General features: G+C 41.9%; 2 protein-coding genes across 4 annotated transcripts; one reads left to right on the top strand and one right to left on the bottom strand.

Annotated features, from left to right (window-relative positions):
- The first annotated feature begins 84,110 nt into the window (after window positions 1–84,110).
- parp8 (poly (ADP-ribose) polymerase family, member 8) lies at window positions 84,111–253,942 on the top strand. 3 transcript variants are annotated; one of them, XM_042335361.1, is made up of 27 exons: window positions 84,111–84,268; window positions 85,010–85,064; window positions 95,005–95,073; window positions 143,742–143,779; window positions 159,482–159,571; window positions 162,174–162,244; window positions 165,939–166,016; window positions 167,945–168,039; window positions 192,075–192,135; window positions 194,481–194,571; window positions 197,817–197,883; window positions 200,341–200,469; window positions 204,155–204,272; window positions 209,548–209,601; window positions 210,261–210,356; window positions 236,899–236,991; window positions 237,983–238,108; window positions 240,619–240,684; window positions 243,083–243,150; window positions 244,590–244,638; window positions 245,773–245,885; window positions 246,342–246,414; window positions 247,737–247,806; window positions 249,718–249,791; window positions 249,993–250,062; window positions 250,609–250,693; window positions 251,806–253,942. In XM_042335361.1, the coding sequence occupies exons 1-27, from the start codon at window positions 84,178–84,180 to the stop codon at window positions 251,906–251,908; spliced, it is 2,193 nt and encodes a 730-aa protein (XP_042191295.1). In that variant the 5' UTR covers window positions 84,111–84,177; the 3' UTR covers window positions 251,909–253,942. The 3 variants fall into 3 exon arrangements, with proteins under 3 accessions (XP_042191295.1, XP_042191283.1, XP_007890398.1); XM_042335349.1 differs by having other exon boundaries at window positions 204,155–204,710; XM_007892207.2 differs by lacking the exon at window positions 95,005–95,073 and having other exon boundaries at window positions 204,155–204,710.
- A 9,696-nt stretch (window positions 253,943–263,638) lies between these two features.
- On the bottom strand, window positions 263,639–274,169 carry si:dkey-3h3.3 (RING_Ubox and Deltex_C domain-containing protein). The gene is made up of 4 exons (XM_007892206.2): window positions 274,048–274,169; window positions 269,032–270,075; window positions 265,811–266,028; window positions 263,639–264,242 (listed from the first exon to the last, which is right to left on the bottom strand). Exons 1-4 carry the CDS (start codon window positions 274,051–274,053, stop codon window positions 264,173–264,175), a joined length of 1,338 nt encoding a protein of 445 aa, XP_007890397.1. The 5' UTR covers window positions 274,054–274,169; the 3' UTR covers window positions 263,639–264,172.
- Window positions 274,170–274,229: the final 60 nt, after the last annotated feature.

Below are 274,229 nucleotides of genomic sequence, written 5' to 3'. Positions count from 1 at the left end.
TAGTTTCATTTTATCCAGACACGAATGATATACCTGGAGAATAAAGACTGGATTGGGTTTATAGTCATCACTTTGATTAATAAAGATCACAACAAAACAATATGATTGACTACTGTTCATTTAATGTGCTGTTTCATTGCTCCGAGGGATTTTGTGTTATTCAGATGTCTGCTGGGGCTGGCAGACCTGTGAGTAACAAAATTCACACCAGAAGATTAAAGATTATGATGCGTTTGCTGCATTGTTCATCGGCAAGTAATCCGCAGTTGATTGAAAGTATTTCTATGTGCAGTCCGTATTATACAGCGGTCCGTATTATGCTGTCTGGCAGTGATGCTTACAGACAGATATAGTTGTGTCATTGATCGCAAGAGCAAAGTGGTTTATCAATCTCAGTAAAACTCATCAGATGAAATACACTCGCTCCATTTTGTTACTTATTCCTGAGTGGATAGAAGTTATGATCCTTTAAATCCCTCCGTGGCCTCACCATCTACCTATTGTTTCCTCCTGCAACCCACTACCCAACCTTTCCCTCTGATCTCTCTGCTCTGCAAACACCGGCCTGTTTCATGTCCTCCGCCCGATCCACTTTGACATCGGTGGAGGAGCTTGCTCACTTGCACAATTGGAATGTCGAGTTTGCCTAGAAACACAGTCACTTCACTTTGCAAAAAATCCTTTGCGTGCTTTGGGATGTCCTCTCAACATGAAAGGCACTGTATCAAAGGATAAGGGGGTAAGGGGTGCCCTGATAGAGGTCTTTAAAATGATGAAAGGTTTTGATAGGGTAGACAAAGGGAAGATGTTTCCACTTGTGGGGGAGACCAAAACCAGGGGGCATCAATATGAAATAGTCACAAATAGATCAAAGAGGGAAGTGAGCAGAAATTTCTTCACACAGAGAGTAGTGGGAATGTGGAACATGCTACCACAAGGAGTTGTTGAGGTAAATAGCATAGATGTATTAAGAGAAGCTGGATAGGTACATGAGGGAAAAAGGAATAGAAGGTTATGCTTGAAGGCTTAGTTGAGGAAGGGCAGGAGGAGGCTCATGTGGAGCATAAACACCGGCAAAAACCAGTTGGGTCGAATGGCCTGTTTCTGTGCTGCATATTCTAATGTATTCTAATGTAAATGCAAAGATTATTATTCTACCCAAATTCTCTGGACCTCAATCCCACCCCCTCCGCCCTCCCTCTCTATGAAGTCTGCCTTAAGGCCTTTCGTTTTGACTCTGCTTTTGATTACATGTCTCCTTCTCTACCCCCACAGCTCCCAAGGTGGTGGACAGTTAGGGGTCAAGACTCGAGCATGGGGGAGGTGTGGGGCAAGGGTGAGGGAAGGCAGAGAGGTGGGAGGGTGACCGAAGGCACGATCAGAGAGGAGGATCTTGAGACTGGCCTTGAAGGAGGCAATGGGGGAAGTGAAGTAAAGGGACTGTGGGATGGAGTTCCAGAGTGTGGGGGCAGAGAGGTTGAAAGCCCAGCCACTGATGGTAGGGCGGGTCGGGTGGGAGACATGGAGCAGGCGGGAGCCCGCTGAACAGGGGAATGAGCAGGTTGGTAGGGAGTCATCAGGTCAGAGAGATAGGAGGGGGCAAGGCCATGGATGGCCTTGAAAGTGAGGACGAGGATCTTGAATTTGATCCTCTGAGGGATGGGGAGCCAGTGGAGTCGAGGGTGGGAGTGATGTGGTCACGGAGCCAGATGCGCGAGAGTACACGAGCTGCAGAGTTTTCGATGATCTACAGCTTGCGAAGGGAAATGTTGGGAAGGCCTTAATGTGACAAATGCGTGGGTGAGGGTTTCGGCAGCCTGAGGGGTGAGGCAGTGGCGGAGTCTGGCAATGTTGCGGAGGTGGTGGTAGGCAGTGCTGATCATGGCACGATGGGGGGGAGAAAGGACAGTTCAGGGTCAAACAAGACACCCAGGTTCCTGACTGGCTTAGTGAGGTGGAGTGTGCAGTCGTGGATGCTGATGCTGCCAGTGCTCGTGGTGTGGAGGCGATGGCGCGAGCCAATCAGGAGGGCCTCGGTCTTGCTGACGTGTACAATAACCACAGTTCACAGAAAAAATCCTGTGAAGCCCTTTGAGAAAAGTTGACAACATGATAAAATTCTAAATCAGGTGCAAAGATTATTATAAATAGAGTAAGTCAAGTCCCAGGTGAAATTTCTCCGCTTTACCTATCCAGGCAGAACATTACAACATAAATGTGATAGACAGCAAATACCATCAATTTTATCCCAGTGTTTCTCTGCAATCTATGCGGAGTTCCGTGTTTTGTTCCAATTTGTAGTTGTACTTGAAGTGTGCACAGTTCATGTCTCCTACATGTTTAATAGAGAAGAACTTAAAATACACTGAAGATAATAGTTTGGTTAATTTTGCCCTAATATCACCTGTTCTAGATATACTTTATTATTCAGAAATACGTGCTAGGTATGAATTTGTTATATCTCATTGAATGTTTAGTCATCTAGAACAATAAACTACCTCATACTAGGTTCAGATACTGAGTTTAAAACCTTTTGACTGAAAGCATATAAAAGAAAAAAGTATGAGTATGATACAACAACAACAAAATTACATTTATCGAGCGCGTTTCACATCGGGAGGACGTCACAAAGCGCTGAACAGTCAGTGTTTTGGACAAAATATACAGTCAATGTGTTATTGGTTTTGAAGGGATATGATATTAAATGCAAGTATCGTATAATCTGAAGAAATTTTTTCATTCCACTAATGGTGAGTCAGACAAGCTGCTTATCTATTAAAAGTGCCTTAGAACATTTCAGGCTTTGCCCGAAATGTGAGACACTGAAACCACAGACACCTCCCCAAATAGGGGAATGTACAGGGGAATTCTCCAGATACAGTTTATCATTTCATTTCATGGATGTTTGTGGGTAAGCGTAACTGACTGCAACTTTTGCCTATAAAAGTCGTTACACTTTACAGTAAATCCTACAAAGTGCTTTGAGACATCCTCCTAACGTGAATAGTGCTATATCAAATGCTAGCATTATTATTATAAATGGATTGAAGCGCCTTCTTCATCCAAACCTATCTTGTGATATTAAGTTCCATTGTGATTCTACAATATAGGAATTACAGGCCCAAAGAATATGAGACTTGCATTATCTTGCAGTACATAATATCTGATTACAGGGGAAAAGAAAATTGGTCAGCCATGTGTCTGACACATGCAGAAACCCATCAATTGCTTAAGAGTATCCAAACCAAGCTAAGAATTCTGGAACGCATTGTTTCAGGTCAACTCCCTCCACTCCCTCCTCGAGCTCTTGCAGTCTGGTTTTCGCCCTGCCCACAGCACAGAGACAGCACTTGTCAAAGTCGCAAATGACGTCCTCTCTATCTGTGATCAGGGCTCCCTCTGCCTCCTTGTCCTCCTGGATCTCTCTGCCGCGTTCGACACAGTCGACCATGCCATCGTCCTCCGCCGCCTCTCCTCCCTCATCCACCTTAGTGGGACTGCACTCACATGGCATGAGTCCTACTTAACCAACTGCCTCCACTTCAACTCGGCAAATGGTCTCTTCTGCCGGCCTCACCCAGTCGCCTGCGGGGTACCCCAGGGCTCCATCCTTGGTCCTCTTCTTTCCTCATCTACATCTTGGTGATGTCATCTGCAGACACGGGGTAAACTTCCACATGTATGTGGATAACTTAGATATCTATTTTGACTCCTCCAGCTGGACTCCATATCCGCCGATTCTATCAGCTTGTCTGGCAGACATCAAGGCCTGGATGAGTGTAAACTTCCTGCAGATGAATATGGACAAGACAGAAGCCATATTCCTTGGCTCCCATCAAAGTCTGTACACCTACGGATCTGACCTCCTAAACCTCCCTGGCCTCTTCCTCAGACTCACCGAACCAATGCGTAATCTAGGCTTATGGTTCGACCCCAGCTATCCTTCCTCCCCCACATCCAGTCCCTGACCAGGACTCCCTTCTTCCACCTCCACCACATTACCTGCCTCTGACCATACCTTATCCCAAATGCAGCCGATACCCTCGTGCATGCATGTGTCACCTCCCGCCTGGATTACTCAAACGCACTGCTCGCCGGTTTCCCCTCCTCCCTACCTCTCCGACCTCCTCACTCCCCAATCTACCACACAGCACCTCTGCTCGACTGGCACGGGCCCTCCTGCTTGTCCATTGCACCCTCTGCTCCATCATTGGAGGTCACGCATTCAGCCATTATGCCCCAAAACTCTGGAACACTCTCCCTCAATTCCTCTGCCTTGCCCCCTCTCTCCCCTTTTTCAAGTCCTGCCTGAAAACCTTCCTTTTCGACAGTGCTTATGGTCACCTCCCCACCTCCCATTCTTGGCTCGGAGTCAGGATCCGCCACTGTTAAGCACTCTGAAATCTTACCCTGCATGGAGGGCACTATATAAGTGCAAGTTGTTGTTGTTGGATAGGACTTGTGTTCAGACAGTTTTCTACATGGTTCTGATCTCCTGGGTATACACCAGATGGCTTTCCAACTGGCCATTTGTGAAGTGAAGGACTGAACAGTGGTAAATCTTTATGGTAAAAAGGAGAAACGGTTGCAGGGAGGGAGGGTTGGGTTCAGGCTACCTTGCCTTGCTGCTGATCACCCTTGAGGTTGTCTATTTCATGTTTTTGTGTTTATTTTGCCCAAATCCCTCATATATTGACCTGGGTTAAGCTATTGAGGCTGACATCTCACAAACTGGCCTGTAAAGATCTTCTCAACATGTTGAAACAGATGTCCAGCAAATAGCTGATGAGGAAATGTTGAGGCTTTTGATGACAACTGCTGCAAGATGTTAACTGGAGTCCATTAATGTGGGCACACATTCGTATATGCAGGGAATGGTAAACACCTTAATTGGTGTGCCAAGAGGTAAGCAATGGCTGTAAGCAATGACATGGTTGCGGATGACACCCAACTCTATCTTTCTGCCTCGACCCTCAACTCCAGGTCCACTGCTGTCCTGACAGACTGCCTGTTGAACATCAAGTCCTGGATGAGGGCAAATTTCCTATAGTTGAATGTGAACAAGACTGAGGCCCTCCTGATTGCCTCGCACCAGCGCCTCAGCACCTCAGGCTCTGGCAGCATCAACCTCCATGGTTGCACACTACAACTCACCAAGCAAGTCAGCAACCTAGGTGTCTTGTTCGACCCTCAACAATCTTTTCTCCCCCACATTCAAGCCATGACCAGCTCTGCCTTCCCCACCTCCGTAACATCGCCCGACTCTGCCACTACCTCACCCGTCAGGCTGCTGAAACTCTTCATGCCTTCATCGCCTCCAGGCTCGACTGTGCAAACGCCCTGCTTATCGGCCTTCCCAACTCCTTCCTCCACAGGCTGCAGATAATCCAGAACTCTGCAGCCCGTGACCTCTCCTGCACCAAACTCTGTGACCCCATCTCCCCCACTCTCGCCCGTCTCCATTGGCTCCCTATCCTTCAGAGGATCCAGTTCAAGATCCTGGTCCTCACCTACAAAGCCCACCATAGCCTCGCCCCACCCTAGCTCCGCGATCTCCTAACCCCCTACCAACCCGCCCGTTCCCTCCGCTCAGCCGGCTCCGGCCTGCTCCACATCTCCCGACCCATCTGCCCCACCATTGGCGGGAGAGCCTTCAGCCACTCTGCCCACAACCTCTGGAATTCCATCCCCCAGTCACTGCGCCTCGCCCCCTCCTTAGCCTCCTACAAGTCCCGCCTCAAAACCCTCCTCTTCGATCATTCCATCAGCCATCCCCCTTCCCCTCCCCTCCCTTCTCCCCCCTGATCCCAGCTCGGGTTTGAAATGCTGTACACTGTCCAGTTTCTTGGGACGTCCTCCCGACGTGAAGGGCGCTATACAAATGTAATCTTGTTGTTGTTGAACAGGAAGACGGGACCTCAGTTTGATGTCTCACCAAACGATCGCTCCTCTGAAAAAACAGTACTCGCTGGCACTGAATTGGAGTGTCAGCAAAGGCTAAGGGTTTAATATCCCAATGTAGGCTTGAAACCAAAACAAATAGCTTACTGTCATCATAGGAGCAGTAAGTCTAAAGTAAGTTACTAGGAAATAGCATTGATGTTAAAAGCTGTTACAAGTTGCACTGTTTCACCAATGGGTGTTTCCCATTATGTGAACACAAAAACAGCCTCAGACATTCCATAAATAAGCTTCACAGACTCTTGTCCTACAGAGGATTGCTGACAATACAATTATAAAATGTTTGATCTTTTGTGTGGTTTGTTAAGTAATCTGTAATTACTGTCTTGTAATTACTATTGAGTATCCTTTATTCTCAGAATTATAAGCACTCATTTGGCTCAGTTGGTAGCATTCATGCCTATGGGTTAAAGAGTTACAGGTTAATAATAATATAATAATAATAGTCCTTGCATTTGATAAAGAGCTTTTCATGTCTTCTAGATGTCTCAAAGCGCTTCACAGAATATACTGCAAAGTGAATTGACTGTATATTTTGTGGACAAAATGCAGTGTCCTACAAACAGACGTGGATTGACTGACCAAATTTTTTTTAAGGCATATTATCCCCAGAAAAGCGATTCGCCAATCGACAAACAACCGGGTTCCTACTTACTACTATGTAAATAGAGGCGTGTGGAGTAACGAAACTTGCCCAACATTTCGCCCTGCTGGGAATCGAATCCAGGTCTCTCGCTTGTGAGGCGAATGCTATAACCACTGAGCTACAGAACTCCACAAATGGATAATAAAGGCACCTTAGTTCAAGAATGTCACTGTCAGATTTAAGAGGGAGGGGGAAATGAAGAATCTTTTTCACACAGAGAGTTATTAGAACGTGGGAGATATTAAGAACTGGAATGCACTGCCTGAAAGGGTGGTGGAAGCAGCTTCAATAAGAACTTTCAAAAGGGAATTGTATATATACATGAAAAGAAAAAAAATATTGTTGTTACAGATCCCAGGTTCAAACCTCAGTCTATGCTAATTTAGCTGAACTCAGCAAGGTTACCTCATATTACCATCAGTATCCTTGCATTTTGTTATAGGAGAAAGCTATAGTTATCAACAACAACAAGATTACACTTGTAAAGCGCCTTTCACATCAAGAGGACATCCCAAGGCGCTGGACAGTGCACAGCATTTCAGATCCGAGCTGGGATCAGGGGGAGAGAAGGGAGGGGAGAGGAAGGAAGGTGGCCGATAGCATGGTCAAAGAGGAGGATCTTGAGGCAGACTTGAAGGAGGCTAAGGAGGGAGCGAGACGGAGTGACTGGGGGATGGAATTCCAGAGGTTGGGGACAGAATGGCTGAAGGCTCTTCCACCAATGGGGGAGTGGGTGGGTCGGGGGACTTGGAGCAGGCCAGAGCCGGCTGAACGGAGGGAGGGTCGGGGAATGTGGAGCAGGATGCGGAGGGAACGGATGGGTTGGTAGGGGGTTAAGAGATCGCAGAGGTAGGGTGGGGCGAGGCCATGAGGGTTTTGTAGGTAAGGACCAGGATCTTGAACTGGATCCTCTGAAAGATTGGGAGCCAATGGAGATGGACGAGAGTGGGGGAGATGGGGTCACAGAGTTTGGTGCGGGAGAGGACACGGGCTGCAGAGTTCTGGATTATCTACAGCCTGTGGAGGGAGGAGTTGGGAAGGCCGACAAGCAGGGCATTTGCATAGTCGAGCCTGGAGGTGATGAAGGCATGAACAAGAGTTTCAGTGGCCTGGGGGCTTGAGAGGAGTGGCGGAGTTGGCGATGTTATGGATTTCAAGTGGACTTTCAGCATCCCATGGCACTATTTGAAAAGAGAATGGAGTTTCCCCCAGTGTACTGGTCAACAGTACCCCAGATTAAAAAAAAATTCAGTCACTTCATGGCTGTTGGTGGAACATCACTGTGCAAAAATTGCTTGCCGCACATGCCAAGAAAATATATAATCATTACGCAATCAATCCTGTGAAGTACTTCGAGATATTTTGACAGTGTGACACATCTCTATACCAAATGTAATGATTGTTCTATTGTTATGTTTATATCTCCAGTGTTTACAGAGATCCTAAAAAATATTAATCAGAGGCTCACCTAGTTCTTCTTACACAATGAATCAGAGGGCAAATCTAACCTTTTGTGTTTAGTGACAGTTGCACACTCATCCCTTGGTTTTAAATATACATTAAAATCACAATTTTCCAGCAGCCTGAGGGGTGAAGTAATGGCGGAGTCGGGCGATCATAGAATCATAGAATCATACAGCACAAAAAGAGGCCATTTGGCCCATCGACTTTGTGCCAGCTCTTTGAAAAGAGCAATGTAAAGTCAATCCCACTCCCCAACCCTTTCCCCATAACCCTGTAAACCCGTCCTCCTCAAACACCCGTCCACCGCGTTTTTAAAAGTAGTTATCGAAACGGCCTCGACACCCTTTCAGGCAATACGTTCCAGATTCAAACAATTCTCTGCATGAAAAAATTTCTTCTCACCTCCCCTCTGCTTCTTTTAGAGACTATTTTAAATCTGTGACCTCGAGTCACCGACACACCCACCAGTGGAAACAGTTTTTCCCTTTCTAACCTATCAAACTGCCTCATAATTTTGAAGACCTCTATTAGGTCTCTTCGTAACTTTCTCTGCTCCAATGAGAATAATCCTAACCTCTGTAGCCTTTCCTCATAATCAAGGTCTCTCATTCCTGGTACCATCATTGTAAATCTCCTCTGCAACCTTTTCAATGCCTTAACATCCTTCCAATAGTGTGGTGCCCAGAACTGGACGTAATATTCTAACTGAATATTAGGCAATATTAGGCAACCAGTGTTTTCTATAGGTTAATCATAACCTCCTGACTCTTGTACTCTACGCCCCTATTTATAAAGTCTGGTATCCCATACGCCCTTTTCACAGCTTTATCTACCTGTCCTGCCGCCTTCAAGGATTCATTTACCTGAACCCCCAGGTCTCTCAGTTATTTTACCCCCTCATTGAAAAATTCTATTAGATTTGTTAGAAAAGATTTGCCTTTAACAAATCTGTGCTTGCTGTCCCTAATTAACCCATATTCTTCTAATTGAAGATTTATTCTGTCCCGGATTATAGTATAGAGGAGGACTGCAACAAATTACAGTAAGTCATTAATAAACGTGCTGAATGGACATTTAAATGGCAAATGCATTTCAAATGTAGAAAAATGTGAGGTGGTACATTTTGGTAGAAGGAATAAAGAAGTCGTATGCATCCTGGAAAATAAAAACCTAAATGGGGTAGAGGAGCAAAGGAATCTAGGGATAGACATACACAATTCACTAAAAGTAGCAACCCAGGTTAATAAGGCCATAAAAAAGGCAAACCAGGCATTGGGATTCATTTCTAGAGGGATAGAAATGAAAAGCACGGAAGTTATGGTAAACTTTTGTAGAATCTTGGTTAGACCACACTTAATAATAATAATAATCTTTGCATTTGATATAGCGCTCTTCACGTCTTCTAGACGTCTCAAAGCGCTTCACACAATAGACCGTAAAGTGAATTGACCTTATATTTGTGGGCGAAAGAATACTGTGTGCAGTTCTGGTCCCCACATTGTAGGAGGGATGTAGAGGCACTGGAGAGGGTGCAAAGGAAATTCACAAGGTTATATTTACAATTTATATCAATGATCTAGACGAGAACATAGAACTTTAAATATCTAAATGCGTGGATGATACTAAGCTAGGTGGGAGAGTAAATTCTGAGGATGACACAAAAAGATTGCAAAGGGATATAGATAGGCTAGGTGAGTGGGCAAGAAGGTGGCAAATGGCATATAATGTGGGGAAGTGTGAAGCTATTCCCCTAGCTAGTAAAAACAGAAAAGCAGATTGTCTTCTAGAGGGGGAGAGACTAGATAGTGTTAGTGTTCAGAGGGATTTCTCGCATTTCTCCACATTGACATTCATCTGCAATGTTACAGAGGTGAGGGAAGGCAGAGCGGGTCTTGGCTTGAATGTGGGGTAGAAAAGACAGTTGAGGGTCGAACAAGACACCAAGGTTCCTGACTGGCTTGGTGAGTAGTAGTGTGCAACCATGGAGGTTGATGCTGTCAGAGCATGAGGTGCTGAGGCGCTGGCGCGAGCCAATCAGGAGGGCCTCAGTCTTGTTCACATTCAACTATAGGAAATTTGACCTCATCCAGGACTTGATGTCCGACAGGCAGTCTGTCAGGACAGCAGTGGTCCTGGAGTTGAGAGTGAAGGCAGAAAGATAGAGTGGGCGTCATCTGCATACACATGGAAGTTGACCCCATGACTGCGGATGATGTCACCAAGGGGGAGCATGTAGATATTAAAGATGAGAGGACCAAGGACAGAGCCCTGGGGGATGCCATATGTGACAATTCAGGGGCTGGAGGAGAAACTGTTAGAGGCAATGAAGTGGAGATGGTGAGAGAGATAGGAATTGAACTAGGCAAGGGCAGATCCGTGAAGATTGAGTAAAACGGAAAGGCGGTGTATGAAGATGGAGTGGTCGACAGTGTCGAAGGCGGCAGAGAGGACAAGAAGGCAGAGGGAGCTCTCATCACAGATGTTCAGAATGTCATTAATGACTTTGACCAGGGCTGTTTCCGTGCTGTGGGCATTGCGGAAGCCGGATTGGAGGGGTTCAAAGAGGGAATGGCGAGAGAAAAAGGAACGGAGCTGGGATGCGATGACTCATTCCAGGACCTTGGAGAGGAATTTGAGTTTAGAGATGGGGCGGTAGCTGGAGAGGAGGGATGGATCCAGGGAAGGTTTTTTCAAGATGGGGTTGATGACAGCTGTGTTTAGGGGGGTGGGAACTGAACCAGTGGACAAGGAAAGGTTGATGACATGGGACAGGAGAGGGGCCACAAGTTGGAGCTGGGTGACGAGGAGAGACATGGGGATGGGATCGAGGGAGCAGGTGGTGGGTTTGAGGTTGCGGACAGTCGTGGTGAGGGAGGAGGGAGAGATAAGGTCGAAGGAGTATAGAGGGGGATGGGTGGGGGGTGGGTCATGAGGGAGAGGTGAGGTGGGGGTGGCTGTGGACAGGGCTGAGGTAGCTGAACATATCCCCTCGATTTAAATTCGAGGAAGTCCAGTATCTCCTTGAATTTCCTTGGCTGAGTCATTCTTTTGCGAGTTAATAATTTATCAGTGAGGTATGAAAGGCTCAGGATCCTGGAGCTTGAATTTTAACAGACTTTGACAAGACTTGTAACCTCACACAGAGTGGCAGTTACACAGCCTGCAAAATGTTCATACTACAAGATCAATACATTTGAGACACTAGGTTTTTCCACCCTGTGTGAAAATAGAAATACATGTAATTGTTCTCCATTTACCATGCTATTGGTTACTTTATTGTTGGTATGTCTGTCATGGGCTCACCTTCCACATGCCACTGTATTTTTCTGTGAGTCTGTCCACCACACAGTCTGGTGGAAATTGTTATCATTAACACTATTATATTATTATTATTAATATTATTATTATTAATAATAATAATAATAGGAGTCCTGTAGCTCAGTGGTTAGAGCACTCGCTTTGCAAGCGAGACACCTGGGTTCAATTCCAGGCAGGGTGAAACCTTGAGCATGTTTCCTTACTCCACAAGTCTAATAATAATCCCTCCAAAACAAAACAATAATAAATTGGTCATTTTCAATCCATGACTGTTTGTGGGACACAGCTGTGCACAATTGGTTGCCACGTTTCGCTCACAAATATACGGTCAATTCATTTTACAGTCTATTCTGTGAAGCACTTTGAGATGTCGAGAAGATGTGAAAAGCGCTATATCAAATGCAAGGATTATTATGATTATAACGCTGTCACAAACTCAGTGCCCGGAACATGGATGATTTATTTTCAACTGTCTTGTTCAGCTGCACGGATGATATTAATGCTACAGGATTGAGTAACAACAACAACAATCTGCATTTATATAGCACCCCTCACACGGGATAGCGTCCCGGAGCGATTAAAATACCTGAGTGTGAATGAGTTCTTTCCACCTAATTGAGAGAGTACCTTGTCACAGAGAAGTTGCAGTTCTGGTCTAATTCCGAGGCTGTTGTAATTATGGAGATTGAATCAGTTGGTGGTTTTCCACTGAATTTCAATGAAGAGTTCACAGCTATTCACAGAAAAGAATAATAATAATGATAATAATCATTGGATTTGATATAGCGCTTTTCATGTTGTTGAGATGACTCAAAGTGCTTCACAGAATATATTGTAAAGTGGATTAAATTGACTATATTTTGTGGGAGAACTCTCCCTTCTCAGACCCCACTCCCAATACTAACCAGAAATATAAAAGACAGACTAAAGACAGGACATTGACAATAATTAGTGTTGATTGCTGGACCATAGTGCCTGGGACCAGGAGCACATTCAGCAGATTTTGGGTCGGAGATGACTGTGGTGGTTTCTCGGGCCTTCTTTTGATGAGGCAGAGAGCTGACCATGAGAATGCTCATTCAGAGTTGTTATTTGTTGTTTACTGAGCCACAGAAACCCTTACCACGATTTCCCCTTTGAAGACGTGTAATACTGCTCATTGACACGCTCACGCTAACTGGTATCGATTTTTCAAAAAATGACTTTTTCTACGGACAATGGCATCAATTAATGCTATGTTCAAAAATGAAGCCAGTCCGATATCTTAATATTTGGACTGGTCGGTGATTGTGTTCTTTCCCCTCCCCTACTCCATCATAATGCAGCCGCCAGCATTGTCCATTGAACTTGTGGCCTGCTGGTTAGCAGGATACCAACTTAATGCAACAATGTATGAGAAGCAGGCACTGTATGGGCAGTGGCGGGCTGCCCATTCTGGCTGCCAGAAAGGGTTCGGGATTTTCAGGTAAAATGGGGATGCTGAGTAGGGGGGGGCAAATTGTAGGGGGAGGTGATAAAATCTCTGCGCATTTAAAACCTTAGTGGGGGTGAAACAGCATTTATTTAGTCTGGGCAATGATTGTCTATTGTAGTTGTCACTCATCAGGGAGGGTGAGCTTTCGGGTGGTAAGTATTGGGAGCCAATCATTGGGACACTCAGGAAATTGACCATGTAGCCAGTTCGCCCTTGTGCATGGGTGACTGTGGCTGAATCGGGGACAATCAGGGGTTTGTTTGGAGAGTGGGGTTGAGTATCCAGTGAGAGTGTGGTTGGGTGAGGGTTTGGACCGCACTCACAGACCTGTAGGTGAAATTAATATATTGGCTTGCTACAGTGTTCAAAGATATCTAATTAATACATCACAGGTCATAATTGTTTCCACAATAATGAATATCAGGCTTTAATATTCAGTGATTTCTAACAGGATTCTATAATAATGTATGTAATAAAAATCTATTTTCAGATGCTGTTCCCAAAAGTCATGCCTCACTCACTTCCAGCCACCGAAGAATCCCTATTGCAGTTCCTTCTCAGGGAATCCTATTAGACTTTGCTGCACTTAGTTTAAAACTTCTCAGAGCTGTAAATTCTTGTGTCACCATGATTTTTTTTAGGGCCAGAACATCGATTTTTAAATAACTAATTTAATCCAATGTTGTATTTGTCTTTATCCAAGCCATATCACCTATGTATCTCCTATACGTGAAAGGCACTATTTAAATGTAATTTGTTGTTGTTGGCGGTCAATGATGAGGTTTGAAGAAAATCCAGATGCCAATATTTACAATGTCTGCTAGATGACATTCATATATTCAGTTGAAGCAAATAATGTCAATATACTTAAGAAAAAACTTGATGCATGCGTGACAGAGAAGGAACAGATGTGTATAGGTGAGAGCAATAGGGGTGGAGTCTCATCTGCACTATAAAATGCCAGCACAGACTGGTTGGGATGACTGGTCCATTTCCATGCTGCGGCAGCATTTCTCTACATTAAATTTCTACAATTCACAAACCGCTGGATGTCTTCACACCTATCTCAGCACTGTCTCTCATCCTGTCTCCCTCCATATTCAAAGAATGTACAGCATGGAAACAGATCACTCAGCCCAATCAGTCCATGCCTGTGTTTGTACTGCAAACAATCATTCCTATTCATCGGGACTTTGAATACTCCAGTGCAATGCTGGGGTGGGGAGGGGGTGGGTGCTGCATTGTCAGAAGTGCTGTCCTTTGGATAAGACATTAATCTGAGGTCCTGTCTACCTGTTCAGGATGCTAAAGATCCATGACACCACTCGAAAAGAGAAGGAAGTTTCTTCCAGGGTGCTGACCAAGAATCCACTCAGATAAAATTCATCATTAACTTTATGGCTGTTTTGAGGGAAATCGCTGAATGCAAATTCACTGACACATTTGCCTTTAAAGCGCATAGTCACTGCACTTTACATGTGTGAAGCTCTTGGAGACATTTTGACATTGTGATAAGGTCCCAAATCAAATGCAAGGATTATTAAAAGCCCTTTGGAGTCAAAGTACACTACATTATATGGCTTCTTACAGTCAACTTGGCATGTTGCCTTTTGAAAAAAACATGAAGTTCTCAAGGTTTTAAAAAGACCTTTTTGTTCAAGCATTTTGTTAAAAAAACTTGTTTGATTGCTCTTTTGATTTAAGGGAAGAAATCAATCTTAGTGAACATAGCTTTCTTCTTTCTTTCTTCACTTCCTTTGTATCCTGCAGACCTCAGTGCTTCATTTCAAGATCCTGGTCCTTACCTTCAAGGCCTGATCTCCTAACCACCTACCATCCTGCGTGCTCAGTGGGTGGGTCTTCTGACACTCTGCTCCCACCTCTGAAACTCCATCCCGCAGTCCCTCTGCCTTGCCCCCTCCCTTTCCTCCTTCAAGACCCATCTCAAGACCCTCCTTTTCGACCGTGCTTTCGATCACCCTGGTTCCCTCACTGACCTCCACCCTTCCCAAGCCCGCCCCCCAGCCCGAGTCCGAAACACTGACTGTTCAGCACCTTGGACGTCCTCCTGATGTGAACGGCGCTACACAAATTTAATTTTGTTGCTGTTGTTGTTCATCGTCTGCTGAATAGCAAACAGTGCTGCTTGAACAGTATTCTCAACACTGTCACTAGTAACATTTTAGTTAGATACTAGTTTTGACTTTTCAGAAAAAGAAGTTACACCAGAAGTGCAAGATCTATATGACCTCCTTTGAGGTTTTCGACTCATAAATGTTATGAGCTCAACAGTTTTGGCACTTCTGGTAATTTAAGACCCAGTAATTTTGAAACAGTACTTGCTGTCTTAACTGAGACAAAAGCAGTCAAAGGAAGTAAAGAGCAAAATGGATTATTATCAGTAACAAATCTGAACTTTCAGGTATGAGAGTGCTTTGCATTGAACAAGAGGACATGGGTTTATAGTTGCAAATGGTAATTTCAGGACAAATACCAGGAAGTTTTTCTTTGCCCAGATGGTAATTAATGACTGGATCAGGGTTCCATAACACTGGATTCATTTACAAAAAGTAGGTTGATGCTGAGATGGGAGAACGATGAGGTGGGTATTCTGGAAGGATGAGGTTAGACAGGCTGAACTACCTTCCTCATCCAAACTGATGTTGTGATCTTGTGCAATAACAATAAGATCAGCCAACCAAATTCTGACAAATTTCATTTCTGTGATTGAGCCACTAGATGGAGCTGCTTGTGGGTTATGGAACACTGGCTGAGTGTTGGCAGCTGATTGCTGCCCACATCTCACTCAACACCAATCTAATGTTCCCCATTGCCACAACTGTAATGAGTGGTCATAAAGATTTAATGGGCTAAATTAGTTCACTCTGTATGTTGAAGCAGTGTTAGTAAGATGTAAAGGAACATTTAAACATTTTCAAAAACATTTCAATAAAACAATGTTTTGGTAATTGCCAGGATTTTTTTCTGTAATGGTAATACGATTGTAAGGGATTTCCATTGTTTCAAATAGTGGATTTATTTTAACATTATTATATCCACTATCTTAGTAATTGAAGAAGAATATTGAAATTTAGTGGATTCTGTCCTACTGTGTTCTATGACATAGTCAGGCGAGTCTTTGAATTCACTGTCCCAGTGTAGGCCTTGAAACCACAACTTTCGTGCCTGGAGGCGAGAGTGCTAACAGCTGAACTAGGCTGACATTGCTAAAGATGGTTCGTTTCTAGTGATTTGTTTACAGTGAAAACGCTGGTGTCTTGATCACTGGCATGAACTGCACACCTTGACCCGCAAGACAGCTTCACAATCCATGTCATGTTTCAGTGCAAAATTCCATCATTGCATCATAGTGTTCAACAGCCACAGCAAAGATTTTTCATATATGTATCATCTGTGAATTGAACTAATATTCCTCAAGGTGGGGAGTATAAGTTAATTTCTTTACTTCACTTCTATAGGGAACTGACATTTAAGGTTGATCAATAAAGCTGCTTAGATAATGGAACCATAGTTGATGAAGAGTCCTGGCCACCAATTCCCCAAAATAAAATTGGTCACTCACCCAATGACTGTTTGTGGAACACTGATGTGCGCAACTGGCTACCACGTTTCACCCTCAAAATACACAGTCAATCCACTTTACAGAATATCCTGTGAAGCGAAGCCCTTTGAGACATTTCAATGACGTGAAAGTCACCTTATCAAATGTAAGGATTATTATATTATTATAAGATAATAAATTGGCAAATGCTCTTCAAATGAAAGCAATGGACCATTACATTTGAATACAGAAATAATTGATTCAAATTCAAAACCAAAGAGAGTAATGATTTACAGACTAAAAGTTATACATGATACTTTGAATATTTTGAACAAAATAAGCTGTAACTCTAAAACTGTTTGACCAAAAAAAACTGTAAATAGGTTTCATAGATTGTTGATTTTCAGTGCCTTTAATTTTAATCAAAATATGAATAACTGCATGAAATATTCTATCCATCAAAGCTTCTTTTGCATGATTTTCTTCCTCATGATTTTCCACACTATGGTGCGTGACGCACTCGTCGCACATTTTTCATACTTCATAAATCTGCTGAAATACCTTTAATCACCGTTATCAGTCGAAACATTCTCGTATTGTTGCATGACTGATCAAACACATCCATGGTTTTACAACCACCACTCTGGATACAAACAGAGTACGTAATGCTGAATACGAGCACATATCTTTTTTTCTTTTTAATTATACAGGCACAGAAGGAGGCCATTCGGCCCATCATGTCTGTGCCAGCTCTTCGAAAACAGCTACCCAAATCAATCCCACTCCCCCACTCTCTCCCCATAGCCCTGCAAACTTGTCCCCCCAAATAATTATCTACTTCTCTATTAATTGATATCGAATCGACTTCCACCACCCCTTCAGGCAACGCATTCCAGAACCGAACAACTCGCTGTGTGAAAAAATTTCTCTTCACCTACCCTGTTTCTTTTACTAACTATTCTAAATTGGTGTCCTCAGGTTACCGACTCACCCACCAGTGGAAATAATTTCTCCTTGTTCACCCTATCGAATCCCCTCATAATTTTGAAAACTGCTCTTAAGTCTCCCCTTAACCTCTGCTCCAAGGAGAATAATCCCAGCTTGCCTAATCTCTCCTGATAACTGAAGTTCCTCATTCCTGGTACCATCCTGGTAAATCTCCTTTGCATCCTTTCCAATGCCATGACATCCTTCCTAAAGTGTGGTACCCAGAACTGAACACAGTATTTTAGCTGACGCCTAACTAGTGTTTTATAAAGGTTCATCATAACTTCCTGACTTTTGTATTCTATGCCCCTATTTATAAAACCTAGTATCCCATATGCTTTTTTTAACAGCTTTATCCACCTGTCCTGCCACCTTCAAATACTTACTTATATGAACCTCCAGGTCCTCTCTGTTCCTTCACCCCTTTAAGATTCTACCATCGGCTTATATTGCCTCTCCTCATTCTTCCTCCCAAAATGCATCATTTTGCATTTCTCCACACTGAACTTCATCTGCCACTTGTCTGCCCATTTTACCAGTCTGTCTATGTCCTCTTTCAGTCTGCTACTATTCCTTGTCATTGTTTACTAGTTTTCCTAGCTTGGTATTATCTGCTAACTTGGAAATTGTACTCCCCATACCCAAGTCCAGGTCATTTATATAGATCAAAAACAGCAGTGGTTCCAATACTGACCACTTTATCAAACTACATCAACTGCACTACCTTCATCCACCCTCTCTAGAAGTTTCCCCAATACTGATGTTCGACTGACTGGCCTGTTGTTCCCGGGTTATCCGTCTGTCCCTTTTTGTACAGGGGAGTAACATTTGCAATCCTCCAGTCCTCTGGCACCACCCCGGTGTCCAAGGAGGATTGAAAGATTGTGGCCAGAGCCACCGTTATTTCCATCCTTCCCTCAGTAAACTGGGATGCATCCCATCTGGACCGGGTGACTTATCTACCTTGAGCACTGATAACCTTTTTAGTACCTCCTCTCGGTTTATTCTTATCGTATTCAATTTCTCTACCCTCTCCTCCGATATTGGGCATTGGCTGCATCCTCTTCTTTTGTGAAGGCAGATGCAATGTATTCATCCATGCCCTCTGCTCCATAAGGAGATTTATTCTTTAGTCCCTAATTGGACCCACCCTACCTTTGACTAACCTTTTCTTCTTTATGTGCTTATAAAATATCTCAGGGTTCCCTTTTATGTTGCCTGCTAATCTTTTCTCATAAAATCTCTTTGCCCCTCTTATTTCCTTTTTCAGTTCTTCTCTGTATTTTCTATATTCTATTTGATTATCTTCTGTATTTTGGACATGATATTTATCATCAGCCTCCTTTCTCTGTTTTATTTTAATCTCAATTTCCTTATTCGTCCAGGGGTGCTTGGATGCCCTATCTTTCCCCTTTGTGGGAATGTATTTGTTCTGTCCCTGAACTATTTCCTCCTTGAAGGCTTCCCATTGCTTCTTAGCTGTTTTACCTGCCAATCTTTCTTTCCAGTGCACCTTGGCTAGATCCCTTTTTAATTAATTGATTACATTTCTCTTCCAGTTGAGTATCTTCATCTTGATTGTTCCATGTAACCTTTCCATAAGTACTCTAAACCTAATGATGTTGTGATCATTGTTGTCCAGCTGCTCTCCTACTGAAACCTGCTCCACTTGGCCCACTTTATTCCCCAGAACTAGATCCAGCACTGCTTCCTTTCTCATTGGGCTGGAAACATACTGATCCAGAAAGTTATCCTGCACACATTTCAGGAATCCTTCCCCTCCTTGCCTTTTATGCTGTTATTTTGCCAGTCTATGTTAGGATGATTGAAGTCCCCCATTATCACAACTCTATTGGTTTTGAATCTTTCTGAAATTTGTTTGCATATTTGCTCATCTATCTCCTTCCCACTATTTGGTGGTCTATAGCCTACACCTAACAAAGTAACAGCTCCTTTTCCGCTCCTTAACTCTAACCAAATTCTTGGATCCTCTAGCACATCATTCCTTTCCCGGGCCATAACTGTGTCTTTAATCAATATTGCCACGCCCTCCTTTTTTTTCTTCCCTATCCCTCCTGAATACATTGTAGCCAGGAATACTCAGCTCCCATTCCTACCCTTGTTTGAGCCAGGTCTCCGTCATTGCCATTACATCATAACCCCATGTGGCAACTTGAACCTGCAGCTCACCAATCCTATTTGTCACACTCTGTGCATTTACACACTCCAAGACCGACTGAATCTGCTCTGCATTTCTCTTTACTACATTGCTACTCTCCCAGCCTTCTATATAACTTGTTTTCCTCTCCAATGCTACATCCTGATTCCCTTCCCCCCTCAAAATTCCCACAGCACCAGTTAATCTCCCTGTGAGGATATTGGTCACAGCTCTGTTCAGGTGTAACCCATCCTCCTTATACAGGTCCCACCTGCCCCAAAGCTGGTCCTAATGATCCAGGAACCTGAAGCCCTCCTTTCTGCACCATTTCTCCAACTATTGTGGAGTCCTGTAGCTCAGTGGTTAGAGCACCCGCTTTGCAAGTGAGAGACCTGAGTTCAATTCCAGGCAGAGGGCGAAACCTTAGACAAGTTTCCTTACTCCACACAGAGCCTAATAATAATCGCTCCAAAACCAAAAACAATAATAAATTGGTCATTTTCAATCCACGACTGTTTGTGGGACATTGCTATGCGCAATTGGCTGCTGCGTTCGCCCACAAATATACAGTCAATTCACTTTACAGTGTGTTCTGCGAAGCGCTTTGGGACGTCCTCCCGACGTGAAAGGCACTATATCAAATGCAAGGATTACTATTATTATTATTATGCATTCATGTGTTTGATCCTGCTATGTTGATACTCACTTGCACAAGGCACAGGGAGTAATCCAATGATCACCACCATTGAGGTCCTACTCTTTAGCTTTTTCCCTAGCTTCTGATACTCTCCCTGTAGGATCTCAGCCTTTTTTTCTCTGCGTCATGGATCACTACATGGACCACGACTTCTAGATGTTTCCTTTCCCCCTGTGGAATGTTTGTGCCCGTTCCATGATGTCTTCAACCCTGGCATGAAGAAGGCAATATACCATGCGAGAGTCATTTTTTTTTGAGTTCCAGAAATGTCTGTCTACTCCTTTCACCATTGTGTCGCCAATAACAATTACATTGACACTCTTCCCTCTCTCCCCCTGTGCATCCATTTGCTTTTGACTCCCCTCCCCAGAGGTGTCATCACCCTGCCCGGAATTCGGTATAGAGAACCGATTTGTGAGTGCCACACTCTCAGTGAATTTCTGCGCTGCCTGTCCCCTCTTCCTACCATGTCAGGTGGTCACCCACTCACTCTCCTTCTGAACCCTCTGTGGCTGTGGGATGATCACGTCATTAAACATTTGATCCATGAACTCTTCAGCCTCCCATATGCTATGTAGTGACACCAGCCTCACCTCAAGCTCAGAAACCCTGAGCTCAAGCTTGAACAGCCGGAGGCACTTCCTACACACGTGTCTGTCCAGGGCACCCAAAGCATCCTGGAGTTCCCACACAGCACACATTGTACCTGCAAGTGGTCTTAGCTGCTCTGCCACATTCCCAGACATATTGTATATTATTTTAATATAACTATTATATATTTTATAATTATGTACTTCTTTCCCCCTCTGCACCAAATTCCCACTCTCACCAAATTCCTTAACAAAATTCTCACTGTGTTCCATCTCATTCAGTTTCCTCCTCACGCTGCTGGGCTCTCTGCTTAGATTAGTATCTGAGGGACAAATTAACAGGAGGACATAAGGGACATCTATCAGAACCTTTCATTTTAGTAGGCCTGTGATATTATTGTCCTACCAACAATCCCTCAGATACAATTGGTCATTCACTTCATGGGTGTTTGTGGGTCAATGCTGTGCGCAAATTGGTTGCAAAAACACAGTCTCTACACTTTATAGAAAAATCTTGTGAACCGCTTTAAGATGTTTCAACTATGTGATATATCAAATGAAGGGATTATTCTATTATTATAATAATAATAATCCTTGCATTTGATATAGTGACCTATCACGTCTTCAAGACGTCTCAAAGCACCTCACAGAATATACTGTATATTTTGTGGGCGAACCGCGGCAGTCAATTGCGCACAACAGTGTCCCACAAACAGGAATTATGTGATCAAGTTATTATTATTTTATTATTTAGTCTTTTTTGAAGGGACTATTAACCCAGAAAAGAGATACGCCAATCGACTAACAACCGTGTTCCTACTTACTGCTGGGTAAACATAGGTGTGTAGAGTAAGGAACCTTGCCTAATGTTTCGCCCTGATAATATTTGATGGAGATTCAGATGATTTTCTTAGCATCTACAGTCATTTCAAAAGCAGAAGTCAATATATGCTGCTTGCTAACAGATTTTTTATCTGGATGATTAAAAATGTATACAGAAATGCTTCAATAACTATCTAGTCAGCAGCTAAGCATGCAAACTGAGAAAGCCCCGGGATTCTACCCTGTACTGAATTAGTTGATCTCATTGGAACAGTAGTCACCGCTTTACAATTAGCCTTATCAGCCCAGGCTAGGGAGGGGAAAGTCTGCCAGTTTCTGCTCCTGATTACCATTCAGAGACGCTTGCTGGAGAGTGTTTGCAATGCGGACATCAGGCAGCCTCAGCTGTGATCAACCCCTCCTTCCCCCACAGTCAAACAGCCTGCCAGGAATTGCTGTTAAGTTTTACACATGAATATTGCAGTCAAAGTTACCTTAAGGAGAAGGTGGGGGGGATGAAAAAAATTGTCGGCAGAGAAAATTGTCGAAAAAATCAAAATGTCAAATTTGATTTTAAAATCATTAAACGAAACGAACAACGGAAAAGATTGTTTTAGTATAGGATGCGAACCTCTATTTGATCATTGTGAACCACAGAAGGGACATGCACAGAAGTTCAGAAAAATTCAATTTCATAAATCAAAACAGAGGGTGGAGCAATTGGACCATGCACTAATGGCACACAGTATGAGGCAGATTGCTGGCAAAAAGCTGAGCTGGGCAGGTCAAATACAGGCTTGCACCGGCACTGAGCTCTGAATCACAGCCAGCTTACATTAGCTCGGTTGGGTTTCATTTGCTGAAAATGTCAATTCTCTACAATTTTCCAATGTTTCACAGTCAGGGATTCATCATGGGCGTCCTCGATAGAAGCTGCAGGTCACAAGTGGGTGTGGAGTGGGGGTGGGGGGGTGTGGAAGGGGACTCTGTTTAGTAACCAGAAGTACGTCATGCTGACCCACTGAAACTCTGTAGATTTTGTCAGAGCGAAGATGTAGTGGCTTCCAGTTATTGGAAGGAGTCTGTATTTGCCTCTCACAGTATTTATTAAGGAATCAGTGCAATTTAAACCCCAGTGATAACAATTGCAGACCCCTCTTGCGGAGATGCCAAGTCACTGGTCTAATTTAAAGAATGGTTTCATGCTGTAATGGGAGGACAGTAGGTTGAGTATTCTGGAAGGATGAGATCAAACAGGTTGAAGGGCATTCTTCATCCAACCCAATCCTGTGAGCTTACTTCTACATCTGTTAACTTATTTTAAGTAAAAGTTAAAGGGTCTAATTACAGGTGTTTCAAAACAGTATTCCATAATAAGGAACTCCCATCAGAATTCCAGTCAGTTTATGAGAACTCTGCTCTGGAGGTAGATTGTGTCACAATGACTTTTGCCATAAATTTCAGTTTTCCCCCCACAAGTTTCACCTGTTGCACAACTCAGATTCCTTATGAATAACAGTAGTAATAATTCTGCATTTGACATAGTACCTGATCACATCATTAAGGTGTCTCCACAGGGCTGTACAGTGCAGTGTAGTGACTGTGTATTTGTAGGCGCACATGACAATCAAATTTGCACATAGTCATGTCCCAAAAATGACAATTTCATTTGGGGGTTGTTGGCCAGGACTCTAAGAAAAACATATTGTCCACTCTTTCGGCTCTGTTCCATGTCTCCTGCCCCACCTGCTCCACTATCAGTGGTTGGGCCTTCAACCCTTTTACCCCCATACTCTGGAAGTCCATCCGCCTCATCCCTTCCCTTGCCTCCTTCAAAGCCCGTCTCAATACCGGTCTATGCCAGAGTTTATGCTGCACATGAGTCTCTTCCTGCCCTTCCTCAAAGCCTATCAGCATAACTTTCTATTCCTTTCTCTCTCACGTACTTATCTAGCTTCCCCTTAAATGGATGTATGCTATTCGCCTCAACTACTCCTTGTGGTAGCAAGTTCCACATTTCCACCACTCTCTGGGTAAAGAAGTTACTGCCCTTTTAAAGAGAGGATGGTCCCTTTAAACAGATATAGTTGACATTGCCAGTAAGGGAACTCTGCTTTTGTTTAAAAACAGACTTTATTTATAATAAGGCAAATAAAATGTTTGCTATTAATACAACAACAACAACAACAAGATTCCATTTATTGAGCGCCTTTCACGTCGGGAGGACGTCCCAAGGTGCTGTACAGTTGGGCCAGGACCCGAGCAGGGGGGAAATGGTCAGGGTGAGGAGAGGGAAGGGAGGGAGCGAGGAGGGGGTAGAGAGTCGAGAGGGGAGCTGAAGGCACGATCAAAGAGAAAGGTCTTGAGACCGGCCTTGAAGGAGGAAAGGGAGGAAGCGGCGAAGGCACTGGGGGATAGAGTTCCAGAGCCTAGGGGCTGAGAGGCTGAAGGCCCGGCCACCGATGGTAGGGCGGTTGGGGCGGGGGATGTGGAGCAGACCGGAGCCAGAGGAATGGAGGATACGGGCAGGTAGGTAGGGGGATAGTAGGTCGGAGAGGTTGGGGGGAGCAAGGCCGTGAATGGCCTTGTAGGTGAGGGTGAGGATCTTGAATTCGATAACTGGAAGGAGCACGTCAGTGAAAAGTAAAAGTTGCTTCACAGATCCCTGTGGTAGAAAAGGGAAGAAAAATCATAAAATGGTGCAGAGCTGAAATTGATACAGATGAGAATGGAAATTCACAGCTGGTTGATCAGCATCTGAAAGAAAAAAGTACTTTGGGTTGAACCTCACAACCAACTACATTAATGCCGAACCTAAGTTATGTCATTTTAAATAGCTAGAACCATTTTCTTAAATTGAAGAATTTTGCAAAATGTCTTAAATTTTGCTTCAGTTTGTGTGTCAGCCTGGCTCAGTTGGAAGCAAAGCACTCTCCCCTCTGAATCAGAAGGTTGTGGGTTCAAGCCCCATGTTGGGATTGGGAATCACATAGTTTAAGCTCACACTTCAATGCAGTGCTGGGGAGATGGGGTTGCACTGTTGGAAGTGCTGTTCTTCGGATGAAACATTAAACCAAGGTCATGTATTGATCACTCACTCAATAATAATCTTTGCATTTAATATAACACCTTAGCAAGTTATCAAGATGTCTCAAAGCGCTTCACAGGATTTACTGTAAAGTGGTTTGACTGTGTATTTGTGGATAAAACGTAGCTAGGGCTGTTTGTGGGACATTGCTATGTGCAAACTGGCAGCCTTGTTTCACCCACAAAATATAACCAATTAATTCTATAGTAAATCCTGTGAAGCACTTTGTGCCGCCTCTACAACATAATAAGGCGCTACATCAAATGCAAGGATTATTATTATTTAATTTGGATGAAGTTCAGTTTCCACAGTTTGTGAAAAGAACTGGTGTTTGATGAATGATATGAAAAAAGATAAATGAACAAATGAATTATCCTAATAAATAACTGAATGAGCAAATAAATTAATAGTTGGATATTTAGAAAGCTCTTCATTATCTAAAGATGGATATAATGCAACATTCACAAGCAAGTTAAAATTGTTTCCTCTCACATGGTGATAGGGTGGCAGCTACGTGGAACAGTCTAAACAATGAAGTCATTAATTCTGAGTTAATTGATGCTTTTTTTATAATAAATAATAATAATAATCCTTGCATTTGATACAGCGCCTTGTCTAGAAACGCTATATCAAATGCTATATCACGTGAAAAGCGCTATTTCAAGTGCAAGGATTATTATTATTATTATTATGTTGTTGAGATGTCTCAAATCGCTTCACAGGATATACTGTAAAGTGATATGGCTGTGTGCATTTTGTGGGCAAATGCAGCAGCTATTTGTGCACGAGAATGACTTACTAATAACCATAGAGTAGTTCATTTTTATTTGGGGGATTGTTGGCCAGGACAGCAGGATAAGCTCACTTTTCTTATCAAATAATGCTGTGAGATCTTTAACATCCATCAGATAGTACCTTGGTTTATTGTCTCATCTGATGGACAGCATTTCCGACATTGCAGCACATCCCAGCACTGCATTGGAGAGCAAACATAACACAATATAATAATAATAATCCTTGCATTTGATATAGCGCTTTTCACGTCGGGAGGACGTCCTAAAGCGCTTCACAGAACACACTGTAAAGTGAATCGACTGAATATTTTGGGCGAACGCGGCAGCCAATTGCGCACAGCAATGTCCCACAAACAGTCGTAGATTGAAAATAACCAATTTATTATTGTTTTGGTTTTGGAGGGATTATTATTAGGCTCTGTGTGGAGTAAGGAAACTTGCCCAAAGTTTCGCCCTCTGCCTGGAATTGAACTCAGGTCTCTCACTTGCAAAGCGAGTGCTCTAACCACTGAGCTACAGGACTCCAAGTCCCAAGAAGGGGCATGAACATACAACCTTCTGATTCAGAGGGAGAGTGCTACCAACTGCCTAGTTAACATATGGGGTGTCACCCTTTAATGGGGTGAATAAATATATCTGCTGAGAAACGGGACCAAGGACTATAGGGATGTCAGTACCCCTGTTTAATTAACATGGGGTGTAGTAACCTAGGAGGGGGAACTTGCAGAGGTCTGAAATTGCACACACTTTTAGCCTATAAAACCATTTTGTGTTAAGGTTGGAGACATGAAAGGTGCTAGATGAATGTAAATTGCATTGGATGTATTTTTAACCAAATATTTTTTCTCGTTCTAATGATCTGGCATCAAGTAATTTTTTTTTCTCTCTTCCATAAAGGTTACTCTGAAAAATAGTGTTTTATTTGGGTTTTGCTCAGACACCGGATGAAACGCTTGGTTGAATAGATGGTCAAGCCGGAAGTTGTGCGTTCAGGAAATGCATCACTAGCAAAGCTGAATGAGGAAAGTGGCAGACGTTGTAACCACAATCAAGTAGAAACGTTTAAATGGAGCCAATTGTGTGGGTGTAGATTATGCTTTTCAAAGCAACACAGCATTTAAGAAATTGAATCCTGTAATTACTCTGCAAAGATTTGCCGTTTTCAAATGATTCGGCTCTTGTAATCCACATTTTAATATATTAATGAAAAATACAGCATCATTTTCCACCTTATTGGGATTGAAAAAGTATTGCATTTGAAAGAGTTAGCATTGCTGGTGCTGGAAAAAGCTCTTTCTAATTATCCTTGTTTTTGATATAGTGCCTTACAACATCAAAATGTCTGAATATTCTTCACAGTAATTACTGTTAAGGGTAGAAACTGTGTGTTTGTAGGTGAACACAGCAGCCAATGTTCATACAGCAATGTTCCACAAACAGTCAAGAGGTGACTAATCAATTTAATTTGTTTCCAGGAAAACAAACAAGGAGAAACTTCCTACTCTTTGCAAATAGTATCATGCATTCTTTAATGCCCACCTGAACAGGCAGACGAGATTTTGGTTTAACATCTCATCTGAAGAACGGCACCTCTGAAATGTAGCACTCCCCCAACACTGCACTGGGGTATCAGACCAGTGGCCAACAAAATACATTTTTTTCGATTGAATATTTTTTAATTTAAGAATTATTCAATCGAGAAAATGTATTTTGTTGGCCACTGGTCACTGATATTCAATTAAGATAAAACTGAAAACACACTACCAATCGACCGCGGACTTACCTAGACTTGTGTAAATGTTTGGGGGGCAGGGGGTTATTTCTTGATGGCCCCATGAGTCACTTTTGGACCACAGGCCAAAAGTTGGCCTCCACTGGTCTAGCCCTTGGGCTCAACCCCTGACTGCCTAGTTCAGTCAGCTAGCATTCTCAGCTCTGAGTCAGAAGGTTGTGGGTTCAAGCCCCATGTCAGGACTTTGAAATCAAAAGGAATTCTCAACATTGTTGGAGATACTGCCCTTCAGATGAGGTGTTAAAAACAGAAGTCCCATCTGCATGTTCAGATGGATGCCCTTTGCACTTCATTTGAAAAGTGAAGAGCATTTCCCCCATCTGTCCTGGCAAACATTGCCCCAGATAAAAAAATTGTCCATTCACTTCATGGCTATTCATGAGACATTGTTGCGCACAAGTTGGCCAATGTGTTTGAATACAAAATACACAGTGACCACCAGTGGGCGTCAGCTGGATGAATGTTCATTATGAAACTCATAAACATGTTTAAGAGTCGGTGGAGACCAAAGTGATTTGCATGATCTATATTCAAACTGCAACAGTTCAAATCATTTTCCTGGTGAGATCTGTAGAGGAAAAGAAGACAGGTCTGAAAGTCTGAAAGTTCCACATGTCAACCGTATGTATGGTTTCTATTTGTCTGGATGGGAGGCATGCTCTCTCCCCAGAGGAACGTGCCTGACCTTAGCTAAACATTAAAGCAAAAAGTAAAATCAAGTGAAACATTTCAGGAAAAGAAACTGCAAAGAGGATAGAATTGGTCTTTCTGACTTCCTTCCGTAGGCAGTTACGTGCATGATCTCCAGGTGTGGTGCTCGGTTTATTTTGGGCTGACAGCTACTTGTGGTAATCAGAGGACACAGATTCAAGATAATTGTCAAAAGAACCAGAAGGTAGATGAGGGGAACTTTCTTTTATATATATATGATATACACAGTGAGTTGTTGTGATCTAGAATGCACTGCCCTGAAAGTGTGGTGGAAACAAACTCAATAATAACTTTCAAAAGGGAATTATATATTTATTTGAAAAGAAAAACAATTTGCAAGGCTATGGGAAAGAGTGGGGAGTGGGACTAATTGGATAGCTCTTTCAAAAAGCCGGCACAGGCACGATGGGATGAATGGTCTCCATCTGTGGTGTAAGAACTCTATCTGTCTGTCTCCCCTCCCTCCCATCCTCGGTCTGTCTGTCTCCCCTGTCCTTCCCCTGCAGGCTGCTCATTGCTAACTACATTGAGCCCCCTCCCCCGTCTGTGCCACCTGTAGCCCCCACCAGCCTTCTGCAGGCTGACAATGTCCCACTAATCTGCCGCCTCTCGTCTCAGCGTGTGCATCTTAACATAACATAACATAACATAACATAACATAACATAACATAAGATAAGATAAGATAAGATAAGATAAGATAAAATAAGATAACATAACATAAGATAACATAACATAACATAACATGTAGGAGCAGGAGTAGGCCATTCTGCCTTTCGAGCCTGGCCTGCCATTCAATCATGGCTGATCTTCTAATCTAACTCCAGCTAATAACCTGACCCTGCCTTATCCCCATATCCCTTAATCCCTTTTGCAATAAGAAATCTATCAATCTTGGCTGCCGTGCCCTGACCCGAGCTGGCCCTCCCTCAAATTCCCTCACCTCCCTGCAACTCTCCCCTTTGTCCTGCTCTCTCTCCGCCCTCTCTGCCTCCTATCTCTGCTTGACATGCCCACTGCCTCCCTCTGCTCCAGCCTGGGAATCTTCCACTGGGCTCATCGTGTTACTCAGCATTAGCTGTCCAGCAGCAGCTACACCGATTGCCCCACTCCCCACTACCACCACAAGCCACCCCGGACCCTGACCCGGGGGCTAACCTTTCCTCCCTCAACTGCATCCCGACTCTCCCTGCCAACCAATCCACTCCTACCCCTCCCATCCCACACATCCCCTGCCAACTGTCCACTCTGCATTGGCCTTCAAAACATCCGCTCCATCTCCAACAAGACCCTGGCCATCAATGAACTCATCCTCAATGAGAACATTGACATCATGGCCCTCATGGAAACCTGGATCAGCCCAGGTTACACCTTCTCCCTCACTGAGGCCACCCGGCTACACCTACCACCATGCCCCATGCCCCAACCGCCGTGGTGGCGGGGTTTCCCTCATATCAGGGCATCACTTGCCCTATCCCCCTACTCCACTGGCTCATTCCCCTCTTTCGAACACCTTACCCTCTGCCATCCTTCCCACCTCTCTCTAAAAATCCTCCTAGTTTACCGCCCCCCAGAATCCTCTCCCACCTTCATCTCTGACATCTCCAACCTCCTAGCCTCCCTCTGCCTCTACGATGACCGCCTCATCATCCTTGGCAACTGCAACCTCCACTTCACCCCCTCCTGTTCCACCTCCTCAGACTTCTCCTCTCCTCTCTCAACCTCTCCCTCCACATCTACTCTGATACCCACACCCACAGTCACCCGCTTGACCCGGCTCTACGCGCTTGTCCCCCTCACCTCCTGAACTGTTTCCTATTCCTGATCCTCACCCTGGTTCATCAGTCCCCTCTGCTCGCTTAAGATCCAGGTGTGGGCTGCCAAACACACTTGGCTCAAATCCGGCCTAACGGTCCACCGCCACATTAGGCTGGACCTCATCAAAACTTACCGCTCTCGCCTCAGCCAAATCGTTCTTCTATTCTAGATTAATCCTGGAGGCGAAAGCCAACCCCAGGCTCCTGTTCTCCACCACCAGCCAGCCCCTACGTCCTCCCCACCACACCTCGCAGATTCTTTCCTCTGACTCTCACTGCAAGAAAATGCTGGACTTCCTCAAGTCCAAAATTGAGGGAATCCGCTCAGCTGCCATTGCCACCTCAAGTTACATCCCCTCCTACTCGCACCCCGCACTCTGACAATTACCCATCCCTCCTTCCACACCTTTGAACCTGTCAACTCCTCCTCTGTCTTCACCACCATATCCTCCATGAAGCTCACCACCAGCTCCCTGGACCCCATCCCCACCCCTCTCCTTAAATCCCAGCTCCACCTCCTTGCCCCACTGCTCACCGACATCATCAATCTCTCCCTGTCATCTGGCACTGTTCCTTCCCCCTCAAAACAGCCACTATTACCCCCATCTTGAAAAAACCTTCCCTTGACCCATCACAGCTATCTAGCTACTGGCCCATCTCAAAACTCCCTTTCCTATCCAAGGTCCTTGAGAGAGCCACTGCCTCCCAACTTCGCTCTTTCCTCTCCTCCCACTCCCTGCATGAACCTCTCCAATCGGGTTTCCACAGCAAATGACATCTTGACCATGTGGGACCAGGGCTTCCTCTGCCTCCTCGTCCTCCTTGACATCTCCACTGCCTTTGACAGCATGGATCACTCAATCCTCCTCCACCGCCTCTCCTCCCACCTCAACCTTCAAGGTTCTGTCCTTGACAGCTTCTCCTCCAGCCCCCGCACCATCTCCTGCGGTGTTCCTCAGGGCTCTGTTTTTGGTCCCCTCTTCTTCACCCTATACATGCTCCCCCTTGGTGACATCAACCACAGACATGGGGTAAATTTCCACATGTATGCGGATGACACCCAACTCTATCTCTCTGCCTCCACCCTCAACTCCAGGACTACTGGCGTCCTGACCGACTGCCTATCCGACATCAAGTCCTGGATGAGGGATGACTTTCTCCAACTCAACATTAGCAAGACCGAGGCCCTCCTGATTGGCTTGCGCCAGCATCTCCACACTTCGGGCGCTGGCAGCAGTCTCCATGGCTGCACACTCAAACTCACTAAGCCAGTCAGGAACCTGGGTGTCTTGTTTGACCCTGAACTGTCCTTTCTCCCCTACATCTGCGCCATGACCAGAACTGCCTCATCACTCAGGCTGCCGAAACCCTTACCCACGCATTCGTCACATCAAGGCTCGATTATGGAAATTCCCTCCTCATCGGCCTTCCAAACTCTTCCCTTCACAAGCTGCGGATCATCCAAAACTTGGCAGCTCATGTATTCTTGCACACCAGGATCTGCGACCCCATCACTCCCACCCTCGCCCAACTCCACTTGCTCCCCATCCCCCAGAGGATCAAGTTCAAGACCCTCATCCTCACTTTCAAGGCCATTCATGGCCTTGCCCCTCCTACCTCTCTGATCTGCTGACTCCCTACTAACCTGCCCGCTCCCTCTGTTCAGCGGGCTCCGGTCTGCTCCTTTCAGCCTCTCTGCCCCCACACTTTGGAACTCCATCCTACTGTCCCTTCACCTTGCTTCCTCCCTTTCATCCTTCAAGGCCAGTCTCAAGACCCTTCTCTTCAATCGTGCCTTTGGTCACCCTCCCACCTCTCTACCTTCCCTCACCCCTACACCACCCCTCCTCCATGCTTGGACCCTGACACCTGACTGTTCAGCGCTTTGGACATCCTCCCAAACTGAAAGGCGCTCTATAAATTTAATTTTGTTGTTGCTGTTGTTGTTGTTGTTGTATGAATCTATGATTCTAGCAAAGGAAATGAGCAGCAATGAAAGCACACAAAAGGTAAGCTTTGCAAGCTAGAAAGAAATCTGTTCAGTTTGAGAAAAAATTATAAATAGCAAACAATGTGATAAGATAATGCTATTACTGCAAAGTAAGCCAGAACAATATGAGCAGCGAAAATAACATTCCTCATCTTGACAAAACAAATATTTCACCTAGAAATATTTTGCCCTTTTTTCAAGCAAATATATGGAACAGGCTAGATGCTAGGAGCATCCATCTTTCATACAGCTGACAGTATTTCACTATCACCAATGATATCATTCTTGGTAGGCTCTTGAGAAACTCATTCCTATATTGCCTGTTTAATATTCACAGCAAAATATTAATCTTCAAATAAGACATCACATAACAATAACATACTAATAGAGGAATGGGTTTTGAAAAAGACTACTAACAGATTGTATCATAATAATAATCCTTTTATTTGATATAACTCTTTATCATGTCTTCAAGACATCTCAAAGCGCTTCACAGAATACACTGTAAAGTGAATTAAAGTGTGGAGTCCTGTAGCTCAGTGGTTAGAGCACTCACCTTGCAAGCGAGACACCTGGGTTCAATTCCAGGCAGGGTGAAAGCTTGGGCAAGTTTTCTTACTCCACACGCCTAATTATAATCCCTCCAAAAAAAATTGGTCATTTTCAATTCCCAATCGTTTGTGGGACACTGCTGTGCGTAATTGGCTGCTGTGTTTCGCCCATAGATATACAGTCAATTCACTTTACAGCATATTCTGTGAAGCACTTTGAGATGTCTAGAAGACGTGAAAAGCGCTATATCAAAAAAAAATGCAAAATGCAAATGCAATTAACTGCATTTTGTAGGCAAAATGCGGCAGCCAATTGCGCATAGCAGTGTCCCAAAAACAGTCGAGGATTGAGTGACCAAATTATTATTATCATTATTTGAAGGAATTATTAGATGTATCATGCTTAGATGGCAGACAGAAGTCACAGCAGTCTAAAAACACTTATGCTGGTTCATGTAAGTAGCAAAATTATATCAATGCTCCAATCATTAAGAACATTTAAACAGTGGCTGATTTTGATACAAGAGAAAATGGTGCAAAATGTATAGGATGATATAAATGTATAATAACAATAAACCTTGTATTTGGTAAGCGCCTTATCAGGTATTCAAAGTGTGTTAAAACGCTTCACAGATTATATTGTAAAATGATTTGATTGTAGATTTTGTGGGAAAAATGAGGCAGCCAATTGTGCACAGCAGTGTCCCACAAAACGTTGTGGATTGAGTGTTTTTTTTATGTTTGAAAAGGCTGGAACAACGTAAATTTCTAAATAGCGTAGAAGATGGCCATTCAGCCCATCATGTTTGTGCTGGCTCTTTTAAAGAGCAATCCTTTCAGTTCCATTTACCTGACCTTTCCCCATATTCCTATAGTTTACTCCTTTTGACATATTTGTCTAGTTCCATTTGGAAAGCTAATATGGATTCTGGACATTGCTCCTTGGGAAGCATTTAATATCCTAACCATTCTATGTGTGAAAACATTTCTCGAAACTCCCCATTTGCTAGCTATCTTAAATTGATGTCTTCTTGTCACTGACTCACCAACCAGTGGTAATGATTTCACCCTATTCACTATCAAAACCCCTCATAATTTTAACAACCTCTATCAGGTTACCCATCAACCTTCTTTGTTACTAATGTAAGGAAGTTATTGAAGATTCAACTATCTTGTAGAAATATATATCATTTTGAATAACAATGTACATTTCAAAAGGAATGATATAGCTTGATGAAATGCATGGTATCTTATACTATCAACCTTTTTTGCACTTGAGCACTCTCAGAAGATCATAGGAAAGCTTTTGATCAGGAATCCATTTTAGTCCATTTCATATTTCCAGAACCCCACTCAACTATCTTCCCATTACAGCATCGAGCTTTTCGATTTTTTTCATTAAGTCTAATGTCCTGACCTCCACCAAATTTCTGGTAACCCATTCCATCTGTTGATTACCCTTTGTCCTTTTCCTTGAATTGTACCCTTTTGCACTAAGCACTTCACCTTTATACGAGGGAGAGGGGAATAGAAAGGTTAGGAGAGAGTAAGGAATTGGTGAAGACCCTTATGGTGTTTAAATACTGGTGTTAACTGATTGGCCCCGTTTCTGTGCTGTACATTCTTTGTAAATCTTTGCAAAGATTCTCCAATGTGAAAAGTGCATATTGTTGCCTTAAGAGACATTGGGACCTCAAATATCCCAGGGTTTCTTTGGAACATAGGAAGATCCAGGAATGAAAAGATGCCACTGCTTGAGATTTGGCTGTCACAAACTAAAAGAAAATGATTAAATCACAATAAAGAATCCTACATAACTATAACTCTCATCCTCTCAAATGTTATAAGATCTTGGTTACCTTCTCTGATTCCACATTGCTGCCAATCTTGGCGTTTCCTTCCAATGTAACTACCTTCTCATGAGTAAGTTAATGCATTTATGTTCCTAGGAGCAACAAGGTTCCAAGAATGAATCCCTGCAGTAACCTGCTCAATACTTTTGCAGTTTGATCTAAGTTGCTTTACAACTATCCTTAGCTCAGTCCCTTTAGTCACACAGGGTCCTGTAGCTTAGTGGTTAGAGCACTCGCCTCGCAAGAGAGAGGACCTGGGTTCAATTCCCAGCAGGGCGAAACGTTGGGCAAGTTTTCTTACACCACATGCCTCTGGTTACCTAGCAGTAAGTAGGAACCCGGTTGTTGGTTGATTGGCAGATCGCTTAAATTAAATTACTTAAATTACTTAAATTTTTTTTAAAAAATTGGTCACTCAATCCGTGATTGTATGTGGGACACTGCTTTATGCAATTCGTTACCACATTTTGCTCACAAAATATAGTCAATTCACTATACAGTATATTCTGTGAAGTGCTTTGAGATGCCTCGAAGACGTTATCAGGCACAATATCAAATGCAAGGATTATTATTATTATATTAGTCTATGTTGAAGTCTTAGACTTGACACCCGTGGCCATTATACTGAACAGGAGTCTCCAACGAGATATTTTATTACAGGCCTTGTAGGATTCTATTCGCATTGCATCACATGGCTGCAAACTGTCAATTTGGGAAGTAAACTCCTCAAAAAAGGTTTTGGGTGCAAGGTATAACCCTCTTTAAGCTGTCCTGACTGATGTTTATTAACTTATTTTATTCCAGTTTTATGGCATTATATTTACTGATTGTAGAGATATGGATCTGTGGTTATACACTGTGGTTTCCAATGTCCTACAAATCTTCAAATTCATAAATGAAATTGTGCTCATTGTGTCTGTCAAATGTTCCCAGTATTCATCAATTCCTTCAAAACAGCCACATTTCTCCATAGTTCCTCTCTGACTCTCAAAGTACTCTGGGTTATAATTCCTTTATCCTGGGTGATTTATTGTTGTTCAACCTATTGAGCCCATCTAGAACCCCTACCTCGATAATAATATATTGAGTGTCCTTGTAGGGAACATAAAGATAGCGTAGTTATACTTCAGAGTCCTTCCAATAAATATTCTGGATTGAATATGAGACACCAACCTCGTCTTCTGCATTGTCACTGTATCCGCCACTGAAGCTTCTCATCAATTTATGCCAAATACAATCACCTCCGAAGACAAGGATTGTTGCTGTGAGTCACTGCAATAGGATGAAGANTTTTTTATACTGTCAAGTGCACTTGCTCTTTGCCAATGTTGGTAACAGATTGCAGTGCAAACCACCCTGTGTTCCATTGTCTGGATGAATTGTGAAAATTGGAACACCATAGGAATTACCTATTAAGTTTATATTGGTCTCAAGTGTACATTTTCTTTGGTCAGCCTAGTAACAGATTACAGTGCAATCTGTTTTATGTTTCATTCCTTAAATGAATTAGGAAACATTGTGAGATTATAGTCAATTTTCAAGAATGCTGCTACAGTATACACTTTCATCTGCATTATGTCATGCAAATGTTTTATTTGGTCACTCCACACTCTGAATGTTTTGCACGTATAGGAATGAAACTAATTTACAAGCTGCCCTATTATTTTTGAAAAATATTTCATTTTCCTATGCTATTGTTCAGAATGATGTGGCATGATGTAAATTATGTCCACACACATTATGAACAGCTCCTGATCTCAAACTGCGTGTTTTGCAAGTTTCACACTGGTGGATCGTATCAGTGCGAGTAATACCCTTGAAATATCACAGAGGATTTATAGATGCCGCAATCCNTTTTTTTAGATTAGTCTCATCTGCATTGTTTTCAGAGATTAACATTTAATAAGCAAATGCTTTATGACCCGTGTGAGAAGTTAAAAGAAGATTTGGATTGTCACAATGGCTGAATTATAATGTCAGGACTACGATTTTTGCATTTCTTGCCAATTTCCTTGGTCATATCCATGATTCATTTACCCTTGTCAATTCTACATTTTTCAAAAGGTTTGTGGATGGAGAAACGACTGCAAATTCCATCTAAACTGAGCACAAAAGGTATGTACAGAGGCACATGACATGTGTGTATTTTAGCACCTTAAACAAAGAGTTAGTAGGGGGACATTGTACCTAGGGCTAGGTTTACTCTATTTTACATTTCACAGTCCAGAATTTATAATAATACTAATCTTCGCATTTAATAAAGCATCTGATCATGTCATTACAGAAAGTCTGAAACCACTTCATAGGATTTTACTGTAAAGTGTAATAACTGTATATTTTCTAGACGTACAAAGCAGCCAGTTTACACACTTAATATCTCACGAACAGCCACAAAATTAGTGACCAATTTTATTTGGGGATTTTGTTGGCCAGGACACCAGGAGAACCTTCCTTCTCTTTTTGAATAATGCCATTGAATCTTTAACAAGGTTGTTGAGACTTTGCTTTAACATCTTATCTGAAGGACAGCACCTCTCACAATGCAGTACACTCCAAGCTCTGCACTGGAGTCTTAGCCTACACCTAGATTATAAACTTGAATTCCCAAAGTGGTGCTTGAACCTAGAATCTTCTGACTCAGATATGAGAGAGTTGCCAACTGAGCCAGGCTGCAAATTATTAAGTTCATTCTTAACACTGAGGCTGGTTTACCTTACTTCTCNAAAAAACTTACAGAAAACTAATTCCAATGATTAAGGCTGCATTTAAGAAATTTGCCAAAGCTTGGACACTCTAACATGTTGAGAATAGAGTAAATCTAGACCCTGGTGGAATTTTTCCCCATGGATTTTTAGATCCAACAGGATAGAATACGTGCAGTATATTGCAACACTCATTGTTAAAGCAGGTCTCCACTCTATTTTTCTCTGTCCAATGAGTTAAAAGAAACAAGTGGATTTACAGCACTATTACATCAAAACAGCTTCACATGATCTTTACATCCATCTGAAGAATAGGCACATGTATTTAGTTTCTAAAAACTTGAATCTACGAAATGTCCTTTATGTTCTCTACATCCTCCTCTTCCAGCTCTCTTATATTATTTTCACTTCATACAATTCATATCCTCTAATATGTCCCCCCTCATCCATTTTAAATAGAATGATGCAACATGGAAACTGGTCGTTTGGCACAACTAGTCCATGCCAGTATGTATACTCCACACAAACTCCAATCTTCCTAATCTCCTCTCCCGTACACCTCTATTTCCTTTTCGCTCATGCCTGCAGAAAGTTCTCTTAAATACATTGGTGTTTTATACTTGAACCACTGCTTTCAGCAGTGAGTTCCACATTCACACCATCTTTTTGCATGAAGAGGTTCCTCCTAAACTCCCCACTAGATCTACTATTACCTTACCAACAAATGGAAACATCCTATCAACATCCACCACATACTTTCTTAATTCCCTTTCACTCATTATTATTCCTTCTCCTTTTTTAACCTCTCAAAATGTTCTGACATTATTTTTGCTTTCTTGGCTGGAAGGCCCACATTGGGCCTTAGAACTATAAGTTCTGGGTTGACACTCCAATGGAATGGAATGGAATGGAATGCATTGCCTGAGGTCCTTTGGATGAGACATTAAACCAAGATGCCACTTGTCTATTCAGGTGGACATTAAAGATCTCAAGCAACTATTGGAAGAGTGCACATGCGATAAATATGTTATCTCCCAGATAAAATCGATCATTCCTTCATGGTTGTTAGTGGGACATTATTGTGTGCAAATTGGCTGCTTCTCCGTCTACAAATTTCACGTCACTACACTGAACACTAAAATCTGTGAAGTGCTTTGAGACAACAACAACTTGCATTTATATAGCGCCCTTCACACGGGGTAGGGTCCCAGGCACGCTTATCTTCTTAATATGAAAGGTGCTGTGCCAAAATGTAAGGATTATTTGGCATCTGAACAAATCCATTTGTTGTGGTATTTGGACAAAACTCTGGTTGATTGATTATTCTAATTGAGTTAAGAGAAATCATTGGGAGCTGTTTAAGCACCTGGTGGTTCATTACCTCCCATTTTAACTGAGGCTCATAATTCAGCTCAGATCACTTCTGGTTTTCGCTTGGTTCGATGCTCGGGTCTGGTGAATGGCCACTAATAATGGAAATTTTACCCATTACAAGCAATGACGAGCCTCACTTAAACTGGGAGGTAATGATCCACCAGCAGGAGCTTAAACCGCTCCCTGTGTTTTTTTCTGAAGTCTCCTTGAAACGACAGCTAACATTTCCAAAGTTACTTAAAACATTTTTTTGTGATGTGATGTTTTTTCTGCATTTTGAAACGTTTGGTTCTTAAAATATTTCATCAACTTATGTTTCAGTCTAGCTCAGTGGGTAGCACTCTTGCCTCAGAATCAGAAGGTTGTGGCTGACACTCCAGTCCAGTGGTGGCCAACATGTGGCCATCAAGAAGGCAAATTGGCTGCCATGTTCGCCCTCAAATGCAGTCAATGAACTTCACTGTAAATCCTGTGAATGACATGATAAGGCAATATATCAAATGTAAGGATTATATTTATTTTACAATTTGAAAATGTTATTATTGAATCCATAACTAAATGGACAATATCTAAGACCAGAAGTTGTTTCTTGAACAAGAGTAAGACCATTTTAACTCATGTAAGTTAAAGATTAGAGAAGAGGTGAAAAATTGCAACATATTTATCGTATGAGCAAATCTGGTCAGAAACAGTAGAATTTTAGTCGATAATTGGAAGTGAACATCATCCTCCTCCTTGTAGCCCTGATTTTGACGCAATGGGTTAGTCTGAAGCCTTTTTTTCAATATAACTTGTCTGGCATCTTTTGAATTGTGCTTACTGATAGTGAGCGGAAAATAGGAACATCCTCGAGCTTTGGCATAATGGTTGAGCCTGAAGATTTTCAGGCTCTCAAATAACAGAAAACCGTGTATTTTTGCGGCTAAAAATAAGGTTCTGGGTTAGCTCAATCAGGATGCTGTGTTGCTGCCGCATGCCTTGGATGCTTTGTGGGGCTGAGGGGCCTCTGGACAGCAGTAAAAAGACTTTTGCAGCACTAAGCACTTTGAGATGAGAGATGATGTGGTCAGCAGCCTTGAAAGGCAAAAACCAATAGCATAAAACGTCAAATATTATTAAGATGAAAATGAGTTTGCATTTGGATCCATTGGCAGAGGAAATTAAATGATAAAACCCTGCTGTATGACCTTTGCGAATGATTACTCAAATTTCTCAGAGCTAGAACTATACAGGAGAATATTAATCAGAAGATACGATACAATTTACACCTATTTAGCTCCTTTCATATCAGAAGGATATCTCAAAGCACTTGACAATTTCGTTAGATCTACAGAGTTGGGGGTGGGAGGAGAGGAGGGTGGGGAAAAATGCAGTCAAAGAGGTACATTTTGAGATGGGCCAAGGAGCGAGTTGGAGGGACTCTGAGATGGAAGGCCAGAGTGGCTGAAAGCTCGCCCGCCAATGGTGGGGCGGATATGGTGGGGCACATGAAGCAGACCAGTGGTCTGTGAGCAAAGGGAATAGTCTAATCAGTGTGGCTGAAGGAAGCTGCAAAGGAAGGGTAGGGCAAGACTGAGGAGTGATTTGAACTTCAGAATAAGGATTTTGAAATCGCTCCACTGGGGGATGAGGAGTCAGTTGAGCCAGATCTGCCATTATCAAAACTTTATCATTGTAATTTGGCCCGCAAATATTTAGAAGGTGAAAATGAAATACAATTTCCTTGCACTTAATAAGTTGAAGACAGGAATGGAACACATTTTTACACTATCTTTCTGAGTTTAATCAATGAACCTATGAAAACTCAACATTCTGAACATTCCTCTTTTTTGTTCCTATCAAGTGCCAAACAAACAATATAGTTATCCTCTTTCCCGTATCCTTATGTCGTTATCCAAACTCATTCCACCATCTCCAATGTATTCTTTTCATGACTTTAATAACTATTGAAGCCCTTACATGCATCCATCTTTCCTTTCTTCTACAATGTGTAATTTTAATATCTTGAGCTTGGCATCACCAAACTGTAATTCCTTCACTTACAATTCAATTTACATTTATAATAAGTTCTTTTGTGTCAGGAGAACATCCCAAAATTTGTCGATCGACTTCATATTCATTTATAAATCCCTTCACATTCTAGTACTTCCCTATGCCTGTGATTTTCTCTTACCCCACTCCTCTGCTGTTCCCCTTTGCTTAACTAACTCTCATTTGTTGCACACACCCCTGACCTGTCTCTGCACCATCATCGATGGCCAACCTTCAACAACCATGGCCCTAACCTCCAGAACTCCTTTCCTTTACCCTTCCATCTAACTCTCTGTCCATGCTGCCTTAATCCTACCTCTTTAACCACACCAGCATCACCTCCACCTTCACCACTCCCTTCTCTATTGCTCTGCATCCAACCATGTAACTGTAAAGTACTCTGAGATGTTATCTTACACAAAGAGAGCTATACACAAGTTATTATTGTTCTCCTTGTTTTCTTTCCTACCTTTTGAATTTCTGTGGTGTTCCTCACCTTGGCTGTCCATCAAAGCTCTTCAATTAAAAATAAAGAACCACAAGATTTTACCCATCACAAGCAATGACAAGCCTCACTTAAAGTAAGCAAAACCAGGACATGCTATTTTCCCTTTAACCACTGTGTATAGGAAAACCATGATTCTCCAAGCAACTGTATAGCGACCGATGAACAACAGGCCTCAAAAAGAAATAATTGAAATGGATCCCGTGCTAAATCCAGATGGTGATCAACCTATTGTGCATTTCGGGCATTGTCGGTTTTTGTTAAGTACAGTGACTCTATGTCACTCACACTTAAGGAATAGACTGGCAAAAATATGTTTAATTAAGTGGCAAAAGGAAGAGGAGGCCATATCGCTGCAAGTCTTTTTTAATTGCAGATATTGATTAAGACTATTAGGTTCTTTGTGGAAAATGAATTAAGTATACATATACACCTGGTTTACCCATAATTATCCGAAGATTCAGTTTTAAAGTAAATTTAACATGTCTTCATAATTCTGCAGTATATTAAATGTTAAGAGAAAATATTCTTAGAGCCGAGAACTAGATGGAATTTTGAGTCTGTAAATATAACACTATGTGGTTCCTTAAACATCGACTCCCAAATAGCACGGAGCAGAGATAAGGGGAACCATTATAACTGGAAAGACTCACACATTGACATAGAAGGTGTACATAAACAGTAAAAAAAAACAAGCTGTTCAGTTTGCACAATAGGATTTGCTCCAAAAATGTTAAATAGCAAAAGATCCCAAATTAAATTGTTTGAACACACACATACAAGACATGCACACACAACATAAAAGCATGCCATAAACCTCCAACTACCATTCCCATCCTGTTGTGCTGGCTTTTCGAAAAAGAATCTATTCAGTTTCAATTAATTACCTTTCCCCATATCTCTGATTTGATCGACAGGTCACCAACACAGACAAACAAATCTGGGCTACTCTTTATCTTGTCTGACTTCCTCCACCTTCTTTATTTTTCACACTTCTTTTCTGGCTGGACAGGAACTATCCAGAAGTACCCGCAATGATAGTAATGTGGGACTGAAAAATCTATACTTACCAAACTTAGAAATTAGTAGTTTGATAAAGAGTAAAGAAATATATAACTTAGGCAGATTGTATTGTATTATACTATACAGAGTACTGTTCAGATCGGATCTGCAAACCTTCCTCTTTGACCATGCCTAAGGTCACCTCCCTTCTCTCTCTGGCTCGGCATCAAGCTCCACCAATGTTAAATGCTCCTAGATACTACCTGTGTGAAGAGCGCTATATAAATCTAAGTTATTATTGTTGTAATAGAGAATACCCGAGCAAACAAATGCAGAACTTGTATGATTCTGGTAAAGGAAATGAGAATGATTGTGAGACTCACTATCTTTCTGATTATCATGGTTATATCTGATTTAAATCATGACCTACTTATGTATCCAGATCAAAGCCGCTATATTACAATACTTTGCTTACCTGTTTATATGTGACCTCAAAACTGTTTTTGTCCTCAAGGCTCCTGTACCTAAACCTATAACAAATAAATAGTCCGGTCACTCCTCCTCTGAATTTTTTCTTTCTATCCCTCTTCAGAAGGTGTTTGACTTACTTTTTCTTCTACTGGATTACGGTTCTATATAATAATATAATAATAATAATAATAATCCTTGCATTTGATATAGCGCTTTTCACGTCGGGAGGACGTCCCAAAGCGCTTCACAGAACACACTGTAAAGTGAATTGACTGTATATTTGTGGCCGAACGCGGCAGCCAATTGCGCACAGCAATGTCCAACAAACAGTCGTGGATTGAAAATGACCAATTTATTATTGTTTTTGGTTTTGGAGGGATTATTATTAGGCGTGTGGAGTAAGGAAACTTGCCCAAGGTTTCGCCCTGCCTGGAATTGAACTCAGGTCTCTAGCTTGCAAAGCGAGTGCTCAACCACTGAGCTACAGGACTCCTAATAATGATCCTTACATTTAATAAAGCTCTTTATAACATCAATCAGACATCTTAAAGCACTTAACACAAATTCACTGTGACGTGTAGTGAGCGTGTATTTGTAGGCAAACCCAGCAGCTAATTTGCACACATCAATTTCCCACAAATAGCCAATGGAGACCAATTTTATTAGGATTTTTGGCCAGGAGAAACTCCCTTCTATTTTTGAATAGTGCCAGTGGATCTTTAACACGCACCCACATAGATAAATCGGACCTTTGTTTAATGCTGCATCTGAATGACAGCATCAGCAACCATGCAGTGCTCCGTGAGCACTAGACTGTGAGATCATGACCTGGGGCCTGAACTCAAACCTTCTGACTTGGAGGTGAAAGCTACCAACTGAGCTAAACTGATACCTGGGCTGCTCCGTAAATGCTGATTACTCTCGCTGCCTCTCCCAGATGTTCATGGTGTGACAGCGAGCCTGGTGACAGTGAGTGCTGGGAGACAAGTCATTCGACCACAGTGGGAATCACACAGATCAAATCCGGCCATTGTCCAATGTCCACACACACCCATGTTTCAGCAGAGGTTACTAAACAATTGAGCCCAGAAAGGCCAGTTACAACAATTAACAGAAGATGAAAAACAGCAGCTGTAACTAATAAAAATATCACAAGACCACCCTTCCTGACACTGAAGTTTTATGAGGGCATCTTGCTCTCCATAGAATGTTTCCCTAGTTTGTCATTCCCATCTGGTCTCCTGAGTATTAGTTGTAGTTTGGCCCAAGCCTTGGCTCTTACCAACTTGCGGCTAAAACTCTTTTGGAATTAGGGTACATCCTAGGTAGGTAAGCAGGGTATATCTCTCCAGGGAGAGAGAGCATGACCCATTCCAGACACAGGATAATCTCCATGTTTTGGTGGTATACATATGTAATATTCTCAGTGTGGTTTGGATTCTGCAGGTCAGATACCCAGCTGCAAAGTCTCCTGAGCCATGTTTCATGTGCAGCCAAAACAATCATCTCAGCTACAGATGTTGTGTGGTTCAGGAGACCGCAAGGTGATAGCAGAATGCATGTGGAATCACACAACTCATGCTCCAATTGCGTAGGGGCAGGAAAGGAATTATACAATTACTCTAAATCACTAAATCTACAGCTCAATGTGGCTGTGATTAGGACTGAATGGGGGGGTTCTCTTTGACCGTGCCTTCAGCTTCCCTCTCGACTCTCCCCCCTCATCCCTCCCCTCACCGCTCCCTCCCTTCCCTCCCCTCACTCTGACCATGTCCCCCCTGCTCGGGTCCTGACCCAACTGTACAGCGCTTTGGGACGTCCTCCTGACGTGAAAGGTGCTCTATAAATGGAATCTTGTTGTTGTTGTTGTTCTGTGAACTGCCCTGAAGGTTTCAGTGATGCAGACTACACAATTTCCATTAAATAAAGAGACAAATACATTCTGAGAGTCCACCACTTTAATTTAATCTGCGTGCATGGCTTGTGTAAAGATACCAATTAATGGGTCTATTTTCCTCCTGATTTAATGGAGGGCTGTGCAGTCTATATTGAGTTAGTGCAAATCTGTTCAGTGTCTTGTTCAAATGCCAAAATGTAACCTTGGTAATTTTTATGGAGATTTCATAAGTTAAATGTACAATGGTGTTAATGTCATTTTGTGAGGCAGAATGGGCCAGATCGAATTCTGAAGTATTTAATATGGTGACCATGGAGTTCAAAATAATAACAATAGTAATAATTGTTGGATTTAATATAGCACCTTTCACATTGGAGGACATCTCAAAGCACTTCACATGATTTACTGTAAAGCATAGTGACTATTTTGTAATAATATTGATAATCCTTCCATTTAATATCATGCCTTACCACGTCATTGCGACATCTCAAAACACTTCACAGTATATATTGTAAAATGAATTGACTGTGTATTTTGTGGGCAAAATGGGGCAACCAACACAAACAGTCATGGATTCAGTGCCTAATTTTTTTAATATGGATTATAATTTCATAGAATCATAGAATCATACAGCACAGAAGGAGGCTATTCGGCCCATTGTGTCTGTGCCGGCTCTTTGAAAAGAGCTATCCAAATCAATCCCACTCCCCCGTTCTCTCCCCATAGCCGTGCAAACTTGTCCTCCCCAAATAATTATCTACTTCTCTCTTAAAAGTTGTTATTGAATCGTCTTCCATCACCTTCTCAGGCAATGCTTTGCATCAAGGAGAATAATCCTAGCTGAGGCCTATCCAGTGTATTATAAAGGTTCATCATAACATAAAAGTTCATCATAATTTTGTAGACAAATACCTACAATGGAAAGCCTACCTGATTCCCCCTTCCTCTCCCCACTCCTTCCTTCCTTTTCAACCCAGGGCATTCAGGAGGCCATTTGCTCTGACTTGTATTAGATAACTCAGCAGATTTGAACCTGCAACCTACGAGTCTGTGTGGCCTAGTGGAGTATGGCCTAGTCCTCGAAGTATGGCCTTTATCCACTACTTAAGGAACCTTCAATATTATTATAAACACAGTAGAAATATAACAAATGTCATAACTAATCACAGAAGAACAATCAATATCTCCAGCTTCAGTTTGCTGCAATTACATTGCAATTGTTCCATAATATTTAATTTCTTTTCCGGGAAAAATCCATTTACTTGGGATACTTTGTGATTTAGTGAATGACTCAAAATATTGATAGATTCATCTGAAATTCTTCTCCTTGTACCTTGTAAATAATGGATAATGCTTTCAAGAGCTGGTTGACTACATATTACTTTGCAGCATTGTATCACTCCTTTTACAGATATGCTGCAGAATAAGTTTTGCCAATAAAATACCTGACACAATAAATATCTTTGGTGGCGAGTGTAAGCAACACATTTATTTCTTAGTCAGTTGTTGGAAATAACAACATTAGAATTAATCCAAAGTAATATGCAGCTAAAATATTGCTTTAGGAGGAATTCTCATAAAAGGAAATGTAAGCTTTGATTTTACTCTTTTACTGAAGTGCAGTTTACTGAAGTTCAGTACTGCCCAAAATTATTAATTGTTTCATTTATTCCCACTTTCATCAAGTGCAAGTTTGATTATTTCAATGCCCTACTTGCTGGACTCCTCAGCTATTCCCTTCACAAACTGCAGACTATCCAGAACTCTGCAGCCCTTGTCCTCTCCTGCAGAAAGTTCATTGTGCCTAATACCCTTAGCCTCACTTGGTTCCTTATACTTCAGGCAATTGGATTCAAGATCCTCATCCTTATCCTCCTGCAATCCTAATGACCCTAATGTTCCCTTCGCTCAACGAATACTGGCCTGATTCACATCCCAGCTCTTCCTGCCATCTATTTATCATTAGAAGTTGAGCTTTCAACTATTCTGCCCCCGCTCATTGAAACTCCAACCGGAGTCCATTCGACTTATGCCCCCTCCTCTCCCTACCTTCAAAACCTTCCTCAAGAATTACTTAATTGACCCCATTTTCAGTCACCTTCCCCCACACGCCCGGGTGACCAGCCATGGAAGGTGCCTTGAGATATCCTCCTGACGTGAAAGATGCTCTAGCGATGTAAATGTATTCTTCTAAGAAAGACGCATTTCTGCACTATTTGAAAATAGAAGCAAGTTTTGATTGTTTGTGCAAATTGGCTACTGTGTTCCCCCAGAAATACCCAGTCACCCAGAAAAGCTCTGTGAAGAACCTTTGAAACATTTCAACATCATAAGGCATTATTATCAAATACAAGAATTATTACTATGATAATCAAGTCATTCCTCCCTGGTGGTCTCGGTGGTCCAGTTTGTAGGCCATGCAGCTCCATGGTACTCCAAGACTCTCTAGATTCAATTGTAATGGATCAAATTCAATCTGTTAAGAAACATCGCAATTTTCACCCTAATATAATGAGTAACAATGAAAGTATATCATAATTATCAAAGTGCACAGGGCACAAATCTGAAAAATTTACCAGACTAGCTAACATCACATAGCTGTTATTTGGAGCACTCATTGCAGCATATGCTCCATTATGTCCCACCTGACAGTACAAAAAAATGATCAGCCTGCTTAAAATGACAGCCTGCTGATTAAATAGACAGTGCATCTTCAATCTCGATTAAAGATAGTTAAAGTTGATTGAGGAGACACTCAAACAAGTGACAAGTTGCCAACTTGAAGTTCTCAGTTACTCTGCGGTGATTAATTAAAAACTGCAAAGAAAGTGAAAACTGAGGTCGTGAATCAAACGGCAGCTGAAACTGATCAAACATCAAATCAAATGGACTTCTTCTGTACTGCACTAGGGAATTCTGGATAGTGGGACAGGTGGCTCTATCCTTCAGATTGAAGTGAATTACTTCTCAATTATATTGCATAGTAAAAGTACTTGAAGTATTTCAGTACCATTACTTTACTGAGGAAGTTTTGTCCCCATGTCTCTTGGTTTGCACTGGACTTGTTTAAGTCTGTGGTAATAACCCATGTATAAATAGAATGCCATTTTGGGGAAAGGAATTGCACTTTTTTTTCTTCTTTCTGTTTTGATGCTACCTCCTTCAACCCATTCTCTGCTTAAGATGTCAGCCTGGCTCAGTTGATAGCATTCTCACCTCTGAGTCGCAAGTTCATTTGTTCAAGCCCCGTGTCTTGAGTTTGAGCTCCTAGTGTAAGCTGACATTCTATTGCAATGCTGGGATACACTGTCAAAGATACCATTAATCCAAGGTCCCATTTGCTTGTTCACGGAGGCATTAATGTTTTCCATGACACTATTCAAAAAGAGAAGGGAGTTTCTCCCAGTATTCTGGGCATTATATCAAATGCAAGGATTATTAATTTCACGGACACAATTTTTGAGTCACAGAGATTTAAAGATAAAATTAGTCATTCTGGCTGTTTATGGGACATTGCTGTGTCAATTTGGCTGGCATGTTCGCTGCAGTAAGATCCTATGAAACGCTTTGAGATGTTTCGATAACACAATAAGACACTGTATCCTAAAACTCTGGAACTCTCTCCATAATCCCTCTGATTGCCCCCTTCTTCCACATTTTCAGATCACTCATTAAGAATTTGCTCTTCGACCTGTCAACTCTCGCCCCCACGTCCCCCCCCCCCCCCCCCCCCCAGCTCAATATTGGGCTCCGCCAGTGTTAAACGCTCCAAGATGCCACCGCTCTAGAAGGGCGCTTTATTTGATACAAGTTGTTGTATCAAATACAAGTATTCAGGTAGCAATTTGTGCTGGGCTATGGTTGCACAGAAATCAGCTGCCTTTTACAAAACTAAGAGCTCTACCAAACACCTGCCCCAGTGACAACTAAAAGCAAGTGAAAGTGAAATTTCAAGTAGTTCACTTCTGAGTAAGTAAAAGTTTTAAAACATGAGCATTGCAAATTTATATTCACGGGTGAAAATTCTGTTCAGTATTATACACAGTGCCTTTGGCTATGTGCCGCTACGATGGGAAATTCTATTAGTGCCCAGCATCGCCAAAGGCACTGTGTGTAGTGTTGAATAGACATTTTGCCCATTGTTGTTTTAATTTTCTAAATATATTAAGATTCCGGGTTTATCTCATGAGACATTTTCCCCACGAAAGAGGCTATTGGTAAACAAAAGGAGTGTATCACTAAGAAAGTAATTACTATACCGTTTTTTCTATCCAATGCTTTTCATTTTCAAATGAGTTTCAAGTTGTGCTTGCAGGGAATTACCAATAGATTAAGCATAGAAAAATGTTTTTCCTGATCTCTTGGCCAACAAATAATCTGCCAGATTAATTGATCATGTCTGATTCTGGGAACTTGCTGTATGCAAAATGGCTGCCATATTTGCTTACAAAAACAGTCACTCCACATAACAGTAACTACTGTGAAGTGCTTTGATCCTCAAAATCCTCCTCCTCTACCGGCCCCCTAAAACCTCTCCCACCTTCATCTCCAATATTTCGACACTTCTTACATCACTCTGCCTCTGCTCTGATCGCCTCATCATCCTGGGCGACTTCAACCTGCACTTCACCCCCTCCTGCTCCATCTCCTCAGACTTCTCTTCCCTGCTCTCCTCGCTCAACCTCTCCCTCCACATCAACTCCCCCACTCACAGTCATGGCCACCCACTCGACTTGGTGATCACCCGGGGCCTCAGTGTCTTGGATGTCACTATCACCGACAAGGCCGTCTCCGATCACCACTTCATCTCCTTCACCACCTCCACTCCCTTCCCCACCTCCACCAGACCCACCACCATCTTCTACCGCCCCTGGAAGAAGTTACCCCCACAATCCCTAACCGCTGCCTTGGAGTCCTCTGAACTCCTCTCCCTCTGGCCTTCAACCCTCACTGACCCCTCTTCTCCTCTCACCCTCCTCCACAACACCCTCTCCTCCACACTCGACACTCTTGCCCCCATCACCTCCCGTACTGTCTCCTACTCTCGCTCCTCCCCCTGGTTCACCACCCACCTCCGCTCACTGAAGAGCCAGGTGCGGGCCGCTGAACGCACCTGCGCCTAATGGTCCACCAACAAATCTGGCTGGACCTCCTCAAAATCTACCGCTCCACTCTATCCTCGGCCAAGTCGTCCTTCCACTCCAGGATAATCCTGGAGGCGAAGAACAACCCCAGGCTACTGTTTTCTACGACATCCCGACTCCTCCGTCCCCCCGCCACCCCGCGCAGGTCATCTCCTCCAACCTTCACTGCGAGGAGATGCTGGATTTCCTTGAATCCAAAATCAAGGGAATTCGCTCCGCGGTCACTTCCCCTCCAACATCCACCCACCCCCCACCCCCTCCCTCCCACACTCCGACTCCTACCCATCCTCCCCTACACACTTTCGTACCCGTTTCCCCACCCTCTGTCACCAAACTCATCCTATCCCTGAAACCCACCACCTGCTCCCTTGACCCCATCCCCACTCCACTCCTTATCTCCAAGCTCCATCTCCTTGCCCCACTTATCACAGACATCGTCAACCTGTCCCTCTCCTCTGGCTCTGTTCCCATTCCCTTAAAAACTGCCACCATCACTCCCACCTTGAAAAAACCCTCCCTTGATGTGTCGCAGCTATCAAGCTACCGGCCCATCTCCAACCTCCCCTTCCTGTCCAAGGTCCTTGAACGAGTTGTCGCCTCCCAGCTGCGCTCTTTCCTCTCCACCCATTCATTATTCGAACCCCTTCAGTCGGGTTTCCGTGCTGCCCATAGCACAGAAACTGCCCTGGTCAAGGTCACCAATGACATCCTGACCATCTGTGACCTATCGGCAGCATTCGATACGGTCGACCACGCTATCCTCCTCCACCGCTTGTCCTCCCACCTCAACCTTCAAAGCCCTGTCCTTGAGTGGTTTAGGTCGTACCTCTCCCACCGTCTTCACTTTGTTTCCACGAACGGCTTTTCCTCCAGCCCCCGCACTGTCTCGTGCGGTGTCCCTCAGGGCTCTGTCCTCGGTCCCCTCCTCTTCACCCTCTATATGCTCCCCCTTGGTGACATCATCCGCAGACATGGGGTTAACTTCCACATGTATGCGGATGACACCCAACTCTACCTTTCCTCCTCTACCCTCAACTCCACGACCACCGATGTCCTGACAGCTGCCTGTCCGACATCGAGTCCTGGACGAGAGACAACTTTCTTCAGCTCAACGTGCGCAAAACTGAGGCCCTCCTAATTGGCTCGCGTCAGCGCCTCCGCACCTCAGGCGCTGACACCATCAGCATCCAAGACTGCAGTCTCCACCTCTCAAAGCCAATCAGGAACCTTGGTGTTCTGTTTGACCCTGAGCTGCCACAACTGGCACCGCTTTCCATCACCTCCGGAATATCGCCAGACTACGGCACTACCTCACCCCTCACGCTGCTGAAACTCTGGTCCACGCCTTTATCACCTCAAGGCTGGACTATGGGAACTCTCTCCTCGCCGGCCTTCCCGGCACCTCCCTCCACAAGCTGCAGGTCATTCAGAACTCTGCAGCTCGTGTACTGTCCCGCACCAGGCTTCGCGACCACATCACTCCCACCCTCGCTCGTCTCCACTGGCTCCCCATCCCCCAGAGGATCGAATTCCAGATCCTCATCCTCACCTACAAGGCCATTCACGGCCTCGCTCCCTCCTACCTCTCTGACCTACTATCCCCCTACCTACCTGCCCGTACCCTCCATTCCTCTGGCTCCGGTCTGCTCCACATCCCCCGCCCCAACCGCCCTACCATCGGTGGCCGGGCCTTCAGCCTCTCAGCCCCTAGGCTCTGGAACTCCATCCCCCAGTGCCTTGGCCTTGCCTCCTCCCTTTCCTCCTTCAAGGCCAGTCTCAAGACCCTTCTCTTTGATCGTGCCTTCAGCTCCCGTCTCAACTCTCTACCCCTCCTCACTCCCTCCCTTCCCTCCCCTCACCCTGACCATTTCCCCCTCCTCGATCCCTCCCTTCCCTCCCCTCACCCTGACCATTTCCCCGCTGCTCGGGTCCTGACCCAACTGTACAGAGCCTTGGGACGTCCTCCCGACGTGAAAGGCGCTCTGTAAATGGAATCTTGTTGTTGTTGTTGTTGATACATTTGAATGTTATAGGCACAATAAAAATGCAAGTTCTTTCTTTGTATCTGTGAAGAACAGAAAATACATCAATTCCTGTGAAGCTGGTAATCTCTGGTGTCTAATGGAGCAAAGCAATTGTGTCTGATATATTGGTACATATACGTTATACTCAGATAACCGGGTTCACCTACACAAAAATCCTATGAAACAAAATGCATTTTTTGATAACACAATAAAGCACTGTATCCGAAACTCTGGAACTTGCACCCTCAATCCCTCTTGTTATATTTTCTTCATAACAATTAGAAAACATATTTTTAACAGTAGTTACTGCTTAGCTATTCTTCCAACACAATGTGACTGCTCTAGTAGTCCTTCCTATGAGCCTCAGGAAGAAATTAGCAGTGGTTTCCAGGAGTACTTCCTCCTTCTTACATCTCTACTCAGCCAAACGTGAGCTCTCACAAGATTTCATATTCCCCTAGCCTTCACAGACTGGTTCATCTTTGGCTCCTTTTGTTTAGACTAGCTCCTGTTGCACAGAGCAGGTGGAACAATTTGAACTGAACTCAACTAGTTGAAAGAAGAACCAAAGTCTTCTTTCTGGAAATAGAACCCAGCTGCTCTGTTATCTCCCTCATGCAGCAGACTGGTCCTTACACCGCCTATAGGTTCTCCTTACCCAACAATGACCAACAAGTTTTGTTTTGAAGTTAGTGTTCCTTTAATGCACTGACGGTAACAGCCAGAGTTGTCAAGATCAGGAAGATGTTAAGAGTGACATTTTTGATTCACGAGAGTGACACACAGAGCAAACCCATGTAAATGATATGAACGTGCATTTATATTTAGGTGTGGCACGCAGTAAAATAGATCAAGCTCTTGGAACAAGAGGAATGGTTGTCACTTACAGTCAGTGACATTTGAGAGATCTATTGGAAAACACTCTTGATGTGACATTATTAAAGACTACAGCTATTATTGAGATTATCTATTGTGCTTTTCGCTAGAGTTTCAGCAAAACAACAACAAGATTCCATTTATAAAGCGCCTTTCACGTCAGGAGGACGTCCCAAGGCGCTGCACAGTTGGGTCAGGACCCGAGCAGGGGGAAATGGTCAGAGTGAGGGGAGGGAAGGGAGGGAGCGAGGAGGGAGGAAATGGTCAGGGTGAGGGGAGGGAAGGGAGGGAGCAAGGAAACATGGCGAAGCTCACACTTCAGAGCACTTCACTCAGCAGAAGTTAAACGCTGCTCTGCTTGAGACTCACATCACATTCTCAGGTCTCTGCCTTGCTGTGTGAAACTGCTAATCGGCAGAAAGCATCATGTGGTGTTACACATGTTTCGTACATGCCCACAAAGGAAACATTTTCTTTTTGGTCACGGTCATACTGTGGAATGTTAACTGGGCCAAAATATCTAGAGAAGTGTGAAAAGCCTGCAGCTAAGCAACAGTTCCTCATGATTTACTGAAGCTCTTGGCAATTAAACAACCATCAGTAAATTTACCAACCTTTGGAACCCACAGGACTGGAAAAAAACATTCTGGCTGGTTCCGAATTAAAACAAATCTGGCACTACATTATTTTGCCTTTCATCACCTTCAATAAATTTATTTGCCAAATAAAATCATAGAATCATGGCAACTATATCACAGAAGGAGGTCATTTGTTTGTCCATCGTGTCCATGAAAGACTCTCTGAAAGACCCAATTATTTATTCAGTCCCACTTCCTTGCCCTTATACTAGACACATTAATATATGTTTTTTTTCCAAATATTTGACTATTTCTTGTTAAAAAAAACTATTGTGGATTCTGCATCAACCATCGTTCTTTGAAAGACTAACAGTGCTTTGGATGAGGAGTTAAAATAAGGTCCCATCTCCTTTTTCAAATGGACATTAAATATTTTGTGAACTACTTGAAAAAAGAAGGAATTTCTCTTGGTTTCCTGGCCAAGAATACCCCAAATAAAATTGGTCCTTTGTTTAATGGGCTGTTTATTACTGTGTACAAATGGGTTGTCGTGTTCCCCCACAATTACAGTCACTAAACTTCACATCACTGTGAAGCACTGTGAGATGTCTTAATAATGTGATAAAGTGCTATATTAAATGCAAGGATTATATTTAGTTTACAATTTGGAAATCACAGTAAAAACAACATCTAAGATTAGAAGTAGTCATGAAAGGTACAATACAAAGCCAAGGATTTTTAAAAAATAATTCTTGTTCATCTCAAATTTATGCCTTCTAGTTATCAACTCATTAACCAGTGAAAATACAATAATATCTCCTTTTTTTACATTATAACCAAAACATCGATATACCAAAAACAGTAACCTTTGCTCAGAGCACTTCACAGCAGACTGTTTCAGAAAGAACTGTAACAACAAAATAGTGGAGGAGAATTTGTCTCTTTCATATTCTGCTTCACATGACCAAAACAACAAACAAAGAAATTGGAAATGTTAACGTCAAGACAACAATCCATAACAGAAGTGAAAGTTAAAGCAGAACCTGTACCAAAGCAGTCATGTGATCTGTTTGAACCAACACCACCATGTGATCTTCTGACTACTTATGAACATAACTACAGTGTTGGAGATGCAAAAGAGGATTCTGCAGTTGGAAGAACAGAATGAAAAATTGAAAAAGAAGCTGAAATTCCTCCAATATAAACCTTGCTGCCAGGAGCAACAGCTAGAGAGAATGAAAAAGCTGCTACAGGAGCTGAATGTCTAAGAGATGTTATCACATCAAAGTGTGCATTGTTACACAATACCTTGTATGAAATAATTGATGCTTAAATTTGAAAAATGCTTGTTTCCCTCCACTAAATCAGCTACATTTGATGCAGTTAGTAATACAGGGATGTTTTTACTATAATCTTCACTACATTTAGANTTTTTTTAAGATTCAGAAATCTTGGAAAGATTGAGAAATTAGGTCTGTATTACCTGTGGTTAAGGGTCAATTGAGTAAGGAAAACACTTGCCGGTTACATTTTTGCCGGTTCAAATGAGAGACAACATGAAACAAATTACAAAAAGTTAGGTTAAGCAAACAGCTATGATGTGGAATGACAAATAAACAAATAAATAAATAAATAAATAATAATGTGGTCACTCAATCCACGACAGTTTGTGGGACACTGCTGTGCGCAGTTGGCTGCTGTGGTTCGCCCACAAAATATACAGTCAATTCACTTGGCAGTATATTCTGTGAAACGCTTTGAGACGTCTCGAAGACGTGATAAGGTGCTACATCATATGCAAAGATTATTATTATTGTTATCAAAACCCCCAAAGCGCTTTGGAATCTTATAAACTCACCAACCTTAAAGGCCAAAGCTTCCAATGGGAAAATCCCTAATTCTTCCACAGAAACAGGAAGTGTAATTACACATAGGAAGCCTATGTTCTGTAGGGAATAATATATAATAATAATAGGACATAACCAGCCACATAAAACTGGTTTAAGAGCATGAGACCGACTGGCTTCTCTGGAAACCAGAGTCCCATCTACAGAAATCACAGCGTTCTTTCAGGTCTTTCACATGCAGGAGCTTGGTGATAAAACAGAGGAATCGGCAGGCTTTCAAACCTGAACTCTTGTCTCTACTTCTCAGCTGGTTAAACTGGATAACCCACATCAGAGGTTGGTCACACATGTACTAATGAAAATCCCCCATGAAAGGCCCTGGGTAATTTCTCAAGATCTTGCAATGACATGGCCATTCTGAGACAGAATAATAATACTAATTATAATAATAATCCTTGCATTTGATATAATGCCTTATGATGTCATTAAGATGTCTCAAGTGCTTCACAGAATTCACAGTAAAGAGGATTGACTGAGTATTCTGTGGGCAAAACATAGCAGTCAATTGTGCAGAGCAGTGTCCCACAAAAAGTCGTGGATCATAGAATTATGCAGCACAGAAAGAGGTCATTTGGCCCATCGTGTCTGCACCAGCTCCAAAAAGAGCAATCCAACTCAATCCCACTGGCCCGCTTTCTCTCCATAGCCCTTTAATCTTGTCCTCCCGAAATACCCATTTACTTCTCTCTTAAAAGTTGTTATTGAATCGACTTCCACTACCCTTTCAGGTAATGCATTCCAGATCCGAACAACTCGCTGTGTGAAAATTTTTTCCCTAACCTCCCCTCTGTTTCTTTTAACAACTAACTTAAATCAGTGTCCTCGGGTTACTGACCCACATACCAGTGGAAACAGTTTTTCGCAGTTCAATCTGTCAAATCATCTCATGATCTTGAAAACCTCTATTAAATCCCCTCTTAATCTTCTCTGCTCCAGGGAGAATAATCCTAGTTTTCACTAACCTCTCCTCATAATTAAGGTCCTTCATTCCTGGTACCATCCTGGTAAATCTCCTTTGCACCCTCTCCAATGCTTTAACATCTTTCCTAAAGTGCAGTGCCCAGAACTGAACGCAGTCTCCAACTGAGGCCCAACCAGCATTTTATAAATATTCAACATATTCAACATAACCTCCTGACTTTTGAATTCTATGCCCTTATTTATAAAACCTAGTATCCCGTATGCTTTTTTAACACCTTTATCTATCTGTCCTGCCACCTTTAGATATTTGCTTATGTGGATCCCTAGGTCTCTCTGTTCATTTGCCCCCTTTAAGATTGTACCATCAGCTTATACTGCCTCTCCTCATTCTTCCTGCCAAAATGCAAAACTTTGCATTTCTCCACATTAAACTTCATCTGCCACGTTTCTGCCCATTTTACCAATCTGTCTAAGTCTGGTGCTACCTCCTCACCATTAATTACTTTTCCTAGCTAAGTATTGTCTGCAAATTTGGAAATTGTGCTCCCTATATCCAGGTCCAGATCGTTAATATAGATCACAAAGAGCAATGGTCCCAATACCAACTCCTGAGGGACACCACTACACACCTCCCTCCAGTCAGAAAAGCAACCGTTCACTACCACTCTCTGCTTTTTGTCTCCTAGCCAGTTCTGGATCCATGTTGCCACAGACCCTTTAATATCATGGGCTTGTATTTTGTTTATGTCTCTTATGTAGCACTTTGTCAAATGCCTTTTGAAAATCTAGAGAAACTACGTCTACTGCACTACTTTCATCCACCCTCTCAGTCAGATATACATCAAAAAATTCTATTAGGTTTGTTAGACACGATCTGCCTTTAACAAATCTGTGTTGACTGTCCTTTATTAAACCATATTTTTGTAAGTGAGAATTTATATTGTCCCAGATTATAGTCTCCAAAAGTTTTCCTACTACTGATGTTAAGATGATTGGCCTGTAGTTCTCAGGTTTATCCTTCTGCCCCTTTGTGTACAGGGTAGTAACATTTGCCACCTTCCAGTTCTCTGGCACCACTCCAGTGTCCAAAGAGGATTGAAAGATTGTGGCCAGAGCCTCCGCTATTTCCACCCTTGCTTCCCTCAGTAACCTAGGATGCATCCCATCCAGACCAGGTGACTTATCTATGTTGAGCACCGACAACCTTTTTAATACCTCCTCTCCATTGATTTTTATCATATCCAATTTCTGTTCACACGCCTGCAATATTGTGGCATTAGTTGCATTGTCTTTTGTAAAGACAGTTTCAAAATACTAATTTAGTACATCAGCCATGCCCTCTGCCTCAACAAGAAGATTTCCACTAGGGTCCCTAATTGGACCCACCCTACCTTTGACTAATCTTTTACTCTTGATGTGCTTATAAAATACCTTAAAATCCCTTTTATGTTTCCTGCTAATCTTTTCTCGTAAAATCTCTTCGCCTCCTCTTATTTCCCTTTTCACTTCTCCTCTTTACTTCCTGTATTCTATTTGATTATCCTGTGTGTTTTGGACCTGACATTTGTCATAAGCCTCCTTTTTCTGTTTTATTTTAATCCTAATTTCCTTAGTCATCCAGGGAGGTTTGACAACTGTCCTACCTTTCCCCTTTGTGGGAATGTATTTGCTCTGTCCCCGAACTATCTCCTCCTTGAAAGCTTCTCATTGTTCGTTTGCTGTCTTACCTGCCAATCTTTCTTTCCAATCTATCGTGGCCAGGTCCCTTTTTCGCTCACTGAAATTAGCCCGCTTCCAGTTGAGTGTCTTTACCTTTGATTGATTGTTGCCCTTTTCCATAACTATTCTAAACCTAATGATATTGTGATCACTGTTATACAGGTGCGCTCCTATTGAAACCTGCTACACTTGCCCCACTTCATTACCCAGAACTAAATCCAGCACTGCTTCTGGAAACATGTTGATCCAGAAAGTTCTCCTGCACACATTTCAGGAATTCCTCCCCTTCCTTGCCCTTTACACTGTGTGTTTCCCAGTTTATGTTAGGATAATTGAAGTCCCCCATTATCACCACTCTATCGGTTTTGCATCTCTCCAAAATCTGCTTGCAGATTTGCTCATCTAGAGGTCTATAGTAAATACCTAGCAGAGTAACAGCACCTTTTCTGCTCCTTATCGCTAACCAAATAGATTCAGTTTTTGGACCCTCTAAAACATCGTCCTTTTCCAGGACCATGACCATGTCCCAAATGAGTTTTGCCACCCCTCCTCCTTTTTCCCTTTCCCTATCCCTCCTGAATAGGTTGTAGCCAGGAATATTCAGCTCCCATTCCTGTCCTTGCTTGAGCTAAGTCTCCGTAATTGCCACTACATCATAACCCCATGTGGCAGCTTGAGCCTGCGGCTCAACAAGCTTATTGGTCATGCTCCGTGCATTTATACACATGCACTCCAAGACCAGCTTAATTCACTTTACATTTCTCCCCCATCTCTTTCCACTTTTTGCTGGACTATTCCTTGTTTCATTTCTATTTGTCTCTCCTCATCCACTATGAAACTTGTTTCCCCTCCCTGATGCTACATTCTGATCCCCATCCCTCCTCGAAATTAGTTCAAACGCTTCCCCACAGCATTTGTTATCCTTGTTGTAATGACATTGGTCCCAGCCCTGGTCAGGTGTAACCCATCCCTCGTGTACAGGTACCATCTTTCCCAGAAGTGGTCCCAGTGGTTTAGAAACCTGAAGCCCTCCTTCCTGCACCATTTCTCCAGCCAGGCATTCATGTGTTTGATCCTCCAGGTTTGGTATTCACTGCATATAAGGCATTGGGAGTAATCCTGAGATCACCACCATTAAGGTCCTGCTCTTTAGCTTCTTCCCAAGCTTCTGATATTCTCCCTGTAGGATCTCAGCCCTTTTATCACCTACATCATGGATCCCGACATGGACCACAACTTCCAGATTTTCTCCTTCCCCCTGTAGTATATTTTGCACCTGTTCCATGACGTCATGCACCCTGGCCCCATGGAGGCAGCATACCATGCATGAGTCCTGTCTTTTATGGCAGAAACGTCTGTCTATCCCTTTAATTGTTGTATCCCCAATAACAACAGCATTTGTGTTTTTCCCCTTGTCCCCCTGAACATCTATTACCTTTTGATTCTTCTAGCCAGAGGCGTCCTCACCGGAATCCACGACCGAGAACCGATTTGTGAGTGCCACACTCTTAGGGGATTTCTATACCACTTGTTCTTTTTTTGCTCCACTCAGATGATCACCCACTCATTCTTCTTCTGAGCCCTCTGTGTAGCTGGGGTAACCACTTCCTGAATTCTCTGTGGCTGTGGGGTGACCACCTCCTGAAAAATTCGATCCATAAATTCTTCAGCCTCCCATAACCTATGTAGTGACTGTAGCCTCTCCTCAAGCTCATTGACCCTGAGTTCAAGCAGCTGGAAGCACTTCCTACACACGAGTTTGTCCAGAACACATGAACCATCCTGGAATTCCCACATGGCACACAGTATGCATGGAATGGGTCTCAGCTGCCCTGCCAGGTTTTCAGACATGTTTTGTAATATATCTCAACAGTTTCGGGGTAAATAGGTAAAAACAAGTAATTTCACACCTTTTATTCCCTTGCTCACATTCCTCATATACTAAATGCCTACTCAACATCTACCACCACAACAACAACAACAGCAGCAAGATTGCATTTATAGAGCACCTTTCACGTCAGGAGGATGTCCCAAGGCGCTGGATAGTTGGGTTGGGACCCGAGCAGGGGGAAAATGGTCAGGGTGAGGGAAGAGAGAGAGTGAGGAGGGGAGGGAAGGGAGGGAGGGAGCAAGGAGGGGAGGGAAGGGAGGGAGCGAGGAAGGGGTAGAGAGTCGAGAGGGGAGCTGAAGAGCCACAGGAATGTGACCTTTTGTCCAGGGTCTTGGGGGCTTTGTTTCTCCTTGACAAGTTCCCAGCTGCACCGAATTCTCCCTCTGCATCGAATTCCCACTCTCACCTAATTCACAAACAGAATTCTCAATCTGTTCCTCCTCACTCTGTTCCTTCCTCACGCTCCTAGTCTCTCTGCTCGAGTTTTGAGAAGTCATGGCTGGAGGTGCATGCATGAGGGTTTCAGTGGCATTTGGTGTGAGTTGGGGCAGAGGAAGTCAATATGGCAGAGGGGAAGGATAGCAGTCTTGGACAGTGACCGAATATGAACTCTTGTCTCTACTTCTCAGCTGGTTAAACTGGATCATCATAAACCACATCAGAGGTTGGTCACACACGCACAGATGAAAATCCCTCATGAAAGTCCCTGGGTAATTTCTCAAGATCTTGCAACGGTATGGCCATTCTGAGACAGAATAATAATTATAATAATAATCCTTGCATTTGATATAATGCCTTATCATGTCATTAAGATGTCTCAAAGTGCTTCACAGAATAAATTGTAAAGTGGATTGACTGTGTATTCTGTGCGCAAAACACAGCAGTCAATTGTGCAGAGCAGTGTCCCACAAACAGTCGTGGATGTTTGAGAAGTCATGGCGGGAGTTGCATGTATGAGGGTTTCAGTGGCATTTGGTGTGAGGTAGGTGCAGAGGAAGTCAATATGGCGGATGGGAAAGATAGTATTCTTGGACAGTGACCGAATATGAGGTAGGAAGGGCAGCTGAGAATCGAACTGGATGCCACAAAAAATATGTAATTACAGGATCACAAGTGTGTTACCAAATACATGTGTGATGGATTGAACAGTTTCATTCTGGGGAGATACTCGTGTTTCAACATGGACTAAAAATTTGCTTCATGGTATACTTCATGGTGGAGTCCTGTAGATCAGTGGTTAGAGCACGCGCGAGACACCTGGGTTCAATTCCAGGCAGGGCGAAACCTTGGGCAAATTTCCTTACTCCACACGCCTAATAATAATCCCTCCAAAACCAAATTGGTCATTTTCAATCTACGACTGTTTGTGGGACATTGCTGTGCGCAATTGGCTGCTGCGTTCACCCACAAATATACAGTCAATTCACTTTACAGTGTGTTCTGTGAAGCACTTTGGGACGTTCTCCCGACGTGAAAAGCGCTATATCAAATGCAAGGATTATTATTATTATCGAACTAGGGCATGAAAATCTAACTGTGTTTCCTCTAGCTGTTCCATTTATTGGGAAACAGATGTGGAACATATGATGATTTATCATTTAAGGAACCCTACCTTTTATTTTGCTAACTCAATCCGATTGAGTGGTCTGGCAGAGGCCTGAATTATCATCTACAGGGGCTGAAAGATGCCAGAAATCCAGAAGGCAAGAACAGATGTCATCTATATTCATATTGGCAAGTCTGAGCTCACAAGAAATCTGCTTCTACTGGCAGATTTGCAGAGGATTGCAAATCATTTATATTGAGGGGTCTGGATGCAGTAGATATTGCTGTGTTCATAATTCAGGTTAATTTTACAGCATCCCATATGGTGAAAATACAAATGTGCCCACCTGGCTCAGTTGGTAGCACTCTCTCCTATGAGTCAGAAAATTGTGGGTTCAAACCCTTTGAACTTATAGTCTAGACTTGATACCACAATACAAAGTTGGGGGAGTGCTCCATTGTTGGAGGTGGTTGGTTGATGTGATGTTAAATTTTTGCCTGCTCAGGTGGATGTTAAAAATCCCATAGTGCTATTCAAAAAGAGAAGTGAGTTTCTCCTGTTGTCCTGGTCAACAATCCAGATATAATTTTTTTTGGTCAGCCAATGTCTGATACGGAAACCCATTACCAGGCTTAAGAGTACCCAAGCTGAGAGTTCCATGCATCCAAATAAAATTCGTCAATCACTTCATGGCTATTGGTGGGACAATATCATGCGCCAATCGCATGTCAAATTCACCTACAAAATGCACAGTCACTACACTACACAGTAAATCCCGGAAAGCGCTTTGAGATGTTTTGACAATATGATATGACGCTATATCAAATGCAAGAGATATTGTTAATTTTAGTGACACAAATTTAAAATGGCTGATATTTCAAACATTTGTCAGTTAACACATCACAGATTGCAACTTTCACCCCACAGGCACACTTCTGCCTTCTATAGTGCTGATGGAATACACATCCTGATGAGAGTGCGGGGGAGGAGGGCTCTCTCACAACTACCAGCAACCAACCTATTACAGAGACTTTACCTCTATTTGGTGATTCCTGTCAATTGCAGCAAGTTAGCATTAACTAGGCATGCTTTCTTACTCATGCTTGGGGCTGCTTTCAGATTATGAATAGTATTGCTAGCTACACTAAAGAATAAGGAAGAGCCATTTACCACCGATTCATATAGATAATCATTTCCCATTTTTCCCCATTTATGCCTCAGTCTGTCTCAATTGCTAATGAACTTGTCTTTGTGTCAGAAGTTGGTGATTCAAGGACCATATCAAGATTTGAGTCAGAAAATGGTGGTTAAGGCCCATGTCGGGACTTTGAACTCATATAGTCCAGGCTTACTCCCCAATACATTGCTGGAGGTGTCATTATTAGGATGAGATGTTAAAATGAGGTCATATAACCTTCATGCGCACATTAAAAATTGTTGGTCAGGGCACTGGGAGTTTTTCCCACTGCTCTGGCCAGCAATGGCCAAATTAGTCATTCACTGGTTGTGAGACTCTGCCGTGTGGAAATTGGCTGCTATATTCACCTATAAAATACACAGACATTGGGTACACTATTGTAGTGACCTGCTCTGTCCTTCTAAGTCCTGCTGACTAGTGTCTTGGAGTCTTGCGAAGTATGTTGAGATACCCTTCATACTTGAAAGGTGTTGTATCATATGTAGGGATAATTTTTATAAGAATCTAAACACTCCAATAAATTAACGAGGAAACTTTGCATTGTTGGATGTGTTGTTAATTAAGGTGTTACACTATAGTCCTGTCTGGTGGTTCAGACCCATGGTGCCTCAGTCACACAGCACTGGGCTATAGAAAAGCAGAGAGAAGCTTTGGGATCCTGGACATGTTTCTGCCTCATCCAAAGTAAACAGATTAACTTTGTTGATATACACCTCATTGCTATTTGTGTAATGTTATTGTCACAGATTAACTGTGGCATTTGCCTGCATAATAAGAACCACCACACTTCAAAGTAACTCATGGTGCAAAGTGCTTTCAGACATTTTGAGCTAGATCAGATCTAGATCAGATCCAAAGACTATTTATTTTTTGCCACCAGGGAGATTGAAGCTCTTCATCCCGGCATGCGCTGCACTTGTATCTATGATATTTTTAAATTAATTCTCTTTATTATGTGCTGTGTATAAGCAGTGCTCTGTGTGGCAACAAGTGGTAAATTAAAACCTATCTCTTCTTGGCCCAGATAATGATGAACGATCCTTTAACTCCAAACTAGCAAAAGCAAAACCTACTTCAGAAATGAAAAGAACAAATACTCAGGAAGATCTCCTCGTGGAGTCCTGTAGCTCAGTGGTTAGAGCACTCGCTTTGCAAGTGAGAGACCTGAGATCAATTCCAGGCAGGGTGAAACCTTGGGCAAGTTTCCTTACTCCACACAGAGCCTAATAATAATCCTCCAAAACCAAAAACAATAATAAATTGGTCATTTTTAATCTACGACTGTTTGTGGGACATTGCTGTGCGCAATTGGCTGCCGTGTTCGCCCACAAATATACAGTCAATTCACTTTATAGTGTGTCCTGTGAAGCGCTTTGGGACGTCCTCCCGACGTGCAAAGCGCTATAATAATAATAATCCTTGCATTTGATATAGCGCTTTTCACGTCGGGAGGACGTCCCAAAGCGCTTCACAGAACACACTGTAAAGTGAATTGACTGCATATTTGTGGGCAAACGCGGCAGCCAATTGCGCACAGCAATGTCCCACAAACAGTCGTAGATTGAAAATGACCAATTTATTATTGTTTTTGGTTTTGGAGGGATTATTATTAGGCGTGTGGAGTAAGGAAACTTGCCCAAGGTTTCGCCCTGCCTGGAATTGAACTCAGGTCTCTCGCTTGCAAAGCGAGTGCTCTAACCATTGAGCTACAGGACTCCATATCAAATGCAAGGATTATTATTAATTAAAAAATCAATCCTGGTTTTATTCCTACATCAACAACAACAACAACTTGGATTTATATAACACCCTTCATGTGGGGTAGCGTCTCAGAGCACTGAAGTACTCTTAATGCCTGTGAAAATAAAATATCTATTGCAAGGAAGGATGCTTTAAAGTAGCTGTAATCTTTATTGTTTGCTTTAGGGTGCTAAATATCCTAAATTTTGTAAAAACTATATGCTTAAAGGGTTACAAATCAGTCTTTAAATAAACCTGATCCCAGTTCCTCTCACCCTCTCGCAAGCTTGTTTCATTAGTCATTACATTACCTGGGAAACGGGGACAGGTTGCAAGTGGACTAAACATACAGTCATAGTCCTTTAACAGAGTTGCCTGAATGCTAATCCGCTTTCAATTATTTTCAAGATATCCATTTATTTGCATAGGTGGTCCATGATTGAATCACAGTTATTACCAGTTCTTTCTTCTGCCAAGACTGAGAAATTAAGGGCCGATCAATTTCCTTTTAATTAAAAAGATGCTGAGGTAGGAACGAGCATGAGAGATAATATTTTAGGTTGTTCCAAATTTTTGAAGCACCAGAGAAGTCTGAAGTGGGAATTGCTCAATCGGCACATATTGCTTTCAGAGTGGGGGTGGTCAATGCAAATACTACTACTAATAATAATAATCTCTGCATTTGATTTAGCACCTTATCACGTATTAGAGATGTCTCAAAGAGCCTCACAAAATATACTGTAAAGTGAATTGACCGTATATTTTATGGGCAAAATGAGCCTAAGCTTCCTCCTATCCTTCACCTAGGGAACACACACTCTGCCCATCACAGTGTGTTCTATGAAACTTTTTGAGATGTCATCCTGACGTGAAAGGAGCTTTATTAAAAGTAAAGATTTTAGCCAATAGTCATAAGTAAGGACCAAAACTGCCTGAACTGTTTAGAGAGAATTTCAGTTCCTCTGATACCGTTCTGTTGTCGACAATACCACTGAGTAATTGAGGGAAGGGGACCCTCCAGCATTTTCTCCCACATTACCCATTAATCATGTGTCTGCTTGTGAGATACTGCTCGATTTTATCAGCTGGGTCTGGTGACTTAGGACACAGCCTTGAGCATTCGCTATTGTCCCTGCTCCACTAACAATGTGCAATCCACAAGTGCTCATCGCTAACTAACAAGACTTTACTTCCACTCAGTGAGCCCTATCAATTACAGGAAGCACATCATTACAGAAGCTTTGTTATTCACGGCTGGGTTGTGTCCACATTCTAAACAGCCTTGCTTGCTGTGATGAATTGAAATAACAAGATTCAGATCATTGCTTTAAGTTTAAGTGGAGGCAATGATTGTGCACCTACAGAGCTACTGAGTTGGAACCGTTCACACCCACTCTCTAGAACTCCAGCCCAGAATCCCTCCAACTATCTCTCTCCCTCACTTTGTTCAAGGTCTATTTCAAGACGTTCCTCTTTGATCACACTTTTGGTCATCTTTCCCCTCCCCACCCTCCTTGGCTTTCATCCCCAGCTTGGGTGCAAAACCAGGATTGTTAAGGGCTTTGGGACTTCTCCCTGATGTGTAAGGTGTTATATAAACATAAAGTTGTATCATGGCTTGAATCTTGGAGTTATGGAGTGGTAGAACACAGATCCACATGAACACAAAACATTCTCAGCAGAAACAAAATATTAGGATACAATACAATTTACATTTATATAGCATCTTTCACATCAGGAGGTTTTCTCAAAGAGCTTCAGAATTCATAACAATCAACTGTAGAAATGATCCTTTTTTGTAATTACAAGTATACTTCTTAATTATAATCTCTTTTTGAACCATTTTCTGGACAATTTAATAAATATATAAGCCTTGCATTTCATATACCACCTGGAAGACACGTCAAAGCACTACATGGGATTCATCATAAAGAGTATCTTATAGGCAAACACAGCAGCCAATTTGCACACAGCATTGCCCACAAGTAGCATGGAATGAATGAACAATGTTTATCTGGGGGAATTGTTGGTCAGGATACTGGGAGAAACTCCCTTCTCTTTTCAAATGGTTTCATGGAATCTTTAGCATCAATCTGAACAGGCAGATTGGACCTCGGTTTAACATCCTAAACTATTACATTACATTGGATCATCAAGAAACACTTCAACCATGTCTTTGGTCATCATTTTTCAGCCACTTGTTTCCAAGCTCAGCACTTACTGCTATGTTTATCAAGTGCTTTTAAATGTTTTTTGCGAAAGGTGCTGTATAAGTGGAAGTAGTTGTAGTGTATCAGCTAAAATAGGGCAAAAAATTCTCTTTCTCATTCATCAACTTCCACATGTATGCGGATGACACCCAACACTTCCTCTCTGCCTCCACCCTTGACTCCAGGATCACTGCTGTGCTGACAAAATGTCTGTGAGACATCAAGTCCTGGATGAGAGCTAAGTTTCTTCAGTTGAACGTCAACAAGATCGAAGCTCTCCTAATTGGTTCCCGTCAGCGCCTCCTCACCTCAGGCGCTGACAGTATTACCATCCATGGTTGCACACTCCACCTTGCTAAGCGAGTCCAGAACCTTGGCGTCTTGTTCGATCCTCAACTATCCTTTCTAACCCACATTCGCGCCATGACCCGCTCTGCCTTCCCCCACCTCCACAACGTCGTCCGGCTCCGACACTGTCTCACACTACAGCAATGATCTCGAAGTAATGAAGGCGATATACGCCTTCATTACTTCGAGGCTCAACTATGCAAACTCACTGCTTGTCGGCCTCCCCAACTCCTCCCTCCACAGGCTGCAGATCATCCAGAACTCTGCAGCCATGTCCTCTCTGCACTAGGCTCCGTGACCCTATCAACCCCATCCTTGTCCAACTCCACTGGTTTCCCTTCACACAGAGGATACAGTTCAAGATCCTGGTCCTCACCTTCAAAGCCCTTCATGGTCATGCTTCCCCCTACCTTTCCAACCTCCTAACCCCAACCATCCTGTTTGCTCCCTCCTCTCAGCGGTTTTTGGTCTGCTTCACATCCCCCATCTTGTTTGCCCCATTATCGACTGGCGGGCCTTCCGCCACTCTGCAACTCCATCCTGCAGTCACTTCGTCTCACCCCCTCCCTCGCCACCTTCAAGACCCACCTCAAGACCCTCCTCTTCGATCATGCTTTCGATCCCCCTGCTTCCCCCCCCTACCCTCCCCACCTCCCCCATCCCGACCCTCAGCTCAGGTCCGAAACACTGTCTGTCCAGCATCTTGGGATGTCCTCCTGACGTGAAAGGCGCTATATAAATGTAATTTTTGTTGTTATTGTTATTATGTGTAACACGTGGAGGATGTAGTAGTTGTATGTGTGCTGTGTTAGTGTGTACAGTTTGGTCATTGTAAATTTGAAGACTGAAAGACCAGTATTATTTATTGTTCCATGATGCTGTCCTGGCAAATAGCACAAAGTCAAGCTGAAAGTTTTATCTTAAGAAAGGTCCATGTAATGACCAAGGGCTGAGGGCTAGCATCCTCAACCGACAAGCCACGGGAAATATGTGAAAGCCTCCAGAGGCCCCATTTTCGATCTTTATAAGATTGTAAATGTGCTCTGGAACTTTTACCGCTGTCCGCAAAATGCTCCCTTCAAAGAATCGTTTCTTTGTGTCAAACTGACTACCTCACAATTATATGCTTTGTCCAAACCGAGTTAATGGCTTAGAACATAGAACATAAGAACATAAGAATTAGGAGCAGGAGTAGGCCATTCGGCCCCTCGAGCCTTCCCCGCCATTCAATAAGATCATGGCTGATCTATTCCAACTCCACCTACCCGCCTTATCCCCATATCCCTTAATCTCTTTATCCACAAGAATTTATTTTTTTGGTTCTACTCTTACACGTAAAATAAAAATGTCACATTTCTGGTTCCATGACACAATTGCTAAAAATATCTTTCTATTATAATAGATATTTATAATGGATATTTCCTATTACAAAGACATAAAATAAAGATTGCTGTTTTTAGTGCTCAGGGTTCTGATAGACACATTAATCTATTTGTAAAAAAATAATTTATAAGCTTCCTCGATAGTCTCGTGAGTCAGAGCAGGTCAGAGAGCGCAGGTTAAAATTCCACTCTGTGCTGAATTAAGTGATCAATGCAGCAGTTGAGATGCTATTATTCAAGGTATTAAAAGTGTGGTGTAAGGAATATGTAAAAGGCCACACATGAAATCATTTGTATTGGATTTGTGAGGCAACCTATAATCCATTTATGGCTTTGCTCAGTAATTCCATCAGCCTTGCCTGTGGAATTTAAATTATATTTTATGACTGTATGTGGCATATTTTCTATGTGTCCTTTCTGTTGTACAGGACATCTCCCCACATGCATATACATTTGCCTATAACTATAGCATGTAAAGTTCATGAGGAAAATTGAGTTCAAAAAATCCAATTTTATTAGAAAAAAATCTTATTTCTGACTTTTTTGGTACAAAAAAATTAATATGAATGAAAGTCATAACTTACATAAGTCACTGGCGATAAATGAACTAATCATTGTGCCCTAGGGAAAGTTGAAATGTCATGTTGTAAGAATTATCTGAATGGAATTATAGTATTGTATGGCAGCACAAGACTTATTGTTGTAGGTTATAAAATTCTTCAGCAATATGAAAATACCACTATTATGTCCTTCGAATGAGACATTAAACTAAGATCCTGACTGTCTGGTTGGGTGGACATTAACGATCCTATGGCACTACTTGAAAAGAAAATGAAGTTTCTCCCAGTCTTTTGGCCAACGCCCAAATAAAATTGGTCACTCACTCCATGACTGTTTGTGGGAGATTGCTGTGCACAAATTGGCTGCTGCATTTGTCCACAAAATATACAGCCAATCCCCTTTACAGTATATCCTGTGAAGAGCTTTGAGACGTCTTGATGACGTGATAAGGTGCTTTACCAAATGCAAGGATTCTTCTTATTATTATAAGATATTGTATATAATTTAATATTGCTGAGACACAACTCAGTTTCATATAATGTTGATACATGACAGCTTGTATACTTATGAAGGCAATAGGACTAGAAACAACCTAGAGGTTCTCATTTTAAAAAGAACCATGGCAAGAATGAAATCTCAATGTATATGTAGATTGTAATATATTATGTGGCTGTTTTGCCCACAAAATGTACAGTTGATTCACTTCACGGTATATTCTGCGAAGTGCTTTGAAACATCTCAATGACATGATAAGGCGTTACATCAACAACAAAGAACAAATTACATTTGTACAACTCCTTTTATATCGGGAGTATGTCCCAAGGCGCTGGACAGTCAGGGATTTGGACCTGAGCAAGGGGTTGGGATCAGGAGGTGTGAAAGGAGGTAAGAGTTGGAATAGGAGGGTGACTGAAGGCACGGTCGAAGAGTAGGAGCCTGGTGTGGGAAAGGACACATGCTGCAGAGTTCTGGATGATCTACAGCTTGTGGAGAGAAGAATTAGGAAGGCCGACAAGGAGGGAGTTGGTGCAGTCGAGCCTAGAGGTAACAAATGCATGGATGACGGTCTCTGCAGGAGAGGCTGTGGTGGAGCCTGGCGATGTTGCGAAGGCAGAGCAGGTCATGGCACAGACGTGGGGTAGAAAGGACACTTGAGGGTCAAACTCATAATAATAATACTCAACCTTGCATTTGATATAGCGTCTTACCATGTCAGTGAAACATCTCAAAAAGCATCATAGGATTTACTCTAAACTATATATCTATATCTATAGTGTAGTGACTGTGTTTTTGTAGGTTCTTTACACATACAGTAATCAACGGCTGGAACCAAATTCCCAGGAAAGTGGTAGAAGCCAGGATGCTGGACTTATTTAAAAAGTAGTCTGATGCATTGATGGGAGAATGGTAGGGTGGGTATTGTGAAAGGATGAGATTAAAGGGCCGAAGGGCTTTCTTCACCCAGACCAATCTTGTGATCTTGTGAGCACGGCAGCACAACAATGCTTTGCAAACAACCGTGAAGTGAATGACTAATTTTAACTGGGAGATTGATGGCCAGCACACAAAGAGAAACTCCTTTCTCTTTTTGAATAGTGCCATGGGATCATTAACATCCACCTAAACCGGCAGCCTGGACCTTGGTTTAATTTCTCATTTGAAGAAAATCACAAGTGTTTAATTTACCATCTTCCTATGACAGCATCACTCTCCCAGCCTCAACCACACTGGTGACTCATCCGCCCCCATAGCAGAGCATGTCAGAGCCTTTCGTTCCAAAATAACAAATACTGTAGATGGGGAGAAATTTCACCTCGGTCTAGATTTACTCTATTTATGCAGTATTTTAGAGTATGCAGAATTGCCATTAAGACCTTCATTTTGAAGCTGGTATTCTATACCTCCTTTTGAGAATTATAGAGAGCCAGTTTCAAAGTTAATTTGCCAAATTCTAGAGATTCTAAAAATTGTATTGCTACAGCAATAAAGTAAATAATGATAATAATATTCCTTGCATTTGATAGGCACTTCACAGGATATTCTGTAAAGTGGATTCACTGTGTGCATTTTGTGAGTGAAACTGTTTTCAAACTATTTTAAAATCTAGACTCAGATGGAATTTTTCACCCATAGGGATTATTGACATTCACCTAAATTGGAAAACAGAACCTTGGATGATCCTTCAATGTACCAGCTTTACAAACATAAAGCATAAATCAGAAAAGGCCATTTCGGCCACCAGACTGATTTTTTCCACACAATATACCCCATCGTGGATGTAACCTAATTCATGATATGTCCTTCGAGAAAGTTCTATACTTTGTGAACCTCCATGAAAAATCAAACAAACACTTTATTACCACAACAACAACAAAATCACATTTGAATAATGCCTTTCACGTCGGGAGGACGTCCCAGTCCTTGGATAATCAGTGTTTCGAACCCGAGCTGTTGGTCAATCAAATTATCTAACTCCAAATCTCCACTGTTCATCCGTCTAACTATTCCCTCCATGGACCACAATCTACATTCCATAGCCCAGTAGGACAAAAAATTGAGCCCCATTGTCACAAATTATGAATTTGTTAAGATGTTTTAAATACTTCAATATACAACTCTTCTTACAAAGTCCAGGATTTAAATTCAAGTCATCTGATGGTGTCTATCTGTTTTGGGGTGAATTCAAAGATTTACATTTAAACTAACAATGAAGTCTAAAGAGATATTAAGATGTATCGCGAAAGGATTTTGGCATTAGGATTAAAAGATCTAATGCCAGGATCAAACAAACTAGTGGAACAGGCTCGATGGGCTGAATGACCTCCTCTGGTTTCTGTTTTTCTATGTTCTTTAAAAAGCTGTGACATTGAGGAGCTAACAATTTAACAATCACAATGTCTGGATTCTAAAATACAGAATATATAATTTAAATGTGTTTCAATGAGCTCAGGTAGTTTAAATAGATTATTATGTAGTATCTCAGCAATCAGTGTGTAGGTATTTCACATATACTCATTGTTTTAGCCTAATCAACTTCCTTAAAAGGAGCAAGTGATGCTCATCCTCTAAAGAGAAACTGGGCTATACAGCTCAGAAGGAAGATGTTGGAAAGTGTTATTTACTTTTGGAGAATCGTTCCGATATTTAGCAACGGCACAGGAATCAGTCGGTATAAAAACCTTAGATTTCAGAATGAAGTTGTTCCTTATATGAAGAAAATCACAGATTCATGGGAGTGGGAGGAAAATCACAGATGTGGAGTCCTGTTAGCGTATTGGTAAAGCACTTGCCTCACAAGCGAGAGGACCTGGGTTCGATTCCCGGCAGGGTGAAACATTAGGCAAGTTTCCTTACTCCCCATGCCTCTGCTTACTTAGCAATAAGTAGGAATCCAGTTGTTGGTTGATTGGCAGATTGCTTTCCCGGGGTAATAATCCTTTTAATTTTTTTTAAATAATAACAATTAGGTCAGTCATTCCATGACTGTTTGTGGGACACACCATATGGAGTCAATTCACTTTACAGTATATTTTGTGAAGCACTTTAAGTTGTCTCGACAGCCTGATAATTGTGATGTGACATATGAAATTCACAGTTGCATGAATGTTGGTAGGAGGCAGATACTGACATAAATGTGAATGAACTTTCGCTTGATTGAAACTTTTCATCACAACGCATGCAACTACTGTATGAGTGAGCTTCAATCAATACCATAGTGCTCAAGGAAATACAATAGGTCTTACCCAGTGTTATCGGTCTCCAGGTATCTGGAATTTGAACCTGGAACCTGGTTTGGACCAGGACCAAAACCAAAAAATTTAACAAAATTTCCGTGGGCCGAATTTGCCACAGGCCCACGTGCAGGCTCCTGGTGGCCCAACTCTCTAGCACATGCCCACACCACACTAAGCAGCCTCACTGCCCTTACTGGTGAGGCAATGTTAGTTGTTCGTCTGGCCAGCCTGGGTTTAAGTTTAAATTGGAAAGTAAAAGTTGTCCAAATGCCCACAATGAGCATGGTGAGGAGGTGCTATTTGAGGTTTTTTTTCCGACTTGGCCTTTATTTTGTCTCAGACGTAGCAACCCTAGCCTAGCTTTCATAACTGCACTTTTGATGAGTTTTTTATGTATAGAATTCTGTATGCACTCCTTATCAATAGGACTTTGACAAGACCTTAATAATTGAATTAATAATATAATAATTCTTGCATTTGATATAGCGCTTTTCACGTCTTCTGGACATCTCAAAGCACTTCACAGAATATGCTATAAAATGAATTGACTGTATATTTGTGTGCGAAACGTGGCAGCCAATTGTGCAGAGCGGTGTCTAACAAACAGTCGTGGATGGAAGTGACCAATTTCTTATTTTTTTTTCTTGAGGGATTATTATCAGGTGTGTGGAGTAAGGAAACTTGCCCAGGGTTTCGCCCTGCCGGGAATTGAACCCAGGTCTCTCACTTGTGAAATGAGTGCTCTAACTATTGAGCTACAGGACTCCTAATTGGCTGTTTTTTCTCATTTATGCATCTGATTTTTACACTAGTTTCTAAGCGATAGTAATATTGGAACTCAAGCTGAATTCTTTGTGCATTCTCCTGTCATTCTGCATCCGTTTATGTCTAAACATTTAATTCAAGGGTAGTGGACACAAGAATTTCTGTCTGTGAATCATATAATATGGAATGTGCCAGGTTAGAATAAAGTTTGGGACCTGGTTATGAAGACAGGCTCATCATCTCACTTAGAACATGAAATATGCAAAGAGTTATGATTAATATTCACATCCCTTTGATTCTTTCTGTTGATTTCTCTTGATTATTCAAACATCTGTGTTTAAACAGCAAATGCTCACAGCGTAATTGAAGGATATGAATTGGACAAGTTACTGAATCTGACAGTGTGAAGGAGATGAATTAGTACGCAAACTTAAAATGACAAGTTTGTTGAACTACCTAGAGATGATCATTGTGACAAACTCAGTGAGTGTGATAGGTAACTATTTGTTCGTTGGTGACAAAAGAGTGCAATCCAGTTTTATTCTGAATTGAGCCCATTTAGCTAGATACATCCAATTCCAGATCATTTGCATTTAGATAGGATGTTCATTTAAAGAAGATTATCTCAACACCCATGCATTGCTGTAAATTTTTTTACACATTCTGCAGATGCACAAAGTGAATGTTGCAGTCAAACTCTAAAAACAATGACACAACATTGTGCATCACTGTGGACAAAGACAAATTCTTGCACTTGAAATAGTGCCTTTCACGTCATGAGGACATCTTGAAGCACTTCAAAGGATTTACTGTAAAGTATAATGGCTATGTAACTTTGTACAACTCATGACAATAGTTCAAAGAAAGTGAGAGCCTAGCAGTTTCACTTACAACTAAATCCAGTTTTACAATTCGCATTACACTGGTTGACCTCAATATTGGCCATGGATTGCATTGGACTACCAGTTAACAGAGAAGAGGACTGGTTAGTGGGCAGTACAATGCTGGTTAGCGGGATACTGTTTTAACTCACCAAAACTATCCAAGTGAAACTGGATCCTCAATGAAGCTGTTATCCTGATATATGACAGCAGTCCAATGCAGTTATCGATATTTGATCTTTGCCAATGGGGTCCAGGTTAACTGATTCGCCAGAAAGTAAGATCCCTGATGAATCCGCTATAATTCAACTTCAAGATCCTCATCCTCACCTACAAGGCCATTCACGGCCTTGCTCCCTCCTACCTCTCCGACCTACTATCCCCCTACCTACCTGCCCGTACCCTCCGCTCCTCTGGCTCTGGTCTGCTCCACATCCCCCGCCCCAACCGCCCTACCATTGGTGGCTGGGCCTTCAGCCTCTCAGCCCCTAGGCTCTGGAACTCTATCCCCCAGTGCCTTCGCCTTGCTTCCTCCCTTTCCTCCTTCAAGGCCGGTCTCAAAACCTTTCTCTTTGACCGAGCCTTCAGCTCCCCTCTCGACTCTCTACCCCCTCCTCGCTCCCTCCCTTCCCTCCCCTCACCCTGACCATTTCCCCCCTGCTCGGGTCCTGACCCAACTGTACAGCGCCTTGGGACGTCCTTCCGACGTGAAAGGCGCTCTATAAATGGAATCTTGTTGTTGTGGTTGTTGTAATCACACATACTTTGTATTTGTGTCTGCAGGTGTGTATGCTTCTCCATCAGTTAGAACATTTACCAAAATAGGAAATGTGAAATTATACCGGGATTTTCCCACTCCGAGTCCAGATTGTACCACCTTCCTAAATTACCAAGGAAATAGATATATTAAACCCATTGCTTTCCTTTACATACTATGGAATTGATATCCTGTATGCATTAACTTGTTGGATAATCTTGCATTTGATACACCATCTATATTTAATAACAACTAACATTGCAAAGTTTGAAAGCGCTTCAAAGGCAATTTCTGTCAACAAAACAATAAAATTAGATTGTATTACATTTGTATGTTGTCAAGTGCAGTGACTGTTTTATAGAGAATTGTAGTGGCTATTTGAGCCAGCAAAGTCCCACAAACAACCATGATGCAAGTGATCAACTTTTTATTTGTTATAGCTCTTTAAGCAGAAATAAAAGAATTCTATTCAACCATCCAACTGCAATATGCATACTTGTCAGTGTGATATGATAGCCATCTGCATTTTCCAAACTGACCATAAACCACTTTTTCACTCGCATTGTATGATTAGCCTCACTTAGAGAGATATTTATTATATCTCCTAGATTGCCATGGGATTAATTCTGTTGAATTAATGGATGTAGACAAAGAAGACAGCTGACAAACTGAGATCCGCTGTATGCCTACCAGTCGCCTCATGATTTCAATCACTGTTGAAGTCTTTTATTTCTCATGTGAAGCCAAGAGAATCACAAATGGTGAGAGAAAATACACCTAAAATACTGCATTAATAATCTACTGGTAATAATAAACTCAAGCACGTTGTTACATTAAATTGGTCATTCAATTCATGGCTGTTTGTGGGTATTTCTGTGTGCAAACTGGCTGTTGCATTCACCTAAAAAATATACACTCTCTACACTTTACAGTAAATCTTGTGAAGGACTTTGAAATGTTGCAATGATGTGATAAGGGGCTATATCAAATGCAAGGATTATGATTATTATTATTAATGCTTTTCCACAGATCAAATTTGTTACTATTCCACTTCATCTCTTGATGTAAAAAACTACACGAAGCACATGTTGTTGTTTATTATGGCCTTGTTAAACACAATGTTCACTGTAGCAAAGAAAATATAGCAATAATGCCAGCTGATCTGATTTGTGATCATACTTAATTAAGGATATACCCCGAGCACTGTATTTGCTTACCTCTGTAGTACTGGAATCATATGCTAATTTATGTAAATGTATTCTAAGAGCAAGGCCAAATAAATACACTATAAATCTGGGGTGCAACCGGTGCTCAGTTAAATCAGATGGAATGAAAAAAATGTCACAAAATTTGTGTAATATGAAATGTACCAGAAATGGAAACAGACCTCCTTTCCAGATTACTACTGTGAATTGACCATATTCTGGTGCCTTTTTGTGTTGATCCCCAATTTATTGCATTTACACTAATTTGAAATGCCTCGAGTGATATTTCTTTCTGTGCAGCAGCAGAAATGGAATTTGACAATGTATTCTATCTTCTGGTCTTTGATTAGAATCTTAGAGCTAAATATTTGCTTTGTTCGCTTTGTCAGCTCACTAACATTTTGTATCAAAATAATTCTCTGCATTTATCATAGGGCAATTCTAATACATACAGGTAGTACCAGTTCGGAGCAATTCATGCCGATCTCTGCAATGTAAGTGGGTATTAAGGTTCACAACACTGATTTAAAGAAGCCATTTAAGACCATTTAGGATGCACCAAGACAGTAAAGCAAGAGGACATAGGTTTACACTTACAAAGGACAATTTCAGGATGAATATCAGGAAGTTTTCCTTAGCCAGAGGGCAATTAATGACTGGAACAGGTTACCCTAATTGCATTTCAATGATAACCAGTGTCAAGGAAGCAACTTAAAAAACTGATTAAAATGTTATTGAGTGGTTTCATGGACCACCTTTAACATTCTGAGTAGAGGCAATGAGCAAATAAGGACTTTATTAATATTAAAATTAAAAATGAATCAGAGAGGTATATATGAAGAGGGCATTTCGGCCTATTTGATCTCATCCTTCCCGAAAACTACACTCCCATCGATTGGGAAGCAGGTCAGCACAGTTCTTTCCGTGTGGTATTCAGTGAACATGTGCAGAGCTGTCCTTTATGTTCTCTCAGCTTGATAAGAGTACGAATTGTAGCCAGCAAACAGCTGGCAGTATAAATTCAGTCTGTTGGCCCTTAGCACTGTACTGCCACTACTGTATCACTGCTTGTAATACATTTAGACCCTAGAATTAATCTGATTCGTTTTCAAATTAACCAAAATTAAAACCATAGTACATCGTTTTGGGGGGCCCACTGGATGTCTGGCATGTGTGGAAACTCGTCACCACGATTACGAGTATCCAAACCAACAACAAAATGACATTTATAGAGCGCCTTTCACATCGGGAGGACGTCCCAAAGCGCTGAACAGTCAGGTGTCGGGGCCCGAGCATGGGGGAGGGGTGGTGTAGGGGTGAGGGAAGGCAGAGAGGTGGGAGGGCGACAAAGGCACAGTCGAAGAGAAGGGTCTTGAGACCGGCCTTGAAGGAGGCGAGGGAGGAAGAGAGGCGAAGGGACCGTGGGATGGAGTTCCAGAGTGTGGGTGCAGAGAGGCTGAAAGCCCGGCCATCGATGGTAGGGCGGCTCGGGCGGGAGACATGAAACAGACCGGAGCCCGCTGAACGGAGGGAGCGGGCAGGTTGGCAGGGAGTCAGTAGGTCAGAGAGGTAGGAGGGGGCAAGGCCATGGATGGCCTTGAAAGTGAGGACGAGGATCTTGAACTCGATCCTTTGGGAAATGGGGAGCCAGTGAGTCGGGCGGGGGTGGGAGTGATGGGGTCTCGGAGCCTGGTGTGCGAGAGTACACGAGCTACAGAGTTTTGGATGAGCTGCAGCCTGTGAAGGGAAGAGTTGGAGAGGCCGATGAGGATGGAGTTTCTGTAATTGAGCCTTGATGTGATGAATGCATGGATCAGGGTTTCAGCAGCCTGAGGGGTGAGGCAGTGGCAGAGTCTGGCAATGTTGCTGAGATGGTGGTAGGCAGTGCCGGTCATGGCACGGATGTGGGGGAGAAAGGACAGTTCAGAGTCAAACAAGACACCCAGGTTCCTGACTGGCTTAGTGAGGTTGAGTGTGCAGCCATGGAGGCTGATGCTGCCAGCGCCTGAGGTGCGGAGGCGCTGGCATGAGCCAATCAGGAGTGCCTCGGTCTTGCTGACGTTGAGTTGGAGAAAGTTGTCCCTCGTCCAGGACTTGATGTCGGACAGGCAGTCGGTCAGGACGCCAGTAGTCCTGGAGTTCAGGATGGAGGCAGAGAGATAGAGTTGGGTGTCATCCGGTGGAAATTTACCCCATGTGTGGATGATGTCACCGAGGGGGAGCATATAGAAGGTGAAGAGGAGGGGACCGAGAACAGAACCCTGAGGAACGCCGAACGAGACGACGTTTCACCAAATATGTCACCTACACTTTGAAATTTCTCTCTGTCTGGAATGAATATGTACTCTCACCCTGGAGGCACGCATCCTGCTTTTCTATTTCCGGAGAGTATTAGATGCAAGTTGGCAAGAGGCAAGGCTTGGTGGTCTGAAAGTAGGCTTTGGAGTACTGCTGTAACTTAACCAGCTAAAAACGCCAAGCTTCTCCTGAATGATGAATTCCAACAATTGGGTTAAATTTGTGAAAAAGTCTCTTACTTCTCTTACCTTCAATGCAATGCTCCTGAGTCACACACTGAGCTGTGCTGTGTGGACAGGTTATCTCCACTCAGTTTCCTGGATGAGCAGTGGTGACTATTCGCTGACTTTGTGTTCGTAAATCTCATGTGGCCAGACAAGGTGTAACAAATGTAAGCAGCAGCACACAGTATGGAGGGAAGAGGCTGGAGATGAAACACTACAGAAGAGACTGGAGATGTAGTATGTATCTATATCTCTGTGATGTAGATACATACTTCAGGCTGCGTTTAGGATGGTACAATTTTATTTCCAGTTTTCAAGTAGAAAGGCAGAACATAGCATCATAGTGGGCTTGTGCTTCTTGAATTAGCACAGTCGCTGCTTTGCCTGATTTGGATTATTTTTCTAGGCATTGCCCAAGGCATTCATGCTGAAAAATAGAACTGACACTAATCTGTTGTTATAAAAGGAACAGATCCAATCATATTTGAATACGGTTCATCTTGAAGGGGGTAACAGGAAGTGAAACTGTGCAAAAACATAAAAAGGTAATTTATTGCATTCCATATTCTGTGAAGCACGCCTTAAAAAAATATTTGGTCACTTAATCCACAACTGTTTGTGGGACACTGCTCTGCGCAATTGACTGCCACGTTTTCTCCTCAAATAAAGTCAATTCACTTTATAGTATATCCTATGAACACTTTGAGATGTCTAGAAGATGTGAAAAGTGCTATAACAAATGCAAGGATTATTATATTATATATCATTATATATTATAAGGCGTTATATCAAATGCATGGATTATTATTATAAACATAAATATTAAAGAATTCTATTAAACTAAGCATGATTCTCAAACCCGGATTAAACCAAAGATTTTGGTTATAATTTATTTTTAAAAATTCAGATCTGTTCCAGTGAACATTCACATGATTCTGTTTTATAATATTAATAATCCTTGCATTTCATACAGTACCTCATACCCATCTTGTCAAAACATCTAAATGTGCTTCACAGGATTTACTATAAATGCAGTGACAGAATTTGCTATGTCATCAGTGTCCCACAAACAGCTATGAAGTGAATGATCAATTTTATCTGAGGGATTGGTAGCCAAGACACTAGGAGAAACAGCCTTTTCTTTTTCAATCAATATCATGGTATCTTTACCGTACACCTGAATAGGCCGATGGTGCCTCCTTTTAACGTGTCATTGTTGGAGGTATCATTGGATTTAATGTAGCACTCCCTAAGAGTACAATCATTAGACAAGCTCAAAATCCCCGAGTGGGATGGTGGGGCTTGAACCTACAACCTTTTGACTCAGGGACAAAAGTGTGCTAGCAATTGTCCTACAGTGATAGCTGAATTTTTATTGAGATTCTGAAAGCAGAAGTCAGGTGTAACTGCGCCAATACCTCATTCTCTCTATAGGGACGTCCAGGATCAAGCATGTTTGGAAAAAGAAAGGCGAAGATAATTGGAATGATATTATAGGGAATACTACAATAATCTCCAGCTATTGTTACAAGCCCTTTCCACCTTAAAGAAACGGCCTACATAAAATTATGACGAATTGTATTACTGTGTACAGTATATTGAACCCGATCTCCTGTGTCAGATACTTAGTTCCCTGTGTCAATCCTTCCTTCCTGCCCCCTATTTGCCCTTCTTCATATCACAGCTGACAACTTTCCTCTTCGACTGTTTTCTTTCGGTCACTTCCCCTCTCTTTCTAGCTTGGTGTCAAACCACACTGCTGCTAAGAGCTCCGAGACATTACTCACTTGAAGGGTGAATACAAGGTTAATCAGAAGTCCTCACAAATAGATGATTTTAATTATTAAATATGTTCTTTTAGGATAACATTCATAGAGTGTGCAGCTATGACAGGAGATGTCTTTCATTGCATTCGTGAAAGTTTATGAGTTGATCTGTGTAAACGTCTACATGACTCAGGACTTTTGATTCACCCTGCAAGTCGTTTTTGTTGATACCCACAACAGACTCTGGCTCTATTACCTTACTTGGCAGGACATTACATGTTTTGATGACTCTGTCTGAGAAAAAAATCTTCTAAACTCTCCTTTTGCTCTTCTTATTGTGTCTCTGCCTCAGATCGCTGATTTCCCTGTGTGGAAATAGTTTCTCCTTATTCCCCCTGTCAAAACCCCTCAAAATGTTGTGCTAATGCAGGTCCCTTCTCAATCTTTCCTGTTGCAATGAAAATGGACCCAACTTCTCCAGTATCTCTTCATAACTGTAGCCTCTCATCCATGGTATCATCCCCATAAACAACAAATTACATTTGTATAGTGCCTTTCACGTCAGGATGACATTCTTCCTGAAGTGAGGTGCCCAAAACTGAACACAGTACTCCAAATGTGGCCTAACCAATGATTTGGCCAAACTTGGCATTATTCCTTACTTTTATACTCTATAGCTTATAAGCCTATATATAAAATCCAGAATACTATTAGCTTTTTTCATGGCTCTTTCCACTTGTTCTGACACGTTCAAGGATTTATGTAGCTGCCCTTGCAAAACCATTTGGTCCTCCATTCTTCTCTACGTAACAGGCATAATCCCTTCCAGTCCACGACTGTTTGTGGGACATTGTTGAGGTGACTGAGAAGGGGGGAAATATTGATATTATGAAATATTAGAATTAGTGGGAATAACCTCACACTCCATTGCATGAATAATCCATTCATAAAATGAGATGCATATCCCACTGTTCTCCAATGTGTTTGGAAAGCAATAGCCTGTCTTTTTTTAAAGCTGTGAATGAACGTAAAGAATGTACTGTACTGAACAGTATGCTTTTGTACAAATAGATATATTATATTTGTACACTATATTTTTATTAACTTGATCTGCCAGTAGGATTCAAATACAAACTGAGAGAAAACAATATATAACATACAATGTATTTTACTGTTTAATAAATAAATATTACACAAGAAGGTAATTGGATAAAAGGTTAATTTCAAAGCTACAGCGAGTTGACTTAGACTGAATAAAGATTGATTTTATTTGTTTAAATTTATTTCATGGCCTCCCTGTCCTGAAAAATAAAGCATAGTAAAAAAAAAGTACTGTTATATGGATTTACCCCAACAGTAGATGTTGCCTGCTTAAACCAAAAAAACTGCAATATTGTGTTGGAACCCAACTGAAGATCGATTTGTAAATAAAACAGTTCATTAGAATATGAATGCTTAAAAAGCAACGGAGTGCAGACAATGCTGAAGGTTGGCACGTAGGAACCCAAATTCCCAGGATAAGTGGAATGTAATTTCAACGCCTTGAGACGTCCTCCTGACGTGAAAGGCGCCATACAATTGTAATTATGTTGTTGTTGATTTCCAGAAACAGGATTTGAATGAATGGTTTCTAGTCACCTTACAAAGTGAATCTTCTATTCAGTGTTACATGTGGTCGAGCAGTCAGTGCAAAAGATAGATTTCTTGTGGATGAAGGGATTAAGGTATACGGGGATAAGGCGGGTAGGTGGAGTTAGAATAGATCAGCCATGATCTTATTGAATGGCGGGGAAGGCTCGAGGGGCCGAATGGCCTACTCCTGCTCCTAATTCTTATGTTCTTATGTTCTAACCCATGAGGGGCTAATTGTCCTCCTGCTAAAGGATTTGAAGACAAGGGTCAATATTTTCTATTCTATTACAGAATGACATCTCCAACAATTACATATATCAGGCTTATTTAATGAACAAAATTCAATACATATTTTGTGGTTATAGAATGAACATTTTGTGGTTATGGAATGAACGTTTTTCAGTTGGTTTACCCCATTAGTTGCAAAAACAAACCCTGCATCCATCCATAGTGTATTTGATCAATAATATTCCTAATAATCTTTGCTTTCGATATAGCACCTTATCATGTCTTCAAGACATCTCAAAGCGCTTCACAGAATATACTGTAAAGTGAACTGACTGCATATTTTGTGGGCGAATAAATAAAATAGTAAAGTTGCAGTTTTTAAAACTTCAAGTAAAAAGAATACCAAATACCAAATTTAATCATGTTAATTGATTAAACCTGATATATGCAGCAATTTATATGCTGTTGCATTAACTTGTTTTAACAGGTTTAACAGGTTTATGCAGCGATGTCCAGTTTATGAGATTGACGTTTAATATGTATTGAATTATTATGCCCCTTGATGCATCACACGGGATAAAAATGAGTTAAGGTTGGGCGTTATGCATTAAGCTTTTAAGGAATCACTGATTCCTCGTCTTGTTTTTGTTTACATTTCACCTGTTTTCCCTTTTGTGTTCCTTCATTAAGATAACTAACCTGGTTCAATATTTCCAGGTCAAAACAACCAGAGCAGATAGAAGGACTATTCTCCTTCTCCCTCCCTCCTGTCCACCCGACTCAATTCCCCCAACCCCCCGAATAGAAACCGATAATAATAATCCTTGCATTTGATATAGCGCCTTAACACGCCTTCGAGACGTCTCAAAGCGCTTCGCAGAATATACCGTACAAGTAGATTTGGTGGGCGAAACGATTAACCGGGTGAAATGATTAATAATGTGTGGGGGTGTGTGGGTGTGGGTGTGTTTGGGTGGGGAGAAGAAGAGAGAGGGAGAGAGAGAGAGGGAGGGAGAGAGAGAAAGATCTTCTCACTTTCCTTTACAGGTTTCTGAGTGAACCTGTGCTCTGTGCTGTGTGAGAGCTTTTCGAAATCGCGAAACCTGAGGAGCCTCGGTGAGGGGGGGGTGGAGGGGAGGGGAGGGGGGAGGGAGGGAGGGAGGGGATGGGGGAGGAGAGATGGCAGTGGTGATGGTGATGTGTGTGTGTGTTGGTGGAGTCTGTGGCTTCCCGTAGTACAGTGTGTTTGTGTGAAGAAGAGCAGTTGGATCACTTTATTGTCATCTGTCAGCAGCTGAGATCAAGGCAGAGGCGGTGGCACAGTGTTGGCTGTGAGCAGCTCTGCTCCCCCACAGCCCACATCAGCCCACATCAGCCCGGCCCGGCTCCCCCCCCCCCCACCCAGCCCAGCCCAGCCCCCCCCCACCCAGCCCAGCCCGGCCCGGCTCCCCCCAGCCCAGCCCGGCTCCCCCCCCCCCCCACCCAGCCCAGCCCAGCCCAGCCCGGCCCGGCTCCCCCCCAGCCCAGCCCGGCTCCCCCCCCCCCACCCAGCCCAGCCCAGCCCGCCCCCCCCCCCCCCCCCCCCACCCAGCCCAGCCCAGCCCGGCTCCCCCCAGCCCAGCCCGGCTCCCACCAGCCCAGCTCGGCTCCCCCCCCCAGCCCAGCCCGGCCCGACTCTCCCCCCCCCAGCCCTGCCCAGCCCAGCCCGGCTCCCACCAGCCCGGCTCCCCCCCCCAGCCCAGCCCGGCTCCCCCCCAGCCCAGCCCAGCCCAGCCCGGCTCCCCCCCCCCAGCCCAGCCCGGCTCCCCCCCCCAGCCCAGCCCAGCCCAGCCCGGCTCCCCCCCCCCACAGCCCAGCCCGGCTCCCCCCCCCAGCCCAGCCCAGCCCAGCCCGGCTCCCCCCCCCCCCAGCCCAGCCCGGCTCCCCCCCCAGCCCAGCCCGGCTCCCCACCCCAGCCCAGCCCAGCCCGGCTCCCCCCCCCACAGCCCAGCCCGGCTCCCCCCCCCCAGCCCAGCCCGGCTCCCCCCCCCCCAGCCCGCCCAGCCCGGCCCGGCTCCCCCCCCCCAGCTCGGCTCGGCTCGGCTCCCACCTGCAGCACACACAGGGGACTATGACCTTGAGCAGCCGCAGCTGAGAGCTGGTTGGCTTTTCCATTTATTTATTCGCCGATCTGTGTCTTTTTTTCCCCCACAGTAATATTGTTTTTGAGGGGGAGGGAGGGGGGGGGGGGGGGAGAGGGGGCGTGAGTGAGGAGTGAGTAGTGCGTGTACGTGTGTGTGTGTGTGTTGGTGCAAAAAAAGAGAAGAGAGAGAGAGAGAGAGGAGAGGAGAGAGAAAGAGAAAGAGAAGAAGGGGGAAAAGAAACATTTCTGTCTCTGTTGACACTTCATGGGGATGTGTTCGCGGCAGGAGCGGATACAGGCAGACATAGAACACGTCCTACAGAGGTGCAAAGCGGACAAGGACTGCCTGTTTTCCGGTGAGATGAAATATATCTCTCTATCTATCTATCTATCTCTGTGATTATTATCGTTACAAAATATAGGCATCTGTCGATTTTCCACTGTTATGCACATGGACAGAGGGGGAGAGAGGAGGGAGAGAGAGGGAGAGAAACACACGCAAAGCCATTGTTTTCTTCCCATCCCTTTTCTCTACACACAGACACAGACACCAGACACACACACACACACGGGAAATCCACCCTCAATTGTGCTCGATTCCTTCCACCCCAGTCTTTTTTATGCACACACACACACACACATATATATACACACATATATATATATATTTTTTTTACAGTGCGATCGTGTAAACACTGTGCTGTTTTAATGCCATCGGGGTTGCTGGAGCTCGATGGAAAGGTGAAATGCAATTGTCTATCCAGTATTTAGCATTGCATTTAGATTTCAGTCATTTCCCCTCTCCATCCCCATCATCGCCTCTCGCCCCTGACACATTGTACCTTTTGTTGTCGCGAAGGAAACACTTGTTGCGAAGAACGGATAACGATTCCCCCCCACCACCAGCTCCCTAACCTGCTCTCTCTGCCTCCCCCCCTCTCCCTCTCTATCCTTGGGTTTATTTCAAATGCAATTTGATGGTTTGGCTGTTAACGTGTCTATCTGCTTAATCCAGTTTGTCGGATCCTTCCAGGCGGTTTGCAATTCAAGAAATTCCTGCAATTATTACTGTTGTTTTGTTTTTGGTTTTGGTTTAGATTTCAGATACACGGATTCCACCTTTACATTCACATACACAAGAGGATCAAAGAGGTAGGGTTGTGTTTTATTTCTTCTTTCTCTTCCTGCACCCACCCAAAAAAAAAGTTTGTGGTCGTTTGTGTGTGTGTGTGTGGGGGGGGGGGGGGGGATGTTGTGTTGATGCCTACTATTTCCTGAGCAAAGAGAGAAGTGACTGATGGTCAGGTTTGTAAACACAATCCCATCATTTAGATCAAATGTGATCTGCTTTGGCTAAACACCAGACAGTCCAAGGTTTGGAAAATTCATACATCACGTTACTGAATTCGTATGTTATTTTCTTTTAGGTTTTTTTTTGGTTAGGGTTCATTGCACTTAATCGCATTATTTTCCACCTGATCAGGAATTTGCTAACATTTTTAAAAAAATGTAATTTTTGACTATAATTGTGGTCTGATGGAACAAACATTAGAAGCACACCCTTGGTGCAATTCGCTGTATTATGTAACACATATAGGAAAACACAAAAAAACACACAAAAAATGCTATTTATGTGGATTTGCAATACACATATATACAGACATACACCCAGGCACTGTGTCCCTTTCTGCAGCACACATAGATGGTACATACAGTAACATACTTTCCCACCACATTGCTGGGGGAGCAGAACATTTGGAAGCTCTGGTCACAAAGATAATAACGATAAAGCACCTAAACGAAGCGCTGGGCTGTGAGAGGTGGGTTTGTATGTGTTTACTACCACCGATTCTAACAAGCGCTAAAATAACAAATGAAACGCTGCAGATTCTTCGCGAAGTAATCCTTATTTGGAAGCAAAAAAAAAACACACAAAGTTCTGGTTCATTTGTAAGCCGAATGCAATCCCAGTTGGCCTGAGCCGCAGTTGTCCTTTGGTTATTACGTCTGGAAAGGCATTTTGCATTGATATTTGGACGTGTTGGAGCTTTGCAGGTTAACGTGGGGGCCCCTTGTTGTTGACTGAATTCGCCCTGCGTTACTGTCTGGGGCTTTTGTTTGAGACCAGGGGGAATTTGAGCTGATGTTATGTTTTGCATGGCTTGGGATCGGTTCTTTCTTTCTGCCTTGTTGCAATAGGAGATAGTGGAAGTGATCTTGCTGTGTGTGTGTGTGTGTGTGTGTGTGTGGAGGGTTGGGGGAGGCGGTGCATACACTCAAGCAGAATTATAAAGCCGGAAGGGTTTTGAAACATCCGCCTGCTTTTATGTGCCCATTGGTTTTGGGTTTCCGAGCACTGTGCTCAGCAGTTTGCTCAACGCGATGTGCTGCAAAACAAGTCTCCGGCTCAATCCACTGTGATCCACTCAGTCGCTTTTAAAAGTGAGGTTAGGATGGTTGTTGACATAAATCATGTGTCTGAACTCCCCTTCGCTGACTATCTTCATTCTGCACTTTTTAACTTGCCACTGTCTCGAAGTGTACGGAAGAGACGCGTCTCCTGCAGCGTAGTGGTTGGAGCACTCGCCACGCAAGCGAGAGGACCTGGCTTCGATTCACGGGCAGCGCATAAACCTTAGGCAAATTTCCTTACTCCACATCCCTCTGTTTACCTGGCGCTAAGTAGGAATCCGGTTGTTAGTCGATTGGTGGATCGCTTTGCGGGGGTAATAATCCTGTCAAAAAAAATAATAATAATTTGGTGTCTCAGTCGACGGCTGTTTGTGGGACACTGCTGTGCGCAATTGGCTGCCGTGTTTCGCCCATGAAATATAGAGTCAATTTACTTTACAGTATATTCTGTGAAGTGCTTTGAGACATCTCGAAGATGTGATAAGGTGCTATATCAAATGCAAGGATTATTATTATTTAGACCAGTGGTGATTTGGGTTGGCCAGCAAAATAATCATAGAAGTAACATGATAGCATAGATTTATGCCATAAATCAAGAAATATTCAATCAAAGAAACATTTGTTTTGGCCAAAGAGGTTGGCAACCACTGATCTGGACTATAACTAAATGAAGGTGCTGGAGACTGAATGAACATTGCTTCATCAATTTGGTCACTCAATCCACGACTGTTTGTGGGACACTGCTGTGTGCAATTGGCTGCCGTGTTTTGTCCACAAAATATACAGTGAATCTACTTACAGTATATTCTGTGAAGCGATTTGAGACATCTCAATGACGTGAGAAGATGCTATATCAAATGCAAGGATTATTCTTATTATCTTGTGTCTGATTACAGCTGGCTGCCAAAATGCCCGTATTATGCACACCATGGCCTGTGAACGCAAAGGACGTGCACTGTTCCTTACACAGTCCTGGTAAATGGATGTGCATTTCTTATCATCTCTATTTTGTGCATAAAGTTTATTTCAGCATAACAACAGAAACATTTTTCACTCAACCCAGGAATTTTATTTTGATTACATTCCTCTTGTTTTATGAGGCTGTGTATCATGGGCTCTGTTTGAGAGCAATAAGCTGCCACAAAACACCTTCAAGCTTTAATGGTAATGATAATAATCATCATTCTTACATATCCTTTCATGTTGGGCGGATTCTCAAAGTGCTTCACAAGATTTACTGTAAAGTGTAGTCAATCTGTATTTTGTAGGGAAACACTGTAGCCAATTTGCATAGTGCGACATCCAGCACTGCATTGAAGTTTCAGCCGACACAATAACACATTCAAATCCCTATGTGGGGCTTGAACCCACTAACCTTAATAATCCTTGCATTTGATATAGCGCTTTTCACGTCAGGATCAGAGGTGGGAGTGCTACCAACTAAGCCAGGCTGACACAGGCCAGGCCTTCCCTCAACACCAACAGGGCCAGACAGTTCAGTATGCTGAAGTGGGACACAGGATGGAATGAATCCTTGTTAATTTTCCCTACTTTTTATCAACAACTCAGTGAGCTGCCTAGTATTAGCATTGAGGAACTGGGGGCAGCGAAGGGGAGAAGGAAAGAGCCTGCAGGTCTGGCTAGTTTTAAAACCATCTCTCAGCCTATGGCACACTGCACTAATCCAGTGATGATCACTTTGCTCAAGCACATGTACGACAAGCGTTTTGCGGTAGGATTTTTAGATTCTGAATAATAAACAGAAAAAATTATACTAATCCTTGTATTTGATCTAGCGGCTTTACCATCAAAATGTCTCAATTACTCAGTTACAAGCAATTACTGTCAAATGTAGTGACTGTAGAACGGCAACTACTTGCATTTATATAGTGCCTTTCATCTGGATAGTGTCTCAGAGCGCTAACAGCAAAGTGGTTTGATGGTGAGCTGGAAAAGGAGGGCAAGTGATTGAAAACACAGTCGAAGAGGAAATCTTCAGGTGTTATATTTGAAGACATTGGTGGAGCGGAGGGTATGAGGGACGTGCAGAGGACCTGAGCCGGCTGAGCGAAGGCAGCAGGTAGTGGAATGGAGTGTGAGCAGATCAGACAGTTAGGGAGATGCCAGGCATGAAGTGATTTGAAAGTGAGAGTGAGGATTTTGAAAGCGCTTTGTTCTGCAACAGGGAGCCAGTGGAACCTGCCAAGAACTGGAGTGATGGGGGTACAGAGCCTGGTACCTGTGAGGATACACGTGGCTGAGTTTTATATCATTTGGACCTTGTTTATAGTGGTGCTGGGAAGACCGGCAAGGAGTGCATTGGGATAATCAAGGTGGGAGGTGTTGAAAGCGTGAGGGATGACAATAAACAAATTATGGGCTTAAAGCACTACCTTCTTAACTGCAGGTGCAAACTATAAACTGCTCTTGCTTAAACTGTTCAGCATTTACTTTGTTCTGTAGTTCCCTTACTAATAATACAAAATCACTACACTTTACATTAAATCCTGTGAAGAGCTTTGAGATGTCTTCACAATGTGAAAGCACCTAATAAATGTAGAATAAGTTTAAACAAATATTTTTTGACTGGAATTCCAACCAAAATGGAAAGTAGAGATTTAAGCACAAGTTTGAAACTGAATGAAATTCTTCTCAGTCTATTTTGGCAGTCATTTCTCTCCAATGCATGTTCAAACAATGGTAGGAAAAGTTGTTATTATACAGGAGACTGACATTCTGGTGAAATATCCCAATGTCACAGAGTCCCAATGGACTTTAGTATTGAATAAGCCATCCAAATTAATACTATTCAGTAAAAGTTGGATTCAGTGGTTCCAAATGTGTTTGTGTGCCTCACAGCATGAAACTGCTCCTAATTTAGTAACTGAATTGATTGTATCTCAGTAAGGGTAGTGGGTGGTCTGAGCAGGAAATGGAAATGACATGCTCAGGGGCTGACCAGAACCTTTCAAGGACTCTTGGAAAAAAATAAAATCTGGGGTCAGATGGAAAGGGGGAGAGGTGAGCTGACGAAAGCTGGAGAGCAGGAACCCTGGAGTAGCCTTGAATGGTGAGCAAAAGTGGGCTTGAATGGTGCCTGGGAGGGGCACCTGTGTCAAGTGTGTGAGAGAGCTGGGTGGGTTTTCGTGGGAACCAGGGAAGATGAGTCTGAGAGGGGGAAAGCCACAATAAAATAACTTGAACTCACCTGGCCCGTCTGATTGACTCTCTCTGTGGGTGTCAGTCAATTGTACATAGGCTCTGCACCCCCTGTCTGCGCATCGGCTAGGCTGCAGCCTCAAGTGACTGAACGTTTGCTTGAGAAATGGCCTGGAGAGAAAGTAACACAGAGAGCAACTGCAAAGCAAACTGTCTTCTCCAAATATGTTCAGTGTTGTGAGGTTGTACCCATTGCTTGAACCCAGAGGTATTCCACTAAGGCTGTGATATAGCATATTATTGACGCAGAAGATTACAGGAGGCTTTAGTTTACCTCTGGCCTGTCAGCCCAAATTTCTATGCAACAAAAAAAAATTTATGGAGGGAGAATTGTAGTTTTACATGCAAAGTTGGCGTAAGGTTTCATGGAGTGCTCAGTTAATGGGAAATTAAGTTGTCCTGACAAAAAAAGGCTTATTTGCTGATTGTTTCAGAAAACCTAAAGTGTATTGGAACCTGTCAGCAGGTGTGTTTGTATCTCAGCTCACAAACTGTCCAGGCAGCCAACAGACACCATGCTATCCATTGGCTGCCAGCCAATTTCGCACAGGCCATACGTATTCATGTTTATCACTGTCTGCATGTTTTTTTCTGCGGGGAAAAGGAAACTGCATAACACCACGAGTTTTGTTTCCTGATTTACTGTTGTAATGGCTCTGTCTTTAGATACCTTTTGACTTGGTATAGCCTTGAGTCACATGAACCTTAACCGCTTTCTAAACACTATTGATATGAAGACTTTGAGATGTCACATCTAATTACGTTTCCCCATGTATAGGAGAAACCTGTCATGCTGCACCCCTCCACCCCCGCAGTGTAGGATTGGCTTGCTTATAGTGCAGTTTTGAATTACAGTGGATCTGGGCTAACCGGAAGTGTATACCAGGCTTCGGGTGTTGACCAGACACTTTCCTACAGCAACAAATGTCCGACTTGTGAATCATCAGGTCACTGCTGGTGTTACTTATTGCATCTTGCATGCAGCTAGGAAGTGATGTTAATGGTGCTTCCTCCAATAGAGCACAAACTCAACACGAGCAGCTTCATCACTATCACTGACCCTACAACCTGAGAGTTGGACATTTTTTCACACCTCACTTATGGACATTAAGCCCAGCCATCTGTATATTGGGGTTATAATGTATTATATAATGAAATTTTCTTCACCTCATGATTTTCAATATTGTACCAGTAGTTACTGAGATTAACCAAGCCTGCAAAGTTAACCAAGCCACCAGAATTTTCCTTACAAGATATCAAGTGCCCCGCAGTACTAGACTGAAGAAGACACATGTATTATGACTAAGGCCACTTGGGATTACCCACGCAAGATAAATTGGTGCATTTCACTGCTGCAGAATGATCCCTAATGCTTTAAATTCAAAATTGTCCTTATGTCTCTCTGAAAATAATTGAAGAGAACCTACTGATTATGTGTATACTGGATATGTCGAGGGATGCACCAGAAAACTATTGTACAATTGAATATAGTGTTGCCTGTCAATGATACCACTCTCTGCACCTCCACAAGAGGTACTGTGTGGTGAGGATATGTTGGAGTTGAGGCTGGATCTCTTACCTAATTTTGAGGCCGAGATATTTGAAGTGCAGGAAATGATATGGGTGACCTTGGTGACCCTCTGTTGGAGCGACCATTACTACCCATTGAGGAGGGCAACAGGATAGTACCTGAGATCATTGACATTGCAGGTGAAGAGCAGCTACTGAGCAGCTACTTGATCCTCCAGGTCTCAATGTGGAAAGAAGGACATGGATATCGCAAAAAAATCTGACATATTAATGTGCAGTACCAAGCTTCTCACCTACTTGTTATCCTTCCCTTTAGCAGCTACCTGTACATGAATTAGTGAATATGACCCACATAAACATAATGATGGAAAGTCCACAAGATGTGCAGAGCGTAGAAATTTGGGACACAGTGGAATGGAACATATACAACATCAAGGCCTAGATGAGCCAAAATTTCCTTGAACTGAACGTGGACAAGATGGTACCCATCTTCTTCTCCTTTACTGACATGACCTCTTCAACTCCTCGGCTTCTGTCTCAAACTCACTGAACCAGTGCACAATTTTGGTATCCAGTTCGATCCTCAGCTCTTCTCTCCTCTGACCTGGACTGCTTCTCTTCACCTCCACCATATATTCACCATTGTTGTACTGCTGTGAGCATAAGGACGGCTCAATTTTAAGGCATCCGTTATTTCAAAGTGCCACCATTATGAAATTCCTAGGCTTAAAACGTCACATTAGGGCACATAATGGATGGTTACAGAGGCTTTAGCAGCTCCGTGCTAATTGATTGAAATCAAATGTTTCGGTTTGTCGAATGTTGTTCATATTGAATGAAAATCACTGACACAAAAACAGGGTCCAAATGGCTTCCAACTGTGTTGTACATTTCTGTGGTACTTTGGATGTTCAATGGTGTGAAAATAATCAACATGTTACTCTTAACACCATTTACTCAAGGTTGGAGGATTTTAACCCCTGAGGCATCCCTCACCTGGGAATGCTTCATATAAGCAATTCATACAGATAACAGATGATAATCTAAAATGAAAAGTTGGACAACCCATTACCAGATGTGCACGGAATGCACCCTAGGTAAAACCAAGTTAATTTTTTTTAGAAAAATGCAAACTTAAAACAAGAAGTAATTAAACTTTGTAAATTCTACAGTTTTTTGCACAGGAGACCACAGATTGCATTCGTGCAATTTATTGCAGAAATAAAGCAAGTACTGAGTTCTTCATTTTATTGCAAACTTTAGGGCCAAACTTCCAACACTTTCAGACGGACTGAAAAAGTTTTTGTTCCAATGCGCACCTTGCTATGTAACCTCAAGTGACATAAGGGTGTTGAACGATATAGAAAAAGGTGGGGAAAAGGGATTGCCAGATTTATCATGATTGACTGACTGAATAGCCTCCTCTTATTCCTTATGAGGATTAATTTTAAATAGATTTAGTTAATGATATATGTAGTTAATTTGTGCATTGGAGGGGTGAACTAACATGAACAGGATTTCAGTTTAAAACAGCCAAGAATTTGAAAGTGCAACGGTAATTGTTTAACATTATGTCTTTGTGTTGGCATGATAGAAAAAAGCTTTCTTCTAGGTGGAGAAATCAAGCTGTGTTTTGTATTGTAGTGACCACATGTATCGTAACCCTTGAATAAGTGCTTGTACGTTATCCAGTAGAAGCGAGTTGTGCTCTGTGCTTCAGTTAAAGCCACTCTTCCTGTCACGTGAGAAGACCACACTTTCTTAGTTTCCAACAAATACCTTTGGTGAAGCCTCTTCCTGTTTCATGTTGTAAAGCAATGTGGCAATACCTGAGAGTTATAGTCGTTACAATTGGGTGGTGTGGGGGGGATGGGGGAGAAAAGATGACTGAGTTAACAGACAATGGGATAAATAGTTATTGCATAGAATATACCCAGGTGCAGCCCATCCCCAATCCCATCCCCAGTGTCAAACTCTATGGAACTCTCAAAGAACCAGACATTTAAAACATGGTATTGTGTCCATGCCAGCTCTTTGAAGGAGCAACACATTCAGTCCCGTTTACCTACCTTTCCCCCATATCCCTGCAAGTTAATGCTTTTAAGATATCTATCTAGTTTACTCTTGTAAACTACTATATATTCAATCTCCACAACAACAACTTGCATTTATATAGCGCCCTTCATGTGGGGTAGCATCCCGGAGCACTCCACCACTGCATCCAGCAAGGCATTCCACATCCTAACTAACCTCTGAGTAAGAAATCTTCTCCTAATTTCCACCTTTTGTTTCATTGTTAATTATCATAAATGAATGTCCTTTCACAATTTTTAAAGAGCTCCATTGGGTCACACTCTTCCACCTTTTCTGCACAGTGAAAATAGGCTCAGTTCCCCTAGTTTCTGCTCATAGGTCAAACCAATCATCCCTGGCATCATGCCAATGAATCTTCTCTGCCCCTCTCTATGGCTTGTCCTTCCTAAGTGACGGACTTAGTCTTCTCCTATTCCTTATGAGGATTAATTATAAATACGTTAACAATTTGGGGTTATCAAAATGGGACACATTATTCTAACTGGATGCGGTATTCTAAATTCTAATATTTTAACTAACGATTTATACAAGTTATGCATCTTCTCTTCAGTTTCATATTCCAAATATTTACAATAGCTCGGATTCCATTAGCTTTTTTCACAGCTTTGTCCATCTGCCTTCCATCCTTTAAAGATTTATTTATGTCAGCCACTAGGTCTCACTACTCTTATACTCTTTTTATATTGCTACCATTTAGCATGTGCTTGCTATCCTGACTCTTCCACCCAGATTGGATGTCCTCACATTTATTTGCATTAAATTTCATCTGTACTTCTTTGCGCAATCTACTAGTCTGTCAATGCCCTCCTGGTACATTCCCTGTTTTCGTTTCTACCAACTGAGAAATTGTGCCACTTGAACCAGAATGCTGTCAAGCATTGGATTTCTGGTTTCCAAATCACAGATTTTAGCCACTGTTTAGCTCCTTTTTAAGTCCAATGTTGTGGGAATGATTTCACAGACTTCACCATTGTGAATGGAAGATCTGGGCACAGTCAAGGTGCTAAATATTGAATGTACCACTGAATTGACCCCAAAACGAACTCCCAACAGCCAAAGGGGAAAGAATATTGAAGGGTATGGGGAAATCTCAGGAGGTTAGCGTTAATAGCTTCAGTGGGGAGTTAGTGCCAACACACACAGCCAAACAGCCTCTCGTGCAGGGAATTTTAGATTCTAGAAAAAGGCAAATGTAAAAGTTTGGGAATGCAAAAGAAAAATAAGTTTATTAGTTTTTTTAATACAGAATGAAAATGGAACCAACGTATTGTGTACTATGGGAGTTTGGATGCTGTTTCAAGCTTCAGACCATATAAACTTTAGTCTTAGTCTTCTGGGAATTTATCAAACTGCATCCCCAGTGAGTCTGATACAGTCATGAGATGCACTCACAGATGGATAATATTCCATATGAAATGCAATTTATGTGCTTAGTGTACCTTTTCTCCTTTGTTTTCTATAAAATATGTTCTTATAATAGTCATTATGTTTGGTACAACTCCTCAAAGTGTGACAAAGCATTTCACGGGAGATTGAAATGTAGTGATTTGTAGGCAATCTGTTTGTATTTGAGGCAAATATAGCAGCCAATTTGCACACATCAAGGCCCCACAGACATTGGTAAAGCGAATGACATTTAAATTTGGAAGATTGATGGTAGTACACTGCAGGAAAATTCCTCTTTTTAAATATTATCATGGGATTATTAACATCCACGTTTTGCCCACAAAAATACAGTTTATTCACTTTACAGTATATTCTGTGAAGCGTTTTGAGACGTCTTGAAAACATGATAAAGCACTATATCAAATGCAAGGATTTTTATTATTATCCACAGGAAGACAGGACTTCAGTTTAATGTCTCATCTGATGGACGGTACCTGCGACAATGGAACGGTCCCCAGAGGTACAACAACAACAAATCACATTTGTACAGCGCCTTTCACATCAGAAGGATGTCCATGTAGTGGAGTATCAGCCTGGATAAGGAGCTCAAGCCTCTATGTGAGCCAGTAACTTAAAACCCTCTGATTCAGAAGCAAGAGTGCTAAGAACTGAGCAAAACTGACACAGGCATGTCACAACATGCAGATCAGTTTTTCTGTAGACTTTAGATCTCTGGCATCTACCTAGCTTTGCCCAGCAGCTGCAGGGACAGACATGTCTGCATTCGCTTGGATTAAAATCAAAGCTGTAGGCAGAGCTGTAATTCACCTTTAACAATCAATTATTAATGCCTATTCTCACACTATTGTTGCACCAATACCTGTAAATGATGGTGATGGCATGTTAGGAACTGGATTAAGAGACTGTTATCCAGTACAGAGGTTCATGGAAATCTCACAGCACTGAGGGTGTTTTGTAAATTCTAAAAGTTTTGCTGTGACGCAACTCGATGAAGATTTTGCCATTGAACTTAATAGGCGACTGCTTGGTAGTGAACTGAGTATAAGCAGTTGATATGAAGGAGGAACCTAATATTCTAAATCCTGGCAATACGCTTCTTGTCCTCAGTTTCATGGTTCACTGCAGCCAGAATCCATTAGTACCTGATCATACTTTCAGTGAGTAAATTTGCGAGTTTCCTCTGGCGGGTGGGTCGGTAACCAGAGGACACAGATTTATCATAATTGGCAAAAGAACCAGAAGGGAGACGAGGAGAAATTGTTTTACCCAGAAAACAGTTTTGATCTGGAATATACTGCCTGAAAGTGTGGTGAAAGCAGATTTGATAGTAGCTTTCAAAAGGGAATTGGATAGGTATTTTAAAAGGACACAATCGCAGGGCTATGAGGTAAGAGCAGGAGAGTTGGACTAGTTGGAAGCTCTTTCAAAGAGCTGGCACAGGAACGATGGATCGAATAGCCTCCTTCTGTGCCGTAAGATCCTATTATTCTATTAATTTAAATGTTCACCAGGCTCTTTGTAGCATCTGAGTATTCTGTCCCAAGGGCTCTGAGAGGAGCATCCTTTCGTTGACACCTTGGCATGTGCGGCAATGCTCTGGGACGGTTGTGCCTCATTCAAGTTCGAACGTACACTGTTTACTCAGTCAGAATGCTGTGCTTCCTGCCACTGTGATCAAACGGCAGTGTAAAATTCTTGGTGTTAGTTATGAAGCCTATCTGTCTTGGTGCAATTTTGTGACAAAACAGTCCTTTATTCCTAGTTTTGGTGTATTTATTGCAATGTGGGGGATAACAGTGTTTGGACACTAAATAAGGTTAAAATGACATTCCTAAACATATTCTGCTCATTGTTTAAGGAGCAGCACCAAAATACCCCTCTGTGACTTCTGAATAATCGTAACTCCCAAACCAGGTTGAGTAGCTCAGGGCATCGCCAGGTTGGATTGCAGCTTCATTCTCAAACTCCAAGAATGAGTATCAGCCCTTCTGAGTTGATTCAAGGCAGACTGGCCTAATTCAATATCAGTTAGTGCTGCATCTCATGAATAATAATATAATGATGATCCTTGCATTTCATACAGTGCTTTTCACATTGGGAGGACGTCTCAAAGCGCTTCACAAGATCCACTGTAAAGTGTAGCGACAGTGTATTTTGTAGACGAACAAACCCAGAATGGCTGTTTTCTGTGTTCACAAACAGTAACCACGAGGGAAATATTGAGGCCCAACTGGATGACTAAACACTTTGAGTTCCTTATTCAGTAGTTTTTTTTTAACAAATTGCTGAAAACCAGCTTGCAAATTAATTCTTAAGTCTATGACTCATCCAAATTTTGCAGTCTTCAATTTTGAGGTAATGGTCTTAAGCCTAAGATTGTGACACAGTGGTCACAGTGAGGCCTATCCCCAAGTCTGGCCTGGTCACAGTGAGGCCTATTATCATCAATGGCCCATTCTCAGTGAGGCCTGAAGTTTTATGTTCTCTGGAACTTAAGTTTTCGGTTGCGCATCCACGATTGTACAGTGCTTTGGGATGTCCTCCTGATGCTATACAAATGTAATTTGTTGTTGTTGTTGAACAGAACTTGCAGAACACAATTTATTCCCAACACACCTTCAAGTGGATCTCAGCAATTAAGAGGAAACAACCAGTAAGACAAACACAATTCTGATGTGTCTTTGAGGGCTGATGATGGGGTACTCAGTAACAATTGCAACTTGTCTGATCGCTTGTTTAGAATGGAAACTCCCATTCTAATGAACAAAAAGATTTGCAATTCTTTGTGATTAGCTATAATGTGCTGCAAGGCCCTGCTCACTGGGGATCCTCCGTTTTCGCTCAGAACGAGGAGACACATAGCCTTGGCTGGTCACTTTTGTAGTCAATAACTGTAGTGCGTGTTGCAGTATAACTGTGATATGATTGTGCTCAGATTAATATCCCCTCATGTTGTGGTTTATTAAGATCAGTAGGTTCTCTATGAGGTACATTCATGTTCACTAAGCAGTGGATTGCTTCAAGAAGATAGGCATCAGTTCCTACATTGTTATATCTGGCTGATCACACCTTTTCATAAGTAACCTGAAGTTATGACATTGTATAAGTTTGTTATCTTGATGTTGATAGCAAATAGAAATTGCATTGGTTGCCCAGTCAACATCACAAAGTGAAAATAGAGAGACTCTTTGACAAGGAATCATTAGTGGGAGCAGGGACTCTTTCCACTTAGCTCCTGTTTATCCTACAAGCCAAAGACACAATGGGTAGGGTTGCCTAGTTGGACAAGCAGCAAGTATGTGGCAAGACAGTTCTCTCAGTCGAGCTCTATGTGTGTTAGCTGGTTAAGGTGTTCCTCACCTTCAAAACCCTCACCTTCAAAACTCCATCCCGCAGTCCCTCCGCCTTGCCACCTCCCTTGCCACCTTCAAGACCCATCTGAAGATCCTCCTCTTCGACCATGCTTTTGATCTCCTTCCCCCCCTGCTCTTCCCCCACCCTGACCCCCAGCTCGGGTCCATAACTCTGTCTGTCCAGCGCCTTGGGACATGCTCCCAACATGAAAGGCGCTTTACAAATGTAATTTTGTTTTGTTGTTGTTAAGTTCCACCAATGCTCCAAACACACACTCCGGGGTCTCCAAACGATGTGTCTCTCTAACCTGGGTCTAATACTTCCTGGAGGAATACACACTAGGTAAGTAGAGTGTATTCCTTCAGGAAGTTTGTATTTCATTCCAGATACGGGAAAAATTCTGTGTGCAGGTCTCGTACATATGTGGAACTCTGGTTTCAATACTCTTAAGCTGGGGATGGGTTTCTGTGTGTATCAGCTACCTAGCTGACCAAAAAAACACAATGATTGAAAGTTTCATGGGGCTTGTTCAATATTCAAAACAGGAAATCAAAAACGTTAGGCATGTAATTTGCAGATTTCTGTGAGTGTAAATGAAGTGCTATATATACTATTGAACTATTTAGATCAACACACCTTTAGATATGATCACATACTGGAAAAGCTGATTCTAAAAATACATCTGAGATGAAATGACATGAATGTATTAATGTTAATGTATTAAAAAAATGTTTTGAATCTATTCAATGCTGCTTTTTACCTCTTCATGTATTTAAGAATAGTAGAATATTGTATTGATCAAACCTATGTTCTTCACCTTGTCTTGTGTCCATAAGACAGTATTCTCAAATTAATACAAGTGCATTTAAATTTGTTGCTGTGAAGGAGCTACATCCATCTACTCCCATCAAAAGCAACAACAACAACAACAAGATTCCATTTTTAGAGCGCCTTTCATGTCGGGAGGACTTCCCAAAGCGCTGGACAGTTGGGTCAGGACCCAAGCAGGGGGGAAATGGTGAGGGGAGGGAAGGGAGGGAGCGAGGAGTGGGTAGAGCGTCGAGAGGGGAGCTAAAGGCACGGACAAAGAGAAAGGTCTTGAGACCGGCCTTGAAGGAGGAAAGGGAGGAAGCAAGGCGAAGGCACTGGGGGATGGAGTTCCAGAGCCTAGGGGCTGAGAGGCTCAAGGCCCGGCCACCGATCTACTCCCATTAAGAGCAACACTTTTCAGTTTTCAAAGACGTTGCCTGATATTTCCCAAATATCAGAATTGTCTTTTTCTACAGGGCATCTCCTCTGAACTGTTCAAGGACGCTATATAAATTCAAAATGCAAGTTGTTGTTGTCATTGAGATCCCCTTGAAGATGTACTGGAAATTAATGGCGCCCTCGAACTGCTAGCTCAGTTCAAGAGAACGTAGGAGCTCAGAGATTGTGATACGCTCTGCTCCATTCATTTAGCGTATCAAATCTTTTGATGCTCACTTGTAGTGTGAAATCCCTTTATAAGCACACATCAAACCATTTGCTACAGTCAGGTAATAGAGCAGAAAAATCCCATTGTTTGAAAGCTTTCTTGACCCACAATTTTTGGTTAGGCTAAAAAAAAAACTTTTTTTTAAGAAAAACTGTCATTTTACCTTCACCTTTTCAAAACCATCTGAATTTGGTTGAAATTATATTAAAATAAAAAGGAATTATGCATGATTGTACTCCAGAAAATCTCATTCCGGTTACATATAATAATCCTTGCATTTGATATAGTGCCTTATCACATCATCAAACCATCTCAAATGGCTTCACAGGATGTGAAGTGACTGTGTCGCAGAACAACAGGGAACTGGAAGGTGTTTTTATGTCTCTCAGTAGTCAGATAGTCAGCTTGGACTGAGTAGCAAATGCTATTTGACTCACATAAATTGAATATTTATTTATATCTGAAAAACAAAACTCTGGAATCAAATATTTGGAAGATAAACACAAGGATTTTTCCAGACGTTTTTTCCACATACAGTACTGGATAAGTGGGATTTCAACAAATCCTTACTGATAATGTGCAGTAATGGGTCAGAGCAGTTTTGAGATGTCAAGACAGCACTGTTGGCTTCTGCACAGTTTGCTGGTACAAAATAGCTGAATATTATTAGGGCAGAAAATAGAGAAAGAAAAATAACCTGCAGTTACAATGTTAACCTGTTGCGTTATGCATTTTCTATCACACAGTGGTGCCATAGCAACAGATGATTGACTGGGATGCAGTGAAGCTGGTTCACATGAAGAGCTGCCCTGATTTCCCTGACATCCCATAACTTAATTTCAATTAGCTTGTATTACACATCCTGCATTTGTTTGCTAACTTTGACTAATTTATTTGCGCTTCAGATTAATTGTTTATTGAAATATTTTCAGGCATAATGTATTTAATTTGTTAAAACGATTTGCTTGAAGAGACTGTTTTCATTGGTACTTTGTTTCTTCAATGATACAAATGAAAGTGGGAGTGGCCCCAGTATTGGATGTCTTTTACCCAGCCCCTTGCATTCCCTTGGAAGCATATGACTCGATCTGTCAAAATAACAATATAATAATAATCCTTGTATTTGATACAGTACCTGATCACATCGTTGAGATGTCTTAAAGCGCTTCACTAGATTTAATGCAAAGTTCAGTGACTGTATATTTTGTAGGGCAAACCAGCAGCCAGTTTGCGCAGATCGATGACCTACAAACAGCCATGAAGTGAATGGCCGATTTTACCAAGGGTATTTATGGCCAAGACACTGGGAGAAATTCTCTTCACTTTTTATATGAGATTTTGAACAGGCAGACAACGCCTTGGTTTAACATCTCATCTGAAGGACAGCATCTCGATCAATGCAGTGCTCCCCCAGCACAGCATTAGAGAGTCAATCTAAACTGCAATCTTAAAGTCTCTGAGTGAGATGTGCAGTTTGAACTCACAACCTATTGTAGAACATCCTTAGGGTTCCCTCTGCATGTTCAGCTAGGAACATCTATCTGTTAGGGTTTTAACTTGCAGGTTTATCTGGAGTTGAGTGGAAAAAAATCCAGTCCCCAGTAACTGGTCTGCTCTTTCAAGTACTTCCAATAAGGCAGGCTTGCTGATCCATCATGAATAGTGCCCTGGAGTTCTACAGACCCACCTGGCTCAAGTATTGGATTGCCAAGACCACCACAGAGGGTTGATTTAACTTCAAAGTTGCTGGATGTGTCACCTTGGAGCTGTCTCAACTGCAAACAGACTCCGCTTAACCTCACCAGCTCTGCTTCCTCCCACAGAGGATAGTTCCTAGTTGGTCATTAGATATCTGATAAGCACTGTGTGTAAGAAAAGCTAGCTCACAGTCTAGCTCAGGATCCGAACCCATCATTTTATTGCATTTAATTTGCTGAACTGGAAAACATTCATTAGCTGGCAGTAGGGAGGCAGTGGCTTGCAAAGCATCAGGACAACAAAGAGGTTTGTGCAGATGATTGTTAGTCAGACTGTGGAAGCTGATCACAACATCTGCATTATTGCTGACATTATTATACTGTAGTTCATTATGTCCTTATTGAATTTTGCTATGATATGTAGACCTAGGTAATGTTCCTGTACAGGGAGTCTGCAGCATAAATAAAACAAACCCTTTTGGAGGCATTGCTGTGGTAACCAAACTACCCATTAGGAGTCACAAGCCAAAGAGGACAAAGGGACCAACCTTGTGAAGCGGTCACTTGTTGAATGGGAGAGGAAGGGTGTGCACGGGTGTGTGTGTGTGTGAAAATAAGGCATTTGCATACTTGATTTGCAAAGAATTGTAAATATTGAATTTATGCCGGTTACTGGATGTTATCATGCTGACATATTTGTATAGGGCCTTTCATGTCGGGAGGACCTCGCAAGGTGCTGGACAATCAGTGTTTCGGACCCGAGCTGGGGGTTAGGATCGGGGAGGGTGGACGGCAGGGTTAAAGGAGGGTGATCGAAGGCATGGTCGAAGAGGAGGGTCTTGAGATGGGTCTTGAAGGAGACAAGGGAGGGGGCGAGGCGGAGGGACTGCGAGATGGAGTTCCAGAGGGTGGGGGTTGAGTGGCTGAAGGCCTGACCTGCTGGAACCTTGCTCCAAGGTAATCTGAATCGCACTGTCAAGCCTTCAGCCACTTTGTCCTCCCCACCCACTGGAACTCTCTCCCTCTAACTGTATATATGCCCCTTACCATGTAAGCCATCTTAGAAACCTACCTACCTCTTTGACCATGCCTACAGTCACCTCATTCTCGCCTATCAGCTCCCTCACTCCTCATCGCTATCTGTTATCACCTAAAGCACTCTGAGAAGCACGCAATATAAATACAAATTGTTGTAGTTGAATCCATGTTGCAACTTTCAGATTTTTAACCTCAAAATCAAACACGGTGACTGTGAATGAAGCTAACCAGGTATCTGATATTACTGATATGAGTGATACAATGTTATTGAACTGTACAGCTGGAATTTCAGTAAATATCACTTGTAACATGAATGGTTGATATATTGATGATATATTGATGATATTGAGCTCTTGTGTTGGTTGTGTTGGTGATATAAATGAAATCTTGTTGTTGTGATGGCTTGGTCATCTCTTGGAGCTCACTGTTTACCTTCAACAGTCGGAGAGTAATTTTCCAAGTAAACTTTCTTTCTCTGAATTGGTTATGGGGTTTTCCATTTCCTTTGGTTTTTCACTTGACTTAGGAGGGGATCGAGTGATCAGTACCATGTAGATGCACATTGTAAGGGAGGTGGAGTGAAGTGGAGTGGGAGATTCTCCCACATGTGAACTTGGACTGCTGGACCTTTTTAACTGCTTCTCGTCTACGAATCTATGCACAGCGAAACCCTGTTCAAAAGCGCTTCATCATGACATTGGTTTGCTTATAGCGAGATTTGGATTTGTACACCCTGACATTTACTTACGAAAAAGATCCAGAACTGGCCGGCTCACTAAAAATCACATCAACTTGCTTCAAAACACCTCTTTCGCCCTTTACAAAGCTTGACTTCTGAGTATTCAGATCGCCACTGACATGACTTAATGCACATTTTTTCACACTTGAAAAGTCAGCCGGCATTTTGAAGCAAGCCATCCCTCTGTAAAGATGCACAGTGAATAAATAAGAGGTGGCTGGGGATCGCATTCCATTGCTATGCTCATTGGAATTTCGTTGATCCTCAACCACTGTGTTATAATGTGGTTCCACCGAATTTAACAACAATAATAATCCTTGCATTTGATATAGTGCCTTATCACATTGTTGAGAAATCTCAAAGCGCGTAACAGAATATGCTGTAATTGATGGCCAGGACACCAGGAGAAACTCCCCATTCTTTTTGAATAGTGCATCCACCCGAAGAGGCAGTTTTAACATCTCATCCGAAGGACACATTTCCCTTATGTAAGAGCGCCTGTTCCAGCTGCTGATCTACAAGTGAAGGGATTGCAGGATTGTTTTGACAATCCTGCTCACAGACATGGGGTGTTCTGTGCTGGAGGTGGCACCTACAGTAGTATCTTACCATTTACATTAGTTTCAACTAATTTGCGATCAGTTATCTTCAGATCCAAAGAGCAGGCAGCACATGAACAAGGGAGAAAGAAGAATAGTCAACTGTAGTGACATTTTTATTGTCTGATAACTGCAATTACATCAAAATAAACATTTGCTTAATGATTATTAGCTCTCCCGAGTTCTCTACCAGTAATGTGCGGAGTCCTGCACCTTTCTGAAAAGTGCTGCTTTCGGATTGAATTTGCAGAGATAAATCCCATGGCGATTGACAGGAAATGGGCATATTTATAGCTGTTAGATTGCTTGTCACAGCAAGACAACAATTAACATTCAGAACTTGCACTCATTATTTCATCTTGCGAGTCACACACTCTGTGATGATTCATGAAGCAGCATGATTTGAAACTCCACTCTTATCATTATAAATTACAAAACATTGCTAGTATAATGAATAAACAGTAAAAATCCATATTATTTTAGAAACATACTTCAACTATTAAGTAGCTTTTGTTCTCCCCTTTTCTCGCTTGAATGCAGTGCTGAGATACAAATACGCATCTGTAATAACTGCCACTCATTTGAGGTATCCTCCTGATGTGAAAGGCGCTCTATCAAATGCGAAGAATATTTTTTTTCTGCATTGAACTTTAACAATATTCACTCAGCTACACACCCTATTTCTTTACAAGATCTTAGCTGCCTCCACTGATTCCACTCTTCTCCCTAACTTGGGTGTTTTCTGCAAGTATTAATTATCTTGTACTGAGTCTGTGGATCCAGCTCTGTTATGCATAATAATATTAATCCTTAGATTTAGTATAGACCTTTCACCTCGGGATGCACTTCAAAGTGCATCACAGGATATACTGTAAAGTGGACAGTGTTTTGTGGGCGAATGTAGGGACTCAGAGTGTGATTTAGATCACCACGTTGTAGGCTTGCCTACCCACTGGTTGCAGAAAACATGGATGCCGTTAAACCCTGTACAAATTTACATTGATATGTCACCTTTCATGTCAGGAGTATGTCCTGACGCACTGGACAATCTTGGCACCTGAGCTGGCGATGTAAGCTGGGGGTGTCGGGGAGGGCGCAGAGATGGATAACATGACCAAAGGCACGGTCAATGAGGAAGGTTTTGAGATGAAAGAGATTTGGTGGGGGTGGAGGGGTGGGAGTTAGAGCGACTCCAGAATGGAATTCCACAGTGTAGGAGCAGATAAGTACTGACTGCATGTGTGAATATCCAGACCTTAGTGTTATTTTTTGAACAAAGGAAATCAATTGGTATTCCCAATATTACAATCTGGACCAAAAACTCCTAAACCACTAGCGCACAGGCTGACTGCAAATGCAGGTCACGAATCTCATAGTTTGCCATACTGCCTCAAGCTTGAGTGTGTTCTGTTATTCCTTCCACTTTACAGCTGCTTGATTTCAATCTTGTGGTTTTTTGTGAGTGTGTGTGAAGGCCCTGTTTTTGTAACAGGGCTGAAATTCTGAGTTTATGAAGCTCGGAGGAACGGAACACTTTGTGGGCACTCAGGATTATTGTTAATTGAATGCTTTTGATTATGCATAAACGAGCTGGATTCACAGACTCTGCAAGATAATTATACTTGTAGAAAACACCCAAGTTAGGGTGAAGGGTTAGGAATCAGAGGAGGCAGCTAAAGTTTTGAAAAGAAATGGGAGTGCAGCAAAGCGATATTGTCAAAGTTCAGTGAGGAAAAAAATAATTCAGGTAAAGGCCAAAGCTAGTCTCAGCTGACATTCAATACAGTGTTGGGGGACCACTGCAGTTTTTGGACTTGACTTCCTTTGATTGAGACATTAAATCGAAGTCTCGACTATCTATTCAGGCACTACTGTATTTAAAAACAGAACAGAGTTTCTCCTGGTGTCCTGGCCAACAATCCTCTGGAAGAAAAACTGGTCTGGAGCGCAGAACACGCAAACAACTCCTTCTGTATCACTCCAAGAGGCGGAGCCTTAAAATCCGAGCCAAGGCAGTTAGAGCTGAGGTCAGGATGTGTGTCCTTACACAAGGGTTTTGAAGATGGGGAACAGTCTGCCCCAGAAAGCGGCAGAGACAGATTCAATACAGATGTTTAAAAGAGAGTGGACAGATACCGTGGAAGTAGAGATACTAAATAAGGGATATGGTTGAAGGCTAATGTTTGTTTATATTTTAAATGTTAAAACATAAATTAGATTCGTGGAGAAGAACAATTAAGAGGATGAGTTTCAGGTAATTAAAACACTGAAATGTGAAGTAATATAGCTGTTTATAAGACTGTGAGAACAAAGCATACCAGAGGTAGGGTAATACAAATCTTTCATCCTTGCAGTTGATTTAGCCCCTTATCACGTTGTCAAAATATCTCAAAGCTCTTCACAAGATTTACACAAGTGATTGTAGACAAACACGGCTGCCAGTTATGCACAGTAGTATCCCCCAAACTGCCATAATTAATAATAATAATTCTTGTATTTGGTATACAGTCTTTCACATTTGGAGGATATCTTAAAGTGCATCACAGGATACTGCAAAGTGCGTTACTGTGTGTGTTTTTTGAATGAACAGGCAGCCAATTTGTGAATAGCAATGTCCAACAACATGAAGTCAATGACCAATTTTATTTGGGGTATTGTTGCCATTACACTGGACGAAACTCCTTTCTCTTTTTGACTTGTGAAATGGGATCTTTAACGTCCACCTGAACAGACAGACGGGGTCTCGATGTAACGATTCATCCGAAGCACAACACTTCCTAAAATGCAGCATCCCCCAGCACTGCAGTGGAACCTCAGCTTTGACTATGTGAATTCCACGTCCTGACATGGGGCTTGAACCCACAACCATCTAACTCAGAGGCAAAAATACAACCAACTGAGCCAGCCTCGTACACAACTGAACCAGCCTGACACACAAGTGTCATATAATACAATACAAAATTACATTTGTAAAGGGTCATTCACATCAGAAAGACATCCCAAGGTGCTGAAAAGTCAGGGATTAGCACCCGAGCGAGGTGGGGGTGGAGGGATATTGGGATCAGGGATGGTGGAAGGTAGGGCAGGAAGGGTTGGAGCGTGGCCGAAGGCACAAAGTGACTGAGTAGTTTGAGCTGGGGGTTTGTGGGCCAGGACACCGTGAGAACGTTACTTCAGGATTGTGCCATCAGGACTCCAATATCAGGACTATGAACACAGAGAATACTAGAGACATGGATAATCTAGATACTTTCAGGACTGTGAGCACAGAATTAGAGGATAATAATAAATAATAATCCTTACATTTTTGCAGCACTTGTAATGTTGAAATGTCTTAAAGCACTTCACAGGTAAATTACCCTTTACATTCATTGGCAGACAAGTTGTGTGTAGTAAGGTTCCATAAATAGCCAAATAAAGTGAATGGCTAATTTATCAGGGTGGATGTTGGCCAGGATAGTAGGATAAACTCTCTCCTTGAATAGTATAATGGGATTTTTAATATTAAACTATGCGGGCAGACAAGGAGGTTGGTTTAACATCTCATTTGAAGTAGCTCCAACATTGCATCTCCCCAATGCTAACTTAGATTGGACACTGAACAAATTTAAGAAAACAATGTACTATGAAGGTGGTAGATTTCACATGAAGAAGTTATTGGGGCCGAAGGACCTTCTTCAGTCTTCTCTCTACCAGTGAGAAGAATCTATTGTTTCTGATTCAGAACACTCAGTCTTTAGATTCTACTGCTCCATCACCACTTCCTGCCTGCTGATCCTACTCTTTCTTTCCTGTAAATGTCCTGAGACGTTTTCTTTAGTGGGAGAATTATAATAATCAAAGCGATTATTCACAGCTACAAATTTGTGTCTGGGTTTGTCTCTCCATTACTCCCCACCCTCTCCTCTATTTTCCAATTCACAAACTCTGAACTCCCATTTCAGTACAAAATGCAGATTTGCTTTTGCATAAGGTCATTTGATACCACTCATCTGAAAGGCAGCTTGATGCTGTGTTCTGGAGGGACGAGATCAGAAGGACTGGACTGAAGGGCCTTCTTCATCCAAACCAACCTTATGATCCTGTGACTGGTAACTGCTGACCAATGCTCACAGTAAAGAACCAAATAAGGAAAAGATGAAATAGAAAAAAAGATATAAGGTTGTATTTTTTTTAATGATAGGAAATTCTCAAACTACAGAGGAAACAGCTGCTTGTTCGCCTATTTATTGACAAGTCAGATTGTTACTACATTTAAACGAAGTGAAATGTTACAGGAAACGATGATTCAGATATCCAGAACTCTCTCACTCTCATTCTCTCAGTCTCTTGAATTTCATTTACACTATATTTCTTATTATAATACATTTACAAAGATTTATGAAGACTGTACAGCACGGAAACAGGCCAGTCAGCCGAACCAGCCCGTGCTTGTGTTTATGCTCCAAACAAGTTTCCACTTATTCCTTACTCCCTCCCATACCCTTCTATTCCCCTCTCCCTCATGTGAACATCTTAGTTTCCTCTTGAATATATCTACAGTATCTATATTTTACAATCAAGTTTACGTTGCAAAAATAAACTGTGTGGATTAACTGCTTAAGCACCAGCAGTAAGTCAATGTTACCTCTGGGATCGCGGAGTCTTGGCTTTTGGCAACCTGCACCAAACTTTCCCACTGGTTAGCAACAACAACAACAAAATTACATTTGTATAGTGCATTTCACATCCGGGGAATGTCCCAAGGCGCTGGACAGTCAGTGTTTTGGAGACGCGGGCGAGCGGGGGACGTGAAGCAGGCTGGAGCCCACTGAGTGGAGGGAGCGAGCAGAATGGTAGGGTGCTAGGAGGTCGCAGAGGTAGAGGGGAGCAAGACCATGGAGGGCTTTGAAGGTGAGGACCAGGATCTTGAACTGAATCCTTTGTGGGATGGGGCTGATAGTGTCACAGAGCCATGGGCGGGAGAGGATGTGAGCTGCAGAGTTCTGGATGATCTTCAGCCTATGGAGGGAGGAGTTGGGGAGGCCGACAAGCAATGAGTTTGCATAGTCAAGCCTCTATATTATGAATGCGCATATGAGGGTTTTGGTGGCCTGCGGTGCAGTTGTTAGCAGGATGCATTCCTCTTTGTGTGTTCCATACCAGACAAAGAAGAATTTCCACACATATGGGAACTCTCATTAGTTTGGTTTGGCATGGTGGTGGCTTTCCTGTTTGCCTTAAATACCCAGTCACTACACACCACAGCACTACACTGTGAAGCGCTTTGAGATATCATCCTGATGTGAGAGGTGCTATATCAAACACAAAGAATATTATTATAATATGTGCCAGACACTCGGGTGACCAAACAAAAAAAGCTGAATTTATTATAATAATATCCTTACATTCGAAATAACACCTTTAGCATTGGGAGGATGTCGCAAAGCATTTCGCAGAATATATTGGAAAGCACAATGACCATGTATTTTGTGGGAGAATTTAGAATTGTGTAATACTTTCCTTGCAATACGCTGATTGCTAAAAGCTGATTGAGGGGGTGATGTTTTTCTCTATATAAATCCAGTTATTTAAAATAATCCTTGAATTATGCTACATGTTTTAGTTTAAGAACTGTTTATGGATTAAGAGATTGTTTGTGTATTTTTGCGGCTTTATCGCTCAAACCCTAATTTTTCCAATTCTCTCTATTTCTCCATGGGAAACTCTTGTTCTCTGCTTGGAATATTTTCATCACGTTATAATGACAGGGGTCAGGAGCTCAATGATATGTGAACGAAACCTGCGTTAAACCATGCTGCTGTTGGGCATTGCTCAGTGTGCTGAGGCATAGAGCTAACATTAAGCACGTGGGTTTGTAATTCTCCCTTATTGTTCTCAGCAGCAGTATAATTCATTGACAGTAGTACCATGGCAATGCATGACGTTCAGACTTCCTCTGGAATGCTCATTAACCTACGAGTGCGCATATATAAATATAATCCTTACATTTGATATAGCGCTTGTCATGTCTTCTCGACATCTCAAAGCGCTTCACAGAATAGACTGTAAAGTGATTTGACCATATATTTGTGGGCGAAACGCGGCAGCCAATTGCGCACAGCAATGTCCCACAGTCGTGGATTGAAAATTACCAATTTATTTTTGTTTTGGAGGGATTATTATTAGACGTGTGGAGTAAGGAAACTTGCCCAAGGTTTCGCCCTGCCTGGAATTGAACCCAGGTGCCTTGCTTGCAAGGCGAGTGCTCTAACCACTAAGCTACAGGACGTAAACATCAATATATACACACATCAAAGAATACACTTGATCTACACTTTATAGAAAATATACCACTGACTATTGCCAGCTGCTGACTTCATGATCCTGGAGTTTTGCAGTATATATTGCTCATACTAAGTGTTGTTAAAAGCAGATTGACAATGCTATTCTGATCGCACTTCCCTTGCTCACTGTGGTGCTCACTACTCACAGGGTCAGCCTGAGGCCTGGCAGGACAGCAGTTTGACTGTGGGTTTGCACGGGTCTTATTGTGTCAATCTCAAGTTTCATGCCATGTAGTTGTTTACTATTTGTTTAAATCATTTTGATGTGACCAATTATTCTTGCTAATTTTCTCCCAGCCGGCACATGTCTCTCACTGGTCTGGCCTGCTCTCATTGGGCTCTAATGGTTGCCCTCTGATACCCAGCCCGAGTGGCCGTTGTTATTTGCAAACAGGCCGCTCGACTGTAGAGGGTGTCACAATCACTCCTGACCTCTCCTCTCACCCAGCTGCCACTCACACACAACCGGTAGAGAGATCAGGAACACTGGCTGGCTTTCCCCTCCCTAATCTTGGGAAAGGTAAAGCTAGTATAGACTCCCCATGTATTCCAATGTACGAGAATTTCCATATGTAGGTAGAATGCATGGGACTTCTCAGTTTGGTTTGAATACGCTTAAGCATGGTGATGAGTGTCCAGACACAGGGTTGACCAAAAATACCTTAGAAAGGCTGAGGCCAGTTTAGCCTCCTCATGTAGCCCCAGCCGAGACGTACTGGGATTCGAACCAGCAAGTTCCTGGTCTGTGCACTGCACCATCAGGACCATCAATGCATGTGTTCTTGACTTAGATCTCACGCATCCTAAAAAGAGTGCTGTGGTCACCTGTGAGAAATGATCAATTGCATGTTGTGTGACAACACTGTGAAAAAACAGAGAGGCTCACCCCTGTTCAGTTACCTTTGTGTGGTCATCATCACAAAATGTACTCTGCAAATAGTTCTACAGAGAATGTTGAAAGTGCGGAACACACTATCCAGAGAGCCAGTGAAAGCTGATTGTGTTAGCAAGTTCAAGAAGAGATTGGATATCTATTAGGCAGAGGATTCATTTGAGGTTTACAAGAGGTAGAGTAGGGCAGTTATAAATTATTTATTTGTTTGCTTCCTTACCTTGGGACCAGTCAGCTGCACCACAATGATCTTTGCCAGACCTACACATTCTTACGTAAGATACAGCCATAGGAAAGACCCATTCTATCATTGCATGCTCATGAAACAAACATCCACTGAAACAAATTGCGGAATAGCACCAGAATGTGTACCATTGAGAGACTGTGAAATATGATTGAATGTGAGATAAAACTTAGAGGCTTTCTGTGAGGGTAAACAAAAATACTTTTCAAATAATTCATTGGTTGACCTCTTTATTTATTGTATTTTCCAACTTTCGCCTCAAGGGAAGTCCAGAAAAACTTTTCACTGCTGTTTATCTTTCAGATTACAGAGAGGTCGAGTAAGTGTTCCTGCACTGAAATTCAGAATACTTAGTGCAGAAAAACAATAATAATCTTTACATTTATAGTGCCTTTGACATTGGGAGGATATCTCAAAAGTGCTTTGCGAGGTATACTGTAAAATGGAGTGGCTGTGTTTTGTGGGTGAAATAGCTAGTGAGATCTTTCACATCAATCTGTCACAGTGACCTCAGGAGATACTCACATTCTTGCACATGTAAGGCCCGAAATTCCACCTAGTCTTAGTCTGTAAGACTATTCAATTTGTAAAATTAAAATTCTTAAAGGGTAAGAATGCATGAGCCATATATTACCAAGTGTAAGTAACTTGTCTGGATTTGTCCAATCTAGCTGTGTTTGAATGGAAATACAGTATACACTCCTATACAGGATTACTACTGCTGGATATAGTGTATTGGATAACGCTATTCTAATTCATCTAAATTCGATCTTAATTTGTGGCAACATTTTGAGAACCGTGTAAAAACGGCTTCCAAATTAAGACTGAATTTAAATTGTTTTCACTATTCTGAGCAATCTTATGTTTTAAGTTAAAATGATTTTACAGGCTGCCACATTCACCTCCAAAATACAGTCACTACACTTTACAGTAAATCGTGTGAAGTATTTTGAGATATCCTTCTGACGTGAAAGGTGTTACCATATGAAATGCAAGAATTATTGTTATTAATAATACTTGAGTGTTAATTGTGGTGACCAGCGGAGGATGTTAGCAGCAGCGAGAAATATGACTCTTCGGAGGAACTATTAATTCATATGAAATGTGTAAATGCAAAATTTAGAAATTTATCCTTTGCAAAAGTGCTATCTCCAACTCCGGTGCCGAGCCCAGTCAATATTGTTAAGCACTTTGTGGATATTTCCCCCTAACGTGAAAGGCGCTATGTAAATGACAATTTGTACAGTATTGCATTGTATTACACTATTACATTGGTCTGTTTCATATGTGTAGGAATTATTTTTACCATCAAAGTACATATCCTCTCTAGAGTTTGCAGGGTCCCTTGTTTAAAGTATATTATATCGCGTGCATAGAACTTCACACTTAGATATACATAAGCCGTATATTATCAGGTGTAAGCACCTTGTCTGTATTTGTCCAATCTAGCTGTGTTTAAATGGAAATGCTGTACAGTCCTTTGTAGGACTGCTACTGCTAGATATACTGAATAACAGTTTTGGCAGAAAAGATCCATTTTTTAAAAAATCAGCAGAATTGACACAAATAGTTCTCAATCGATAGACAAAAGCCCCACGTGGGACCTGTGATTCTGTTTCAAAAAGTTGCATTGTTCACGCTACAATGCCTTGTTGTGTGCTGACTCAATAAAGTGGGCAAAATGAACCTGGAAAGCAAGAAAGCAACACAGTGCTGAATATCCTGACCTGGAATTGCAAACTGTTATACAACGAATGGATGGAATAAACATCTGATCATGTTATTTGTTGATAATGAGCAGTGGAGAGAGTTCTGCGTTAACACAATTAGACAAAATACTGCCTGAAGAATGCACAGTCACTACAGCCTGGTTTGGATACTCTTAAACAATGTGATGAGTTTCTACATTGTCAGACACCCAGCTGACCAAACAAAATCTCAAGACCTTGAGCTACTGAAACGAAATAATAACAGCAACAGTGCAGAGAGTCCTCCCACTCTGTGCAAACAGGTTGAGAGTAGCTTCACATCTGTCAGGAGGTTTGCCAACCTTCACCACATGGTTACATATGTTAAACACTATGGAGTCATTACTTCCAGTGGATTTTTAGAAAAGCTCACAGTGCAAGCCATTGGCACTTTGCCTGACTGCAACACCTTGATAGCCTTGTCAACTTCCAACAATGCAATCAGGGGATTCAGCTGCAAATTGTTACAAAACTGGGACCTCGCCATGAGTAGACCAGCTCAGTTTCCTCAATCTGCAAAGGGCTCCCGTAAGCAAATAAAGTGTTGCAGAAGTTATTATATCAGCTGTATAACTTCTGCATTGACTTGTCGAGCATAAATTACCTATTTGATTTTTGGGGGTCAGTTGGGTGTCTGATACCTGTGGAAAACCATTGCCATGCTTAAGGGTATCCAATACAGACTGAGAGTTTCACATATGCATGACACTTACACATTTCCCTGAAATTTCTCTGGGCATAGAATGTAATCGGAATAATGCCATGGATCTTTAACGTCTCTTTAACGTCTCATAGACATCTTCTATCTGAACACTGTACCTGCTGGGTTCTGACCATTTTCATTGATGTTCCTAACAGAGTAGACTATCAACAGCATGCTGCTTATATTCTGTAGTCAGCAAACAGATTAAGACAATGATATATGACCCATTTAATGCTGTTATGTATTTTTTATCCCAGTGCATAAACCTGCAACATACATCCACTTTGGCATATCTCTTTGCAGGGTGAAATCTGCGGCATTTCACTTTACGGTCACATTTGGTGCAAGAATGAAACACATGATAATGTTTCTTTGTGTTTCATTATCACAGCAAAATCATAATGGAAACCTCAATTACAAGCCATTCTGAGGAAATCGCCAAGTAATCTACACTCTTGACATCTGGAGAATGGTTTCTTCTGTTTTATCAGTGGGCTCATCTCGTTTGTATAAAACACTGGGAGAGAATATTTACATACAAAGCCTTATTCCAATGACTTCTTTGAAATAAATAAAGAAGGAAGGAAGTAGGGAAATAGACCAAGTAAAAAAAGCATTCAGAAGAATAAAGGAGACTTAAATGACTTGTGCTAGCACATCTTGTCATATCAATCTTTGTGAATACAACTGATAATATTACGTAAGGTAACAGATGGTTGTGGGTAAATTGAAAACATTTACTTGGTAATTGGTTTAGATTTGGGTCGCACAAACTCAAACCCCATGAGGGGCCCACAAACATCTGGAGTTCAACTTTTGACAATCTGCTACTTTGCACAATATCTACGGGTACATTTCCCCTCAGTTTAATGTGCAAAATAGGGTTGGTGCATGAAAACAACAACAAAATTGCATTTGTATAGCACCTTTCATGTCATTTCATGTCAGTGTTTCGGGCCCGAGCGGGGGGTCAGGATCGGGGCGGGTAGAGGTCAGTGGGGGAAGGAGGGTGATTAAAGGCACAGTCGAAGAGGAGGGTCTTGAGATGGATCTTGAAGGAGGCAAGTGGGGGAGAGACTGCGGGATGGAGTTCCAGAAGTGGGGGCATAGTGGCAGAAGGCTCGCCCTCCAATGGTGGGGCGGGAGAGGCAGGGTTCATGAAGCAGGCCGGAGCCTGCTGAGCGGAGGGAGTGGGCAGGTTGGGCAGGGGTTGGAAGGCTGCAGAGGTAGGGGGGCTTTGAAGGTGGGGACCAGGATCTTGAACTGTATCCTCTGTCTGATGGGAAGCCAGTGGAGTCGGGCGAGGATGGGGGTGACAGGGTCACAGAGCTTGGTGCGGAAGAGGACATGGGCTGCAGTGTTCTGGATGATCTGCAGCCTATGGAGGGAGGTGATAGAGAGGCCAACAAGCAGAACGTTTTTATAGTCAAGCCTGGATGTTATGAATGCGTGTATGAGGGTTCCGGCGGCCTGCGGTGTGAGACAGTGGTGGAGCCGGGTGATGTTGCGGAGGTGGGGGAAGGCAGAGAAGGTCATGGCACGGATGTGAGGTAGAAAGGATAGTTAAGGGTCAAACAAGATGCCAAAGTTCCGGACTGGCTTAGTAAGGTGGAGTGTGCAACCATGGATGGTGATGCCGTCAGTGCCTGAGGTGTGGAGGCGCTGACGGGAGCCAATCAGGAGAGCCTTGTTGACATTCAACTGTAGAAAGTTAGCTCTCATCCATAATAATAATAATAATCCTTGCATTTGATATAGCGCTTTTCACGTCTTCTAGACGTCTCAAAGCGCTTCACAAAATAGACTGTAAAGTGAATTGACTGTATATTTGTGGGCGAAATCCATGACTTGATGTCTGGCAGACATTCTATCAGGACAGCAGTGGTCCAGGAATCGAGGGTGGAGATAGAGAGGTAGAGTTGGCTGTCATCCGGATACATGTGGAAGTTGACCCCATATCTGTGGATGATGTCACCAAGACGGAGATATAGGTATTGAAGAGGAGGGGATCGAGGACAGAGCCCTGAGGAACCCTACACTAGATAGTGCGGGGGCTAGAGGAGAAGCCGTTTGTGGAGATGAAGTGGAGACGGTGTGAGGGTTATGATCTGAACCAATAAAGGACAGAACCATAAAGTTTGAGGTGAGAGGAGAGGTGGTGGAGAAGGATAGTGGTCAACGGTATCAAAGGCAACAGAGATGTCAAGGGGGACGAGGAGGCAGAGGGAGCCCTAGTCACAGATGGACAAAATGTCATTTGTCACTTTGATCAAAGCTGTTTTTGTGCAGTGGGCGGCATGGAAACCCGATTGGAGGAGTTCGTGAAGAGAGTGACGAAGGAGCGAAGCTGGGAAGCAACGACTCATTCCAAGATCTTGGAAAGGAAAGGGAGATTGGAGATGGGGTGGTGATTTGAAAGCAGTAATGGGTCTAGGGAGAGTCTTTTAAGGATAGGAGTGCTGATGGACGTTTTTAGATTAGTGGGAACTGTGCCAGTGGTCAGGAAAAGGTTTATGATGTCTGGGAGTAGGAGGGCAAGGAAGTGGAGATTGGAGGTAAGGAGAGGGGTAGGGGTTGGATTGAGGGAGCAGGTGGTCGGTTTCATGTGGTTTATGGTGGTGGTGAGAGAGGAGCTGGAGGCAGATTCGACGGTGTGGAGGGAGGGATGGGGCCAGGGTGTGAGGGGGAGATGGGGAGGGGCTAGTCTTCTGATCACAAACTGATTGCATGGGCCAAACCCATCAGAATTTCCCGAAAGATGTGAAATTTCACATGTGTCAGGAATTGCAGTCGTACAACATTATATATAAAAGTGCGGTCGTATAAAGCAATGAGGACATGAAAACTACGGGTGTTTGAAATTGCAATTACAGGACTTCCTTTCTCCATCCCTCTCTCCCTCTCCCTGCACACTATTTGCAGGAAGCACTATTTTTCAGTGCAGGAATATCAGAAGCTAGCTATTCTACCTTTTCAGTTAATACAAGTCCACAATGCACACATGGGATTGAAAGGATTGTTCTTTAAAGGGTCAGCACAGACGTGATAAACCAAATGCCCTTCTTCTTTGCTGTAATTTCTGTGGTTTTACAGTTCTAGACTGACAGTGGAAGTGAGGGAGTGCTGTATCAATGGCTGCTATAACAGGGTCCCCCTGTATCTACTGGTACATCTGCTGTCTGCCATATTGGTACATATTATCATATATATTATCCTCTATAGTACATATATATAATATATACCTATAATTAAGAATGGTGATGTGTTTGCTCATATGTCAGACACCCGGCTGATCAAAATAAAACATTTTGATTATTCTCCTAAGTGAGAATGTACATTTTCAATATTTGTCAACTCTAATCTTTTTAGTTGGTATGGAAAAACTTTCAGTGTTTTGCTGTGCCAAATAATTTGCAATGCTTTAAGATCGTTGAATGACAATGAATTTGTGGCTTTATTGGTTCTGTGGTTGCTTTCAGCAGCTGCTACTAGAGAATCGTTCAAAATTAATGATGCAAAACTGATTTTTACACACAAACACACAGCTATAGTTCATTGAGGACACAATTGTACCATTTAATCCTGAACAATCCTCAGAGACAGGTTTACCCAGAGAGCATGGCTGCTGTGCCCCGTGCGCTCCAAAGCGCTCTGGGACACTATCCCGTGTGAAGGGTGCTATTTCAATGTAAGTTGTTGTTGGCTGCAAACAGATATTAATCAATATCTGTAGAATTATATTACATCGAAAGAGTAACAGAGCTAGTTTTTGGCTTACCTCAAAGCATTTAGGAAATTTCATTCATGCCCAAAGATATTGTCCTGCCAACAATAGGGTTCAGATCAGTGCTCAAGTCTCAAGAGCCCAATCACGTTGTTATGTTACTACAAAAGCTCCATCATACATAAAATGTTTTATAAAACACTGGTTAGGTCTCAGCTAGAGTACTGTGTTCAGTTCAGGGCACCACACTTTAGGAAGGATGTCAAGGTCTTGAAGAGGGTGCAAAGGAGATTTATCAGGACGTACCAGGAATGAGAGACTTCAATTATGAGGAGAGGCTTAGGAAGCTGGGATTATTCTTCTTGGAACAGAGAAGGTTAAGAGGAGACTTAATAGAAGTTTTCAAAATTATGAGGGGATTCGATAGGGTGAACAAGGAGAAACTGAAACAACAGCAACAACAACAAGATTCCATTTATAGAGCGTCTTTTACGTCGGGAGGATGTCCCAAGGCGCTGTACAGTTGGGTCAGGACCCGAGCAGGGGGGAACTGGTCAGGGTGAGGGAAGGGAGGGAGCGAGGAGGGGGTAGAGAGTCGAGAGCGAAGCTGAAGGCTCGGTCAAAGAGAAAGGTCTTGAGACCGGCCTTGAAGGAGGAAAGGGAGGAGGCAAGGCGAAGGCACTGGGGGATGGAGTTCCAGAGCCTGGGGGCTGAGAGGCTGAAGGCCCGGCCACCGATGGTATGGTGGTTGGGGCGGGGGATGTGGAGCAGACCGGAGCCAGAGGAACGGAGGGTACGGGCAGGTAGGTAGGGAGATAGTAGGTCGGAGAGGTAGGAGGGAACAAGGCCGTGAATGGCCTTGTAGGTGAGGATGAGGATCTTGAAATCGATCCTCTGGGGGATGGGGAGCCAGTGGAGGCGAGCGAGGGTGGGAGTGACGTGTTCCCGAAACCTGGTGCGGGACAGTACACGAGCTGCAGAGTTCTGAATGACCTGCAGCTTGTGGAGGGAGGTGCCGGGAAGGCCGGCGAGGAGAGAGTTCCCATAGTCCAGCCTTGAGGTGATAAAGGCGTGGACCAGAGTTTCAGCAGCGTGAGGGGTGAGGTAGTGCCGTAGTCTGGCGATATTCCGGAGGTGATGGAAGGCGGTGCCAGTTGTGGCGCGGATATGAGGGAGAAAGGACAGCTCAGGGTCGAACAGAACACCGAGGTTCCTGACTGGCTTTGAGAGGTGGAGAGTGCAGCCTTGGATGCTGATGCTGTCAGCGCCTGAGGTGCGGAGGCGCTGACGCGAGCCAATCAGGAGGGCCTCAGTTTTACGCACGTTGAGCTGAAGAAAGTTATCTCTCGTCCAGGACTCGATGTCGGACAGACAGCTGTCAGGACATCGGTGGTCGTGGAGTTGAGGGTAGAGGAGGAAAGGTAGAGTTGGGTGTCATCCACATACATGTGGAAGTTAACCCCATGTCTGTGGATGATGTCACCAAGGGGGAGCATATAGAGGGTGAAGAGGAGGGGACCGAGGACAGAGCCCTGAGGGACACCGCATGAGATAGTGCGGGGGCCGGAGGAAAAACCATTCGTGGAAACAAAGTGAAGATGGTGGGAGAGGTACGACCTAAACCACTCAAGGACAGGGCCTTGAAGGTTGAGGTGGGAGGACAAGCGGTGGAGGAGGATAGCATGGTCGACCGTATCGAATGCTGCCGATAGGTCAGGTGGTGGAAACCAATTAGATAACAATCTTTAAACAAGAAGTGGATAAATATTTGGGGAGGACAAGTTTGCAGGGCTATGAAGTAGGATTAATTTGGATAGCTCTTTTCAAAGAGCCGGCACAGACACGATGAGCAAAAGGCCTCCTTCTGTAAAGAAAAACAGAAGTCGCTGAGAACACTCAGCAGGTCAGGCAGCATCTATGGAGAAAGGAAAGTAAGTCAACATTTCGGGTCCACAACCCTTCGTCAGAACCTCCTTCTATGCTGTATAATTCTATGATTCTATAATATGATTGCCCAAATCAGAACTTATCGTAACGTTTCCCACTCTAGTTACTGGATTAGGATTTAGCAAAAGGCACTTGGGGTGGGAAAGTGAGGAGATTGAGTTGAACCTAGACTAGAGTGATTTTAAAATATATATCTAAAAAGATTGATCCTTCCTTGCCTCCTACAAGACCCGTCTCAAGACCCTCCTCTTCGACCGTCCCTTTGGTCAACCTCCTTCCCCGCCATCCACCCCTCCTGATCCCATCCACGAGTTTGGGTATGAATCTCTGACTGTCCAGCGCCTTGGGACGTCCTCCTGACATGAAAGGCGCTAAGCAAATGTAATGTGTTGTTGTTGTTGTGATTGTTGTGTTCTTAATGACAAGTTTGGGACTGATTGGCTATCTCGTGACCTCAGGAGATTAGGTTTTGCCCAGAGCTGCAGAAGATTCAATGTACGCGATGTGTTTTGTTGGGCTGTGAAAGCAGCAATTCATTGTACCTTGTTCCCACCGCTGAGAATAATGGCAGGTAATGGACCTCGTCCATCTACAGTGCGTCTGCGTGAACCTATTCTCCTGAAGTCAGCAGACAATATGAGACCAGGACCGGGCTGTCATTAAATTTTTTTTTGGTCAGCCAGCTGTCTGACACATGCGGAAACCTATCACTATGCTTAAGAGTATCCAAACCAAACTGAGAGTTCCATGCATCCCACCTACACATGGAAATTCCAGAGATAGATTGTTGGAGTGGAATGTGCACTCTCTCCCTGGAGGGACCATCCTTCTTACCTAATTCCTGAAAGTATTAGCACAGGTTGGCAAGAGACAAGTCTTGGGGGTCCCCAGAGTGTGCATTGGGGTACCGCTGGAGTCTAACTCGTTAAAACTGCATAGCTTGCCATTGATATTGCTGTCCGGCAAGCTTTCCATCTGCTTGTCCAACTAGGACCATCCTACCTGTTGGGGCGTTCAACTGTGGGGTAAATAGGAGCTGAGTGGGATGACTCTGCTCCGCATAATCTGTTCATTTCGACTGCTCGGGGGGTAGGGGGTGGGTGTGAGGGAGGATGGAAGAGTCTTCAGCATTTAGAACAATTTTTAACTGTAACTTCTGTTCTTATGATAATTAGCACATACCACATTTTCCCCCCATAGGGATGAAAATTGTGTCCCACCGTTTTGCTAATTATCTCCTCACTGAAAAACCGGGAAACATTTGATGGCTGTTGGAATGTGTCACTCAACTGGGAAGAGTTTTCAGTGATGTGATAATTAACACAAATTAATCAACACATCACAGGTAGCAATTTGCATCCCACAGAATCATAAATGACCAAAGCACAGAAACAGGCCATTTTGGTCATTACACCTGCAACAGGTATAAGAACATAAGAATTAGGAGCAGGAGTAGGCCATTCGGCCCCTTGAGCCTGCTCCGCCATTCGATAAGATCATGGCTGATCTTCAGACCTAACTCTAATTACCTGCCCTATCCCCATATCCCCTAATCCCTCTGTGTTTCAAAAATCTTATCAGTCTCAGCCTTTTTTCTCAGAATGAGGTATTTGGTTCAATCCCACTCTCCTGCTTCCCATAACCTTGAATATTCTTTTATAAGCACCTATCTAATTCTGTCTCAAGTAATTGACTGAGTCTACGTCAATAATGACACATTCCAACCACCTGTGTAAAAAAAATTCCAACCATCAGTTTTATTCTCATTGTGATTATCTAAACATTGGATAAAACGCATGTTTGTGGGAGCAACAATACAATGGAAGATAGACGTTTAATTGTGTAGCTGTGTATTAATCCGTCACTAAGTCCCAACCTAATGCACAATTGCACAGCTATTACAGGAATGTTAAAATTCCTCTGACCTGTCAACAATCTGGTTTTAGCTGCCAGTGCTTTAAAAAAATGCTACAAAATCAGTGCGCTGATTGGCAAATGACTTCCTCAATGGCAACTCTGATCCATAATGCTCCGTATTATGTTAATACCGAGGTTTCCATGCCAGTGGTGTCCTGCAGTAGTGTAGTGGCTGGTGAATTCAGTGATTCCAGGGAGAGGGGAATTCACTATGGCATCATATGATTCACAATGCAGCAAACACTATTTTTGCTTGCTGTTGCTACGTTCAGTGCGACACAGTATTACGTTTCACATAATATTTGACTTAGCACCTTTAAAATCAAAAAAGACTTCACAAGTCATTATTACCAGGTGTAGTAGCTGTCTATTTGTAGGCAAATGCAACATCCAATTAAAGGCATTGCAAAATCTCACAAACAGCCTTGAAATACATGACCAATTTACCTGAAGGATTGTTGGCCAGGACACCAGGAGAAACTCCTTTTTCAATTAGTGTCATTAGATTTTTAACATCCACCTGCACTGTCTCAACTGAAGGACTCTACTTCAATAATGACACATTGCAACCACCTGTGTTAAAAAATTCTTTCCAACCATCAGTTTTATTCTCATTGTGATTATCTAAACACTGGATAAAACACATGATTGTGGGAGCAACAGTAAAATGGAAGGTAGACGTATAATTGTGTAGCTGTGTATTAATCCGTCACTGAGTCACTAAGGATACGTTCAGCCACCTCAGCCCCATCCACAGCCACCTCCACATCACCTCTCCCTCATAAGCCACCCCCCACCTATCCCCCTCTATGCTACTTCGACCCTATCTCTCCCTCCTCCCTCACAACTGTCCGCAAACTCAAACCCAATACCTGCTGCCTTGATCCCACATCCGCCTCTCTCCTTGTCTCCCAGCTCCACCTTCTGCCTCCCCTCCTGTCCTATGTCATCAACCTCTCCTTGTCCACTGGTTCAGTTCCCACCCCTTAAAAATGGCCATCATCACTCCCATCCTGAAAAAACCTTCCCTGGATCCATCCCTCCTCTCCAGCTACAGCCCCATCTCTGATCTCCCATTCCTCTACAAGGTCCTGGAAAGAATCATCGGTGATTCAGCCCACAGCACAGAAACAGCCCTGGTCAAAGTCACTAATGGCATTTTGAACATCTGTGATCAGGGCTCCCTCTGCCTCCTAGTTCTCCTCGACCTCTCTGCCGCCTTTGACACTGTCGACCATTCCATCCTCATACACCACCTCTCCGCTTTACTCAATCTTCACGGATCTGCCCTTGCCTGGTTCGATTCCTATCTCTCTCACCTTCTCCACTTCATTGCCTCTAATGGTTTCTCCTCAAGCCCACGCACTGTCACATCTGGCGTCCTCCAGGGCTCTCCCCCACTCTCTCCCGGCTCCACTGGCTCCCTATCCTTCAGAGGATCCAGTTCAAGATCCTGGTCCTCACATACGAAGCCCTCCATGGCCTCGCCCCACCCTACCTCTGAAACCTCCTAACACCCTACCAACCCGCCCGTTCCCTCCCCATCCTGCTCCACATCCCCCAACCCATCCACCCCACCATTGGCGGGAGAGCCTTCAGCCACTCTGACCCCAACCTCTGGAATTCCATCCCCCAGTCACTCTGCCTCGCCCCCTCCTTAGCTTCCTTCAAGTCCCACCTCAAGACCCTGCTCTTTGACCATGCCATCGTGGAGTCCTGTAGCTCAGTGGTCAGAGGACTCACTTTGCAAGTGAGAGACCTGAGTTCAATTCCAGGCAGTTCAGGGCGAAACCTTGGGCAAGTTTCCTTACTCCACACAGAGCCTAATAATAATCCCTCCAAACCAAAAACAATAATAAAATTGGTCATTTTCAATCTACGACTGTTTGTGGGACATTGCTATGCGCAATTGGCTGCTGCGTTCGCCCACAAATATACAGTCAATTCACTTTACAGTGTGTTCTGTGAAGCACTTTGGGACGTCCTCCCGACGTGAAAAGCGCTATATCAAATGCAAGGATTATTATTATTATTATCGGCCACCCCCTTCCCCTCCCCTCCCTTACCCCCTCAACCCCAGCTCGGGTCTGAAATGCTGTACTCTGTCCAACGCCTTGGGACGTCCGCCTGACGTGAAAGGTGCTATACAAATGTGATCTTGTTATTGTTGTTGATGGCATCTCCACCCAGTACTGCAGTGCACTGTCAGCCTAGATTAGAATCTTAAAGGCTTGTTGTAAACCTTAGTGTGTCAGCCTGACTTAGTAGTAGCACTCTCGTCTCTGAGTCAGAAAGGTATTGGTTCAAGCCAATCTTTGGAACTTGAACTCATATCATCTAAGCTGATACTCCAGTGCAGTGAAGGGGGGGTGTTGCATTGTTGGTAGTGCCAGAGTTCGGATGAGACGTTAAACCAAAGTCCCGATTGTCTGTTCAGGTGGACGTTAAAGATCCCATGGCACTATTTGAAAAGAGAAGAAAGTTTCTCTTGGTATTCTGACCAACAGTCCCCGCAGATAACATTTGTTTCATGGCTGTATGTGAGACATAGCTGTGCACAATAGGACTGCTGAGTTTGCCTGCAAATATCCTGTCACTCCACATCACAATTAATCATGTGAATCGCTTTGGGACATCTACCCGTAGTGAAAGGCGCTATGCCAAAAGCAAGAAATATTATTATTAGAACTCATGTTCTTCTGACTCAGAATGTTACCAACAGCCAGGCTGACATCTAACCAAGCTGCTGCCTGTATTGACCATATAGACAAAGAATATACCCATAAATGAACATTTTGACCAAGGATTACACAGTCAATTCACTTTACAATATATTCTGAGAAGCGCTTTGAGATGTCTCAACGACATGATAAGGTGCTATATCAAATGCAAGGATTATTATCACAAGCTGATCCTCAGTCTGGGACAAATTAACTGATGTCGGTTATGGGTAATATTTTGGGGTTATAATTCATCTCAACATTCCTGATCTGGGAAGGGTGGAGGGGAATTAGACAGATTTCCTACTCTTAAAATAAAATAATAATCCTTGCATTTAATATAGGACCTATAACTTTGAGAAATCTCAAAAGCACTTTATAAAATTTTCTGCATAGTGTTGTGTATTTTAGTGTTGTTTAGACTGTGTATTTATAGGCAAACATAGCAGCCAATTTGCGCACAGAAGCATTCTACAACATGAATAACCAATTCTATTTGGAGGATTTTGGCCAGGACACTGAAAGAAACTTGTTTCTTCCAAAGTCCCTTTGGATCTTGAACCACCATCTAAATTCACACACCTCTCAATTTAATATCTCATCTGAAGGATGGCACTTTGACAGTGTAACCCTCCCCTATTGGAGTGTCAGCTTAGACTATTAGCTCAGAGTTCCAACATGTGGCTTAAACCCACAACCGTCTGACCCTGAAGCAAGAGTGCTATTAACTAAACCAGGCTGATACCCAATTATTCAGCAAACAAACCCATAAGGTTTCTCCATACAGTATATTGATATCACAAGTTTGATCCTCAAACTAGTGATAGTTGTAGGCGAAGGGCAACCCCAGGCTCCTGTTCTCCACCACCAATCGGCTTCTCCGCCCTCCCCGCCACTCCTCGCAGATTTTTTCCTCTGACTCTTACTACAAGAAAATGCTGGAATTCCTCGAGTCCAAAATTGAGGGAATCCGCTCAGCTGCCACTGTCCCCACAACTTCCACCTTTTCCCCACCCCCACCCCACACTCTGACAATTACCCATCCCTCCTTCCACATCTTTGAACCTGTCAACCCCTCCTCTTTCTTCACCACCATACCCTCCATGAAGCTCACCACCTGTTCCCTGGAACCCATCCCCACCTCTCTCCTTAAATCCCAGCTCCACCTCCTTGGCCTATTACTCGCCAACATCATCAACCTCTCCCTGTCATCCTGCACTGTTCCTTCCCTACTCAAAACAACCATTGTCAACCCCACCTTGAAGAAACCTTCCCTTGACCCATCACAGTTGTCCAGCTACCGGCCATCGCAAACCTCCCTTTCCTATCCAAGGTCCTTGAGAGAGGCTTCGCTCTTTCCTCTCCTCTCACTCCCTCCATGAACCCCTCCAATCGGGTTTCCTGCTGCCCACAGCACGGAAACTGCTCTGGTCAAGGTCACAAACGACATCCTGACCATGTGCAACCAAGACTCCCTCTGCCTCCTCATCCTCCTCGACCTCTCCGCTGCCTTTGACACTATGGACCACTCAATCCTCTTCCACCGCCTCTCCTCCCACCTCAACCTTCAAGGTTCTGTCCTTGACTGTTTCAGGTCCTATCTTTCACACTGCCTCCACTTCATCTCAGCAAACAACTTCCCCTCCAGCCCCCGCACAGTCTCGTGCGGTGTCCCTCAGGGCTCTGTCCTCGGTCCCCTCCTCTTCACTCTCTACATGCTCCCCCTTGGTGACATCATCAACAGACATGGGGTAAATTTCCACATGTATGCGGATGACACCCAACTCTCTCTGCCTCCACCTTAAACTCCAGGACTACTGGCGTCCTGACCGACTGCCTGTCCGACATCAATGCCTGGACAAGGACAACTTTCTCCAACTCAAAGTCAGCAAGACCGAGGCCCTCCTGATTGCCTCACCCCTTTCAGCCTCTCTGCCCTCGCACTCTGGAATTCCATCCCACGGTCCCTTAGTCTCGCTTCCTCCCTTGCCTCCTTCAAGGCCGGCCTCAAGACCCTTCTCTTCAATCATGCCTTTGGTTGCCCTCCCTCCTCTCTGCTTTTCCTCACCCCTACACCACCACTCCCCCATGCTCGGGCCCCGACACCTGACTGTTCAGTGCTTTGGCACGTCCTCCCGACATGAAAGGGGCTCTATAAATGTAATTTTATTGTTGTTAATGATAGATTTCCAGTCATCCTTGGTGGAGAAATGCACGTGCTTAGTTATCGAATTAGGAAAAAATACTTGCCTTACTTTGCCTCAATTTTATGAAACATACAGGTAAAGCTGGAAACTGAGAATAGTAAATACATGGATAAGGTTACAGAGGTTTTTGGTGTCTGTGGAATCGCAGCTTAATGTGAGTCATAGCCTTCAAGAGCGATTGGGAATGTTCGGAAAGAAAGAATGCTTAATGTATGGCGCGGTGACTCAGACAGAATTTGCAGCAAATACTGGAACTAAAAATAAGCATTCCGTTTGGAATGTCTCATCTTTTATTCATTTGATGATGAATTGTAAGAACTGTAATAAAAATAATAGGTGAGTAGCTGCAATCACAATATGTACTGTAGCTTTAACAAATAAACCCACAGCCACTTCAAATACAATTCAAGGCAATTATCTAGTTAACAAACTCATGACAAACTTTGTCCATCTCATCCGGAGGACGATGCCATTGACAATACAGCACTCCCACATCACTGCACTGTAGTGTCAGTCAAGATTACAAGTTCTAAAGCCCCTGACATGGGAATTGAACCCACAACCTTCTGAAGGCTTTCATAACATTGTTCAAAAAGAGAATAGAGTTGCTCTCTTGTGTTCTTGCCAACAATCCTCCAGATAATTTGGTCATTTATCCCATGGCAGATTATAGGACTTTGCCGTGCGCAAATTCGCTGCCACATTTGCCTGCAAATACACAATAATTATAGTTGTCTGATTTTCTGTGAACTGCTTTGAGACTTTTCAATATTATAGGCATTCTATCAAGTGGACAAATTATTATTATTATTATTATTATTATTATTATGTATTATCTGTGCAGCACTTTTAGATGTTTTGATGTGATGTAAAGTGATGTGATGTAATGCTAGTTCATTCTATCCATTTTTTACCTTATGGTGAAAATTGTAACATGTGTTGAATTAATTGTCACAAGTGTTAATTCTGATATTGTTGATAAATACGAACAATGAGGCCAGCCAATAACAAGCCTGGCCATGGGTATGAACCCCGCAAGTAGATCTGATGCTGATTCCAGCCACCATTGGTCTTGCTGGCCCAATGGTGATCCACTTTTCTGGTTATTCTAATTTTAAGACCATTGACATATGCCTCTCTGCTAACCCAATGGAGGGCTGCTGGTCTGCTCTCCTCTTTCTGGTGTGTGGATCCACGAAAACTGCTTTTCCACCTTTACCCAACAACACCAACAACAAAAGCTTGCATTTATATAGCGCCCTTCACTCAGGGTAGCAACCCGGAGTGCTACCCTACCCCGGTGGCCATTTTTCATGTGTGAAACTTGTCAGTAAGTGCTTAGATGGCATTCGACTGAAGAGGATGTCACAGCCAAAACATGACCTCTTCCCACCCAGCTGTCACACACATGCGCAAGCAATAGAGGATGCCATAAAGAGACTGGGAGCAGTGCTCCTGGCTCCCAAACCCTGGAAGGCCAGGACCAATATAGCCTCTCTAGCTGAGACCAGTAATCTAAGCAGTGAGTTTCTGATCCGAAAGCAGCAGCTCTATTTACTACACCATCTACCCCGCTCCCCACCGCTTGCTAATCTGCACTCAAGCCACAAACCTAAAGTTGACAAGACCAGTGCTAGAACCAACTAATATGATGGTGTTAAGGGACGATGGGATGGGGGAGAGTTCATACCTCCTCTATAATTAGCACCAGTGATAACTAACACATCACGTGTCACAATTTTCCACCCTGTAGAGCCAAGCAACAAGGGTAAAAATGGGTAAATGTGTTGAAAAAAAATTAGAATTATGGACTTTTGAGTTGACTGAATGTGGTAGGTGATCTTCCGAGTTGCTAGCGGAACCTCTGTTACAGGCACGAACGAGACAAATGCAATGAAGGAAGTTACTCAAGCAGTGAAGTCAGGGCTCTGTGCAATATTTCATCTCAAAAAAGAGAAATCTAAAAGAATAAAAATGCAGTTGCACTAAGTAGGGCGATTCCTACCACTGGTGCAGAGGGAAACGTTCAAATTGTGAGACTGATTTAGAATCATCGTGCTTTACAGCACAGAAGGAGGCCATTCAGCCCATTGACTCTGTACTGGCTCTCAGAGCAAGGTGTTCAATCAATTGCCTGCCTTAGCCCCATGCCCATTCAAGCTTCTGTCCTTCATATACTTGTCTATTATTATTATTATTATTGTCTCTTGAAATCCTCAATGAATTCTGTTTCTTCTACCTTACTTGGCCACATCCCAACAACTCTGAGTGAAAACACTGGCCAACAACCCCCAAATAAAGTTGGCCATTCAATTCATGGCTGTTTGTGGGACATTGCTGTGTGCAAATTGGGTACCGTGTTTCCCTGCAGATATGCAATTACAACACTTTAAGGTAAAATCCTGTGATGTTTCTAAGATGTTTCTGAGACATTTCTAGATCAAGAGTGCCAGCCTATACTATGAGCTCAAAGTCCCAACATGTGGATACATAGTGTTGGGAGCACTACAATGGTTCAGTACCCTGCTCATGTAAATGTGGGTTGGCATCGGGTGAGGACAGCATCAAACTAGGCTGAAACACTTATGGTCAAAAAAGCAAAGCAGGGATCACCCCTAAAGGATGTCTATTTGGGCTAATGACAGGCACGCAAGTACCTGTGGGCGTGTCACTGATTTCATGTTAGGAGAAATCTTAGGATAANTTTTTTTCATTCACAAAGTTGTTCTGGTGTGGAGTGCCTGGTTAAGTAAGGTAGTTGATACAGAGTCCATTGTGGGTTCCAGGAAGGATATAGAGGGGTGTATGAAGGTTAGAGGCTTGAAGGAACATGGAAATAGGCCAGTGCAGGTGATTGAAAGTGCAACTTTCTCTTAGAGTCGCTGCAGACTCGAAGGGCTGAACATCCTCCTTCTGCATTGTAAATTTCTATGATTCTATGATATTTCTCCTAAGCTCCCCTTTTGCTCTTCTTGTGACTATCTTAGAGCTATGGCCCCTAGTCACTGACTCCCATAGCGGTTAAAATTGTGAGTAAAGCACTGGACAGACACGCCTTGGATCAATAAAGTTATTGGTGCTGTCACTCAATGTCTTTTCATCCTGCCCTACTGCAAAACATGTAATCATTTGTTCTTGATACAGTATTCATCAGTCCCCATAGAAAATATCCAGGTCCTGGGTACAATTCAAAAAAGAACCCAAAATAGCTTGCTCATGTAGAGAACTATATTTCTCATTTTTTTTGCCATTTTGGAGACAGTGTCAGAGGAATTATAATCAGTACTATTGCACCATATTCGATTTCAACAGATCACAAAAAATAGTCTTTTTATACAGATAATGTTACTCATTCTCAGTTAAACCAATTCTTTAGTTTCAAATTCTGTTTCTTCTCCTTTTTGAACTTCGTGTGGTCTGCATCTTTCTCTGGGTGGTTGGGTTGGATGACATGAGGGCTGGCAAGTCCATTGGAGTCCAAGGACTGATTTTCGACCCAAATCATTGTGACTGAGTCGGTGGTTGGTGGGAGTAAGACTTAATTTACACAAAATGGAGCCCTGAAGCTTTATGGTTAGAGCAGTCGCCTTGCAAGTGAGAGGACCTGGGTTCGATTCCCAGGAAGGGCAAAATGTTAGGCAAGTTTCCTTACTCCACTCGCCTCAGTTTACCTAGCAGTAAATAGGTTGTTTGGGTCGTCCTACGGACGTGAAAGGTGCTATACAAATGTAATTTTGTTATTGTTGTTCGTCGATTGGCAGATCGCTTTTCCGGGGGTAATAATCCCTTAATAAAAAATGTAGTCACTCAATCCACGACTGTTTGTGGGACACTGCTGTGCGCAATCGACTGCTGTGTTTCGTCCACAAAATATACAGTCAATTCAATTGCAGTATATTCTGAGAAGTGCTTTGCGACATCTTGTAGACGTGATTGGGCACTATATCAAATGCAAAGATTATTATTATTAACACACAGTGCATTCCAATCCCTTAGAAATTGGTAAACATTGATATTCATCAGGTTTTCCACAATTCAACATTAATTAATTTCTGTCAATAATCATCAGTTTTTACAGATTTTTATCAAAATGGCCAACTTCCTACGTGATATAATGCTGCCTCTAATAATAATAATAATAATCCTTGCATTTGATATAGCGCTTTTCACGTCTTCTAGATGTCTCAAAGCGCTTCACAGAATATGCTGTAAAGTGAATTGACCGTATATTTGTGGGTGAAACGCGCCAGCCAATTACGCACAGCAGTGTCCCACAAACAGTCGTGGATTGAAAATTACCAATTTTTTATTGTTTTGTTTCGGAGGGATTATTATTAGGCGTGTGGAGTAAGGAAACTTGCCCAAGGTTTCGCCCTCTGCCTGGAATTGAACCCAGGTGTCTCGCTTACAAGGCAAGTGCTCTAACCACTGAGCTCCACTAATGTCACTTCCTGTGGACAATAACATGCAAAACGTGATCTCATTGCTGAAAATTAAAAAAAAACATTAGTCAGAATAAATGTCAAGCTCATCAAAATGACATCGAGAATCATAATAAATTAACACTGGCAATCCTACTTATGTATTGCAGACACTAATTGTCCATAATCTCAGGGGATTGTGACCTGGTTACTTCACTCACAGTTTTACTCTGATTATTGTACAATTTTTAAAAATAAATATATGTTTAACAAATGAATTTCAAGCAAGACCCAGGGATTCTACAGCACAGGAGGAGGCCATTCAGCCCATCATGACTTCTTTGATGCAAGTTCCTCCCCTGGAGTTATCTGTCTAATCTCAATCCCTGGGGAATTTGAAGCTCAGTTTCACAGAGTTTTGCCTTCTACTTTTGGCTCAACCTGTGGTTCTTCTGCCTCAGCACAAGAAACAAACTGGGGAAATACATTAGTTATTGTAAGACACTTGTTTGGCTCAGCTGGAGTACTGTGTTCAGTTCTGGGCCCCACACTTTAGTAAGGATATCAAGGCATTGGAGAGGATGCAAAGGAGGTTTACCAGGATGCTACCAGGAATGAGGGACTTCAGCTACCAGGAGAGACAAGAGAAGCTAGGATTATTCTCCTTGGAGCAGACAAGGTTAAGAGGAGACAATAGAAGTTTTCAAAATTATGAGGGGATTCGATAGGGTGAACAAGGAGAAACTATTTCCACTGGCAGGTGGGTCAGTAACCTGAGGACACCGATTTAAAATAGTTGTTAAAAGAAACAGAAGGGAGGTGAGGAGAATTTTTTCACCCAGCGAGTTGTTCGGATCTGGAATGCATTGCCTGAAAGGGTGGTGGAAGCCGATTCGATAACAACTTTTAAGAGAGATGTAGATAACTATCTGGGGAGGACAAGTTTGCAGGGCTATGGGGAGGGAGCGGGGGAATGGGATTGATTTGGATAGCTCTTTTCAAAGATCCGGCACAGACACAGTGTGCCGAATGGCCTCCTTCTGTGCTGTATGAGACATGTCTTTGATTGGAAGGAACGGGCTTGATGGCCCCCCTATCTTCAGGGTTCGATGTCAAAACTCCACCATTGTTCAGCTCTCTGAGTCACTACACTGTGTGAAGGTGCTATATAAATGCAAGTTATTGTGGTCCCAATTATGTATCTTCCTGGACAACTGTAACTTGGTTATTGCTATTTCAACATTTTTTTTAAAATAAGCCTCCACCTGTAATGAAAGAAAGAAACTTCATTCATATAATGTATGATCAGACTAAATGTTTCAAAGTGCTTTACAGAAACTAGTGTCAAGATAGTGACTGTGAGCAAAAGCAACAGCCATTTTGACCCCAGGAAGATCCAGTGAACAGCTCTGAGCCAATGCATGGAAGTTGCTGTTACCATCTTGCTTGACTACCAACATCGGAAGGAAAGCAAAGTTAATGTCTGCCAGTTGCATCAAACACCCTGAGATATTCCAATCAGCACAATTAAAGTCAAAGGCCTTTGTCTTGTAGTCAACTGTAATTTAGGTGGTTTGGTTATCTCAGGAATTTCTATCAAGATGTTTGCTCACTGAGCGAAAGCAGATTGAGCATATTTTGGAGTACGCTATTCAATATGGTTCTTGTTGTTTCTGTGCAGTGGAGTTTGCTTAGTTGGTAACATTCTCGCTTCTGAGCCAGAAGACTGTGAAATCCTTGTCAGAACTTTAAAGTCACAGGCAGGGCGAAACCTTAGGCAACTTTCCTTACTCCACATGCCTCTGTTTACCTAGCCTTAAGTAGCAACTCAGCTGTTAGCTGATTGACAGATCGCTTTCTTGGGGTAATAATTCCTTCAAAAAGATATAATGAAAAAAATTTGTTCACTCAATGCACGACTGTTTGTGGGACACCACTCTGCACAATTGGCTGCTGCATTTCACAAATTATATACAGTCAATTCACTCTACAGTATATTCTGTGAAGCGCTTTGAGATGTTATTCAGTGGGCTCCAGCCTGCTTCATGTCCCCCACCTCGCTCGCCCCACTATTGGCGGGCGGGCCATCTGCTATTCTGTCCCCACCCTCTGGAACTCCATCTCGCAGTCCCTCTGCCTCACCCCCCTCCCTTGCCTCCTTCAAGACCCATCTCAAACCCTCCTCTTCGACTGTGCTTTCGATCTCCCTGCTTCCCCCTGTCCATAACCCTCTCCGATCCCAACCCCCAGCTCAGGTCCGAAACTCTGTGTGTCCAGCGCCTTGGAACATCCTCCTAATGTGAAAGGCGCTATACAAATGTCATTTTGTTGTTGTCTCAATGACGTGATAAGGCGCTAGTTCAAATGCAAGAATTATTATTATGTAGATTAGCTGGCGCGAGTGTGGGGAGAATAGTCTTTTTCTAAAAAAATACAATGTGGAGTCCTACAGATTAGTGGTTAGAGCACTCGCCTCATAAATGAGAGGACCTGGGTTTGATTTCCAGGCAGGGTGAAAACTTAGGCAAGTTTCCTTACTCATAGGAACCAATTTGTCAGTCGATTGTCAGATCGCTTTTCTGGGGGAAATAATCCTTTCAAAAAAAAATAATAATTTGGTCACTCAATCCATGACCATTTGTGGGACTCTGCTGTGCCGTGTTAACAAAATATACAGTCAATTCCTTTTACAGTATATTCTGTGAAGTGCTTTGAGACGTCTAGAAGACGTAATAAGGCACTATCCCAAATGCAAGCATTATTATTATTATAGGTTGATACACAGCTGCATTGTCAGAGGTCCTTTGGATGAGACTTTAAACCAAGGTCCTGTTTAGGACCTCAAATGAAACACTGTGAGAAAGGAAAGGAAAGGAGTTTTTCCTGATGTTGTTGACCAATGGTCCTCCAGATAAATCTGTCATTCACCTGGGTGCTGTTTGTGGGCCCTTTTAGCATGCAAATCGGCTGCCTCACTTGACAGCAATCACCTGTGAAACATTTTGAAACTTTCTGATGTCATAACGTTATATTTTAAGGTTATATTTGCTACATCAGATGCAGTGGTAGAGAACAGCACAGGAGACCTTGGTGCAAGAGTAAGGATGAAGTAATCAATTTGTATTGTTCCTGCTCAATTGGGGCAAGAGAGAAATTTGTATGGAGAAATTGGTGTATAGATGTCAGTGTATAGGTGTCAGAGGAATTAAGTTGCAGGCGTATCACTATTCTCTTCAGCATAAACACATCAGGTTTTATTAACTCCAGTCATTTTTCTGACAATGTTGGATCACTGGTAATTTCCTGATATCAGGGTCAGATTCTATTTATTAAAATATCGATGTATTTCTCTTCTCATCTCATGCGGAACTAATTTCATGTTATACCACTTCTCCTTTAGGTTATAGAGTAATTGCCACTGCGATGCTATCACTTTCACATTTCGAGACTTCATTCTGGATAAAAGAGATCCACGGACATTGAAATAATGTACCATTGTCGAGTCTAGTCAAAAAAAACCTCTCTTGTACATGTTGCGATTGCTCCCGTGCCTTTTGACAAAACAAACTTTTAATTGAATCTGGGATATTCCATGAAATTTTACAGAATCTACAGCATTGAATCAAGCCATTCGACCCAACTAGTCAGTGCCATGTTTTTTACTCTATATGAGCCTTCATCCATCCTAATTCCCTCCCTCCCAAGCTCCCTCCTCACTCAACATATCCCTTTAGATCCTCCGGGTCTGGCCTCCTCCTCGTCCCCCGAGTCCTCCGCTCCACCCTCGGCGGCCGTGCCTTCAGCCACTATGCCCTGAGGCTCTGGAACTGCCTTCCTCACTTCCTTTGTCTCGCTCCCTCCCTTCCCATTTTCAGGACCTTTCTTTTCGACCGCGACTTTGGTCACCTTCCTCCCCCTCCCTCTGGCTCGGTCCCGGGATCCGTTACTGTAAAACGCTCTGAGACACCGTCTGGCGTGGAGGGTGCTATATAAATCCAAGTTGTTGTTGTTGTATGCATTGAGTTTTCTCTCACAATGCATTGATGCCTTGGACTTCTACCACAGCTGCTGGCATTGAGTTGCTCATTCTCACCACCTTGCTCAATACATATACAGAACACGAGTCTAAATTTAGTATGTGACAAGTCCCATGTTGGCAGTGAACGCAAGCCACTGCATTTGGCCTGTACTCTGAAATGACTGAACTCTCGCACACTACATTGCAAAGTGCTTTTGGCTTTGTTGCTGTGTTACATGATTGAATTAAAGCCGGTTTAAACATTATGAGCGTAAAAAGTCTCCTTCTAGCTGCATTGCTTCTGTGTTTTGAGATGAAAGCGTTCCAATGTCACTCGTGTGGAAAGCGCTTTAATAGATCTGATAATCTTACAGCTCATCAGAGAACTCACATCACAGAGAACACAGCTTCCTGTTAATGGAACGTGGAGTAATATAATGGTTAGCGCTCTCTCCTCGCAAATGAGAGGACTTGGGTTAGATTCCCGGCCGGGACGAAACCTTTGGCAAGTTTCTTTACTCCACAAATACGCCTCTGTTTACCCAGCAGTTAGTAGAAACCCGCTTGTTAGTTGATTGACGGATCACTTTCTGCGTGATAATAATTCCTTATATAAAAAAATCTGGTGACAATCCACGGCTATTTGTGGGACACTGCTGTGCGCAATTGGCTGCCGCGTTTCACCCACTAAACACAGAGTCACTATACTTTAAAGTATCCTGTGAGACGTCTTGACGACTTGATAAGTCGCTGTATCAAATCCAAGAATTATTATTTTTTATTATGAACTTTCTCAGAGTGTGACTACAATAGACCTTTGTTCTTCTCTATTTTCTGGTTACGGTATTGTGCTTAAAATGTTAACTATTGTGGAACAGTTTCATTGATTCAGTGGTGGCTGGGTATTTTACATCCCCTGAGGCATAAACCCTACACAAGGGAAAAAAGAACAGACTGTTGGGATTCAGGGAACAGGGAGAGGCAGGAGAGAACAGGGAGTGGTATTATATGTTAAATTAAAATTAGGAAATTAAAATAGAAACATGAAAGATATGTCTGACTTGGTCTGAATAACACTTTAATGCACAGCAACTGCAGGCTAACCCCAGGTGATTGTAGCTTCCAGTGGTTCAAATAATATGATTGTCACTATAAAGGGATTTTATTTCCCCTGCAGCTCAGTAAATTATTGAACATAGTAGCGTGAGTTTAGAATAGGAAACACCCAGATTCAGATCATTGTTCTTTGCTTCAGGAGAATGTGTATATGTGAGGCGCAGGGGCAGAGAGATAGCATGTGGGTATGGGTGTTTATGTGGGGATAACAACCTCTTCTGTTGTGTTCAGCGTTTTGCCCCAATTGTGCAGTGAGAAATTTAGGCTCACTGTGTGGTGTGATTCTGTGGAAAGGAAGCGGCATATTGGTCATGTCATAAAGCTCTCCCCCTTCCACCCCCCCCCCCCCCCCCCCCGAGCCTGTGCGCTGTACATTTTGTGCTAGATTCATCTCTTTTCTTGAGTATTTGGTGGTTAAAGAGAGGGAATGCAGTTGTGATGAGCTAATAATCACCAGGGTTAATTATCACATGGAGAACACTTGTGGTCAGAAGCAGTTTGTAGATATTGAGTCGCACGGAGTTATTGGGCGTGAAGCCAGCACGAAAAAATTGATTACAACAGTCTCTGTGTCCAGTGATTGTGAAGTGGCCCCCATTGTTGCCGACTGTGGGGCATGGGTAGGGGTTGTGGCTATGGTATGCTGCATTGTCAAAGATGCCGTCCTTCAGATGGGATGTTAAACCGAGGTGCCGTCTGCTTGTTCAGGTGGATGGTAAGACCCTATGTCACTATTTGTAAAGGGAAGGGATTCTCCCCCGGTCAACAATCCCCCAAATAAAATTGGTCAATCACGTCATAGATGTTGTGGGACCTGCTATGCACAATTTGTTGCCATATTTGCCTACAAAATGCACAATAATCATGCTGTACAGGATATCCTGCGAAGCACTTTGAGACAGCCTTCTGATGTGAAAGGCGCTATCTCAAATGTATGGATTATTTTCATTTTTAAGAATTACTAGTTTTTATTATTACTGTAATAGATGCAGTAGAACAGAATTTATTATAAGATTTGAAAGAAACCATTTTGTTTTGGGTGATGAAGGTCAGGAGCTGACTTCAAAGGGTCTGAACTTGAACCATTTGTCACTCTACTAGCCTACCAATTCTTTACCAATCCTCACGGCTGCCATTTTGTTCTTTGTAGGATTACCTTGCTGAAGGGATTGCAGCAGACTCATCATCCCTTTGTCATATTGAACAGCTGCGTCGCTATTGGCAACAGCTTACGCTGTTATTAATCACTCTTCTCAATAGGACAACAGAACCTGAAAAGAGGCTTTTATTTCCTGTCACTTACCTCATTTTGTTTCATCTACATGACCATTTTCATCTCCATGGAGCCTTCTAGCACCGCAGAAAGTGGTGCTCTGTGACCACTGGCATTACCGTCAGTGGCAGTGTCATTGGGTTGTTGACAGTACAGTGAGTGGCAGTATTACTGGGTTATGGAACAGGCTCCCTGGAGAGACAGTGGAAGCAGAAAATGCCATTTGTTTCAAGAACAAATGAGATAAGATTTCTGCTAGAAAACAATATCTCAGGATACAGTATATAGTTTGGGATACAACATGTTAAGTGATGCTGGGATGGTGGAAGGTGAACTAGACCATGATCTTTTGCCTAGCAAATGCTTATGTTCTTATGACAGTACAGTGAGTGGCAGTGCCACTCAGTTTGGTGACAATACAGTGAGTGGCAATGCGGTATCTTTGATGCCAAATCCCATTTTCGAATCGGGATAAACTCAAACTTGTACCGCAACGAATGTAGTCCCTTATGTTCGCTGCTTTTAAACTGTTTAAACACTGTTGCCATAACCCAGCTTCCCCTCCCTGCAGGATGATCACAGCCTTTATGTGTGGAGAATCACAGAACTCTTCCAGATGAAGTCAACAGTCATTTTCAGTGTTTCAGTTGAGAGGGACAGGAAAAAATAAGCACCACCGCAATTACCAGCTAAGCTGTTGTTTTGAAATAATTATTTTCCAGTTGTCATACATATTCACCATCACTGAAGAAATTGGAGTCGAGGCTGCTGTAAATGTTATGTGTTGTGACTGCAATTGAAACAAAACCAATTACAATACACAAGACAAATACAAATCTACATTTATATAGCGCCTTTCATGTTGGGAGGATGTCCAAGCACTGGAAAGTCCAGGGTTTTCACCTGAGCTGGGGGTGATTGTGGGGGAGCGAGGGGGTGGGGGCTGGGGGGGATGGCCTATAGCTCAATGAAAGAGGAAGCCAGATCATGAAGGACGAGATGGAAATACCTCACGTGTAACGTAGAGTAGTTTACAATATCACAAGACAATGGAGAGAATAATTCCAAGGAGAGATTACAGAAGCTGGCAGAGTTCACACCGTGGAGTAGAAGGCTCGGGGGAGATCTTATTTAAGTCCTGAAGATGCTAAAAAGCATCTTCAATCAATTGAACCCTAATAATGTATTTAAGATAACTTTAAACTCCATAAGGAGAGGGCACAGACTCGAGCTCAGAAGAGGGAAAGTGAACAGAGACTTTTGAATTGAGTGGAACTGACTGCTGGGACTCTGGTTGAGGCAGAAAGTGTCAATCTATTTTGGAGGAAACTATGTATTCATGACGGAGAAGATTAGAAGAGGTGTAGTTACTTGTGTGGTGTTTCAAAACCGCCACACTTTAGATAGGCCAAAAGGCCTGTATTTATGCTATAATATTCTATGTAGTTCTATGTATTACTTACGTAGTAAGTGAAAAATATATGATTGGACTATTTAGGGAGGCAGAAAATACTATTAATACTTGCATTTGATATATAGGCTTATAATGTGAAACGTCTCAAAGTGCTTCACAGAAGTTCCTGTAAAGTGTAAATGATTGTCGGCCAGAGCACTGGGAGAACTCCCTTCTCTGTTTGAATAGCGCCATTGGATCATAAACGTCCACTTGTATAGATGGACAGAACCTTGGTTTATCCTGTCATCTAAAGGACAGCACCTCTGACAATGCAGCACAACCCCAGCACTAAAGTGTCAGCCGAGGCTGTAACCTCAAAGCCCTGAAGTGTCGCTTGAAGCCACAAGCACAAGTAAACTCAAGAGGGAATTAAATAGCATTTTGGCAAAGAAAATTAATTGAAGTGTATGTGAGATAGAGATGTGTACAGCTGTGTGTAATGTAGAGAGTAGTCAGATGCACAATCCTGGACATTGCTATGTCACACTGAAATGCAGTTGTGACACAGTGCCAAACTTTACAGGAAATTTCACGTTCTGCTATTTTTCTTTCACTTCAAGATACCTCAGTACTGTGTTGAAGGCGTAATTTATTTGATTCATTATTGAATTGAGTTGTCAGTTTAATTGTAAACAACAGCAATAAGATTCAGTAAGTAAAAAAAACATTATTGAGCTTATTAAAAGTGGGGGAAGGAAAGCAAGTGCTGAAATTCTCCATTTGCTAAATTAAGGGAATGTGTTGCTCTGTGTGTGTAGCTAAATGTAATAATTAAATGTTAAATAATAAAGTACATTCTCAGAAGAAGATTCACTGACCAAATAAATACAATTTGCTGTGCAATAAATGCACAGCGATAAATTTGCTGAATTTGGTGAATGAAGGATAACGTCAGGCAGATGTTAAAGATCCCATTACCACTATTCTGGGACGTCCTCCTGACGTGAAAGGCGCTCTATAAATGGAATCTTGTTGTTGTTGTTGTTGTTGTATTCGAAAAGGGAAAGGAATTTCCACTGGTGTCTTGACAAATAATCCTCCAGATTAATTGGTCATTTCATTTCTTGACTGTTTGAGGGACTTGGCAGCTGTATTTCCCCTCAGAAGCACAGTGACTACCCTTGACAGCAATTCTCTGTAAATTGTTTTGAGACATCTTGATGTTAAAGGCACTATATTAAAGACAAGGTTTGGCCGTCTAACACAGATCATAACAGTTAATCAACAGAGCATAATAAATCCTATAAATGGATTAATCTCCAATAAAGGGGAGGGGGGCAAGGAAAATAATATCTGTGCCACAAAATATAATATTGTTAGCACATATAGCCATATGTAAGTGGAATCTTGTAGGGCACTCGCCTGGTGAGAGGACCCGGGTATGATTCCTGGGCAGGGTGAAACCTTAGGCGAGTTTCCTACTCCGCATGCCTCTGTTTACCTAGCAGTAAGTAAGAACCCAGTTGCTAGTCGATTGGCGGATCACTTTCCACTGGTAATAATCCCTCAAAAAAGATTTGGTCACTGCATCCACAACACTGTTTGTGGGACACTGATGTGCACAATTGGCTGCCGCGTTTTGCCCACAAAATACACAGTCCATCCACTTCATAATATATTCTGTGAAGCGCTTTGAGATGTCTCAACTACGTGATAAGGCACTATATCAAATGCAAGAATTATTATAGTGGAATCTCAGTGTCCCACAACAGTTATATACTGGAGTCTCAATTCTCACTGTTTTAAAAAAACATTTGTGTTTGGAAATGTAAAATATTTTCAGACGGTTACTCATGACTGCTGGAAAGGTGTGGTCATTTTAGATGAGTCCTTCCTTTGTGAAAGCGGCAGATGTCTGCTTGCCCTAACAGTGGCAGAGCAATGACTGCACCACACAGCCACCAGTCAAGTCACAAGGTCAAGGGGAGGTGGGCGAGCAGGTGAGGCTATCAGCCGTTATGGACGATGCACCCAGAAATCACATGATAGAAAAAGAAACCGTCTGTTTTCTTATTCAAATTTTTGTTTGTAGCCGTCTTGTTGGTTTTTATTTAGGGACGAGATTTTGCATATTTGGATCAGAAAGAGCAGGGCAGGTGTGAGCAGCTGATAGCTCTGCTAAATGGTTCCCTTCTTGCAATATCATTTGCCTATTGCAGTGTTTGAGCAGTTACTGAAATGTAACAAATGTTTCCCAATCTGTGAGGCTGGCCGCTGCTGCTGAAAGAGAAAGCTCATGAGTCATTCTGTCCTTCCTGCTTTCATGTCAGAGTGTCGGTTTGTAGCACTCCTACCTGTGAGTGAGAAGGGTGTATGTAGGTGCAAATCCTACATCAGATCTTTGAGATCTGACTCCTTCAATGAAGCCTTGTGCCACTGGAGCATGGTGACTTCAGACTTTTGCACATGCATGAAAAATCATTAATAACTTATTTTTGTGAACTCTACCATACAACTAACTGTGAAAAGTACCATGAGTAAAGTTGTCTCATATTCAGGATTTCTCCCAGTCTCCCATTACTGTTATCTGGATAGCAGAGGTTGCAATTACAATGATGCTAACACGTGCTTGCTGCAAGTACCCTGTGTATTTACGCCCCCAAAATATACAGTCAATTCACTTTATAGTATATTCTGTGACTTGATTTGAGATGTCGCTAAGATGTGATAAGGCGTATATCAAAGGCAACAATTACCATTGTTACTTAATTTGGAGGATGATTGGTTAGTGTTATTTGTTTTTAATGTAGACCTAATTGGGTGGACGTGACCTCAATTAACCGCCTAAAGTACAGTATCTCCCTCAGTGTCAGCCTGGGTGCATGAGCTCAAATCCTGAAATGGAGGCTTGACTCGACAATCTTTGCCCTGGAGGCGAGACTGAGCCAAGCCAACGCCTAATTTCCCTTGTGGCTCCTGAGAATGCTTTGAATTGCAACAATTTTGTTCTTGTTTATAATACACAGGCCTTATGAGACGCATTCCTCTTGAGTAAAAGTAGAGACAGAAACAGAATGAAAGGAAAATTTGCACTAGTCTCTAAGGGATATTTCTTTTGCAATATATAAAAAGATGTTTGCAGCTAATTGATCACAGCAGGGTCTATCCAGGGATAGCAAATGTGAGTTTTTTGTGATGCTTGTTCATCCATGTAAGTCTCTTCTAACGTTTTTAAAGAATCAATTCATGTCTCCTCCAAAGAAACAAATTGTCTTCCTCATTACCTTAACAGGACGGCATTTCTGCTTCCTATGAAACTGGACAGCTTATGATAAGTGAGCTTTTTAGAGACACTTATAAATTCCAGGAGTAAACTGATTTGAACCTCTTCTGTCTCCTGAATGATAGTCTCACAGAGCTTAAAGCCTGGTGGTGGCTAATGGTTAACTCCACACCTCAGGCGCTGACAGCATCACCATCCGAGGATGCACACTTCACCTTACTAAGCTAGTCCGGACGTTCGGCGTCTTGTTTGACCCTCAACTATCCTTTCTACCCCACATCCATGCCATGACCCGCTCTGCCTTCCTCCACCTCTGCAACATCGCCCGGCTCCACCACTGTCTAACACCGCAAGCCGCTGAAACCCTCATACGTGCATTCATTACATCAAGGCTTGACTATGCAAACTCCCTGCTTGTCGGCCTCCCCAACTCCTCCCTCCATAGGCTGCAGATCATCCAGAACTCTGCAGCCCATGTCTTCTCCCACACCGGGCTCCGTGACCCCATTACCCCCATCCTTGCCTGACTACACTGGCTTCCCATCACACAGGGATACAGTTCAAGATCCTGGTCTTCAACTTAAAAGCCCTCCAGGGCCTCATTCCTCCCTACCTCCGTGACCTCCTAACCTCCTCTAACCTGCCCGCTCCCTCCACTCAGCCGGCGCTGGCTGGCTCCATGTCCCCCGCCTCACCCGCCCCACCATTGGTGGGCAAGCCTTCAGCCACTCTGTCCCCATCCTCTGCAACTCCTTACCGTAGTCCCTCTGCCTCGCCCCCTCCCTTGCCTCCTTTAAGACACATTTTAAGACCCTCCCCTTCAACCGTGCCTTTGATCACTCTCCTTCCTCCCTCTGCCCTCCACCCTCCCTGATCCCGGCCCCCAGCTTGGGGTCCAAACACTGACTGTCCAGGGCCTTGGTACGTCCTCCCGAAGTGAAGGCGCTATACAAATGTAATCTTGTTGTTGTGTAAGGTCCCTACCGTTGTCTTAACCTTCAGCTCTTTTCCGCAAATGACTGAGTGAGCACCCAACTCATGGATAGTTTTCAAACGTTATAATATTGACAATTTTTTTAATTAAACAAAATCAAATACCAACCTGGTTTTGATTAATAAATGCAGTTTTAACTTGTAATTGTACAACACAATTGTACACTTATATAACACCTTTCATGAGGGAGAACATCTCGAAATGCTTTGCAGAGATGGAGTGGGAATGCGGGCGGGGTAGGAGTTAGTGGGGTAGATGAGAAGTGACTGAAGGTACGGTCATTGAGATGGATTATTAGCTGGGCCAAAGAAAAGTGCTGAAATATTTGCCAAAAATTGCTGGGAAATTAAGAAAATATTTGTGGGAAATTGCGGGGAAATTTGGCCACTTTTTTGGCCAAATTTTGCAGGGAATTGCGGGGGCTGTTGAAGTACATTTTACAAGCAATCTACATTTTTTCACTTTATTGATAAAAACGAAATATGAGGAAATAACATGTATTAGATTGTCGCAAATTTAAAAAAATAGTTTTTCTTTAACAAAAAATGGGTGGCCCATTTGGGGGTGGGGTAACGACACCAGCGTAGACCCAAAGGGCCTGGAAATCTGCCCGAAAACATGCACTCAGGACCAGTGTTCTGACTGTAGGGCTACAAGAGCTCAATACCTCCTGCTTCTCAGGGCTCAGCATCACACACAGAGACACACACACACTCACAGACACAGAGGGACACGCATTCTCAGAGAGAGAGACACACACACACACACAAATAGACACAAAGAGACATGCACACACAGGCTTAGGAGAGAGAGAGACAGGGACACACACAGACACATTCACAAACACAGAGACACAGAGGAGAAAGAGACACAGACCCCCTCACACAGAGATGCTCACAAACAGACACACGTACAGAGGAGAGAGACACTCTCACACATAACTCACACACTCACTCAGAAACACATACGTACAGAGAGAGAGACACATATACACACTTACACAGACACTCACAAACACATACACGTATGTGTGATCTTTAATACACACTTGAACAGAGAGACAAGACCTTGCTTTAACATTTCATCTGAGGGATGGCACCTATAATAATGCAGCACACCCTAGACTGTGAGTTCAAAGTCACGACATGGGGCTTAAACTCACAACCTTCTGACCCTGAAATGAGTGCTAATATCTGATACTGCTACTATAAAGTGTAGTGACTATATATTTGTAGGCGAATGCTCACTAAGGACCAATATGTTTCTGGTTAATTGTGGTATTTGCAAATTGCTTTATGCTCGTTCTAATCGTTTTTTTTCTTTCTCCTCGACAGAGTGTCCTATTCAGTCCATGTGTCGGAAGATTACCCAGGTATGCCATTCTCTAAATATCTTCTTGTTGGAAATGTGCAATTGGCCTGTAACACTCTCCAGCCAAAGTGTTGTCTCCTTTTATTCTCAACTGCTAACTGCTAATTTTTCTCCTTCAGTTTTTCCCCCAACTTCTTTGTATGGAAGATGCAGAACAGTTCTCAGAGTTACTACACTACAGTACAACTGTGCAGCTATTGTTCTTACCTAATATGTACATCCACCTATCTTCCAGCAAAGGGGATGGGGGCGGAGGGGGGGTGGGGGTTGTCTCTGTATGAGATAAGGGCCCTCATTGTATTTTCTCTTCCTAACCTAAGAACACTGGGGGTTGTCTCTGTATGAGATAAGGGGCCCTCATTGTATTTTCTCTTCCTAACCTAAGAACACTGAGGCTAGTTGCAGTTCCTAAACCTTTTGTCCATCTGAGATCATCAAATGCAGCACACACCAGCCCAGACCTGTGTTACTTCATATATAATAATAATAATAATAATAATTCTTGCATTTGATATAGCGCTTTTCACGTCTTCTAGATGTCCCAAAGCGCTTTACAGAATATACTGTAAAGTGAATTGACTGTATTATTTGTGGGTGGACCCGGCAGCCAATTGCGCACAGCAGTGTCCCAGAAACAGTCGTGGATTGAAAATGACCAATTTATTATTGTTTTGTTTTTTGGAGGGATTATTATTAAAATAAAATATTAATATAAAATGTGTGGATTACTATTACATTATTGATTGTAAAAATAAATGCTGGGAATGTGGAATTTGGACCTTCTAGTGTTAATTATTGTGAAGTTGACCACTTTGCACTTCTTACAGGAATATTCCATAGATAGTTGAGAATTTTAAAGCCCCTGCAGTTAGCGGCAAGCAAAATTTCACCCATTGTGCGTTTCCTAGCAATCAATCTTATACCAAGAAAGCTGTCAATGTAAGTAGAAAAAGACGGAAATGCAAGGCAGGTTGAGTAGCATCTGAAATAGAAAGATGGGTTAATACTATGCATCACAAAAAGTGAACCTGTTTATGCTACATTATGAATCTCCAAGTATTAAGGATTGGACAGAGCCAGGGTTGGCAAGGTGGCAGGCCTCTCTCGGACCCAATCTTGAAACAATTCGCTGAGCCCCAGTCTGATCAGCCCAGACAGATTTCTAAAAATATCTGCAGCTCAGACTTGCTGATGGCAGAGTTGAATATTCCCAGTAAAATCCTGTTTGACATTTTATGGAGGTTAATGGGATGGGGAGCAGGAGGATGGGTGAGTGGGCTGACTTGTTGGCTCTCTACTCTTGTCCTTGGATACAATCACAGAAGGTTGACACAATATGTGTAGGTAAGAGAGAGACCAGGAAATCATTTTCTCCCATATACTGTATTATGCTCTGCAATGGAGGAGAGAACACGGTGTATTACACAAAGTTAGAAAAAAGAACTTGCATTTTTGTAGCACCTTATGTGTCAAAACATGACAAAGGACTTTACACTAAGTATTGTAAAGTTTCTTTTTGTAGAAAAATGTTGCGGCCAATTTGGTGAGGAAAAGGTCCTACAAACAGCTAAGGGTGAATGCCCAGTTTTATCAGGAGGATTGTTGAAAAGGATACCAGGAGAAGCTTCCTTTTCTTATCAAATGGTATTACCCAAAGCTCCACCACTTGCATCCTCACTCACTCCAAACTCCGCACTCCGCAATGTCCACTGGCTCTCTATCTACAAGAAGATCAATTTCAATGTCCTCACCCTCACCTCTGTACCTTTCTGATCTTTTCCTATTCCCCCGCTCAGCTATCTTGGGTTCGCTGTGCATCACCTGCTCTCCCCATGCCACCATCAGTACCACTGAGCTAGGCTCACACACCTCAATGATATCCATTTAGTGTCCTGCATATATACCCCTCCAAATGTTTTTGTACCTCTTTTCATGTGTGCTTGTGAGGCTGCAGCTCAGTTGGTCTCAATGGATTTCAGTTGCAAGTCAACCACAAGGTCAGTGAAAGCCGTAGTGATGGTTGCTCAGCAGACTTGTCTGACTGCAATTAAACTACTAAGGCATTGAGACATGATCCCTCTACCTCTGAGTACATTCCTATCAATTAATCTATTCCAATGATCACAGATCACAGATTATTAAACTAATATTCATGATATTTTTTGAAAATTGACATTGCAATACATTACCATGGAACACAATTTTAATTCTTTTTGAAGCTCTTACTTTTGGTATCAACATCAATTACCCAATTGATGTGAAAGATTCCCAACATTGCAGTATTTTAACAGTCAAGATTTTAACAGAAGTTTGAGAACCGCAGAAAAAATGCATCTGAATAATGAATGATAATTAATAATTTAAAAACACATTGCAAGTTGAAGGACATGATTCAGACAGTTCAATTTAGGCTTAGGGTATTCTGCTAAGCAATGGTGACCCCATGCCTTAGAGTTATTGAAGGGTGATCGACAGACTCTTTAGTTGCCACCTGGGCAACTACTGTGAACAGAATGCAAGAGGAATTGAATTATTTTGTGATACAGTAAAACTTGCATAAGTCTTATCTTTATGGATCGTATAATCATTTAAGTCTTACATGCATCTGAATCCCATTCAGTTTCCTATCAAAACCACTTTGATTTCTTTGATTAATTGTATTAATCATCTCATAACTCGTAATGCCACTCCCCTAGCCTCCATTACTCCCGCACTTAACGGCTGCATTAAATCTTGGGAAATGACGTCGTGATCGGTTGTTGCATGCACACTTACCAGCCAGCTGCATTGAATCACAGATTCATGCCCGACTGCATTGAAGTCTGTTCCCAGACTACAGATCTGAGATGGAAGCATGTGATATTAATTTATTAGTGAGTCACAGGACTTGACATTTCTAAGAAAACAAAGAAATAATGTAACAATGGCAACCCATTAATTTGATGTAGCACCTTATCATGTCTTTGAAGCACTCTGAGATACTATCTAGATTAAGGGCACTATATAAATAAGTTGTTATTGATGACTGTTTCAAAGCTCTTCACAGTATTTACTGTAAACTGTTTCTATACATGAACACAACAAATAATTTTCACACAGCAATTTCACTCAAACAGCCACAAAGTGAATGACCAATATTACTTGAGGGATTGTTATTTCAGGGCTATTTTTTGTGTCAAAAAGGAAGAAAATTGAAGTAAAAAAAGAATCAAAAATAACGTGTACATTTGATGAAAATCAGTAAAAATCTGCCACTGATTTACTGATTTTATGCTCATGTTAAAAGTAGGGGGAGAACTCCACAGGGTTATTTAAAGCAGCATAACTCTTAGCAACCCTTTCAACCTTTGATCGCAAGCAGCAAATGCAAGTGATTCTGGCACTAGGTAACATACTTGGCTGCCAAGAAAGCATCCTGAAGTATATTACACACATATAACACGCTGTAAGGTCCTTTGAGCACTGTTGCAGGATTCAAAAATCAACTGAGCACTATTGCAAGGTTCAGAGGTCACCTGTGAGCACACATTTAAGTGTCAGTCAAATAGGATGCAATGAGTACGCATCACAGGCTCACACAAGATTACAAAATGGATTTGGATCAAAACCATCCTTCAGCCTATTTGATCCCTTCCTTCCACCACTACCAATCTTCCCCATAATCGAATCAAACTGTCTTTTGAATGAGTTCAACGTTGTGGCTTCAACCACGGTTGCTGGCAACCTGTTCGTTGTTAATTAACTTCTGGGTAAAGCAATACTTCCTGGTATCTGTCCTAAAATTGCCTTTTGTAATCCTGAGCCTGTGTCCTCTTTTTCTGCTGTCTTGGTGCATCCGAATTGCCATTATAATAATAATCCTTGCATTTGATATAGCACCTTATCACATCTTCAAAATGTCTCAAAGCACTTCAAGAGTATACTGTAAAGTGAATTGACTGTATATTTTGTGGTTGAATCCGGCAGCCAATTGCGCACAGCAATGTCCCACAAACAGTCATGGATTGAGTGACCAATTTATTATTATTACTATTTTTGTGGAAGGAATTATTACCCCCAGAAAAGTGATCCAGAGGTGTGTGGAGTAAAGAGGCTTGCCCAATGTTTACCCTGCCTGGAATCGAACCGAGGTCTTTCGCTTGCGAGGCGAGTGCTCTAACCACTGGGCTACAGGACTCTATTGGGCAAATTATCTGCCAAACAGCCTATCAAATCTGCCCTCTCCATACCCAATTTTACCAAACTTCACTTCATCCCTAATTGGTCTAAGGTGTGGATTGCCCCAGAAGCAGAAAATAAAGCTGAGTGAATTCATTTATTTTGGAGCAACTCATTTTTCACTGATTGACTTTTACCAAAAAATCCACTTTTGGCAATTGACAAGCCGCCATGAAACATATAACAATTTATCTGGAGGATCGTTGGTGAGGACACCTTGACTTAACCCGCAAATATCACATATCAAAAATTTGGTCATTGAATCCACGACTGTGTGGGACACTTCTGGGGCAATTGGCTGCTGCGTTTCACCCATAAAATATACAATAAATTCACTTTACAATATTTTCTATGAAGTGCTTTGGGACATCTACACAACATGATTTAATAAATAGCTTGATGCTGTTATTATGGAGTCCTGTAGCTCAGTAGTAAGAGCACTCGCCTCACAAGTGAGAGACCTGGGTTCAGTTCCTGGCCGGGTGAAACGTTAGGCAAATTTCCTTACTCTATAAGCCTCTGTTTACCTAGCAGTAAGTTAATCAATTGTTAGTCGATTGGCGGATCGCTTTTCTGGGGATAATAATGCTTCAAAAAAATAATAAATTGGTCACTCAATCCACGCCTGTTTGTGGGACATTGCTGTGCGCAATTGGCTGCTGTGTTTCGTCCACAATATTTACAGTCAATTCACTTTACAGTATATTCCGTGAAGCACTTTGAGACATCTAGAAGACATGATAAGGCGCTATATCAAATGTAAGGATTATTATTATTATATTCTGGAAAGATGAGATCAAATGCCTTGTTCATCCGAACTTTTCTTGTGATCTTCGCATTGGACATAAGCTAACTTTCAACTGAAGTGAAGTGAAGGAGTGGCGTGTTTGCTGATGTAATACCAGCTGGGATCTGGTGTAAAAGCCCTGTCTGCAGAGGACAGGGCAGTTTGCACCAACCTTTGTTCTAAGAAAGAGCATGTGTTGTACTTATGTCGTTAGCTTTCCTCTTCACCCGATTTTCCACAAGTGCTAACTTCAGTGCCTTGGGACGACCATCCCACCGTGAAAGGCGCTATCTAAATGTAATTTTGTTGTTGTTGCTGACTCCAACAAAGTAAATGAACTGCATTAGTGTACATTAGAAATAAAGATGAAGAATAACAGGATCTTTGTACATCAGTGTAATGTACTCGTAAATTGTGCTTCCATTAGCTTTAATGTTGGGATTTTTTTATCACTTAATGTCAGATGCTAAATTTGCTCTAAAGCATCAAAGCTCCCAAACTCTGCGCTAGTTGAAACCTATGTTGAAATAGTCTATGACCCCTTACTGCAAGATGAGCAGATGTTGCTGCTTCCTTTAGACGTAATAATAATAATCCCTGCATTTGATATAGCGCTTTTCACGTCTTTAGACGTCCCAAAGCGCTTCACAGAATATACTGTAGAGTGAATTGACTGTATATTTGTGGGGGAATGCGGCAGCCAATTGCGCACAGCAGTGTCCCACAAACAGTCATGGATTGAAAATAAACAATTTATTCTTTTTTGTTTTTTTGGAGGGATTATTGTTAGGCGTGTGGAGCAAGGAAACTTGCCCAAGGTTTCGCCCTGCCACGTATGTGAGACCTTTCAGTTGACAGTGGCATTTGCATGTCGGTGTGTTCTCTTTTGGTTTCAATAAATATTTCCACCCCTCTTGAATCCATCCCCCATCTCGAAATAAACCTTTGACTGTCGAGTGCCTTCCAACATCCTCCCAGCATGAAAGGAGCTACATAAGTGCAATTTGTTGTTGTTGTTGTTGTTGTTCACCAGCATTGCATTACAGCACAGAAAGAAGTGGTATTCTTATCAGCATTCTTTCACCTAATAAAATATAATAATAATCTTTGCATTTGAACTTTCCATCTTTGAAATAGCACCTTATCAAATGTAATTTGTTGTTTGTTATTATCCGATTGCCTAAATGTCTGAAAGCGCTTCACGAGATTCGCTGTAAATTGTACTGTTTGTGTATTTGTATACCTGGAGCATAGTGACCCTCTGGAACTCCATCTCGCAGTCCCTCCATCTCGTTCCCTCCCTCGCTACCTTCAAGACCCACATCAAGACCCTCCCCTTCGACTGTGCTTTCGATCTCCTTGCTTCCCCATCTGACCTCCCCCATCCCGACCCCCAGCTCAGGTCCGTAACTCTGTCTGTCCAGCGCCTTGGGATGTCCTCCCGACGTGAAAGGCGCTATCCAAATGTAATTTTGTTGTTGTTGTTGGCCAGGGAGAAACCATTTCTCCCAGCCAACAGCGTGAAGGGTGCTATGCAAGTGTAATTTGTTGTTGTTTTCGAAAAATGCCATAGGATCAATAAAATCCAACTGAACAGATAGACATATTAATGATCCTATGGCATTTTTTAATGTTTCATCTGAAGGATGACCCTATGACAATGCAGGGTTCCCCAACTCTATTGGAATGTCAGCCTAGACTGTGAGCTCAAAGTCCCGACAACTTTAGTTACAAAACCAGCTCTGGCTTTCATCTCATTCAACTGTTGGATTATCCAGCATGTTGAAACCCATGTACCTTTTAATTTTTTTTAAATTAGGGTTTGATAGAGGAAATAAAACGTGAACTTCAGAAATAAAAACCACAAAAGAGCAATTGCGGTTCTACAGTCATTGAACAGTGAAAGAGTTTTGGTCTATGGTTTCATAGAATAAACAATGCCATTTTAATTGGTTACAATATCATTTTGATGCTGGTTTGTGCTTTCAGGAACTATTTGTATGTAAATCATCTAAGTGGAATAGTAATCGTTATGGAGTAATCTCTATAGGTTCGCCATTAGCACTTTCTCTCCACTTCCTCCTCAGCAATGTGTGAAGAGTACTATGGTGTATTCTTTAGCGAAGGCTCCAGTTTGAGGCACCCCTTGCTTGCTATTATATCAACAACAGCAACAATAAAATTACATTTGTGAAGTCCCTTTCATGACAGGAAGACATTCCAAGGCGGTGGAAAGACACAGTTATGGATCCGAGCTGGGGGTCAGGGTGGAGGAGTGTAGAGGGCATGGGAGGAAGCAGGGAGATCAAAAGCACTCTCGAAAAGGAGGGTCTTGAGGTGGGTCTTGAAGGTGGCAGATGGAGGGACTGCGGGATGGAGTTCAGGCCTTGAACTTGGGGGAAAGAGCGAGTTGGAGGGACTCAGACAGCAGAGGCAGAATGGCTAAAAGCTCACCCAAGGTGGGGGGAATATTTTGTGAGGATATGAAGCAGGCCAGTCACATCCTGATGTAGGGCTTGATCCCATAATCTTCTGACCCAGCAATGAGAGTGCTACTAATTAAGCCAAGCTAATGCAGTTGTTCCCTGCAGTCTTATGAAGGCCAACGGTTTCATCCTGGAAAATCCCCTCAAAGCTGTTGAGCAGAGTTCAGCCAGCAGATCCATTGACTGAACGATACAGTGCTGAACGGAAGCCGACAATCATTTTGTAAATCAGTACTGTACTGGCACAAGAGTTTCACTTATTAACAATCTAGGGGAATCCCATTGATCAGCACTGTTAGCAAGCACTTCAGAGAAACCCAACCTTAAAATTCTCCATCCGAATTCACACCTTAACTGTTAGTGGATTCTACATACCTGCAAGTCATCATCAGAAACAGTGTCTTATAGTCATAATCAAGTTAACTTGTCTTAACTTGCAGGTTAAAATTAGAAATTTGTAAAGTGTTGATTTGGAATATACCAAAAGTGTTGGAGGTGCCACCCTGCCCTCAAGCTTGGGTCTTGGTAGACTACACCTGACACTGTATTAGGTAGGCAGGGTGTGTCCCTTCGGGGAGAGAGTGTACATTCAATTCCAGACACAAGAAATTTGCACTCAGCCTGGTCTGAAAAATCTTTAAGCATCGTGATGGATTTCTGCATTTGTCAAGTATTTTTCTAGCCACAACAACAATAATTTGCAGTTATATAGCGCCCTTCACGCCAGACAGTGTCTCAGAGAGCTTGCACTGCGAGTGGTGTTTGGAGGAAGGGAGGGGTACCTTTGACATATCTGGGAATTCCTTATTGACATATTACATATTTCAACGTGCTGCACCCAAGTGTCATCTTTAAATGCAAACTATAATTAAGATTGGTTTGGTAAGGGACAGCGTGGAGTGCTTTTGCCATGCAATAATGTCCTATAGATCTTGTACAGTCGCTTCATGATGGGCCAGTGATGCTGCACCAGCCAACATGTCTCATTCAATTAGAACCGCTTGCATGTCTTTTACAGAGCTGCTGGCAAAGCATGTTGATTCTGCTTAAAAAAGAGGACCTAGAAATTGTTGCTGCATCTTATTAATTATTGGGTGTCAAACTGTGAAATATTATTCCACAGTAGCGGTGTTCTGAATGTTGAATGTCTTGTGCAATTTATATGCTTTGCTTGAAGTAAATACAGTAAATGTAGTCCTGTTTAGTAGTGATTCTCTCGCACATTCTCGGCTCTGATCCCTGCCCTCACTGCAAGTGCCAAAGACTCCTATCTGATCATCAGAGATGAGGTCTGTTGACCTGCTCTTGTCAATGCCAATTACTGCTGTGAGGATAGAGTGGCCAAGTTTGTATGCCACTAAACCCTTGTCTTGCAAAAAATACTTCATGTGTATTCAAACAGATAGCTCAGCATCTCAATTTGGGTTAAACATGTGGATTTGCAGGTTGGAAGGCTAGTTTTGACTTCTGATCTGTGAATAAAATCACTTGTTTTGCTTCCATTTGTGAAAATAATGTCAACTAAATTGCAATTCCAAAGCCTTGCAAAGGCTCTTTTTTAGCTGTGTTTTTGCTTTCTGGCTTTTTACTGGATCTTCCTTTTATTCCCCTGCCTTCTATCAAAATCACCCAGAAACGTACACTGAATTCATGAAACTATTGAAGAAAGTTGTCTGATCATGCATGGCTAAAGGACCATTTCGCTTGACCTAAATAATTGAAAAAGGAATGGAAAATTATCTGTATGGGAATAACCCAACAAATGATAGGCAGCATGGATTAAGGATGGATTGATCTTGTCAAGACAATCTCTCATAAGTCATTTTTGAGGTTGTGACACCTAATTTGACAGGGGGAAGCCATATGATGTAGTTGCTCCAAAGGCCTTTGTCAAAGTAGCATATAAGGGACTTCTTTACAAAGTGTTGTCACTGAGTACCAAGGGTAAGATAGAGACATAAGTTAATAATTGGCCAAAGGGAAATAACAGGTAGTAGTCATTGGTAGAATTAGGTTAAATAGAGAGAATTATTGAGAATGATATGCAGAGGTCCATGCTAGAACCTTCCTGTTTCTTGTACCTGGATTTGGAAACTTAGTGAAAGCCAATTATATTTACGATTGACATCAAGTGAAGGGGAACTCTGGAGTTAGGTTCTTACAAAGTGAGTTTGATTAAAAAAAAATGCACTAAGGTTGATCATTTCACTAACAATGAAGTTCAATCTTAATTCATTGTTGGTGCTTATCTATTGCATAGAATATGCCTCAAACTGATGCTGAATTACAGATATCACTGCTAAGGCATTCCTCAGGCATTGTGAGATCAATGTGTGTGTGTGCATATATCTGTGTTTGTGTATATTTTTTCTTTGTGTGTGTGTGTTTAGAGGGGATCAGCTGCTGTACATTAGCCTTCAAAACATAATAATAATGCGGTCACTTAATCCACGACTGTTTATGGGGCACTGCTGTGCACAATTGCCACATTTCGCCCACAAAATACACAGTTAATTCACTTTACGAATATGTTCTGTGAATCGCTTTGAGACATTTCAATGATGTGCTACGGAGCTATATCAAATGCAAGGATTATTATTGTTAAGCATAATCTTGTTTATTGTGGGAAAAAGAAAAATTCACATTAGGCGGAGGAGGGAGTGTTCCTCTGAATTTTGTGGTTTAGACGCAGCATTTATCCAGAATGAGTTGATGTTTACTTTGCATCTGGGCCATGTACTACCTGTTCCAGCAGGTCCCACGTTGGGTGGAAAAGCTGTTTCATTAACCAGCAGTTGGATCCCTTATCTTAACCAGCATAAATATTTAACCAACATATAGATTAAAGTTTTAATTATTGTTGCACAATGTCTGCCAGAAAGGTTGTCAAAGCACCTTACTACACAGGGTATGTGCATGCATCACCAATGTCCTAACCATGAAGGCATTCAGGTTTTGTTTAAAATCAAGAGTTCGTCATAAAATACTTTCTTAATAAACACGGAAGACATCTTCTTACTAGATAATCACCTATTAACTTTTTGGGATAGACTGTTGGGAATCAATTCTAATGGAATGATAGTAACCATATAAGTTGTTAATAGTTTTTGTCCTCATTAGTGCATACCAAGCACAGGAATCTGTAACAACATCTATCACTTCCATATCGAGGGGATTGTACCAGGCACTTCAAGGACATGCTGCCACTTTCTTTGAGGCCCAGCACTCATGCTGCTTACAATTGCCAGATATCTGGTACAATAACAGAATAAGAATGATAGTTCCCATTCTTTTCTCAGAATTGTGGAGTAAATAGGTTTTTCTCCAAAGTCGATCCATGAGCTCTTTCTCAGAATCAGCAGAGGCTCAGGAGGGGCCCTCAGCTTCTATAAAGTTTGTTCGGACTCTTTCGGTTTCCTTATAGCCCTCACACAACTCACTTGCGGAATGTTGAAGCAGAAAGCATGAATGAATTTGTGAGGAAACTTGTTGTTTTGATGAAAGGAGTATGGGAAAGGGGAGGGGGGAGAGACGATTACAAAGGGACGAAGGCTCGTGTGGTATACAATAATAATCCTTGCATTTGATATATCACCTTATCATGTCTTCGAGGCGTCTCAAAGCGCTTCACAGAATATACTGTCAAGTATATTTTGTGGGCTGATATAAATACCACATTGACTAGTTGAGCTGAATGGCCTGTTTCAGTGCTGTACAGTCTGCGTAACTCCCCCCAACTAGTCTGTTGAGTTTCCTATTAATTGCATTGATGCTTTCTGCTTCAACTGCCAGGGTAGAACTAAGGATGGGAGGGAGATTTGACAGAGACATGGGGATGTTGATTTCATTCATTACTCACAATTGTCAAAACAGGAAGGGTGACAGGTCAAAATTCTTGCCTCGTTTAAGAAGTAGCTCGATGCTGAAATGGGAAGAGGGCGGTGTGGACATTTTGACAGAATAAGATCAAAAAGGGCCTTCTTCATTCATACCTCTCAGATCTGTTTTTGAACTTCCTCATACAATAACGTTATGTAGGAGAGGCTTTCACAGTCAGGAGCAGATTGACCCACTTGTTCCTCCTCGGACCCTAATGCTCGGCCCGCCCATTCGCTCAGCTAACACAGGCCTGCTATACCCCTCTATTCCACCATTAGAGGCCGTGCCTTCAGCCAGTAACCCCCTAACCTCTTGAACTCACTGCCTCAATCCCTCTGCCTCGCCCTCCCAATTATCTTTAAATCCCATCTTAAGTTCTGCCTCTTTGACTGCACCTGTGGTCACGTCCCCTTCTCCCTTGCTCAGCTTTCGGAGATGCTATCCAGCGTGAAAGTTGCTGCTGTCAGAGCCTACAAAATAGAGTCACTACACTGTACAATAAATCCTGCGGAGTGATTGGAGATGTCCTCATGATATGAAGGGCGCTATATCAATTACAAGGATTATTGTTATATTTGATTTTGGGTCTGTGAATCTGGAAACAAGAGATGTGTTTTCTTGGCTATCTACCAAACAAGTGATACAAGTGTGTCAGTGTGGCTCAGTTGGTAGCACCCTTAAGTCAGAAGTGGTGGGTTCACCACTTAGGGTGGTTACCCGTGGACAGTTGAACTCACATAGTCTAAGATGACACTCCAATGCAGTGCTGGGGTGTGTTGCATTATCAGAGGTCCTTCAGACAACTATATTCGAAAAGAGAAGGGAATTTCCCCCGCTGTCCTGGCCAACAATTCTCCAAATAAAATTGGTCATTTGTTTCATGGCTGTTTGTTGGACACTACTATGCACAATTGACTGCTAACATTCAGCTCCCATATACACAGTCATTACACTTCACAATAAAAACTTGTGAAGCTGTTTAGGATGTGAAATGTGATTCCTGAGGTGAAAGGTGCGACACCAAATGCGAGGATTATTATGATAATATTTCCTCACTCAGTAGTGAGAAGTTTGAAGAACAGTGAGTGTACTGACGATGACTAGTAAAGGTAAGGATACTACTAATGCAAGAGCTTTTGCAGGCATTTTCAGCACTTGCTTGCCTCAGCGCAGATTAGGTGTGATTATCAAAGCAATGAGTTGAGGATCTGTGCTGAAGATAGCTTCCATCCTTCAAATTTTCAAGATAGGTGAGCAATGGTGCATTCACTCTTTCTCAGTAGAGTTATTGACTTGGTCCTGTCAGCACTGCAGGTAAGGTACCTTCTGTCTGCCCTCCCCTTCCCTGCCACGCTATACAGATTTGGTCTTGGTTTGTTCCTCAGATGGCAAGTAATCCACTGTCTGATGCCTGCAGGAAAAAGAACAAACATCACTTTTAATGACATCCACCAGGGTTATTAATGAAGGCAAGAAGGAAAGTGTGGTCACCATGTGTATCTCCCTAATGAGCCCTGTGTTACAATAAATAAACAAACCCTATTTGTCACAACCCTATATTTAAATCCATTTCAGCAGCTCACCAAACACACCATAAGAAACCAGCTTCTCATTGAGGCTAGGATGCTTTGTCCTAACCAAGGCTCTGGAAAAATCCAGTGCTTCTGCATTCATTCTGTGCTGGTCATAGAGAACTCAATTCCATTTCTGAACCATGAGATGGAAAGCCTCATAAATCAACTGATTTTTCTGAAGGCAAATAGTAGCAGTTTCTTATGATTTAGCTGTTAAAAAAGTTTCCAATTCATTACAAGCTCCATTTGGTTGACAACGATCAATAGTAAGGTTATTGATCTATAGATTGCACATCTAACTTTTATGCTGCTGCTATTGTTTTAAGTGTAGCTGGCAGATTTCATTGTGCAACTGACGTTTTTGTTATTGTACAGCCACAGACAACTCGAGCCTGCTGCGGTCAGCTCAGAACATTATGGCACAAAGGAGACATAATTGGGGAGAAATTCCACCTGGGCCTAGATTTACTATATTTATATACCATTTCAGAATGTCTAGAATTTGCCAAATTCTTGAATTTGGTTTAAGTTTGAAGCTGTTTTTCTGTAGTGCCTAAATTCATTTTAAGAATTTGCCAAATTCTGGATGCTCTAAAATATTAAGTAAATAGACTAAACATACACCAGGTGAAATTTGTATCCCATTGTATCTTCCAGAGAGTGAGTAAGTGCAATGTTAAAAGCTTGATTTCTGCAAAAGTCACATCCCCCAACCCCCCAGCTCGGAATCAGGCGTTAACTGTTAAGCGTTCTGAGACTCTACCCTGCGTGGAGTACAAGTTGTTGATGTTGTACACACTATGAGATCACTTGACATAATAATAATCCTTGCATTTGATATAGCGCTTTTCACGTCGGGAGGACTTCCCAAAGCGCTTCACAGAACACACTGTAAAGTGAATTGACTGTATATTTGTGGGCGAACGCGGCAGCCAATTGCGCACAGCAATGTCCCACAAACAGTCATAGATTGAAAATGACCAATTTTATTGTTTTTGGAGGGATTATTATTAGGCGTGTGGATAAGGAAACTTGCCCAAGGTTTCCCCCTGCCTGGAATTGAACTCAGGTCTCTCGCTTGCAAAGCGAACGCTCTAACCACTGAGCTACAGGACTCCACAGGTTGTGTTTGTGAGTGAACTATTGTATTAAAAGATAGCATAGTACAGACTGTTGTCCATCTGTGTAGTCTATGGACTAATCCATCTGAATTCTATCTCTTAATACTGAATCCTTTGTAAACAATATTAATTAATACAGATTGATACAACTTTCATTTAAAACAAACTCCAAAAACCTACGGTATTTGTCAACCTGTCAGAAATGAGTCGAGGCTTCTTCCTTTATCTTCAGCACTAATGTGAGTTATACATATGCTCCACACTGTAAACTATCTCTGTATCCTCATTGGGTCAGGGTTAATTCTCCCTTTCCTCACCTCAGAACTAGTTAGTGAGTGAGAACTACACTGACTCATTAACAGCCACATCATGAACACCTTTCATATCCAGTACAAACTCTAGGTTTCATTCTATGAAAAGAGATGGTCTGAACACATGGTGTAGTGCAGTTCCATGGGTGCTGGCTGCCCTATGGTACCGCCCAACTAGCTACAACAACAACAACATTACATTTGTATAGCACCTTTCACATTGGGAGGACGTCCCAAGGCACTGGACAATGAAGTGTTTCAGACCCGAGCTGAGAGTCGGGATCGGGGAGGGTGGAGGGCAGGGGGTGAAAGGAGGGTGACCAAAGGCATGGTCAACGATGAGGGTCTTGAGACGGGTCTTGAAGGAGGCAAGGGAGGGGGCAAGGTGGAGGGACTACGGGATGGATTTCCAGGGGGTGGAGGCAGAGTTGCTGAAGGCTCACACGCCAATGGTGAGGCGGGGGACATGAAGCAGGCCGGATGCCGCTGAGTGGAGGGAGCGGGTATGTTGGTAGGGATTAGGAAGGGCACAGAGGTAGGGGGGTGCAAGGCCATGGAGGGCTTTCAAAGTGAGGACAATGATCTTGAACTGTATCCTCTGTGATGGGAAGCCAGTGGGGTCGGGTGAGGATGGGGGTGACAGGGTCGTGGAGCCAGGTGCGGGAGAGGACACGGGCTTCAGAGTTCTAGATGATCTGCAGCCTGTGGAGGGAGGAGTTGGGGAGGCCAACAAGCAGCGTGGTTGCGTAGTCGAGCCTGGATTTTATGAACGCGTGTATGAGGGTCTCGGCGGTCTGAGGTGTGAGACAGCTATTGTTCATGTGCACTGTAAATGGGACAGTGAATGTTGGCAGGTCTCTCGACTGTAGAGGGCATCACAGTTGAGTCTGACATTTCTCACATGACTTTTCATCCGATTTTTGCTCTATTTGGGTCCAGGAAACCAAATGAAACACCTCTACTGCCTGCCTTGCTGAGATCAATTAACTATTCACAGACCTGGGTAACATCTCATTGTGTGTACCTCATTATTACACCAGGTATTTGGACCAGGCACTGGGTTGTCAGTGGAAACTTAGGAATTTTTTTTGTTTGAAACCCAAATCAATGTGGGCTGAGATCAGACTGTGCAGCCTCTCACTGGTACATAGTGAAAACATACCGTTTCTTTGCTGGCTGGTAATTAAGGCACTATTTTGTCAGGAAAACATTCCTAAGAGCAAATGTGTATACAATATCATGTCACATTGAAATGGGATTCTTTACAAACATGCAAAATTATTCCAGATTGAAATAATCTAATACATTGTCATCTTCTCCCTTTCAGACAATACATATGTGTCCAATTCCGAGAATGATGATGACGTGCTAGTCACAAGAGATCCCATTCCAGTCATTTTCCAAAGAATAACAACAGGTAAGAGTCAAATTCTGGTTGCTGTTTGCCTAAATCGTGCCACTAGGAACAAAATATTCTTGAGGGAACAATCGACAAACCATGTCTTTTGGTTTGGAAAGGAAGGGGGGAGATGGAATACTTTCTTGTAGAGAGAAAGAAAGTGAGAAAGAGGCAAAAAGAGTCACTAATGCTAACTTGTAAGGATGATAACATGAATGAAAATCGTAAATTATAGTGAAAGGTTGGATGTGTTTGGGGGTATTCCCAGGAGCTGAAGAAATTAAGGTGGATTTAACTGTTACTCAAGATTATGAAATCAATCTGCAAAGTAAACAGAGAGTATTTTTTTAACCCCCTTGTGGACCAATTAATTACTAGAGGACGTAACCTTAAGTCTAAATGGTTAGCACCGTGGCTGGAATGAGTCTCTACTCACAGAGTAATGTGATTTTGGAATCAAATGCTCCAGAAAGGGATGGAATGAAAGATTCAAGAAGAAGGTGGATAAATATGTGGGGAGTAGAAATACTGTATGGTGAGAAGACATGGATGTGGGATTTGAAGAGGTGGTTGGACTTACTACCACAGAATGGTCTGTGGCAGAGAGGGCTCGATAGGTTAAATGACCCTTTGTAACTAAATACTGCAACTGTTTTCCTATGTAATGGGTACAAACAGCACTATTTAACAGTGGAGTAGATTCAAACAATCGAACAACTTAATGGAACATGGCAGAGTAATGCAGGCCTATACTTGTGGAACTGATATTGTTATAACAATTAATCTTTGTTGGAGGCTACTCTGAGTTTGTATGCCTAGGATAGGACTTGTACAAGTCAATGGTAAAAATGTTAACTTTCATTTTAAGTGTCCCCACAAAGTTACAATTCTCTGAAGTAGGCCAATTGGCTGTATTGATGTGACACTTTACCAAATGCCACCATTGTGGGTAAAGTATTAAAGTTTCTTTCAGTACCAACAACCTATTTTTTCTTCTCTCCATCCTCTGAAGCACAAAACCAGCCCATGGACAGGACAACTACATTTCAATAGACAAAACTCAAAATACTGCAGAGACTGGAAATCTGAAAACAAAAACAGAAGTCGCTGGGAACACTCAGCAGGTCAGGCAACATCTATGGAGAAAGGAAAGTGAGTCAACGTTTCGGGTCCATGACCCTTCGTCAGAACCCCAGTTCGCCAGTTCTGATGAAGGGTCGTGGACCCGAAACGTTGACTCACTTTCCTTTCTCGATAGATGCTGCCTGACCTGCTGAGTGTTCCCAGCGACTTCTGTTTTTTTTACATTTCAATACGCATTGCTACTTATCATTTAGAACTGAAATTTAAAATTCCTAAAGTTCAAGGGAAAACAGCTAGTCTGTGTGTGGTGCAAATCACTTCTGTTTTTTAGTTGTGTGCTAGAGAGATTACAGATATCGATGCAACAGGTGATTACTCAGAGAGGTAGTGAGTTTTTTTCATGTGAAAGTTGAAATATTCAGCCAACTGCACCGGCTAGTTTAGTGAACGAACGACTGCCAGATAACATTGAGCTTGACAGTAGATATTCATAATTTTAACCACAATGTATGTGGTCTTTTGAGCTCGTCTTGGTATTCCAACATCTCAAAAAGCAACACTAAAATGTATAATATAAACAGAGCAATTTACTTTGGTCAGGCTGAGTGAAAGAAGAATCCATGCAGTGAGTTGAACAAATAAAGAAAATATCAAAGAGGTTGTTGGTGCTGAAAGGAATTGTAATACTTCATAGAAATCAATAAACGTGATTCTGTGTCCTAAGGCTTGGGTTTATTGGGTGTATTGTTGTGTGTATTGTTGAGTGTGAAGAGTGCGGTCTGCAACATAACCTTAAAATTAGAGTTAAGAGGTTAAGTGTGTAGTATTTTCTTCACACAAAGGGTTTTGCGTCATGGATGCAGGATCAATGCAGCTTCTTAACTGGGGGATGCATAGGTACTTGTGAAGTTAAGGTATATAGAAAAAAGGTGAGGAATAGCTTAGAAGGATAAAAAGCTGATATGAACCAATAAAAGGGTGGAGCGGGCTTGATGGCTGAATAGCCTTTGTCAGGGTCTGTATTCCTGTGAGGTCTTATACGATGGTGTTGGCATTTTTCCAGGAGAGTGTATCATCTTTGTGTTGAGCGCTACTTCAGTATGAACATAGGACAACAGGAACATTTAGGCCATTGTGCCTGTTCATTAGCTCTTGGCGGATATTTTAATCCCAATGCCTTGCACTTCCGTCACGTGAATAATTTGGCTAAGTAGATTCATAGTACTTGCTCTTTAATGGGGATAGGTAATAAGATGTGAGACACAATGGAATCTCTATACGTCCTTGGTTGAGTAAAAAAAGTAGTAAATTCATGCAAAGATTTTTTACCCCTTAATTGATAGGCTAAACACTATAATGAAATCTGCTGTTAGCTAGCATCGTTTGTATCCTGTTCTAATCACAGTTAAATATTTGCCAAGGGGACAATTGGGAGCCATAAATGCAAAGGAAGATCGCCCACTCCATGAAACTCTGCACACTCCAAAGGAAGTCGTTGTGAATATTATATATTATAAATCTTTCCCATATTTTTCAGAATTAAGGTTCCATAATGATGCCACTAGTTGCCTGTCGGTCAGAACAAAACTGCACAACGAGAGGGGTCTGGTAAGTCACGCTTAAAAACAACTTGCTCAACATGAGAAAAATATTTTCAAATATTTTTGCTCAGCGCAGCTCATAAATTGAGAGCTAAGCGCTCTGGGACGCTGCCCTGAATGAGGGGTGCTATATAAGTGCAAGTTGTTGTTATTGTTGAATACTAAAGGTGGGTATCTTGGAATGTTCGCAAGAGAGGTTTGAATGAAGAAGCTCTGGAATTCACTGCCTCAATCCCTCTGCCTCATCCTCTCTTTATATAGTTTAAATTTACCTTTCACTGTTAAAAGAAATGTCTTGAAGCACTTTACAACGTATAATTGATTAGAAATGAGGCGAATGTTGTTATTAGATGCGGCAGCTATTCTGCATCAGTAATGACGCATAAAGAACAATGCGATGAGCTGGCAATTTATTTGAAAGTTGGAGGTAGATTTGGATCACTATCAATTTAATTGATAAGTGTCATGATGGCCACCATTAATCTCTCCCCCCTCCCCCAGTACAGCAGCACAGAAATCATAGTGTTCCATGGAGCATTCGGTCATTTCATTCTGTAACTAACGTCAGTGGAGCCTTGTTAGTAGCTGAGCTTCGTAATATCTGAAACCGACTTACATGGGACCGCGATAAACAGTCAGGAGATGTCAGCATCCACTCTGTATGGTATGTAGCCAACCTGCTCTTGTGCCAAAAATAATGGCCAACTTCCGAGCCATCAGGTTGACATCACGTCCTACACCCAGGAAGTGGCATTAGTGGTAACCAGGTGACTGACATGTCAGTCATTTTTTAGTACAAGAGCTGGCCAGTGAGTGGGAACGAACCAGTCGGCTGCTTGGAGTCACAGTGAATGGGGTCCATACTTTATATAAACCAACCCATGTTACAACAGGCTTCTACTGTTCATCCAATGTTGCCTCTATAAACAGTTAAGTATCCAGCTAGTTTTGAAGGAGTTAAATGAAGCAACATTGACTGATTTTTTGCTGGGATGCTGATCCATGTATCTACTAAGTTTTTGAAAAAAAAAAAAAAATCTTTAGTCTCCTTGATCTTTTTCATTTTAAACCTAGTCCTGCTTTTCCTGAATACAGTGAGCAGATGGAGTGTAACTGAGTGCAGTTGAGTTAGACTGGTCCAAAGCAAGTTTAATATCATATGTGTCCCTGCATTATAATGGCACAGTTAATGTTTGAGACCATGTCTTCCCTTTCTATTTTTGTATCCATGTCTCTGTAATCCGTATGAATAAACATTTTAGATTAAAGAGGTGAAAAGGTACAAAATCAGATGTCACAGTGTAACAATAACATCAACATAAGAACATAAAAACATAAGAATTAGGAGCAGGAGTAGGCCCCTCGGTCCCTCGAGCCTTCCCTGCCATTCAATAAGATCATGGCTGATCTATTTTAAATCCACCTACCCGCCTTATCCTCATATCCCTTAATCCCTTTATCCACAAGAAATCTATCAATCTCATTCAATAACAAATATAACTTATATAACGCCCTTCATGTAGGATAACACCTCAGAGTTCTTCACAGTGGTGAGGTTGGACACAGAGCAAGAGAGAAGGGAGTGAGAGAAGTGACCATAAGTGATGACCATAAGAGGTAGGTTTTAAGGTGGGATTTAAAGACAGATAAAGAGTGGGATGATTGAGGGGTTGAGGGACTTCCAGAGGTTAGGGACATAATGGCTATGTGCTCAGCCACTGATGGTAGCATGGAGGGAGCAAAGTAGAGGCTGGTGTGAACCTTAGAACTGACTGAGCAGTGAAGGAAACGACAGCTGCTGTACAGCCATTTGAGCCTGTGCTGAGCACCATGGGGAACCCATCAAAATAATAGGATATAGAAATTAGCGCGACAGACTACTAAAGAGCCCACAAGTCCAGAGAAAAGTTGTAGCAGATGGTCTGAAAATTCAACACTGAGGAAGGCTGATTATCAGAGCCTTACACCAGGGTCTAAATTACAATGATTCCTAACAGGACTGGCTTACAATGATTGCGAGTCACAATGCTTACTGCTTCTGGTAGCTGCAAGGGCATCACGTTGACCTGTGGGATTTCCTCCCCGACAAGGGTTCTCAACCATTGGTATGATGTATCTCCTGGCACCAGAAGGAGTCATTTTGAGATGTCCTCCTGTCGTGAAATGTAAATGTAAAATTGTTGTGGTTTGCATTGGGTTATTGTTACCTGTTATGAAGCTAATTATTATTGATAAACCCAATAATATAATTTTGTTAATACAGACCCTGACAAAGGCTATTCAGCCATCAAGCCCGCTCCACCCTTTTATTGGTTCATATCAGCTTTTTATCCTTCTATTGCTATTCCTCACCTTTTTTCTATATCCCTTAACTTCACAATTTTTATTAAAATAGCTCACAGTCTGGGCTGACACTCCAGTGCAGAGCTGGAGTTGGGGAGGGAAGCCTCTTATTGTTTGGGGTGCTGTGCTTCGGATGAGATATTAAATCTGAATCTTATTGGTACGTATTCAGTTGAATGTTAAAGATTCCCATTGTACTATTGTACTATTAGAGTGACTGTCTCCTGGTGTCCTGGCCAACAATCCCCCAGATAAATCGGTCATTCACTTCTTAGCTGATTGATGTGTGACATTGCTGTGCACAAATTATCTGCCTTGTTAACCTACAAAATACATGATCCCTACACTTTATGCTTTGAGACATGCTTCCTCTTTGCAACCTCCTTCAGCCAGAGGATAATAATAATCCTTGCATTTCATATAGCGCCTTATCCCTTCTTCGAGACATCTCAAAGCTCTTCACAAAATATAATGTACAGTGAATTGACTGTATATTTTGTGGGCGAAACGCAGCAGCCAATTGCGCACAGCAGTGTGCCAGAAACAGCTGTGGATCGAAGTGACCAATTTATTATTATTTTTTTTTGAAGGAGTTATTACCTTGGAAAAGCGATCCACCAATCGACTAACAACTGGGTTCCTACTTACTGCTAGGTAAAGAGAGGCGTGTGGAGGAAACTTGCCCAATATTTTGCCATGCTGGGAATTGAACCCAGGTCCCTCGCTTGCGAGGTGAGTGCTCTAGCCACTGAGCTACAGGACTCCACGATGTGATGTGACTGTCAGAGTCACAGGACAGTTCCACAGTGATCACAATGACTGTGTGGTACTGGTGAGCAAGAGAGTTGTGGATTGGATTTAATCTGCACTTTCCGTCTGAAATAATAATTTCAGGGAAGGGGGAGAATCTACCAACCCCCCCCCCCCCCCCCCAAAGGTGCTTTGATATATTTTCATTCTTCAGGACAGACAAATACCAGGAAGTCTTTCTTTATCTGAGGGTAATCAACAAGTTGCCAAGATAGGTGGAAGAGGCCAGGACACTCGACTCATTTAAAAAGTAGCTTGATGTAGTGATGGGGGATGGTGGGGTTGGTGTTCTGGAGTGATGAGATCAGATGGGCCGAAGGGCCTTCTTCATCCAGACCAAATTTTGATCATGTGATCTTCTTTTGTACAATTCCATGTTTGTGGTATAAATACGCAGTTCTAACACTTTACATTATATCCTGTGAAGCACTTTGAGACGATCTCCTGACATTAAAGGTGCTGTATCAAATATAAGGATTATTATTAACTCTACTTTTTTTATACACTGTTTTTCTGACATTGCTTTTGGCTTTGTTTCTTTAATCTAGGAATCAAGACATAACAGCACGATAGAGGAAGATTCAGAAGGAGACAATGACTCAGAAGAGTTCTATTATGTGGGTCAGGTAAGCAGAGTTCCAGTAAAGCATCAGTCCATATTCTTACTTAGATAAATAGAGCAATGCTGCATTTATCCACAAGACCCATAGTCACTTCACTTTACAGTGGATCTTGTGTTTCGAGATGTCCTCCCAATATGAAAGCTCAATATCAGACGCAAGGATTATTATTGTTGAATCACCACCACCAACAACCACGCCAGCTCATTATGTCATTATATCAAGTAACCCCATTTACTTGTGTTACAAATACTCTGAAGGAGAAATTCCACCTGGATCTTGTTTTTTTTTAGCAAAATGTAAAAAATATTATTATTATTAACACTATATTTATTAGAGAGTCCAGAATTTGGTAAATTCTTAAATACTGTATATCCTTAATTTTAAAGCTGGCTTTCTGTAAATTCTTTTAAGAGATGACAGTAAACTGGCTTCAAAGTTAAGTCTGAATTCAACACTTGGTCTTTAATTATCGCTTAAAACATATAAAATAACATATTTCGTATTGTGATACATCAAATCTGTTAAATTCACCGCATGGTACCAGTGCTGCATATGGATGGATCCAGCAGTTCAAGAGATTGCAGAGAGGCTTTAAACCTAAGTGGTTTTGCAGAACCTCACAACATAAATCCGCCATGAGACACCCAGACATGTTCAAGAGATCCCATGGCAGGGACAAAGCAATGGGACGTAAACATCCCTTTCAGTGAGAGACACGGTCAGTAACCATGTGTGCCTTTAAATCTTTTCAGCGGTGGCAGTAATCAGATACAACAGTAAATCCACAGATGCATTAAGAATCCATTTACACATTTCTATTTAATATTCAGCCCAGCTTCAATCAAAACATTAAAGCTACAAAACACCAGCAAAGCTTGAAGATCCAGCACGCAGATATGGAAATTATTTTAATATTAAGTATGGAATCTTTATAAATGATAATAAGGACGCAATGTGCTCAAAGCTTCACTGCAGTGGTGTGGAATTCATTCAGAACTTCTCACTCTGTTTAGACACTGAAGCAGGGAGCGTGATGGTGTCTAATATCCAATACCTTCTTTCCATCTATTAAAGTACTGACATGTGCTCAGCATCCTTGAGCAGGGAGCCTGCTAGCATGCCACTCACAATCAGATCAATATAATTCCTCAATTGAAGCAGAACGTTTTCTCTAACAGCGACTAGGAAACAAATTTCCTGCAAGTTAAACATAGCCTTTTCCAATGAGCCAAATTCCAATGAAATGTTATTCACTTTTGTGCAACAGTAAAAATAATTGTTGCATTTGATATAGGATCTTTTATGGGAGGACGTCTCAAAATTCATCAAAGGATATACTGTAAAGTGAGCTAATTGTGTATTTTGTCTGCAAATGAGGCAGTCAATTTGGGCACAGCCCACATCCCACAAACATCCAAGAGATTAATAACCACTTTTATCTGGGGGAAACTTTTCTCTTATCGAATAAAGTGGGATTATTAAATGGACTACATAATGTCCATCTGATGGGCAGATAGGACCTCAATTTGAATAAACACATCAAGGGAAAAAGATTAATCTGTCAGCCTGGCTCAGTTGGTAGGAGTCTTGCCTTTGAGCACTCTCACCTCTGAGTCAGACGGTTGTGGGTTCAAGCCCTATGTAGGGACTTGGTAAAATCTAAAGCGACACTCCAAAGCAGTGATGGGGATGTGCTCCCTCACAAGATTTTCTACAAAACTTAGTGAATGTGTGTTTTGTAGTCGAACACGGCAGCCAATTTGAGCACAATAATGTCTATCCCACAAACAGCCGAGAAGTGAATGATTGAATCTTATCTGGGGGATTGTTGGCCAGGACGCAGGGAGAAATTCCCTTTTCTTTTCTCACACAGGTACATTTCCCCTGTTTTTAGTGCATATTTAAATTGTAACTTGTATTTTTGGTTTCAGGGAAACTTTGATGGTGAGCTTCACAAGCACTTGCAACTGGAAGCTGATCTGGCAGCTGTGAGAGAGATCTACGGACCTGGGGCAGTATCCCTCAGGTACATTAAATTAGCTTAGAGCTGGCCAGGAAACTGTGTTCTCAAAGCCACCTGCTTTCATTATGGAGGACACTACTGAGAATATTCTTGGCTTATTTCAACATCTATTTTGTTCTGCTCTTTTCAAAGCGAAGCTTACAAGACCTGTGAGTTATATTTGACATCTTTGAGATACATTAGTGTCTCTCAATAGGAACAGAATTGTAAATTGCAGCAAAGTAATCAAATTTAAATAAGAAACTTGTCGTCGCTGTTGAGAAAGTTAATCAAGAAATTATATTAAACAGAAATAAAATTTCATTAAATATGATCTCCATAGTAACCATCAGCAATGATATCGTTCGTGATAACTTTACCCTATTATTTTTAGAACAGGATGCAACAATGCTAGGCTTTGGTGATATCAGTGCATCTGACATGTTTATTGCTGAGCAGAGTGACTGTAATTCATCATCATACATACCACTGAAAAATGCATAAAGATGCTGACTTTTGAGCTTCTTTGTGCTTGCATCAAAGCGTCATGATGAATTTTATCAAAGCCAAAACAAACGTTATGCGTAGGGACATTTGAAGCATGATTGAACAATGCTCTTGTCTCTGCCCTGTGTTACTCTGCTCGTTTTATTGCTTCTATTTTTGCTTCTCTTTCTCCTTGTCAGGCAAAATGCCACCGCCAATGCCTGCTGGGAAGGCCAGTTTTTGCCACAATGCCTGCTGCTGACTGCACTAACTTGTGTTGATTATACTCATTGCCAATAACCACCTATGGAAAATCTCTTGTATTATGGCAGTAAATTACAACTGAGCTCACCCTAGCACCACCTTTCAGTGCCATTTTAAGCATGGTTCTAACTCAAAGGCTGTTGTGGGTGGCTTTAGGGGTTGTTCAACTATTTTGACCAACTATGGTCAAAATAGTTGATCAACCCCTAAAGCCACAACAGCCTTTGAGTCATACTTTTAAAGTTGAGCTGCCCCTGTTAATGTTTGAGTCAACATGTGGAGACTCACTGGATCTGAATCTCCCCACTGTTCACTCAAACATTAACAGGGGCAGAGTTTCCTAAAGTGTGCTAACATCATATGATAATTATCACGTCACATATCCCATTTTGTACTCAATATCTCACGTTTCACATTTTGTGGTTCTCTGTGGGACATTGCTGTGCACAAACTGCCTGCCACGTTTGACTACAAAATACACAGTTACTACATTTTACAGTGATTCCTGTGAAGAGCTTTGAGATGTCCTCCTGATGTGAAAGATGCTATATTATATACAAGGATTATTATTATTTGCATTTAGTTATCTTTGATGTTACATGAATTATTTTTCTACTGTAATTCTTTCAGAACTGTACATCAGCACAATATCCACAACTTACTGTATTTGAGCTGTAACATGTGTTTGTGTGGTCCTTGTCCTTGGGCAAATATTACACACAATATAATTGGGAAACAGTTACTTGGTGACTGGCTTGTGGAATGTTGCTGTGTGCGTTTGCCTACAAATACAGTCGCTACACTTGACACTTGTACTGAGACTTTTCAGCGCAATATCTAACAATAAATGCAAGGGTCAAATCATCGAGATGTCTCAGAGGGCTTCACAAGATTTTAATGTAAAGTGAAGTGACTTTGTGTTTGCAGGAGAACCTGGTAGTCAATTTGCACAGCAATGTCCCACAAACAACAATCAATTTTACCTGGAGTACTGTTGGCCAAGGCACTGGGAAAAACTCCTTTCTCTTTTTAAAACGTGCAAGATCTTCAATAATAATAATAATAATAATAATCCTTGCATTTGATATAGCGCTTTTCACGTCGGGAGGATGTCCCAAAGCGCTTCACAGAACACACTGTAAAGTGAATTGACTGTATATTTGTGGGCGAACGCGGCAGCCAATTGCGCACAGCAGTGTCCCACAAACAGTCATAGATTGAAAATGACCAACTTATTATTGGAGGGATTATTATTAGGCGTGTGGAGTAAGGAAACTTGCCCAAGGTTTCACCCTGCCTGGAATTGAACTCAGGTCTCTCGCTTGCAAAGCGAGTGCTCTAATCACTGAGCTACAGGACTCCAATGTACATCTAAACAGGCAGATAGGACCTTGGTTTCACGTCACAATCAAATGAAGGCATCTCTGACATTGCAGCGTTCTCCCAGCCTAGACTATATGAGCTCAGTGTTCCAATGGGGCCTGATTTCACAAGTTTCTGACTAAAAGGTGTGAGTGCTACAAACTGAGCCAGACTGACCCATAGAATAGGATGTTGCTGTGCATCGGCTTTGAATATTGGCTGTTCTACATCCAGCTAGTTTAGACCAATGGTACAAGAAAACCTGTTTTAAGAGTTTTTTTAAAGAACAGTGACGAATGCATGGCCAGAGTCTGAGAGAATCAGTGTGGAGCACAATTATGCACGGAGAGGTATGGGCTGATGTGCTTGAAGCTTAGTTGCTTGTTCTAAATCCGTAACTCAGACAAAACAATGAAAGAGGCAGGTAGAGGGAATTAATAAGACAGTTCTCACAATAAGAAATGCTACGGTAGTTGATTCTTAATGTGAGAATAAGATAATTATCATAAGAGTTTAAGAGAATCATAAGCCTTTGTGTGTTCTGAATATCTTATCCTCAGCAGGCATACCTCTGTACAAACTCAGTTGCTGAATTGCATCATTTTTCACTGAAGACATTCCTTAGTGAGCTCTCGCCAGTCAAATATTCAAAATGAGAAAGGAGTCTCTCCCAGTGTCCTGGTGTACATCATCCCACATTAATTCAACTTTTTACTAGAGCAAGTAGCTGGCATATAAAAACAGTCACCACCCTTGATAATAATTACCTGTGAATTGTGAATTGCTTTGGGACGTTTGACGTTATAAGTCACGATAAAGCTACAAGTTCTTTTTTCTATATTTCCACACATAAATCATCACCCCAGGTGATAATTATCACATCGGAAAGTGCATTTCCCCATCCTTTATTGTGGGTGAATTGCATGATGAATATAGAACATAAGAACATAAGAAATGCTAGACAAAAAAAGACCCAAGGTCCATCTTGTTTGCCTTCCACCTTCCTGCCGGTCGCATGCACATATGTCCCAAACTATCTATATACTATATCCCATAATGTTATTTCCTAAAAGAAAACTATCTAATCGGTGTTTGAAAGAATCAACACTCCATACATATTATTTTCCTTCTGTTCAAATAATAGTCCCTTCCAGAATTTTTTGTCCCCATGTGAAGTACTTTATATTTCTCCACATTGAATTTCATCTGCCACTGATCTGCCCGATTCCCAAGTGTGTTCAAATCCTCCTGTAACATATCTTGTTCAGCTTTGCAATCAACCATCTTCATTAGCTATAAAGACTCAGATTAGGTTTAAAGATGGATAAACTCTACCATAGCCCTGATCTTCCAGTCTTCAGCCTACAACAATAACAACTTGCAGTTATTTGGCATCTTTCATGTAGGACATCTCAGAGCATATCATCAGTTCAGTGAACCAATTATTGATGTGTTTCCTTGTAACTAAGAGGAGGAGAATTAATAGTAACAATATTCTGGTGCCTCATTCAGAAGAGTTCTGGCAGACAAATTGTCAGTGCTGCTTGGAGAGTAAACAAATAGATTGCATGATCACTGCTTACAACACAAATGGGTGATAGATGGGAATGTTGGTCTTGAACTGCTACCTGTCACAATATAGAGTAATGGACGTTCCTCACTACGGTGTAGAGATTGCTCAGTTTTAGTCCACTGAGGAGCAAGTTGTCTGTTGCAATCCCAAATTTCCTTTTTCAAAACAGCCTCTGTGTTTCCATTCCTAGAGAATCATTTACAGCTGGTGCAGGATTTTTGACAGCAAATGCTAACAGAAATTAATTCAGTTTCTCATTCTGTCCTATTGTCATATCTTTTAGTGATTTTGCATAAACCATTTAGGCGGTTAACTAATTTAATATTTCTTTTAGGAAATAACAGAATGTATAAATAAAGAGAATGCAGTGAATGTTATACATATGACTTTTTAAAAAACGTTTGGTAAGGAGCCAGCATATGGAGATTGTAGCAAATAATATGGCAAATGAGGTTTTGTATTCCACCTAGTCTTGGGACGTCCACCCAACGTGAAAGGGGCTATACAAATGCAACTTGTTGTTGTTGTCGTTTTAGCTTTTAAGGCTGTTTGGTCTTTAAATTTAAGATTATGCAGAATTGTCAAAAATTCTCCAATCTTAATTTGGAAGCCACTAATAGTGGTGGAAAACCTACTTCTAAATTAAGACTGCATTTAAGAATTTTCCATGAATCTTAACCTAAAAGATAAAACAGTCTTAACAAGCTTTGGATTTCATACCCACAATATTGAAAAGGAATGTGGCAGCACAAACAGAAAGATAGCTGAAGGACAGGAAGCAGCGATTAGGTTGAAAACAGGGACAACAGCTTGGCTCAGCTGGTGGCAATTGCCTTTGGAACAGAAGGTTGTGGGTTCAAACCCCAGGAAGGACTGAATTGCTGCCATGTATGCTATAAGCATCCCATGATTCTAAGGATTGCATGCAGGTAAATAGCAGTGCTATTTCCTAGGTTGTGTTCCAGTGTCACAGCTGTGGGAGTGGTGTCAAATATTGATGGGAATCTCTCATCCCTGTGAGTTATTTTGGCCATCTGTAATTGTATCATTGCCAAAAAAAGAGAGAATCTAGAACAGAAGGCGTTAGATGCAAATTAAATTGAGGCAGTAGGATGTGAGAAAGATAGATACTTAGTAAGGTTATTAAGGGATTTATAAAAAGGAAATGGAATTAAAGAGAGGGTCTATAGACATACTGACGGAACAAGTCCAATGAGTCAAGTGGCCTACTTCTGTTGCTATTTTTCTAAACTGAATAATGCTGCTTATAGCAACCGAAGAAAGCAATTCAGCCTGTTCAGCCATCTCTGCCAGTGTTATTCTGCTTGATGTAAATTACGTTGACACAGGATTCTTTCAATGATTTCAAAACAAATTGATGGACCCAAAAGATGTTCAAGTTAATTACCATAGCCTAACATGACGCGAACTTATAAGTAAATGGCAATAAAATACAGGAATGTATAGGTTGGCAAATATTCTTCCCTCACGTGTGCTGCAATTACTGTAGAATCAAAGAAATTCTCAGACGTACGCAATTCAACCAATAACAGAAACAACAAAATTACATTTGTATAGCACCTTTCATGTCGGGAGGACATCCCAAGACACTGGCACACCAAAGGTCTTTCCCACTGGAGTATAATTCCATTTCCTTCCTCTCTCCCCATGCCCCTATTCTTCAGTGTTTACTTAACTCCGTTTTAAACAATGTCATTAATTTGGGTTAAATAGCCACTAATGTCTTCTATAATGTATTGATCAAGTGGATTTGCTGAGTTGCCTCCACCTCTGCTAATCCACCCTTCCACCCCTCCACTCTGCACTCCCTCCATTCCATAGTCCTAATGTTAATCTTCAATTGATGTTTTCTTGTTGCCGATTCATAGAATCATAGAAATTTACAGTACAAAAGGAGGCCATTTGCCCCATCGAGTCTACACCTGCTCTCATTACAAGGTGTATGTTCAGTCCTACTACCATGCCCTGCCTTACCCATACTCCTTCAACCCTCTGCCCTTCATATAACTGTACTTCCTTCTTGAAACCCACAATGAATTCTGCCTCTATCACTTAACTTCATAGTGCATTCCACATCCCAGCAACTCGTGAGTGACAAAAATTGTCCTAAGTTCTCCATTCGCTCTTCTTGTGTCTATCTTATAAACCCTAGTCCCTGAATCATCTACCTAGTGGAAATAACTTATTCCTATTTGCCCTGTCAAAACTGCTTATAATTCTGTAAACCTCTATCAGGTCCAATTCCTCAAGCAGGAGAAAAAATCTTTGGTTGTTTCTCTCAGTTAAATATGGCTTTTTTTTCTCAGGTATAACTGGTGTACTTTTAGGCTCTTATTTACAAAACAACAAAATTACATCATTTATATTCTGACTTGACTCTTTGTCCTATCATTAAGATCCCAGTAGTTTATCTGCGAAAGGCACATAATGGTGATTAATGTGCTCCATTCTAGTGTTATACCCCAGTTTCCTTATTAGAATTTCACACATTTAAGAATGATTTCCAGAAATTTGCTATATTTGCTTGATTGACAGCATTGCTAGACCAGGCTATTTCATTGTTTTTCTACAAATATCACTATTTGTATGGTAAAAAAAAGCTGCACCCTCTCATTTTTAGCTTCAAAACACAGATAGCCATAGATACCTCCAGATATTTCCCTCACTTATTCCTAAAGTTATTCCCCCATATTATTCCCAGTTATTCCCCCCAAGTTATTTCTCCCCAATTAAACCTTGAAACCTTCACCCTGGTCAACTTCCAATGCAACAACAACAAAATTGAAGGTGGCGAGGGAGGGGGTGAGATGGAGGGACTGCGGGATGGAGTTTCAGAGGATGGATGCAGAGTGGCGGAAGGCCCGCCCGCCGATAGTGGGGCGAGCAAGGCGGGGGATGTGAAGCAAGCCGGAGCCCGCTGAGCGGAGGGAGCGAATAGGGTGGTAGGGGCTTAGGAGGTCAGAGAGGTAGGGGGGAGCCAGACCGTGGAGGGCTTTGAAGGTGAGAACCAGGATTTGAACTGTATCCTCTTTGTGATGGAAAGCCAGTGGAGTTGGGCAAGGATAATAATAATAATAATAATAATTATCCTTGCATTTGATATAGAGCTTTTCACATCTTCTAGACATCTCAAAGCGTTTCACAGAATACACTGTAAAGTTAATTGACTATATATTTTGTGGGCGAAACGCAGCAGTCAATTGCACACAGCAGTGTCCCACAAATAGTCATGGATTGAGTGACCAAATTATTATTATTATTCTTTCTTGAAGGGATTATTATCAGGTGTGTCGAGTAAGGAAACTCGCTCAGGATTTCACCCTACCGGGAATCAAACCCAGGTCTCTCGCTCGCCAGGGGAGTGCTCTAACCATTGAGCTACAGGATGGGGTTGATAAGGTCGCAGAGCCTAGTGCGGGATAGGACACGGGCTGCAGAGTTCTGGATGATCTGCAGCCTGTGGAGGGAGGAGTTGGGGAGGCCGACAAGCAGTGAGTTTGCATAGTTGAGCCTTGATGTAATGAAGGTGTGTATGAGGGTTTCGGCAGCCTGCAGCAATGCAGTGGCCACTAGCATCAAGGCACATGACACTGTGAGTTAAAGCAGGATTTTTACATCTCACAAGATACTCTCTTTTGTTTCCCTCTGGCACACATAGCCAGCTCCCTGTGCTTGCAAACGTGCTCTATTTTGGTTTATACCAAATTGCTGAACAAGTTGATTACCGGGTAGGCTAGTAAAAACCCATTTTCTGTAGAAACATCCATTATTGATCGTCTGTAGGATAGTACATTGACCACCCACTTTCCATATTCATAATAACTATTTATTGATCACTGGTGAGTACAGTAAGTATAGCATTTGCTGATCAAATTAAGATTGAGTGAATTTGAGGGTTTTGAAAGTACAGAATATTTACTTACCAGCAGTTGTTAGGAAATCTGATCAAGCAGAAAGTGTGTTGTGCAAATTAAATTTGTAAAACTTTAATCACAAAAAATGCTGGAAAACCACAACAGCTCATTTGTGTCAGTAATGTCTCATTTGATAGCTCTCTCACTTCTACATTAGAAGTTTGTGGGTTCAAGCCCCACATCAAGACTTTGAGCTCATAGTCAAGGTGAACACTCCAGAGTGCAGTGTTGGGGATAGCTGCATTATCAGAGATGCCTTCCTTCAGATGAGTTCAAATCTGCTGTTCAGATGACGTTAAAAATCCAATGACACTTTTTGAAAATAAAAGTTTTTTTTCTCGGTATCCTGACAAATAATCTTCCAGCTAAATTGGTCATTCACTTCTCAGCTGTTTGTGGGACATTTATAGACCCAAATTGCTTTCTGCATGTGCCAATGCACAGTCACTCTACAGAAAATCCTGTGAAGCACTTTGAGACATTTCAATAACTTGAAACACCCTATATGAAATGCAAGGATTATTTATTATTCTTAGAATCTGAGACAGAGAGATTATCTTTTCAATTGGAGCCTTCATCATGCTCCCTGGTCTGCTCTGAATTTCCAGAATTTTTTGTGTTACCTTTTTGATCTTGGTGTTCTATTTCAATGTTTCCCTCCTGTTTGCATTTATTCAGTTCTCAAAGGAAGACTGGAAGAAGCTAACAATGAAAGTGAAAGGGAGCGTGTCAAATCATACACCGATCATTTAAAGCATACCTTATAATTTGTCACACGCCTAATAGGAGGTAATATTTTACCAAACTATTATGAAAATTAAATCTAATACACCTCAATGAAGAAATGTTTGCACAAATTTGTGTTAATACGGTTTATTAAGCACTCTTAAGTGCTATTTTACTGAGGCTTGAAGCTTCCAATGAAAGTACGGCTGTTGTCCAGAGTTTGAATGTGAACAGGCACTTTTCCAAGTAGATTCAGAATCAGTAATCATTGAATGTCCTATCATTCCTACACTTTCTTCTTGACTGTCAAAGAAATACAGTTTGTAGCATTTCAAAATGCATTTGATATTGTAATGTCTGGAGGTGGTATTTGAGTCCTGCTTTCCGGGGCCTGGTTGAATTAAGTCTGTCTCCTTTTAACTCCACACAAATGCCGATTTTGGCTATCGGGGCAGCTTTCAAAGTTTGGCCCTAATTTTCAAAGGAATTGTGGTGAATACAATTTATAACTGACGTTTATAAAGTGCCTTTTATGTCAGAAGTACATCGCAAAGAGCTTGACAATGCCAGCTGGGCACCCAAACTGAGCGGGGGGAACCGATGGGTGTGGGAGGGGAAAGTTGGCCGAAAGGACACTTGATGAGGCGCATTTTGCAACGTACTTTTTGAGGTTAATAAAGAATTGAAAGTGGTGTTCTTTCACATGAAACTCTTTTATAGCTTTGATCCTAAGTGAAGTGGCCAGCACTGGATGAGCTGCGGTGTCACAGCCAGTTTAAAACTGGATTAAATCAATGCTTTTATCCTCACAAAACTCGAATCTCTTTCCAGTTCACAGAAGATGAACATCTGTGCTTAGAGTTAACTATTTAATGTCCAACAGTTTGAGTGCCTTTCATGTACTATTGATGTGAAAGGCACTATGTGAATGCAATTTATTGTTGCTGTTATTATTGTTAAGGAGTGAATATTGGTGAATATTCATTACCTCTAGCAACATTGGTGCTGTATGTTAAACCGTGCAGATTTTTGAATGTTGGCGTTTAAAATGGTCTTATTTTCATTGCCTGTCCATGCTGTAATAAAATTAAATACAAATAATAACCATCCAGACATTTGATCATGTCCTCAAAATGTCTCAAAGTGCTTAACAGGATTTACAGTAAAGTGTAGTGACTGTATATTTGTTGGCGAATGCAGCAGCCAATTTGTATACAACAATGTCACAAAACCAGGTGATCAAGTGAATGATTAATTTTATGTAGGCTATTGTTGGCCAGGAAACCAGCAAAAAATCCCTTCTTTAGATTATTTAAAGTAAATTCATATTGTGATAGGAAAATCAGTCGATTGATTAATGAAATTGCAAAATGTCATTGTATAGGTGGACACGGTATCGTCAAAATGAGTTTTCCCAGGCTCTTACCTTCTTCCAAACTAGGACAGCCTTCCTCGCTTTTATCTTTCTATCTTTTTATTGACCTGAACACTTCAGCAGCACAAGAGGCAATTCCCAGAAGTGGAAGAATTCCTTGTGATTTACTTTAATTTGCTGAGTGCTCTGTTTGGTGACAGCTCTTTTCTTCACTCCAAGTGCCAACTGCTCATCAGAAGTTACAGTGCAATAACGTATTTTGTAGCTAATATTCCCTGTCCCTATTCTGAAAAGGCTAACTCTTCTGATGGCGTACAGGCCATGGGCCCACCGGCAGCCCTCCAGTTGTGATTGTCAGTCCAGCTGACATCAGCTAATCTGTGGACAAGGAATTAAATCTTGTCTAGGTGGTTGAGCGCGCAATATTCAGAGAAACAATGCATTTGCTCAAACTTGATATAATATTAACAGTATATTACCTCCTATTTACTCGAAAACTACTGAACCTAATACAATATTTAATAAGACATGACCTGCATATTCATTCAAACTAAGTAAACCTGATGCAAGACTTAACAGTAAACCATCTACATATTCATTCAAACTAACTAAATCTAATACAATATTTAAAAGCACACAACCAAAGGTTAGCTAAACCTCATACAGAACAATATTAACAGCACACTTTTATAGATCAATTACATTTATACAGGAAACAAAAAACAGTATAAGCTTATCAAGTAAAATATAGATGACGTGTGGAATATGATTAATATCCCATGAGTCAGCTGATCTAATAACTGAATTGCAGTTAATGCTATAGTACAATTATATGCCAGAAGTTAATTTCAAAAATCCTTCATTTGATATAGCAGCTTTATGTCAGGAGAACATCTCAAAGCACTTCATAGGATAGACTGTAATATGTAGCCATGAAGTGAATGACCAATTTTATTTTGGGGATTGTTGGCCAAGGCAGTGGGAAAAATATCCTTTTCTTATCAAATAGTGCCAATAGGATCTTTAATTTCCACCTGATTAGGCAGACATGACCTTGGTTTTATGACTCATCCATAGGACTGCATCTCCAACAGTGCAACACTCCCCATTCGGGCATCAGCCTATATGAGTTTGAACCCACAACCTTTTGATTCAGAGCAGAAGTGCTCCTAACTGAGCCAGCCAGATGCACAACTTCCCAATATGGTCTGCTGTTTGTGGAGTCCTGCAGCTCAGTTGTTAGAGCACTCGCCTCTCAAGTGAGAGACCTAAGTTTGATTCCCAGTAGGGCGAAAACTTGGGCAAGTTTCCTTACTCCTAACAATAACCCTTCAAAAAACAATAATATATTGATCACTTCAATCAATGACTGTTTGTGGGACACTGTTGTGGGCAATTGGCTGCTGCGTTTCGCCCACAAATATATAGTCAATTCACTTTACAATGTATTCTACATTGTCCAGTAGCTCATCGGTTAGAGCACTTGCCTCGCAAGTGAGAGACCTCGGTTCGATTCCCAGCCGGATGAAACCTTGGGCAAGTTTCCTTACTCCACACGCCTGATAATAACCCCTCAAGAAAAAAAACAATAATAAATTGGTCACTTCAATCCTCGACTGTTTGTGGAACACTGCTGTGCGCAATTGGCTGCCGCAATTCGCCCACAAATATACAATCAGTTCACTTTACAGTATATTCTGTGAAGTGCTTTGAGACGTCTAGAAGACGTGAAAAGCACTATATCAAATGCAAGGATTATTATTCTTCTTATTCTGTGAAGCACTTTGAGACCTCTAGAAAATGTAAAAAGCGCTATATCAAATGCAAGGATTATTATTATATTATTATTTTATTTTTAATAGCTTGTGCTATTCTTTGGGATTTAACTTTACTGGGGCTGGAGACGGTGGGAATGCCAATCGTTATGTTATTTGATATTGGTTTCAAAATTCTTTTACTTTGAGTTTATCTATTTAGTCAGGTTTTCAAAGGAAAAAATATATTTTAGAAGTTGGAATGCAATATAATCAATCACCTGTGTGGTACACAAAACTGTTTTCAGGGAAATAATTGGAACATTGGAAAGAATTTAAAATAAATTATACTTGCATTTGATAACATGCCCTATCAAAACAGTTCATCTCAAACTGCTGTATGTAATGACTAACTTTGAAGTGTAGTGACTGTTGTTACATGGAGTAGCCAATCTGTACCAGTAATGTCAATGAGGTGAATGACTAAATTTATTATAATTGGTAAATTTAGACAATGCAGGCATACAGTCCAGGACAATGAGATAACACTCTACTCCTCAGATGGTATACAGGACTTTAACATCCACGTGAAATCTACTGACATTCCAATTTAATGCTGGAGCAATGCTACATTGTTGGAGGTGCCATCCTTCATTGAAACACATGCCTATTAACAGCCGTCATGTTCAGTGAGTTCTACAGCAATTGCAGTAACTTTGCAGGGGTTAAATCACAGCACTCAATGCAGTTTCTGGATTTTCAACAAGATAAACTTCTTAGGTAAGAATATATAAGGGGGGAATTTGCAGTGTTTCATAATGTGTTCCTTATGCTAATTAATGCCACTCTGACTGGCTCCTTCCCACTCAGCTTCCTTGAGTTTGGCCAGCTTCATCCAGTTCAGGAACTGTTGTGCAATGGCACCCTGAACAGTTGAGGTCCTGAGCCCACTGCGATCTGCGGTGCTGCAAACAGCATTTGAATCCAACGTAAGAGGAAACCAATTTAATGCAGAAACCAATTCATCCTCTGCTGCACTGGGATTCCCTTGGACTGTACCTCTGTGGAGGGAGAGAGGTTGGGTAGGGAATCATTATTGAGCCACCACAATTCGTGGAGCTTCATGATATGTTCCTGGATGTGGTAACAGGGAATGTGTTACGAAATGTGTGTATTTAACCCATGGATACAGTAGTGAAATGCAGCAAACTCTTCATCACTTGAAGAATACACAGTACTTCATGGATTGAAATCTTATTTTTCTGAAATAGGTGCATCGATGCTTATACGGTGCAGCACCTTTTCACATCAAAACATTTCAAAGTGGTAATTACTGTCAAGTGTAGTGACTGTTTTTGCAAATAAACACAGCAGCCATTTGTGCCAGTTAGGTCCTATAAACAGGCATGAGGTGAACAATCAAATAATCTGGAGGTCGGGGCACAAGGGCAAACTCCTTCTCTTTTTGAATATGTGATCTTTAACATCAGACTGAGAACAAAATGACAAGATCGAGGTTTAACGGCTCAAGTGGAGGACAGCACCTCTGACAGTGCCCAGCACTGCACTAGAATATCATCTTAGACAATGAGCTCACGTTCTGACATAAGGCTTGACCCTTGCAACATTCTGACCCAGAGGTAAGAGAGTTGCCCAATGAGCCAACCTGACAGTTTTCCCAGCTAGACCGCTCATTACTAATGCTGTTGGCAGACAGCAATAAACTGAATAAGGAAAAATTGATAAGGGCACAAGAGTATACAACAATAAAAGCGAGAACCTCTTGTGCATCATAATGTCTCCAGCTTTAAACGGTGTCATATCTTGCTCCTAACAAGCATCAAGTAAAAACAATACATTTCATCGAACTATAAATGTTAAACATTTTTAAAACATACTTACTATGCTGTATTCATGAATTAAATACTGAAAAGTTATTTAAGGCTTCTAAGTCAGTTAGAGAATAAACTGGAGGTTTCAGCGTTCAGTTTACATCACAGGTGGCTTTTTTATGTTAATGTCAATTTTGGACATACTTGTATTTGACTTTACAAATACAAATACCATACAAGTTTGCATTTATGTAGCGGCTTTCACATCGGGAGGACGTCCCAAGGTGTTTGACGTTCTGACTTGTCACCTGAGCTGGGAGTGGGAGCCTAGGGCGATTCTCAAGACCTTGAGTGCGGGTAGACAATCTGTCAATGCAAACTTCAGTGGAAGACCAGATAAGGAGCTGTAGCTCACTGCAGAGAGAAATTACCTTAGTCTTGATAGAGATGATAATCATGGCTATGAAATTTCACCTATAAGAATCTGTAAACCCTATCCTACCTGCTGTCTACTCCATCATGTTGACCCCTTCTGTAGTAGAATCATATGTTTATGCCAACATGAACCAACCGTAAATCAGCACTAGTCTTTAAAGCAATGTCAAATGACAGAGTTTACAAAACAAACTTAGTGGTTTGAACCCCACTCATTAATGAGGGCCAATTAAATTTTTTTAAAAAATTGTATGCCACAGAAAATCCATGGAATTTCACTAGGATTTTCAGGCTTATTAGTTTAGTTGACTCTTCAAATTAACATCATTAACTCCACTAACATTGTGACAGAATTTAACCCCCTCCATTCCTTTGTGCTTGAACTTAGTACTTTATTGGTTTATGTTTCCAAATTTGCTTCCTTGTAACTTCAACCTTGTTTGGCTGAAGGTTGCACTAACGTATTCATTTATTTATGTAGTCAGGGGCATCCGCTGAATCATTGAAAGATCTGCTCATTCATTAATCGCGCTGTCACCTCATGACCAGCATATTGTGTTTAAATCCACCCGGGAAGTTGAATTGCTACAAGAGCCATTTTTGCTATAGAGGTAGTATATTTTAAGCATGTCCATGGCTAACAATGTTCTTGGCTAACAATCACCCAATAAAATTGGTCATTCATTTCATGACTTTGTAGTTGCTGCATTTGTCCATAAAATGAGCATTTACTGCACTTTACAGGAATATCCTGTGAAGTGCTTTGGGATGGCCTTCAGACATGGCTCTATACCGAATGTAAGGATTATTATTACTATTATTGTTTTTTTCCAGAATCGCATGGGGTGCAAGTGAGGTGGTGGTGAGGGATGGGGTAGTTCTGAGGCTGGTTAAGCACTTTGTTGCCTCTGTTGATGTGCGTGATGTATTGGAAATCCCATTAACCCTGCACATTGCCCACAATGTGCTAAATCTACCATCCTCTCCCACTTCCCATGTGTTACTAGGAAGTAAATAGATTCAGGGCATTGCGGTGAGAAGGCAGGCAGGTTGAGAAGTATCAGAAAGAACCTCATTTGAACCTCATGACCTTTTCTTGTTCTAAAAATTCTCATGTTCTTATTTGTGCCAAACTAAATTATTAGTGAATAAGCACATGAATAAATATTTGAGAAACGCACTAATATGCAGCAAATAGAGAATAATGGTTTCCTGGGATTGAATTACTGAACTGTAAGTGAATCAAGGGGTTAAGCTGATGTTGCAAATGTCAAGATTGAAGGTCAAGCAGTTTAGAACAATCATTTGAACCTCGGCATTAGATTATAGCTTTGTTTCTTGTTATTTCCTCCATGGCATATCACGTTTCATTTGTTTGCTGTTATTTACTTCAGTATCTTTTTAGCAGTATTGAAGCCATTTGCAGTAGAAACATAGAAGCAGGAGTAAGCCATTCAGCCCTTCGCGCTGTTCCGCCATTCTATAAGATCAAGGCTGATCTGTACCTCAAGTCCATTTACTTGCTTTTACGCTGTATTCCAGTAAGCAGCATGTCTATTACAAGTGCCTTGAATGGAAGTTGCCTTTCCGCTTTTTTTCACGCTCTCCACGTAGCAAGTTCCTTGTTGTGATTTAAGTGCTGCTTTATTTGGTAACTTTTACAAATGTGCTTGTGCTCTAATTGATTAAAATAACCGCATAGGGAAATATTTTCCAATGCTAATAATCAAAATAATAATACAGTAATCCTTTTGATTCAGGTCTCAAAACTCTTTACAAGAGCAGTGACTCAATATTTTGTGGGTGAACATGGCAGTTAATTTGAGCACAGCAATGTCCCAAACAAATTGTTATGAAGTGAATGACCAATTTTTTGAGTTGTTCCATGCGATCTTTAACATCCACCTGAGCAGACAGATGGGACATCTGTTAACATATTGTCTAAAATGTCAGAACCTCGAACAATGCAGCACACCCCTAGTACTGTCAGCCTAGAGTGTGAGTTCAAAATACCAACATGGGGCTTGATCCCACAGCCTTCTTATTCAGAGGTGAGAATGTTATCAATTGAGCCGTCTTATCAACCAAATGGGGTAGAATATTTAGCCCACAGCAACAGACTTGCTACATGAAGTAGGATATTCTCCCATCCCCCTCTCCCCCAAATCATATATCTGTGATATTGCTCACAATAGAATATAATTATGGTCAGGAGAACTAGCTATTGTTTTGGAGCCAATTTACTGTCATCAATATGAAATAAATGAATGAATACATTAATATTGATTAATAAATGTGTATACTAATACATTAAAGCACTTACAAAATGCAGAGCAGATTGAATGGATATTAATATGTTTATACAATTCAAATAGTTAATGTGCCTTAATATTTAAACAAATAATAATCGCTAAAACTATTTTATGAATTAATTAAAATCTTACTGATTTTCTTAAGGAAACTGACAGACGGTATTTCAAACAGTTGAAGTATTTGGCTCCTAGTCAGAAGGTCTCAGCCCACAAAATAAACCGTCAATTCACTTCACAGTATATTCTGTGAAGCGCTTTGAGACATCTCAAAGAGGTGATAAGGCGCTATATCAAACCAAGGATTATTATTATGTCACATGCCTACTTGAGCCAGGTCAGTGACTTGATCAGTTCTCGGACTCTGTCCTGCATGGAGCAAGATGTAATAACTGGGCAGCTGTCAGTGGAGCTAGAACTGGAATAATTTCTGCTCATCTTGGCTGAGTTTCCTCTTGGTTTGGTTGATCATGACATGACATTGGGAACAGTGTTAACATGAGGATGTGGTGTAGCGTGCCATGGATGGAGAGGAAACAAATAGATTTCGACGGCAGATATTCTCCAAGCGTTGTTTAAAAACTCAGTTGAGTATAATTTTCTTATAATAAGCTACTTGATAGGAAGCCGAATAACCAATTATTGTGAAGGTTCTGAATGTTGTAAGATTGGAATCAAGCAGAATTGCTGGATACAGAGGAACATAGGAATGTATAGAAGTAGAAAAGACCTTAATATTTTATCTGCCAAAGTTCAAAAAACAAAGAATAACTAATATACCTACAAAAACACAGTCACTACACTTTACAGCAATTGCATGTGAACCATTTTGAAACACTTCTACTCCATATCAAGTGCAAGCATCATTATTACAAATAATCTCAGTCTCTCAATTGAATTGTTTGCCCAAACAGTATCATTGTAGAAGTACATTGTGTCACTATGTTCAAGAGGCAATTAATTGCCTCTTGAACATAGTGACACAATGTACTTCTACTTCTACACTGTCTTTGCCACGTATTCATCATGCTCCGTGTAAAATAATTACTTCTGAATTGTCTGTTTCTCTTCCCACTTCTCAGCTTGGGTTCTTGTTCTAGATTTGGCAACCATGTCATGAGGATTCATTTCTTCTTTGCCCTTTAGGATATGGAGTGCCTCAATAAGATCTTACTTGTCCCTTTGTTGAATTTCCAAATTTCGTAGCTTCTCCTTATAACTCAGGAGTCTAATTCCAGCTGTCATTCCAGTTGTGGGATTGGTCAAGACCGTCATTGAGAACTGAGGATTGTTGGTCATGAATATAAGGTCAAGAAACTAAGGGAAGACTCAGGAGAGATCATATTGAAGTATTCAAGATTCTAAAGGTCATAAATAATCTGAACCGTAATAATATGTTTAATTTAACCAGCAGCTTTACAAGGGGACAGGGACTATTGAAAACACTAGGAGCTGTTGCGGGCAAATTGTGTCAGCAGATTCAAGTGGAAATTAATTTTTTTTATTTGCCTTTGGCAGAGTATCATAAAATAATAGAAATTACAGTGTAGAAGTGTCAGCGCATTCAAGTGTGTTACAGATATGTATTTGGCAAATAAATTGATTGAGATGTATGACATATAGGTTATCATAAGATTTTTAAAAAATAATTTGGTCTGGATCAAATGGCCTTTTTTGGTCCTGCCAAAATTGTGATAGTTTTGGAAAGAGCCAAGTCTTTGTTTTAAGGAATAGACTGAAGGTAAATCCTGCTACAATTTATCTCGCATCACTGAATCAGCAAGACATTCACGAAACTGCCATGATCCCACAGGCCCATCGGGTTTCATGAGACTCACTGACTTTGTCTGTTTGCAAAGACCGTGAATCCTTTGCTGCATGTCTCAGTGATGGAGAGAGCCTCTGATCTATTTGTTTTGAGTGAGTGTCTCTCTCACTCCTCGTCATGATAATATGATTAAAGGCATTCAACAAAAATGAAGAAAGAAGCAGATCTCAGAGTGATTGAAAAAGAGGGCTGTTCTTTATTTTAAGTGTAATCTCTTTGAACACGCGTCTCAGAAACTCAGAATAAAGGATATTTATGGGGCCTTGTTATCACTCGAAATTAAGCTTCAAGAGCAGCAATTGTCTTAGTATTAGGTCACACTATGAGTTTGTTTGTTGCTTTATTGATATACAAACCAACAGAGCATTTATTAAAACTTAAAACTTTGAAGAGCTGATCTAAACAAAACACAGTTTCTCTGGGAAAGGCGTGCTCAGTGTAAAACACAATTCCAAGGGAATGAAAGCACAAAAGCTTTTCCACCCTGAGTAAGGTCCTTTGTAACCTACTAGTTGGGGTACATAAAATCCTAACCCGCCTTTTAACAAGGCCACAGTTGCCAGCCACTATTATTGCAATTACTGTGTGGGCACTATGTGCAGGAAGTGACGTGGCAGTAACCTGATAACATGGAAGTCAGCCATAGTTTATGGATATTTTGTTGTGTAAATATCGAGTCCACAAGGGAAGTGTGTTATTTCAGGATCCAATGACAATTAAATTCAAATTGGATAAATTAAAATTTACCTCCCCCTCAGCATCATGCTCCACCACTGTCAAGCACACTGCATGAGAGGTATTATCTAAATGCAAATTGTTGTTATTGATTGCTAAAATTTCCTCTTTGAGATGAATTTCTGACTGCATCTGAGCGGTTTAACTTGTGATGCCAGGAGAAACAAGTCACTTTGCTGGATTTATTAATTTACGTCTCAGCTAGTGCAGAGTGGAAAGAAAATTGAAAACTGTTCTCACAGTTGATGATTGTAGATTGGAGAGAAGTGAATTGTAAGAAATGGAGACTTTCTAAGGAAGTATAATACAAAATAACAAGAAAAAATTATAACACATCATTATTATTATTTAACCGTATTATAATAATATAATAATAATCCTTGCATTTGATATAGCACCTTATCACGATGCTGAGATATTGCAAAGTGCTTCACGGAATATACTGTGAAGTGAATTAACTGTATGTTGTTGGTGAAAGACGTTAGCCAATTGCGCACAGCAGTGTCCCACTTACAGTCCATTTGACCAAACAATCGGGAGAGCATTTACCCTCAGGTCACCTGTCATCAAGAAAGAGCAGGATTTAGAGGAATGGGAAGTGTTGGGTAAGCAAGGAGGAATAAGATTTAGAGGAAGAGGAAGTATTTTGACCATAAAATAATTCCTGTTCTGAGGAGAATACAATCTCCCGTGTGACTTAACTGTGTCTTCAGTAAGTATCTCAAAAGATGATTTTGTAAAATGGATAATTTTTGAGATAATTAGGAGTCAATCTTTGGTTTATCTCTTCAAAGCTTGCAGTTTTAAGCACTCCCGGATGCTACCCCACGTGAAGGGCACTATGTAAATGTAAGTTGTCGTCGTTGTTTTAATGTATCAAGGCCATAGACAACAATTACATATGCAGAGCTGTTTACAACAACAACGACAAAATTACATTTATAAAGCGCCTTTCACGTCGGGAGGATGTCCCAAGGCTCTGGACAGACAGAGTTACGGACCCGAGCTGGGTTTAATTTATTGTAAGTATTTCGAAGTCTCTATAACAATTAACGCTCTTTGCATTTCTACTTCTATACATATATAATAATAATACTAACCTTTGTATTTGATATAGTACCTTTCACGTCTGGAGGACATCCAAAAGCGCTTCACAGGATTTACTGTGAAGTGGAGTAACTGTGTATGTATACTCAAACACAGCAGCCAATTTGCATACAGCCAAGAAACTGATAGCCAATTTTATTTGGGAGATTGTTGGCCAGGACATCAGGAGAAATTCTCTTCTTTTTTTCCTCTCCAATTTTTCTCCTCCTCTCATCTCTTCTGAGACAGTTTGATTTGTTTCCTTCTGTACTGGGCACATTCAGGTGGTCATTATTCATGCATGAACCTTGACGATGAATGTCAGTATGCTATTTGAACATCACAGCCAAGCCCAATTTTCTTCTCACCTGATGCCCATGTACTAGGTAGCGATCAGGTGTTGTACTCTTAATTGATTTTCCATCCACTAACCCAAACGCCTTTAAAAACAACTGTGATGCCCTGAGATCAGTTAACAAGGTATTGACTGGAATTTGAACCTTCATCCTTAGGCCATTGGAGGATTTTATATAAATAGTGTTTAATCAATATATGACATATTTTACACAAAATACATCTTTGTGGTAAATTATTTTGTTTTGATGGGTTCATGTTTAGAACCATAGAAATTTACAGCACAGAAGCCCTTTTAAACAGCAATCTTTACAATCCCATTTACCATCCCTTTCCCCATTGAAGTGTCATTAAGTGTCATTAATTTGAAGGCTCGATGGTGATCCCAGATGGCTCAGTTGACAAAGTCACTGTATGAAACTAACCTAGACACAGTAAAAGATCTCAGACTCAATTCCAGGATCAGGATCGAATTATTTGACCTTAGGTAGGAATCAACTTAGTGCAAAGCAGCTAAAATCCCTGGAGTAGAGAGAGAAATATCAGGAGGGGTCCTGCTCTTGATCATAATCATTTTGGCCCAGCTTAAAATTACACATCTATGGACACTGGGTGAGAACAAGATTGGGAGTGATTGTCATATTGTGTGTCAACCTGGTTCAGTGGTAGCATTCTTGCTTCTGAGTCAGAAGATTGTGGGTTCAAGACACATGTCAGGACTTGGAATCACATAGTCTTAGATGACACTCCAGTGCAGTGCTGCGGGGATGTTGCATTGCTGGAAATGTCATCCTATGGATGAAACATTAAACTAAGGTCCCACCTGCCCAGGAGCGTGTTGAAGATCCCATGGCACGATCTGAAAAGAGAAGGAGTTGCCCCCTGGTATTATTTCATCAGATCAAGGCAGAACTTTTAATCCCATTTCTGTGTCTTTTCCCCATACCCCCTAGTAGTCTTACTTCCAAAGTTATCCATTTATCTCCTGTTTAAACTTCCCAATTGATTGCCTTCAGGGGCAAAGCATTCATCATTTTCACAACTGCTGGCAGATAACAAGTGGCTGCTTGGGTGAGGTGCTCTCCACACCATGGGAATGCACACGAGAAGTCAACACCTCCAGGAAAGATGGGAGAGAAACCTGGAGGAGGAAATTAAAGAGTCTTCATGCTGTGCTGATCCTGATCCGGGAAATGAAACGAGGAGTTATTTTGTCGTGAAGTGTGAAGATATATTGCTGTATTTCTACCTAAGCAGCTGTGTGTGGGTGTGCATACCTAATTACTCTTAACACTGGCAACAGCATTTGTGTGACACCTAAAGCAAGCTCTATCACCACATTAATATTTATATGCTGAGTTTGTTAAAACGTAGCATGGTATAAAGCAGCCACTAAACAGTAAACTGATTTCTACATGTGTTCAATGCAATAGATTGAAAAATGTCTGGTCATAGAACACACAAGATGCAAAGCATAATTGGAGAGATCTATAAAGATCACTTGTCTAACTCAGTTAGTTAATTCCACGGAGGGTATTCAATGGAGAACAGCGCAATTCATTCTGAGAGTTGTGAAGATCTGTTAATCCTTAGTGACAAAGACACAAGTGACTTATTAAGGGCTGCCTTGTAAATGGAACAAATCAATTGTGTATTTCACAAGCCCTCTCTGAACATTATAGTTGCATCACAAGTCCATCATATTTAAAATAATTTAATTAACAAAATGAACTAATCTGACTAGAAGAAAACTATTACCTATTACGAGGACTCAGAGACAAATGTAATGCTTCTTAATGACTTCCATAGGCTGTATTTCTTCCGCCATCTTGAAAGTAATAATTCTCAGGTAAAACCAAACTGTTGTTGCAACAGTGAGTCAGGGAACAAGGGTGAGATTTTAAGGCTTGTGGCACTTGAAGCAGACAGAAATAATAAATGTGAAACAAGGTTTTTTAATTGAAGTTTGCTGCTGCTACATCGTCAGATGTTGAAACAAGTGCTTGCTGCTTGTAAGGCTGAAGCCATAAAGACTTATTTGCGATGTACTGTCATCCTCTTAGCTGGTGGGTTGCAGCAGGAGACACAGTATAAAAGGCGACATTTCCCCATTTGCTATCAGTGGAGGTGGGGGAGGAGAGGGAATTGTTTTTCTTTAAAAAGATTCAATTTTTAGAAGAAGGATGTGTACTAGATTCTTGGTGGTGTTGTGGGGGCAGATGCTATTTTTTTAGGTTAGCCGAGTGTCTGACATATACGGAAGCCCATCATCACCAGGCTTTAGAGTAGAATATCCAAACCAGGCTGAGAATTCCAAACTGTGTGGCTAGTGCTAGAGAAGGGATAGAACAGGTCTGTCCCTGATGCCTGGCATGGAGGATTGTTCTGGTCTTCGGTGGGAATGTGAAGGAGAATTGAGGTTTTTCTCTGTAGTATAGTGATGGAGCTGATGAGGTTCTGGTTATTAGCTAGATCCTTTGGTCTCGTCTTGGTGAATTCTGAGCATCCAAACCCCAAATAGTAATCCCTGAGTAATACTGGACCATTTAAAGTGAATTGGAGACCGAAAGAGGCAAATATCAAAGAATCTTTAGACGAGAGACTGAAGGGTGCTGGAAGAAAATATGTTATTGAAAAGCTATCAGTGTTGAATAAGAATAATCTGAATGATATAAGAATATGTATTGTATTTTATTCCTTGCATCATAGGAGTCTTATAGCTCAGTGGTGAGAGCACTCGCCTCGCAAGCATGAGACCTGGGTTTGATTCCTGGCAAGGTGAAACCCTGGGCAAGTTTCCTTATTCCACGCTCCTGATAATAATCCCTCAAGAAGAAGAAGAAAAAAAATTGGTCACTTCAATCCACAACTGATTGTGGTACACTGCTGTGTGCAATTGGCTACTGTGTTTTGCCTACAAATATACAGTCAATTCACTTTACAGTATATTCTGTGAAGTGCTTTGCAAAGTCCAGAAGATGTGAAAAGCGCTATATCAAATGCAAGGATTATTATTATTTATTATTATTTGATATATTTCACTTTGTGTAGAAATGGCCAGGTAAAGACTACATTGGGCTCGGCTTTGATGCCCCTCCAGCAGTAAATTTGTTTTTTTTATCAATATCCATGTTCTGTGGCACAGATATGATGGCCCCTTGGGTGCAGAATGGCCCCTTGGGTGCAGAAGTTCCTGTGTCCTATTTGAGCTCACACATGAAGAACGGTCACTTACCAGGTTTCTGATGTCAATGAAACTATGCCCTGAAGTTAAGTCCTCATACTCAGGAGAAGGTGGGAGAATATTGAAGGAGGGTAATAATTCTGACAAATATATGGTGATTTAAAGGGAAATAAGTTTTCAGAATTCTAGGCTAAACCGATCATCATTCTTGCCCAGTGGCAAATGCAGGGCCATTTTACATTTAGTCTATATCTGCCCTGAATTTCTAATGCAAGCTTGGAACTGACATCCATGAACCAGCAGCAACTCACTCACCTGTTTTAATCCCATTCACTGTTTGGTCTGAGCTGCTATTTATAACTGACGCTGTGGATGCTATTGACTCCCCTGTGTTTCTGGGGATTAAGCAATCATCAGTATGATGCAATGACTTCCAATACCTTGTTTGAGACTCCAGATATTTTTAAATTGGCAGATTAAGTATTGTAGAAAAACATTGCAACATCAGCCTGCAAGAACATGTCAAGCCATTTCTTTTTAAGGTTATGAAATTGACTTTTTCAGTTTATTCAGTATACTTCAGCACTCGATTCTTAACACAAACAACATGCCTGACTTAAGTGTCAAAGTAGAGAGAAGGAAAAGAAAAGGGAGGGAGGGAGGAACCATGCTATGTGTGCAAAAGTTTGATTCTCTTTTTTAAAAAAAAGTGACTCAAAATGTTTAGAAGGCTCATGGTTCCAAAATGCTTCTTCCTTGCCGAACACATCACTTCCTGAAATATTCCTTTAGAATTCATCACAGCACAATTTCTTTTTCAGGGAGTATGGCGCAATTGACGATGTGGATATCGACTTGCATATTGATGTCAGCTTTCTCGATGTGAGTAAAGATCCCTGTGGTTCACTTCATTACAACACGACTCTTGAAAAACACAACTTACCTGTGAATGAATTGATTGATGCCATTGCTTCATATTGCAATAGAGAGCTTTTGCATATCGTTCCTTAGTGCTCAAAGTTCCTCAGTCTTCATAAAAAAAATGTAGGCCGTGTGTTAACAGAGGCATTCTCGCTGACAAATTGCTTAGCGCTACGGGTGAAATTCCTGCCCCTGAAAAACTGGCAAAAAAATTGTTTCCAGAATAAAAGGCAACTTGATAATAACAAACTCGTGTTAACGGTTTATTAAAGGCCATTAAGGCGGAATTTCACCAAATCTCTGCAACTAAGAAGGCTGATCCACGAGGGAGTATTGAAGCCCTCAGTTAGAGCTGAAGTTTTGCAGTATAATGACAGGTAATGGCTGTAACCTCTTCACAGCAGTGGTGCAAGGGAGTTGTGCAGTCGAGATAAGTGGCTGAGAGTATGTGTGTAGTGGCATTGGTAGGTACTTGGAAATTGGGAAATCTTTGTTAACAACGTATTTGTTACTCCATTGCCACAAACTCTCGTCCCTGTGAATTTAAAATTACGGTATAAATTGCTGACAAGCAGAGTCTAGCCACCACGACTCCCACCACCCCTCCATCTCCCACCCCCCACCCAACCCCTCTCCTTTGAGCAGAGATTCCACCAAGGTTCAAATTTACTCTGTCAGGGTAGCTTTTCAGAGTACAGATATTTGGCAAAATGGAAAAATTCTGGATGCTCTTAATTGATAGATTAAAAGAGTAAATCTAGACCCAGGAGGAGTTTCTACTTACTGGTTGTCACATTATGTAGCTGATGGAGTAGTTGGTGAGGACTCAGTGTAGTTTTGACACTGTGCCTCCTCCAATATCGCTGGCTCAAGCCCTCGGGGGGGGGAAGTGATTTTTGAAAGTGAGAATATAATTTTTAATATATTATTTTTATAATATAATATAACTTATGGACTTTTTGAAGGAGTTTTTTGTTTGGGGAGAAGACGGAGATGAAATAAGAACATAAAGCATCCAGGCCAGCAGCCTACATAAATGTCAGAGCCTGGCTTGCAAATGGTTGCAACAAACCTTTTAAAGTTTAAGTAGACACTGCCTTCTCAGCAAAACTAGGAATAAACAGTAAATGAAGGCCCTACTAGCATCTCCCACATCCTGAGAAAGAACAAATCTAATGTTAAGTGACTCAAACAAGCTAGTACCCATGTATCTTTTAGATGAGCTAAGATCAGTTTGGATGAAGAAGGCCCTTTGGCCCATTTGGTCTCATCTTTCCAGAATACTCATCCTCCCATTCTCCCATCACATCATTAAGCTGTTTTCTAAATGGGTCCAGTGTTCTGGCCAGTGATGGCCTCGTAACCTGTTCCAGTTGTTAGGCCACAAGTGAAGCTGATAAAAGATAAGTGATGCAGGCTCCCTTAGTCACTAACTAAGCCTTTGCCGAATCTCTGCTTCCTAACTAGGAGACTGGAGATCCAATTTCCACCTAGTCTGAGTCTTCAAGACTCATTTTGTCTTAAAATTTAAGATGGAGCAGAATTTTGGACAATTCTTAAATTCAGCCTTATGTTAGAAGCTGTTTTTTCTGCTTCCAAATTCAGACTGAGTTTAAGAATTTTCCACAGTGGTGCATAATCTTAAATTATAAGTTGAAATTGCTCTGTAGGCAACAACAGGCTGGAATTTCAGGCTTCTCCAGGACAATGTCAGAGTCGTATGTGAGAATAGGTTCTTATGTCAACCAGTATGTCAAAGACATATAGACCAGTATAGCATCTGGTCTATTTTAACACCAATCTTTTTGTCCAATTTCCCTTTCCTCCCCCAATTCATTCCTCCCCCACCCACCCTCAAGCTTGGGCTCCTTGTGTGAAGCACAAGTAAAATGATAGAGCAATATAGTTAAAAGCAGGTCACAGAAGGAAGTTCATTCATTAATTACTCTGCCGTATGCGGGCAGTCAAGGGTGACATTTAAATAATTAACGGGCCTCACACTGGATGTGCTAAGCTCCCCTTGTATTTTAATTGTTCCTATCTAGTGTTTGCAGCTGATTGCAAAAAATAAACTCCTGTCTGTTACAATTTAAGGCAAGTCAAGCATGACTGGATTGTTAGCATGACAATGTAAGCACAGTCAAGTTCGGCACACAAAAGATATGAAAGTGTTTTGTTCCAATATATTAGTGAGCGAATGAAGTGTGTACTTAGTGCAATAATTCATTATAGGTTTCTGATGGATTTTGTTGCTTTTATATCTCTGAATAAATTGCTTTCTTTCTGCTTGCCTGACTTTGTGACAGGATGAGATTGCTATTGCATGGGACGTAATTCGGACAGAACCCGTAATAGTGCGATTGCACTGCTCTCTCACACAGTATCTGAATGGCCCAGGTTAGTGCTGCTGTCCATACCCCCATGCATTTACATTACATCGAGACACAAACACAGCTTTGTTCCATACTCTTCTATTTTTATTACATATAATCTTACAGCACGAAAACGTGCCCATTCAGTCTCTGTTTACCTAGCAAGTAAGCAGGAACCTGGTTGTTAGTCGATTGGCGGATAGTTTTTCTATCCCATCAAAAATAAAAATAACTAAAAAATAAATAATTATTTGATCACTCAATCCACGACTGTTTGTGGGACACTGCTGTGTGCAATTGGCTGCCGCATTTTGCCCACAAAATATACAGTCAATTCACTTTACAGTACATTCTGCGAAGCGCTTTGAGACGTCTCAAAGACGTGATAAGGCGCTATATCAAATGCAAGGATTATTATTATTATTTTATCTATGCCAATGTTTATACTCCATGCGAGCCTCCATCCTTCCAAATCACCCTCAATCCTCTTCTCCCTCATGCATGCCTCAAGTGTCCTCTGAAATATATTGTTTCAACCACAGCTTCCAGGGGTGAGTTCCACATTCTTGCCCCACTCTGTGTAAAGAAGTTCATCCTATACTTCCCTTTTAGATCTGGTACTCACTCTCTTAAATGCAAGTTGTTGGTGTCGTTATTATGCCCAGTGCCTTGGGACTTTCTTCCGACATGAAAAGCCCCATATAAATGTAATTATGTTGTTGTATATTTATTGCCCTTTGTTTATGTCTTACCAACAGCTTATCAAAGTCCATCTTATTCAATTCCTTTCATAATTTTTAAGCATCCCTATCAGGTCCCCACTCAATCATATCATCTCCATAAAGAAGAGCACTTACCTGTTATCTTTGTTGATGGCTGTATCTATTCATCCCTAGTAATACCCTAATAAATCTTAGCTACACTGTGGATGGTTTAACTGGATAAAAAGTAAAGTGCAAAATAGGAGTTCAACTGGCTTCAAGGTGTTACTTTCATGGAGTAACATGGAGGTGAAAGATATTTAATCATTTTTTTAATAAAATCTGCTCTCTGTTTTTCCCCTTCATTTGATAGTTCTCCTGCACTAGTGCATAACTGGAAAGTGAAGAGTATGTGGAAGTGCTGGGGATCAGTGGTTTCTGGTGTATATTTGCCAAAATAATTGTTTTATCCCCGGTGCAGTGCTGCAGGCACTGACCACACACTGGTACATCACTCACAAAGTCATCTTCTACTTCTGAGTTTAAACAATGAGTGTTGGCAGCCTATTCGACCATGGTGGCATCATAGCAAATCTGATCACCTCCTGAGCAAACAGGAATGCTTCCAGCAGCGACAACTGGATAGAGATCAGGGCTGCGATGTCCGGCTTAATACAAGGCTTAAACATAATGCCCTCAACGCTTGCTGAGATCAGCTCACACAGTACAGGCTATGGGTTCAACTCAGACCTTCCAGCAGATCTATGTAGCTTAGTACAACAGGACATTTAACTCCTGAGCGAGGAACCATTTATTTATGGGAGGGGGGAGGGGTGGGGGGGTTGTCGGCTGGGTCTGTGACACGTGTGGAAAACCATCACCATGCTTGACCCATCGCCGTACTGCTGAACTCTATAACCAGCTAAGACTGCATAGTTTACCATTGATTATTACTGTCTGGCAAGCTTTCTCGCTGCTTATCCAGCTAGGACCACTCTATCCATTAGGGTTTTGGCTTGCAGGAGCTGAGTTGGATGACTGCCTGCTCCCAGTGATAGGTTAGCTCTTCCAGGTCCTGTTGATGAGACAGGCTGGCTGTGCTGTCAACAGCAGTGCCCCGGAAAAGTGTGGACCTGCCTAGCTCAGGAACTGGACGACCGAGACCGCCACAGAGGGCTGGCTCGATTCCGACATTCCCTTGCTAAGCATGTCACCTTGGAACCAGTTCAACTCCAAGGAGACTCCACTTACCTCCCGCACAAGGAGGATAATCACTTATTGGTTGTTCAACATCCAACAATAATAATAATAATAATAATAACCCTTGCATTTGATATAGCGCTTTTCACATCTTCTAGACGTCTCAATTTTATTATTATCGTTTTGTTTCGGAGGGATTATTATTAGGCGTGTGGAGTAAGGAAACTTGCCCAAGGTTTCGCCCTGCCTGGAATTGAACCCAGGTGTCTCGCTTGCAAGGCGAGCTCTCCAACCACTGAGCTACAGGACTCCACAAGCGCGGGTTTGAGCCATCACTTGGTGAATAAGTGAATGATAAGTACCAGGAACTCCCTAGTGGGCAACACATCTCAGCATGAAATGCGTGAGAGCATTGCCACCATCTTCCTGTCCGCAGCTCGGGCACCCCGTCCCTTCCCATTGAGTGGTGGTTCCACTAATAGGAGGTGTAGAGTTTAAGCAGCAGCTGCTTGCCTTTCTGCAGGCCAATCAAGGTGGATTGCAGGCGTTGGATGTACGTATATGTGTTATGAACTCAGACTTCAGGTAGTGCCTTCCAGCAGCTGTCATTCCAAGCCTCAGAGGTTCCTCATCAGTCATATGGGGGAGGCGGGCATCGTGTTTCACCCACAAATATATGGTCAATTCACTTTACAGTATATTCTGTGAAGCGCTTTGAGACATCTAGAAGACCTGAAAAGCGCTATATCAAATGTGAGGATCATTATTATCTGCCTTAACATGGTGGGAAGATCTTTACAGTGCAGCTTGTGATGTGCTAGCCACCTTGATGTTCTCGAGGTCCAAGTCCAATGTCCCATACCAGGCTTACTTAGTACCCGTACTCAGTACCAGCTGCTCAACCCCCATACGAGGGGCATTGGCAAAGTCAAGGAGGATGGTCTTGAAGATGAGTCTTGAAGGAGGCAAGGGAGGGGGGTGAGGCGGAGGGGCTCTGTGATGGAATTCTGGAGGGTGGGGCAGAAAGCTTGAAGGCCTGACTTTTCTTACACTGTGTCTGATCTGTATCTTCATTTTCCCAAGAAGGAAAATTAAATAAGCTAATTTATAAACTGTGAGTGGATTTACTGAAGCATTTCCCTCTTGTGTGTTAATCCCCATGTCCTGTCGGTATTTATCTATGTAGTGCGTTTAACAACTTCATTTTCTATGTTTGCCAATTCAGCAGAGGTCTGATAAGTCTTTACTGGTCATTAAACCACCCAGTACCACTGTGTAGATACAGCATTTCATTTTGTGGACGTTAACATAATATGATGGCTACATTTGTGGTTTCCTGATTATATCTTTTTCTCCTGTACATTCACAGTACCAACAGTTGATGTTTTCCAGACATCAACGAAGGAACGCTTTGGACTTGGACATCAATTGAAAAAGTAAGTGTTTCCGCAAACATTAAGGTAGTTTGTAAAATTTAGAAAAGAGAGAAAATGAAAGAAAAACGATGCATTTTTATAGGACTTCATTTCGTCAAAACATTGTAACATTTGTTACAGGAAGTTAATTTTCAAGTGTAGTGACTGTATTTGTAAGGAGGGGATGAGGCGGAGTGACTGGGGGATGGGGTTGCCGTTTGCACACACAAGGTCCTGCAAATAACCATGAGGGAAACAACCAGTTAATCTGGGTTGCTGGCTGGGAATGTAAAATTATGTAAATCATTGTCGCACTTAGGAGTTTATCGTGTGCTGATCGCTAGCATTAGAAAGCTTTCTCATTCCATGTTTATAATGGAAAATTACCTATCAGAGAGAGCTCTGATTTCTGAACCAGTTGCCTCCTTCTGTACTGAAGCAGCACTGTACACAACCAAACGTCGTTTGATAATTAAACCAATTTCTGTTACACTTCAGAAGTTCTGTATTCCCTGTCCTACCTGTTTCCATCTCTTTCAGTCTTGTGCGTCAATTCCCTATGGGGTATTGTTTCAAAAGTTTTGCTAAAATCTGCATATATTAACAACTGCTGAATTCCCCTTGTCTACACATTGTGTCATCACTTCAAAGAATTCTAAGGATTTTCCTGATATGACACAACTCTGTTTCGTAAAGTCATGTTAACTTCCTCTTTAATTCCAGATTCCAGGTCCTTTGTTTTTCCTTCTTCACACATTCCTCTGATGTCAAAGAAACATTTTTTATTAAGTCTTTCCTATTAGTTAAACAATGTGGAATTAATACCTAGAAATCTGTCTACATTTTGCTTCAGGATTTCTTTTAACAACAACACGATTACATTTGTATAGTGCCTTTCACGTCGGGAGGACGTCCCCAGGCGCTGGACAGAGTACAACATTTCAGACCCGAGATGGGGTTGGCGGGGGAGGGGAAGGGGGGTGGCCGATGGCATGGTCGAAGAGGAGGGTCTTGAGGTGGGACTTGAAGGAGGCTAAGGAGGGGGTGAGGCGGAGTGACTGGGGGATGGAATTGCAGAGGTTGGAGACAGAGTAGCTGAATGCTCTCCCGCCAATGGTGGGGCGGGTGGGTCGGGGGACGTGGAGCAGGCCAGAGCCGACTGAGCAGAGGGAACGGGCGGGTTGGTAGGGGGTTAGGAGATTGCAGAGGTAGGGTGGGGTGAGGCCATGGAGGGCTTTGTACGTGAGGACCAGGATCTTGAACTGGATCCTCTGAGCATAGGGAGCCAATGGAGTCGGGTGAGAGTGGGGGAGATGGGGTCATGGAGTTTGGTGCAGGAGAGGACACGGGCTGCAGAGTTCTGGATTAGTTGGGAAGGCCAACAAGCAGGGCGTTTGCATAGTTGAGCCTGGAGGTGATGAAGGCATGAACAAGAGTTTCAGTGGCCTGAGGGGTGAGGTAGTGGCGGAGTTGGGTGATGTTTACGGAGGTGAGGGAAGGCAGAGCGGGTCATGGCTTGGATGTGGGGAAGAAAAGACAGTTGAGGGTCAAAAATATACAGTCAATTCACTTTACAGTGTGTTCTGTGAAGCGCTTTGGGACGTCCTCCCGACGTGAAAAGCGCTATATCAAATGCAAGGATTATTATTATTATTATTATTATTAAACAAGACACCCAGGTTCCTGACTGGCTTGGTGAGTTGTAGTGTGCAACCATGGAGGTTGATGTTTAAGCAAGCATTTCTGAAAGCAAAATCCCTTAGAATTATTCCAGATTACAATTAAATTACAGAGAATAATAACAATCCTTGCATTTGATATAGCCCCTCATTGCGTCATTGAGACGTCTCAGATTGCTTCACAGGATATAATGCAAAGTGGATATGGCCATTTGGCCAAATTAGTTAGCACTGGTGTGTAAGGTCTAAGTGGATTTCTTTATTCCCCATTGTTTAGCTAAAGGGAGGATTGAATAAGAAATATGTTGTTTATTTTGAGTGTTCCCAATAAAGCTACTATATTCCAGAGATGTTTATTTCCTTGAACTAATAAGATAATGAAGCCTTCAACAGTAGCAGGATTAAAGCAAATAAACTGTACAAGGTGGCAATGTTTTACTGGAGACAATCTACTCGTCAGCAGCTTCTTAACTGAGATGAACCCTTTGAAGAATAGGGCAGGGATCTGCTTAATGTCTCAAGTCTCTGTCAGGGCAGGGGATATGTCACAGCGAGAAGCTAGCAGAGTGCCAGAGAGTCAGTCACAGGAACATAGCGTAAAGTTACAAATACAGTCGGGATCTTTCCTTTGATCCCAGCGATGGCTGGAGTGGATCGGCCAGTGAAGCCAATTAGTTTGAAGATCCGATGCTTGAAGATGTCTTAATGAAGTGTAACCAGATTGTTACTTCTGCCATTCATTAACACGGCAGATTTGATATTTCCTCACACCTTCTCTCTCTCCCCCCAAACCCCGCAGAATTATGCAGACATTTGTTACACAGCAGTGGAAGCAGAACAGCAAGGAGAAACTCAACTGCTCTCATGGGAAAAAGCTGAGTGAGAAGAAGGTGAAATCCCCTCTGCACATTTTTTCAACACTGCGCAGGTAATGTCCTGAGATACATGGGATGTATCCCATCCCAATCGTTTGTTTGTTCATTTGAGCACTTGTATCAATACCTTGACCATTTTCAGTGTCCATAATAATAATAATCTTTGCATTTGATGTAGTGCCTTATCACTTTGTTGGTAATATATGCTGCAAAAGTGTACTGACTGTGTATTTTGTTGGCGAAACATGTCATCCAATTGCGCACAGCAGTGCCTCACAAACAGTCAATTGATTAAAATAAATTTTAACTTTATAAAAAAAATTTAAATGCATTATTAAAAATCTCCATGTTGATGTGTTAGATTTGTGTTAAGTGCTCTTCAGCAAGGCAACTTTGCACAATGCAAATACAATACAAAATTACATTAATATTGAGCCTTTCACTTTGGGAGGACATTCCAAGGTGTTGGACAGTCAGGGATTTGGGCCTGAGCTGGAGGTTTGTATCAGGGAGGAACAGGGGCTTGGTATCAGGGAGGACTAATTAATGACTATTAATAATAATAATAATCCTTGCATTTGATGTAGCGCGTTATTATGCCTTTGAGGTGTCTCAAAGTGCTTAATAGAATATTCTGTAAATTGACTGTTTATTTTGTGGGCAAAACACAGAAGGCAATTGTGCACAGCAGTGTCCCACAAACAGTTGTGGATTGAAGTGACCTTTTTTATATAAGGAATTATTATCCCTGGAAAAGCGATCCACCAATCGACTAACAACCAGGTTCCTGCTTAATGCTAGGTAAACAGAGGCATGTGGAGTAAGGAAACTTGCCCAATATTTCACCCTGCCGGGAATCAAACCCAGGTCTCTCGCTTGCAAGGCGAGTTCTCTGATCACTGAGCTACAAGACTGCTGTTCTGTTAGAAACACATGAGAGCAATGGCTACATGGATCTCATTTTAAGATCACTGGTGTTTCTTCCTGTTTTTAATGTGGGTTAATGACTTCCCTCCATGGACCCCTTAAAGTGTGTCACACAGCAGAAACCGACGGCAAAGATCTCTTACTTACACTTGCATCATGACCCACTTGGTGTGCTCAGCTTTATATCTTTTCTAAGTGGATAAAATGAACTCTCAGGGGTATGAACTAGCTCTGAGGGGACCCCCCTGGCAAAGCAGTTTGCAGTAATTCAGTGGTGACCAACCACAGCCAACAAAATATATTTTCTTTATTGAATATTTCTTGATTGATGCCATAAATCAAGAGCTATTCACTCAAGAAGAAAATGAAAACACACAATCGATCAAACACGGACTTGCCTAGATTGATGCGAATTTTCGGTGTTGGTGGTGGGTTGGTTGGGGGGAGTGCTTTTTGATGGCCCTGGGGGCTACTTACATACTGGTAAACACATTGGGATGTCCTCCCAACGTGAAAGGCGCTTTACAAATGTAATTTTGTTATTGTTATTGTAATTTGCTGACTTATGATTACTTACCCCATTTGCATATGGAGGTGGGAAGGAATGAAAGGGGACACAGTAATAATATTTCAGCCGCCTATCTCAGGTTTCTTTAGAAAATTTTATAAAGTGCTTGAAGACATTCCCCCAATTTGAAAGGCGACATATACTGTAAATATAAATTGTTGTTTCAAAGGCCCTTTTCATGTTCATGCCTAATGCAGGTAAAGTAATGTAATTTTTAGCTTTGTGATTACGTTAGTGAGATGTCGATGAAAGAACAGACATCAGAGAATTTGAGACTCTGTTTGAGATCAAAGTGAAGCTCCAGTCAGTTGATGCTCTGGTTTCTTGTTAAACTAAGTAAATTTATTCTCCTCTGAGACCCCGAACTTCTCATGTTCTTACCCTTCAGACCATTGTCTTCAAATATAAGATTGCATATGTTCTGATTTTTTAAAATTTCAGTCTGAGTTGTGATGCTGAATTTTCACAGTGCTTTGAAGAACTGTTGACAACAATAAATTACATTTGTATAGTGCCTTTCATGTAGGGAGGCCATCCCAAAGTGTTGGACAGTCAAGGTTGAGACCCAACTTCAAGGTTAAAATTCAATTTAAAATTTTTCCAAACTTCTGCATAATCTTACATTTTAAACCAATGAAAAATGTCAAGTCTTGTTGACTGAACAGTGACACTTTGAGTTCGAAAATCCCATTATAAACTCACATTGAAACTGGCAATATGTTTAATAATAATCATTGCATTTAATAGAGCACTTTAGATAGATAGATAGATAGATAGATAGATAGATAGATAGATAGATAGATAGATAGATAGATAGATAGATAGATAGATAGATAGATAGATAGATAGATAGATAGATAGATAGATAGATAGATAGATAGATAGATAGATAGATAGATAGATAGATAGATAGATAGATAGATAGATAGATAGATAGATAGATAATAAAATAATAATAATTTGGTCATTTAATCTATGACTGTTTGTGGGACACTGCTGTACACAATTGGCTGCTGTGTTTCGTCCACAAAATATAGTGAATTCACTTTCTAGTATATTCTGTGAAGCATTTTGAGATGTTTCAAAGACATGATAAGGCGCTATATCAAATGCAAAGATTATTATTATTATTATTATCTCAAAGCACTTCACAGGATTTTACTGTGAATTATAGATGAACATAGAAATACTAATGTCCCACAAACAGCCATGAACTAAATGACAATTTCTATTTATATGGTGCTTTTCAAGTCAGGAGATGTCTCTATCTGGGGGATTGTTGGCCAGGACACCCGAGAGAAAGACCCGCTCTTTTCCATTAGTGTCATGGGATCTTTAATATCAACCTGAACAGGCAGATGGGACCTTGGTTCAACATTACATGTGAAGGATGCGTGAGATTTACTGTCAAGTCACACTCTTGCAAATTGAAATAACAAACAAATGTGTTTAAGCCACAGAGATTGTAATTTCAGATGATAGAAGAAATTGATTTATTTTTAAATTGTTCCATTAAAACTTACTTTAGGGCCAAAACAACAACAACAAAATTACATTTGTAAAGCACCTTTCACATCGGGAGGACGTCCCAAGACTCTGGACAGACAGTTATGGACCCGAGCTGAGGGTCGGGGAGGGTGGAGGGTGGAGGGTGGAGGGTAGGGGGGTGGGAAGCAGGAAGATCGAAAGCACAGTCGAAGAGGAGGGTCTCGAGATGGGTCTTGAAGGTGGCAAGGGAGGGGGCAAGGGGGAGGGACTGCGGGATGGAGTTCCAGAGGGTGGGGGCAGAGTGCTGGAAGGCCCGCCTGCCAATAGTGGGGCGAGCGAGCAGGCCAGAGTCCGCTGAGCGGAGGGAACGAGCAGGATGGTAAGGGTTAGGAGGTCGCAGAGGTAGGGGTGGGCAAGACCATGGAGGGCTTTGACGGTGGGGACCAGGATCTTGAACTGTATCCTCTGTGTGATGGAAAACCAGTGGAGTTGGGCAAGGATGGGAGTGATGGGGTAAAAGACTTAAAGCGGGGTACAAGATGAAGAGATTGCTTCACCAGAGCATAGTGTTTTTTTTCATGCCTTATTTTCATACTAGGACGCCATTTAGATCCTGCTGTACTAGACTGTAATACAGGTATGATGGAATTTGAATTGACTTCGTCTGCTGTAAATAATCCAATGTCTGTCTGCTATCATGCTTGCAGTGGAGGTTTGAAACGTAAAGCTAAAATCTAGTGTTGGTTAAATTTCAGGTCGCCAAGTTACCCTCCACCAGGATGTGGCAAAAGCAAGACAAAGTTCAAACCGGAGCAAGATGGGGTTTCCAAGTCACAGAAACTGTTAAAGAGGACCTGTTCCAACACCGTCAAGGTAGAAGACGGTTGCGAGTCCAAGCCTCACAAGCCAATGGGTCGCTCACTCTCGGGTGACCCTAGAGCCGAGCTGGCTGTTCCTACAAAGCCACACAAACTCTTAAGCCGGCCATGTTCTGCTACCGTGAGGCTAGACGAAAATATTCCTTTGAAGTCCCACAAGATACTGAGTAGAACATGTTCTAGTGACCCCAGATGTGAGCACAACAGCACCCCCAAGGCACATAAGTTGTTGAACAGGTCCTGTTCGGGCACTGTGAAGGCAGAGGAATCGGATGGGTTGAAGCATCACAAACTGCTGAGCAGGTCCTTCTCCAGCAATGCCAAAGTGGGTAAAACGGAGCCGTGCAAAGAGCCTGCTTCTGAGGGCAGAAGACTCTCACTTACCTCAGGTCTTATTGGCATATTAGCACCTTCCACTTCATCACAGCCCACCGTATGTACATGTTTTTTCTTGTCTCTTAATTGTTGCATTCAGTCACACTGAGTTTTGCCCATAGCAATCAATACACTCAGACTCCGTTAAAAAGTCACAGGTTAGTTGGGTCGAATGGCCTGTTTCCGTGCCATATTATTCTACATAATTCAGTGTGGTGTAGCCTGGGTCCGTTTGTAGCACAAGTGGTTTTCCAGCGTGTGGCATTCAGGCGCCGAAGGCCTCCTGGGTTTGAGCATTAACCCAGCTTCCAAGTAACGCTAGCAAGAACGGTTGCCGGCTTCCAGGGTGCACGCACAAGTCACAGGAAGTGATGTCAACGGTGACCTGCTGACCGAGAAACGCAGGGTCTGATTTTAAGGATCCAAAACACTATGTTGTGATGGGTCTAACTGTACGTTCAAAACTGTTTAACTGAATGTTTCAGAATGATCAGTGAAATCCCACAATACTGATTGTACGTACAGCGTTATGTTTAAGAGCTTCCTCACGCTGAATCGATAATTAGAGTGGAACCAGTTTATTTAATTACCAATAATGTCCCTTTGCACTTGGAAAGCCAAAAATATAACAGTGAGCATGGTTTGAGTGTTGCAGGGAGGAGGTAGGTGTCCTCAGAGAACCTCTTGGGATGAATCACCTTCCAATTGCATTGCCATAATATGAATCAGTCACCTTTTGCTGTGACTAATACGTTTGTTTATGAAGAGACTTTGATTGTACCGGTTATTGTGATGGAACTCACGTTTTGATTGGTGTGACAAGAAAATTAAAGAAGGGTGAACAATGTGCATGACACAGTGTAGAAAAAAGCCATACATATAGTGAGGCAAAACAGCTGACTCTTGGCTAGGTGCTGAATAGACAACTCACAGCTGGGAGAGAAACTTGGGCTGGTGGCAGTTGCCCACATCGCTCGCGGTATGTTTCATTTTTAAAAAATAACTTTTAAAGTGTCCTTCTCAATAAGATTGTTTTTTCCATTGGATTCTAGAGAAACCCTTGAGCATTTTAGTGTTTTTGATACTTTTTTTTATCCCACTGGTAGAGTAGAAAAATAAATGTGGAGAGCTGTGTGCAGTTCTGGTCGTCATGCTACAGGTAGGATATTGTAGCATTGAAGTGTAGATTTCCCTGAATATTACTTACCAGGGTTGGGTGGATACAGCTATCAAGAAAGATTAAACAGGCTGGAGCTTTTCTCTCTGGAGATGAGATGACTGGGAGTGAACATAATAGAAATGTTTAAAACTATGAAAGGATTTGATAAGCTGGGCATTAAATAAACTGTTTTCATTTGTTGATGAGTCCAAAACTAGAAAGCATTAATATATGATAGCAAATAACAGATCTAAAAGAGAGATTAGCAGGAACCACTTTATGTAGACGGTGATGAGAATGTGTAACTCACTGCCAGAAGAAGTGATTGAAACAAAAAGCCTCCAGTATATTTAAGAGAAAACTCGACATTTACATGAGGTAGAAGGGAATAGAGGGAAAATAGGAGAGGGGAATAGGAGAGATAGAAGCTCATGTGAACCTTAAACACTGGCATGGATTAAACATTGGCTGAATGGCTTGTTTTTGTGCACTTTGTACAGAATTCTGTATAATTTTGCCACTTGTCCCAAAGATTAGCTGATACATATTTCACGTCTTATCAAGGTATGGTGAGTAGAACACAACAGGGTAGTAATATAAGATAGCTAGTAGGGAGTTTAGGAGGAACTTCTTCATGCAAAAGGTGGTGAGAATGTGAAATTCACTGCCAGAAGCTGTTCTTGTAACAAAAAAGCATGTTTATATATAAGAGAAAAAATTATGCAAACATGAGGTGGAAGGGAATAGGAGGAGTGGAGTCCGTATGGAGTATAAACACTAGTTGGGCTGAATGTCCTGTTTCCATGCTGTATTAGTCCCACACAACCCAGAGGGGAAAAGATAAAATATATTGGAACAAAGCTCAAAAATATTCCTTGCTGAGGAGAGATGAAATGGGTGAATTATTCCCTTGACTGAACTCCACAAGATTCCTCTCGGACAGTTGCGGCTATATTTGTGCCAAACTAAAGATAGCTTTGCATAATTTCTCCTTTGCCTCAGTCAAAGAACAGAGTAGTTTAAGCTCCACCATCTCTAATTATTTCCACTTTACCATCAGTGATTCCGAAATGGAAAATTTTCTTTAACGACGCACTGATTCTATGAGAACATGCTTGGCCTTTATTGTTCTTATTTGGGTAGGTGATATAAACCACGGGGTTACAATTAGCAGTTTCCTAAATCATTCCGTTTGTGAATTATACTGCCTTCCAGGCCTTTCCCACCATTATTTCCATATGACCATCGTGGCATAACAGCTACATCCAATGGAGTCCTGTAGCTCAGTGGTTAGAGCACTCGCTTTGCAAGCGAGAGACCTGAGTTCAATTCCAGGCAGAGGGCGAAACCTTGGGCAAGTTTCCTTACTTCACACAGAGCCTAATAATAATCCTCCAAAACCAAAAAACAATAATAAATTGGTCATTTTTAATCTACGACTGTTTGTGGGACATTGCTGTGCGCAATTGGCTGCCGCGTTCGCCCACAAATATACAGTCAATTCACTTACAGTGTGATCTGTGAAGCGCTTTGGGACGTCCGCCCGACGTGAAAAGCACTATATCAAATGCAAGGATTATTATTATTATTATTATCCAAACTTGTCCTCACCTAACATTTAAATAAACACAGCAGGAGTCGGGGTGGGGAGCCCTAACTTACTTTGCGTCTCCCTCACTGAGACCGGTTTGCTCTGAACAGATGGGGTGGGGGGTGGGGGGGGAAGAATTAATTTAGAAATGAAAAATAATGATGAAATTGAAACGTTAATATATTTCCGAAATTCATGAAGGTGACTTTGCTATTCTCTGAAGCTTAAAAAATGTTCAGCGCTCCAAGTCGCTGTCCTGCATGATGACTGCTATATAAATCAAGTTGTTGTTTTCCGTGGGAGAGCACGATAGCTATGACTTTGAAAAATAGGCACTTCCTGCCCTCATGCTGGTAAAACGGAAGGGGTCGGGTTGGGGAAAGGGGTGAGCAGAAGGAAGTAAAAGAGAATAAGAGAGGAGCTGTGTGGGTATAAGAACATGTCCATTCAAAGCAATGTCAGGCTTTGAGTTCACTCCTCAGTGTAAGCGAGTTGCCCCTTTGATTCCCTGGAGCAGTTGGAATGTAGTTTACTGCCAGACGCTGTCTTGATGTTTGGGAAAATAAAAGGATAACAGAGTTTCACTGAGATTCTCAAGGAGGTTGAGCTACTTTTAAGTCAGCCTGCGTCCATGAATTTTAAAAGCTGCAAAGGGAATTCATTTGGGTGAAAAATATACAAATTTAAAAGGACAGTGCAAACAGTGCATGGCATTTTACAATAAAATACAATACAATTTACACTTATCTTCCGCCTTTCACATCTGGAGTACCACTCATATCGCTTGACAGTGTTGACTGGGCACCCGAGCTGGGGTTGGGAGCTGAGGGGAGGGGTGAGATGACCAAAAGCGCAGTCTGGTATATTTTGGGACGGGCCTTTAACCAGGGAGGGAGAATGCCGTGCTTAAACATGGAGCATCTCAATCCTAGGAACCTAGGAACGTATAGGAACACAAAATGTACAGGGCCATTTCAGTCCATTCCCAATCAAAAGAAAATCAATATATATAATTCATGTAAAAAATATAATCCAACGCTACACTATCTCCCATACCTCCTCAATTGAATTCTTCGCCACATAGCTCTATTAAATTTGCTGACACAATCTACTTTCTTCGACTCCCTGGGTAGCCTATTCCACTTATTCACCACTCTCTATAAAGTAATTAAATCTGAACTATCTGTTCACCCTCCCTCTCCTGAGCTTGAGTCCACATGCCCTTGTTCTGAAACACGTTGCTGCATTCTACTCATTGCACGTGGTAATGTTGTAAGTTTATCACAATTATTAAGTCAAATCAAAGCTAATTTTGAATATATACCATATATACCAGCGTGAAAGTGTCATTCCACCTGAAACGGTGACACTGCAAAGGAAGTTTGAGATTATTGCAATGGGAAGTAACTGAAACTCTCTAGTTTGGTGTGTCATAACACATTCATAATATTCAGGCTTGACTGTGCAAACTCATTGCTTGTCGACCTCCCCAACTCTTCCTTCCATAGGCTGCAGATCATCCAGAACTCTGCAGCCTATGTCAACTCCTGCACCAGACTCCTTGACCCTATCACCCCCATCCTTGCCCGACTCCACTGGCTTCCCGTCACACAGAGGATACAGTTCAAGATCCTGGTCCTCACTGTGAAAGCCCTCCATGGACTTGCTCCCCCTACCTCTGCGACCTCTCATCCCCCCACCATCCTGCCCTCTCCCTCCGCTCAGCAGCTCCGGCCTGCTTGACTCCCCTACCTCGCCCACCCCACCATTGGCAGGCTGGCCTTCTGCCACTCTACCCCCACCCTCTGGAACTCCATCCCACAGGCCCTCCATCTCGTCCTCTCTCTTGCCTCCTTCAAGACCCATCTCAAGACACGCCTCTTCGACCGTGCCTTCAATCAACCTGCTTCCCCCCTTGCCCTCCACCCTCCCCAATCCCAACCCCAGCTCGGGTCCGAAACACTGACTGTCCAGTGCCTTGGGACGTCCTCCTAACGTGAAGGGCACTATACAAATGTAATCTTGTTGTCACTACTCCTTGAATAAGATAACTCCCAGGGCACTCTGAACGTGAGAGAAGAACACATACTGATACATTCGTGTGTGTTGATCTTCATTGCTCATCTATGTCTTTTTTGTTGCCAGCCTGGATATAACGCAAAAACACTACCACCGAGAGAACATGGCTTCCTTGTACAGGTAAGCATCTATTTTAATCACTATTTTATTTTAAAGCTATTTTAATCACTAAACTGCCCCATTTCACCCACAAAATTCACAGTCAGTTCACTTTACAGTATATTCTGTGAAGCGCTTTGAGATGTCTAAAAGACGTGATAAGGCAGTTTATCAAATGCAAGAATTATTATTTATTATTATTAATCATTTATTAAGGTCTTATTATTTACAATTTCAGCCTGGTCTCACCTCTAAGTCAGAAGCTGGTGGGTTCAAACCATACTCAAGCCACTCATTTCCCAGGCTGTCACTCCAGTGCAGTGATGGGAATATGCTGCATTGTTGGAGGTGCCATCCTTCAAATGAGACGTTAAACCAAGACACCTTCTGCCTGTACAGGGATCGTTAAAGATACCATGACACTGTTTGAAAAGAGAAAGGAGTTTCACTGAGGACTCCTCATCAACAACCCATCAGATAAAATTGATCATTCACTTTATGGTTGTTTGTGGGACGCTGCCTGCACACAAATAGTTTGCCTCATTCACCTAAAATATACAGTCACTACACTTCACAGTAAAATCTTGTGAAGAGCTTTGTGATATCTTGATAACGTGACAAGGTGTTGTATCAAATGCAAGTATTATTTACTATTAATGTCACAATTGTCTTCTGTGCAGACTATTGAGCATGCAGAGCAGCGGATCCCAGTGCTGAATGAGTACTGCGTGGTATGTGATGAGCCTCACGTCTTTCAAAACGGGCCAATGCTTCGAGTAAGTCAGAACTTTAATTCTTTCCTTGATGGTGTGCTTGTTTTTTTAGTGACGCTGCAGCCCTTTGTGTGCCTGGACACAAGAAAAATTTGTGTTCAGTCAGGTGTACATCCAAAACTTGTGAAGGGCTTTCCTTAGAAAACTCTTTGGTGGAAGGAACGTGTGTGTGTGGATGTCAGGTGATGGTAGGATAACAGAACCTTTACTACCATAGAAATACCATAGCACAGAACCAGGCTATCCAGCCCACCGTGCCTGTGCTTAAAAGAGCTATCTATGTATTCAGTTCCATTGTATTATGTTACATTAAGCTCTCTGGGACGCTACCCTGCATGAGAGGCGCTATATAAATGCAAGTTGTTTTTAACTGCATTTTTAAAAGCTAATGTACCTTTAACCTCAACCGCCATTCGAGATGTGGCATTCCTAATGTCTCACTATGCTCTTTTGGTAATTACTTTAAATCTGTGCCCTTTAGTTACTTCCTCACTGACAAGTGGAAAGAATTTCTCTGCATTTCCTTTCCAAAATCCCTCCTCATTTAAAAAATATCTCTATTAGGTCTCTTCTCATCCTTCTCTGTTCAGGACAGATATCAGGCTCATCTGTGGTGCCTGTTGGTTGATTTTCCTACCACATCTCACTATCTTAGCTCACACATGAATAATACCTACCTGGACAAGGTACCATAGGATATCTGAGGAACAGCATTTGAGGAATTGTACCCCAGTTAGAAAGGAAAAGGGAGACTTTGAGAAGGGGAAACAATTTGACAATTTTGGCTAACCCCCAAAATGCAGTGAATGTAACATAATACATGCCAACCATTGAATTATAATAATAATAATAGCAATAAGACTTACATCTTGTATAGTTAGTGCCTTTCACATCAGGAGGGCATCTCAAAGCATTTCACAGGATAACTTGTAAAGTGTAGTGACTCCATGTTTTGTTGGTAAACGTGGCAATCTGTTTTGTTCACAGCAATGTTCCACAAACAGCCATGAAGTGCATTACCGATTTTATTGAGGGATTGTTTCCCAGGACACCAGGAGAAACTCCCTTCTCTTTCCGTATAGTGCCATGGGACCTTTAACATCCACTTGAGCAGACAGACGGGTTGGTTTTCCTAGTAATCAGCTGGTTATTATTGTCAAACATGGAACTGACTTCACAATCATTAATTTGAGTGATTGTTTTTGTCAGTCAGCAATTAGAAAGCTCTTCACTTTAAAGCTCTTCAAAGTATCTTCACTGACATCTGCTGCATGGAATATGATTAAACCAAAGTATGATTCAAACTACCCTAGAAAAGCAGTATGTACAGTATTATTTGCAAACAGCAGGTGCCTTGGGTTGAGTCCAATACAGTAATGAAGTTTCAGGAATGGGATATAATCTGAACCTCTCAGTAAGATGACTGATTAATCACTTTCAGGTTTTAAAGTTATCGAAGTCAGCTTTAACTCTCAATCACCTAAAAACATCTGGTCTAATCCCCAATAAATAAGCAGTAGGCTTTCTGGCATGGCTGCTCCACTGGGGATAGCCTTTCCAGCATTGCACACCTGAAGAACTCTAAACTTGAACACTTTGGGAACTTATTTGCTTGCTCGTTCAGGTGGACTTTTAAAGATCCCACGACATTGCTTGAAAGTGGAAGCGATTTTTTTTTGCAGTGGCCTTGACAACAATCCTCCAGATGAATTAGTCATTCAGTTCATGGAATAATAAAGTCACTACAATTGACAAGATTTCACTGTGAAGTACTTTGAGTCATTTCAAAGTTACAGATGCTATATCAAATGCAAGAATTACTTTTTATAATTATTATTGACTTTTCATTGCCATAGGCATTTCCAAAGCCCTTTCACAGGGTCTTGTACCACATACTTATGGAGTCCTGTAGCTCAGTGGTTAGAGCACTCGCTTTGCAAGCGAGAGACCTGAGTTCAATTCCAGGCAGAGGGTGAAACCTTGGGCAAGTTTCCTTACTCCACACAGAGCCTAATAATAATCCCTCCAAAACCAAAACCAATAATAAATTGGTCATTTTCAATCTACGACTGTTTATGGGACATTGCTGTGCACAATTGGCTGCCGCGTTCGCCCACAAATATACAGTCAATTCACTTTACAGTGTGTTCTGTGAAGCGCTTTGGGACGTCCTCCCGACGTGAAAAGCGCTATATCAAATGCAAGGATTATTATTATTATTATTACTTCTAAACAAGCTCTCATCTGTGAGCTTCTATTCAAGCTATGCTTTGGCTATCTAGTTTCCTCTGAAATAGGTGTCAATCTGGTTCATTGTCAGCACTCTCACCTCTGAGTCAGAGGTTGTAGTCTCAAGCTCCACGTCATGACTTTGAGCTCATAGTCTAGGCTGACACGACCATGCAGTGCTGGGAAAGTGCTGCATTGTTGGAGGTGCCGTCCTTCGATGAGACATTCAATCGAGGTCTCATCTGCTTGTTCATTAAAGAACTTATCACACCATTCAAGAAGCGAAGGCAGTTTCTCCTAGTGTCCTGGCCAACAGTTTCCCAGATAAAATTGGCCATTCACTTCATGACTATTTGTAGGACACAGAACGTGGAGCCATGTTTGCCTACACAATACACATTACATTAAAACCTGTGAAACATTTTGAGGCATCCTGCCGACGTGATAAGGTACTACATCAAATGAACAGAAGCGGTTAGCACTTGGAGGCTGGAGTCTCCACAGACTTAATAATAATTATAATAATAATCCTTACATGCAATGTAGTGCCTTATCATGTTGTTGAGATGTCTCAAAACGCTTCACAGAATTTTATTCTGGTGTATTGACAATGTGAATGTAGGCGGTGTTTGCGGAAGGGTTATAGTGTTTTGCTTGTCTGTTGTCACCATTTTTACAACAATGCAACTGCACCTCCCACACAGGAAATATAAAGTAACTCAGTAATAATCTACACCCTCATCAGCCAGGGTTTGTCAGCACACCTGCAGCCACATCAGATCTATCGTTGCTCACTATAATATACATAATGCTTAGCCTCTTACTGCTCAGTGGATAAATGAACTGATGCTGACAAACCAGGAAGAGACCAAAAGCCTGAAATGTTTCATAGTCATAGCCTCAAGGACCTGATCTTTAAAATTTAACACTGTGTATAATTTTTTGAATATTCTTAACTTCACTTTCAATTTTGCAGCCTGCCTAGCCTCCACTGTTCTTCTTATGTTTTAAAATAACGGTCTTAAGACAAGACCATGAGAAATTTGGGGGTCTCCAGTTTGATTCCTGCTTACATAAATGTAATATAGTTGTTGTAGCAATTCACTACCCACCTTAATGTCACTGGGTTAACCCCAGGCTCCCCTTCTGATTACTAACTCAATGACCCATCCAGGAAGTATGGGTGCTCAGAGAAAACAGTCAGACACTACGACAACAACAACACCTTGCATTTGTATAGCGCCCTTCATACGGGGTAGCATCCCAGAGTGTTTCAAGTACTTGAAGGATTGCGACTATGGGCTTAACCAGGATATTTTTTTCAAGTACTCCCACTAATAGTAGCTCCAGAGCAGAGGGAGGGGGCAATCCAAACCTGAGCAAGAGCCAGTTTAAGGCCCAGCAGACACTAGCAAACTTGGGAGCGAGACTGGGGGGGAGCTGAGCTGAAGTTACCCAGCTGCTATTTGAAGCTTTACTCCATGTTGAATGATGAGATGGCCTATGGAGGTTGGGCGGCATATCACGGAATGTGTTTGTAAAGCACTCTATGGGGGATGGGTTGCAAATGTGTGGGTGCAGGCAAGGAACCAACAAAAGTCGCTGCCTGTCTTTGAGGGAGTGGAGGGAAATCGAAGAAAGAGGAACTGCTGTTTAAATTGTTGCTAATCCTTTGTGGGTTAGCGCTCGATAAACCTGCTGCAATAACTTCCACCACATGGAGATTCTGGCTATCAGTATGCAGTTATACCTGCTGATAGTAAAAAGGACATGGACACTCCTTCTCCCCAATAAAATCCCCCTGAGCATTACAGTCTATGGTAAAGCAGAAGAGCCACAATGTGACAACAAGGCTTGATCTCATCTTGAAAAGGAGGGAGGAAGGGACAAAATCCAGTCTGAAGTGTGATAATTATCCCCGATGCCACATTGAAAGGAATTTGATTTCTCTATTCCACTCTTTGAAGAGTGAATTGTCGTGGAGATTAATTTGAGAGGAATTGGTGATGTGGAATGAAATGCTTTTCCATTTTGTTCTACACAATATTGACACCATTTTCTAAATTTCTTTATAAATAAATAAGGAAATAACCACTATTTTTAAAGTGCAATGTCACTTACTTTGAGAACAGGTCTCATTGCTGCAACAAGTAACTTTTCCATCTCATATCAAGCTTGCGGTTAGACAGATGTCTAATGATCAACGTGTCACTACCTTCCTTGGGAGGGAAGTAAGAGAGGACTTTTGGGGTTTTGGGGGGATTGAATTGACTCCTAGGTGGCATGTCTGGCAGCAGAAGATCAGAATCGATCAGATCAGTAGTCCATAACCTGTGGCAGACATGTCTGCAATACTCCAGAGCACTGTTGAAGACAGACAGACCAGCCTAGCTCATTAGCACAATTTGGAAGAGTGGACCAGTCACTGGGGGCTAGAATTTGTTGCACTCAGTTATGGGTAACCCAAGTGGGAAGGGTTGTCTTACCTGGACAAGCAACTGGAATTTAACCAATGGCCTGCAATAATAGACTATGCAGTTTAGCAGTGAACATTTTGGAGTCCCCAGGCCTCGACATTGACTCTTGCCAAACTGCACCTAATCATCTCTTGGATTATGTAAATAGGGTGCAGCCCTTTGGGTAGGGAGGTTGCACTCCTTACTATACAAATGGAAACCATACATATGTGAAATTCTCAGTAGTTTGGTTTGGAGCATGAAGCATTGTGAGGGGTTCCATGGGTGTCAGATGTCCCTATGACTGGAATGGAATGTACACTCTCCTCTTCTTGGAGGAATGCACCCGCCTCATCTAATCCCAGAAACAATTAAGCACTTTCTTTTTTTGATGGCTAATCAAAAAAAATCTGTTGGTCAACGGATGAAAATTTACATAACGTCCTTCAAGTATCTCCGGAGTGCTTGACAGAGATAACAGGAAGCACTAAGCAGGGAGGAGAGGAAGCTGAATTTAAGTGTGTTGATCAAAGGCACAAGTGAAGAGAGAAGTTAATAAGGTTTCCAAGGCAGAAAGAAAAGAGCAAAGTAAAGAGATTTTGAACGAAGGTTCCAGAAAGTGGGACATAGAAGTGGCAGCTGAAGGTAGGTCGTTCAGAATGAAAAATGAGCTATTGCCTGGAAATGGAAGAGCAGCGAGTAGAAGAGCAGAGGACAGAAGAGCAGAGGGCAGATAAGCTTTCTTATTATAACGCTTATCACGTCAGATTCTCAAAACACCGTCTTTGTAAGGCAAACCTGACAGAAGTTTCCTTCCTATAATCTTTCGACCCAGAGAGCTACCAACTGAACTAGGCTACACTGTGGAGTCGTACTTACTGGGAACTGACGTTGAAGCTGTTGCAATTAATTTGTAACTGGCACATACAAGATTTACATCCTGCTAGACCAGGCTGTCAGACCCCATGGGTGAAAGTGCAGCCTAACCTTTGGTGTCGCCAACCTATCCAGGAATGGGTAGTACAGAACTCTTTCCACTGGCACAAGATCAAAGAGTTAGAGCTCATCCACAGCAGTGAGACCTGACACAATCTGCTGCGTATCCCAAGAGAGCAGACAAAATTCATGCGGATAATTACCAGCACTTTTATTGGCAAAATATCAGTGTAGTTTAACATTAGCTGCTGGAAAATTCCACTTAAAGAGCAAAATGTAGACATTTTTGTGTAACTGACATCCTCAGCACTGTTTATAGAACACATTAAATAAACCCCAAAATATCTGAAAATTCCCTCAGGCTATTTGCACCTTTTTTTAGGATTTCCTTAATAGAGTATTTCGATGGGAGTATTTCAGTGTCTTCTTCCCATAGATTGCTGGATTATATACTTTAGTTTGAACATCCCAATGCTTCCCAGATTAAGTGACCAATGTGACCAAATCCAAACTACTACTCTTGTGATTCCATCCACACACAACACCGCCCCTAGCTCAGATGAGGGAAGGTGAACAAATAGTTTGGATTGAATTAAATCACACAGAGAGTGTTGACTATGTGGAACGGATGCCCAAAGAAGGCAGTGGAGATAGATTGTGCCAGCAAATTCAAAAGGGAATTTGATAGTCATGGTGGAGCCCTTTTATAAAGGGGTGGTTGGGATCTGGAAAATCTGCAGGTATGCAGAGACATTGATAGTGCATAATTACTTATTCTTACTTTAGGAGTGACCACAGAGACCGTAATGGCTCTTTTGGACCATTCTGATTCCCATTCTCATGCTGGTTAAACTCCCACAGTGCTTCAATGCACACACTGGGGTCCCCTAGCCTTGAGAAAGTGCTTAATTGTTTCTGGGATTAGATGAGGCGGGTGCATTCCTCCAAGAAGAGGAGAGTGTACATTCCATTCCAGTCATAGGGACATTTCTGTTCATATGTGGAAATCTGTCTGGTTCAGATACTGTTTACACATGGTGATGGGTTTTCCATGAGTGTCAGACACTCAGCTGACCAAAACATAATAATTTCAAACCGAATAAATGAAACTTAGAAAAGTCACCCAAAACAGTCATGTTGTATCTTTCCAGCTGGGCTTCTTTTTAACCTTCACTGTTTGCTTATTTGTATGACATAAAACCAAGGTTGTATCGACCTGTTCAGGTGGATGGTAAAGATATCATGGCACTATTCCAAAAGAGAGGGGAGTTTCTCCAAGTGTCCTAGCCAACAATCCCCCAAATAAAATTGATCATCTGCTTCATGGCTGTTTGTGGGACATTGTTGAATGCAAATTAGTTGCTAGATTTGCCTACAAAATACACAGTCACTACAATTTACAGTAAATCCTGCAAAGCACTTTGAGGCATCCTCCTGATGTGAAAGGAACTATATCAGCTGTAAAGATTATAATTATAAAATGCACACGTTATGAATGAAGAAACTTGACCATTTGATGCATTTCAGGACACAAATAAATAAAGTGGCTCCTACCCTAAGGATCAGAGTCCATGTTTATAGACAAAGATTTTGGAGGTAGTTTCCTTTAATAATATGAATAGTGCCATGAGATCTTTAACTGGAACCTGAACAGGCAGACAGGATCTCAGTTTAACATCTTATCCAAAGGATGTGACCTCCAACAAATCAACACCCTCCCAGCAATGTGTCGGAATGTCAGTTTAGACTATGTGATTCCAAGTCCAGTCACGTGGCTTGAACCTATAAATTCTGACTCAGAGGAGAGAGTTCTACAACAACAACAACAAGATTACATTTGTACAGTGCCTTTCACGTCGGGAGGACGTCCCAAGGTGCTGGAACCAGGCAGACACACTGAGCCAGGCAGACATACTATTGTCTAGGTTGGGAAATGGTACGCATTGTAAGTGCTGATCATGGAGAAGAAATATGGGCCAAAATAGAATTTAATTTTACAGTACAAATTGAGATGGATTTAGCTACTAGCAAGCAGTTGTTGCGGTTACACATTTACATACTTGTAGTTATATATTTAGGTTGCTCCAGCGTTATGTAACAGCAACAATCAAGATACATAAATTTGGTCACAAGAGAGGATCATGTGATGATTTTCAACATTCTTGGTCCCATTTGATATCATCTTTCCAGTTTATCACCCCCATTGCCTTCCCTTTATAGCATTGAAAACATGTCTTTTTATAGCACATTTACCTTGTATATACCTTCCTATTGTATTTAAATTCTGACCAAAACACAGGCTTGATATGATCTGATGAAGTTTGTGTTTGGAAGGCAAAGCATCTGTGGTTTTTAGTGAGCCAGGAAATAGCACAAGCACAGTTTATATAGGTCATGTAAAGCGAAATCTGCACAACTGCAGTGAAACTACATAAGAGTATTTCCTTTAGTTAACCTTCGAGAAGCAACTTTACTTAGAATTGCTTAAATAGGAACATTTCCAGAAAAAAACATTAAAAACCTAGTTTATTAGTTCAAGCTGTCTCCAATTTATATTTTTCTCTCGAAAACACATGTGCCATCAAGAGGAATCTTCTGGAAATTTTATTTAATGTATTTTTTTAAATAATAATCGTTGCATTTGGTTTAGGGTCATTTCACATCAGGAGAACATCTCAAAGGGCCTCACAGGATTTACTGTAAAGTGCAGTAACTGTATTTACATTTTTACTATTGATCAGCTGGGGTCTGACACATGCGGAAACCTATCACTATTCTTAAAAGTATCCAAACCAACCAGTTCCACGCATCCCACCTGCACATGGAAATGCCCTAACTGATTTTTTATAGCATATAATGTTACTGTACATCCAACTAAACTAAGTATAAATCATAATCCAAATACATTATGTGCAAAGAATGCATAATGCATTTGATACACCGTCTTAATACATCTTCAAGACATCTCAAATTGCTTCACAGAATATACTGTAATAAAGTGAATTGATTGTATATTTTGTGGGCAAAACAGAAAATCACCCAGACGAGTTACTGCAAGCAACTGGACTGGTAGCATTTCTCATCTGGGTTTTGACCTGCTCTGTAAAAGCACCTTTGGGATAAGAAAGATTATTGTGAGGAATTATGTTAGAGAACAGGCCCATGATGTGAGTTGTGTAAATTATGTGTAAATTTTGCAATCTTTTTTTTTGTTTTTAATCCATGATAAAGTGTGCCTGTAACTCCCTCTTTGTGTGAGCTTTTAAAAGATATAATAATAATCTTTGCATTTGGTATATTGCCTTATAAAGACATCAGAGAGGTATCTCAAAGTGCTTCACAGAATGTACTGTAACGTGTAGTGACTGTAGGTGAATAAAGCAACCAATTTGCACATAGAAATGTCCAACAAACAGCCGTGAAATAAGTGATCAACTTTATTTGAGAGTATTCTTGGCCAGGATATTTGGAGAAACTCCCTTCTCTTTTCAAATAGTGCCAGAGGATCTTCAGTATCCACTGAAGGATGACCCATCCTCAGAACTGCATTGAAGTGTGAGCCTAGACAATATGAGTTCAAAGTCCTGATGTTGCACTTGAACTCAGAAGCAAAATTGTTAACAACTGAGCCAGGCTGACACCTCTCTATTTCCTAGAAGATAAAACTAGGATTTTATCATCTCAAAAATGGTTACTGCCGAGTGTAAGGACTATATTTATAGGCAAACACAGCATTCATTAAGTACTCAAAGATCCCACAGCCAGCCATGAATTGAATGAGCAATAAATCTGGAGGCACTGGAAGAAACTCCCTCCTCTCTTTAAATGATATCATGGGATCCCTAACCTCCACCTTAAAAACAGTCAGATGTTTTGACATCTAATCCAAACTAAAACAGCTCAAACAATGCAGTGTCTAGACTAAGAGCTCAAAGTCCCAGCGTAGGGCTTGAACTCATAACCTTCTGTACAAGAAGTGAGAATGCTACCAACTGAAATCTGGGTTGCACATTTGATTAATCATCCCAGGTATGTCAGGTATACTCTTGCCTTGGAGAAGGGAAGGTGGGGGGTGGAATTAGAATGATTGAAGGTTCATGTGGAGTATCAACATCGGCATAGACAAGTTGGGACAAATCTTTCTCTGCTATAGATTATATGTGATTCTAAGTAACGGTCATTTCCCTCAGTACCTTTTTACATATAAGCAAAATATTTGTGTTGATAAAATAAGATTCAATATGACCTTGCACTTTCCCCTTCACTATAAAGTTCCAGGGATCAGGGGTGGGGGAGTGGGAGAATCACAGATTTTAATTATAACTCTCAGGTCACTTGAAGGAGCTATTAGAATATTAACTGCTCATTGTACATATAAAATCATTAAAATCAGTGGTGTGTGGAATTAGAATTACTTGTGTGTGTGCATTTAATATTCCTTGACAGAATTCCTTAATAACTCCACTCTGGAAGTTAATCTCATGGGAGCAGAGTTTCCATGGATCAGTGAGATTTACTCCCAGTTACTGAAAGGAGTTCTCATTTCCTTATTATAATAATAATCCTTGCATCTTGATATAGTGCCATATCACATCATCATAACATCTCAAAGCACTTCCTAGGATTTGCCTTAGAGTGTTTGTGATGTGGTATGAATGATTAATTTTACCAAGAGATTATTGGCCACAAAGTCAATGATATTTTTATCTGGCGGGAATTGTTGGCCAAGACAGCGGGAGAAACTCCCTTCTCGTCTTTTCAATAGTGCCATGGGATCTCTAATGCCCACCTGAACAGGCAGGGGGATATCAGTTTAACATCTTATCAGAAGGACGGCATCTTTTGCAATTCAGCGCAACCCCAGCACTGCACTGAAGCATCACCCTAGACTGAAAAAAATACCATAAATTGAGTAGTGCTACAATAAACAGTGTGTTGGTTAGAGGACTCGCCTAGCAAGTGAAAGGACCTGGGTTTGCTTCCTAGGCAAGGCAAAACATGCGCAAAGCTTCCTTACTCCATACGCCTCTGCTTACGTAGCAGTGAGTAGGAACCCAGTTGCAAGTCGATTGGCAGATCGCTTTTCCTGGTGTAATAACCCCTTCAAAAAAAAATTAACTCAGCTGTTTGTAGGACACTGCTGTGCGCAAATGGCTGCCGCATTTCACCCACAAAATATACAGTCAATCCACTTTACAGTACATTCTTTGAAGCACTTTGAGACATCTCGAAGATGTGATAAGGCTTTATATCAAATGCAAGGATTATTATTATAAGCGTGACAGACACATGGAATAAACCACAAGCGAGTCTTGTTCTAACATGTTTGGGAAACATAAAATCCTACCCCATGGGGCATACGTACAGCTGGCCAACTCACTTCCTGCGCACTAGCCAGTTCCCGCGTTAAAAGAAAAAATGACCGCTTTCCAGGTCACAAAGTTACCCCTGCAGTGCCGCCCATATTGATTTAATGTGATTAAAGGCTAAAGAGCAGACAAAATCCATGAATGAATTAAACAGTTCTTTACGCAATTCAGAGTCAGTGGTTAAATCAATTTGCGCATTCAAGGGGCCATGTTTCTAAAATTATTTTTAATTAAGGAAGTGTAAAACTCATTTGAAAGTTCACCTAAAATCTGGACCCCTCTGACAGAACTGTTAGTTGCAGAGTTGATAAGCAGTCGGTGCAGCCTCTTGTCATCAGACATGCTTCTGTCTGATGGAGGATAACAGTACTAAAATTGACTGCACCGTATCACATGTCTGTCAGACCTTTGCTCTCAAGCACTCTGGACAAATGGCACAGAGCTCAAGCAAAAGAAAATCAAGGCAAAGTCAAGGACGTTCACTTACTTACCTGGGACTTTTTCTTTCAAACAGAGAAGACTGAAAGGGGTACTTGATAGAGATACTTAGGCTTACCAAGGCTTTGGAAAATTTAGATTCAGATGCATTTTCTGCTGCGTACAAAATTCAAAGAACAAGGTGTGATAATGCCAAAATTAGAACAACAAAGAAGTAAGGACATTTTTTTTTTGAAAAAGTAGTCTTGTACCTTAGTGATTACGGCATCGTCTCCCAAGCGAGCGGACCTGGGTTTGATTCCTGGGCAGGACAATAGATTGGAAAGTTTCCTTGCTCCACACTCCTCTGCTCACAATAATAATAATAATAATAATAATAAACCTTGCATTTGATATAGCGCTTTTCACGTCGGGAGGACGTCCCAAAGCGCTTCACAGAACACACTGTAAAGTGAATTGACTGTATATTTGTGGGCGAACACGGCAGCCAATTGCGCACAGCAATGTCCCACAAACAGTCGTAGATTGAAAATGACCAATTTATTATTGTTTTTGGTTTTGCCACTTCCTGTTCACTGCACATATGCAGAGCAGGAAGTGATATCAGTGGTGACCTGATAACCTTAAATTCACCCATGTTTAATAATAATAATCCTTGCATTTGATATAGCGCTTTTCACGTCAGGAGGACGTCCCAAAGCGCTTCACAGAACACACTGTAAAGTGAATCGACTGTATATTTGTGGGCGAACGCGGCAGCCAATTGCGCACAGCAGTGTCCCACAAACAGTCGTAGATTGAAAATGACCAATTTAATTATTGTTTTTGGTTTTTTGGAGGGATTATTATTAGGCGTGTGGAGTAAGGAAACTTGCCCAAGGTTTTGCCCTGACCTGGAATTGAACTCAGGTCTCTCACTTGCAAAGCGAGTGCTCTAACCACTGAGCTACAGGACTCCAAACTCTGGAACTCTGGAAGCTAAAATGGCCAACTCCCATGTCATTGTGGTGCTGCTGATGTCAATCCTGTTTTGCCCATTTGCAATAAAGGACGAATTGACCTCAGGTAGTGACCTGAAAATCTCCTATTTTAGTGCAAAAGCTGGCATTGTAGCATATGGGAAGCGATTGGGCAGTGTGCATGCCATGCACAGTGCAGCTTCCTTATTTGCACTATAACAGAGCTGCACTATACTAGCGCAAGTGGTGGATCAAAAAAACCATAAAGGCTTTCTTTCAAAATGTAACAAGACATGTTCCTGTCAACTAAAACGATTCATGGTTATTAGATTTAGAGATAGGTACAGTGAAGAAATGTTGTGGGAAATTGATTTGGACGGCTAGATCGAACGACAGTCTTCCCCTGCCTGAAATTGTTACCATGTATTATCTCAGCATTTCCTGGAAATGTACCTAGTCCATGTACAGTAGAGAAGTTGATATCTGCACTAATTGGTTCTAGATATTAAAACAGTGTGGCTATCAGGTCATGGCCTGAACTACTAGGCACATATTGAAGCAAAAGTGTCTTCCCATTAATTACACACCTAATTAACCCCTCTGTCTCTCAGTTTCTTATTCTAACTGTCCTTCTAGCCCTGTATTGTACCTTTATCAGAATAAACGAACAAGCACAATAAATCAGTATATTCATCAGTGCCAAAGGTTACAGTATATTCTGTGAAGTGCTTTGAGATGTCTGCAAGACTTGAAAACGGTTATATCAAATGCAAGGATTATTACTAGTATTACTATTATAATTCTCAAAGCTGGTTTAAATGCACAAACATCTCACTCTTTGTTGCAATGTCCATGTGCTAAATGTACAGGTACTTAATGAACCATTAAGAATTTCACCACATTATTGTAGTTCCACCATGTCAGTCCTGGTGCAGGCATGATCTTATACAGTGTGTGCATATGGGACAATCATCTGCATCCACGAAAAGGCAATAGAAGGCTTGCCAGAGAGTGAAAGAAGCAGAAATGAGAAAATGTGCCATTGACTGTTCATTCCCAATTGTCAAAATGATTGGCTGCCTTGCAGGGCATGAAAGTGTCTATTACTGCTTGACCAGAAGTGAAGGACATAAGTAACTATGAATGATGAAGTTTTCCCATTATAAAGACTTAATGGAAAGATTGCTATATTATTTTTCTGTCATGATATGGTAGATCCCTCTTGTCAGTGTGTTAATCACCTATCTCAACATATATTTATTCATTTCTTTCCTAAAGGTTCCAATTGACTCAGGACTGACTGCTTTATTAATAATGCATGCAAGTGATAAATTGCTGCTTCGTATTACTGTCAGTTACAGTGCCAAAGGTGACACATTAAACTGCACAACAGGTAGAGATATCTGAACTGAATGTTTAAACATGATTAGTTTAAATCTATGTATTTACCAACACCTTATTACTGCACATTATAATTCTGAGTAGCCTTGCCATCATGCTTGGTTTTTCCTGCGTTTTCCACCTTATTAGTTGTATAATAACTAGTTGTATACAACTAGTCACCCTTGAATCAAGCAGTCGAGAAGATGTGAAAAGCGCCATACCAAATGCAAGGATTATTATTATTATTATTATTGTTTGATCCAGTACTAAGGGTCCATTTGTGCATTTACAGTCTCAGGCTTTTTGTTCTTCCTAATTGCACACTTTACTTTGATTCGATTCCCGGCAGGACGAAACGCTGGGCGAGTTTTCTTGCTCCACACGCCTCTGTTTATCTGGCAGTAAGTAGGAACCTGGTTGTTAGTCGATAGGCGGATCGCTTTTCCGGGGTAATAACTCCTTCAAAACAAATAATAAATTGTTCACTCATTCCACGACTGTTTGTGGGACACTGCTGTGCACAATTGGCTGCCGACTTTCGCCCACAAAATACACAGTAAAATTCACTTTAAAGTGCGTATTTTGTAAAGTGTTTTTAGACGTCTCGAAGATGTGATAAAGCGCTATGTCAAATGCAAGGATTATTATTATTAATTTTATACAACAACTCAGCCCGTGGTTTGTATTTCGGACTCTTGAGCATTGCTGGCAGTCAGGAAGCCTCTTTCCTGTCTTCACCAGAAACTTCATGCAATATGAGTTTAAATTGTTCCTTCTGTGAAACAAAGGGAGTTTAGGCAGGGATGGAAATGTCTGTAATGTTGAATGCTTCCAATTGTTACAAATAAAGCAAAGCTATGGTGCAATGCAGTTTTGAGAATACTGACCAGCTTGTCTGAGCTAATAGTAACAATACAATATAAAATTACATTTGTAGAGCGCTTTTCATGTCGGGAGGATGTCCCAAGACGCTGGACAATCAGGAATTTGGACCCAAGCAGGGGGCTGGGAGGGTCCAAATTCCACCAGGGAGGGTGGAGGGCAGGGAGGGTAGGGGTAGCATAGTGGCCGAATGTGCGGTCGAAGAGCAGGGTCTTGAGATGTCCCTTGAAGGAAGCAAGGGAGGGAGCAAGGTGAAGGAAATGTGGGATGGAGTTCCAAAGGGTGGAAGCAAAGAGGCTGAAGGCCCGATGGTTAGGCGCACCGGACATGGGACATGGAGCAGGCCAGAGCCAACTGAACAGAGGGAGCGGACAGCTTGATATGGGGTTGGCAGGTTACAGAGGTAGGAATGAGCAACGCCATGGATAGCCTTGAAGGCGAAGACGGGGAGCCAATGGAGCTGTACAAGGATGGGGGTGATGGGATCACGGAGCCTGGTGCGGGAGAGGACACAAGCTATAGAGTTCTGGATGATCTGCAGCTTGCGGAGGGAAGCGTTGTGAAGGCCGACAAGAGGGAGTTGGCGTAGTCGAGCCTAAATGTGATGAAAGCATGGATGAGGGTTTCGGTGCCCTGAGGGGTGAGGCAGTGGCGGAACCGGGCAATTAAAGGATGTTCTGCATGTTCCTCTGTGAGCTTTATTCAGTCACAGTGTGTGTGTGTGTCTGTGATGCCCTATTTATTTCCTGCATTGTTAGCGTCAATTCAGTACCATTTCACATGAAGGCTAAAATGGATTTTAACAAGCAATGATTTGCCCTGCATCTGAAATCACTTTGGCAGGTTGTCTCCTAACTATGAATCAGTTGGTTGGTAACATTCTAGCCTGAGGGTGGTGGGTTTAAATTGCACGTTACAGCTTGAACTGAATGTGCAAACAGATACTCCAATACTTGGGGAATGCTACAATGTCATAGGTGCTGTATATTGAATAACAAGTGAATTTGAGGTCGCCTTCGCCTGTTTTCAGGGGGGATTTTTTTTAGAAAACCAACGCATTATTTGTATGGACTTTATCTTGGAGTCCGGAAACAATTCTCCAAATTAATGGGTTACTCACCTTGTGTTTGTGGTATTTTGTTGGTGCAAATGACTCCCACGTTTGGCTACAAAAAGTGTTTTGAGATGTTTTGACATAACGTGCTATAAAAATGCAAGATCTCTCTTTACAGGAATCAGATCCTTGCATTGTTGGAACGTTAATCAAGATTAGCATTCCCTGCGAGGGGAGTCTTCAATTGCATTATAAAATGAACCTGCCTTAGAGCAGGTTTATATAGCTGTGGACGTGATCATTATTGCTCATGCGCAGAGTTCTCCCTAGCCTTTAGCAGGAGAGAGAGAGTTTACAGTTGTAAGTATACATTCTGCCTATTGCCCCAAATAGCTCTATTGCTGTAAGCAATTGTGAATCACTATAGCAGTAAAAATCCAGTCAAATAGGTTATTTCCTTGGAGGATTTGTAACTCTTGGTGTAACTTTGTAATTTTAAATTACAAAGCTGCCCCTAGTGACCAACCAGAGACCAACCAATATAATTTATGACCCTAGTGACCGACCAATATAATGCAAATACATTGTAGTGGATGTTGGTCACACTGATCGCAGAATGGTCATGAGAGCAGAGTAGAAAGTGGAACAGAGGAGGATTGGGAAAGAGCAGAGGCTTAACAGTGCAAGAGAAGATAATGGTGGAGTCGGGAACTGAACAGGACCAGAGTGAGGATTGAGAAGTGGAGTCAGAGGCAGAATAGAATAGGGGATTCTTCAGAATAGAATAGGAGTCAGTGTAGTGCAGGGATCGTGTAGTTAAATGCTGGACAGAATGGGGAGTGGTGATTGAGGAATTGGAGGCTGATCAGAGTGGGGATTGAGGAGAGTGGAGTCAGAGGTGAACACAGCGAGGACTGAATACTACAGACAGAAGCTGAGGAGAGCAGGCACAGGCTAGGGTTGTATGCATTTTGGGATTGAGAATGCAGGATACCTCCAGTACATCCTGGTGATAAATATTGAATGTGCCGTAACATTGAAAACATTGTCCATGAACATTTTTTTAACTGCAGTTTTATGACAATTTTTTTATATTTAGATTTTTATATTTAACCGAGAATTTAATAATGTAGAGCTACAGGAGTTAAGACATTCTATATCCCTACTTGTATTCCACTTTAGTATGGTCACTCTCAGTTCAGGGCAATCGTAACCATAGTAACAGCATGGACTGGCCACAGAGTAGAATTGCGGAGATGTGGCATGGTTGAATAATCTGGAGATTTGCTTGATGACATTTGTTGCTGAGGGAGGAATTTTATAGAATTTACCCTTGGTAGATTAAATATGTGGGTAGAGTCACAAGGATAACGATCGAGTTTAGATGAAGAACACCCTTTGGCTCATCTGATCTTATCTTTCCATAATACTAATCCTACCGTATTCCTATTTCAACATTAAAACTGTTCAACATTAAGATAATGCCCATGCTTTAACCATCCTTTTGGAAATATGTTCCAGCTGTTGATTACCTTCTGTGTAAAGAAATAGTTCCTCAAATATAATATTAAACTTTCCCTTCATAACCCAGAATCTATACTCCTCTTGCTCTTTGCATCTGAAGGTATTGTCCACAGTTTACTAACTGCAACCAATTAAGCAATACATAATATACACTTCTAGAGAATATCCACTGAGATGTTCCTTTTCGTGGAAGAAAAACCTTATCTTATCCTTATAGTTCATCCTTTGCAAATTTGGATTGGTCCGTTGCTCTCCTCTGCAATGCTTCTAGAGCAGTGGTAGCCAAAGCATGGGCCGTGGGCTGGAAGTATCCTGCGAGACCGCCAATAAGTGGCCCACCGAACATTCGCACTAAGTCTGTTTTAAATCAAAATTTTGTTTCCAGTAGCTACTGAACGGTGCTGTTTATGGTATGGCTATAAATCTAGAAATATTTAATCAAGAAAATGCATATGTTTGGCTGAAGAAAAAGGTTGGCCACCACTGCTGTAAAGCCTGGGCAGTCTCCTAATATTACTGTCACCAGAAACTAGTCCAGATACAGCTTGACCATAGCATTGTCCAGTGCATGTTTGACCTCTGGGCATCTGAACTCACAAATATAGCAAACCAGAGCAACATCCCTTTTCCTACCTCACATTGTTTGGAAACATGAGTTAAGAATCAATTAACGGCCCTTTTAGTTTCCCTTCAACAATGTATACCCCAACCACAGTAGTTCATGTACATACATATTTTGTGTATTTTGTTGGGGTGACTGGCCTTATTCCATGCTTTCTCATGTGTTCTTATGCCTGATGATTTCTCTGCTTCGATGATCTGCCGCTTCCAATCCCAGAGATCGGCATTTGAGTGCAACCGAAAAACAGGGACACTGAACTTAATCCAGTCAGTTATCCTTTGGAGCATCACTCAGTTCCTGCCTCCATAACTGACAATAAAGCAACTCAAGCCACAAGTCCCAATGTACAAGATGGCGGTGATTTACTTTACAATGCAAAAGGGATTCATCTAATGTACGGAAGTCATGACTGGGGGATTAGCACTACTGCCATTCATTAGGACTGGCTGAAAGCATGATCTGTTTCATTTTGTTTCATAAGACTCCTTCAGTTAACGAGCACTAGTTTCTGAATATCCTCCACCCAACATTCGCAGGCAGGCTTTCAGCCTTTCTGACCCCTCTCTGGATCTCTATTCCAGAGTCCCTCCCTCACCTCATTCACTGTCCATCTGCACAATAGACAGGAGAAAGGAGTTTCTGCCAGTATCCTGGCCACTGATAACAATTCACTCTTTGTAGGACATTGCTGTGTACCACATGGCTAACACATTCACCTACAAAAATACAGTCACTATGTTTTACAATAAATCCTATGAAGACATCCTCCCGATGTGAAAGTTGCTATATCAAATGCAAGGTTTATTATCATTAATAAGATAGGAGAGTTGGTGTTCCTGAAGGAAGAAAGTAAATAAAATACAATTTACTTTTATGCAGGACATTTATTTCATGTCAGGATGGCTTCTCATAGTGCTTTACGCAGCTGGCTGGGCTGGGAGTTGAAAAGGGTTGATGGGGTGTGGGGGAGATGATCGAAAGCACAGTCAAAGAGGTATGTCTTGAGGCTAGCTATGGAAATGTGAAAGGGGAGGGGGGGAAAGCAAGTCAGAGGGACTCCAGGAATGACAGGGGAATTAACTGAAGTGCCTTTTTCATCCAAACCTTTTTTTTTCTTTTGATCTTGTGACCCTTGTTGACCAGGCTACATCAGCCATTCCATGAAAGTTAACTGTAATAACGCTCAGCAATTGTTACCAATGGGATGATATACGTCCCTTGCTTGCATGGATAGCAAATGGGGCTCTACAACAGTTCCAATGATGCTACCAAAAAAGACGACACTTGCCTCCAGAATGGCGGAGAGCCTCCGAGCCTTGACTGACTTAGGCAAACAGACAATGATAAGTCACTGAGGCCCATTGTATCCATGAGTGAACTCACCATCCCCAGCGAGATGAATCTACTGTGTGCCACATAAGTCATTTATTGAGCAGGATGTCAACCACTGTGATGAAGTCAACAACTCATGTATTGGATTGAGCAGCATTCTTAAGATGCTAGGAAGGGATAAGAGAGATCACACAGGAAATGCACAATCCGTGGTTCCTTTCGAGTCAAGAGTGCTGTCCAGACTGAATAAAGAGGTTGTTAATAAACTAATTTGCTTCCCGCTGTCCAACAATGTCCACGCTGAGCCGGCTGCAGAAACCATTAAAATGTTAATGGCTGTCTATTCATTACTTTCTACCAGAAGGTGTTGAAAAGACAAAGATGGATGGTGTGTGTGTGAGTGAACATGAGGCTGGTGGCTGCGTTAAAGAAATATTGCAGTGCACATCTCAAGACACAAAATAAACCTGTACCAATGTAAATAAAAATCTCATGGACACACACAAAAAGAGGAAACGTTTCACACGTCAATAAAGTAAAACATTTCAGATGTAAGTATAATGGGAACCCATTATCCCAAGGAGCTGGTATACTGCTGGTCTGTATAACGTTTGCCTATAAAATGCACAGTAACCATATTTTGCAATAAATCCTGCAAAGTGCAATATTAAATACAAGGATCATTTTTGTCTGGCTTCTGGCATTAACTGACAGCTTCCTGTGCTTTGTGCATGGGTGCCGAAGGTTTCTAGTGCTAACAGCATCTCAGCAACCAGTGAAAACACTCACGAGAATGGTCACTGCTGACCTGCTGGCTTCCTACACTCTCCGTGCACAGTTTAGCGATGTTAGTGGCAACTATACTACCTGGGAAACTGCCTATTTTTATGATGTGACCCTGATATAACACTGTGTTTTGTTGTATCGATGTAAACCACCACATTACAATGGGGTCTGACTCTATTTCACCTGATATATTCAGAGGTTGGCAAGTTTCCTTCATTGTTCAGGAGCTTTCTCTGTGTGTCCTTGGATTGTTCATTTCCTTTAAGTGGTAATACTCTCGCCTCTTGGTTAAGGTGTAGAGACAGCCCTACACCAGGACTTGAGCCCTACACCAAGATGTGAGCTCAGTTATTCAGCAACAACAACCTACATTTATGTAATAGTAATAATAATCCTTGCATTTGATATAGCGCCTTATCATGTCTTCGAGACTTCTCAAAGTGCTTCACAGAATAGACTGTAAAGTGAATTGATTGTATATGTGTGGGTGAAACACGGCAGCCAATTGCGCACAGCAGTTTCCCACAAACAGTCGTGGATTTAAGTGACCAGCTTTTTATTATTGTTTTTTTCTTGAGGGATTATTATCAGGCTTGTAGAGTAAGGAAACTTGCCCAACGTTTCGCCCTGCCAGGAATCAAACCCAGGTCTCTTGCTTGCAAGGCGAGTGCTCTAACCACTGAGCTACAGGACTCCTACATTTGATATAATCCTTACATTTGATATAGAGCCTTATCACGTCTTTTAGATGTCTCAAAGCGCTTCACAGAATTTAGTGTAATATTTACTGTATATTTTGTGAGTGCCGTGAAGTTTACAGGAGAGCGGAATAGAAGGGGTGGAGATGCATGTGGTGTATAAACACCACGAGTTGGTCCAAATGCACTGTTTCTGCACTGCATATTTCTATGTCATTCTATGGAAATTCACACCCAAGCTATCATAACTGATCCTTCATCTGTTGATGGGACATTGCAGCTGCAGATTAGCCTCTCCCCTTTTGCGTACTAGACAAATATTTACTATACTTCACAGTGACGCTATCATTATGTGAAATGTTTTAATGAAGTATCTTGAGTTGCTAAGGCACGATATCAAATGCATTTTTAAAATTATTAAATGCCATGATATACCTAAAAAACAGTCTCTATTTTTAACAGTTAACTATGAAGCATTTTGAGCCATCTTAATGTGACAAGCTGCAATAAGAGTGCAATCATTTTCATATTACTTAATGCTGATGAGTAAACATGTGGGAGACTGTTAGAATATGGTTGAAGTCCTGGGGTTATATATGGAGAGATACATATTTTACAAATGTTATGAATTATGAATTCAGTCAAATAAGCCCAGTTAAGCACCAGTCATGTGCATCTTTCCAGTTATTACACATTCAAGTGGTAAAAGATCATGGAAACTGATGGGGTCTAATTTTACAATACTTGCAAATCAGGTTGGATGAGCTAATTGCCATTTCTGAGATGACTATTTGCAAAGCAATTAATTGGAATTGCAAAATTAGAAATGTGATTGCTCTGACTCCTGGACATGTTCTACATCTCCTTTCATAGTAGAATTGAAGAAATACTCTGAAGCCCCGCCAGAACTACAATGAATGATTTGTTAAGTTTAGAAGTCTTTGTCAAGGTGTAGGCAGACTTCCGAAATGATGTATGTGATTTTCACATCAGAGAGGGAGGTCAGATCTGAGAAGCGAATTGAAAGAGAAGCAGAGCTACACAAAGAACATTTCTGATTGTCACTCTTAAAGTCTGTAACTAATAATAATATAATAATGTAAATAATAATCATATAATAATAATAATAAATCCTTGCATTTGATATAGCACCTCATCACATCTTCGAGACATCTCAAAGCGCTTCACGGAATATACTGTAAAGTGAATTAACTGTATATTTTGTGGGCGAAACACGGCAGCCAATTGTGCACCGCAGTCATATATGTATTCTTTTAGTATTTGAAATCAATAGTTTATTCGGCTGGAATGATGTTTATCACTGGTGCATAACTGGGCTTATTTTACTGAACTCATAATTCAGAACATTTATAAAATATGTATCCATCCATGTACAAACCTAGGTGTTGAACCATATTCCAACTGGGGCTGTGAACTCATATAGAATAGGCTGGCATTTCAATACAGTGCTGGGGCTAGCTGTTTGTTGGAGGTCAGTTAAAAGGTTAAACCAAGTTTAGGTGGATGTTAAAAACTCCACAGTATCTTCTTAAAATGAGAAGGGAGTTTCTCCCAGTATCCTGCCAACAGTCTCCCCCAAAGAAAATTAGTCATTCACCTTGTGGCTGTTTTGGGGAAATTGCTGGGTGCAAATTGGCTATCTCGTTCATGTGCAAATTACACAAGATACTTTACAGTAAATCCTGTGAAGAGGTTGGAGATGTCCTCTTGATGTGAAAGGTGCTATACCAAAATGTAAGAATTATTATTTTTAAGATTTTGTTGTAATTGGAAGAAATAACTAGTGAGATCGCTGATATATTTCAGTCCTTATTTTGTAAAACATGAAGAATGATTTCTTTGTATTTTATTGCTGACCCAGATTAGTATGAGCTTGATATTTGTACCTACCTGATCAGCGAATTCCACAGTCTAGGTTTGGAAGGAGCAAAGCTGAAATTGATAGTGAGCCTGAAAGAGTCATTGAGGACATCTCTCCAACCTCCTCTCTCCCCATAGCAGTACCTGTTGCCTCTGCAATACTGGGTCTGGCCACTTCAGTGACCCCCGAATCCTCTGCTCCACCATCGGCGGTCGTGCCTTCAGCCACTATGTCCCGAAACTTTGGAACTCCCTCCCTCAACCCCTTCGCCTCGCCCCTTCCTTCCCCATCTTCAGGTTTCGCCTGAAGACCTTCCTCATCGACCGTACCTACGGTCACCTTCCTCCTCCCCCTGGCTCGCCCTCGGGCTCCCCCATTGTTAAGCACTCTGAGACACTGCCTAGCGTGGAGGGTTCTATATAAATGCAAGTTGTTGTTGACATTCAATATAGAAAAACCAAACAGCATTGAAAATATGTGACACCTGCATCTAATGAAATAAACTCCAATATTTGTAAATACAACAACAACAACAAGATTACATTTCTATAGCGCCTTTCACATCGGGAGGATGTCCCAAGACACTGGACACTTTTCATGTCAGGAGAATGTCTCAAAGTGCTGCGCTCTTTCCTCTCCAACCATTCATTATTCGAACCCCTTCAGTCGGGTTTCCGTGCTGCCCATAGCACAGAAACTGCCCTGGTCAAGGTCACCAATGACATCCTGACCATCTGTGACCAGGGCTCCCTCTGCCTCCTCGTCCTCCTCGACCTATCGGCAGCATTCGATACGGTCGACCACGCTATCCTCCTCCACCGCTTGTCCTCCCACCTAAACCTTCAAGGCCCTGTCCTTGAGTGGTTTAGGTCGTACCTCTCACTTTGTCTCCACTAATGGTTTTTCCTCCAGCCCCCGCAATGTCTCGTTCGGTGTCCCTCAAGGCTCTGTCCTCGGTCCCCTCCTCTTCACCCTCTATATGCTCCCCCTTGGTGACATCATCCGCAGACATGGGGTTAACTTCCACATGTATGCGGATGACACCCAACTCTACCTTTCCTCCTCTACCCTCAACTCCACGACCACCGATGTCCTGACAGCTGCCTGTCTGACATCGAGTCCTGGACGAGAGATAACTTTCTCCAGCTCAACGTGCGCAAAACTGAGGCCCTCCTGATTGGCTCACGTCAGCGCCTCTGCACCTCAGGCGCTGACAGCATCAGCATCCAAGGCTGCACTCTCCACCTCTGAAAGCCAGTCAGGAACCTCGGGGTTCTGTTCGACCCTGAGCTGTCCTTTCTTCCTCATATCCGCGCCACAACTGGCACCGCCTTCCATCACCTCCGGAACATCGCCAGACTACGGCATTACCTCACCCCTCACGCTGCTGAAACTCTGGTCCACGCCTTTATCACCTCAAGGCTGGACTATGGGAACTCTCTCCTCGCCGGCCTTCCCGGCACCTCCCTCCACAAGCTGCAGGTCATTCAGAACTCTGCAGCTCGTGTACTGTCCCGCACCAGGCTTCGCGACCACATCACTCCCACCCTCGCTCGCCTCCACTGGCTCCCCATCCCCCAGAGGATCGAATTCAAGATCCTCATCCTCACCTACAAGGCCATTCACGGCCTTGCTCCCTCCTACCTCTCCGATCTACTATCCCCCTACCTACCTGCCCGTACCCTCCGTTCCTCTGGCTCCGGTCTGCTCCACATCCCCCGCCCCAACCGCCCTACCATCGTTGGCCAGGCCTTCAGCCTCTCAGCCCCGAGGCTCTGGAACTCCATCCCCCAGTGCCTTCGCCTTGCCTCCTCCCTTTCCTCCTTCAAGGCTGTTCTCAAGACCTTTCTCTTTGACCGTGCCTTCAGCTCCCCTCTCGACCCTCTACCCCTTCCTCGCTCCCTCCCTTCCCTCTCCTCACCCTGACCATTTCCCCCCTGCTCGGATCCTGACCCAACTGTACAGCGCCTTGGGACGTCCTCCCGACGTGAAAGGCGCTCAATAAATGGAATCTTGTTGTTGTTGTTGTTGTAAGCAGTTGCCTGGGCACCTGAGTTGGGGGGTGGGGGAGGGCCAAGGAGAGTGAATGAGTTAATCACAATTAACACATCAAATATCTCAAATTAATCCCCAGCATTGCCATTTTAAACAGTGTGACATAGGAAGAATTGTTGCTGCAAGGAAGTGTGAATTTGTATGGTGCTTTTACTAATAGTAGAGCAGCAAACAGACTGCAGGGTGTCGTATGTGAATGGGCAGTCAGCAATATTTTGGAACATATATAAATTTTTACGATGAGAAATTCCCACTCGTGTAGAATGAGAAACTGAAAATAAAAATGTTCTGATATAAGCTTGTGTGGCTTCGCTGCTGTGCTGTGGCATATTCAATACGTCAAAGGTACACATAACAGTCAGTGTCTCTTCTGAACTATTTTTCAGGTTTTGGAGATAAGAGAAGGGAGTTTCTCCCAGTGTCATGGCCAACAACTCACCAGATAAAATTGGTCATTTTGGACATTGTAGCTGCAAACTAGCTGTCAGATTCACCTGCAAAATACAGTCACTACACTTCATAGTAAATCCGGTGAAGCACTTTGGGACGTCCTCCTGACGTGATAGGCGCTACATCAGATGTAAGGCTTATGATTATAATGTTAGGGATTCCACTGACATTCACTTGGTGATGCACTGGACGTTCACTGCTAAACAGCAAGTGCTGCCAACTGCTGACCATTAGTGGCACGGCAATGAAAGTTCCAGAGCTTCCAGAAAGGAACTTATTTACATGACATGCATTTCTGTGACGGATTGAGTCAACAGGCTCTGGAAGGTTCTGCGGGTGAATTCTGGTAGCGTGGTCCTGTGTCCGGTGAGGTATCCCTGCTGTCTTCCTTCATTTAGTTTACAGAAATCTAACAGTGGTCAGACCTGTATGCAAAATGTAGATGAATCTGATATCAAATGCAAGAATTTATTGTATCTATTTTCCATTAAAAAAATCAGGTGAACTCCCAATCTCAGGTTGGTCTTGGACCACCCCCCCTCCCCAATACCACCCATGCCTGCAATCCGAAACTTGGACCACTTCATTAAATAAGCCTCGTGGGATCCATCGCTGAATTGTGAGACCAAACTAAACATGTCTGCATTAACCCCAACTTCTTCCCTGTCGCAGTGCTCCTCCGAGCACCTGGTCTGGACACTTGCTTGTTTTCTTTTTAAACTCAGAATTTTTTTGGGGGGGTTTAAAAACATTTAATATTATCCTGTTTTTGTCTCCTCTTTTCCAATTCCCCCTTCTCTCCCCCATCCTGGCCCATCCCATTAGAGCATGTGCTATTTCTTGGTCAAGAACATCAGAAAGTGATCAACTTCAAGGTATCTATTAATGCCATTCTGTAATTAACCACTAGGAGGCGTAAGTGCAGTCTGGCATGAATTTCTGCCCCTCTCCCTGTGTTATGGCTGGAATAACACAAGGCAACACAAGATCTATAGATGAGATTCTTCTTATACAGAGGGTCTAGAGAGATTTTGGAAGCTCCTGAGCCAATAAATGTAACCACATTTAAAACAGTGTTTTTATACCGTAAAAAGTCCTGAAGAAAGTTTTCAAAAGCATGCAGTACTTGCATCTGATCATTAAGGTAACACGTGGCTTGATCTTTACAGAGGGATCAGTAAAACAAACCATCTGTTTAGTTTCACCTTTAAAGCCTGTCTTAAAACTACTCTATTAGACTGCACGTTTGGTCACTTTTGCCCCCTCCTCCTTGCTCAGCTCTACCCTCCTCCCCCACCAAACCCCCCCACCCCCAGCTCCACTCCTGTCCCTTCTGTTAATTTCATTCAGCTACCCTCCTGACGTAAAAGCCGCTGTATAAAAGTAAATTGGTGTTGTTGTAGTTGACATGCTGTAATTCTCACAGTGTCCGTTTGTAAACACTTGTTTATATCTAATTTTTTTCTCTTTTATGTTTCCTTGTACTACAGCCCACGGTGTGTGAGCGGGAGTTGTGCGTATTTGCTTTCCAGACTCTGGGAGTAATGAACGAAGCTGCAGATGAAATAGCCACAGGGGCTCAGGTATGAATATATGCAACAGACACATGCTATTCACAGGCTTTAATCATCAACACAACTAGCAGTTACAGTGGCCATGGTATTGAGGACAGTGAGTAGACATGTACTGAGGTCAATGAGTGGACATCTATTGGAGGACACTGAGAGGCTGAGGAGTATTAAATTTGTGATATTTACAAACGGTGTAGGACATGCCAAGTGGACCTTCCTTTGACTACTGAAAACTTTCTAGGTTGGTAATATTCACAAATTGGCCAATTCAGATCCCTAAAAACAGGGAAAACAGTACGAGTCAGTCTAATTTTTACACTTCAACAGCTTTAAAAGTTGCAGTTGGCCAAGTTGTGTATATTGCAAATTAGGTGGCTTTTCTATTCCCAAAAATAAGTTGCAATTAGCGCTCCTCAAGGTGATTGCCAGTATCGCAAATTTGCCAATATCCCACTGTGCTTCAACACTGCTTTTAAAGCTCGGTTCTAGGCTTGAATGACTCTGAGACAGACAGAATGATCTGTTGTTATAAATAAATGTCTCATGGGTTTTTTTTAATGTATTTTGAATGTAAAGTTCATTGTACTTTTTCTCTCCTGAAGATATTTCTCACAGAGAAACGAACCCAGACACCTCAGAGCATCCCGAGCACTAACAAATCCTGTGCTGTATGATTAATAGTCAAATAACCCTCCACTTTATACACATATCTTGTAGACTACTGCAGGTACCATGGTTAAGCTTATTGCACCAGGGAATAAGAATATCTGATAAACAGTAGTCAAATGTCAAACAATCCAAGACTGGAGAGTTAAAGTTCAACCTCCTTCCTCCCCCTACCTTCTGCACCACCACCATACAATACAGCTCCTCTGTCTTTTTCAGATAGAGCGATAGAATCCCATGAGAGGACACCTGCTTCCTGGGAGAGCAACCGGCATCTATCTGCAGCACTTTCAACTTTGTTGTTGTTGTTTCAATGCATTCTGTTCATCTCTTACAGGTTGTGGATTTATTGGTGTCCATGTGCAGATCGGCTCTGGAATCTCCCAGAAAGGTTGTCATTTTTGAGCCATATCCATCAGTGGTGGATCCCCTTGATCCTCGGAGCCTAGCATTTAACCCGCGGGTAAGTTATTTTAATGTCCATTAACCATTTTGCCATGTATCATGATGGAGGAGTATCTTCCAGTGTCCAGCCAACAATCCCCCAAATAAAAGTAATCATTCACTTCAAGCCTGTTTGTAGGACACTGCTGTGCACAAATTGGCTCCCACATGTGCCTACAAAATACAGAGTCACTACACTTTACAGTTAATCATATGAAATGCTTGGAGGGATCCTCTTCATGTGAAAGCACTATACCAAAAATGCAAAGATTATTGTTTTAGGATTATTATTATTTTAATAATACTTGTCACATCAAGGCTCGATTATGGAAACTCCCTCCTCATCGACCTTCCCAACTCTTCCCTTCACAAGCTGCAGATCATCCAAAACTCTGCAGCTCATGTACTCTTGCGCACCAGACCCCGTGACCCCATCACTCCCATCCTCGCCCGACTTCACTGACTCCCCAACCCCAAAGGATCGAATTCAAGATCTTCGTCCTCACTTTTAAGGGCATCCATGGCCTTGCCCCCTCCTACCTCTCTGACCTGCTGACTCCTACCAACCTGCCCGCTCCCTCCGTTCAGTGGGCTCCGGCCTGCTCCATGTCTCCCACCCAACCCATCCTACCATCGGTGGCCGGGCTTTCAGCCTCTCTGCCCCCACACTCTGGGACTCCATCGCACGATCCCTTCGCTTCACTTTCTCCCTTGCCTCCTTCAAGGCTGGTCTCAAGACCCTTCTCTTCGATCGTGCCTTTGGTCACCCTCCCACCTCTCTGCCTTCCCTCACCCCTACACCACCCCTCCCCCATGCTCGGGTCCCGACACCAGACTGTTCAGCACTTTGGGACGTCCTCCTGACGTGAAAGGCGCTCTATAAATGTAATATTTTTGGGTTGTTGGTTAGGATTGTTATTAACATGTAAAATAATGTCCAGCTCTCTGAACTATCACTTGGTGTTACAAGGTAAAATGGTTACAAAAATCATCTATGATCTATCCACCGTGCTCTCTGAAATGGGCTTGTGGGAATCTCCTATTCCAGTACTATGCCATACAAAGATCACAAATTCACATCCAGCTCCGCTCTAAGTTGGTTGATCTCAGTGGCGACTCTACAATCAGCTTCGATCACCTGATGTAATTAAGGGAAAAATCAGCCCGAGTTGCCATGACTGAAATCAGCTGACTAACAAAGAGAAGCCTTTTGCTCTGTGTGGTTCAGTGCTCAAGTGCCATTTGGAACATAAGAACAGGAGGAGACCATTCAGGCTATGATGCCAGCTCTGCCAGTTTATTGGGTTGTGGCAGATCATCTAATGTTCGCCTTTTCTCTATATACCCTTTAATACCCTTACTTCACAAGCTTGCTGATCTCCCCAGCTCTACCATACACAAAATTCAATTAATTCAGAACTCCATTGCCTGGATACTCACCCGCACAAAACTCCGGAACCCATCACACCAGTCCTTGCCAGGCTGCACTGGCTCCCACATACCAAACAGATCGACTTCAAGATCCTCTCACTCATTTTGAAATCCCTTCATGCCCTCGCACCTCCCTCCCTACCTATCCGATTTGCTAGCCCCCCCCCCGCCCCCACTCTACCACCTGCTGCCTCCACTCGGCTGGCTCCAGCCTCTTGTCCGTCCCTCGCCCCCTCTGCTCCACCATCGGCAATCATGCCTTCAGCCACTACAAAAACAGCAAAATTACAGTTGTATAGCACCTTTCACTTCGGGAGGAAGTCCCAAGGCCCCGAAACTCTGGAACTCTCTTCCTCAATCTCTCCACCTTGCCTTCTCCCTCCCCACTTTCAAAGCCCACCTAAAGACCTTCCTTTTTGACTATACTTACAGTCACCTCCCCCCACCCCGGCTGTCAGGCGCTCTGGGACGCTACCCAGCATGAAGGGCGCTATATAAATGCAAATTGTTGTTGTTGTATCTGTCTAATTCCCTTCAAAACATCCCAATTGACTCTGCGGTATTCTGGGGCAGTGCAGTTCACTTTCTCACAACCCTCTGTCTGAAGAAATGTTTTCACGTATCCCATTTTAACTCTATCTTTAATATTATGTGAACTGGGCTGTCGTGGGAACTACTATTCCATTGTTAATTCCAAGACTTTCTTGGCATGGATACTCTGATATCCTTTATCCGAAAGGCATAATGAACTTTATGCCTTTCTCAAAAGTCTCAGTTGTTCTTATGCCTTTTGAGAAAGGAAGGAACGTGGTAGGTGGCATCAGAGGGATATTAATTTGTTTCAAATGCTAACCTTTTAATGTATACAGATATAAGTTCTAATTGATTCCTAAGTGGATTTATTCTGAAACCACATATAGCAAGAAAGTAGATTAGAGGCAATTTTATGCAGTAGGTTCAAGTTTGGTGACATCCATATGTCATTTCACTGAATGTTTCATACCCATTGGAAAGCTGGCATTGCATTTTGTTTCTGTTTACACAGTATCTAATGTAACCTCCTTGCTAAACTGCTATTTTCTTGTTTTTTTTACCTAGAAAAAAGACTATGAACGTTTAGTTAAAGCACTGGATAGCATCACATCCATCAGGGAAATGACCCAGGTAAGACATACTTTGGAGCGAAATTCCACCTAGATTTAGATTTACTCTATTTATGTAGCAATTTAGGGAGCTCAGAACTTTAGTTCTGAATTCTGTCTTAACTTTGAAGCTGTTTTTCCATCGTTCTTAAAGAAACGTACAGAAAAACGTCTTCAAAATTCAGACTGTGTTAAGAATTTGCCAAATTCTGGATGCTATGCAAAATGTATTGGTCATTCACTTATAAAATGAAGGAATATTATTATAACATATGAAGTGCAATACTTATTTTTAACTCCCCAACTATTGATTGTTCTGCTCCATGTTTGTTAATGTGCCCAAGGCACTATTCATCTCCGTTCGGTGAGTTTTGCAGAAATAATGTCATGCAATTCCAACTTAAAAATAATGTTACATTATAAACATAACCTTATTTCATACATTAAAATTGGATTGCAATTGTTCATAAGCTCTCCGGGAAAAACTTGCAAGATTAAATGATTGCAGTAGAACAATGCTCCAATCCACATTAAGAAATTCACTCTCTGGATCATACAGTGTAATTTCCAACTCTTACAAAGAATCACTGCATTGGATGGTTTCTGGTACATGCTACGCGCTACAAACTACATCTATCACAACTCTTAAACATATTACTATTTTGTATGTTTTAAGTTATTTCTTCTTTTTGAGTATGTTTTGTGCAGTTGTGCTTATCAATGATTATATGTCCGGACTCCAAAATCACATTCTAGGTTGACACTTCAATGGATTGCTGGGGTTGTGCTGCAGTATTGGAGGTGCCATCCTTTGGATGAGACATTAAACCAAGAACCCGTCCGCCTGTTCAGGTGGACGCTAAAGATCCCATGCCACTATTTGAAAAGAAAAGGGAGTTTTCTCCTGGTATGCTGGCCAACAAACACCCTAGATAAAATTGGTCATTCACTTCATTGCTGTTTGTGGAGTCCTGTATCATATTGTTTAGAGCACTCGCCTCGCAAGCGAGAGGACCTGGGTTCAATTCCCGGGCAGAGCGAAATGTTCGACAAGTTTCCTTACTCCACACGTCTTTGTTTACCTAATAATAATAATAATTTGGTCACTCAATCCATGACTGTTTGTGGGACTCTTTGCTGTGTTTCGCTGATAAAATAAACAGTCAGTCCACATTACAGTATATTCTTTGAAGTGCTTTTAGATGTCTCGAAGATATAATACGACGCTATATTAAATGCAAGGGTGATTATTATTATTGCTGTGTGCAAATTGATATCTGCGTTAGTCCACAAACACAGTCACTGCACTTGACAGAAATCCTGTGAAGCGCTTTGAGACCTCTCGACAGTGTGACAAGGTTCTATATCCAATGCAGGGATTATTATACATTTTTTGGTCAGTCAACACATACGAAAGGCTATCACCACGCTTAAGGTATCCAAATCAGACCGAGAGTTCCACCTACATATGGAAATTTCCCTTTGCATGAAATGAAGTTTGCACATCCTTCCAAGGTGCGCACCTGAGGGGCACACCCTACTTACCTAATTCCAGAAAGTGTTAAGGACAGATTGACAAGAGCCAAGGAACTATAGGAAACCAGGTACAGAAGGAGGCCATTTAGCCCTTGGAGACTATTCTACGAGTTTATTACATTTTGATGGATCTTTAAATCCATTGTGTAAAGTAGGAAATGATGACGGTGATGGCCTAATGACTGGGAAGTCAGCCAGTTATTATGAATAATAACTGTTGCAGTTTTTATAGCGCCTTTCACATTGAGAGAACATTCCAAAGTACTTTACAGGATTTCTACTGTGAAGGGAGTGACTATGTGTTCGTAGAAGAAACATTTGTAGGCTGTCAGTGACTCACTGACACAGAAGACACACATTTCTTCCTTTAGCGCTGAATCGGACAGTGTGTTAGGAGCGAACAAGCTGTTGTGTGTGCAGTCAAACACTGTGTACTGTGTGTGGGTGGGGATATATACTGTGTGTGGGTGGGGATATGATGGATCCCAAACTTTGCTTTATAATGGGGCTTTACTGCATATGCATAAAATACAACCAAACAATTTTAGAAATAAAGGGGTGAAAAATGCGATGCTTCATAATAGATTTGATGAATCACATCACATTATTCACATTATTCCTTTCCTGTAGCTCATTGCACTTTTCACCTTCCATGTGAAACAGAATATCACAGCTCTCTGCACCACATGTGTTTGATTTTCATCCAGCAATCTAACCATTACTCAGTAGTACAGTTCTAATTTATAGCCGGTTATGATATATCCTCAGTAGCCCCGTATAATGTGGCACGCTTGTGACAGAGGGCTCTTGTAACATTGTGCTCTCAATTTTAATTTATTACTTCCAGTGAAGTGGGAAAGACGTTTTGCTGTTTGTTTTGACAGGCACCATACTTGGAAATCAAGAAGCAGATGGATAAGCAAGATCCTCTGGCACATCCTTTGTTACAATGGTATTTCTATTGAAATATTCAACACCATTCACAACTTGTAAGATGGAATAAGCAAGTTCCTGTGCTCTGTCTCTCTCATTCCTTTCTCATCCAAAGCATGCCGTTCACATTATCATAACCCGCACTTTCATAATGGGCCCTCTACTTAAGTCTATCCTTATCACATTCATTCATTGACCTCAACAGTACTGAATACTCATCTAACCAATTCTTGTTTTACATGATGCAAGTGTGAATGCTGTTATCTGTTTGGAGCTCCTAGCTTTGATCTTCATTGCCAATTTTTCCTAATGTCTGTCTTCACGTAGTTTTATAGCGTTACTTTAGAGTTTCAAATGGCAATTTCAGGACAGATTACAACAGCAACAAATTGCACTTGAATAGCACCCTTAACGTCGGAAAGATGTCTCAGCGTGCTGGATAATCAGGGGTTTTGGACCCAAGCTTGGCGTTGGTGTCAGAAGGGGAGGAGGGGAGGGGGTTGAGGGTAGGAGGGTGGCCGAAGGCACGGTCAGAGGAAGGTCTTCAGATGGGACTTGAAGGAGGCAAGAGAGGGGGTGAGATGGAGGGATTGCAGGATAGAGTTCCAGAGTATGGGGGCAGAGATGCTGAATGCCTGACTACCAACAGTGGGGTGGGAAGTGTAGGGGACCTGAACCAGGCTGCCGAGCAGAGTGGGTGGACAGGCTGATATGGGGTTATGAGGTCAGAGGGGAGCAAGACCGTAGAGGACTTTGAAGGTAAGAACAAAGGTTTTGTACTCGATTCTCTGAGGAATGGGGAGCCAGTGAAGCCGGGCAAGAACGGGTGTGATAGGTTCCCGGAGCATGGTGCGGGAGAGGACACAAGCTGCAGAGTTCTGAACAATCTGCAGTTTGTGGAGGGAAGATTTGGGAAGTCCAGTGAACAGGCAGTTGGCGCAGTCAAGCCAGGACATAATGAAAGCTTGGATCAGGGATTCCAGGAAGTATTTCTTTCCCAGAGGGTAATTAATCCCTGGAACGTATTGCCAGGATGGGTGGTTGAGGTTAAGATACTGGACTCATTTAAAAACACAGCTTGATGCTGAGACGGGGAGATAGTAAGGTGGATGTTCTGGAAGGATGGGAGTAGATGGTTTCTAACAGGATATCATCAATGTATCTAGTTTAGTGTGTCTTTTCCTTTCTATTTGGAAGATTTGCTTGTGTTTTTTATGTGTTGTTTCCTCTATGACAGCCAGAGCTGATCTCTCCAACCATGCAGCATTTCTGATTTTATTTGGTCAGATTTCATTAAAAACCCATTATGTTCAGCCACACTTTGCCTGTGTCTCATTCACCAGTGACAACCAGTAAATCTTTTAGACTTGTTAATCTGTTTCTGAATATTCAAAGTGGAATTTCAGAAATTTGTTTCCAAGGATACAGAGTAACACTAATATGTCTCTTTCCCACTAGGATTATTTCCAGTAACAGGTCCCACATTGTAAAGTTACCTGTAAATAGGGTGAGTCTCGCTCAGTGCTATGCAGACAATTTGCTTCCATGTAAAAGTGAATTTAAGTGTTTCTTAAATTAAATATTTTGTGTGAGCTACAATTTATGCGATATTCTTAAATACCGCAATGACTCCAACTCTGATACGTTCAACTATATTCCGCGCACCGCCCCCCCCTTTCGTTCCAAGTAGACCACCTGAGATCAAACAGTGCTCTCAATGGCAAGCTTCTGGGTTTTAGCTGGTTAAACTCCGGCAGTATCCTGGGGTTTATGGCCTTGGCTCTTGCCAACCTGTTCATGTTACTTTCCAGGATTAGGTAATGCAAGGTGTATCCCTCCAAGGAGAGAGTGTCCATAGCAGACAGATAGAAATATCTCAGGAGTTTGGTTTGGATATTCTTCAACATGGTGATGGGTTTCTGTGTGTCAGACATCCGGCTGACCCCAAAACCCCTCTCTTATTAGTGTTATAATTTAGGATGCATTGTACTGTACTGCACTTTCAACCACCCAGTTGCGATCAAAACACCGAATAAGATATCAAATAATCTATTAGCCGGGTTCATAAGCAACAAAGAAGTCCTACAAAAAAGCTACAAGCTTGTTACACTGCATGACAAATGCAGTGTTAGTGACATTGTGATATACTTGAGCAGTGGGTTCCTACTAAGATTTCCTCCCACCCCTGTGTCATCCTTCCTAAAACACCACAGAAGTGTGTTTTGGGAGAAATTATACAATGATCCCAAGATCCCAACTATTCGAAAAGAGAAGGGTGTTTTTCCCGGTGTCCTGGCCACCACTCCTCCATAATAACTTGGTCATTAACTTCATGGCTGTTTGTGGGACTTTGGCTACCACATTTGCCTACAAAAACAATCAACAACAAATTACATTTGTATAGCACTTACAGAATACACAGTCACTGCACTTTACAGTAAAATCCTGTGAAGAGCTTTGAGACATCTCAATGACGTGATAAGACGATATATCAAACGCAGGGATTATTCTAAACATAGATTTTAACACACGGAGGGAGGCAGGAGTGGCCAGTGCAGAATGATCAGCTGTGCCAATTGCTTGGTGCTGTAGTGAGTTTAGTGGCTGTATTGTAACGTTCTCACGTTCCTCTTTCACACAGCAACTGAAGTTCATGCACACCCCGCATCAGTTCCTGCTCCTCAGCAGTCCACCGGCCAAAGAATCCAATTTCAGGGCAGCAAAGAAACTTTACGGGAGCACCTTTGCATTTCAGTGAGTTTCTGCTTTTATCTTTGAAGACGTAAGACGGCTTCTCCCGTAGGCCTGGATAAAAGCTCTGCTCTCCGGCCTTTTCTACAATTTGTCCATATATGCATATCTATATATATATTTGGACTCATGATATTGACCTATTTACTAAATACTGTATATTAGGTTGCTGCTAACATAGCTTCCAGCACAGACTCGCTGGCTTCCTATGCATAAGTGTAGCGCGCAGAAAGCTGACAGATCAGTCGCGATTGCTCTTGCAAGTATTTCTACCACTCGTGAAACAGGTCGTGGCTGACTGGCTGGAACTGTAGCAGGTTTTGGGTAACTGCGTGCCCTCAAGACACATGTATTTTAAAGGATGCGCTCTCAACGGGACGTGTTACAACACGGCCAAACTAAAACAGTTCTGAAGCAGAAGCTTGTTAGATACTGACTGTGTTTGTGCTCTGTCCACAGTGGCTCACACATAGAGAACTGGCACTCAATTTTAAGGAACGGTTTAATTGTTGCATCAAACACAAGATTACAGGTAAGGACACACCGTGCTCTGAAACCTGTATGAGCAAAGTGCTCAGTTAGTTCTTTACAAATTAGATACTGTTCTCAATCATGTATTGGTACATGACACCTACACCTTTGCACCACCTTCCTTCTTTAGAGGTGATGTTGTAGTGGTCGTACTTGTTATTCAGGAGCCCTCAAAGGGCCTCAAGTTTTAGTCTTTCACTTATTTCATTCATTTGTGCTCAGCATCTCATAAAGTATCCTTGACTACTTTATAATGAACAGGTGAGTTCATGTGTTACTCCTCTCCCGGTTCCTGTGCCAGGCAGATCTACAGTATTCCAGGACACTGCTGATGGCAGTACAGCCACCTTGCTCATCATCCTGTCCTGTAGCTCAATGGTTAGAGCACTCGCTTTGCAAGTGAGAGACCTGAGTTCAATTCCAGGCAGGGCGAAACCTTGGGCAAGTTTCCTTACTCCACACGCCTAATAATAATCCCTCCAAAAAAAAACAATAATAAATTGGTCATTTTCAATCCATGACTGTTTGTGGGACATTGCTGTGCGCAATTGGCTGCCGCGTTCGCCCACAAATATACAGTCAATTCACTTTACAGTGTGTTCTGTGAAGCGCTTTGGGACGTCCTCCCGACGTGAAAAGCGCAAAATCAAATGCAAGGATTATTATTATTATTATTATTATTATCAGGACTTAGAAGGGGAAACCAGTCAATATGGGCAGGATATCCTCTCACTGACCTCCTTTTAACCCTGCAAGCCAAAGCTCTGAGGGGTAGGGTGATCCTAGCTGGGCAAGCGGTGGGATTGCTTGCCAGACAGTGCTATCAATGGCAAGCTGTGTGGTTTTAGCTGGTTAGACTCCAGCGACCCCAACATGCCCAACTCTGAAGACCCCAAGCCAAGGCTCCTGCCAACCTGCGCCTAATACTTTCCAGAATTAGGTAAGCAGGATCTGTCCCTCAAGGAGAGAATGTGTATTCTATTCCAACAATCTACCTCTGGAATTTCTATGTGTAGGTTTGATGCGTGGAATTCGCAGATTGGTTTGGTTAGAGTGGTGATTTCTGTAGGTGTCAGACACCCGGCTAACCAAAAAGAAACTTCCGCTGTAATTCACTCTGAGACATTATCCTACATGAAGGGCATTATATATAGGCAGGTTGTTATTAATATTAATAATAGCTTGTTGTTCTAGCCTTAAAAGGTCATTTTATTTTGTTATATATCTGTTTGAATGTATAATTCAAAGTACCATCCAATAATCTGAAGAATTATTTTTCTTGTTCATCTATTTTATAACTGTTTGTTTCCCTGATTTCCACAGCTCCATGGTGCAGTGTATGGAAATGGCATCTACCTTAGCCCATTGTCAAGTATTTCTTTTGGTTACTCAGGCAAGTATCATTGAGGTTGAATGTGACAGTCCATTCTTACTCACATAATATTCCTTGCATTTGATTTGTGAACTTGTTAGCTGAATCTTTTGCCACTCTGCTCCCTCATCCTCTGGAACTCCATCCCGCAAGCCCTCCGCCTCGCCCCCTCCCTTGCGTCCTTCAAGACCCATCTCAAGACCCTCCTCTTCGACCATGCTTTCGATCACCCGGCTTACCCCCTGCCCTCTAACCTTCCCAATCCCGACCCCCCAGCTTGGGTCCGAAACTCTGACTGTCCAGCGCCTTGGGACGTCCTCCCGATGTGAAAGGCACTATACAAATGTCATTTTGTTGTTGTTGCTGAATCAGTTCAATGAACTTCTCTGCTTTCAAAATCCATCTAAAAACCTGTCTCTTTGACTGTACCTTTGGCCACCTCGCACCTATCTCACCCCACGCCCCCACCCCTCCACCACCATCTCTGTTTCTGTAAAGTACTTTGAAATGTTCTTCTAAGTGAAAAGTGCAAACTGTTGTACTTTTAGATGTTTCACCTTATCATGTCATTGAGATGTCTCAAAGTGATTCACAGGATATAGAGTAAAGTGAATTGACTGTATTTTGAGAGTGAAATTATCATTAGTATCATTAAATACATCATTAGAGTAAATCCCAAACCTGCAATTTACTCCTTTTGGGCCTTTTCAGGCCCCCCCCTCACCCCCCTCCCAAAAACACTTTTGAGCACTGAATGTTATGGTTTATGTACTGGCTCCTACCTTTTTTATTTCCTTCCACTTTTCTGCCCTTCTTACTTAAATGCGCCTTCTCCTGCTGGCTCATAGTACATTGAGCTACAGCCATCTGCCAATATCTCACCAGACTGGCTGTTCTTCACTAGATAGTTATCTAAAAAGGAGCAAACTACATGGGTATGGGTAAAACGGTAGGTAAATGGGACTGAAAGAATTGTTCTTTAAAGAGACATGATGTGTAGTCAATTTCTATGGTTCTAGGTATGACCCCATTGTGAAGAGAAGCACCTTCTGTTTGACTGGTCAGTGGGAGCTTTAGGTTAAGATAGGGATCTTTTACAATGGTGGAGCCTCCCAGCTTTCTTCTCGTGCACTGTATTGAACTGCTTCATGATAGGAACATAGGAATTAGGACCAGGAGTAGGCCATTCGGCCCCTCGAGCCTGCCCCACAATTCAATGAGATCATGACTGATCTTCTAACCTAACTCCATCTGCCTGCCTTATCCCCATATCCCTTAATCTCTCTAGATCCAGCCATGATCTCAGTGACTTATGGATGCTGGGGTTCAATTTATGAACTCGTGAGCTGAATTTGTTGAATGAAATTCTCTGCTTTCAAAATCCATCTTAAAAACCTGTTCCTTTGACTGCACCTTTTGCCACTTTGCACCTATCTCATTCCCCTCCCACCCACGCCTATCTCCCAGGCTGTCTCTGTCGAGTACTTTGAGATGTTCTGCTATGTGAAAAGTGCTTGTATAAGTGCAAACTGTTGTTCTTGTAGTTGCTGCATGATGGCACTTTGCACGCACTGCTGTGTTGGGCTAGAAGACACTTCAGCCCAAAAGAGCTACAGTGCTCGACTCAAAATAAAACTCTTCGACTGCACTTCTGATCAACTTGCCCCTTTCCACCCTGAGCACAGGTGCCCAGACAACAATGTTAAATGCTTTAAGACGTCCTCCTGATGTGAACGGTGCTATATTGTATCGTAGTTACAGTTTATAAGCAGTTGTGGCTGACGTAATGGAGTCCACATTTTCTGAAAGCCTAGAATTCGTAAACATATAATTGTATTGGAAACCAGAATGGCTTCATTGGTTTGAAGACTGCTTGAGTGGTGATACCTGCTTTGCTGTGTCTGAAATGCTTTTGCCTTTTGTTCCACTTAGGGATGAATAAAAAGCAGCAGAAGGTAGCGTCCAAGGATGAACAACCTTCAAACAATAAAGCAGCCACTTTGCAGGTAAGACTCACTCACTTGTTCCAGGAGATGAATGAGAGGAATATCAGAAAGGGAATTAGGAGAGGTGAAAGTGTGGAGTATAAACACTAGCACGGGTTGGACAAGTTGGGCCGAATGACCTGTTTCCATCCTATAATGTTCTTTGTAAGTCTATGGGTAACATTCTGTGAATCAAACTAATCTGTCTCCTTTTTTGTCCAGTCACAGAAAAAAGGACAGCAGCCCCAGTTTTTGCAGAGTCGTAACCTGAAGTGTATAGCCTTATGTGAAGGTACGACATTCCTAGCTTTACACAAAACCTGCTACAATACACTGAATGTCCATTAGGTTCAAAATCCTCACTCTCACCTTCAAATCCCTCCACGGTCTTGCCCCATCCGACCTCGGTAACCTCCCCAAACCCTACCAAACCTCAAACCTGCTTCATGTCCCCTGCCCTACCCACCCTACCATTGGCAAGTGAACTTTCTGCCCCCTGCTCTCTAGACTTCCATACTGAAGTCACTTTGACTTGCCCCTTCCTCTCCACATTCACAGTCCTCCTTGAGATTTATTTCTCACCCCACTTTTGGTCATTCTACCCTCCCCACCTTCTTCAGCTCCCTCCCCACCCTGGCTCCAGCCACATATGCTTCGAAAGGCCCTATATAAATGTAAATTGTACTGTATCAAATAATTCCCACGGCCAGAGAGCACCACATAAACTGCACTCAGGAAAGGAGGGGGAAAAGGGAAGAAAACAATGAGAAAAGTGAAGAAAATTTATATTTAAAATGAAGAGAACCTAAAGACTAAGAAAGATTCTTTTTTTTTGCAGCAATTACTTCACCAGATTTGCACAAACATGGAGAAATTTGGGTAGTTCCACAAACAGAACACGTCTGCACAAGGTTCTTCTTTGTGTAAGTAAATATCTAGATTTCACATTAAGTTTTGGAGGTAAAGTAAAAGAATCTTATGTACTGAATGATTATGCATCCAACCCCTGGATCTCTCTGCCTCTCCCCCTCTCTATCTATCTTCAAATCCCATCTGAAAGTCTACCTCTTCAACTACACCTAAAGTCACCTGTCCATGCTCCTTCCTCCTATCTCGGCATTAAACTCCACCATGTGAAGCGCTGCGGGAGATTGTCCTACCTGCAGGGCACTATGTGGAGTCCTGTAGCTCAGTGGTTAGAACACTCGCTTTGCAAGCGAGAGACCTGAGTTCAATTCCAGGCAGGTCAGGGCGAAACCTTGGGCAAGTTTCCTTACTCCACACGCCTAATAATAATCCCTCCAAGTGGAGTCCTGTAGCTCAGTGGTTAGAGCACTCGCTTTGCAAGCGAGAGACCTGAGTTCAATTCCAGGCAGGTCAGGGCGAAACCTTGGGCAAGTTTCCTTACTCCACACGCCTAATAATAATCCCTCCAAAAAACCCAAAAAAACAATAATAAATTGGTCATTTTCAATCTACGACTGTTTGTGGGACATTGCTGTGCGCAATTGGCTGCCGCGTTCGCCCACAAATATACAGTCAATTCACTTTACAGTATATTCTGTGAAGCGCTTTGGGACGTCCTCCCGACATGAAAAGCGCTATATCAAATGCAAGGATTATTATTATTATTATATGTGAATGCAAATCGTTGGTGGTGTTGACAGAGAAAGTTTGCACTCTCTGCTTTAGCTTCTCGTACCTGTCTTAAAATCAAGCCCAGATGGTCGGATGAAACAGTGCTTGGTGTCTGTTAGCTTGTAAGGGAATTTTTCTGACATAAGCCTATGGTGCAGTTCTGGCTGCAGTTCCTGATCACTGTTATAAGTGTAAATTAAAGCCCTTTGCTTTTCCAAGCCATTCTAAATCCAAATGGCCTAAATTATTTATTGGTGTAGATTTTTTCAGGTCCAATTTCATTTGACGCTAACACACACACCCTCACACCCACATACACACGCCCGTCACACACATACACATTAAATGATGATACCTCCATGGTTGTTAAGAGCCCCCATTGTATGGTTCATTTCAGATATGAAGACGGCCAAGTGGGCGACACCAATATAAACACACAGGAATCCAGCATTCATAAAGAAATCCTGCGGGTCATTGGAAATCAGACAGCAACAGGTTGAAAGAATCACATGCCACCACTGACTGGATCAGAACACCTTTTCTGGCTTTGAAGCTGCAGTGCAGTTTTGAACAAAATGTAACAACAACCTAATTTCAATTGCACACAACATAAGGTTTTGAATAAGGCACTACTTTCATTTTCCAGATCTCTTGTCTGAACCATTTTAGTAATTGACACGTCTCAACGTGGCGGTGTTGTCGCAACATTCAATAAGACTTTGTTACAGTAAGATCTCCTGGAAAAGATGGGTGGCCCCGGTTTTATTCAGCATAGGCACTGATGGAAAATTGAGAGCAGGATCGGCAGAGTAGTGGCCGAGTTATGCTCTGGTGCTAATTTTGGTGAACCCGAGAGTCTTGGCAAAGCGCAGAGCAATGTAAAAGCTGTGGCAATTGACTTGAAAATGCAGTTTACAACGCTACGTATCCACTGATCTGACGTGTAGGAACACTGAAGAGGAATGATGTACCACAAGCACGAAGTGACTTAATGAGTCATTTCCTCCCACTGTTTATGAAAGTTTTTTTTACGCAGTTATTTAAAATGTTTTGGAATTGCTAATATAGTGTCCCTTTGGGAACAGAAGTCTGTGCTTTTAAAGTCAGTGTGTGCCATAGTATCCTGGCTGTGCCAGCCAAACCATGGTCTTACGTGTGTCTTAATAAATTTTAAAATCATAATCTACAATGGTAAAAAAATTATTTTTAAATGAAATAGCTGCCTGAGGTGCTTTGAGTGCAGCTTAATTTGAACCAAACCCCATCTAATGGGCTCTGGCGAGGCCAACTTTCACGTTCGAGACTTACATTTTTCTCTTTTAAGCTGTGTCCTACACAGGAGCCATCACTCCTAAAAACAGAGTAGTAAAACCGGGGCCAGTAGCGTATGTAAGAAGCCGAAGTGAGGTATGCAAAATGTCACAGTGTTCTTGGTTTTTAGCGGAGTACGGAACCGGATTCCAGCACACAGAGACGGCACCAACGAAAATGGGAATTCTGATATATTGAAATGATTTAAAACATTTTTGAAGAAAGTGACATATTTCTGCTCGAAGAAAATAAGGAATCGGTCTTCAATGCTAACTCTTCGAATGGAAAGGAACAAGTTATGGTACGGTTGGACTGTTTTACCACTGTATCCAGCTGATGAAGCATATTCCTTGCAGACAGCACACTCTTTTGTAGTTTTCTCAGTGGGACAAATGCAATCAAGAGAGCACTCGCTCTTAAACCTTTTCAGTTCTCTCACTGATGAACTCCCGACTGATTACATTTCTACATTGAGATTTGAATGCTGGCTTTTTGGGGGGGATGGGTATTATTTAAAAAAAAAGAACAAAAAAATAAAAAAACGCCCATGAGATTTTTAGAAACTATTTTGATCTAATATTATATGATCTTTGACTAAAGCATGTGAATGTGACCAGGTGACATTGATTTGATGGCATCATCGTCACGCAACGGAATAATTGGCTTCTGTTTTCAAACAAATTCATTTTGCAAGAACCAATTGTAATGAAGTATGCAACATGAAGTGTCAATTTGAATCATCCAACTCCATTTGCAATCCACCATGTATGAATGATGATAATTTTAATGACTACTCTTATTTCAGCGCTTTGGGGGGGTGGAAGAGAAAAAACAGGTTCATGTTTAATATTGTGTGGACATATTGAATTGCAGAGGAACTGCAGCTGAACAGATGTATTCAGCCCATGTTACTGTACGCATGTTCAAACTGTGCTGAAAAGGGATGGTAACACGAAGAGAGCATTGCAGTTTATGTATTTTTCATTAAAAATATTTCCGAGTCAAAGAAGGTAACCGAGACACAAGCACAAAGACACTTTGGGACACTTGCTGCACCACTTTCTTTATCAAAAACAGTCCAGAGTCAACCTGGAGTTTAGAGTTCTAATTTTGGAATTTGTCACAAAATGTGCCCAGCTTCACTTCCTGTTTGCTGACTCCATTCATTCAGTGACCCTGAGTTTAGTTTCAGATGGTTTACAAACATAATCAGGTATGGATCAAATAAGTTTACAGAATGAAGTTCGCGATTGTAAGTGAAAGTTGTTCAAAGTAAAAAAAAACTTTTGTCCCTTACCTTGTGAGGGGTTGGCTATTCAGTTTGCAAATAATCATCACTGGCAACAAGTTTTAGCTTGAAAGGTACAATTTGGGAGTAAAACTTTTCTTGTAACAAATATTATAGACATTAACAGGCACGCAAGTCTATTTTCTTACTAAATTGATAATGGTAGAGAGATGAGAAATCAACTGCCCCAGCTTTGATGCATCAGCACTGAATAGCACGCCTATTTACTGCTCTTCAATCGCACTCTTGTTATTTGTTGAACTACATTTTTTTTGTTGCCCATTTCTGCTGTAGCTCATTCTTTAAACCAAACCCATGGTATTTTTCTCCACTGATTTAAACTTACTCCCAGCATCGCCTGAAAGCACCATTGCAACATAAAGAGTTATCCTCAGTGCAGCCTGCTGCTTTGATGCATCTGAAAATGTTGCTTCCACAATCTTATGAACATAGTATCTTATGTACTTCTGCAGAATGCCTCTCTGAGATGCCTCTTTTCAAGGCCAAATAGCCTAGCTTATCCAGTTGTTCACATCAGTTACTTATCACCTAGTTGTGGTGAGTATCCTCAGATATAAGATAAATACTGCCTCTTATGAATCGTTTATTTTAGTAGATGTATTGTGGACATAGCAATATGTTACATTAATATATAATATTCTCTACATTTCATCCCCCCCACCCAGCTGAGTGAATGAATGATTGAATGAGTGTGCTCTCTTCCTGGGTCTTTGTCAATGCGATGTTGTCACCTCTCACTAGGTGGCACTGAGAGTAACGTGCAGTGGCTTGTCCCTTCCTGGTCTTCGCTCTGCACTTTACTCTGTTGATGTGGATGTCTGACACTCCCAATGTGAAGCATCACAGGCAGCACGTTAGGCCCACGCACTCCATGTCATAGTCTAATAGAGCAAGCGTGCTCCCCAGATATGATGCATTACATTGTTTAAATTTCTTGTAGGTTACGCTGGAGCGAACAATTCTTATATACCCTTTTTGTTAAGTGCTCGTCCAAACAGGAGTTTCTGGCTCTACCAGAAAAGATTGCAAGGTATAGATTGATGTTGACTAAAGTTGTTGATATGAATTTTCTTCACCCTTATCTCTATATAAATGTGTAGAATTTCACTTTTAGAGACATTGGCACAAACATATCACTTAAGATCCAAAGGAAATTCAATATCCAGCAGTTTGTTTAGAAAACTGGACACATAAATGGGTGCATTCCAGTTCATACAATATTTGCAAATGGTCCAGTTGTGGACTGGTTTGGATGCCCATTACCGTACTTCATAGACACAATATCAAAGTGTTCAAACCTGTTACAGAGAGTGCTGATTTCTGTTTTGCTTCGTTTATACTGACTGATACAGAGAAGTCATTCTCCTGTGACACCAAAACCTATTATTTGAGGATGTGTAATCATTTGCTACATTTATCTTAATAAATTCCACCGAAAAGGGGATGATTTAATGGTTGAGAACAACTCTTCCATTTAAATACTCCTATTTCAGGACAGAATCTTAAAACTAATGGAGGGAACAACTCCATTCACTAGTTAGACTTCTACTATTGCCACTGTGCCTTCCAAAGCCAGCTGCTTCACAGTAGGCATGAGTGCCATGCTGGAATGGACAAAAGGAGTATGACTTCTACAAGATCATCTTCCCCTCCCAACACACCTATAGGACGGCGTAGTCTTGTGCTGCAGTTTTCCTTACCATTCTGGCTGAACCCAAGTTAATTGCCCTTGGTTTGCTGGGAAAAGCTTGGATTGAATTCAAACAACAATCAGGATTACAACCCAGGTCCTGAATCTGAGTCTAATTCCGTTGTGTTGGAGTTATTGGGCTACCAGAGCATCATTCACAACTGACTCTTCTTCATGTTAAGGGATGGGTGGAGAGAGGACAAGAAAAAGTACAGTTGCAGCCAATCCCCATCTTTTCTTGTGGTCTTAGCCTTAAGATCTTGGTCCATACATTTAAGTTCAGCCAAAATTTTGAAACCTGTTCTCAGCTTTCTTGAAAACTGCAGCAAACCAGCCAAGTTTGGGATGAATTTAACAATTTTCCAAAATTCTGCGCAATGTTAACTTTTAAGGACAATAGTTTCAAGGCTGAGACCAGAAGGAATTTCTTTAAGGGGTGTTTCCTTAAGTGGTGAAGCGTAGCAGTTAACATTGATGTTTTCATGCTTGTTCTCTGCTGCAAATGGAACCTCAGTGGCAAAATAAACATTAGGGTCAAATAACTGCTTTACTAAATGCTGCATTATTTTGGAGATACCTCAAGTGAAACTATTTCAATATTAATCTACAATGATCATTTGTTAATTTAACTCTTGGTGATCTCTACATGCTAATTCCCCAGGATTGTGGGATTATAAGTTTAGCTCACTCTCAGTATTTTAAGTTAATTTAACTATTGTAACATTCAGTGCATCATTTCAAATTGCATTGCATAAGGTTCATTGATAAATCCTGAGCTAGGATTATAGATTGTATATTTTTTAGAAAAGATTTCACATCTCTTGCAATATCAACTTATTTTGCTATGTTTCACCATTTTCTATGTATATATGACTTATTTACCAACATTTGGAGTTTTAGCTGGGTTAATTCATTCAGCAATTCGCCATTAATGTTTTTCACAATTTTTCTTACACATTCAAGGATAATTTATTTCATTTAAAATGTTCTGCTCAGTTAGACGTTGCTACAGACCGACAAGTTTTTTCGATGCACATCTGAAAAAGGTAACAAAACGTTTTGACAGAATAGTTTCAGACTAAAGGTTTTCTCCCCTGCTTAGTGATCGATGCCCTTTGTGCAGCTATTTCCCCTTTAAACAGTCCCCACAATGTCATTAGCACCCCTTTGCCACTGGCCTCTTTAACACCTTATGGGATTCCAACTGACCATTTGCGAAGCACATTCAATATTCCTCAAATTGTTTTCCCCACCTGGTTTGCATGATGTTCTCTCGCAAAGATGTGAGCGTGCATTTACACTTGAAACGTTAGAGTCTAAGATGAAACGTGAAGAGCGGGGCTGTTGTAGGGAGGAGTTTGACCAAGTTTTGATGTAATGGTGTAGCATGTTTTCTTACTATTATACAGGGTGACCAAAAAGTCATGAAGCTACCCTATTATCTAAAAAGAAAAAAAATCATAATTTCTTTAAGACTTATTAGACATTGTAATGGTATCATGACTTTTTGGTGACCTCATATATATAATGGTGTAGCTGCTTACACTTGTTTTTAGTAAAATGTTGGTATTTAGTAATGCCCATTCCTAAATTGTCATCATAAGTCTGAACTCCTGCAGGGGAGGTGCTATAATATGGTATGGATTGGGGACAGGTCAGGGGCGAACGGTTTCTCCTGTGGTCCTTGCCAATAAATAAAATTGGTCATGCACTTCATGGCTGTTTGTGGAACGTTGTGTGCAAACTGCCTGCTGTGTTCATCTACAGAATACAATCACCCATATATACTGTGAAGTGCTATGAGATGTGCTTCTAACATGAAAGGTGTTGTATCAAAATGCAAGGAGTTTGAACTCCTGCAGACAAAGTGCTATGATATGGTATGAGAGAAGAAGAACCTTTTGCTACGGTCTTTATCCATTGAAGATCCAAGGAAACAAGACTATTAGTTTTAAGTATTCTCATCTTAATAGCATTTACTTTCAAAGGTACACATCAGAAAATAAGTAACATTTTAGTCATTTAATAATAATCCTTGCATTTGATATAGCGCCTTATCACATCTTCGAGACATCTCAAAGCACTTCACAGAATATACTGTAAAGTGAATTGACTGTATATTTTGTGAGCAAAACGCCCAATAAACATGTATATGATGCCTTTCACAATGAAAGGATGTCTCAAGCACTTAACATGCTGGCTCGGGACCCAAGCTGTGGGGTGGGCAGCTAATGTCTATTTCATGAAACAATATTTTGCACTTAAATGGCATAATTCCCAAATCAGTTGGATACGCACTTGGAAACTCGATTAAAAAATCGAAAAACAGTTAATTTGTGAATGAGAGCGATTTTGTTCAATTAGGGTAATGTTTTCAGAAAAAAAGGGTCAGTGTACCTTGATATTATAATGTTCATGTCCCATTTGGAAAGTAAAAACAGAAAAAAATTATTTGTTCTTTAATACTTCATTTTACTTCATTTGCAATTTTGTTTGCATCCATCTTGAGTTTTCCACCAAACCTACAATGTCACATAATCAGGGGAAGGGGGAGGTGGGGGGGATAAGGTGACCTAACACTGGCGCAGTACATTGTACTTCTTCCCCTCTCCCCGCCCCACAAACGCGTAGCAATCCTTCCAGCATCTAGACTTACTCAGTCTCAGTATTTCTAAGCATTTTGGAGCATAAAAATTTGGCAAATTGCTGAAAGCAGCCTTGATCTTTGAAGCCAATTTACAGAAAACCAGCTCCAAAGTTAAGACTATTTTAGATTTTGCCAAATTTTGGACATTCTGAAATGCTCCTTAGCATCAATCTAGACCCAAAGTCGAATTTCTCCCCTATAATCATTTAAATTCACACCAAAAGTGGAATAAAACACATGCAATTTGTGGAGTTATCCTTCTGCACGTGAACTTTTCAAAATAAACAATTTTGCCCCTGCCTTTTCATTATTTTACTCCAAGGAGTGTGGAGACTGGAGACATGTGAACTTTCTTTTTAGAGCCCCAAATTGGAGGCTGCCTTGCGATTGATGGGATAAAAGATGGCCATTTGTGGTGAGATGCAGTTATATTCCATAAGGAGATGATTCATACCTTGCCTGTCTGTTTAAATGCTGCAAATCAGGGATCATTTACAGTTCCCTCACTTCATACATGAAGTTATTTTCTGTTTCACAAAAGGAATCTTCAGTTGTTTTAATTTAATTCTGAGTCATGAGTAATTTCATCTTTGCCTTCTTAATGCCTTTAAAAGATGTCTTTAGGGATTAATGGATGCCAGGAGTTCCAAAATCCTACCTACTGTTGGCCTGTAAGATTATTTTGACTAATATTTACAGGCAAACAGAATCATGGCAAATTCTAAAGTTCAGCCTTAATTTAGCTGTTTTTCCACAATTCTTAAAAGAAATTGCCTTCCAAATTAAGACTTTGAGTGGTGTGAGAATTTCAGATAATTCTGCATTATTAAGGGCAAAATACAGGCTAAGATTGGGTGGAATTTCAGGTCGCAGTCATACAGTTGAAGTTTTTCCATAATTCAAGAACTTTTTTTAAAAAAGTGTCTCTACTAGGTGTTGGCCGTTTAACTGCAAACACCCTGTGCTAAAGTTAAATGCGGAGCATATAGCGTTTGAACCGAACACAAATGCACACATCAGAGATTTCCAGCGTCATTTCAAAGCAACTTGCTGCTTTCGAATTTAACTTTGCTCATTTTCATGCATCTTTGGTGCATTCATTTCAACATTCGGTGTAAGACGTTCAGAAGACAAAACGTGGGCAAGCTGTCGTATGCTAATGGATGTAATTGTAATTCAGTACCTTAGCTTTCAGTGCCTTAGAAATATAAGATACTGTCAACAAAGACATCAATGTACATGATGTAAATATTGCCAAAATTCAGAGGCCAAATATTTTCTGTACTCCGTTCACAATGCTTTGAATTTGACTTTCAATTCCTGCTGCTGTGTGTTTACGTCTCTCTTTACCTGGAGTTCGGTTTGCTGTTTTTGATCAGTTTATGGTCTGTAGTTGATGTAAATGCTTAATTAAAAATGTGATCAAATCTTTTTTGTGTAAACTTTGCATGCGTGTGTGATCCAGTTGTACTGTCAGAGTCCAAAGATCTATTTGTCTACAAAATAGTCACTACACTTTACAGTAAATCCTGTGAAGTGCATGAAATTGTCCTGTCAACATGAAAGGTGCTATATCAAATGCAAGGATTATTAATACAATACAAAATTACATTTGTAAAGCACCTTTCACATCAGGAGGATGTCCCAAGGCCTGAATAATCAGGGATTAGGACTGGAGTGGGGTAGTGAGTGGGATCAGGGAGGGCGGAGGGTAGGCGAAGGCACAGTTGAAGAGGTGGGTCTTGAAGAAAGCAAGGGAGACATTGCAGGACTGAAGCAGTGCTTCTACACCAAATATGAAAAGTTTTCACTCAGAATAAAGTCCAGTCATTCGTTACCGTGAGAGAAATACCTCCTCATGTCTGGCCTCAAATTGTCCTATACAACCCTGAACCTGTGTCATAATAATCCTTGCATTTGATATAGTGTCTTATCTCATGTTCTGCTGCCTTGTCAGATTTGGACGAATTCTTCTGCACTTTCTCCATATTCACTCCATGGCTATTTGTGGGACATTGGTGTGCACAAAATGGCTGCTCTGTTGACCTACAAAAGAGTCACTATTTTACAGTATATCGTGTGAAGCAATTTGAGATGTAAAAAGTACTATATTAAAATGCAAGGATTATTCTTTTTAATGTTATTTAGAATCTTATAAAGGTACCCAAACTGAGACATTTCTAATGCTGAAAAGCCCTAGTTTATTCTAGTCATTTGTTATAATCACATCCCTCTAACATTACAATCATCCTCACGCTCTGCACAGCAGCAATGTTACCAAGTTGGCATTTTAAGCCCATAGTTAGAAGGGAAGTCTGCACAGAGCAAAAAGCTTCATGGTCTTGAGGAAGACATAGGGTGTGGGGAATAGTTTGGAGATAATAATATTGATGTATTTGAGACTTGGGAGAAACAAACAAGGAAGAGAAAAGCAATGATCACTCAGTGTTTATTCCCTAATGAAAATTCAATAATTTTATAGTGCGTAACAGAACTTCAGATCAACATTGGAGCAATTCTTCAAATAGTATGATTGGAGACAGGTCAAAATCCCCACAAGCTGGGTAACAAAACTCCATAGAGTGTAAAAAAATGCAATTGTACCAATCCTAAAGCACGATTTACAAAATAATTATTTCTCATCACCTAAATATCATTGATGGTGGTAGGGGAATCCTACATTTTGCTGCAAACTAGACGTTGGAAAGTATTCCTGCTAGACATGAAATGCACAATCATTCGAAAATGACATACAGGGATTGAAGAGGCTGGTATATATGGTGGATGTTAAATAGTGTAGCGGTAAAAGCCACAACACTGAGGTTTGGTGGGGGTGCAGGGTAAGAGGAGAGAACGGAATAATGATCAATACCATGGGCAGATACGAGTACTCAGTTATTGCACCAGAGAATACTGAAGGGTCATCCATAGAGTAGAGGAGGGCAAAGATACGAGTTCGTAAGAGTTTCATGACCTCGAATAACCCCACATAAGAAAACCCCAGCCACAGCAGCTGCTGAATGTGCTGAAGGATTCCACTATCACCAGTCCAAAAAGAGTTTGATTTCTCTGGGGGAGAAGCTTTGGAAGTTAACAAAATGGGACACGGATTCCCATCTACACACCAGCTTTGGGTCAAGAGCAGTAAATGGACCATGTGGTTGAATCTTACAGTGGCAATTCAACCACACAAAGCAGTTTATTCAATTAAGTTGTATAGTCTTGACAAAGTGATGGTTGGTCATCTCACACATTCTACCACACCAATTTAATGTTACGATACAGAATCTCAGGTTATAAACCTGAAAGCACAATGCTCCTGCCCGGTGGGCTCTTAAAGTAACTTTGCAAAGAACTTGCATGTAATAATCTTAAATCATTTCCCCTCTATTGGACCGTCCAGTATTTCTGCTCAGGTTAATCCTGCAAAATGGGTTGGTGACAGAAATAAGAACTGGACCCACTTTTAGAAATGTATAAAAACCTTCGAGCCAAATCTTAAAGATCAAAGCACTAATTTGGAGATTTATCAATCTCCCTTTGAAATGCTTACAGATTTACATAATGGCAAGAGACAGAGAGCATACAGCATCTCAAGAGATTGGGATTGCAGTCTACAGCTCTGGCCAGAATCTAAAAGTCAGCACACTGACCCAGACTTCAAACCAAGTGGATCGAACAGAGCTCCTCTACCTGAACACACTCCCTTGCTGCCACAAGGAAATACTGGGAATGCAAAACAATGATAATATGACAAGTTACCACATTGTGGGATACTTTGCTCCTGGAGTCCATTTGCATCAGAGAAAAATCAGTTTAAATGGATGGAGTTCCGGGGATAATAATACTTAAAAAAATATGGTCACTTCAATCCATGACTGTTTGTGGGACACTGTTGGGTGCAATTGGCAGCACATTTCACCCACAAATAGTCAATTCACGTAACAGTATATTCTATGAAGTGTTTTGAGATGTCTAGAAGATGTGAAACGCACTATGTCAAATGCAAGGATTGTTATTATTTATTATCTTTAAAATCCACTGGTGGCATTGGGGGGGGGGAGAGAGAGAGGTTTATCTACTGTTATCCAATAGGAGTCTAAAAGATTGAATATCCCACATTGTGATAACTATTGCTCTTCACATTTTTCAGCGTAACTAGTTTTTGAAAAGGAGGATTCTGTGGGGATTCATATTACTTTGATAAAGTGAATAATCTCTGGTAGTACCATAGTTCGAGTCACATAGCTTCAGGTCTAATATCTACCAAAACAGATTAAATAAAGAAGACATTTCATGTAAAATAAAGATAGCTGATAGCACATTTAAAACAGTAACTCAGTCCCAGGATAACAACAATGTTGTAGAAAAGTTGCTTTGAAATGTAGTTAATATTGTTGCTATGCCAGTTATTATGGGAAGCATCAACAGCAACGAGGAACACTTTGAGGGATTGAATTATCCGCCTGTAACCACCTATTATCTATGAAATACTATGAGATACCACAAAGAACGATGGACAATATGCAGCAAACACTCAACATGAAGCTAATAAAATGTATCCCCAAATCAAAACAGACCTCACAATGCTTTGTAATAATAACTATACTTTTTTGTATGTAAAATCCTGGTTTATACATATTTTCTGGTAATGTTTTAAGATTGTCAGACCACTGGTGCTCCCAGATCACGAACGCACTTTCCTTCCGAGTCTGCAGCCGTTTGCAAATTTTCCCTTGAACTTTTTGGAATCATTTTCCTACGCATTATTACATCAGAAAATACAATAGTTCCGATTTATAGTCACCTATACTAAAGTTACCAAGAAGCCCACAGGAATATTGGTTAGTATGCAAGTCAAGTCTTTTATACAAAAGGAATCACCTTTTTGATCAAGTTTTTGCTCTATCCTGGAATGCCTAAAGTTAATTTACTTCTTTTTGTGGGGGGCGGGGGGAAGAGATTGTCTTTTGGTTCAACTTTTTTTCATGTCCTGTGGCAGATCCAGTCAAGACATCATGCTCGGTCTTCGATTCTCTGAGGAATCTCAGGTTTTAGTACAATGAGGAGACCTCTATGGTTATATGACACTACATGGGAGGGAAAGAAAAAAGAGAAAATTCACATAGAAAGACAGCAGGAAGGAGAAAGAGCACTGAAGGAAGAAGAGGCAGCACTGCAAAAAGGACACATGAAGAGGAGGGAATTAAACTAGGATTAAAGCATCAGGGTCAATACAATAGTCCTGAGAGAAAGTCCAGAGAATCCATGCATTTTGCTTGATAGTTTAATGTAATTTTATTCCTCTTTGGTGCTCATCAATCTCAGTACTTATTGTACAACCTTGCCTGTGTGTAGACCTGAACACTCACCTGCAAAGAATCGGAATGTCTGAGATCAATTTTAGATGCAATTCTGTCTTGTGTATGATTCAATTCAATCACAATTTGGAATCCAAGTTTCTTATTAAGAACTGTGAAAAAACGGTTTCTGAACGAATACTGAATTCAAGTATTTTTCCACAAACCACGCTCGATCTTAAATTTTACGGCAAAATTGATCTGACACCTTGAGACGTCGGTGGAATTTCAGACATTTTAGGTTTTTAAATATTTGCTACACAATCATACAAATAAATGAATAACAGTATTGTGATAAACACTATATCCATTTAAGTACTTTACAAATTTACAATATTCAGGCAGTAAATTTTCTAATTTAACTGCATCCTGGAAAATTGAGCAACAATAATTCCCAGAACAAATCATCATATTAAGTTGCTCAAGAGCGTTCATATTTGGAGTATTTCAGTGAATTCCTTTGGCTTTCAATTCGTCTTGCACGCGATCCAGGTAGGTTGGATCAGGATATCCATACCTAAAAGAACAAATAAGTTTGTTAACATTAATAAATTAATTCATCCTGCAGAAATAGTTCTTAAAAAGAAAAATTTACATCTCGCCACAATGCAAAAATAAGTATCTGGAGTCAAAAAGTTCATTCCGTATTATAGATTAGATTAAATTATTTACATTCCAGTTGTGCTAGGTATAACCCTGTGATGATAATAATAATAATCATATCCTTGCATTTGATATAGGGCCTTATCACGTCTTCTAGACGTCTCAAAAGTGCTTCACAGAATATACTGCAAAGTGAATTATTGTATATTTGTTGGTGAAACGCGGCAGCCAATTGTGCATAGCAGTGTCCCACATACAGTCGTGGATTGAAGTGACCAATTTATTATTGTTTTTTTTCTTGAGGGATTATTATCAGGCATGTGGAGTAAGGAAACTTACCCAAGGTTTTGCCCTGCCGGGAATCGAACCCAGGTCTCTTATTTGCGAGGCGAGTGCTCTAACCACTGAACTACAGGATTATATAATCATAGAATATTACAGCACAGAAGGAGGCCATTCAGTACATCATGCCTGTGCCAGCTCTTTGGAAGAGCTATCCAACTAGTCCCACTCCCCTCCCCCCTTTCCCCATACCACTGCATTTTTTTTATTTTCAAGTACGTGTCTAATTCCTTTTGAAAGTGGTTATTGAATCCATTTCCACCACTCTTTCAGTAAAAACTAATCACCTAAGCCTCCATGAATGATTATGCCATAGAGATTGAAGGCAACCAAATGGGAAAAAAACGGTTAAATCATGGTCGGAGATGCTGTCCTGTGTTACAGATGCTGTGTACATGCAAGTTGTTGTTTGGAAGATATGCGAACAGCCTGTAAAGGAGATAAGGCCTGTAAATAAAATTGAAAGAAATTGTTCTTGGGTCTAAATTTACTCTATTTTGGTAGCTTTTCTAAATGTCCTGAAATTGGTAAATTGCTGAATTCCGTCTTTGACTTTGAAGACATTTTTTGTGGTAATTAACAGAAAATGCCTATCAAAATTATGATTAAGAATTTGGCATGATCTGAATAGAACTAGGTTACCATTGCATGAGAAAGTTTCACGTGTCCAACATCAATATTTTCCAAAATACCCAATTTTTGGGGAAAGATTTATTATACGACTGAAAGCAACCAAAGTGAAGTGAGTGATTCCGTCACAGATCTGATGAAGCAGGTGGCCCTCTTGTGGTCAGAATAAGTAATACTTGACAATTTCTTCATAACAGCACGAATATCGTACTGTATTAGCATTCTGCCAATTGGACAATGGCACTGAGGTCCCATTTGCCTGTTCAGGTAGATGATAAATATTCTAAATGAGCAGGTTCCTACGAGCCTGACTGATGTTCCTCCCTCATCCAAATGGACCAAAATGGGTGTGACATTTGTTGAATCATTTTGCTCCTGTTCATGAGATGTTGCTGGCAAAGATTAGTGCCGGGATGCCTAAATAATAGCCACATTGTGCAAATTACCTTCCTATGCAATACAGCAAAGGATCATAATTTTTTACTCTGTTGAATATAATAACATACATACATTGATGGTCCTCCAGATGTACTAGTTTTGTGATGAATATCATTCCATGTTACGACATTGCTCCTCCCAGTAGTACTGGATGTTCCAATAGTAAAGACCAGTCTTTGGTTGAAGGCACGTTCCAATAGTTTGTGAACCTTTCTGCCCTCAAGTGTATCTGGGAGATAGGCAATACGTCCTGTGCCAGTATATCTTTGTCCAGGAGAAGGATGCTCAGGCTACCATATACAAAAAAACACAACATTAACAATCTAGCAATACAAACTTAAAAATAAAAAAGCATGAAGATAAGCAAGACTAAAATGAAACTTAGCTACAACAATATATGATGACTGAATAAATTCCCCCTAAATAAATTACTAAACAACTTCCTTGTAGCATTTTCTGGGTCCAAGGTCTCAAGGCCCACATCATAAAGGCACAATAAAATATTAAACTCCTGGGTCCCTAGTGTCATCACTTCCTGCATGTTGTAAGTGTGTGTGTAGATTATGTCGAGAAAGCACAGCTAATGTCACTTCCTTCACGAAGATGTGCTAGTTCAACATCCTGCAAATAGTGCACAAGAAGTGACATTAACTGCATTTCCTTCAGAGTGGGTGACTATGGCACACGGGAAATGACGATAGCAGCAATCAGAAAGTCGGTGCTATTTCTATCAACAACAGGATTTGTATGGCACAATTTTGATTTTCATAATCCGTGTTATAGCAGGCACGGTATAATGGTGTTGTCCTGTACAACAACAACAACAACAAAATTACATTTGTAAAGCACCTTTCATGTCAGGAGGACGTCCCAAGGCGCTGTTACAGACAGAGTTACAGACCCGAGCTGAGGGTCGGGGTGAGTGGAGGGAGAAAACAGGGAGATCAAAAGCACAGTCTAAGGGGAGGGTCTTGAGATGGGTCTTGAAGGTGGCAAAGGAGGGTTGAGGCGGAGGGACTGTAGGATGGAGCTCCAGAGGGTGGGGGTAGAGTGGCAAAATGCTCACCCGCCAATAGTGGGGCAAGCGAGGCAGGGGACGTGAATCAGGCTGGAGCCCGCTGAGCAGAGAGAGCGAGCAGGATGGTAGGGGGTTAGGCGGTGGCAGAGGGGGTGGGGGGAGCAAGACTGTGGAGGGCTTGGAAGGTGAGGACCAGGATCTCAAACTGTATCCTCTGTGTGATGGCAAGGATGGGGGAGATAGGGTCGGGGAGCCTAGTGCGGGAGAGGACACAGGCTGCAGAGTTCTGGATGATCTATCTGCAGCCTGTGGAGGGAGGAACACTAACATTAAACATCTCAAAGTGCTTTGCAAGTGGAGTAACTATTTTTTCTTAGGCAAGACCCAGTAGCCATTTTGCCCACAGCAAGTCCCACAGACAGGGATGAAGGGAATGATCAATTTTTCTGGCCGATTTAATAATAATAATGTTCCTTGCATTTGATATAGCACTTTTCACATCTTCTAGATGTCTCAAAGCGCGTCACAGAATATGCTGTAAAGTGAATTGACTGTATATTTGTGGGCGAAACACGGCAGCCAATTGCGCACAGCAGTGTCCCACAAACAGTCATAGATTGAAAATGACCAATTTATTATTGTTTTTGGTTTTTGGAGGGATTATTATTAGGCGTGTGGAGTAAGGAAACTTGCCCAAGGTTTCGCCCTGCCTGGAATTGAACTCAGGTCTCTCGCTTGCAAAGCGAGTGCTCTAACCACTGAGCTACAGGACTCCACATTTGTGGCCAGGATGCCAAGACTGCCCAAGGACACAAGTGTTCAATTTAGGGGAGAAAAAAAGATGAACTGCGAATAACAGTACTACATGTTCCAGACAATAAATTCTGCATCAGTCTGAAAAAAACTCTGTACCAGAATCGAATAAGAGAGACCAACACTTCTCACTCCATCTTGTGCCGGAAACGTTATCTTTCAGAATCAATTCCCAGCACAAGACAAAAAAAAAACTGCACCAACCAAAGCATCGATTTCACCAACATGCAGTGCGATAAAGCTCCCGTACCAATACGCTCACTCACTTTCCCTTACGTAGCGCCACATCTCGAAAAGTAAAGTCAGCAGATTACTTTTGTGCAAAACTGCTGTTTTGTACAGCAGGCTTGGTTGTGTGCGCACATAAAAAAGTTAAAACATGTGATATCTGGCACTCATGAATCATCACTCAACATCACATCGTTGGTACAGTTTTGAATGTGCCAATACTCCCCACTGTGTACTCCCTACAGGAATGAAATACGTGACGGAATCTAGTTTGCACATATTTGCAGATTCAACAATTGATTGCTAAGGAAGCAGACAGCAATAATAATCCTTGCATTTGCTATAGTGCCTTATCACGTCATCAAGATGTCTCGAAGCACTTCATAGGATATACTGTGAAGTGTAGTGACTGAATTTTATGGGCTAAAAGTAGGGGTGAATGGATGATTTTTGTGTATACTGGTGGAATGCAATCAATGACGTACTGAAATGAGAAGAGGTTTTCTTTCTCCTGGTGACCTAGTCAACAATCCTCTTAATTAAACTGGTCATTCAGTGGTAGGCAAACAAAGCAACCAATTTGCACATTACATGTCCCACCAAACCCCATGAAGTGGATAACCAAATTGGGGGGTGGGGATTGTTGGCCAGGACACATTTCTCTTTTCAAAAAGTGCCATGGGATCTTTAACATGCACCTGACAGGCAAACAGAACCTTGGTTAACATCTCATCCAAGGACGACACCTCTGCCACCAGAGCATACCCCCAGTACAAGAGGATCAGTATAAACTATCTGGCTTCAAAGTCCTGACAAGAGGCTACAACAGGCTTCCCCTGTAATATTGAAGGCTACAGAGAAAGTGCCACCAACAAATACAATGAGTCAACAGCTGTAAAACTTCTAATGAAATGGAATCAAGCAATGCAACAAAATTATTTTATGAAGCAGGAGAAGTTTCACAACTCCCTTTGCATATTGACTAGTACAATGTTCTAACCAGTGGTTAGTTCAAGCCATGGCCCTTGGGCCTGAAGTGGCCGTCAAACATTCTCACTAGTTCTTAAGTGAGTCTGTTTTAAATCAATGTTTCGTTTCCAGTAGCTACTGACTGGTGATGTTTATGGTGTGGCCATCAATCAATATTCAATCAAGGAAATCTATTTGGGGGGCTGACCAAAAAGTCCCATACCTTCAATTCAGCAAGATGCTACTAGGTAGCAGAATTACTCACCTGTTGTATGCCATCTGGTATGGCATAATTTATCACAATGGTGTCATACTTTTCATAGCCAGGAAGGTGAATGCCTGTGGTATAGGATTTCATTGTCCCAGCCTGAGGTTGATTACCCATTAACTCGCCATACACTTCTCCGCATATAGGACACGCCGACTTGACTCTAAAAGCCGCTTTTATACATTCCCTGCAGAATGAATGTTTACATTTTTTTAAGGTCTCTCGCTCATTGATTTCATCTAAGCAAACTGGACAGGTTTTGTCTTCAGCTTTTGAGTCCAGTTTGCTACTCGCTGCAGCAGAAATTGATTTGGTTTTGTGGTGACTTGGTGATGAAAGTGGTTTTGTGCTTGAATCTGTGATATCCATGTTAGAGGCTGCTGCATTCGTTGCTGACTTCAAACGATTACCCTGACACTTGTTGGAAAGCAGGGCTATCTCAGCTCTCTTTGTTTCAGAGGGGCTTCCAGCTAAAGTGAGTTTTGGACCCTTAAATTCAACCACAACTTTTGGGTATTCCTTTTGAAGGAATGCCCTTATCCCCTTCTCTGTTGTTTCTTTGCTAAAATTACGAAGTTCTATAGTCTTTAAGTCAAAATTTGTTGCGACGCGTTGATACAGAGTTATAAATCTGTCCTTTGCAGCACTGGACATCATTTTGCTTTTTGATACAGAATGAAATTCAATCTTACATGTTCCAGCTATTTCTGTCTTTTTAATGGCAACGTTACATTCCTGCTCTATATTTCGTAGCTGGTTGCTGCAAATGGCTGAAATGTAGTCAAAGTATATTTTGTCGATGCATAATTCTGCATGGTGATTCGGAGCGCTCAGAGCTGCAGAAGGATTTACACTGCAAGAAACTGCTTTGAGTTTCAATAATCTTGTGTGAATCTCATCAATTTCTTGAAATGATCCTGTGACTTCATAACAATTTGCACCAATCTTGCACTGTGCTTTATTGGAATGAATAATGTTGTACGCCTCATGTCTGTCCTTGAAGATGCGCAAGTCGATGACTGCTTTGACTTTAGGAAATACCTGGAAGTAGTAAAAATCTTTATGAATACAAAATTCCCACAAGCAAATATTTATCACATAATAAGCACTTTAATACACCGTGAATTAAGCATTCATTTGTCTCCTCTTTCATGCCACCTTTGCAGAAGGTGGCGAAAATGATTAAGTTTTGAACTCTACCATGTCCAATTGGCTAACGCCGTTACCTGGGATTTGTTGAGACCTTGAAAATAATTTAGACCTCGGACCCCCAAGTGGCACTGCCTCAAAGGCTGAGCGTTAGGAACTGAAGTCACTTAGAAGCAGGATCTCATGACTGAGCAGAACGTCTAGGTTGCCAATCACTTCATGGCTGTGTGTAGAACACTGCTGTGCGCAAATTGGCTACCACATTCGTCCACAAAATACAGTCACTCCACTTTACAGGACATCCCTCGAAGCCCTCATTTTCATCTCTCCCCACCGCCCGATGTGAAATGCAAGGATTATTATTATGCATTAATTATTCTCCTGAGTGCTCTTAGATGTTACCCTGCATGAAGGGCGCTATGTAAGTGTAGGTTGTTGTTGAGAGAATATTCTTTATTCATTCAATAAATACTTTTAGCTATTTTTAAATACTTATGATATCCTAAGGCTTTCTGAAGCTTTAAAATAAAATCAGTAATACTGTATCATTCACAAGATTTAATAAAAATATAAAAGCTGTACAACAAATGTTCCCATAGCTACTGCACTAACCAAGGTGACCTAACTAGTTACACATGTTGTTGAAATCAGTGCCTAAATTACCTTTAGTTTTCTTATGGGGAGGGTGTAAAAGGAGAATGGAACATTTTTCTACGATAGTCAGGCACAGCACCTTGAACTAACTACACATCTATGGAGCAAAGCATTCCAGTTTATTCTGCACCAGTTATTTGTCGTAGCCCCAAACAAGTGTTGCAAAACATCTAATACAACAGTGTGACTTTTCCCATTCCTGCACCAGCAATTACTAGGCTTCTCAGTCAGATTGTCAATTACTATCAAATTAGTGGCAATTTTGTATCCAGTGTCTGCACTCACAATGTTTCACAGAAGCCAGACAATACACAGAGTAGTCTGCAATCCTATGACAACAACTAATTGCATTTATTACATACTCCAGACTTGCACTCTAACATAGTGCTAGGATGTACTCCACTGTTGGGGGTATGATGCATCGTTGGAGATGCCATCCTTCAAATGAGGCGGATTATGCTGAGATCCCCTCTGTTCAGGTGGATGTTGAAGATCCCCTAACACTATTCAAAAAGCAAAGAGTGTTTCTCCCAGTGTCCTGGCCCAGATAAAATGAATAATTCACTTGATGGCGGTTTGTGGAATAATGCCATGTGCAAATTGATTGCCACATTCCGCCACAAAATACAGCCACTTCACTTTACATCCGGCGAAGCACTATTTTTGTGTACTAACACAGCCAAACGGGAACCTCATAGGGATTTAGATAACTATTATACAATTTTTTTGATGAAGTAACAGAGTGAAGGTGAAGGTAGTGCAGTTGATGTAGTTTATATGGATTTTCAAAAGGTGTTCGATAGAGTGCCACATAAGAGATTTGTATGCAAAATATAAGCCCACAGCATTAAAGGGACAGTGGCAGTATGGATACAGAATTGGCTGGAAGACAGAAAGTGATGGGTGAGCGGTTGTATTTCTGACTGGAGGGAAGTGTGCAGTGGTGTCCCCCAGGGGTCAGTATTGGGACCACTGCTGTTTTTGATCTATATAAATGACCTGGACTTGGGTATAGGGAGTACAGTTTCCAAGTTTGCAGATGATACTAAGCTAGGGCAAGTAGTAAACAGTGAGGAGGATAGTAGCAGACTGCAAGGGACATAGATAGACTGATAAAATGGGCAGACACATGGCAAGTGAAGTTTAATGTGGAGAAATGCAAAGTGATACATTTTGGAAGGATGAATGAGAGGCAATATAAGCTGATGGTACAATCTTAAAGGGAGTGAAGGAACAGAGAGACCCGAGGGTTCATACAAGTAAATCTTTAAACGTGGAAGGACATGAAGATACTGCTGTTAAAAAAGCATATAATAATAATAATCCTTGCATTTGATATAGCGCTTTTCACGTCTTCTAGACGTCCAAAGCACTTTACAGAATAGACTATAAAGTGAATTGACTGTATATTTGTGGGCAGGCAATTGCGCACAGCAATGTCCCACAAACAATCATGGATTGAAAATGACCAATTTATTACTGTTTTGTTTGTTGGAGGGATTATTATTAGGCGTGTGGAGTAAGGAAACTTGCCCAAGGTTTCGCCCTCTGCCTGGAATTGAACCCAGGTCTCTCACTTGCAAAGTGAGTGCTCTAACCACTGAGCTACAGGACTCCATGGGATATGGGATACTAGCCTTTATTAATAGGGGCATAGAATACAAAAGTCAGGAAGTTATGATGAAACTTTATAAAATACTTGTGAGGCCTCAGCTAAAGTACTGTGTTCAGTTCTGGGCACCGGACTTTAGGAAGGATGTCAAGGCAATGGAGAGAGTGCAAAGGAGATTTACCAGGATGTTCCAGGAATGAGGGACTTCAGTTATCAGAAGAGGCGAGAGAAGCTAGGATTATTCTCCTTGGAGCAGAGAAGGTTAAGACAAGACTTAATAGAACTTTTCAAAATTATGAGGGGATTCGATAGGATGAACAAGGAGAAACTATTTCCACTGGCGGGTGGGTCGGTAATCCAAGGACACCGACTTAAAATAGTTGTTAAAAGAACTAGAGGGGAGGTGAGGAGAATTTTTTTCACACAGCGAGTGTTCGGATCTGAAATGCATTGCTTGAAAGGGTGGTTTTAAGAGTGAAGTAGATAATTATTTGGGGAGGACAAGTTTGCAGGGCTATGAAGAGAGCGCGGGGAAGTGGAATTGATTTGGGTACCTCCTTCTGTGCTTTATAATTCTATGATATCAAGACAATTGTAAACCCAACAAGTGGTGCAAGCAGAAAGTGTTCATTCATTCAAATTAGATAAGATTTATTTTTGAAAATAATATATTTGTATATAACAATATACAAGTAATTTGAGACGCGACACATAGTAAGTGTAGTATGCTTAGAAGAACCAGGCAACTTTGGATCTTAAGTACGTAAAGCTTTCCAGTCTGTTGTAGACTAATCCATACAGAATTAATTACTACCAACCTCTCTATTATGGTAGCATGCAGGTTGGTAGAAGCGAAACTAGATGGAGCTTGGTCTTTATTTCGTTTAGCAACCTCTAAATTCCTAAGTGATTACAGAGAGTGGGCACATTGTAAAAACAAAATGCATGGCAACAGGGAGCTCCATTGCCAGTCAGACGAGGTATTACACGGACCGAAATACTGCTTGAGAAGCCTTATTGCCATGTCAAAAATGCAACACGCACAAAAAAGAAAAACTGCTCATGATTTGCTTTGAAAACAGCCAGATCCTCCAGCCAGCCCAGGTCACACCTCCCCGGGCAGCTCCAAGGAACCAGGTGCAAACAGGCTTTGCAGCTCAAACCCAAGAGCCGGTCATAGGTTAACAAAACAACATTGGCACAGGGTCTGTGCTGCTTGTTTTAGGCTATTGATTTTTTAATTTTTTTTTGCTTTTTTTTTAAAAAAAGCACACAGACAACTGACCTAGGAAGTTGTTTAAAGCTGCATTTGTGGGGGAGGGGAGGTTCAGATAGGATCTGGTTGGGAAGTCAACAAGGCCAGAAATAACTGGCTTCAGAGGAGGGGGAGACACACACACACAGACAATAAAAGATGGGGTAATAAAACAGACTGATGCACTCCAGTAGTTACTGAGCCCCCAATCATAGTGGGGAGGGGGGGGTTAAGGAGGAGGTTAAGGCTACAACCATTGCATTGCATCTGCTTCAGAGTCATTGCAATTTTTTTTCAAAAAAAAGAAACAAAACAGGAGCAAAGAGCCAACAATAATACCTACCTCCATGTTGAGCTGTGTGAGCAGAGGCTGAGGGAGAGAAAGTAGCCACTCACTGCTGACAGTGCTACTGCCACCAGAGCGCCTGCACTCCAACCAAACCTGACAGCGCCTCTCTCCTCCAATTGGCTGGCCCGGCTCCCCCGGTTAACCCCGCCCCCGAATTCTCACTTGTGATTGGCAAA

Source organism: Callorhinchus milii, unplaced genomic scaffold (assembly GCF_018977255.1).
Source record: "Callorhinchus milii isolate IMCB2004 unplaced genomic scaffold, IMCB_Cmil_1.0 Scaffold1, whole genome shotgun sequence".
Taxonomy (NCBI): Eukaryota; Metazoa; Chordata; class Chondrichthyes; order Chimaeriformes; family Callorhinchidae; genus Callorhinchus; species Callorhinchus milii.
Note: the sequence above shows the minus strand (reverse complement) of the source record. Positions and strands in the feature narration are given on the sequence as shown.

Excerpts from the sequence above, each read along its gene's own strand:
- parp8 (XM_042335349.1), top strand. The coding sequence starts at position 84,178 with ATGGGGATGTGTTCGCGGCAGGAGCGGATACAGGCAGACATAGAACAC. Across the intron at positions 209,602-210,260 it reads AACATGGCTTCCTTGTACAG|ACTATTGAGCATGCAGAGCA; the intron begins GTAAGCATCTAT and ends TCTTCTGTGCAG. Across the intron at positions 238,109-240,618 it reads GCCTAGCATTTAACCCGCGG|AAAAAAGACTATGAACGTTT; the intron begins GTAAGTTATTTT and ends TTTTTTACCTAG.
- si:dkey-3h3.3 (XM_007892206.2), bottom strand. Across the intron at positions 266,029-269,031 it reads TACCAGATGGCATACAACAG|CCTGAGCATCCTTCTCCTGG; the intron begins GTGAGTAATTCT and ends TGTATATGGTAG. Across the intron at positions 264,243-265,810 it reads ACATCTGGAGGACCATCAAT|GTATGGATATCCTGATCCAA; the intron begins GTATGTATGTTA and ends TTGTTCTTTTAG.